This window comes from Heloderma suspectum, chromosome 4 (genome assembly GCF_057233095.1).
Source record: "Heloderma suspectum isolate Gila_16-S chromosome 4, 16-S_ref, whole genome shotgun sequence".
In the NCBI taxonomy this organism is placed as follows: domain Eukaryota; kingdom Metazoa; phylum Chordata; class Lepidosauria; order Squamata; family Helodermatidae; genus Heloderma; species Heloderma suspectum.
Genome location: NC_139461.1, coordinates 55,760,604 through 56,010,702, shown reverse-complemented (window position 1 = coordinate 56,010,702; position 250,099 = coordinate 55,760,604). Strand labels below are relative to the sequence as shown.

The window sequence follows — 250,099 nt, the reverse complement described above, 5'->3', positions numbered from 1 at the left end:
ACAGAGCAATAATCCCCCAGCACCACCTTCTGGAATCGGCCATCCAAGTAGGAGCGGAACCACTGTAGTGCAGTGCCTCCAACTCCCAACCCAGACAACCTATCCAGAAGGATACCATGGTCGATGGTATCGAAAGCCGCTGAGAGGTCCAGGAGAATCAACAGGGTCGCACTCCCCCTGTCCCTCTCCCGGCAGAGGTCATCCCACAGGGCGACCAAGGCAGTTTCCGTTCCAAAACCAGGCCTGATGCCCGATTGAAATGGATCTAGATAATCCGTTTCATTCAAGAGTGCCTGGAGCTGTCCTACAACCACCCGCTCAAGCACCTTGCCCAGGAAGGGGATGTTGGCCACTGGCCTATAATTGTTAACATCCTCTGGGTCCAGGTTAGGCTTTTTCAGGAGTGGTCTAATTACTGCCTCTTTTAAAGCAGCAGGCACCACTCCCTCTCTCAAGGAGGAATTTACAACCTCCTGGACCCAGCCGGGCAACCCCTCCTTGTTTGATTTAATAAGCCATGAAGGGCAAGGGTCAAGCACACAAGTGGTCGATCGGACTTGGCCAAGCACCTTGTCCGCATCCTCAGGCCTCAGTAACTGAAACTCATCCAATAAAACTGGACCAGACAGTGCTCTGAACGCCTCTACCAATGGAACTGCATTAATGGTGGTGTCCAATTCATGACGAATCTGAGCGACTTTATCCTCAAAGTGCCGCGCAAACTCATCACAGCGTGCTACCGAGGGTTCCACCGTCTCTCTCCCTGGCCCAGAATGTAACAGGCCGCGAACCACTCGGAAAAGCTCCGCCGGACGACACTGAGAAGATGCAATGCTGGTGGAAAAGAACTGCCTCTTTGCCACCCTCACCGCCACAGAGTAGGCTCGATAGTGGGCTCTTACCTGTGTTCGGTCAGACTCAGCACAAGTTTTCCTCCACCTGCGTTCTAGCCGTCTCCCCTCTTGCTTCATTGCCCTCAGCACAGGTGTATACCAAGGAGCTGGCCGGGCTCTGCTCAGAGGGAGAGGGCGCTTGGGTGCGATCATGTCAACCGCCCGAGTCATCTCTGCATTCCACAGAGCGACCCGGGCTTCAACAGGAGCACCAACCATACCAGCAGGAAAATCCCCCAGAGCCCTCTGGAATCCATCGGAATCCATTAATCTCCGGGGGCGGACCATTTTAATAGGTCCCCCACCCTTGCAGAGGGGAAAGGCCGCCAGAAGTCTAAACCTCAGCAGGAAGTGATCTGACCATGACAAAGGGACAGATGTTAATTCCTCTACTTTCAGATCACCATCCTCCTGCCTAGTCGAGAAAACCAGATCAAGCGTGTGTCCTTTTATATGCGTTGGGCCGATGACATGTTGGGACAGCCCCATGGTTGTCATGGCGGCCATGAAGTCCTGAGCCGCCCTGGATACAGCGGCCTCGGCATGGAAGTTGAGATCCCCCAGGACCATCATCCTGGGGGTCCTCAACACCAAGTCCGAGACCACCTCCGTCAGCTCAGGCAGGGAGTCTGATGGGCAGCGGGGTGGGCGGTACACCAACAGAATCCCTAATCTGTCCCGGGTACCCAACACAAGGTACAGACACTCAAGATCTGCACTCGAATGAGCAGGAAGCCTGGAGAGGGAGATTTAATTCCTATAGACCACGGCAACCCCCCCTCCCCGACCCTCAAGTCGGTGTTGGTGCTGCACTGAGTACCCAGGAGGGCACAGCTGGGAGAGAGTGACCCCTCCCAGTTCCCCCACCCAGGTCTCAGTAATACATGCCAGGTCAGCCCCCTCATCCACAATCAAATCATGGATGAGGGAGGTCTTATTTTGGGCCGACCTGGCATTCAGCAGCAGCACCACCAGACCCGAGGGCAGACTGGTAAGGCTGCCAGGAACCATCAGGTTGGGGGAAGAACCAGAAGAGGGGATTATTAAAAGTAATGCAATATGTTTTTAATGTTGCTCCCATCCATCCCATTATAAAGCAATGTACTCTGCTGCTCAATAAATATTCCGATAAAGGGACATGTCACTGGAACAGATCTTTCCCAGTTCTGTATAATAGCTTGAGTTTGCAACTGCCACTGCATCACTGTAGCTCTTCTGATAACACTGCCCATCCTATGGGATAATTTTTCTCATTTCAAAATATGGACTATGTTATAAGCTGCTGCAACAGTATAGGGCTAAAGTTAAATTGCCATTGTGCTGTTTTGTTGTAATCTTTAGAGGAGCAGGGGACGGAAGACGACACAACAGGTCACTAATGATGGTCTAACACCGGTTGGTTTAAAAGCACAACCTCTGCTAGGGAAAAAAATGTACAAACCCACTCCAGTTGTAAATGAATTCATCTCTAAAACAAAGGTTTTACAGAGATTTTAAAGTAATTGACTGACAATTGCAATTTAACAGTATTAACCAGAGGAGTGCCTCATATTCAGTCAGGGCCAGAAATATTGGAACAAGGATAACTGTTTTGCCAGTTGGCCTCCGTACACCACCACATTGAAGTTGAAAGGAAACACACCCACATGGGAGCGAAGTCAGGACTTTCAGCTGTAATTCAAGGGGTTTGACAAAAGTGGGGCACTAACCATTCAGGAAGGACAGTCAGTGGCATACACACACACCCATCGTTGGTGGCTCATAAGTAATGGAACAAATGGCTGACAAGCAGTTGCATGGCCAGGTGTGGCCTGTTTCCTGGGTGCCCCATGATCAATCAAGCAGATAAAAGGCCTGGAGGTGGTTCTGAGTGTTACATTTGCATTTGGTAGCTGTTCACTGGAACTCCCAACATGAGGTCCAAAGAGGTGTCCATGAGAGTGAAGGAGGCCATCATTAGGCTGAGGAAACAAAATAAACCCATCAGAGAGAGAGCAAAAACAGTGGGAGTGGCCAACACAACAGTTTGGAACATCCTGAAAAAGAAGGAATTAACTGGCAAGCTCAGCAACAGCAAAAGGCCTGGAAGACCACGGAAGACAACTAAAGTGGATGACCGCAGAATGCTGCTCATGGTGAAGAGGAACCCTTTCACAACATCTAGCCAGGTCAAGAACGCTCTTGCAGAGGTAGGCATGTCATTGTCAACATCCACAGTCAAGAGACGGCTTTATGAATGTAAATACAGAGGCTTCACAACAAGGTGCAAACCACTGGAAACGCTCAAGAACAGAAAGGCCAGATTAGCCTTTGCCAGCAAACACCTAAAAACGCCTGCCCAGTTCTGGAATAAGATTCTATGGACTGATGACACCAAGATTAACTTGCACCAGAATGATGGGAAGAGAAAAGTATGGAGAAGGAAAGGAACCACTCATGATCCAAAGCATACCACATCGAGGGATAGGCTACGTAAATCGTCACGTAGCCTATCACAGGTGACTTAAAAAAAAAAAAAAAAGCGCGTACGGCTAATGGCGGCCCCCAAAGGGAGCCGCCATTCGCGTTCCTTATTTGGTCGCTGTAGTCTGCGTAAAGATTACGTAGACTACAGTGACCAAATAAGGAACGTGAATGGCGGCTCCCTATGGGGGCCGCCATTTGCGTATGCGTGTTTTTTTTTTAAGTCACCTGTGATAGGCTACGTGACGATTAACGTAGCCTATCACGGCTGACTTTGCAGATCTAGCCGTGATAGGCTATGTTAATTGTCACGTAGCCTATCACGGGGGCGTTGTTGTTTTTTACTTTTTATTTCACGGCCGGGCGAGGCGAGGCGCCTCCTCCCCGGCCTGAATTTCGGCCGGGCAAGGCGGGAAGCCTCCCCCCCGGCCTGAAGTTTGGCCGGGCGAGGAGGGAAGCCTCCCCCCCCGGCCTGAACTTCAGGGGGAGCAGCGAAGCGCCTCCCTCCCACCGCGAAGCAAGCTGCGAGACCAGGTAAGTGGCTTTCGTGCACCCCTAACCACATCATCTGTCAAACATGGTGGAGGCAGTGTTATGGCATGGGCATGTATGGCCGCCAGTGGAACCGGGTCACTGGTGTTTAATGATGACCTGACTGCTGATAAAAGCAGCAGGATGAATTCTGAAGTGTATAGGGCTATACTTTCTGCTCAGATTCAGCCAAATGCTGCCAAACTGATAGGACGTTGCGTCACATTGCAGATGGATAACGACCCGTTACATACAGCAAAAGCTACCCAAGAGTTTCTCAAGGCAACGAAGTGGAATGTTCTTTGATGGCCAAGTCAGTCACCTGATCTCCACCCAATAGAGCATGCTTTTCACTTACTGAGGACAAGACTGAAGGCAGAAAGACCCACAAACAAGCAGCGGCTGAAGGCAGCTGCAGTAAAAGCCTGGCAAAGCATCTCGGGGGAGGAAACTCAGCATTTGGTCATGGCCATGGGTTCCAGACTTCAGGCAGTCATTGACTGCAAAGGATTTTCATCCAGGTATTAAAGGTGATCCTTAAGTTTGAAATGATGTTGGTTTGTTCCATTACTTATGAGCCACCAATGACGAGTGTGTGTGTATGCCACTGGCTGTACTTTCTGAATGGTTAGTGCCCCACTTTTGTCACACTCCTTGAATTACAGCTGGAAGTCCTGACTTCACTCCCATCTGGGTGTGTTTCCTTTCAACTTCAATGTGGTGGTGTACAGAGGCCAAATGCCAAAACAGTTATCCTTGTTCCAATATTTCTGGCCCTGACTGTATATAAGACACTTGCAATCTGTATTTTGTTCTAATATCTAAAATGTAGCTGGGTGATATTATGCAAGGAAATGATATGTCAAGGATATATCACTGTGAACATTGTCTAGCTTTTGTTCAAAACAATATGCTTTGTTTTGATGCTTTGACTTGGATTCTTGCATTGAGAGGGAGCTGGACTCGATGGTCTTATAGGCCCCTTCCAACCCTACTGTTCTATGATTCTATTAATATCCAAGGTCTGCTTTAACAATGGATATGCATGGTCGCTCTTTCCACTTGTAAACTCATATGGCTTGTGTAGCCAGACCTCAAGCTTCATTTGTGGAACGTTGTGGTCTCACCCATGAGTGAGAGGATACATTCTGGGAATGTGAAAACAGTGTCTTTATTTGGAGCCATGCCTCTTCACTACTCCATGGCCAGAATTTCTCCCCACACACACATGCTTTCCTTCAAATTCCCTTCACTCCCACCCATCCCCGCTATAAGCTCAAAGTAGCAACATTCTTCTGGCAGTCCCAGTCCTTTCGGTCCTTCCTCCTTCAACTCATATCTAATGTAATAACATTGGTTGAACTGCCACTCTAATCAGCAACCAGCAGTGAGTTGTGCAGCATATTTAATACGTTTTGCATGATGCTGGATCTGGTGGTTAAAAGCAGCACTGAAAGTGCAAAGGCTTCAGGCGGGGGCACTGCTAGAGCCACGGCTGGTCCTGGACTGGCAAGAAAGTCTAGGGAAAGATCTGTGCCATGAAAACCAGTCAATTAACTTATCCAATCCTCTGTAATTCATTCCTTCAATCAGCTTGGCTCTGTAACTTCTCTCAGCCTGCATCTTTTAAGTTGGTAGCAAACTATGCTTCAGTGTACATTAGATTGAATGGGAGGAAGTGCAGGAAACTAGCAGTGATGGGCATGGATGGATTCTTGTTTAGAGCTAGAAACTCATTGGGCAGTATCCCATGGGGTGCTTACACCCATCGATTCCCTTCTGCAAGCAGTGGGTCCTGCTGATTCCATTGCACAAGCGGGACCCATAGCGGGACCCAACAGAGATTTAGCATTTCCTAGAAGAGGCCTCAAAATGAGTAGAAACACTCATTTCTGTATTGGGACAGAAATGAGTGTTTCCAATCATTTCAAGTTGCCCCCAGAAGTGCTAAATGCCCCTGATTTGCAGTGCACATATACTGTATGAAGGATACAGTTCCTGACCAAAGTGATGGAAAGGTGAGGATCTGGAGCGTGAACGTCTGGGAGGAGGTATTGCCTGCTGTGGGAGGATGTTAGTATTGGAGAGTTATTTGACACGGAAGTTTTGTGGATTCTCAGTGGCATCTGGGTATGGGTTTAAGCATAAGGCATTTGTGTGATCATCTTACATATTTCAAGGTCATATGCTCAATGAACTGAGAATCATTGCTTTGCATTTGGAAATCCTTAGGAAGGCTTCTCGAAGGTCTCTGTCAGGTATGGAAACTTGTAATGAGGCTATCTCTGTTGAGCACCCAATCCTGGATGAAAAGGAGAAACTGCAAGGCGAAACAACTGAACGCTGCCGATTTATTTATTTATGAAATTTATTTCCCACTTTTTTTTCTAAGTGGGGTACAACCAATAAAACACAATAAAATCATGCAACCAACAGGGAGAACAGTTATGTCATACTCCTTCTTAGGATATGATCTCTAGGGCCAGTCCTACCATTAGGCAGAGGGATGTGCCTGCCTCAGGCAGCTGCTTTTTGGTGTCATGAAAGGATAGCAGATTGCTAGTTATTTAACATATTATTGTTTGATTTTTACTGCCACGGTGCCCATGGGATTTTCTGCCCCAAGGGCCAAAATAACTTGACTAGCCTTGGGTATTAGCACCTTGACTTGGGGTGGGGGGTCCTGGGGTCAAAGGCAAAGACGGTGAAGCTAAAAATACAAATAATGCCAGCATATTGTAGCTTAAAGCTTTTACTGCAGTAACTAAGCCTTAGGAGAGGCATTTCCAGTTTTTAGAATGGGGAAATGGTACAAAAGCCAGGAAACCACCAAACAACTGGTGGTTGGGGAAAGGGGGTGGTGCCCTCTGGGGAACCCAGAGGGCCGGATTGGAATCCCAAGGGGGCCAAATTTGGCCCCTGGGCCTGAGGTTCCCCACCCCTGCCACATATAAGGGCATGTGCTTTGCATGGGAAAGGTCTCTGCTTCAACCTCCAGGTAGGGCTAGGAGAGACTCCTGCATGAAACCCTGAAGAGCTGCTATCAGTGTGGAACAATATTGAGCTAGATGGACCAATTGTCTGACTTGGAATAATGCAACTTGCTATGTTTCTATGAATGTTAGCCAGTCTGCTACAAATTCCTCTGACTTAATAGCAAGCAATATTACAAATAAATAAATAAATAACAGTGCAGTCACTGAGTTCAATGTAAATGTGCATAGGATTGCAGCCTCAGGCTGCATGTTAATCCAGAAAAATGGCACCTATTCCCACGCCTCTGCAAAATTGAAATGGAGCTGAAGCAAGAGAGCTTGGGCAGTGCTGGGAAGTATACTGTCCCCATTACAGAAGCAAGTTACGTAGAACGGTCACGTAATAAAAGTGGCATATGCAGTGTTCCAGAGACAGTGAAAATAGGTCTCTAGATACCAGCTATATCTATATAACATACCTTACAAGTTAAATGTCTCGGGGATACGTATGCAAGGTAAATATTTGGCCAGTCCTCTTCATTCAGTTTTGTTTGCTGCCAAAGATGCATCTACTAACTTGTGAATTCCCAGGTATGCATCAGGCAGTTCCCTGAAATGACAAAGAAGAGACCAGAAGCAGCTGCATTGTAAAGCAGGCCTATCCATTTCTCTGTGACTCTTTGGAAAACCAGATATGGGAAGTGTGTCTGAAAAAAGATTAACACGTGCCATTAATAGATGGATAAAAGGAAATAGCCAAATGTCTTTGGCACCTTTGAGGGATGCATACCATAATATAAAATTGTGGCCACATTGTACAGCTGTCATGTTTATACTTGGATGGTGCCAACCACATGGGGTAAATCTGTCTGAAAGCACCTGTAAACCAATTTAATAGCTTCCTCAAAACCTTTGATTTGAGGTGCAGCTTGAGGCAGGGAAATCTCATGAGCCAAACACATATGGCACTTAAACGGAAGATGCTGAGTTGCCCAAAGGCACTGCATTCAGAGCTAAAGTCAAAGTATGTGGTCGTGTCTGTACTAAAATCCTGCCTAAACACAGGAACATTACCACAAATTGGTATAATTCCAGACTTGGTGGCTAAGTTAACAATGGGACTACTTTAATCACCACATCTTCCCCTATTGAGTCATCATCCATGTTTGTAGAAAATCTTTCTGACATTGGTCAAGCACCAAGACAGCTCAGAGGAGAAGAGTCTGCCCTGTGTCACAAAAAGCTGGAGTACAGATGAAGGGGGAGAAATGGTTTCTAAATATGATTGCAGAAATAGCTTTTAGATACATGTAAATGATTAAGATATAAATGATTGAGCTGCAATCCAATACCCACTTACCTAGTAATTCTCATTGAACTCAATAAGTCTTACTTCTGAGTGTAGGATTGTGCTGTAAATCTGTAATTCTTGCTGCCCTGTTTGGAAAATGACGTTCTTTGTTTATAGATATCCCAGCTGTAAATAGTTTTGGAACTGAGATTGAACCCCTACTGTAAATTAACTTGCTAAAAATATTGCAGATTACAGGCTATACAGTAGCCAGTTAGTCTATTATGAATTTAAAGGGGATTACTTGTTAAAGTAGTACCCCATTTGTATACAACTACCTAAAGACTGAAAATAGGCAGATGCAGAGTAACTGTTAGAGATACAATAATAAAAGATTTATTCCAGTTATTTGTTTATCTATATAAATATATAGCGGCACAAGTCTGTTGTATGAAACCAAAGAGGTCCACCACTCTACCCTCCAAAAAGTGAATAACCTGAAGAATAAAAGTAAAAAATTACACTGAATTCAAAAACAATGTTAACACGTAATCATCAAGGTCCTAAATGACAAAGCATGTAAGTTCCAAAGTATTGCATCAAACAGAAGAATGCTAAGAATATAAAATTATAAGAAATAAAAAGTACATGATGCTTGGATGCTATAGGACCATATATACAGGCAATATCTCCTAATTACAGTTAACTCTCAATGTTTGTTAGTCAATTTTAGATTATACTTATTCATGGGAAATGCATGAAAATGTACAAAATTTCTCATATATATTGGGACCATATTAGTGAATAGTAGTCACAAAATTATAAAAATTGCCTGGGTTGGATCCATCATATTTAGAGTAGACCCAATGAAATGAATGGGACTTACAGGCTTTTGTAGGTACAAGGTGGATCCTTTATATTGGAGAGGCAGGCTACTCATTCATTCTGCATGGAAAAAGTATGCACAGTCACATGAAAACTGTTTATTTTGCTGGGATTATAGGTGTATGGAAGCTGCCGTTTCCTGAACATGTAAGTGGCTTTCAAAAGTTCTGAGTAGTGCAGTGACAAAAGAATCAGCATCTGCTAAACTTGCAACTGTTTAAAAACACAGAAGGCTTGATTATTTATTTATGTAGTAAATTAATAAATAAATGGCATCAAGTGACTGCAAAACAGATCATATCAATGTCTCTTCTAAATTAACATTTCTGTAACATGCAAAAAAGAATATTTGATATAGTTCTCATAAGTTAAAAGAGCAACAGAGTAACTTACAGTGCAATCCTATGCATGTCTATTCAAAAGTAATCCCCACTGAACCCAATGAGGCTTGCTGCCAGGTCAGTGCGTATAGGATTGCAACCTAAGTGTTCATAGAATCATAGAACAGTAGGGTTGGGAGGGGCCTATAAGACCATCAAGTCCAACCACCTGCTCAGTGCAGGAATCGAAGGGAATTTCTACACCAGCTTAAAATCCTGCATTTAAATCAGGGCTTTCTGCTTCCGTTTTAAATGCAGGATCACCACTGATTCCCTTTACACGCTCTTCCTTCTCTGTAGATGGCCGTTCCCATAGCGTTATGTTTCAGTGAAGAGGCATTACACACGCTCCAGGTTCAGCGATACTTGCCCCTGGGTTCCTGCCCCTTTCCCTCCCCTTGCATGTTACTGGTGGATGGGGACAGACACATGGACAGCCCCCCACCGATCTCCCTGGGCCCTGCCTCCCTCTTCCATGCTTTTGGCCAGTCCCTGCCGCTCAGCCCCTCTGCTGCTCCTTCTCTCTGCCGCCCCCCTCACTGCCATTCTGCTGCTCTGTTTTGAACAGGCAGGCTGAAAATGGCAAGGAGCCAAAATGGCACAGGAGCAGGAAGGCTGAATGCCCATCAGACCTTCATCACCACCTTTGACATCATGACCACGCCCCACCAACCACACTCAGTGCTTCATTCATGCTCGTGGAGAAATACACGGGGAGGACGTGGCGCTCCATTTGCACATATCTGGAAAAACACCAATTTTTTTCCATTTGAAGAAAACACGGGATAGATGCAAGGAAATAGTGGGATACTGACTGGACAATAATTATGTCATGTAACGGATCTGCACAATTCAGTGAGTGAGCAACCATGAATGCGCAATAGCCTTGAGGTGTAGAGATCCCCTAAGTCAAAGCATCCTTGACAGATAGCTGTCCAGCCTCATCTTGAACGCCTCCAGTGTGGGAGAGCCCACCACCTCCCCAGGTAATTGGTTCCATTGTCGTATTGCTCTAACAGTCAGGAAGTTTTTCCTGATGTTCAGCCAGAATCTGGCTTCCTGTAACTTGAACCCATTATTCCATGTCCCGCATTCTCGGATGATCTGGCCTTCCTCTCTGTGACAACCTTTCAAGTACTTGATGAGTGCTTTCATATCTCCCCTCAGTCTTCTCTTCTCAAGGCTAAACATGCCCAGTTCTTTCAGCCTCTCCTCAAAGGGCTTTGTTTCCAGTCCCCTGATCATCTTTGTTGCCCTTCTTTGAACCCTCTCTGGTTTGTCTGCATTCTTCTTAAAGTGTGGAGCCCAGAACTGGACACAGTACTCCAGATGAGGCCTAACCAGTGCTGAGTAGAGGGGAACTAGTACTTCACGTGATTTGGAAGCTATACTTCTATTAATGCAGCCCCAAATAGCATTTGCCTGAGGTTGTTCAAGTTGCCTACCAAACCAGTTAGCTAGTACTGATGTAAAAAAATGATTTCTGCAAAACGTGTCACCGGTCTGCACTCTCAGGGGCTTTGATAATGGATCCTTTGTTTTCTTAATCCAATTAAAAGCCTGTGTAGCAGCAACATTTGAGGAAGAACTAAAGCTCAGTGATAAGGAAAGTCAGTGGTCTGCAACTAAGAAGTCAAGGAGGAGCTTTGGTGGTCTATAAATCCACAAGACTTTTTCAAAACAGTAACATACTCTGAATTCATATGCTTCAGCAGCTGCTAAGTTTCTGCCTACTTCAGGCATTCTCTGAACCTTTCAGATTCCCTGTTATTGCTGGCACTTTACTGTTTTGGAGGAATAGTGAAATAGATGGACAAAGCATTAGAAAAGAGTAATGAAGTATATCTGCATTACAAACCTATATTGGTTTTATACAAATTTAACAGTATAATGTCCAAAGTCCTGAGAATTACAATTTCATTAGTAGTCTCTCTCTCTCTCTCTCTCTCTCTCACACACACACACACACACACAGCAACAGTACATTGCCAGAGCTCTCTGAAAATAGGCAATGATGGTTACTGGTGTAACCGTCATTGCTTATTAAGTGTAGATATGTCCTCTATTTCTGTGGGTAATGGAATCATACTTCAAAAGACCAATCCCTGTCACAAGGCAGGGTCCTCCACCCACCATCTCCCAGAAGACCAACCTGCACAGTTAAGACATCAATGGGACTGTTACAGATGGATAGATCTTTGCAAAAATCTTCCCTAAATTGGGTATTCATAAAGACTCTGCAAAACAATGGTGCTGCATACTCAAGCTGGCTGATCTTCCTTTGATGTAAGCTACGGTGGTAATTACACAGAAGATTAAAATAAATGAGTGGAGACCAGACATTCACTAGCATGTGGGCTTAAAGGACAGGTCTTTTCATAAAGGATATCTGCCCCTTGATCCTGCAATTACAGCTGCAGTACTATATATACTTACCTGGGAGTAAGCCTCAGTGAACTCAGTTGGACTTACTTCTGAGTAGACATGTATAGGATTGCTCAGACAGATAGACAGATTCCTATCTGTCATCCAGTATTTAAAGCATTTCTACCCTGCCTTTCAATTGCATATTTTCAAGGTACTGTACAGGACTGATCAAATAATAATAAAACCAGGCAAAAATGAAATGTAAACTATAAAACTTTAAAACAGCAGAGAGAGGTGTAAATGTAATGCAAAATGATAAACAGAAGTAAAATAGGGCAAATAAAAATGTTTTCAGCAGGAGGCTAACATTTATAACAACAGGTGTCTGGTGAACAACCATGGGGAAAGCATTCCAAAACTGTGGTGCCACCACAGAAAAGGCCTTGTCTCTGTCACCATACATCTAACTTCTCCAGATGACAGCGCTTGGAGAAGGGCCCCTCCAGATGATCTAAGTCAGACTTCCCTAACCTGGTGTCCCCGTTATGTAGTCCCCCTGACTACAACTCCCATCAGCCCCAGCTAGCATAGCCAGCAGTGATGAACATTGTAGTCCAATATATCTGGAGGGCACTAGGTTGGGGAAGGCTGATCTAAGTGAACAAGTAGACATGAGAGCAGGCAGTCCCTGAGATACCCTGTTTCCATGTGATATAGGACTTTATAGGTCAAGACAAGCACTTTGAATTGTTCTGGGAATTCAGTGAAGCTGTTTTAAGACTGGCTGATATGTTATAATTGACCTGTGTCAGTCATCAGTCTAGTTTTAGGGAGAAACGTAGGAAGCTGGCTAATACTGAGTAATATCAGACCAGTATTGTCAACACAGATTGGCAGTGACTCTCCAGCTTTTCAGGCAGGAGTTTTTCAAGCCTTACCTGGAGATGACAAGAATTGAACCTGGGACCTTCTGCATGCAAAATATGTACTCTACCACTGAGCCACAGCCCCTCCTGAGTACACAATCACACAGAGTACAGAAATAAGAGGGTACCAAGGGTGTTAATCTCCAGCAAAGGAGATCGTTGTCGTGGTGCTGGAGTTTGAGCACCTCAATGATGCCATGAGCTAAACCGTGAAGGGACACCCAAGACGGGAAGGTCATGGCATAGGGAATAGGGAAGACCCACAGAGCAGTTAGATATACGCTCACTAATATTCCTAATGAATATGCAGTGGAGGTGAAGAATAGATTTAAGGGCCTAGATTTAGTAGACAGGGTCCCGGAAGAACTATGGACAGAAGTTCGCAACATTGTTCAGGAGGCGGCAACAAAAAACGTCCCAAAGAAAAAGAAAACCAAGAAGGCAAGATGGCTGTCTGCTGAGACACTGGAAGCAGCCCAAGAAAGAAGCCAAGAAAGAAGAAAAGCAAAAGGCAACAGTGAAAGGGGGAGATATGCCCAATTAAATGCAAAATTCCAGAGGTTAGCCAGAAGAGATAAGGAATTATTTTTAAACAAGCAATGCATGGAAGTGGAAGAAGATAATAGAATAGGAAGGACAAGTGACCTCTTCCAGAAAATTAGAAACATCGGAGGTAAATTCCAGGCAAAAATGGATATGATCAAAAACAAAGATGGCAAGGACCTAACAGAAGCAGAAGAGAGCAAGAAAAGGTGGCAAGAATATACGGAAGATCTGTATAGGAAGGATAATAATTTCGGGGATAGATTTGACGGTGTGGTCAGTGAGCTAGAGCCAGACATCCTGAAGAGTGAGGTTGGATGGGCCTTAAGAAGCATTGCTAATAACAAGGCAGCAGGAGATGATGGTATCCCAGCTGAACTGTTTAAAATCTTGCAAGATGATGTATGCCATATGCCAGCAAATTTGGAAAACACAAGAATGGCCAACAGGTTGGAAAAAATCAACTTATATCCCCATACCAAAAAAGGGAAACACCAAAGAATGTTCAAACTATCGAACAGTGGCACTTATTTCACATGCCAGTAAGGTAATGCTCAAGATCTTGCAAGGTGGACTCCAGCAATTCATGGAACAAGAATTGCCAGACATACAAGCTGGGTTTAGAAAGGGGAGAGGAACTAGAGACCAAATTGCCAATATCTGCTGGATAATGGAGAAAGCCAGGGAGTTTCAGAAAAACATCTATTTCTGATTCATTGACTATTCTAAAGCCTTTGACTGTGTGGATTATAACAAACTGTGGCAAGTTCTTGGTGGGCTGGGGATACCAAGTCATCTTGTCTGCCTCCTGAGGAATCTGTATAATGACCAAGTAGCAACGGTAAGAACAGACTGTTAAACAACGGACTGGTTTAAGATTGGGAAAGGAGTACGGCAGGGTTGTATACTCTCACCGTACCTATTCAACCTGTATGCAGAACACATCATGCGACGTGCTGGGCTTGATGAATCCAAGGCTGGAGTTAAAATCGCTGGAAGAAACATTAACCATCTCAGATATGCAGATGATACCACTTTGATGGCTGAAAGCGAGGAGGAGCTGAGGAACCTCATGACGAAGGTGAACGAAGAAAGTGCAAAAGCTGGGTTGCAGTTAAACCTCAAAAAAACCAAGATTATGGCAACCAGCCATAACTGGCAAGTAGAGGGAGAAAACGTGGAGGCAGTGACAGACTTTGTCTTTCTAGGTGCATAGATTACTTTCTGCTGACTGCAGAAAGGAAATCAGAAGACATTTACTTCTTGGGAGGAGAGCAATGACAAATCTTGATAAAATAGTTAAGAGCAGAGACATCACACTGACAACAAAGGTCTGCATAGTTAAAGCAATGATATTCCCCGTAGTAACCTATGGCTGCGAGAGCTGGACCATAAGGAAGGCTGAGCGAAGGAAGATAGATGCTTTTGATCTGTGTTGCTGGAGGAAAATTCTGAGAGTGCCTTGGACTGCAAGAAGATCAAACCAGTCAAGCCAGACTGCTCACTGGAGGGAAGGATATTAAAGGCAAAACTGGAGTACTTTGGCCACATAATGAGAAGACAGGATACCCTGGAGAAGATGCTGATGCTAGGGAAAGTGGAAGGCAAAAGGAAGAAGGGCCGACCAAGGGCAAGATGGATGGATGATATTCTGGAGGTGACGGACTCGACCTTGGGGGAGCTGGGGGTGGCGACGACCGACAGGAAGCTCTGGCGTGGGCTGGTCCATGAAGTCACGAAGAGTTGGAAGCGACCGAACGAATAAACAACAACAAGGATGCTAATTCAGTAAGACCTACACGACAAAGAGAAATCAGCAGATTTGCCCCTTTACTTGTTGGATTTCTCCCTGCCAGCCATATAGCTATTAAAACACACACACACACACACACACCCCTCTTGGTTAAGGCGCTGGTGAGTTTAGTTTGTGAAAAACTAAGGTGAACTGTCATGTGACCATAATAATTTTATCAGGTTTTGAAAAATATTGGAAATGTACCTTTTCTTCATTGCAGATCTGTGTACAAACAGTGTTAGACAACCCTTGACATCCAAAACTGCTTCCTTCTTTCTCCACGTTGCTCATGGGCCTTCAAAGATAGAAAAGCAGCTATGCAATTTTTTTAAAGACCCAACTTGCTACCAGCAGGGTGAAACATCTTCTTGGGAATACCATTTCAACTTTTGAGGGTAACATATTTTTTAAATGCCATACTCACACCTTGAAAAAATAAAGCAAGATATCCCATCAATTTGGAAAAGCAGAAGAAACCAAAAACCAACTTCATTTTCTCTGCTTTTTAATAGGTTCCAAGGAACAGATTTCATTTGGAGATCTAGCACAAACATGTAACATATTCAGTCAAGAAAACTGAACTTTATGTCTGAAGGAGCAAATCTCCCACGATTCCTAAATGACTTGCTTACAAGTCCATATTGTGTACTTTCTAGAAACTGTATTTGCTGTTGTTGTTTCTCTTCCTGTCCCCCATCTGACCAGTAAGATGTTAAAATGTTGCCAGTATTCCTGTGATCCATGTTGGGAGTGAGCTTTTGTGACTGAATCTCTGGACCCTTTCACATGAGACCCATAAGGCAATCTGGTGTGCTCAATATTCTCAAAACTAAGCAAACTAGGGGACAAAGATGTCTGGGAAGAACAAAAATTTAAAGCGCACAAGGCCTGAGAGAATGAGCAAATGTTGAAATCCCTTAGGGAAATTTCTACAGCTGCTGGTGCTTCCTGTTATATGTTGTCTAGAAGAGTGTGTGTGTATTTTGTTTCCCTGGTCTGCTCTCCCACAGGAGTAACTCCAGCATGCTATCTGAAATAAAAGTGTTCATATAGCCTCTTCACACATGATGTGTTTATATGTCCCACTCCAAATATAATGACCAGGATCTCAAAGGTTACATACTATTTTCTGCTCATGCACTGGGGATTTCCACCCATCTGAATCATCTCCACTCACCTAATTGCCACCTCCATCTAATCATCCACTCTTGAGGGTTGGGGAACCAAGTAGAGCTCCAGACTTAAAGACATGCTTCATAGGTTCTTTTGTGTTGGGCCATTTCAAAATGGTTCCAGCAGCAAGGCCTCTGGGTTCAGCTCCAGGCTAGCCATTCTCATTATAAGCAGATGTAACACTTCTTCAGAGTCTCTAAAGGGATTCACAGCAAAGGCTTTGTACAGGAACAATTAACATATATTTTAATATCTTAATTAAAAACAATAATAATGCACATGTAATAATTTTACATGTGTAACCCACCAAAACAATAAAACAGAGCCAAAGTTCTGTCTTTTTTTTTCAGCTCGAGTCCACAACAAGAATATAAATAAAACATCTCTCTGAAGCTTGATTTTTCTGCTGGCCGAAGAAGGAAACCGTTTCTATTCCATTCAGCTCCACAGCAGTCTTCTCAACTGGATCAGGATCCAGCAACACAGGAACTTTGTTAAACAGCCCTTTATACAATATAAAAGAACATAAACAAACAAGGAATTCATAGTGTTTGTAAAAGAAAATCATGACTCTTTCAAAAAAAAATTCAAAAGGAGCCCTCCTACTAACCTGTCTTAAGGTTCTTGGTCTTACATGAAGGAGAAAGCAAGATTTTCTACACTGCAATTTTGGTAACTGCCTAAAGTGGTGGCCACTCCCTAACTCACTCCTTTACTGAGCATGTGTAGGAATATTCCTACTCAGAATTCTTAAAGAAAAATATACCAGTGGGTTACACAGGCATCAGAAGAAGCGGGGGGCCAGATTTGGCTGAAGTGGAACCAAAGAAGAACACTTCTGGTCCTGGCTCCTTAAAAAAATAAAAACAACTTTTCTGTCAGGAGTGAGCAAAAGGGGATCCGCCCATAGGTATGCAGAGCTTTTGAAAAGCCAGTTAGAGTTAGGCAAGAGATGAATAATGCATGCACATCCCATACTAGGCAAACCCATCTTCACCTGGCAACAAACCTATAGTATCTCAGCTGGGAATTTCGGGACAAACACATCAGTTAAAACTGCTATGCAAGCTCCTCAAATGGAGTTTAGGAGCTGTAAAATGATGCCTGTTTGTATCAAGCTGTTTCATGTAAGTCAGAGTCATCATAAGTCAGTGACAGTAGGCTCCTGTTACTGGTATGCAGGTGTAAAGTTTAGGATTCAGATGCAACAAGGGGCGACCTTAGCTGAAGTTGGCTGAAGTGGAACCAAAGAAGAAAGCTTCTTGCCCTGGCTCCTTTAAAAGAAAACTGTTTCCATCAAGACTGGGCAAAGGGGGATCCACCCATTAGATATATTCACAGAAAAATTCTAATCTACTTCAGTAGATCTAGGCTTTCCCCTTTACACCCTCGTCCTAAAAATATGAAGCATCAGCAGAAGGTCTGCAAAGACATCACTTTTAATACGCTTAATTCTTGACACTTTTGTGAGATTGCTGCAAATTCTAGGATTGGGCAGCATCTTCTAGATACAGTTCAGTTCATTTTATATTGTTTAGCCATTACAAAACTTAAAGGGGAAGAAGATAAATAAATCAAAAATCAAAAATCAGAGATAAAAAACCTTCAAATTCATTCAACATCTGTAATACAGTCAATTGCATTCTGATTAATAAAATCTGGTCGTGACTTGGAGAAAATAAAAAAAAATCTACAATACATATTACAATGCATACTATATATATTAATCAATACAACATCCCTTCTCTGAATCACTTGAATAAGGCATGTACATTTTCACAATCACTTCTATATGCATTATATGTTTCTTTTGCATAATCCAAAGTTACCAATACACAATGTTCTCTTCTTTATATACCCTTAAATTTTATACATATTATTTATCTCATCTTTGTCTTTTTTCTGCAATTCTAATATAATCTGCTAATTTTGCCATAAAAGCAAAATCCCATATTTTCTCCAACCACACCTCCCTAGAGGTTTTTATTTGTCCTCTCCACTTCTGGCATACAATATTTGTGCTGCATCCAACATATAAGGTATGTTGTTGACTAACAAATCCAGCCATATAATTAAAGATTAAACAAGAGATCTAATAGAATTTTTAAGGCTAATATTTTGCCCATATTTTTATTCACCATTCTCTAACTTTTTTTGTCAAAGGACAGTTCCACCGTAAAGGACAAAAATCTCCTATTTGTTTCTGCCATTTCCAACAATTAATTGGATAATTCTTATTTAGGGAGTAATCTTATGGCTGCTAGTCAGTGGCTGGACAGCCATAGGATATTTGGTTTTTCAGGAACCTACCTCAGAGCCCACGTGCGCTCTGAGGTTGGTTCCTGGAGACTGACCTTCCCCCCCTTCCACACTTTGAAGTGGAGTGCCGAACAGCCAAAATGGGGCATTCTGGGGAGTGTTCTGGGGCGGGGAGGGCGGAAATGCCAGTATGACACATCCTATGGGTCGTCCGGCAGCCTCCTCCCCCGCTCCGCCTTCCTGCAGCTAGACAGACGAAATCAGTTCTCTAGCTGCAAATGCAGGGCAGGAGAAGCACAGTGGGAACGATCCCCTCTGTGCTTCTCCTGCCCTGCATTGGATAGGCGGTCGCCTCCAAGTTCAGAGGCGGCCACCTATCCCCATAGGATTGTGCCCTTAGTTTATTTATTTTTCCTGGTGTTATATACCACCTCATCATCACCTTACATGGATTTTCTCCAATTGACATGTTTAATGAAAAAATATGGCTCTCATTCCACAATTTCCCGCAAATTTCCACTGGAATATTCTTTCTATACTTTGTGCCAACTTGACCATATTATCTTTAACCTGTTTTGGTTCCATTTCATGTTTTAAAAGTAATTTAGGGTGCAATCCTATGCATTTTTAGACAGAAAAAAGTCCTACAGCTCCCAGCGTTCCCTAGCCAGTAAGTATAAACATGTATAGGATTACACCCCTATAGATCTTAGATAATAGATGTTCTTTATGCCTCCTTATCAGTTGCTCAAACTCTGTCATATCTCTTAGCTGTTGGTTTGATTTAAGATATTCAGTAATAATTTAGCAGATTTGAAAAGCAAACATCTTTAAAATGTTGTAAAAATTTAAAGGAGGTCATGTATATTAAATAGCAAACAATATCTTCTGAAGTAGAGACCATTAATGATATAGGTATAATACAACTGGATCAGCAGCCACATGTGCACAATTGCCAGGCCTATCCCAAAGTGGTATTTGTATTTCTGGGGGGAAAATCCACAGTTAGGCAATACCTTTATTAGGACCACCCCAAATGCCATAAAAGTGCATTCAAACTTTCAGGTTATTTCAGTAAGTTATTGATTCAAAACTTACAAGCTTTTAAAGACCACAAACATATTTGTGGCAACTAGGCAATCCACATTGGGTTAAGCATATGTGAAAGGTATTTTCACAATAATTTTTTCACAATAATTGCTCAAACAAGCTTTGCATGTAGATGATATAGTTGCCAAAGACATATACCTCCCTGTGAAAACTGATTATAGTAAATGCACTAGATCTTTCTTTTGTAATTGAGCCCATACTTACAAACCAAGAATTCTGAGCTGGCCATCCAGCCACCCATCTTGCCGCCTATGTAAGATATAAATCAGGGTTTCTAACTTGCGTCCTTCCAGATGCTTTGGCCTACAATTCCCGTCATCCCTCACCATTGGGTATGCTGGCTAGGGCTGATGGAAGTCTTAGACCAAAACATCTGGAGGGCCACCAATTGCCCATTCCTGAATGTATGAGCAGAAGATTCACTTCAAGGAAATTTATCACTCTTAACTGTAAAGCAAAATCATAAATGCAAAATCAAGAAAATCAAGCTTGGTAAGAATTGCTTCACAATAATCAACAGTGGTGATTTACAACCGTCTGAACTCTGAGATTAAGCCATGCCATTTTTCAGCTCTTGAGATCATTATTACCTTTGGACCTGAATCTGACAGTGTCATCACTAGGCATGGCTGGGATCAAATTAAAGTTAAAATATGTGGTTGAAATCAAATAAAAAATGAAAGTAATCTCAACCATTTCCCAAGGCTAATAATTACCTACTATTTCAAGCCATCCTCCCAAGTCTTACACTGCATTTGTGCAAAGTGGAAGTTTTGCAGCTACACATATGCAGGCAAACATAAGAACATCAGAAGGGCCGTGCGGATCAGATCAAGGGTCTATCTAGTCCAGCATTTTGTTCACACAGTGGCCAACCAGCTGCCATGGGAAAGATACCTACAAGTAGGACTACAGTGCAATAGCACCTGTTAAGATTGTCTCTTCTCTACAACTATTAAAAAGTGCATGAGCTGTAATCAGTTTTGTATCTCATTGTCTTGGGGAAAGAGAAGGAAAAATATAGTGCTGGGGATTTCTTGTGACAGAATGACCTGGTTCACAAGACATGACAGCCCACCGTGGCTTCATTTACCTGCATGGGCTGTTGCGTCGTGCCAGGCACTTGTGGGCGCCTCGCTTGTCATTTGCCTGACACAGAAAGCCACAGCAAGCTGGATGCCCACCTGTGCCCGGTATGACACAACAGCCCCTTGGGTAAATTAAACCATGGTGGGCTGTCTTGTCGTGCAAACCAGGTCAGTGAGAAAGCAGAACAACTGAGAGAGGAAAAAATTGAGGAATACAGCCATGACATCAACATTAGAGAACTATTGTCTCACTGTTACACATAGATAGACTGGCATATATATTTAGGGTCAGCTTTTATGCACTGTGACCCAAAGTGCTGCCTGTGGAAAGACAAAGGGAGAGCAATGAAATAAATTTTAGGTTTATACCTTAGTCTCCTTAACCACTGTATAATGTGTGAGTGTATATTCAGAATAGTTTGTGTTTCTGTCAGATTAATTCCGACTCTGACTTGTGTACTTCCTGATAATCTTATTCAAGCCTGAAGCCATATTTAAATGTGTGTGGAGAGTAATGTGGTTATGTATATTTCATGAAGAGAAATTAAAATGGCATCTGATCAAGCTTTTCTCATGAAATAGAGAACCAACGGCAGTACAGGAACTAGAGGGATACCGAATTAGGTTCAGCAATGTTACCCTGCAGTTAAGATTGCAAAAGCTAATTTATAAGGAAATACACAAAGGGACCATTAATTATCAGAATGTACCAATATAAGACGATTTAGCAACAAATCCATGCAAGGACAGCTTTACAAGAAATCTGTGGAGAAATTCACTTGACAGGATTACAGTAAAAGGAATGCTTTAGATTGGCTTGCCAACGATTCAGAAAAGAAAATCCAATACACAATCTTTTGGCAACACTGTATGAGTGGACTTTGACCTCTGAATAAGTGGTGACTATTCCTTCCAACTACGATGTGGGGGAGTTTGTGTCAATAGGCTGCGTAAGAGAGAAAGCACCTCAGCTGGGGTTTTTCTTTCACATTACAGAAAATGATGCAAAATCATGAATGAGCAGGAGAGCAACAATACTGGAATTTTTCCCGCTCTGCTAGACAGTCTGGTATTTTGTGAGGTCATCTATCAATTTCTTTGTTATCTCTGAATACAGTGACAAATATTCCTCAATATCTCAAGAATATTGCCTAGTGAAATATCATTTGGTGGATTCTATTCCCATGTGGTGCTTAACATTATGACAGGATGCCAAAATTAAGATAAGCCCCATAGACAAAGAAATTTATCTCCAGTGAACACTCCAAGTAGGAATGCAAAACGGAAAAAGCCATTTATAGAACTAAGTAAAGATACTATGTACATCTCACTTTCTGCCAATTGCTCAGGGGACTTCCCCAGATTTTCCTCAGAGAGGAAATGTGTCAGGGAAACTGGCGAGCAAATTATTGAATGATGGTAAGATGGGGAGGGGTTGAAGAAAATCATATTTATAGTTACAACAAACTGAGGCTCCAATGGCTATATTCCAGGTTTCCTGTCCATTTTGCAATGATTAATTTTTCTGACATGGAGATATGTGGAACTGTAGAGAAAAATACACTTATAGGGACATTTATACATTACTTTTCTCAACACAGGTGTTCATCTTCAATAAAAAAAAGTAATCTGTGAAGCAGTCCTCAGAGGCATGGCCCAGATGATTTGCCCAGAACTATTCCAGATTTAAAATCCTAAAAGATGATGCTGTTAAAGTGCTGCATTCAATATGCCAACAAATTTGGAACACTCAACAATGGCCGCAAGACTGGAAAAGGTCAGTTTACATTCCAATTCCAAAGAAGGGCAACGCCAAAGAGTGTTCAAACTACCGCACAATTGCGCTCATTTCACATGCCAGCAAGGTTATGCTCAAAATCCTACAAGCTAGGCTTCAGCAGTATGTGAACCGAGAACTACCGGAAAATAGACAGAAAAAACATCTATTTCTGCTTCATTGACTACGCTAAAGCCTTTGATTGTGTGGATCACAACAAACTGTGGCAAATTCTGAAAGAGATGGGAGTACCAGACCACCTTACCTGTCTCCTGAGAAACCTGTATGAGGGTCAAGAAGCAACAGTAAGAACCAGACATGGAACAACCGAGTGGTTCAAAATTGGGAAAGGAGTATGACAAGGCTGCATATTGTCACCCTGCTTATTTAACTTATATGCAGAGTACATCATGAGAAATGCCGGGTTGGATGAATCAGAGGTCGGAATTAAGATTGCTGGGAGAATTATCAACAACCTCCGATATGCAGACGATACCACCCTAATGGCAGAAAGCGAAGAGGATCTAAAGAGCCTCTTGTTGAGGGTCAAAGAGGAGAGTGCAAAAGCTGGTTTGAAACTCAACATTAAAAAAACTAAGATCATGGCATCTGGCCCTATCACTTCCTGGCATATAGAAGGGGAAGAAATGGAAGCAGTGACAGATTTTACTTTCTTGGGCTCCAAGATCACCGCAGACGGTGACTGTAGCCATGAAATTAAAAGACGCTTGCTCCTTGGGAGGAAAGCTATGGCAAACCTAGACAGCATAATAAGAAGCAGAGACATCACCTTGGCACAAAAGTCCATATAATCAAAGCTATGGTTTTCCCAGTAGTAACGTATGGCTGTGAGAGCTGGACTATAAGGAAGGCTGAGCGCCGAAGAATTGATGCTTTCGAACTGTGGTGCTGGAGAAGACTCTGACGAGTCCCCTGGACTGCAAGGAGGTCAAATTAGTCCATCCTAAAGGAAATCAACCCTGAGTGCTCATTGGAAGGACAGATACTGAAGCTGAAGCTCCAATATTTTGGCCACCTAATGCGAAGAGAAAACTCCCTGGAAAAGACCCTGATGCTGGGAAAGACTGAAGGCAAAAGGAGAAGGGGACGGCAGAGGATGAGATGGCTAGATAGCATCACGGATGCAATGAATATGAACTTGAGCACGCTCCGGGAGAGAGCGCAGGACAGGAAGGCCTGGCGTGCTATGGTCCATGGGGTCATGAAGAGTCGGACACGACTGAACGACTGAACAACAACAACAACAACAATTCCAGGTTACTCATGTGGATCTGCTTTACACATTATTTTTTTCTGATATGAAGATTAATACCTGTGCATTAATGGCGTAAAAGCAATCCTTAACAATGGAGAATCCTGCTGAGGCTTCAGTTAGGTTATATACGTGTGAGCAGGTAATTTATGTACTTGTTTCGGCCCAAACCTTGATCTCTTATGGTCTAGGAAGGGCACCTGGTAGAGTTTGTTTTCTGGTAGAGTTTGTTCCCACGTGGTGCTTAAAATTATAACAGGATTCAAAAGTTACAATGAGCTCTATAGATGAAGAAATTTGTCTTCAAACACACTGAAGTTCAGTGTATTTATTATGCTGGAATGTACTGGATCATCCTTGCATGTGGAGACTCTTTATGTGAATAAACAGTAACTAACAGAACTAGTTGTATTAGTCCTGTTCATGAGCAACTCTCATATTGACTTTACCTACTGTGAATCACCTGTCAAATCTCTGGATGGATTTCTAGCTGGTATGAATAATAGCGTTCTGTTTACCTCTTGCTAATAATTGCAAATGTGATGTTTACAATGTCATTGGATCACAATTGATGGCCTTTTGTAGCATTACTTTGGGGGTTTGCAGAATTTTCTATAAAGCCCAACCCAGCTGCAACAGCAAAGGCAATTCCCATTTTATAAGCTAATAAATATATTTAACAGGTCTCATGTTTTTAACCTAATTTATGGCATTAAAACCTTTGGTGTACTGTTTGTAGAATATAAAACAGACTGATGTAGCTAACGCCCACCACTGCGTTTACAACTGACTCAGATACATTTATGAAAAAAAATCTTGTGATTTCTATTTTTCAGTTATTGACTATTAGGGTCAAGAAGCTATTTTCCCTACTTGGTCTCTACATCCACCATTTTCTGGGCCACTAGGAATAAAAGACACTAGAGTGCCATTTGAGATTTGGGGGGGGGGGGTTATATTTCAGTAAGGGATGGTAAGATTATCAGCAAGTTTTAAAGGCCCATTATTTCGTATATTTAGGAGGAATAATGTTTACATAATATTTAGTTGCAAAGTGCTGTTACACGTCACAATGGCCCAGTTCACCCAATCAGTGGAGGCTAGAAGCCACCATGGCTCCTTTTCCCTGCCGCTTGCAAGCCACTAGCACACCCGCCATTTCCCTAATAACCCAGGATGCAGCATGAGTTGCAATGCTGTCTGAACCATGGCGAGGGTGGCTTCCAAACCACCTTGTAACCTCTACAACAAGCCATGGGTTGCAGATTGATTTGGAAGCCACCCCTGCCACACACCTCGCTGGGTTGGGACAAGACAAAACCCGCATCATGGTGAAGGTAATTAGGGAAATGGCAGGTGTGCGAGCAGCACACATGGGGGTGGGGTAAAGAAGCCATGGTGGCTCCTTTACCTACTGATTATCTGAATCTGGCCGCTATCTATAACAGAAGTGCAGAACTCCCAGCCCTAATCTGGCCTACCAGGGTCCCCAATCCAGCCCATGAAGCCTCCCCAGGGAATGGAGGAGTATTCCCCCCTGTTATCTCTAACTGGGAGCGGCAGCAGGATTTAAACTACTGGTAGTTTCGCATGAATCTGTGGCCTGGTTGCAGTCCACCTAGAATAGAGCCTTCAGTGTGGTGGCTCCCTTTCTGTGGAACTCCCTGCCACTGGAGGTCAGGCAGGTGCCAATACTGTGTTTCTTTTTGAAGGCTGTTAAAGAGATAATTATTTCAACAGGCCTTCCTTGACTGACCAGCCAGTTTTTTAATAAGTTTTTATTGTTATTCTGTTTTTAAAACTTTTAATATGATGTTTTATTCCTTTTCTCTGTTTAGATGTGGAACAATATATGAATGTTGTGGAATTTTCACTGATGTTCACCCATTAATTCCAATGGGGACTTTTTCTTTCTTTTTTTATCACCCCCCCCCCCGCCAATGGGTGGGTGGAATTTCAGGGAAGAGGGGAAATGAATAGGTGGGGAATTTAATCCTTCCTCTCCCAATGTGCCAAGATCCCGACCTGAATCGGAACTATGAGCACTTATCTGAAAGTGGGGGAAAGAAGGTTCACCCAGCGTGATTATTAGAATGTGTAGTTCGGCCCTTTGTTACTGGTAGTAACAGCTTTAAAGTGAAATATGCTGGTATTTTGGCCCTGCCTCTTTTGCCTTGAGCCCAACCCAACACCGGAATGTGGTCTCAAACAGCATCTCTTAAACTGGGCTGAAAGAGCAGTGGAGGCTGGTGGCCCCAAAGTCACGGGGGAAGTGAATCCATTCCAGTTTTTAGTCAGAACCAGTCAGAATTCGAAAAGAGCCATCCACAGTGCTTCTGAACCTTGGATAGCTCCTTTAGAGTTCTGACTGGTTCTGACTAAAGCCTGGAACGGATTCACCGCCCTACTGACATCGGAGCCACCAACCTCCACTATGAAAGAGGTTAGACAGCTCTGTAGTACAGCAATATACCACAGCCTTTAAGAACAAACAAACATAACTTGGACTGGGGTCCATTCAACATTAGCCTGCCAGATACTTTTGGAAGCTCATAAGCAGGGCATTATGGTTACAGCCAACCCCGTTGCTTGTCCTAAGATTATGTTGCTGAAAGATATACAGACTCTGAAAAAGCAGAGTCTGGTTCCACATCCAGCTGAGGTCGTTCCATGGTCCCTAGCTAGACTGGGGCAGTTTAATATATCCCTTCTTATCTGTTGTTTCTTATTTATTTTGTGCATTATAATGTATATTAAAATAAAAGTCTACCATTATTTTGCATCAGGTGTGGTTTATGATTTTCTATAATATTTATAGGAGTTCATATATTCTTGTTGCTTCTTTTTATTTAAGTTCCTTAGCTTCTTGTCTTCTTAGAACAACAGCTTAGGGTTCTATCCTATGCATGTTTAGACAGAAAATGTCCTACATAGCTGGCTGGCAAATGCTGGGAGTTGAAGGATTTTTCTCTGTCTAAGCATGCCTAGGATTGCTTAGGACTTTCAAAGATCCTTAGGACTTAAGACCTGAGGACATAAGATCCTTAGGACTTAAGACTTAGGACTTGCAAGGTTTGGATTTAGGACTTGCGAGGATCCTTAAGCAAGGATTGCCTAGGGCTTGCCTAGGACTTTTCTCTGTCTAAGCATGCCTAGGATTGCTTCCTTAAGAACATAAGAACAGCCCTGCTCAATCAGACAGGAGACCCATGTAGTCCAGTGTTGCACAGGTAAAGGGAAATGACTGTAAGCCTCAGCAGGCCTCAACACAACTGTCCTTTATTTATCACACATAGAACTTCAGAACTCAGCACAAACTCCACCCACTGCTGTTATTCCCAACTCTACAGGAGCTGCCAAGGTTCAAAACAATAACTAACCCACAGCACACACCCCTCCCCGAATACATAACATCCAGCATGCTGTTTCCCACAGTGGCCAAACAGATGCCCATGGGAAGCTCACAACCAGGACGTGGGGGCAACAGCCCTTTCCCACTGTTGTTTTCCAGCAACTGATATTCAAAGACATGCTGTTGCTGATCCTGGAGATTGCATTTAGTCAGCATGGACTAGTAGCCACTGATAGCCTTATCCTCCATGGATTTCTCTAATCCCCCTTTAAAGCCATCCAAGTTTGTGGCCAAGCAGATGCTTATGGGAAGCCCACACACAGTACATCAGCAAAGTAGCACCCTCCCAGGCTCCTTTTGTAGGGATTTGTAACTGTTTGACCTTCTGGTATATTTTAGAGCCTATATAAATACGTAATTAGGTATTATTAATAATTATTTGCATTTGGACAGCATACTGGCATGCATGCATAAAATGTATGTCTACAAAAGGAGGTCAACAATCCAGGTTCCATGGAATATTCCCCTCTCCAAAATATTTATCTATACCCTAATTAACTTGTATTCTTGAGCAATGATGTTCTGTTTTGGCCTGACCTCCCCAGACAACTTTCCTACTGTTTCCCAGTACTTCTGTTTAGGTCACGTAATAACAAGTAAGACTTATAACACTGGTATCTTAATTGTACATTTCCATAGAATGTATTGATAAGGAGCACAATCTAAAAACCTATAAAGGACTAATTTTGTGTGGTGTGGGATTGAGGATTGTTAAAGTCATTTCCAAGTAGGTTATTTTTCAGGAATTTAAAACTTCAAGTAGGAAGAAAGACAACAGGAAGCATCTCCTCTCTCCAAGTAAAGAGAAGCCAGATGTCATTTGTTTGTTGACTGGAATATGGGAACTTGGATCACAGATCATGATGCTGAAATCTCCATAAGAAAAACAAATATGATAATTGAGAATAATTCTGTTGCAGTTACTGTAAAAGTGCTCTGTGGAATTTAGGGGTTTCATTGGAAAGCAGCAGAAAAAGAAGGTGAGACACAGAAGTAGGATGGGCACTTGTGAATCGCCAAAAAAGAGGACACGAGAGTTCAGCAACTTGCATAACATCCACATATGTGCATTTGTATGCATAGATGCAAATTTATAAATTATTATTATAATTTAAATAGAAATATCATACATCGCACCATAGTGCGGAAGACTGTGACCAGGTGACCTGTGTGCCTGCCTGATCAGCCTGCTGCCCAGTTGCTCACTGTTCATGGGCCACAGTTCTTATGGTTCTTTATCTTTAAACCAGAACTGGAGAGGACAGCCTTCAAACAGAGGATGGTCCTCTGTAAGAGAGGACACTTAGCAACTCAGGTCAAGAACAGAAAAGAGGAGAGGAGAGGATGCAGTGGACAGCCACAAGAAATGTACAGATGTATTTTGGTAAATTAATACAGTGGGGTATAGCACTTAACGTGTTAGCCTTAGAAATTCTTACTCAGCTATGAAGCCTGTTGGGTGACATTGGGCCAGTCACCTTCTCTATGTTTAACCTCTGTTGGATCAGACCAAGGTTCTATCTAGTCTAGCATCCAGCTTCTCACAATGGCTAATCGCATTGGCATATATAATATATTTTATTCAAATATTTATATCTTGCCCTTCAACTGCACTTACAGTTCTCAGGGCAGCTTACAGCAGTTTGTGTGTGCGTGTGTTTTTAAACCCAACAACAACAATAACATCCCACAAAAATTAAACTTCCCAGATGCCTCTAGGAAGTCCACAAGCCAGTCATGAGGGCTGATTCCTGTTGTTGCTCTCCAGTAACCAACTGATGCTATGTTGGCATATTGCCTCTCAGCTTGGAAGGTCCATCATGACTAGTACCCCTTAGTAGACTTTTGCTTCATGAATTTGTCTAATCCCCTGTTAAAACTATCTAAATGGGTGGTCATTACCATATTTTGTGGCAGCAAATTTCATAAGTGAATTATGTGTTAAGAAGTACTTCATTTTGCCTATCCTGAATTGTTTGCCAGTCAGTTTCATTGAATGATCCCCAGGTTCTGGTATTAGGAATTCAGGTAACTACCTCAGAGGGCTGTTGTGAGGATGAAATGGGAGGGAAGGACCAGTAGGCCACACTGAGTTTCTTGGTGGAAGGGTGGGATAAAGATATCATGAATAATGCCAAAGGCCACGGATGCTTCGAAGTCTGCAGCCTACATTTGCCTGATGATTCATTTGGTTGTTTGATAACTTTTGTCAAAATCTGCAAGCTACATTTACTCATGGTTTATTGCAGCCTTCTCCAATCTGGTGCCCTCCCGATGTTTAGACTATAACTCTCATCATCCCTGACCATTTACCATGCTGGCTGGAACTGATGGAAGTTGTCGGCCAAAACATTTGGGGAGCACCAGGTAGGGGAAGGCTGGCTTATTGGTTTGTTGCTTGGGTAACGTTTTCCCACAAATATACACTTTCTATGCTTTAGTGCCATAACAGATGTCCTAACACTGGGCTGGGGGACCTCTTCCAACCTGACAGCTGAATTCAGTTTCGGAGAAGCTCTCGGGGGCAGGATTGCAATGGTAGGCAGGGCCAAAGGCAAACAGAGTGGGGCCAAAAATACACACACACACAAATACCAGCATATTTTAGCTTTAAGCTTCTGCTAAGTAACTAAGCCTTGGGAGAGGGATTTAAACATTATAGGATGAGGTGGCAGCGGGGAGGGGGGGACTATGCAAAAGTCAGGAAACTAAACAGGAGGCAGTTGGGGGAAAGGGGTGGAGCCAGTGGAAGGGGGTGGGGCTAGGGGAATGGGGCAACCCCTTCCACTTCCTTCAGGTGCCTTCTGGGCACCTGTATTTGGCCCCTGGGTCTGAGGTTTCCTATCCCAGTCCTAACAGATGGTCCCAACCTGGCTTTGACTTCATAGAAATATAATTGAGAATCTTGTGCTGCACAATATTCTGGGGTTTCTTCCTCATATTTCTGAGGCTCCACGTTCACTTTTGTAGGACTGTGTCTCTGACAGCTGCAAAGCTTTGTAACTCCTGCTTGATATCCAAAGCCTGCCACATGGCCATTCAGGGAAAGTGATTAAGGTTTCTCATAGCTGGGATTACATCCCATTTCAAGGAACAGGAGGGGCAGACATCCTGATTTGTCTAATAAAGGGGTCATAATATTCAGGGGTATGAAATGATTTCCCTCCGAGATAACACTTAATATATTAGAACGTGAACTTCAAAAAAAGACAGTTGATTTGAGAATTGCCTACAGATATATATAATCAAGAATCAAGAAACAAGTAAGGGATATTCTTATTCCTAATGCGTAGCCTTAGGTGCACTGGTAAAATTAACATCAAGCTTTCAAGAAACAAAAAAAATATTTCCCCATACAAAACACAAGAATATGTGGCGCTGTTTGCCAAGAGCTGGCAGTGTTGTGTACTGGTTTAGAGTGTGGCATTAGGCAAGGGAGACCTGAGTTCAAATCCCCACTCAGCCACAAAGCTTTCTGGATAACCTTGGTGCAGTTGCCATCCCTCAGCTTAACCTATAGGTATTTGGGGGATAATGGGTGAGTGGGTGGACTACGTATGTTTCCTTGTGTTCTTTGGTGGAAAGGAAGGATGAAAGCAAAGCTAACAATACTCTCAAATGTAAAATGAAATGAAATTTGTGCAGTTTTGCCCATGCACATATAAATATACACACCAACCAACAAGATGCAGTGTTCTGGTAAGTGTTCATACCCACCCCACAAGGGAGAGAACCTTTCAGTCAAGACTGTAAAATAGCTGGGGTTTGGGATCATAAAGTGCCTGTGCTTAGCATCTGCTCAAAAATAAATTAGCAGCTGAAATGAACAAGGGCTAAGTACTGCCCTCACACTGTAATCAAGGAGACAGAAATGATTAATTTGACCAGATCATGCTTAAGATGTCTAGGTGAATTAACATAGGAGTACACTGGTGTGAATTCAAAGATAGCAAAGGGTTTAAAATTTTTTTTTTTAAAGCAACACAATAAAGGGTGAGTCTTGGGATAATGGTTAGGAAGAAGGAAAGTGTGAAACTTTAATCCAGATGAATGACAAAAATCTTGTACCTCTTAGTCTGGACTGGACTAGAAAAGACTGGATGAGTAGAAAATGCATTGTAAGTAGGCTTCAGTTGCTAGTAACACAGGATTGTTGTTGTTTTAAATTGTTTACAAGATCTGTGGACCTGAAACAGTGAAATAAGGAAATAATTCCACTGTGAAAGAATGCACATGAATGTGAAAGCCATATCTCTAGATTTTAAGTGAAGATTCAGTTCCTACATATTCTCTGAAGGAACAGGTAACAAACATAATTGTGGACTAACCTTATGTCTTCACTTCTTTAAAATGTTTAATTACAGACTGCAGTTTATCAGATTAAACATGCCAAATCACTGAAAGCTAGCCTATATCAAATTCCAAGGCAATTAGTTTAGAACCAGTGAAGAAATAGAGACTAATGGTCTCTGGTTTTACTCCGATATGTTAGTCATTGAGTTCACAAGAAGTATATGCATAATTCTTAGAAATCATAGAATCATAGAATAGTAGGGTTGGAAGGGGCCTACAAGGCCATCGAGTCCAACCCCCTGCTCAATCCAGGAATCCAAGTCAGAGCATCCCTGACAAATGGCTGTCCAGCCTCGTCTTGAAGGCCTCCAGTGTGGGAGAGCCCACCACCTCCCCAGGCAATTGGTTCCATTGTCGTATTGCTCTTACAGTCAGGAAGTTTTTCCTGATGTTCAGCCGGAATCTGGCTTCCTGTAACTTGAGCCCATCATTCCGTGTCCTGCACTCTGGGATGATCAAGAAGAGATCCTGGCCTTCTTCTCTGTGACAACCTTTCAAGTACTTGAAGAGCGCTATCATATCTCCCCTCAGTCTTCTCTTCTCAAGGCTAAACATGCCCAGTTTAATGTATGTAAGAACAGCTTGGTACTGTGGCTGAACATAACATATTTAATAACATATTACTATTTACTAAACTGACTCAAATGGATTCTTCCTAGTGTTAACCAGAATGTATTGTACCCAGCTTTTTCTGATTAACATTTTCAAATGATTTCACAGGAGGATGGCCATGTTGTTTCTCTGAGCTCCATTTTCTCCTGCATTCTGATGGCTACAATCACAGCCTAAATTTTCTCTTGCGTTCTCATGGCTAGAATCATAGCCTAAATCTTGGGCAACTCAAAGAGTAATTGCCCGTTGATTGTGTCCAGAGAATCCCACTCAATGCCCTAAGAATGTATTTTACTCTGGGGTTTGCATGTGTGTGTGAGACAGACACAGACAGACCAGACAGAAGCAAAGATGAAGGGATGACTACACTTGTTTAAAACCTGCAGCTTATTCCCTCACCTTGGGGGCATTTTGTTGTTGTTTATAACCTGCTCTGGCTGAAGGGACCAAGGGGACTTACTTTATTGTTATGAAAAAATATATTACCCTCCTGCACTTGTGAAAGCTCTCTACAGCAAACCTGCCCTCTTCTCCAGTATATAGTGGGCTAGAATGAGTTGGTTGATCTATATGGGTGAGCTAATGGATGTACAGTCCTGAGTTGGGAGAAGTAGCTGGACTAGATGCCCTACTAGTTTTCCTATGATTCTGTGGCTAAGTTCATAGGCTGCTGTTCAGGGCCACGAGATAATGCACACTTTTCCTATCTCACAGTTATTGTAATCTGCGGGGACCCTACGCTAACAGAGGCCACTGTAAACTACTATCCTCTTTATCTAAATGTACTGTTCTATTTCTAATATACCTTTTTGCTAATGGGTATTTAAGTGGCTTAAAATGATCCATTACAATACATGCAGTACCCACAATAAAACAAAACACAGAGAAGAAGGCCAGCATCTCTTCTCGATCATCCCAGAGTGCAGGACACGGAATAATGGGCTTAAGTTACGGGAAGCCAGATTCCAGCTGAACATCAGGAAAAACTTCCTGACTGTTAGAGCAATATGACAATGGAACCAGTTACCTAGGGAGGTGGTGGGCTCTCCCACACTGGAGGCCTTCAAGACGAGGCTGGACAGCCATCTGTCAGGGATGCTCTGACTTGGATTCCTGCATTGAGCAGGGGGTTGGACTCGGTGGTCTTATAGGCCCCTTCCAACCCTACTATTCTATGATTCTATGAAATACATAAAAAAATAAAGCAAGCATATAAGTAATACAACGAGGGGTTAAGAAAATTACAAGAAATGAACAAGAACCCATTTAACGCTAAATGGTATATAAAGGGCATAACTGCCTCTCTGAAAATTAAAAGGGACTTGAGGTAGGGAGTTCCAAAGGTACAGTGCCACTACTGAGAAGACCCTTCTCTGCACAGCGGCCAATCTGTCCTGTGATTTTGTCGTTCACAAGACTGCCTTGGAGACCGCCTTACCAATACTCCTACTTAATGTAACAAATCTTGGGTTTGGAGGCCGAGACGGATCCCTTTGGGATTTATTTATTTATTTAATTTCTATACTGCCCAATATCCGAAGCTCTCTGGGCAGTTCACAAAAATTAAAGCCAAAAAGCACACAGTAAAACAATATAAAATATAAAAGTATTAAAACCACAATATAACAATTCAACCAGAATAAAACCTAGCAGCAATGCAATTGTCACAGTTTAATCATTTCCTTTCTAATATGTAATTGTTGTACTGTTTTGGATGCTTCCTGGCCATTTAGAACCATGAGCCATCACAGTAGTTGCATCTGTATTTGACGCATAAGGGCAAGGGGTCTTTTTTTTGCTTTGTTTCGGGGATTTTTTTTCCTGGTGTGCTGGACCTGCTAATGGAGTTTAAATACATTGTAGCCAACTGTGTGCCACAGGGACTGGTTAAATTATCAGGCACCACACTATTAAAATGGTGACACTTTCAGAGAACATGGTGCGATTTCTTTGGCTGCCTTGAGCCTTTGCGATTACATCTTTAACACATCAATAACTTAGCCTCTGGTTAGCGAGGCTCGCAAAAGCATGACTAATCGGTAGATGAAAGTGTCTTTGTGGGGATTAGCTTTAATGAAAAGAAAAAGGATAGTTATTTTGGTAGGTTGAAATCTTTCATAAATCAAAGCAAATACTGACAAAGCAGGTTACTGTAAGAATGAGGCTATTGTGGGTGAAATTAAGGGAACAGCTACTTTTGTATAAATCATGGGCTAGGATAGCATTTGTGGGAGAGTCCATGGGAACGGGGCCATTTAACTTCAGGTGCAAAAAAAAAAAAAAGTTGCTTGGCCACTGTTAAAGCATCCCTTTACATTTTTAAAAACCCAACAGATGGATGGGGCACCATTATTACTTTTTCTTATTAACAGACAGCTCTTGGAATTTCTAGCCAGATTCTGCAGTGAGGCACAATAGCCAGGGTGTGCAGCGCAGGGTGTGTTAGCTAGTATTCTAGCCACAAGACCACCCTACTGAAGGGTGATCCCCCAATGTCCCTTCTAGATGAGCGTGCTTTTGTACAGAAAATGCACAGTCATCAGGTAGTCTCTTGGCTTCAAGAGAGCTAGGCTGAATCTACACACAGCAGTTATACCGTTATCATACCGTTATCATAACTATTGGTACACTTGACAGCAATGGGCATCAGTAACGGTATGATAACAGTATAATTTCTATGTGTAGATTCAGTCCTGAAGTATTTTCCCCATCCAGTATGGGGGTCTTCCAATATCTAGTTAAGGAGATCTCAAAGGAATTTGTGCCTATGGCCTGCATACCTAGTTCACAGTCCCACTGAAAGGCTTTTCTACTTTTGGTTTCATAGCAGAATTGAGATCCAAGCACCAGAGGAAGAGCATTTCCTTTCCTGCTTTTCCACTACATAACCTCTAGGTGGCACTGTGGTATAGCAGAATAGCACAAATACACAAGCAGAAATCACACTTTCTTTTGCTTTCACAATTAAATGATGCATTTTCCATGCTCTAAAAAATCTCACCAAAAGTACTAGTTAGACACAGAAGCAAAATTGGAGGGTTGCAACATGTCTTTGGGAAATGAAAATGAAGCCACCAATCAGACTGTGCTACCATTAAAATAAAACAACAAATAGGTTGTTTCTGTATCTGTAAGACAGGCTAGATCATTTCCTTCCTACTGAGGTTCTCTCATATGATCCAGACCTTTATCTTTCTGAAAGCAGTGACAAACAAAACCAAAAACAGCAAAATAATGCATTGGGGTGTGTTCTTTCTTTCTTTCTTTCTTTCTTTCTTTCTTTCTTTCACTAGTGTTTCCCTGAATCATGAGAAATCTCCACATAATTCACAGGAAAGATGACTAACAAATAACACATAAATATAGTGACAAGGAAAGGGAACTACCCAGATGGTGTGTGCATGTGGGCGTGTGGGGCAAGCATGTTTATTTCCATCTAGCAGCAGAAACGAGCACCTTTAAACAGATGGCAAATCAACTCACTTTACTTCGTAAAATGCAGTATTAACATAACGAAATGACACGTTAATCTACACTTAGCACCAGCATTGCTTTAGGTTATCAACTTGATTGCTATATAATGCCAGTTATAGCCCTCCAGGTGGCATTCCCCTCGCCCCAAATCCCACAAACCTGTGTACATAATTTGACTCTCAAGCACAATTAGTTATCACAGGGATCCTACAGATTTGCCTTCTCCAATATGGGGCACTTCAGATGTGTTGGATGGCAACTTCCACTATTCCCAGCCAGCATGGTTGGGGAAGGCCACCATAAATCATCTGGCACTTGCCACAGGTGCAAGAATGTGGATTGACCTATTGGAGGTGGTGGAAGGTCCACTCAGATATGGTCACCTCTAGTAACCTAACCCATTCAAATCGATTTCACTTTGTTTACGGCATTCTTTGTAGAAGCAGCAGCATCACCTCTATCCTGGCTGCAAGGCCACTTGCTCTGTTGTGCTTCCTATTTGGGCTCCACCTGTTTTTTTATGAGAACCTTGAGGTCCACCAACTAGAGCCAGGTGTGAAATACTGGCTCAGGGGAGCAGAATCAGATGCAAAAAGGTAGCTCCAGGGACAGAGCCAATTACCCACTGCACCAACTCTCACACTGGTTGGAGCTGCATATACAAGTACAATTCTGCAGCTGAGTGACTACGCTAACAATGGTCTAATTTTGAACACCTGTCAGTCTGAAACTTTTGTGGCTCTTCTGAAAATCATGTAGTGACCACTTTGTAGAACCCACTGTGTGCCAGTTGTTGTTCTAGGGCAGCTTTGCCCTATCTGTTGCTCTCCAGATGTTTTGGACTATAATGTTCAACATTCTTGACCATTGATCGTGCTGGCTGGGGCTGATGGGAGCTGAAGTCCAAAACATCTGGAGGGCACCCAGTTGGGGAAGGCTGTACCAGGGGTGATGGTGGAAGTAATTTCTCCTGTAACTGGCAGAAAGGTGTACTCTTTGCCAAGGGGGATTCAAGACTGTATCCTGAACACGTTTGGTTAATTATACTGGGCTGCTAAAAATCAACAGGGCTGTGTTTAAAAGCAGCCTATGGTTTTCCTCATATTATTTATATACTGTCATATGTAAAAGATTCATTGGAAGGGATGAGCTGGCTGCTTTTAAAACCAATTATTTCCATGTGGTATTCCAAGCTTTGAAATCTTAATGGAGCGTAACACAATTCATGCTTTAAAAATGCCAAGATTGTAACCAAGCTGCCAAAGGGAAATGAAGATTGCACAATATATTTATTTTAACACCCTGTCATTGTTAGCATACTTTTTGCTGTTATTGTTGGTCTATGCTTTTGTATTAAATTGCTCAGATTATCACCCTCAATCATCTGTGGTGATCTATACGTAGGAATGGGCTTCCGTGCATGGAGCTGCCATAGGAAAGACTGCAACAGATTGGAGGACCGGGGGCGGGGGGAACAGATGGACAGGGGGATGGACCCTGTCTGTGCAGGATGCCCCTGAATTGCTGAGGAACAAAGATGGGATAGCTTCCGCACCTTGGATAGATCCTTTAGAGTTCTGACTGGTTCTGACTGAAACCTGGAGTGGATTCACCACCCCACCGACATCAGAGCCACCAACCTCCACTGGTGGGAAATGGGGTCCCATCCCCAAGTCCTGCTTGTGGGCTCTCCCAGGCTCATCTGGTCAGCCACTGTGGGAAACAGGATGCTGGACCAGATGGGCTAGGGGTCCCCAAACCTTTTGGGTCAGTGGGCTCATTTGGAATTTTGAGAGAGTGTCATAGGTGTGTAAGGCCATGGACAAGAACACGGTGGGGTCTTGCCCATTCATAGAATGGCTGCCATGGTGAGCATAGCTGGTCACAAAACATTCATTTCCCAGAAGGCAAAAAGGTGCGGCTAAAAGACAAGCAACTTGCCCAGGAACCCAATTAAAAGCAGAGATGGGCTCTGAGCTCCAAAACACAACACCTCTCTGTTGAACCCAAATAAATTTTGCAGCATGCCAGCCTCCCAGTTTTTTAAAAAAAGTTTTTAATTTTAGAAATCTTGAGAAATAAAATAAAAATCAGGAGGAGCAGGGAGCCTGGCGGACACCAAGAGAGTGCCACGTTGGGGACCCCAAAGATATGCCTTTGCTCTGATTCAGCAGGGCTCTTCGTACATTCCTGTGTTATCTTATCTGGGGATCTAGAGGCAGACCTCTCACATCTGACAAAGGACTCCGAAGGATGGGACTTTTGCACCCTCAGCTCCTATCTCCTTGTGAAGACCTTGAGTTATTCTCCAGTTTGGCTCATACTGGCCTGTTCTCCTCTGACCCAGAAATACTCCCACACCCTCAAATATCTATTTTCCCCACAAGACCTTTCTCTTGAACCTCCAACTGTAGAGCAGATGAAATCTGCATGCAGATGTGCTCTCTGCAATCAGCCGTTCCATTGCTAAGGAGGGTCTATGTGCAATGCGCTTCTCAGCTGGGATCGATCAATCAATCAATCAATCAATCAATCAATCTTGTTTCAGTCCTATGCTACCACGTAAAATCTTTCAAGACCCTCTATTGGATCTCAGAAGATCCTTCCTTTATATTGTCAGGGCTCTGTTGAGGGTTGTAGGTGTTTACAGAGCAAAATTAACCACTACTTCTCTTTGTGGGGACAGGAAATTCTTCCTTGTAGTTTCCTTCAGGAAAAAAAAAAAGTTGTCTTATATTGATATTGCCAGCTAGTCCTTCCTTATGATATTCCTCCCTCAAGCTTTTCTTTAAAAGCCATTTCCCTCTCTACAGCAGCTTTCCCCCAAATTGGTGCCCTCCAGATGTTTTGGACTTTAACTCCCATCAGCCCCAGCCAGCATAGCCAATGGTAAGGAAGTTTTAGTCCAAACGATTGATTTGATTTGTACCTTGCCTTTCTACCAAGAAAAATGGCACTCAAGGTTGCTGGGAGTTGTAGTCCAAAACATCTGGAGGGCACCAGTTTGGGGAAGGCTCCTCTGCAGTCTCTTAAGATGTAGGCTTGGGGGGGAGGGTTGAAAAAGTAATGGAATCACCAATAAAATAACATTCTTCAAAAGGTCCAAAGCTCTAGAAGACACTGCCTCCTCATCCAAAATAGTCTTCTGGATACTGTAGCTCTCTTGTCCACTCTCTCCTAATGCCCAAGATTTCTATCACTGATTAACATCATGCATTTACTTACAGCCTGATCCTGTGATTCCTCCCCAGCTCAGTACTTCATGGCCTTCTTGATTCCAGTGGGACTATGCAAGGGAAGAGCAGCGTACACTGGAAAGGAGTTGGTGCTCACATTGCAAGCCCTTCTGGGGATATTGCCTTTTGTCTATAAAGCATCCTGCACACTTCTGGTGCTGTATAAATAATGAAAAACAGCAGAGATCACATCAGATCAGTACGCTCGGGAATTCAGGCGCTTGGCGTTCTTGGCTGCTAAAAGGAATATGGCAGAACGACGCAAAACAACAAACCCTTAAATGCAGGATCTAGGCTAGAAGCCTTTAAACCAGCTTCTATTGCAAACATGTTGTGTTTCTTAACTTAAAATCATGGAATGTGCAATTAGGCAGAGCACAGAAATGCATGGGTTTGTGCACGAGCAGGCTGAACATAAAACGGCTTTATATGCAGTTTTTTGTTATTTATTGATAGGTTAGAATCTTCTATGCCAAAATTAATAAGAGTAATTGATACATATGGTACACTTTCAGGCTATACTATTAATTGCTGAATTAATGCCAGTAGGGGATATTAAGTTGCCCGATGTAGTTACTAAATGACAATTCCACTGGTGTCCAGACATTATAACATAGCTTGGAATACAGGTGACTAGAGATATTTCTCAAACAATTAAACTGAATGTAAGTGGATTGTTGGCAGAAATATGTCTAGATTTGGAAAGATGGGCATCACTTAATTTAAGTATTTAGGGCAAGGTGAATGTCTTACTTAAGGTGAATGTCTTACCATGGATAATTTACATATTGCGTAATATTCCTCTATATATTCCCCAAATGTATTTTCAAAAACTCTATGCGGCATTTTGGGAGTTTATTTGGGGTGAAGGGGTCTCCTGTCTGGTTTTTGCTTAACAGGATGCAGTTGCCAATTAGGGAAGAAGGATTTAATTTCCAAGATCTTGGTCTATATCATAAGGCTTATCTGCTATCTTTTACAAATTAGCAGAATATATCTTTTTCATGTAACACTCCACCATGGATTGCTTTGGAGTCAAATTATGTAACACTTCTTTTTGGCTAGATGTCACTAGGGTCTAGGCACATTAAAAAGAAAGGAATGGTTCCATCCACAATTTTCGGCACCTATTATAGCTGCAGTTTAACCCTTATTCTCATGCTAAATTAACTTCATGGAGGAATCCTATTTGGAAAGAGAGAGGCAGTCTTTTTTTGTGGAGGATACTGGAATTTATACTTTAGATCAGCTAACAGGATCGGATGATGAGTTTTTTCCATTTTCAATACTGCGGCGTGGATATCACTTATCAACTAGTGCTGGGTGGCTATGTGTTCAGTTACAGCACCTCTTGGTGTCTATATGAGACCCATCAGCTATGAGTGCTTCGTCACCTCCTATACTGTTGGAGGAATTAATTGGCTCTTTAACGAAAGCTAAGCCTACAATAGTTGTTTATAAATGTCTTTTGGAATGCAATAAAGTGGACGTTCACTATGTTAGCAAGGAATGGCCTAGGAAATTGGAATGCTCTATACAGCCTATGGAATGCTCTTCTCCAGCCTATATGCTGGAGAAGACTCTTACGAGTCCCTTGGACTGCAAGGAGGTCAAATCAGTCCATCCTAAAGGAAATTAACCCTGAGTGCTCATTGGAAGGACAGATACTGAAGCTGAAGCTCAAATATTTTGGCCACCTAATGTGAAGAGAAAATTCTCTGGAAAAGACCCTGATGCTGGGAAAGACTGAAGGCAAAAGGAGAAGGGGACGGCAGAGGATGAGATGGCTAGATAGCATCACTGATGCAATGAATATGGACTTGAGCACGCTCCGGGAGAGAGCGGAGGACAGGAAGGCCTGGCGTGCTATGGCCCATGGGGTCACGAAGAGTCGGACACGACTGAACGACTGAACAACAACAAAATACAGCCTAAGTTGCCTTAGCTTCCATATGTACTATTTCTGTAGATTTCAAATTGAGACCGATTCAACCAAAAATAAGATTTCATGTATATTGGACACCACAGAGGCAGGTTAAGAAAAATCTAGCTACTGTGCTAGATGCTGGTGGTGTAATGCGGACAATGCATCGCTGAGGCGTATGATTTGGGCATGCCCTGTGGTGGCTTCCTTTTTGTAGAAATTACTGTCTGCATAACTTTTGTTCTTGAAAAATCTGATAATTGCAGATGCTTATGATGCACTTTTAAATTATATTCCTGTGATGTGGGGATTAACTGATGGACAGAAAAAGTGGAGTCTGAGAACTCTTAACAGTTGCAAGGAAAGGACTGAAGATCTTACCGCTCTTGCTGTATTTGAACGCATATCTTACAACTGTCAATGTCATCTGGATGCTTATCTAGACATATGGTCCGCTTATATTAACACATATATTTGAAACAAAAGTGTCAATAATTTTGTTTGCTTTGTTTCTGTTAAACCAGTGGTGTTGTGAACACTTATTGCGATTGGATATGCTTTTTTCTTGTTTTTCTCATCTTCTTGCTCTCAGTATTATTGTTTGTAGTCCCCTGTCCCCTGTTTTGTTCTGTTTTCTTATAATTGCTGTGTAAAATATTTAAAATATTAATATTAAAATATATGTTTTAAATTTTTTTTTAAACCCCATACATCCTGTGAAATGCAGGACACAATTGCTGTTGGTTCTCAGTTGTTTCCATATGATGCAGAATGTCTTTTGAGTGGCAGATGCGTTGACATTTCCAAACCATACAAAACTGTGCTGATTCTTACTAATCCAAACAGCAGACCAGGGACTCATAGGGTCAGTGTTAAGAGACACAATCCATGCACCCCTCCCAAATTTAATCTTAGTTGGTCCCTTGTTCTTGCAATGTTCCCCCCACTATTGCTCCCAGCTCCGATCCACCTTGGAATGCAAGCAGACATGACCCACTTGACAGTGGCAATGTGGTTTTCTTTGGCTCCACCATCCCAACATGGGCTCTGAGAGGGGACAGGAAGGGGCTGGCCAATGCCTGGAGCTTCTTAGCTGCACCACCTTTTGTGCCTGAATCTCTAAAGTAACCATCTTGTTTTGCTTCTGCATCTCTTTGCCTAGCTGTGAAAACAAAGAACATTCTGAAAAAGCTTAACTGGGTGACTCTGTGCAGACACAATGGTGATGGAGAAGAAGAACAATTTATTTCGTGCTCTCACTGCCATGGAGCACCTCGCTACCACCGCTCGCTTCCAAATCATCTCTAGCTTGTGTTTGGCTGGACTTGTTCTAAGTTTTCTGCCAGTGTTGCTCTGGTTGCCATGCCACTCATTTCATCATCGCCAGCTGCCTGGACAACCAGGGAGCTCACTTGGCTCTACGTGGTGGGAAAAGACACTCAGGAGTTATTATGCAAGTTACCCAGGCCATTCCCCTGTTCCAGAGGTCAGCCCGGGCTTCAACACAATTCCCTGCTGAGGTGACAGGAAAATCCCCCAAAGCTTTTAGAAAACCATCAAGATCCCATCAGCATCCTGGGGTGGACCATCTTAATCAGTCCCCCATCCATGCAGAGACTCTTGAGTCCCAGTAAGTCTAAATCTCACCAGGTAGTGATCTGCCCATGACAACAGAATCGTAGGAAGTTCCTCCATCTTCTGATCATCATCTTCCCACCCAACACAGAAAACCAGATCCAAAGTGTGTCCTGCTGAATGAGGGGTGCCAGATGCCAATTGGGACAGACCCATGGTTGCCACGGAGGCTAAGGCAGGTAGTCCTATCTCTGCCAATCAAAAGGCATTGTGCAACTATTTTGTCCTGAATGCCAGAAGCTATGGGAAAACACGTGACATGGAAGGTGGCATTGTCTGGACCCCTAGTAAAATTCTGTGTTTGAGGTGGGGCAGTTTTGAATAAAAGCCTTGCCCAGAAGCACCTCGTTCTACAAGCTGCTGTGCAAAAGCACTGGCTTTCAAGCTGTGTACCACAGAATCCCGGGGTTTCAACAAGTGACGCTAATGGTGGTGCCTCAGCTGCCTGAAAGTCAGCTTGTCAGCCATTTCCCATTTCCTCTGTAATACGCAGCCACTGGGGAGTTCTGGATGGATCCTCAGCTGCATGCTTAGTTGCATTCCTTGCCATTGCTTCACATAAACTGGGCTCGTGGCTCATCATGTGCCAACTTAATTTCTCTCTATCAGGAATGACTCATGGGAAGCACTGTCTCTCACATCTAGGGAAGTACTTTCACGGCTGAAATACAAGTATTCCAGTCAACATTGCTTCAAATGGCATACTACTTACAATCAGTGTGAGATGCATCTGTGCGTAGCCACACCAGACTGTCTGTGGTAAATGGTATGATTTCTAGCTTAGCGGGAATTACCAGCTTTTATCTGGAAACAGCAATGATTCTGCTTATCCAGAATTAAGGATGATGAATTTCTTAGACATGCAGATAGCTGTAATGTGCTAGCATAACACCTCACAGAACTCAGAAGGCCAGTGGGAGTGGGGGTGGAGAGGACTCAACTTGTCCCATTGTATTAAGCCAGGGACCCACCTGTACATTAGCAGTCATTGGTGTTACTATACCAGCATTTCCTTCCTGTTCCTGTGTGCAACAGCTGATGACCCCTCAAAGGAGCTGAAGGATATATGTGTTGGTGCATGCCTGTGCTGATTAAAAAACAACTGTAATAGGGTATGGTCCAGCACAGTCAAGCACATTTAAGCCCCATAGATTTCAATGGAAAAGTTCTCACTCATTGAAATCAAAGGAACTTAAGAGTTAACTTTGGCTGGATCATGCCCTTTGTTTTTTTAATCTTCAGACAGAAAAGGGATCAAGACTATATACAGAAACAATGCAGCAAGCAGAGCACAATCAAAAAGAGTCTCGCAGATGTTGGTCTGGAGAGCCTATCTGCTTTTCCAACATGGGGGCAAAGTTCTGCACTTCATGAAATTACCTAATGCACTTGAAATGAAACATCCTAGTTTCAATAGCTCATATGACTGAGGATGAGTTCATATGACTGAGAATACCTGCGTATGGACCAGCTGGTTTCCTGGACAGATTCATGACTAGGTATCAAATACTGGTATAATTCAAATGACATGTCAGTGAAAAACAACTGCATGAATGTGCACATGAATATGAATTCATGCACAAATGCAAGAATAGCGTGGCTGGGTGACAGTTCTCCTAAGCACCAAAGGGACAGTCACTATGCTATTCAAATATGGGTTTGTTGTTTATTCGGTCAGTCGCTTCCGACTCTTTGTGACTTCATGGACCAGCCCACGCCAGAGCTTCCTGTCGGCCGTCGCCACCCCCAGCTCCCCCAAGGTCGAGTCCATCACCTCCAGAATATCATCCATCCATCTTGCCCTTGGTTGGCCCCTCTTCCTTTTGCCTTCCACTTTCCCTAGCATCAGCATCTTCTCTAGGGTATCCTGTCTTCTCATTATGTGGCCAAAGTACTTCAGTTTTGCCTTGAATATCCTTCCCTCCAGTGAGCAGTCTGGCTTGATTTCCTGGAGTATGGACTGGTTTGATCTTCATGCAGTCCAAGGCACTCTCAGAATTTTACTCCAGCACCACAGTTCAAAAGCATCTATCTTCCTTTGTTCAGCCTTCCTTATGGTCCAGCTCTCGCAGCCATAGGTTACTACGGGGAACACCATTGCTTTAACTATGCGGACCTTTGTTGTCAGTGTGATATCTCTGCTCTTAACTATTTTATCAAGATTTGTCATTGCTCTCCTCCCAAGAAGTAAACGTCTTCTGATTTCCTGGCTTCAGTCAGCGTCTGCAGTAATCTTTGCGCCTAGAAAGACAAAGTCTGTCACTGCCTCCACGTTTTCTCCCTCTATTTGCCAGTTATTAATCCAGCTGGTTGCCATAATCTTGGTTTTTTTGAGGTTTAACTGCAACCCAGCTTTTGCACTTTCTTCGTTCACCTTCGTCATGAGGTTCCTCAGCTCCTCCTCGCTTTCAGCCATCAAAGTGGTATCATCTGCATATCTGAGATGGTTAATGTTTCTTCCAGCGATTTTAACTCCAGCCTTGGATTCATCAAGCCCAGCACGTCGCATGATGTGTTCTGCATACAGGTTGAATAGGTAGGGTGAGAGTATACAACCCTGCCGTACTCCTTTCCCAATCTTAAACCAGTCCGTTGTTTAACAGTCTGTTCTTACCGTTGCTACTTGGTCATTATACAGATTCCTCAGGAGGCAGACAAGATGACTTGGTATCCCCAGCCCACCAAGAACTTGCCACAGTTTGTTATAATCCACACAGTCAAAGGCTTTAGAATAGTCAATGAATCAGAAATAGATGTTTTTCTGAAGCTCCCTGGCTTTCTCCATTATCCAGCAGATATTGGCAATTTGGTCTCTAGTTCCTCTCCCCTTTCTAAACCCAGCTTGTATGTCTGGCAATTCTTGTTCCATGAATTGCTGGAGTCCACCTTGCAAGATCTTGAGCATTACCTTACTGGCATGTGAAATAAGTGCCACTGTTCGATAGTTTGAACATTCTTTGGTGTTTCCCTTTTTTGGTATGGGGATATAAGTTGATTTTTTCCAACCTGTTGGCCATTCTTGTGTTTTCCAAATTTGCTGGCATATGGCATGCATCATCTTGCAAGATTTTAAACAGTTCAGCTGGGATACCATCATCTCCTGCTGCCTTGTTATTAGCAATGCTTCTTAAGGCCCATCCAACCTCACTCTTCAGGATGTCTGGCTCTAGCTCACTGACCACACCGTCAAATCTATCCCCGAAATTATTATCCTTCCTATACAGATCTTCCGTATATTCTTGCCACCTTTTCTTGATCTCTTCTGCTTCTCTTAGGTCCTTGCCATCCTTGTTTTTGATCATACACATTTTTGCCTGGAATTTACCTCCGATGTTTCTAATTTTCTGGAAGAGGTCACTTGTCCTTCCTATTCTATTATCTTCTTCCACTTCCATGCATTGCTTGTTTAAAAATAATTCCTTATCTCTTCTGGCTAACCTCTGGAATTTTGCATTTAATTGGGCATATCTCCCCCTTTCACTGTTGCCTTTTGCTTTCCTTCTTTCTTGGGCTGCTTCCAGTGTCTCAGCAGACAGCCATCTTGCCTTCTTGGTTTTCTTTTTCTTTGGGACGTTTTTTGTTGCCGCCTCCTGAACAATGTTGCGAACTTCTGTCCATAGTTCTTCCGGGACCCTATCTACTAAATCTAGGCCCTTAAATCTATTCTTCACCTCCACTGCATATTCATTAGGAATATTAGTGAGCTCATATCTAACTGCTGTGTGGGACTTCGCTATTCTCTTTAGTCTGATCCTGAATTGTGCAATAAGAAATTCATGATCTGAACTACAATCAGCTCCAGGTCTTGTTTTTACCAACTGCATAGATGTCCGCCACCTTTGGCTACAAAGGATGTAGTCAATCTGATTTCGGTGTCGACCATCTGGTGAAGTCCATGTATAAAGTCATCTCTTAGGTTGTTAGAACAGAGTGTTTGTTATGCACAGTGAGTTGTCTAGGCAAAATTCTATCAGCCTATGTCCTGCTTCATTTTGTTCTCCCAGACCATGCTTGCCTGTAATTCCAGGTGTCGTTTGACTACCCACCTTAGCATTCCAGTCTCCTATAATGAAAATAACATCTGTTTTTGGCGTACTATCCAGTAGGTGCTGCAGATCCTCACAGAACTGATCTACTTCTGCTTCTTCAGCATCTGTGGTTGGGGCGTATATTTGGATCACTGTGATGTTAAATGGCTTACCCTGAATTCGAATTGAGATCATTCTGTCATTTTTTGGATTGTATCCAAGCACTGCTTTAGCCACTTTATTATTAACTATGAAGGCTACGCCATTTCTTCTGTGGTCCTCTTGTCCACAGTAGTAGATCTGGTGGTCATTTGATGTGAAGTGGCCCATTCCAGTCCATTTCAGTTCACTGACCCCCAAAATGTCTATATTTAATCTTGACATCTCCCCAATAACCACATCCAATTTGCCCTGGCTCATAGATCTTACATTCCAGGTTCCTATGGTGTGATGATCTTTAGAACATCGGATTTGTCGTTCACCACCAGCACCATCCACTGCTAGCTGTCCTTTCGACTTTGAGCTAGCTGCGTCATCACATCTGGGGCTAGTTGAACTTATCCTCTGATCCTCCCCATTAGCATTTTGACCATCTTCTGACCTGGGAGTCCCATCTTCCGATGGTATACCGACATATCTGTGGTTGTACTGATCCATTTAGTTTTCATGGCAAGAATACTGGGGTGGGTTGCTGTTTCCTTCCCCAGGGATCGTATTTAGTCTGACCTCTCTGCCATGACCTTTCCGTCTTGGGTGTCCCTTCACGGTTTAGCTCATGACGTCATTGAGGTGCTCAAGCTCCAGCACCACGACAAGGTAACCATCTCCTTTGCTGAAGCAAATATGGGTACTCACTGATAAATATCCAGGGAGAGAAAATCTTTATGGAATAGCAGGCTATTCCCTTTCTTTGATGTAAAGAGCTGTGTCCAAAAGGTTCTTAACCTGGGAGACATATATAAATTGATGTGAGCTTTCTATGCCTTGAAGGCCGAAGTGAGAGAAGAATGAGTGAAAGAAACCTGTAGGGATGTCAGAGAATTCCGCCACGGATCTCGGTGAGGCCGAATGCCATTGCATTCGGCCCCCCAAAATCCATGGCGGAACGAACCCCCCGCCCCCCACCTGTGAAATGGGCCCGGAACTGAGCACCTACCTGCTGCTGTCCGCGCTGACTTGTGAATGGCATCTGCGTCTGCGGCCGCCATTCGCTTCTCCCATGTAGCTGTGATAGGCTATGTAAATACTTACGTAGCCTATCACGGCTAACACAGGGATGCCATTTGCATCCCTGCAGAAGCCGTGATAGGCTACGTAAGTATTTACATAGCCTATCACGGCAAAACTAAGGGAATGCAAATGGCAGTGGCTACGGTGGCTGCCATGTGCGTTCCCTTTTTTTTTTTTTTGCCATTTTAGCCTACATAAATATTTACGTAGGGTATTACGGCAAAAAAAAAAAAAGGAATGCAAATGGCGTAGTGGCCGCCATTTGCATTCCTTCCCCCCCCCCCCCGTAATAGCCTACGTAAATATTTACATAGGCTAAAACGGCAAAAAAAAAGGGAACGTCAATGGCGGCTGCCGTAGCCGCCGCCATTTGCGTTCACTGTTTGTGTTTTTTGCCATGATAGGCTACATAAATATTTACGTAGCCTATCACGGCAAAATACAAGGATGCAAATGGCAGTGGCTATGGCAGCCGCCATCTGTGTCCCTGCAGGCTGCCCAGAGGCCTGATGTCCAGCTGCAGGCAGTTCCGGCCGGTGGCTCCGTGGAATCTCCGCGGAGTGGAGCTGGCCAGAGAGTATTTTGGGGGGAGGGATGGAGCGCCTACCCCCCACCGCGAATGTCACCCTTCGAAAAGGTGACTTTCGTACATCCCTAGAAACCTGAAGTCTTAATCCCTCCCTTCTCCCTGTAATTAATTTTAAAAATTAAAATATTAGCTTCAGGCTTCCAAGCTTTTATCTGCAACTAGAATTGCTAGCAATCTACTGTTAAATAAAATATATGATTCTTTTAAAGCACTGTAGCAGCTAGCACTTAAGAAAAAAATACCGAAGACTACATGAATGGCTATTGAATGAAAACATTCACAACTGCTTTGGTTCTTGAAAATAATGGGGAAAAACACACCAGACGTGAATAAAAAGCATCTTTAATTGAAAACATCATAGAATAGTATAGTAGGGTTGGAAGGGGCCTACAAGGCCATCGAGTCATACCCCCAAATAAATAGATAAATAAATAAATAGATAAAGCCCTCAATACATTTTGAGCAAAGATGAAATTAGGAATGTTAAAAATAGTGGCAAAGGAAAGTAGCCTGATTGAGTATCTGGAGTTAAGAATTATGTGAAACATTTTAAAGCTACATTCATTCAATCATTCATTTTAGGAAAGAGCTTTTCCAGACACTTAGGTTTCCTTAGGCAATCAGACCTATACTCAGGTTTTTCTCTGCAGTCCGGTTCCTAAAAGCTCTCTACCTCTATCTCTACCTCTTAATCATATATTTTCTGTTGAAAATACTTGACCTCCGCTAAACAAAATGTAATTTTTTTTTATCATGTGGGTTCACCCTGCCAATCTCCTTGCATTGTTCTTGAAAATACTCTAATTTTCAAGGCTGGAGCTTTCTCAAGGCTTGACATGGGTATCCTGGTAGTATCTTCATAACCTTCAGAAACTTTAATTAGCAAATCTACTAAGGGCACAATCCTATGCATGTTTAGACAGAAAAAAGTCCTACATTTTCCAGCATGCCCCAGCCAGTTGTAGAGCTTTTTCTGTCTAAATATGCAGAGGATTGCACCCTAAATGGCCCTGGCCAAAGCATTCCTTCTTAACAGAGTTGTTGTGAGATCACACTACTGTGAGATCCAAATCTTACAATAAAATACACTGACAATATGGTTAACCATTTCAGCACCAATGGTATTACATGCATTTTATAAATGTATATGCATTATATGCATTTATTGAAAATGTATCCTTGAATGTTTTTTGTTTGTTTTGAAAATTTACATTATCAGTGTCAGGGAATTCAGATGGCCTAAGAAGGGATATTCAGGAATGGAGAGCCAGTCCTTCCCAACTAATTTTATATGTAAATAGTGAGGAAACGTCTTAGAAAGCTGGGTAACAACATGGACTCTTGTGTCCTCCTGCCAAGCTCCTGGCATCTTGGATGAACTGAATCATGCTTGCCTTTACCAGCTATGATGCATTCTGCAAAAACAACTACATTTCCAGTGAAACACATGTGGAACCATAGGAATGTTTTAAAACACTACAATCCTAAAACTGATCTCTTCCCAAGGGCCCAATATAAAAAGATACTAATTATGAATCTCAGTTCTCCAAATTCTCTACATATCCAAAAGTACTTATTTGGACTTGCATCCAAATCCCATCCAATCCCATCTTCCTGAGGACTGTGCTTTTCTAGAGTCCAATGTATCTAAATGTCTGATTCTCCGAAGCTTTGGTATAAATGTGTACACTAACAGTTCAGAATTATCCACAGTAAACTTAATAGAAGAATAAACTAGCCAACCAAAGGCAAAACCTTGTCAGAGGTGCCATGTTTATGGAATACTCTCTTCAGGGAGGCTCACCTGTCACCAACATTGTTATTCCTTCTGTGCGAAGCAAAGACATATCTATTTTCCCAGGCTTTTTAATGTAATATTTTCACATGACCTAATTTACTATATTTTATTTTGATTTTGGTATTTTATTGTGCTTTCGTACAGCAACCTGGAAACTTTGATGAAGGGCAGTATATATAACTTTTAAATTAAAAAAAATCAATATGTATATTTCTAAAATAAATAGGTTCTAACACAACTTTAGACATTAATGCTACAACGCACTGGCTTGCTTCACCTGGGCCAGGTTTGCTTTTTAGCCCAGGGTGTCTTTAAACATTTTGGCTTCTCCCCAGTCTGACATGCATGACCGCCATTTGTATTGTTCCCCACCCAGCAGTGCAGTTTGGTGTGTTGTCCAAACCTGGCATGCGGCTTCATGGTGGGACAGGCTTCGTACTTGCCCTACAACCTCTACTGCATGTTGTTGGTTGTAGGGGGGGATATGAAGCTTCCCTTGCTGCATCGTGTGCCAGGTTTGGACAATTTGCCAACTCGTGCTGCAGCACGGGGAAGAATGCAACTGGTGGTCACATGTGCAGCACGTGTGGGGACGGGGGGAGAAACCATGATGGCTACTTCCCCTGCCATGATTGTCCGAACCCAGTCATGGACTTTCAGAAATGGCCTAATAGTCTCAGGCTGAGGGTTCTCAGCAGCAACCAGATTTTGCAGCAGAGGCCATATTCTAGGATTCTAGGGCATTCACAGCCATGCCATGATCCAGATACACACACACATCCTTTCATTGGCTCAAATCAACCGTAATTACCTTGCTGCAGATAACAGAGCAATACGCCAATGGAACCCATTACCTAGGGAGGTGATGGGCTCTCCCACACTGGAGGCACTCTAGATGAGCCCGGACAGCCATCTATCAGATATGCTGTGGCTTGTATTCCTGCACTGAGCAGGGGGTTGGACTCGATGGTCTTATCGAGTCCCTTCCAACCCTACTATTCTATGATTCTATGTATCAGTAGTTCTGGAGCCACAATAATCAACATTCACATGTGAGCATAAAAATAACTCGTAGAACATGCACCATCTGTTGAAAGGTTAAATGTGCAATTGGAGGCCATGATGTGGGCTGACATCGACCACTTCAAATTCCTTCTTTTTAATTGCATTAGGTTTTCCTGATGAAAATCCTTCTCTTTTGTGCTTCGTTGGGCCTTAGGGCCTAATGAAAATATTACTTGACAATAAAATTAGGCTTGTAACCTGTTACAAATAGGTCCCTTAGCCCTTTAAAACAAGAGTGGCTGTACTACATAATTTCTAACTGTTGTGCTGAGCCACAGTCCTTAATGAATCTCAAACCTGGCTCTGCAAAATGAAAATGGTATCATGGGTAACAGCAACAAATCCTGCCTGTGGCTCTGTAAGACTAGTAAGAATAAAAATAGCAAAGCTTATTTTGTCAGGAAATTGCTTAGATAAGTGTTGGAATTCACAGACAAGAGAGCAGGCTTAGGATTATTAACATGTATAACCGGTGGCTAAATAGTGTCAAGACTTAAAGAAATACAGCCATGGGTAGTAAACTGGCTCAGTAGTTCTTGACATTAGGTAGTGAAAGACAGTATGCCTGCTCAAAAGCTACTTTCCATTGTTAGTTTTGTACTCCCCCATACAGTTTTAGGGCAAGAGCTAAGGCATTAGTACTCGCCTTGGATGCATCCAGGTCATCATACTGTTCTGTAGACTGTGTGTCTGCATATTTGAAAAGCTGTTCACATAAAAAGAGGATCCTGCCTCTTCTTCCAACGGCTAGCAGTATTTTTCTTTGTGAAAGGTCATTCTAGTTTATGCAGTGTAGCCTAATTTTCCTCATTTGGTCTGGGGAACATTAAAACCTCTGGATAAAGTGGAATTTACATAGGGATTTGCCTATATGATGGACAGTTAATCAGTTCACATGATAAGAAGGTAACAACACTTTGAGTAATGGGTGTGGATAGTGCAGGTTTGGAAATATGGTAAAAAAGCAATGTCACTTGGTATTTAGAAGGCTGTTTTGTGAATTGCAAATCTCCCATCATAACCACAAAGCCCAAGAGTTTTGAATGGAACCACTATTTAAATGCCTAAACCTGGAAGCATGCCACATTCATAATACTGTCATACTGCAAGTCCCTTACACAAGTAACAAAACATACAGAATGGAAACTAGAGGCCCAGGAATATGAGGGAACAATGACTGGAGAGCTCATTCCTTTGCAGGACAGGACTCTAATAGTGCAGGGGTGCACAAGGGCCACATCAAACAGCACCAGGGGGTTACACATGCCCTTGAACACATATACACACAAACATACACACAAACCCGTACACATGCAAGCCTGGGTGTCAGGGTGGAAACTGAGCCCATACAGCCCCAGAGCTGTTCTGATTCTGAGGAAGAACAGCAATCCGTGGGAGAGGAGCTCGCTCATCCCTCACAGGCACAGCAGCTGGCAGAGATTCCTCCTGCCGGCATTCCTGGGAGAGATAGTGACCCTGGCAGTGAGAGAGCACTGGAGGGGGGCTTGCTGGATGCTTGGCGCAGACGCAGGGAGTGGCGACAGATGGAGGGCATCGAAAGGAGGCGTACCGCTTGTTTGGTGCTCAAACAACGGTCGCATCCCGAGGACCCAAGGGAAAGAGGGAGGATCTCTCCATAGCCCATAAGTTCAGAGTCTTCCCGTGGTTCCTCTTCAAACCGGGACCAACTGCCTTACCCAGAGCTTAGGCTACTCTGCTATCTTTCCCCAGTGCTGTTCCTTGCTTAGTTGCTAGTGATTAGTATCTGAAAGAGTCATGAAGCAATAAAGGAATAAAGCCTTGGAAAGAATCCTCGTCATCTGTGTCTTGAGTTGGCTATTGGAGGGGACTGTAAAAGGCAGCTAGGGCACTCCTGACAGCTTGGTCCCCATTTCTTTTTTCTCTGCTTCTACTGCCTCTGGAGGGTGCCATGGACCTGGCGGTGCAAGCTCTCACGCAAGAGAACCAGGCTCTTCGTGATCAAGTGGCTCAACTGACGACTGCCGTACAGAGTCTGCAAGCTGCGGCTCAACCCTCCCCACCCCTGATTCCCCCCCACCGCAAGTGCCCAGTGGCTCTGTCAGAGAAGTTTTCTGGTGAGAAAGGACTTTTTCAGATTTTCCGTGCCCAATCGGAGCTGTACATGTGCCTTCAACCTGAGGATTTCCTGACAGAACAGGTTCATGTGGGTTTTATCATTAACCTACTTTTAGGTGTGGCAGCTAAATGGGCTTCGGGACTTCTTCTCGCTAATGACCCCCTGCTCGGGGACTATCAAGGTTTCATGACAGTGATGGCCAGATTTTTCGGTGACCCTCTGCACATGCAGACGGCTTCTCGGGAGATTAGCCGCCTCAGGCAGGGCAAGGACTCAGTTTCCACCTATGCGACAACTTTTCGCTTGCTGATGCAGGATTTACAGTGGAATGATGCCACGCTGGTGGCTCAGTTTTTGGACAGTTTGAATGACGAGATCTTGGATGAGTTGGCACGCACACCTAGCCCGCCTACTTTGGAGGACCTCATCCAGACTGATAGTTGGCTGGAGGGGCACCAGTAGACCCAGCGGGGTGCCGGGGGCCGAGATTTCCCTCCTCCCATTCCCCGTTTCCTCCCCCCTCCCCCCTCCCACCCCTGCGGAGAGGGCGGAGGAGACCCCAATGCAGCTGGCAGCTACCCAAGCCCTGCTGCCGCTGGAGGAAATGGAGCGGCGGCGCGTGGAGCGCCAATGATTTTGGTGAGGAAAGCTGGGACATTTTGCCAAAACCTGCCACGCCAGACCTGCAGCCCCACTGCCTCCTCCTCCTCTCCTTCCTCCTCCTCCTCCTCCTTGTCCCCAGGCCTGAGTAGGCTGCCCCCCAAGCATGTTGGGGTCTCCAGTGTGGAGGTCGGTTCCCCACCAGGTGGGTGCCTTCTGCAACCCCCCTCCCATCTGCTATTGCATGTTCACCTCCGCTCCTCCCAGTGGGGTGGGGTGGAGGCCCTAGCTTTACTGGACTCTGGGGCTACGACCAGTTTCATGGATGAAACGTTCACTCACCTCCACAAGATTCCTACCCTGCCTCTTCCTGCCCCCTTGGCAGTGGCAACCATGGGTGTCCTCTTTCTTCGGGCGCGGTGACCCGGATTACAGCTCTGCTCACTCTCCATGCCCAGTCCCACGTTGAGCAGTTTCAGTTTCACTTGGCCAAGGTTCCCCAATACCCAATCGTGCTGGTTGTTTCCTGGCTCTCTAAGCATAATCCTCAGATTTCTTGGGGGCTTCAGCAAGTGGAGTTTGCGTCTCCCTACTGCCGGGAGTATTGCCTCCCGATCGAGGCGCCAGTCCCAGTCCAGGCCTTAACCCTTTCCTCCCCCTCTTCGTCTGCTTCTGGCAGTTCTTCAGCTACCGTGATCCTCCCAGAGAAGTATGCGGCTTTTCGGGATGTTTTCGACAAGAAGGAGGCCGACCAGCTCCCCCCTCACCACCCTCTTGACTGTGCCATTAACCTCATTCCTGGGGCGACCATCCCCGCTGGCCGGCTGTATTCGATGTTGGAGCTGGAACTTCGAGCTCTGTGGGAGTTTTTGGACACCTCAGACGTGGCTTCATTCACCCCTCCTCCTCCCCCGCCTGCACCCCTACCATGTTTGTGTGCAAAATATTGGGAGAACTCCACCCGGTGCATGATTTCCGAGCACTGAATTCACTCTCAATCCCTGACATGTACCCCCTCCCCCTCATACCAGAGATGCTGGAACGCCTGGGGGGAAGCCAAGATTTTCACAAAGTTGGACCTGCGTGGTGCCTACAATCTGATTCGCATCCAGGAAGGGGATGAGTGGAAGACCTGTTTCGGCACCCAGTATGGAGCGTATGAATACCTAGTGATGCTGTTTGGGCTCGCCTGCGCCACCCCCCCCCCACGTTTTTGCGTTTTATGAATGCCATCTTCCGGGACTATTTGGACACTTTCCTCATTGTGTATCTCGATGATTTACTTATATTTTCTGAGGAACCCCACGCCCATCAGCACCATGTCTCCGCCATCCTCCAGCGCCTCCACGAGCACCATCTTTATGCCAAGCTGGAGAAATGTGCGTTTGACCTAACCTCTTTGGACTATCTCAGCTACATTATCTCAGCTGATGGTATCAGGATGAATCCTGCAAAGGTCCAGGCTGTCCTCTCCTGGCAGGCTCCATCCACCAAGAAGGACTTGCAACTTTTTCTGGGGTTTGCTAATTTTTACAGAAAATTCCTGCCCAGCTTTGCTTGGCTGACATCTCCTCTCACGGACCTCCTTAAGTCCTTTTCATTGGACGGCATCTGCCCAACAGGCTTTCGAGGAACTTAAGAAGCTTTTTAGTTCTGAGCCGATCCTGTTACATCCCGATCAGAGGAAGCCTTTTGTAGTGCAAACTGATGCCTCTGACTTTGTGGTGAGGGCGGTGCTTTTTCAGCCAGATCGGGCGGGTGGCAGGTTGCAACCCTGCGCCTACCACTCCAGGAAGCTGAACATGTCTGAGAGGAATTATACCATCTGGGAGAAGGAACTGTTGGCCATCAAGTCCGCTTTGGAGACCTGGCATCATCTTCTGGAGGGGGCACAGCACTCAGTCAAAGTTAGAACCGACCATCGCAACCTGGAACACCTTCAGACAGCCTGTGCCTTAAACCAGCAGCAGATTAGGTGGTTGCTTTTTTTCCCCTGGCTCCACCTTAAGATTTGCCATGTGAAAGCCGCCGACAACCTACAAGCAGATGCTCTTTCTCGTAAGCCTGACCTCCAGCCAGGGGGTAAGGGAAATCCCTCCCCCTCTCTGATTCTTCCCCACAGAGCCTGGTGGCAGCTGCGGTACCTTGGTCTTGGGAGGAGCTCCTTCACTCTGACCAGGCTCAGGATGCTTTTGTCCACACAAAAGTGGAGGAATTGGGGCTAGCCTCTGCCCCCTCCCACTCTACCCCCTTCTCTTTGCGAGGTGGCTTGCTTTACCATTCTGGCCGGGTCTGTGTGCCATCTAGACCCCTCCACGAGAAGGTCCTCCATCAGTGCCACGACTCCCCCACTGCTGGGCATTTTGGCTTTGCCAAGACCGTGCATGGAGTGACGTGGGATTTTTGGTGGCCTCGTGTGTGTCGGGACGTCAAAACCTATGTCGCCTCCTGCCCAACCTGCCAGCAGGCAAAGGCCCTCTCAGGTAAGCCCACAGGCTTGCTTCACCCCCTGCCTACCCCCTCAGGACCTTGGAAACTGCTCTCCCTTGATTTCATCACTGACTTGCCTCGCTCACACAGGAAGACCACTATTCTGGTGGCGGTGGATTTATTTTCTAAGATGGCCCATTTCATCCCCTGCTCTGGATTGCCCACTGCCAGGGAGACGGCTGAGCTTTTTTTGGCGCATGTTTTCCAGATCCACGGATGGCCCTCATTTCAGATAGCAGGGCCCAATTCACTGCCCATTTCTGGAGGGAGCTACTTGGGCTTCTCCATGTGATGCTCCGTCTTTCCTCCGCCCACCATCCACAGACGGACGGTCAGACCGAGCACACCAGTGCGGCTCTGGAGCAGTATTTGTGCCGTTATGTCAATTACCAGCAAGATGACTGGTTTTCCTTGCTGCCTCTCACAGAATTTGCTTATAACAATGCCTGCCATGCTTCCACCCACCAAACTCCATTTTTTTTGCCAATTTTGGTTACCACCCCAGGGCTTTCCCATCCACCCTAGCTCCCTCTTCGGTGCCTGTGGCCCATGAGTTTTTAGAGGAGTTGCGAGCAGTACACCACCTCTTACGGGACTCCCTCGAGCAAGCTAAGACAGCCTACAAGGCCTCTGCGGACCGGCGGCGACAAAGACAAGTCTGTGTCTTGAGTTGGCTATTGGAGGGGACTGTAAGAGGCAGCTAGGGCACTCCTGACACTGGGGTTCCTCTTGCTAGCACTAGTGCTAGGAAGGGAACCCCTTATCTCTGAAATCTTATCAGAGTTCAGAAATAAGGGGAAGGTTTCTCTTGCTAGCACTAGCAAGTGAAATCCCACCAGCAGCCAATGTGGGGTGGGGGTGGGAGTCTGGCCGGCCACCAGAAATTGTTTGGCCACATGTTTTGCACCCCTGAAATAACATATCCACATTGAGCTTTTTCTGAACATTTGTTGTGCTGTATGAGCATTTCTAGTCCCTTCAAGATACATATGCGGCATGCCTGTGGGCCAAAACAGGCATTACTTTAAATCCATATCTAGCAACTATGTCTTTTTTCGTGTTTACTCTAGAGTAGGTGCAGGCCTGCATCTGGATCAGAGCCCTAATATGGGCAGTAGGGGGGCTTTTGAGATCTGGTTCGGGCTCCTTGTGTCTACTCTAGAGTAAAAATTAAAAAAAGATGTAGCTGCTAGATAGAGATTAAAGTAATGTCTGTTTTGGCCCTATGTTAATCCCCTATTTGTTGGAATGGCGAACAGGATGAAAGCAGGGCTAGAGTAAGCTGTTTGTTCATGCTCATGGCTATGTATATTTTTTGCTTTAAAAAACAAACCATAACAGGATAACACACACTTTGCATACGTGCACACACACCTACACAACACCTAAATTCTATGACTGCAGATGTTTTTTGCAATTTGCGTCTATTTGCATATTCTTTTCTGTTTGACACAGGGAAGGACAGAGATGTATGTAGAACATTGGAGGCCTACCTTTTTATCAGGAAAATCTGATAACTGGAAATCCAGTTCAAATCCAGGCCTACCTCTAGCTTCTGAGATTTTGCCTACATGTTTTCAAGTCTATCTTCTCAGCATTAATGGCTAGAAACTTGCATTTAAAAAATTAATGCAGATAACCTCATCCAAGTTTCTACACCTGCACAGCATGACCACAGAATCACAAGCTTCACAGTACACCTCTTACATGTCCCTCTATGTGTGCTGAGGGGTGGGGACTCTCTTGTAGTTCCAATTCGCCAATTCGGGGCTAGTTCCCTGGTAGATTCTCCATAAGATACGATAATTGCTGGTAACATGAATTCTATGTGAACTGAATGGATACATCTGTCTTCTGGAGTTTTCCGAACATACCACAATAGTTCACTGTATGTTTGTGAAAGTTCTCCACATGCACTTTGAGTTAGCTCTCCTTAGTTCGTCTTTGCTTTTTGGTGGCAAATTATATTTCTGGAAATGCACATATTCACATCATGTTTGTTAAGCAGTTGTCACGGAAAGATGGCAATGCTTTAAAAAAAATATGGTCTGTCTCCAGAATAACAGAGGGTACTTATTTCATAGGAAACAGCTGTACAGTAGAAAGTACAGTTGAATCAGGTTCTCGGTATTAACAAGAACCTGATTTTGATTAATACCAAGTGATAGATGGCAAGCTTGACTTGTATTATTTACAAAACAAGGAAAAGATGACACAAGCATTGTATACAGGAACTGATGTGGTTTTACTGCATTGGCCACTTACTTAATTCAAATATGCTGGTAGAGAATACAAGTGCAAATTCCCATCTCTACCAGCACTGGCATTTCTACATATTTGCTCCATCGCTTTTCAGCCGTCTTCCTAGAGGTGCTTCCATCCTGTTCTACTGTTCTTGCTGAGAATGCAGTTATTAAAAACACTCAGTTGATGCAAATGATGGGTCAGTACAAAACACAGAATGGGGTGTAAATGTGTTTCACATAACAGAGAGCAAAATGAAGGGGGTAAAGTGTTCCTTGGAGACAAGGCGCCTCATTAGTCAACACATGGCAAGGGAAATCAAATACCATCACTGCTTTCTCTTGGCGTATATTGCGAGTGGTCATTAATAGCTAAGCAAATATTTATCATGATTTAAACTTCAGTTTGCAAACAACTCGGACTAGTTACATTCTTACAGCCAGAATGTATTCTGTAAGACGATGAAGAACGCATAATGTTGGCATAAAAAGAGAAGCTGTATGACTATATATGAAGACAACAACTACAACTCTCACAGCACTGTCATTGGTTAATTTTTAAAATATTCAAGCATAATAATAATAATGATGATAAAAGAAAAGGAAAGCTGAACTTATTCTACACTACAAAAAGGTCATATAACTCAACCCAATGTTGACTTTTCATTTCCTCCAGAGCACTCCTTCCCTCCAAGTATTAGTTAATTAGGCCACAACCCTATGCATGTTCAGGCAGAGGAAAGTCCTACAACTCCCAGCATTCCCCAGCCATGCATACGGCTGCGCCTTTACTTGCTGTTTAACACTCTGGTGGTTTGACTGGATGTTTGCTAACTCTGGAACAGTCTGGATTATTTATTTGTAGATGTCTAGGTTTGGAGGGAAAACAGTCAATATTTTATTTATTATCCCCTCATTCGATAAACAGTACCATGCATACTATATCTTGTGTTAGAATAGTGTTGTCTTCACATAAGACTAAAATAATGGTATTAGTCATTCATTTCCTTGTACACATACACCCTATTGCGTGTTGACAGGTTTATAAGGATGCAGTGGCAGCCACGGGTGCTGGGAAGCTCCTAGACGACAGCCTTTGAATCCTTGCAGTCCTGAGCAATGGTGCCTGAGTTAGTCTGTTTATTGTCTGCGTTTTCTCCCAGATGCTTGACTTGTCTGAAAGATTAATACATTAACGAGAGCAGTAAGGTCCAGGGTTGCACATCTTTAAGACATTTTTATTAGCAGATGGCACATGAGATTCAAAGGTCACCACAAAGGGGGACATTTTAAAGTGAAACAACAATATTTATGTTCAGATACTATGCTGGTGAGATCATGTGGTAAATGGTTCTGATTAAATTAGTTTACAAACAGCCACTATATATCAGCTGAAAATTCTGACTCCACTTCTTAACAAGTACCCACTTACCAAGAACTTGCTCTTGCTTGGTTTAGTTAAAGGAGGAGGAATGTGCAGCTATCTAACCATGTCCTGGGGGTGAACAATTTGGTGATTTGTTCTCCTGCCCTTAATAATTGTTCCCACTTTTATTTGTCCAATCCATCCATCCATCTGTAAATCCTGCATGACATTATTTCTGAAGTCTGCATTTCCACAATTAGAAAAACAACACAAAACAACAGCTCTGTGCCCAAATGTGGAGCAGGTGGAGTACTTGCTTTTCTTCATTAGGATATAACATGGTACAAGGTCATTCTACATCTATACTATTTCCCATCAAGAACAGTGCAAGCTTCACAAGGCAGGATGCATATCATAATAACTATTTTATGAATCAGGTGCACATGGAAATTGTGTAACATGCGGCATACATGTAACACAAAACAACAAGATTTGCCTTATTGTGCAGTTGTATTTCTTAGCTAATGCTATTTTTAGATGTCCACTATGCAACTTAGAGGTATTTGCCCTGTTCTGGAAATTAATGTGGATGAAGGAAATGTGATGTGCACATGGAACATGTTTACCTTTTTGACTTCCCCATTGAAAAAAAGTCTTACATGGAGGGGACAATGGCCCTGAAAGTAAGCACTGCTTCTTCTATTAAAGTTCAGAGGAGATTTGTTTGTGCAGCACACCTCAGATGTGTTTATGCACATCAGAGTGCGCACAATGCTCTAGGTAACTCGGGTTTGGGGTGGGGCTTGTGAAGTGCTTTAATTAAAGTTTTACCACTTAGAACACAAGGACACAAGAGCCATGCTGGATCAGACCAAGGGTCCATCTAGTCCGGCATTCTGTTCATATAGTGGCCAACCAGCTGTTGACCAGGAACCCACAAGCAGGGCATGAGCGCAACAGCGCCCTCCCACCCATGTTCCCCAGCAATTGGTGTACATAGGCTCACTTCCTTTGGTTCTGGAGGTAGCACACAGCCATCAAGACTAGTAGCCATTGATAGTCTTTTCCTCCAGGAATTTGTCTAATCCCCTTTCAAAGCCATCCAAATTCGTGGCCATCACTACATCCTGTGGTAGCGAATTCCATAGTTTAACTACGCGCTGTTTGAAAAACTATTTATTTTTATCAAGGATGCTACCTCCAAACAATTAGCTGTTGAAACCCAAATCTGTACCACCTACCTTAATCTTTAAATGGCATCTGTCAGCTGATGACAAGAATGCGGATTTTTAAAATACTGTCTGAGCGTTAAAAACACAGAATTCTTATACTAAAAAGATCATGTTAAAGAGGCTGGTGAAATTATTTATCTATTATTTAAATGTATACCTTACATTTAGGACAGGAAGGCCTGGCGTGCTATGGTCCATGGGGTCATGAAGAGTCGAACACGACTTAACGACTGAACAACAACATACCTTACATTTATGCACTTCTAAGTAACCTGGAGTTAATAATGTTCCAAAGTAATTCTGAAACTTATCCCCAGCAATGGTACAAAATTCTTAGAAGTTCTTACATGAACATTGGAATATTTTGCAATTGTCTAAGGGCATCTACACCTTTCATTTAAAAAGTCTTATTTGGCATATCACACAAGTGCCCAAAAGGGTATTATGAAAGTAACTCTTACTTTTCAAATAAACTGTTTTCAACTTTCACCATTCCTTCCACTGGATCCAGTCCTTGTTCTGAAAATTGTTTCAAGGCACTTAAAGCTGCCTGTAACACAGAAGAATGTTTTTAAAAATCACAAATAGCACAGTAGGTATACTACTACTGGGTATGGAATATTGTAACACATCAAATATGTATTCATGGACATAGTGAATAGTGGCAAAGATCAGTGGTAAAAAGATCAGTGGTACCTTGAAAAAGAGATGGGTTAGTGAGCAAAGAAACAAAGTACTTTTTCACTGCTTGTACATTAGATTCACCAAGATTAATGAGGGCTGTGGTTCTTTTGCCACCCACCTTGTACATAGTTGAAAACAAAACATTTCTATAAATCTATCCTATATAAACAAGTCATTAGAATGTCTCTGGAGTACACAGATCCATGCCTTCTTGTATCACATGATACCTAGAGGCCAGAATTAGCCATTAAGGCACAGAACTAAAAAGATATCCAGTCTAACTCAGTGGAGGCTGGTGGCTCCAGTACCAGTGGGGCTGTGAATCCGCTCTGGGTTTCAGTCAGAACCAGTCAGAACTCTAAAGGAGCTATCCAAGGTGCTCTGCACCTTTAAAGTTCTGACTGGTTCTGGCTGAAACCTGGACCACATTCACTGCCCCACTGACATTGGAGTCATCAGCCTCCACTGGTCCAACTCCCTACCAATGCAGGAAATCCACTGATAGGTGGCCATCTACCCTCTGCTTAGAAACATGGGGCTGCTGCCAAAGCATCTCCCCAATAACATCCAGGGATATAAAATATGTCATGTGACCACACTGCACTGCATGTTTCCCTGGTCTCAAAAGTGGCTGCCAATGATATAGCATAGTTGGGGAAACACAGTGTGATGATCTTATGACACACATTTGGCATCATTAGACATTACATGGAAAAGAGGAAGAGGAGATGTGGTGCTGATTATTCCTTTGTGATTCATACAATCACTAATCTCCAATGCATTAATGTTGCCAGTTCCTTTAATGCTGGCAGCACTATAGCTGTTGCTGTCCCCCTCTGACACCACATCACATGCGCCTCCTTGCATTCTGTAAACTGAACCCTTCTTCCCTGTTTCCACTGTTTCACCAACTCCCATCTCTGGCTGAAACTCAGTCGTTGCATATGTTGATATTATATGGATCAGGTGCCTAATCTTTCAACAATGTGTGGCACAGGCAGGCCAGCTATTATATAAATTGAAGCAGAAGGTCAATTTCCATTAGTTTGTATAATGCCTAGCACTTTTTTAGATGATAGAATATAAATATAGACACTGGGACCCAGAATCTTATATGTGCTGAACAGATACAGTAAAAATGACTAGAACCATATGTCAGAGAAACATGATGCATTTCTAGTATGGAAACTATGTAGGCCCTGTGTCCTGTAATCTTGCCTGGATGGGAAATTGTCTTGAGAACCATATGACTGCCACCCTGAGCTTTCTGGAGCAAGAGTGGGGCATAGCTATGATAAATGAAAATCCCTCAGTGGGCTGATTCCGTCTTCTAATATAGTTTAAAATATTTTAGGATGAGAGCACTGTTCTTAAATATTCCCACAGTTGTGTTCATAGTTACTTTCACTACCTTCAACTGTCAACAGTGAGTACATAATAAAACAGGATTAAAAATTCAACAGTTTCATTGTAACTTCAATTAAGTACTTCTGGGTTTGTTCCTGCCATGCTGCTATTCTGTAGCTCCTTAATGAAATATTAACCTAGTTTCTCACGCAGTTTGAAGAATTCATTCATGGGAACCTCTGTTTCTTTCTTTACCCAGAACATCTTTCTCTGTTTCTTTGAAGGGAATATCACAACAAAAGCAATCTATCCTTACCAAAAGCATTAGTTCCCATTGAAGGAATTTCAAGGATAAAAAGGTGAACACATGTATCTGACTTAATTTCTCCCCACAAAACAGTTAGGGTAATCTTTACTACAATACTTTAGAGGGCTGCCTAAAGTTGCATCTAGGTGAACAGTCTTTCTGTGTGATAATCATGCAACAAAATGGTGTAGTTGCGTTACATCTTGCAATACATAATTTTTCCAATTTCAGGGGGGTTCATGCAAAAGCTTGTACCTCATTAAGGGATCATTAAAGAGGTCCAAACCTTCCTGCAATTAGTCTACACAGAAGCCTTCCTCATACTGTCCGTCTTCCTGGATGTTGTCCTGGATATCATCTTCATTCTTAGATTTTATTTTAATGTAACCTTCTAAAACGAGATTTGATTTTGCACCTTGCACTTATATTCCCTTGCATCATTACCACCTGTGCAGTATGCCTTAAATTTATTTTGGCTGAAACTAAAGTTGAGGATCTTGGAATCCTATCTCAAACCCAACTCCTCATCAGTACATGTATGGAGTGTATGGGTGCCTTTATACAAAAGCCCAACTGTAGGAGGAAGAAGCACCTGTGTAGAGGAAACACAGATGTTACTGCTGGGCAGCGAGGGGCAGAACTGAGATGAAACGTGGCAAGAGTGCTGGTCTGGATGCATCCCAAGAGCACACAGTTGAGCTGAGGATGCATAGATGGCCCTGTCTTGAAATGAATTGGGTGACACCACGGGCAGAAGAAGCCTTCATGCACTCTGGCGCCCCCACGTGTAAAAGGAATCGTCACATCAAGGCAATTAGCTCCACATTAGTGCTAAGAGGCCCTCAGTTTACATTATACTTTCAGATTAGAATAGGTTAATAACATCCAAAAGATATCTTGTTTCATTAAAATGCCAACTGTACCTTTTATCTATATTTCTTATGTACATGCATTGTTTGCATGTTTAACATATTGTTACCTGCTCTGGGCTTAAAGGATAGGGTTATTATTATGCTTTCATCTCAGCCTTGTTTAAGGAGGTCTTAGTGATCTACATAGTTTTTCCAACCATTTTTATTCTTTCAACAACCCTGTGAGGTAGGCTGGACTGAAAGAAGGTGAACAGTTCAGGATTTTAGAGTGAGGACAAGGCAGCTACTTTTGCCCCCACTGACATCACTCTGCAGTCAAATTCGATTGGCTGCATGGCTCTGTGCCATTATTACGTAACCCCTGATTGGATGGAACAACATTGTGCAGCTCTGGCCCCGAAGCTGCAGCTGATTACAGGAACAACGGCTATGTATCAGGGCACACACCCGTGTTAAAAATGGAAGACACGGCTTTTGAGGGAGACACATTTGGCACCCTTTGAGCACGTATTTTTACCTTGAAAATGTTTAAGGGCAAATGTGGCACAAGTCTAATAATAATAATGTACACTACAGAATATACCAAGTAGGAGAACATTTATTTAATAAAAGCATGTGTGCCTTGATTCCTTAATAATATGCCACATATTATTATTGATTACACATGCGCACAATCTGTTCTATCCGCACTTTAGTGGGTGTGCTGGCTCTCCTGCTTGAGTCATCCAGTTTGCGGGCACTTTATTAGTTCTGGTGTTCTGCGAGTGGCACTTGGACTGTGTTGCTTTGAACTTTGGGAGCTTGAGAAAGTTTTGCAGCAGGTGTTTTATAAGAACATGTAGCAGAGCAGACTTCTGCTCTTGGCTCAGTCCCTGGTAGCCAGGTAGGTACTGGCAGGCCGTGACTATCCTGATCACTAAATACTGACGGGCTCTGTTAAACTGGTACTAAAAGGCCTGACAAAGAGTAAAGATGGGTGATTTGATCTGGAATGGTAGAAAGACCTGAGAGAGGGTTTTGGGGAGACCTACAAGAAGAGCCCCTAGGAGACCCCAGACTCATAACCAGTTTTATATTCCAGACTCTTGACCCCTGGGCAAGAAGACCCTGAAGTTTGACTCTATGCTAAATGATATTATTTCACTAACTGAGACTCTAACTAAGATTTTGCAGGATCATCTTTGAAAAAAGGGGAAAAAATTAGGGATGTCAGAGAATTCCGCGACGGATCTCAGTGAGGCCGAATGCCAGTGCATTCGGCCCCCTGAAATCTGTAGCGGAATGAAGCCCCGCCCCCCCACTACAGACGCGTGGGACGAAGTCCCCGCCGTCCCCACCCCACGAAAGGCGCGCAAAACGGAGCACTTACTTGCTCCCATCTGCGCTGTTTTGCGAATGGCAGCCGTCCTGCGGTCACCATTCGCTTCCTCCTCTTCAAGCCATGATAGGCTACGTAAATACTTACGTAGCCTATCATGGCTAACGCAGGGACGCCATTTGCGTCCCTGCGGAGGCCGTGGTAGGCTTACGTAAGTATTTACGTAGCCTATCACGGCGGGGGGGGGACCTCAACGTACGCAAATTGTGGCAGCTACCGCCATTTGTGTACGTTGGGGTTTTTTTCCCCTATGGTGGCAGCTATGACAGCCGCCATTTGTGTCCCTGCAGGGCTGCCCAGGGGCCGGATGTCCGGCTGCGGGCAGCCGGAGCCGGCCGGCGGCTCCACGGCTTGGCCGCGGAGCGGAGCTGGCCGGGCAGGTTTCCGGGGGGAGGGACGGAGCGCCTCCCCCCACCGCAGATGCCCCTCAGTGAAGCAAGGTAAGGGATTCATACATCACTAGAAAAAATGCAGCTGTCTTTACAAGAGGCTTCACAGAGCTTGTTCAAGGCCATGACGTGCTGGCAGAGTGTCTAAGTGAGATGAACAGAGGAACTGAGCATGCTCAGATGCCTACTAAGAGGAGGAAAAGTACTGTTTTGACATCTTGTGGTGTATAAGAGAATGATAACTTGCTGATAAGAGAATGTCTTTACTCAATGCTAGTTGGGCGGGGAAGCTGTAGCCCTAAGCATGAGTGACAACTGGGAGGAGGTGTTTGGGGGGATAGGACCAAAAATGGCCAAAGATGACCAGGAGTTCAAAGAAGATATACCAGGTAGAAATGCATCAATCAAGATAACATGCCCAGATGGCAGACTTTGGGTCATATTTTGCGACATTTCAAAATAGCCCATTTGTAATGGTGCCAGAGATGTTCCCCAAACACATGAAACTGTGGGAGATAGATGATACACCTTGCTTCTGATTGGTGAGCAAATGCTCTAACCACATGCACCCCATTTTGATTGGAAGATGATCGTCTCATTGCTCCTTGGGCACAACCTTTGACCAGGGCAGGGGTATAAAAGCACAGGGAATGAGAACTCCTTGTTGCTCTTGTTCCTACTGCTGCTGTTCCTGCTGCTGTTGCTTCGCCACCAGACCAAAGGATTTGGGTAACTATGGACCTCTTTAGACTCTTAGACTTTGGAACTTAGAATATTTTCTGAAAGTAGAACTTAGAAGTATTCTAAGTTTGGGACTTAAAGTGATTTCTAAACCTGAGACTTGGAGGTTATTTCTGAGGATGGGATTTGGAATCCCAAATTGGGTTTTCCTTTCACTCTAGTTCCTATCCCTATTCTTCTTAGTAATGCTTTAGCGTAGCTTTTATATTGAAGTAAGAAGCAGGAGGAGGTAACAGGAGGGTTAACACTTAGTTTAGGTTGTTTTACTTTAGCTTTGAATTGGAAGTAGTAAACAGGAGAAAGTTGGAAGCAGGATTCATAACAATGTTAGAAGATCAAGCTGTTATCTTATTAGCCAAGTTCATAATACCAGCTTTGACAATTTCAATTCTTTTAATTAATCTTCTATTTCTGTTGCATTCTCTTTCCCTGTAATTGTGGAGAAAGTTTCTAACGCTCATATAACCACCATGCCACTTTCTTTATTTTGTATTTTTCTGAAACAAAGCCTTAAATAGATTTCAATTTACGATTTTCTCTGTAGTGATGTTTGTCTGTTGGGATTAGCTTGGTTACCCACTGGGGTGCTTCGGACCCATTTGGTGTAGGTTCTGAGGTTAAACAGGACCGAATTTACAGGCTCTGTCTATCCTGAGCATCAGATATTGCTAAGCTCTGCTGCCTTGGTGGTCCAGCTGCCCCATCTCCCACAGTGGCCATAGGTATGTTCTCTAGTCTTAGGTGACATGGTAACCCACTCACCACCCCCATTTTTTTAGCTATGGAAAGAGAGATGAAGGGATTTCAAAAAGTACTTTGGACAGTAGAGCAGGAGAAATAACACTGAGAGGCAATGTTAATTGTGTGAAGTTGGAGGCTGAAGGATTTGAATAAGGCTGAAGCAAATAAATGGAAGGAATGTACAGGAAGAGGATAGGGGAGTGCAGTGGAGTGAATGTGATGTGCTAATGTGTCTCACCAGATTCTGGGGTCACCTTCTGGGTTCCTTTAATCCTGAACCTTGACTATATCAGCTCACCTATTTGCTCAGGATGTTCTGTGTTTCTGATTGAGATTTGAGTATAGTCTCTTGAAGTTGGATAGAAAACAGCAAGGATTGGACTAAGTATTATGATTTTATATTATGTTTTATTATCTTTTTATGCTGCCCTGATACTTCTACTGGAGTGGCCTGGATATCCTTGAAATATACATTAAAAAATAACCACATTCATGAGGATGTTCAAAGACAATGAGCTTACCTCATGCATGGCCACAGTAATATTGTCAGCACACTTTGGATGAATTGGGCCTGATATATGCAACTCTTAAAAGCTAGTAAACTCTTGCTAAATTAACAGCAGTGACGGGATACAGGCAGAATAAATATTTGACATGGATTTTAGTGGACAAACTCTTTTTCCAAAGGCTGAGCATTTCCTCAACTGGATTTTTTCCCTTACAAAAGAGCATCTGCACAGATATATAGAAATATTTCTCTCCCCCAGAAGATTTTACAACTGCTTTGTGAGCAAAGCCCCATAGGTTATGAAACAGATGTCTTCACACATTTCATGTATCACTTGTTTTCTGTGTAGATACAGCGATGCCAAAAACACGATGCCAACAGGATGCTCTACTCTGCTCTTTGTTTGTCTTGGCTGCTCTTCTCATTATAAATATGTGTCTGGAACTGGCTAGAGGTGGATGTTTCCAATCATTTTGGTCATTTTTAGCTTTCCTTAAGCCAATTAGCAATTAGCAAATCATATTGAAATTTGTTAATTTCTTCCCCCTCTGGTTCTCCCTCTGTGGGGAATTGGATATTTTGTAATGACAATTTAATAACATTAGGTCATCCTTACAAAAAGCAGTTGCACACAGAGGCTGCCCTAGAAAAATGTGATTTCAACTCACGTTCTTATAATGATTTAATGTCTGTCAGTACAATGTACAGATGTATTTCCCTCTCCTTTAACATCTACATTCCATTTCAGTTTCTTCCCAAGATATTCCTTAATAGTTCTCTTGCGCATGTCTTTCCACTTCACCTTACTGGGAGTGGCACATCCTTCTGAGGACAGGGATGAGGCCCAACCGAATCCATTCTAGATACTCCTGCTATGGAATGGACACAAATACTACTAAACACACTCAGCTAATCCAGTGTCAAGGTTTACTGTCTCCCATTTCCAAATAGAGCGAAAAACTATTGCCTAATTCCTATGGGCCCAGTTTGTTAAATGCTCTTAATTTCCTTAAGTAGGGAGCATTTGACAGCCATATAATAGGGGCTGTGGGCAAGGGACAAAAAGAAGGGACAAGGAGAAGGTCTGTGTCTCAAAAGGATCTGTGTGTGTGAGCTCCAGTACTCAAAACAAATTTCTGAGTGTGCCCAGAGGCACATTGTTCTGCAATTCTGTGTCTGCCATCCTGAGCCATTATTTTGCACCTAGTTCCAGTTGGTGGAACTTGGGTTCTAATGAAAAAGAAAGTAGACTCCATAAGCTTAAAGCTAGGGTGCTTAACCTGGGAGCACATGCAGCTCACCCAAGTCCTCTACTGTGTCTCCCAACTGGTGCTCTGACCCTGCCACTGAATTCTCCCCTGCCCACAATTTCCCTGCTGCTTGTACTCTCCACTCCCTTTTGCCAGAGATCCTCATACAGACTGCTCTTTTCCTGTTAAATCAAGAAAGGAGCAATCTCTATCAGGATCACTTGTGTGTGTGTGTGTGTCCTCAACCCCCAAAACGGTATTACATGTGGCCCTGAGGGCCAAAAAGGTTGTGCACTCCTGGTCTGAAGTTTGCCCACCCCTGCCTTAAGGACAGTATGATCCCTCTGATTCCCCACATACTCTTTATTCAACATGTGAGGTGCTGTTGCAGGTAGTCACACAACACAGGCCTTTTGAGTTCTCCCCTCTAGAAAGACCTACTGAGGGAACTCTGTCTAGCCCCATTGCTAGTTACTTTTTGAAGCCGGGTAAAAAAATTCTAGTAGCCGAGTGTTGACTGTGGTGTGTTTTTTCTAGTCAGGGGCGGAGGGGGAATTGTTTCTTTTTCACTGATGAATTTTTCATCTGCTGTTATATTGATTTCTTTTGCTGCTGCTGTTGTGGGGTTATTCTATTGTTAGCCACTTTGGTGAGGTATACATTTTAAAAATAAAATAATAAATAATAAATATATAAACAAAATAGTAGTTGTAAAGTGGCAAGAAAGCTTCATAATGTGGAACTATTGTGGGGCTGCCAAAAAAAGGTGGGATATAAATGAAACAAACAAATAAATAAATAAAACAGATCCCAATCTACCTTCTAAGCATCCCTGCCTTACGGTACCAAAGTCCCTAGCTGCTTAGAACAAGCACCTTGAATTGAGCCTAGAAACAAAGAGATAACCAATGCAGATCAAACTGGACTGCCACTATCCCAGATAATAATCTGATGGTGGCATTTTGGACAGCTGAAACTTACAAATGCTTTTCAAGCACTGAGAGGTTCAGGAGTTTCAGCAAGATAACACTCCTCCTATGGTTTTGGAAACCCTCTTAGCTCAAGGTGGCTAAACTAGTGGAACTTACAAGATGGGAGAAACTGGAGGGTCCTCTTCTATATGTAAATTAATTACAGATTGTATTATATTAAGTGGTATATAATAAACAAATATATAACTTATAAATATCTTTCTCTGTGTCAAAATGCTTAAAGGACTCCCCCCCCGCCGCCTCTCACACTTGCTCCACTTAACTCCATGTTTACAGATTTTATATGGGTTAATACAAGTCTGCAGATTCCTGACATGAGAATTGACTATCTCTTACAGGGTCTCTTCCCTGTACTACAGTTCATTCTCCAGCAATCATGAACCCAAGCCTGGGCAGAAGATCAAAGTCAGTTCATAATGTGTCTAAGTATGCTTCAGGGCTATAATTCCACAAAAGCATTCATATACCTCCTACATCTGTACTTTTGTTCTGCTCTATCATGCACATGCATAATTTCTCTGCAAATTTCTCAGTATCATTTATGCTTCTGATACTGGCAACTGGAAAACCGTACATACATACATGGTTTAATGGTTCCACTTAATCCTGCTTTGCCAAGTGACTAACATGCTTAAATACAGATCAAAACTCAACATGACTTAATTAGCAAGCTCCTTTGTTACCTGAATTCACAACCAATGACTTCAGTAAGGAATCTTTAACAGCCTTCTGTTACCAGGCACTACCATCCCCAGCTGATTAGATTTTACACAGACCAAGGTCAACATCTGTTTAAAAATTTAATTTCAGAACAGTTACTTACACTGCACAATTCAGGTTTTAACTACCTGACTTTATGCTCTCTTTTTTCAAACTTGTTCTGCTCTGTGTATATTAAACTGATTAACTCATGCAATTTACATGAAAACGGATTAATCTCTGCACAAAGGGATATTTACCTGGTCTGCACTAGAATATAGGCAGTAGCTGTGCCTATAAGTGAGGAGATAAAGTGGGGAGGGAGGGTACTGATGTATCCAGACATCTGTTCAAGTACAGACTGACAAATGCAATACTTAAAACATTTAAGAAAAAGGACATGCTGTTTAGTACTGGCTTCAGACTACATTATCCTATGCAGCTAACATTTACATGGCAAACACAAATCTGCAGACAAATCTGATTGCTGGCATCAATGGGAACTTTAAGCAAGGATTAACTGTTCCTGGAAAAAGAAGTTTCCAGTGTCTTAGAAACAGGTTTTCTATCAACACCAGTCAGGAAGGTCTTCTTCTACCCACCTTTCTGTTTTACAGACATTGATGTATTGTTTGAATTTTCCTGTGTTTTCTTTTTAATGTCCTAAGCAGTATCTTTAATTCATATATATATGTTTAAATCATTTTATTGAATTTCCACTATCTATCTACAGGAAAAAAACAACAACAAACCATTAACAAACACAAATCCTAGCCAATTGTGCTTATTTTTGTATGGGTGTCTACACCTGTGTTTTGTTTTCGTTCATCATTCCTCAACCATGAAATTTTCTGTGTCCTTTACATGACGTCGTTCTCCTCAAGTGGTTGTTCTGCACTTTCTCCCTGTTTTTACCCATACTATTTCATGACAGGGAAGATGCAGTATTTTCTCGTGAAAGCGCCAGCACCAGCTTATGTACTTCTGTGTTGGCAAAATTAGGCACTGTGTGTGGGTGTTTGTGGGGGGTGCAGTTATGATGACAATGGCAGTGGCGATTATGGGGTGGGAGTGTCACCCCGCCATGCCTGTGCCTTTCCGCCTCCTCCTCATTCCTCACTGTTTCCGGGCAGAGCAGCACAGTGGCATTGCACTAGTACAGCTGTTGCTCCACCTGCCCACAATGTCTGTGGAGTTTCTTGGTGGCACCAGGAAACCCTTGCCCTGTTCGACATTTAGGGGAAACAAAAAGTGAGTGGGGGACAGGAGTGAAATGGAGCCAAGCCGTGCTCAGCTCCATGTCTTGGGCGTGTCTAAGCAGATGGTCAGTGGGGTGGGGGGTGTTGCAATGGCCCCTTTCCACTCAATCCCCTCTCCCAGTGTATACACAAAAGAGAAAAGTGTTAGTGCTTGCTTTTATGGAGACAATATTGACTTATTGTGCACATGAGGTGGGGAGACTCCTTTCAGCAATTTTCAATGGGAGCAGGAGAAAAGGGTAATTGCTTGCTTCGGGGTGGGGTGGGGAGCAGACTTACAAAGTTGCAAAAGTACTGTGGATTCTATACATGCAGCCTCTCTCATCTCCCTGCTCCTCTTTTCAGCAATTTTCAATGGGCTAAGGGGATTGCTCTGCAATGGCTGCACAGAAACGTTTTAACCCTTTCCACCCAGTCTGCATGTACACAGAAATAAGAAAAGGGAAAGTGCTTGCCCTTTGTGTACTGTGTAACAGTGGCTGAGGCAGGGATCAGCGGAAGTGAAAAGAGGCGGCGAGGAAGTGGAAAAGGAAAAGTTCATGCTGAGAAGGGGAGGGGCTACCCCAGAGGAGGTGGACTGGGGGTACACAATGCTGCTGGCATCTGATAACATCCTGCAGGGCTACCAGTGAAAACGGCAAGGAAACCTGGCTGTGTAAAGAACCAATTGTTATCCCGCAAAGTATCCGAAAGCAGAAGCCCCGGTAACACTGTGGGATAAAAAGCCAGGTGCGGGGAAGCTCTATGCTTGCTCCTCTGGAACTTTCATTTTGCCAAATACCAGCAGGACACGCACTTAATACGTGACGCAGTAGTTCTAAGCAAAAGAGAAGACTGAAGATAAACAAATCCTTTCCTGATGAAACTAGCTTGCGCTTACCTATATCACACTTGGCTGTCTGCCAAAACTGTATGTGTACTCCCCCCCCCCCAATCCAATGTACACACACAGCTTTCTGCTCACCGGGGCAGCAGCATTCATTTTAAAGGAAGACCATGTGTACATATGCCAAAGTACACATATGGCTTTGAAAGAGAGCATATGTATCTCCATCCCTTTCATCCAGGAGCTCATGATAGAATAGAGAGAAGCCCCAAGTGGCGTCCCATCTGGGCGCTGCTCAGTCCCAGAACGGCTTAGCTTCAGCCAGGCTGCTGCCTCGTGCGGCTTGGGCACAATCCACAAAGAGACCAACTCCAGCACGGCCTTCTCTCCGCCATGCTAGTTTTAGGTGGACTCTGGCTTAGCTATGTCCCCGGCTTGCTAGGGTTTTGTATATGGGGGAAATATGCAATCATGTGATGCCCCACCTGCATTCTGAAGGGGCCCGGTGTCAGGAGGACACAAGTTGTGACCAAGCAGGCACAGTCTCCTACAGAAGAGTAAAGCGCTTGCTCATATACAAAAACAGTCCCAGACAAGTGTTCATGTGGACAAATATAATCTGAGAACTGGTTGATCATGATTACGCCTGGCACAACAATTCCTGTTATTGTGGTGGTAACTGACCCAGCTATTGCAATCACAGGGATTGCTGCCAGCCATACCATGATTACCTGATTCATACATTAACTTGTCCATATAAATGTGTGCCCAGGACAGCTGTTTCCTCATGTGTAGAAGAAAATGTCTTATGCTGGCTGGGGGGTGCTGGGAACTGTAGGACCTTTTTCTGTCTAAACATGCATAGGATTGTGCCCTAAGTGAACCAGCCTTAAATCTATGGTTAGTGTGGGATATGTATCCACATACCTTTACTATCATGGAATGTTATTTGTTTGTTTATTTAAAATATTTCTTGGCCACCTTTCAGGGCAGAAGCCCTCCCAAGGCAGCATAAAACAATGAAACACATAAAACCAATACAATATTAAAAGAAATAAAACCACAGTAACAACACAATAAAAACAGCAATAAAAACCAACAACAAAGCCAGCAATAAAAATAGCAAGAACAGCAATCATATCAGGAGAAGGCTGGAGTAAAATATGTTTTCAAGGCCTTTTTAAAAGGCTGCAATGATGGAATATGGTATACCCTCAATAGGAACTTAATCAAGAGGTGTGGAGCCACTGCAGACAAGGCCCTCTCATGTGTGGTCACCTAAATAAAAGCTCGCACAGGTAGGTGACTGAGAAAGACCTCTCTTGCTGATCTTAAAGTGCAGGCAGACTGGTATGGGTGAAGGCTATCCTTCAAGTAATGCTCTACTGAAGACATGTATGATGCTCTCCCATTCAAATTAGTAAAATTCCATCAATTGTCTTTGTGTGCTTTATGAAGGCCTGAGGATTGTAGATTCAAGTTGAGCTTACAATGGGGAGTGTTAATAAATCCATTATTAATGTTTTAACATCTTTTTTCTGCTTTAACGGGTTTTTTTGTTTGGTGTTTTTGCTTAATAAAGTTTTATTTATTTATTTGTTCCACTTATGAATCGCCCTATAGCCAGGCAATGTACATACTTATAAAACAAAATATAATCAACTAAATCAAATCCAGTTAAATACAATCAAAATTAAAAGCAGCAGCACAAACACAATTTACAATAGCAAAGACTAAAAAGCTCAAGGCAACAGACACTAAGAAGATGTGAAAAAACAAACAAACAATGGAAATAAAAACAGTTTAAAATGCAAGTAAGCAGTAAAATAATTAATTAAATTATTTAATTTATTTATTTAATTAATAATTAATAAATAATTGTTAAAAAGCCTACAGAATAAAATGGCCTTTGCCTGGTACCAAAAAGCCAATAAAATAAGCACCAGTTGGGCCTCTCTAGAGAAGAATTCCAGAACTGGGGGGCTATCACTGAAAAAGCCCTGCTCATGAGTAACTTACCTGCCATCTGCTGATCTCAGGAGATGGAAAGAAACATATGGGAAGAGGTGGTTCTTACTGTGACCCCAAGCCATGAAAGGCTTTGTAGGTTAAAATCATAATTTTGAATTGGGCCCAGAAATGAACTGGGAGCCAATGAAGTTGGTGCAATACTGCCATAATATGATTGTAATGCTTGGTTCCAGTCAGGGCTGCCATGTTTTGTACTAACTGAAGTTTTTGGACTATCTTCAAAAGCAGCCCCATGTAGAACATATTGCAGTAACCTAGACATTGCCTGGACATGAATCACTGAAGTCAGTTTATCTCCATCCAGGTAGGGACATAGTCTGCATACCAGCCTTAGCTGGTAAAAAGGTGCTCCATACCACAGAGGACACTTGTGCTTCTAGTGACAGAGATGTGTACACAAGCAACCCCACCCCCCAAGACCCTATGAACTTGATCTTTTAGGAAGAGTGCAACCCCTCCCAAAACAGGCTGAACACTACTACTCTGGTTAAATGAACCACCCACCCACAGTACCTCTGTCTTGTTTGGATTGAGTTGCAGTTTTAGTTAAACACCAAAGGGATTTTTTGTGTGTTTGGGGGTGGACTCGATGGTCTTATTGGCCCCTTCCAACCCTACTATTCTATGATACTATTCTATGATTCTATGAAATATTTATTAGATTTAAGCTTCCAGATTTATATTATATGCCTTCTATTTGTTTACTTCATTTGGACTTATTATTCCTGTTTCTTTCGCCACACAAAGGATATCAGTACATTCATTCAGTGCATAGATTCTTGATCATTTTGTATGCAGCCAAAAGTGCCCACTACATTCACAGATGTGTGGATATCTAGAATATTCCCAAAATTATAATTGTACATAATCAATAATGATTCCACGGTGAAACAATATTATTTTATTAATACCTCTTATCCCCAGCCCACCCTCTTCCAGGCCCTGTAACAATCTCCTTCCCTCTAGCATCTATTATGCATGAACAGCTATGCATGTGTGCGTATATGGAGGGTGGTATGTTAACTTAGGCCACACTCTCTGTGAGGAAATAGCTTTGCAAAGGAAGCTCATGTGAATTGTGTACTAGACACTGAACACATTTTCCCTTGCCCCCATGTAGGTGGATGACCATAAAACAAATCCATTTGTTTTGCTGGGATGGTTTACAGAGGAAGATTTTTCACTATTTGTTTTGCTTTTATTTAAAGATAAAAAGGAAAAGACACACACACACACACACACACACACACAAATTTTTCACTTTAGAGACAGGCAGGATATTATTTCAAAGGTCTATTTGTTTAGCTACAGATGCTTTTGCTCTCGAAAGAAGCTTTGAATATCACATTTATTTTAAGAATATATTAAGAAGAAGAAAAGAAGGATACACGTCTGTTCTCCCATGTAAAAAGACCTTTACATTTAACTGCCTGTCAGTTTACATACAGCCAGGCATCATATAATAATTGTAAGCAGCAGCACATGATTTCACCCACAGCTAATGGCTATCTGCTAAGCTCCAATTTTAGTTTAAACTGTTTAGTATGATGTACAACATCCAAAAGTACTTTAATACTCAATAATTTATTGTTACTGCTCTGTAGGCAAAGTGTTTTACAGTAACTATCTTATTCACTTTCACAGCAATCCTGTGAGGAAAACCATTTCTATTTTAATGTTACAGAGTGTGAAATGGCTTGTCCAAGGCAAACTAGAGAATTTATGGCTGATCAGGGCTTTGAAACTAGTTCTCACTGGCCTAACTACTACCGTCCTGGTACCTTGATCCACTGTCACTTTGTGAGCTTGGAAGCTCTGATGCTAACACAAACTCCAGTTTGTTAAAGGGCTTTCCTATTATGTTAATGGAGAGGAGCAGTTTTGTGTACACAAATGGATTTATACTGCAGAACTGTTTCTCCCCACCCCCACAAGTTAATGGAGAAACCTGTATCTGTAGGAGCTTCTTGTATGCACTGAGTACCCATGAAGGTATGGATGAGGGTGTGGACTGTACATTATGGCTTGTTTTATTTACTTTAAGCAGTTTTAGCCTCCCAGGCTGAAAAGACTCCCAGACCAGAGTATCCTTGCTGCAGGCTTAAAATCTCAGACACAACACAAAAGGAAAAAGGGATGGGAAGGGAAGAGGAAAATACGTAAACTCAGGCATCAGTTTGTAAAGTTACAAATAATGAGATGGGGTGGAAACAGTTCCAAAGTCTGTTGTTCCCTTAGCAGAGCTGATGGCATGGCCCTGCTACCCTTCCCTCCCTCTGCTGCAGCCTGATGGGAGGGAGGACCTCATAGCCTATGGTGCGTCCCTGTTTCTCTAAAGATGCTTATATATTTCTTTTCCTAAGATGACCATTACTTGGCTTACTTAATGGCTCACAGCAGTGTGTTGTGATCTGCAAAGTAGGCCTCTGAACTCTGCCTGGATTTATGATCAATGAGCTCTCGTTTTTTATTCTTCGGAACACTGAAATGGCTGTAGATGACACAAATTGAAAATGTAAAATCTAGGCCAAGTATGCACAGTGTTTTAATGATTTTACAGGTAGAGCACTAGAAATGAACAATGTCTACTATGCTCTGTTTTACAAGGCCTACACTTTCTTCTATTGTGCCTTGCTCCTGATTTACACTACAGTAAGTTAGGTCAGAAACAGGACCGGGGACTATATGAGGAACTGCTGTGAAGCAGTTAGTGGCGCAATTTTGTCCTCGATAACGGCTGATGACTTGTCCGCATCCCACTTCAACCTCTAACTGCTAGCTCCTTTAATGGACGTGTCTATAAAGATCCCCCCTAAAATATGCTTTTCCAGCACACTTAATGTCTTTTAATGTCTTTCCAATTAAATCCAGATGTGAAAAGCTTAAGGAACAGTTCTCAGGACTGAAAAAGATGACATAAATCTTGCAGCTGACAGAGATCCCACTGAGCTTGGTTGGGGAAACTCACAGAGGACTTGTTGTGGGCCAGGAAAGCTGCTGGGTATAAAGACAGATGTGTACACTCCTATTGAAAATGCTGAAATGAAGAAAGGCCTCTTGAAATAGACCAGGGCACTGACAAATACTGCAAGAGGAGCAGCCCAATCCTTCAGCGTATAGGTTGCACCCTGTGAGGCTGTGATCTCTCTCCGCTCCCACTGCCCAGTGCAGTTCCTTTGTATGGAGAGTGCTGAGCATTTCACAAGAGGAGGTCATTGCTCTTCTCTCTCTAATAACGAATAAAGGGTCTCCTCCGGCAAGATCATCGCACACCAACGCCAGCGGGAGCTGAAAGTACTGTGCACTTTTCAGGAAGTGCTCATCATCCCATCTAGCCCCCTTCCCTTACACAAAGCAGGTTAGTGGCCTGCTTGTTTGGGGTTAAAAGAAAATGCGTACAAATGGCCCTATTAATTACAGATTTTCACTAATCAGTTCAGATTCTAGGCACTCCCAATGACTGAACAATGCTGCTGGGCGAGTACTGTTTATGCAGCTGGCAACCACCGTTACTCCCAAAGCTTTTTTTTTTTTACCACAGTAAGGATTCTTTTTCCTCCAGATGCTATGAAGTGGATTAGCCCAAATAATGTCCATTTAAAAGGAGGGGCAAAAAGGCCCACGAGATGGATTTTATACAGTGTCTACAGGAGGGGCGGATTCTAAAGCTACTGAATTACATTATATTTTCCATTGCTCTTCCAATATTTTCTGATTTTTTAAAAAAAAAACAACCTCAAGCAGAGTTTTTAAAAGGATCTATAGCACTGTAACTAGACACATGAAAACGGGAGAATAACAGAATTTCAGAAGGGAGAGATTTCTGAGTGGAAGTACAGATGATCAATCATGGGTGTCTGATGGGAAGAGGAATAGACATGGGAGAAAGTATACACATTTAATTTATACCACCGCTAAGACAGGCCATGGCATATGCTATACCTGAGCTTGGGCATGATCGGCATTACAGAAAAACCCTGTCTTCTCGGTGGCTTACCGAGGTTGCTGGTGCTGCTAGTCCTTCTCTGCTAAACATGTCAGTGTGTGATGGAATTAATTGCAGTATATTGCTTGCACTACTGAGACTGAAGGCTATACCAATTTCTGGGTTCCCAACTACAGAAGTACAAAATCCACAAACAGACTTGTATACAGTAATGCACCAAGCCATTCCTAGCAGTGCCCCGCTCCCAGGTGACCACTTTATGGGGGACACCTTCTTCATTAGACCTGGCTTTCTCCCCCCCCCCCTGCTATTGTTGCTCTTTCTCCCCTGCAAGGTGGGCCAGGAGAAGAGATAGTGGCTGGCTACATGGGAGGGAGTACCATGGAAAACCACCTCAGCATTACTGCCTTGTCTAAGACAACTCCACACCCAAAAAGGAAACTAGTAAAAATGACCATTCCAAGCTATGCATGATGAATTTATTCAGGGGAGGAGAAAAGGCACTTTTAATACCCATTGAAATCCTAACTGTCAAGACTTTCTACAGTGTGGCTGAGAGGTCCCCCATCCACCCTGGGAGGAAAAAAGCCCATCAATCTGGTGAGCAAAAGGGAGAAGAAGCAGTCAGTGAAGTCAATGGGAGGGGGAGGTTCAAAGCAATTGCATTGAAGAAGATGGGAGAACTTAAGACTGCTACTGTAAGTAGACTTACAATGTACTCCTGTGCATGCCTACTCAGAAGCAAGCCACACAGATTTCAATGGCACTTACTCCCAGGAAAGGAGAGCCTTACAGTCAATGGGTTTACTCAGAAGTAAGCATTGCTGTGTTCAAGGGGATCTCAGAGCCCATAGTGGAATGGAAGAGAGGCAGAAATGGTCACTGGAAGCCATAAGTGACCTGCCCCATCTTCCCACCAATTTGTTGTCATGACAATGTTATTCAACACTGCCTAGCAACACCCCCTAGCACACCCCCACACAAAGTGGGACAAAACGCTAAAGGGGAAATACACAGGGGGGGAATGACGATTTCAACTGCAAGCACAGAAAATGCTGGGTTTTCTCAGTTCTCAGATAACACAGGAAGAGGGAAGGAAGTTGTGAGATAGCAGCAGGAGAGCAACGGCATCATCTAAAGCACCCATGAAAACCAGTGATTAAAGAAGAACAATCCTGCTAAAAAACTCAGATGTGAAGACAGACAAAGAATCATCAGAAGGAAGAGCTGAGCTCCCCATCAACAGCACTTGGACAGCAGATTGAGCAAGGCACTCAGGTCACCTGGTCACAGTCTTCCATATTATGGTGAGATGTAATGTATTTCTATTTAAAGTATAATAATGATTTCTAAATTTGCACCTATACATATAAATTAGCATATGCACATTTTATGCAAATCAATGCCCTCTTTTGTTCTCTTTTTTGGTGATGCATTTCCTCTTTTTTGGCAATCTGTAAGTAGTCACCCTAGCTATGGAAACCACAGCAAAGCATTGTTGTCCTTTCTCCATCTCAAAAAGAAGTCTTGATGAACGAGCAGGTTTGCATACAGCTCTCATAAAATGCTAATCAAACAGTAATGTAATAATCAGAGTCTAGAGGCCTCTGGTCACTCCCTGAATCTGGAATGATCATGCTGCCCCCAGAGTCAACTCTGTGTATGTGTGAGATGGGAAGGGGCAGTGAAGTTAGATTTCTTCCTTCATGTTAACGGAGACCACCAGTCTGGCTTTGATTTATGTATTTTCTTTACATTTTATAATACAGAAATATTCAGGTCTAATTATAAATTGCATTGTTCTGGCGTACTGCCATTGCTTGGGTATGCAAAATGCCACATTCCACATTCAGTCCACTGTTCTTGAAAATATGACAGCAAAAACACTATGCAGAGGACTGGGTATAATTCAGCACTGTGAAACAGTTAGGGCTGCCTTTAAAATCTGATAATGATAAATTAACAGATATCAATGAACCGGACATGTTCTCAGGAACATGCCTAGAAGCCTTCCTCTGCAACTACGCTGTTTTGTCAAGCGTTTCCTATCCTTAAAGCAAGGATAGTAGTACTTGTAACAGTAATATTTAGCCATTTTGCTGAACTCTGCATTAAAAGTATTCATCTTTGATTTCAGATACTCTTTGGTTAAAGAGCCAGATGACAATAAAGTAACATCCAAGAGCTTTAAACAAAACCTATCTCAGTTCTGTGCTAATTTATAGACACAACTGCAAGTGTCTATGATTCAAAAGAAACTGTAGTGTTGCGCATGGGACAACAAGGTTGAAAAGTTAGAAATTGTATTCAGGACTTTGGCAGAAAAATAAAGGAAAGGGCACAATTGTTCCTGGTCACTGCATTTTTTACCCAGGTCTGCTGCTCCTGCTGCTAAGCTCTAACACACAGTCTTCTAGCCCCCAATGTCCTGTAATATTAACTTTTGGTGCTTGGTGATTAAGAGGTGTGTTTTAAGCAAGGAGGAAAAAACAGAGTGGGGAGACCGGCTGGCTAGCATCTTGCTCCTTCGCTGCAATGCATTCAGACAGCCAAAATTCTAACTTGTTAGAAAGGGTTTGTTAGATCCCTGTTTTTTAGATTAGACATGGCAGGGTCTGATTTACCTTTTTCCTTCCTTGGAAGGCTCTGGCAATCTTTGGGGAACCCAGAGTGTTCTACTAAACTGGGTGGCTGCTGTTATCTTTCCCAGCCCCCACTGGGTGTAGAAATACTGAATCATATGCTGGAGAAATGCCTCTCAGGTTTCAAACTCAAGGTGTAATTGCCCATTCAAGACTCCTTAGAAGTTGCCTGCATCTGGTGCGGAAAAAATTACCACTGTTTTTTTATTGAAGTGCACAGAGAAATTCTGTATGTTCTCTTACGTTTTTAGATGTCGGCATTCGTTACTACAGTAGAGCTCTTATCATCTGAGCCTTAGTCATCTGGCCTCCCTGTTTTATCTAATTGCCTTGTGTGACTCTGTTGTTGTTGTTGTTCAGTTGTTAAGTCGTGTCCACAGAGTTTATCCATATGTTCACCTCAGGGTTCCAATCACCCAAACAATTTGACTGAAACATGGTTATTTGCCCCTAATTTGAAAATGACAGAAGATATCTACAAGAGGTGTGTGTGTGTGAATGTTATCAAGAGCTATAAAGAACACAATTACATAAGTTGAATATCTGTTTTCAATGAAGCCAACAGCAGAACTCACATTAGTTTTGGAGGATTTTACTCATTTAGATGTCCTCTTACAAAGAGGCGGCAGCATGATATTCTAACAGCAAGATAAGGATTAACTGTCCCTGCTCCACACCAGAAAAAAAAAATTGCTGGTGTGAACACACCTTAAATGTGGCTGATGGACCAGTTGCAGTCCTGTTTTGTAGTGCCCATGTCAGGGTGACACCATCAGCCAGGTAACAGATTTCTTTTGAGATTTTGATCCTAGTAGTTTAGGAACTTTTCCAACTGGCAGTCAACAACATTTATTTGACACTGCTTAACTCCACAACTGCAGGCCTGCTTTTTCTCCACTTACAGTTACAGTCAAAAAAATAAATCGATATGTCCAGAACCATCCCAAGCAGCTGGCTTTTAGCATACTAGATCTGTTAACTGCTATTTTATCATTTCTACTTAACACTCATTATTAAAGTCATTAATTACAGGTTGTTTGGTGTTTTTTTAACCGCTTCTTTCAAAGTCTGGCAAATTACAAAGCCACTTATGCTATATTCAGAATCTCTGCTAGTTACAATGGTATTATAGATCCATAAGGGCTTAGCTGACCCTATCTGCCTGAACAGCATCAGCGTGAATGCATTTGTAAAACAATGAACATGATTTTTTTAAAAATAGCATATTTTAGGTAATATACACATTTTTGAAAAATATTCTTTTGAATCAAGCAAACCTTTATTAATCTGAGTGCATGTAACATAGAGTACATTACATGATGTTTGATATATTTGCCCTAAAAAAAAGAGGGAGGGGTTGGAGCACAGAGCCTCAAATAAGCCCATCTGAAAAATAAGTGAACAGAACAAATATATAATATAGGAACACAAGCAGCTGCCGTATACTATTTGTCCATCTAGGCCAGTACTGTCTACTCTAACTGGCAGTGGCTTTTCAGGGTCTCAAGCACAGGTGGCTTGTTCGTTTGTTTTTACTTCACCCGCTACCTGATCCTTTTATCTGGAGATGTCAGGTACTGAACCTTGAACTTCTGCATGCATTGTTGCATCACTGAGATACAATTCCCCCCCCCCCATCAGATGACATCACTGCATCTCAATGAAAATGTCAACCCAGTGTGTGGCTGCTGTGAAAAAGGCAAATTCCATGTCAGGCATAATTAGAAAAGGAATTGAGAATAAAACTGCCAATATCATATTCCCCAAATCTATGGTGCGACCACACTTGGAATACTGTGTACAGTTCTGGTCATCACACCTAAGAAAAGATATCATAGAGCTGGAAAAAAAAATGCAGAAAGGGACAACTAAAATGATAAGGGGCTGAAGCAACTCCCCTATGAGGGAAGGTTACAAAAGCTGGGATTGTTTAGCTTGGAGAAAATATGAGTAAGGGGAGACATGCTAGAGGTGTACAAAATTATGTATGGTGTGGTGAATATGGATAGGGAGACATTTTTCTCCCTCTCTCATAATACTAGGACCCGGGGCATCCCATGAAGCTGATTGGTGGGAGATTCAGGATAGATAAAAGGAAGTACATCTTCACACAGCACACAGTTAAACTATGGAATTCACTTCCACAAGATGTAGTGATGGCCACCATTTTGGATGGCTTTAAAAGGGGATTGGACCAATTCATGGAGGATATGACTGGACCAATTCATGGAGGATATGGCTATCAGTGGGACTAGCCTGATGGCTACATGCTATCTTGTATCAGAGGCAGTATGCCTATGTACACCATTTGCTAGGGAAAATGGGTGGGTGGGTGCTGTTGCACTCAAGTCCTGCTTGTGGGTTTCCCATGGGCAGCTGGCTGGCCACTGTGTGAACAGAATGCTGGATTAGATGGACCTTGATCTGATCCAGCATGGGATTTCTTATGTTCATAAACAAAGCCAGTTCAGAGTGAGGTCAATACTTCCTGAATTTTGAAGCCATCACTAAAACACTTCACCAAAAGTAGATGTAAATTTTGAAACTGGTGAAAACAGGTACTCTTGGCTCAACCCTACAGGTTTTTCAAGATCATGGCAAGGAACACAGTCAAACGTTTTAACCTTGTTAGAGGTGAAGCTTAGCTACTCAGCCAGATTCCCTCTGGTATGATGTTTGGCCTTTTAGAAAGTGTCTTTGCAATTTGTCAGGGAAGTGTATATCAGCGTGCCGCTGCTTCTTCTAGCTCATTTTAAAAGAGCCTATTAGTTGCTTATACAGCTCAAATGACAGAAGTTTGAAAACAGTGCCTTTGGCTGAAACTAGCCCATGTAAGTTGAGTGTAATGTGCATATTCCCACAAGAAATCTGGCGTGATCATCTACATTTGTCCACCACCTGGTCACCATCTTGCTGCATGTTTACGGAATTCGTACAGGGCAGATAGGCCCTGTGAAAGTACCCGAAAGTGTGTGACTCTCTTTGTTTCTCAGGTTTTCAGAACAAAAACATCTGGTTTATTTGCTCACTCATGAAGAAAACTGCTTGTAAAATAAATTTTAACTTGAAAATCTATTATAGTCAGTACATTATTGCTGTGACAGTCCAACAGGTGTTTTGAACTTCAGCTACATCAGCAAACCTATTTGGTTAATACAGCTGACTACTAAATACCTCACAGCATTTTCTAGACATTAATTGGTTGATATATGCCTCCCCTTTTCTTGCAGGCTCCACACAGGATGGGTAAATGAAAAACCCTTGAAGGACACACACAAAAATCCCCTTCTCTGGAATGCATTTTTTTTTTCTTTTTTACCCTGAAGGTTATTGAGATTGACAAGGGAACTCAAATGAGAAGAGATTTATACTTCAAATGTCTATCATTTATGTAGCACTTTTAATCCACCAAAAGCTTCACAGTGTTTTCACTGTGAAAGGGACACTATTCACTCTCACAACAGCCCTGTGAAGGGGAAGGGACCATCGCTTAAGAATGATAGCTTTGTATGCATTAGGTGCCATGTTTAATCCCCGGCATTTATAGTTAAAGGAGCCCATGGCAAAGAAAAAGTTCTGGCTGAGGCCTTGGAGAGATGCTGCCAGTCAGAATAACTATGGGGTTAGATGGTCTAATGGCTAAATTCAATATAAGAAAGCCTCATATGCTCATAAGGAGGTTATTATTAGTTCTACAGATGGGGAAGTGATATTACTAGCTCAATATCACCCATGGAGTTTGTGTAGAATCCAAAGCCAAGGACAACTCAGTAACATTAGGAATATAGGAAGATGTCTTATGCCAGCCTTCCCCAACCTGGTGCCTTCCAGATATTTTAGACTACAACACCCAGAAATCCTGACAGTTGGCAATGCTGCCTGGGGCTGACGGGAGTCCAAACATCTGGAAGGCACCAGGTTGGGGAAGGCTGCCTTATAATGGTCCATCTAGCTTAGTACTGTTGACATTCACAGGCAGTAGCTCTTTGGGGTTTCAAACAGGAGTTTTTCCCAGTCATACAAGGCGATGCCAGGGATTGAACCTCTGAGCTTATGCATACAAAGCCACATTGGAAAAGGGTTTCTATATTGACAGGTAGTGAATTGTCCAGCTGCCCTTTGCTAGGCACTTTTAGTTGCTGTCTACTACAGCTGTTGTGGCCATTTTGAATTTCATGCACAGTACAATATTTAAAACAGGAATGGTCATAAGGGGAGAAGGCAGGAACATCCAAATCTCTCAACATGCTTTGTGATATTTAGATGGGCTACTCAAATTGGTTGGGTTATAGAAAGCAATGTACACACCCAACTGAGTGGAGATCTAAACATGGCTATCGAATTTCGCTTCCATGTCTATTACTCATATGTTTTACAAAAGTCAACACATTTGTGACACTAGGAATGACCTTTGTTGGAGAAAACTACGGTGAACAATTTTGTATAAACAGTGATTATGTGCAATAACTGTTGAGGTTCAATATATTCAGAGAAATCCACAGTGTCACAAAATGTCAGAAACCCACAGAACACTTGCTATGTTTGCTCACTAACCAAGTGAACAATTGATATTTTTACTAACAGAAACAATTAATTTGCTTTTTCTTACTGGGAACATGACTGAGTGCTGCAGGCTACTGGAAAAAAGCAAAAACAACTTCTTTGGAGGCACCATTTAATAAAACCTGGATCATTCTAACCATGGAAAAACTTCCAGAGAAGAAGCATGCAAAAGAATTGGCAAAAAAAGAAAATATTCCTTTGAAATGTGGGTTGTTTGGATTTTCTTCCCCATATATGGACTGGAAGGGCTCTTCAGCTAGTGTGCCAAAGTCATGGGCTCTGATCCAGGGAACCTAAGAGCTCAGCAGAAGGTTATGCCCCTGATGGAACCTCCCCCCTGCTCTCAATATGTAGGAGAGGGAGGTGGATGGGAAAGAATAATGGATTCAGTCTGAAACCCGTTTTACTTAGTTCTCAGTTATGACAGCCACCTATATGGTACAGGAGCACCAGTTTCAAAGTCTAGGATACGTAGGACGCTGATCTCTTTCCCAGCCCCTAAAGCAGCAGCCTAAAATATTGGTGAAGCTGATCTGCTTGTAGAAACCTGTGTCTGCATGCAGATTGGTTTCTTCACGTTAGAGTGGCTATTTCAATCATACAGGACAAAAAGTTGTTGAAGGATATAGACAAAATTGTAAGGAATAATGTACACTGCACTTAGTTATTTGTGCTTTGCTTTAAAAATATCTTCATGAAAATGTTGTTGTTGTTGTTTTAAAAGGGCTCAGTGGCTCATATTTATAAACCTGGACCTGGAATGGGGTGCAGAGAGAGGCAAATCAAAGAACAGGGTTCAAACAATGGGAAATGCTACTATTTATATTCCAAGCCCATCTCAAAAGTAACAACAATATAAAAAACAAAAGCATAAAAATAACTCTAAAAATATTGAAATAGCTATTTACTCTCACCTTTTTGCCACAGACTGTGAAAACCAGCTTCTAAGGGTGGTCTGGTAGTAATTCATGCTAATACTCAGGTTCTGGCTTGGAGGTTCTAGCCTCCAAAGTGAGGGAATTATTTAACTGTGAGCCAATAAATGTGAATGCCTCTTTAGGAACCCTTATTCATTGCATGGCCTTGCCACATGAGTGGAATGGACTGGCTGTTCCTCTTTTGTCAGGTTTAGAAAATGTAATGGTACATCCAGTTTATTTATACTTAGACTAGACACTAATTTTACGTTTGTTATTACTAATTTGTTCCATTGATCTCAATGGGTCTACTCTAAAAATGACTAAGTCTGGATCAAACCTATGGGAAGGAAGGCAGTCTTCTTGGGTACACAAGGCACAAGCGATTTATGGCTTTATAATTCAAGATAAGCACCTTGAATAATGCTTAAAAGGTTATACAGAGAAGAGCGTGAACTAATGTGCCACTCATGCCACTGTGAGCCCATGCTGGTTAACAGCTACAACAAGGGGCAGTATACAAGCCTGCCTGTGTGGCAGCGGGACCCACCACTGATGCAATGGGGAGCTAGCAGTTCTAAAATCAACCTGAGATGGGCGGAGATGCTCATTCCCAGGATGGGGCAGGTCAGCGGAGTGGGGTTGATTTTTATACTGCTAGCTCCCCACTGCATGAGTGGTGGGTCATGCACAACAGATTGAGCAGGAGCACAGCAGCAGAACTGGCTACTGCCCAAGGTTTATAGTGGTGTAAATTAGAGATTTTTTCCATTTACCCCCCCCCCCCTTGGTTTCCTTATGCCCTTGGGCATTTCCTTGCACTAGCGATTTAAGACCAGCTATTTAAGTACATCACAAACAAAGGATTTATACCCTGGAAATAAAATGAGATATTGAGCTTGAAGTCAAGAATCACTTTAGCCAGGCAGCAGAAACCTTAATCTACTCATTCATTTGAACAGTAACCACACTAGCAGCCAAGTGCTTAAATCATCACCAGAATGCCTCCACATATATGCTGCAAACATTCATGCATTTTGAACCCACAGATTTATAGTTTCAAAGGCAGAATTGTCTAAATTCTCTCTGTGTGTGTGTTTAATAAAATGTTCATGAGAAAAACACCGTTCAATGCTAGATAAGTTTTAACAATGGGAGAAATAAGTATCACACATACACATTTGCTAGAGGTGATTGGTAAAGCAATTGCACCATATATGAAATGGGGGACCTGTTTATTGAACATAAAGTTCCAATTTTACTAAGGCTTCCTAAATATACATTGAGGCTGTTCACATGGTGAGGCCATGGTGTGCGCGGCAGCCATTTTGAATATGCAACTCCCGCTTGGGGGTTGTTGTGGTGTGTGAACTCAGCGAGTGTGGGGTAAACAACCCTCGCATAACCCACGGTCTGTTTTAGGGTTATGTGAGGGTTGTTTACCCCTCACATAACCCATGCTCATCAGCTTTGCATGACATGACAACCCTGAGCAGAGGTTGGATGTGCAACCTGGAATCCATGGGCGGCTGCAGCTCATTGTGGGTTAAATAAACCACAATGAGCAATGTGTTGTCTGAACTTGGTCACTGAGAAAACATTTCATGACAGATGGTGTATCCTGCTTTCCTCTCTACATAAGATCACCTCTGTGTAGGAAAAAGATAATGACCCTCATAAAGCATGGACTGTGCTAAGAACATAAGAGCTTTGCAAGATCAGACCAAAGCTCCATTTAACCCAGGGGTGCACAAGCTTTTTGGCCCTGAGCACCACATGAAGGGCTAGGTGGCAGGTTGGGGCCCCCACATGTATGAGTGCGCGCACACGCACACACACACACACACACAACCTGGGGGAGTGGAGACTCAGGATTGCTGGGTGGCGTTGGGAAGGTTTAATCTCACCTCTATCCCAGAGATCCTGCTTTGGGGTCATTGAGGAAGGAGGAGGCTAAAGCTCAGGAGGCTAAATTTACTCCCGAGCCTTTGGTGAGGGATTTTGTGAAACGCATTTCAGTTGCTGAGGCCTAAGGATGCAGACAAGGTGCTTGGCCAAGTCTGATCGACCACCTGTGTGCTCGACTCTTGCTCTTCATGGCTTATTACATCTGATAAGGAAGGAATGTCCGGCTGGGCCCAGGAGGTTGTCAGCAGCTTGAGAGAGGCTGTTTTAAAGAAGGCTGTTATTGAAACCACTCCTGAAAAGGCCTAGAATGGACCTGGAAGGTATTTACAACTATTGGTTGTTGCTAGTATCCTCTTCCTGGGCAAGGTGCTTGACTGGGTAGTTGCTGGCCAACTCCAAGCACTCTCGAATGAAACTGATTATCTAGATCCATTTCCATAAGGCTTCAGGCCTGGTTTTGGAATTGAAACTGCCTTGGTCACCCTATGGGATGACCTTTGCTGAGAGAGGGACAGGGGGAGTATGACCCTGATGATTCTCCTGGACCTGTCAGTGGCTATTGATACAATTGACTATGGTATCCTTCTGGATAGGCTATCTGGACTGGGAGTTGGAGGTACTGCCCTACAATGGTTCCACTCCTACTTGGATGGCCAATTCCAGAAGGTGGTGCTGGGGGATTATTGCTTTGTCCATTGGCAATCTTGCCAAGGGGTGCCACAGGGCTCTATTTTATCATCCATGCTGTTCAATGTCTACATGAAACTGCTGGGGGAATCTGGAGATCTGAACTGGGGTATCACCAATATGTGAATAACACCCAACTCTATCTGTCCTTTTCATCAAATCCAGGTGATGCAGTCGGTGTTCTGAACCAGTACCTGGGTACAGTAATGGAGTGGATGAGGGCCAATAAAGTGAGACTCAATTCAGATAAGATGGAGGTACTATTAGCGGGTAGGTCTTCTGTCCAGATGAGTGATATTCAACCTGTCCTGGAGGGGGGCTGCACACCCACTAAAAGGTCAGGTTCATAGTTTGGGGGTGTTCTTAGAGCCAGCACTGTCATAGTAGGCACAGGTGGCCTCAGTGGCACAGAGCACTTTTTATCAGCTTAGGCTGATATACCAAGTACAATCCTACTTGGACAGAGATAGCCTAGCTACAGTTATCTATGCTTTGATAACCTCTTGTTTGGATTACTGCAATGTGTTATACGTAAGCAACCTTTGAAAATGGTCTGGAAACTTCAGCTAGTCCAAAACAGGGCAGTAAGATTGTTAACAGGGACAGGTAAATATGATCATATCATGCCAGTGTATGATCTGCACTGGCTGCCAGTCCATTTCCGGGCCAAATTAAAAGTGCTCATATTAACTTACAAAGCCCTAAACAGCTTCAGGTTACCTGAAGAATTGTCTTCTTCCATATTTATTACATTTATATACTGCCCAATACATTGATTATGTTTATATACTCTGGGCAGTTCACAACAATAAAACCATAAAATACAACACCATAAAATATAAGACTTTTAAAGTTTAAAAGTAGCATATAAAACCAAGTAAAACCCAACAGCCGTTACGACCCAGGGAAAACCTGGGTGAAAAGGTGCCTTTTTATGAGGCGCTTGAAAGATGCCACATTTTCTGCCTCCTGAACTGCATGGGGAGGGTTTTCCAGAGGGTGGGTGCTGCTACAGAGAAGATTCATACCTATATGGATGCTAAGAACATCCTCAGAGGCCCTTTTCCAGGTGCCCACACCAAACAAAGTGAGGCAGGTAGCTACTAAGGAGAGGGCCTTTTCAGTGGTGGCACCCTGGTTGTGGAATGACTTCCCCAGAGAGGCTTGCCTGGTGCCTACATTGTGGTCTTTTTGGCACCTGGTGAAGACCTTTTTATTTTTTCAGGCTTATTAGCCCCTCAGTTCTAAAAATTGTGTTAGTGCATTTTTAGATCCTTGCACTGGTGCTGGCTTTTACCTTGGTTACTACTCCTATTTTATTCTGTTTTCAACTTACGGTTTTATGTTATGTTTTATTATGTTATTGTATTTTATGGATTTAAGCTTGTAAACTGCCCAGAGAGTGTCAGCTAATGGGTGGTATAGAAATATACCACAAGCTACATGCTAACTGCTATTCTCTGAGAATTCCGAAAGTTGGCAAGGCAGGATTACCCTTGGCAAAAGCCAGGCCGATTCATTCTCAGCAGGGCTTGTTCTTCTATATATTTAATAATTCAAGCTATAATAATAATTGTTCCCAGCAATTTATAAAGGATAAATGTTAGGCTAACAGGCCTATAATTTCCTGACTCCCTGCTGGCTCCCTTTTAAAAAATCAATGTTATGTTGGTTACTTTCCAATCTTCCAGTAAGGAGGCCGCTGTTAGTGACAAGTTACATAGTTTTGATAGAAGATCAATAGTTTCACATTACAGTTCTTTAAGAAGTCATGGGTGGATGGCATCCAGACCCAATGACTTGTTAATTTTTAATTTATCAAGTAGTCTGAGAATTCCATTTTGTTACCCCTATTTGACTAAGTTCATTAGATGAAAAAAGCAAACCAGGTTTGGCTATGTATCCAACATCTTCAGTGAAGGCCAATGTGAAGTATTTATTCAGCTTCTTTGTAATTATTCTATCTTCCTCAGCAATCCATTCAAATCATTATTGCTGAACAGCCCCACTACCTTGCAGGCTTATTCCCTGCTTCTGATGTAAAGAAAATATATTGTGCATCTTAATTGTGTTCTTTCTGATGTAAAGAAAAATGTATTGTGTGCCTCCTAGTTTTAGCAAAATGCTCATCATATTCTTTTTTCAAATGTATTGTTAAAAACTCACATTTCTTTTGGTCCTTTTTAGTCTCCTCACTTGGGCAAAATTGATACTTTTTAATGAAGACTCCTTGCCTTTTATGGCTTCCTTAATTCTGCTTGTTAACTATACTGGCATCCTATTGGACTTGTTTGTACTTTCCCTAATTTACACTAAATGCTCAACTTGTCCTAAAAGATGCAGCCTTGCAAAATAATGCTTATTAAGGGCAGAATCCTGGCTGCGGAACGCTGGGAGTTGTAGGACTTTTGTCTGCCTACATATGTATAGGACTGCACCCTAAGCGTAATCGTTTCCTTGTTTCAGGTCTATAACAATGACATTTTAATTAAAATAAAGGGATTGGCACTATAGTCTGCAGTTAATTTTTAAGAATTAAGAGTGAGAAGCCTCAGCCATATTGGCACATATTTAGAATTGTGCACTTTCTTAATTTAAATGCAAATCAACTATTCTTGCTCACCATTAGCTTAGAAATTTATCTTTACTCTTTCAAAACAATTAGAATTATACCTCAATGTAATATTAGCAACCTTTCCATGTATTGATAAGATTTAGATCTCTACATTTCACTTATCATGGGACAGGATCTGCCCAATTATGTCCAATACAAAGAACAAAGTTAATAGAGCAAATCAGTTTTGACATTTAGAAATGTCATGGTATTCAGTATAAAATAATTAGTTGAGAAAGGAAAGTAGAAGTGAACGTCATCCATTGACCTCAAATAAAGAGTCAAAAATCAAATATGTAAACAGACTAATTCATTCTAAAAATTCAAGCCCTTTCATGTCCTTAGTTAGCTAGAGCCTCTTCTTGTTTTGGTTCCCATATTTTAGTGAACAGCTTGCTTTTCTTGACATATGATCCCCCCAAAATTATCCCTAGCCTGAAAATGGAACAGCAAGCTAGACAGCCACCCCCATTCTTGGTAAAGAAGGATTTCAAGATGGCTCTCATTCTTGGTCAGGTAATCTGGGAAGAATAACTTTGCTTCCCTCAAAATGTTATTACACACTATATACCTGCCATAGGTTTTTCTGCGTGGAACTTGCTTTTCCAACATTATGAGAGAAGTGAGCAACTAAAATGAAGTGACTTAAGTGAAGTCTAAGAACGCTAGAATCCTAATACCAACAAAAAATGAAGCAGGAACATGTGGTCATTAAAACCTGATTAAATCACGGTCCTCAAACCACAGTGACATGTGGTTAGCATTGTTCTGTTTGGAAATAAGTGGCTTGAGAGCTACTCTTTATTTAGTTAGTTCAATTTCTATCCTGTCCCCTCCCCAAGCTGTTTTAGGTTTCCTAAATTGTTCCAGATTTTACATGACGTAATATTTTATGTTTGGTTGGCTTGAATGAGGTTTTCTCAAGCTGCTATCCATGTTGCATTTGAGATGGGAGGAATGGGTTCCAAGCAGAGCTGTACACACTTTTCCAAATACAGCCTATCTATCTATCTATCTATCTATCTATCTATCTATCTATCTAGGCATTCGGTTAGCAGTCCTGTAATCTCCTCACTCTCTTCTGGATCCCTTTTTAAAAAGTCTTTCCGATAAATTACACTGCTTGGCTTTTTTCAGTCAATATATACATTCAATGAGTGGAAAGTCTGTGACAGGCCATAAAGTAAAATCTAAAGTAAAATAATTGACTGCATCCATGACAAAATGTATCACTGGGAACATTAAGACAGCAGCCTCCTGTACTGGTTAGCGGTTACACTGCATAACTGGAACTGCAGGAAGTGTGGGGGAAGACCCAGAACTCTGTGTCAAAACACATGCTTTGCATGTATAAGATCCTAGAGTCAATCCCGAGCATTGACAGTTAAAGGATCTCAGATACCAAGTCTGGGAAATATGCCTGCCTCAGACCTTGGAAAACCAGTCAGAGTAAACAATACTGCACAAGATTGAACAATGGTCTGTCTCAGTAGGAGGCAGCTTCCTATACCTCAGGAAAAGGCAGGTACTCCAGGACATCCACGTATTCAGTGCAGAATGCCAGCTGAGCAGGCTGGACAGCCCCTACTTGTCTTGAGTTGGCCTCTGTCAGGCATGTGGACCAGCAATACGCTCACATTTAAACAAGCTTTGTGAATTTGAATTCTGAAGAGGTTTTTATTACATATGTTTCACCTGATTTTCTTTAAAAACTGTGCACTCTAAAAAAAGTAGTGCTTTGCCTTAGTTGCCTTGGTAAAAGGAATGTGTACCCTGACAAAGCTTCTTTATTTCTAATTATTTTAATTACTTATCCCACAGTTTGGATCATGACTACTTCTATGTACACTAGGAGCTTACACACTGTACTACTTCCACATGACTGCTTGTCAAACAGACACCTCAGACAACCAGAAACAACTCCTTTCCTAATTGGAAATTCAAGGTTGCGTTTCTTTGTCCTTCAGCCCCCTTTTTTTTTCAAAGCTGAAATAAGAGTAACTTCACTTTCATTGGTAACGCCTTTAAGCTATGAGGGAAATGCGGCCTGCATTCAACTGCAAGAGTGACTTAAAACCTAAAATAAAGTCTAGGACTCATTAAGAATTGTGTTATCTTTCAGGAACAAAGGAGGCTTACAGATGTGAAAATGGCTTTTTAAACATTTGAGAAAACGCATCTCCGTTACTTAAATCCAATGGTTATGAAAGTGTGACTCATGACAGAATAAAGATTAAAATGTAAAAACTGTAAAAGTGATTACATGACCAGACAGTGTGTGTGAGGTCGTGTGCATGAGAGAAAGTGGGTGGGAGGAGAACGTGTGCTTCCATCAGGACAGCTGTGTGACTGTTACCAATGAGTCAGTTGGAAACAGGGTTAAATTCCAGATTTTGTTATAATAAACACACTAACACTTTATATCTTGTTAAAATGCTTTTCAGCACAATGAACGTTCCCAAAACAAAGCATGCAGATTGTTAGAGGTTAGGAATGGGTGCAGTTAAGTAGAAGTGACAGTCAAGTTTCTGTCCAAAAATAAGGACAGTTAATGGGGAGCTCTGGCAAACTCTTCTGAGGCATAGCAGAAGAAACCAATGTGACAATGACATGCCCTACAGTTCCGATTCACAAGCCCCTCTGAGATAACAGCTTTCCTCTTTGTACATTGTGGCAGGGAGCAACAATAATGAGTAATTCAAAGAACGTTTGTCTACCCTAATAACTTTAGACAAAAAGTAGGGCACAAATGATTTAAAAACAGCAACACTTGATTTCCGAGGAAGCCAACAAAATACAGACTGCTCATTAAGCAACTGATTCTGTGAACTGCTGGGAGCTCTCAGCACCCAGTCAACAGAGCTCAGAAGGTACCGAGTGGATCCAGCAGCTTTCCAGATCAGGTCCTATTGTATTGTGTTGTCCTTCTACACAAGTTTAGCCCATTTTGGCACATCTGCACAGACACACAAACGTGCACACACACACACGCTTTGGCTTTAATAAGAAGGGTACACACGTGTTTACACACACATACACACACCAACATAATTTATACAACTTTTTATACAAATGGGTCCTAAAAATAAGATTGTGAAAAGTAGCAATAGAAAGATTACACGGCCAGCTTTATTATCTTTTCATCAAGTATCATTCCCTTTTGCTTTTTTGACTTTTGCTAAATCTATCTGTATTCCCTCTCCCCTTTGTTGGAGTAACAACATTTAGTTTCACAGGTCTTGCACTAGATTTGCTGATAAAAATACTGAAAAATAGTGCTGGATGAGAACAGTCCCATGTCCATAGCAAGATACATTCATCCTTAAGTCTGTCTGCCCCTGTGGAAAGCTTTTGTGTGGTTTCTTAGTTTTAGCATTAAGAAGTGACAAGTTAAACTTCTTTAATTTAACTTGTCACTTAGAGATAGACTAAATTGCTTTCAGACTGTCTTGCTCTGCTTACCAACTGACTGACTGCCTTCCCAACAATGTCTGATGGGTACTTCCTTGACTTCAGACTCCTAGGCCTGACAGAAATATTCTTTACTCCTGAGCAGGATTCTACAATTAGAGAGACTTTGGAAGTCTGGGAAGACAGGGGAACAGCAGAAGCCTGAGGAGGAAATGTAAGCTAATTAAGATCAGGTCTTATCGTATTGTGTTGTCCTTCTATATATGAGTTACCCAACAGAGGGGCTATTGGGCAGTATCCTGTACTGTTGCTACCCCTCCACTAGTCCTGCTGCAGTAGGACCCACTAGTAGTGCAACAGGAACTAGTACCCCCTAAAGCAACCCTAGGAATGAGTGGAAACACTAGTTTCCAGAATGGGACAGCTCAATGAAGCTCCTTTCTGGGAGCTCCGGTGACTTGCCCAGTTTTAGTAACTAGCGTTCCCGTTCATTTCAGGAACTGCTAGTTTCCCGTTGTGCCAGCAGTAGGTCCTACTAGCACGTGGGCAGCATAGCATACTGCCCATTATAACTGGTGCTCCTGGTACTATGTTGCACATTTTGTACAGTCACATGACTCCATTCACAGTTCCTCTACAAGGGTAAAGCTACTATAGAAGGTGTAAAGCAGAACCAAGCATGACTCCAGGGGTAGGTAAGATGGTGACCCCTGGCACCAATGGGCCCCCGGATAACTTTCTTGGCACCCACCAAGGAAATCTACCCCTTCCACTTAAAAAAAATGAACACAGTTTGCTGTGAAACAGGTTTCCGTTGGTGCTGAAAACTGTGGGTTCAAAGGAGTTGTTTAGCGTACTGGGGCTCAGACTGCCTCAGCCTTGTACTCAAGTCTTTTGGGCAGGTTACTTGTCCTTTGCCATGCCTCTCATAGAAGCAATTTTTGGGTGGTACCCAGGAGAGTTTCTCAAATTACCAAATGTGGCCACAGGTTCAAAAATGTTGCCTAACCCTGCATTACTCTGTACTGAGGTATAGCTCATGATCAACCTGAACAGGGCTTCAAACCCATACATTTGTCTTGTTTGCACAATCTGGATGATGGATGTAATACTGGGTAACTCATTACCTGAATAATTCCAGGTAAAGACTGTTCAGGGTACCTTTGCTTGTAGGTCTGAGATCAAATTTTGTCCCAGATACGTAAATCTAGTTCTCAGCCGTTACACGTCCAAGCCTTCTAATTCTTGTTTTTACTGGAAAGTTATGCACATTTCCTTCTGATCAGAGTACTTAAAGCTGGGAAAACAGCAGAGGAGAATGCAATGCTTTGTTCTTGCCACATTCCTAGACTTAAAATTGTTGGGACAAATTTATCCGTGATGTAATTCAACTGAAGTCTTGCGCCCTGGAGGAATCAGGCCCCTGAAAGTTCAGGTGGCAATTCCAGGTTTATTCTGTCACATGAGAGTGCTTATTCACCCATTAGGAGCCCCATAACGTTTTCATTCAGCAGAGACATTTTTTGCTGGATTCCCACCTCTCAACGAAGAGAAATTAACATGCAATCATGCATGAAGACGTTTGAGCCAGCTGCTGTGTATTTGAAGTACGCCCCAGGTTAAGATTAAAGCAGGGTATCGAGCCAAGTAAATTGACCTAACCAGCAGTTTTCTCTGAGAAGAACACTGAACAGAACGATAATACCTCTCTTAATTTCCTTGCGTCAGCACCAAAGATAACATTTGATAGTAGCTTCACATCATTTACAAGGGAAAAGAAAATCACTTACACACACATAGGAAATTTTATCTACTCACTAAATTGGCAAGAGAAGCAATGAGGTAGCTGGAAATTTACAGGAAGGAATTAGAGGTAGGAGTAATGAGGGCTTTTTCCTTGTCTCCACCAGCTCCATTCTCCTGCACTGCATAAAAAGGAACCTAACTCAAAACTGAGGAGAATATGAGTTAAAGAGCACAGCCTAAAGAAAATCTTATAGCCACAACACACTGATCGTATTCTTTTATCTTCTAGTAAATCCATCACTTCTCACATTGAGAGACTTGGAGAAGGAAGCCTGCAGTATACCTCAAGAAGAGGAGCAGCTTGCAGAGTTCCTCATAATCCCTTGCCAACTTTCCTTACTTCTGACCTTCAAGCTCAATTTACCCATGCAGTCAGTACCTCATAATGAACATTCATGATGGTGAAAGCATTTTCATAATGCTGGCGCCTGTCTGTTAGAAATTGGGCTAGGAGCCTTGTCATACATTACATTTTTAGGTGTACATAATTATACATCTAAAGAAAGTAAAGTGCTCATGTAATGAACAGGCATTTGGGAAAACAAAAATCTATCAATGATTTTTGTTCCTGCATAATGTGTGCAAATCATCCCAAGCTCTAAGACCTACAATACTAAGACCAAGCTCTAAGACCTCCCCCCGACCCTCACACACACAGTACAAAACCCCCAAACCCTGAGTTCTCTGGCAGCCATCAAATTTTCACTCATTGCAGCCAAGGTCTGAATGCACTGTTCCCAATTATATAAACACTGCAATGAAGTTAACCTAGGAGAGTTCCATTTACCCACCCCACCTCCTCCTTTTCACTGTATACATGAGGCTACTTGCTCAGCACATGCTGAGATTTAAGCATCAACAGTACCTTGATAGATCCTAGTTCTGGTTTTCCTTTTCATCTAATCCAGCTCTGTGCCTTTCAAGTGCTTACCACAGTGTCTGACTCAATAAGGCATACCTTGTGGGGATTGGGCACAGGTCAGTTATTACAATGTGCTTGATATGAGTCCGCCCCTGAAAACGGTTCAGAAGTTTTAACTAGTGCAGAATATGGCTCTCCACTTCTCCACTAGTGCAGAATATGACTCTCCACTGATGGGGAAGTGGGAGCATATACTACCAATTCTCTGCACACTAGAGTGGCTAACTTTTAACTGTAAGTCTAACTCATAGTAGTGCTTTCGATTCATAAAGTCCTGTAGTGACTGGGCATCACAACTCTGGGAAATAATAATATTTCTATGAATGGAATTCCCTCTGTGAATATGTGCTAGATGTCACTTCTCTCTCTTCCTTCAAAACCCTCCTTTTCTGTGTGGCCTTTAGTTCATTCCATTAATTCTCATTCCCAACTATACGTTTTAAGTACTTGAAGTATTTACCCATATTCATCCCCTCTGCGACCCTAGTCTCTCCCTCTTCTACCTTTTTTTTGCTTTCCCCTGTGTCTCTTTTATATAGTAAGCTTCTTGGGGCAGGGATCTGTCTATTTTGCCTGTGTGTCTCTGTAAGATGTTAAGTAGATTGATGGTGCTTAATGTATATATTCGTACATACATGAATAATATTTCTTTGGAGCCCAAAAGCATGGGTGCTGTAAAAGCAGAATTAACCTCAACTGTTCTTGCCTGCAGATTCACAGTTTTAAAGAAAGCACCAAACACACACACAAGAGTTGGAAAGAGAAGGGAGAAATGTAAAAATGGAGGAAGAGGCACAAAACACACACAAAAGAGTTGGAAAGAGAAGGGAGAAATGTAAAAATGGAGGAAGAGGCACCAAACACACACACAAGAGTTGGAAAGAGAAGGGAGAAATGTAAAAATGGAGGAAGAGGCACCAAACACACACACAAGAGTTGGAAAGAGAAGGGAGAAATGTAAAAATGGAGGAAGAGGCACAAAACACACACACAAGAGTTGGAAAGAGAAGGGAGAAATGTAAAAATGGAGGAAGAGGCACCAAACACAAAGCCAGAGCCTAGTCTGAAAAGGGGTAAAGGAGCACTGAAAATGAGTGCTCCTTCATCCTATGAGCCCTTGTGACCCTTGAGATCTTCTCTGAGGGCCTTGGTTAATCTTCCTTTGACAAAGGTGGCTCAATAGGAAAGAGAAGGATCAGGGTGCTCCTCTCTGTGAAAGAAGCGGTGCAGTGAGAACTGTTATTTGTTTGTTTCAAAAAGGGTTTTAAGGATTACCTGGAGTACGTTGAGTCCAGAATACTTTGTATAAAGTGTAGGTTGTTTTTGGGACAACTATGTAGTGATCCCTATGTTTCTGCATGGATAGAACTGCTTTGGACTAAGATATATGCACGATTTTCCCCCTAAGGTTTTCTTGATAATGACTGGTAGCTAATCACATCTGTGGTAAAAATGTACCACATCTCTGAGAATTAAGGATCTAGACCTCCAAATATGGGATCTCTAGCAAATAAAATTGTTCTGTTACTGGTGGGTGTGAATCCCAATTATGGGATTAAAGTGGCATGTCTTATTATATTGTCTATTATATGCAAAGTTCAGATTAAAATTATTGTCTGATTTATGGAAATCCTATTAGCTCTATTAGCTAATGTGAGCAAGATGTGAGCAGGGCTGGGCCATGCCTGACACCAGGTGCACCATTTAACCCCTCTTGCACATATCTGCATGTACAGTGCAAACGTCTGCAGGTAGGAGGCCTCCACACATTCCACTGTATGTGCAGAGGCTTCTATGTGAGCTGGAACCCCGATTATGCAGGATTCTAGCTCACATGAAGGCCTCAGCATGTACAGATGTATGAGAAGAGACTGTGTCTCTACAGGCACTCGTGCTGTATGCGTGGACATCTGGAAGAGGAACTAAATGGCACACATGATGTTGGTAGTAGAACTGTCCAGCGCAGCCCTGTCCCCACTTGTACCTTTATTTATTTATTTGTTATGTTTATATCTCGCCTTTTCCTCCAAGGAGCCCAAGGGTGCATACAGGATCCACCTGCACCCTATTTTATCCTCATAACAACCCTGTGAGGTAGGTTAGGCTGAGAGCCAGTGACTGGCCCAAAGTCATTTAGCAACTTTTATGGCACTGTGGGGACTTGAATCCAGGTCTCTCCAGTCCCAGCCCAACATTCTAACCACTACACCACGCTGGCTCTCACACCACACTGGTGTGTTGATGTAAGCACCTTTAATAATGCTTGAACATGGCTTTCGAATGAGCTCATTGGAAGTTTTATTTCTGTAAATAACAGATAACAGATGGAGGATTTTGAAAGAAAAAAAAGGGGGGGTTAAATGCATTGAAAGTAAGGCTGGAGAAATATTGCTTAATGTTTTACATTATGATTATAGTTGTATTTATGTTGGTTTATGAGTGTAATAAATCTTGGTTTTGATTTGTATGAAGTTTAGTACTTGACTATTTTTCTACTATGACCGAGGAGTATTATTCAGAGAGGGCAAATAATAGTCTGTTTCAGAACTCATGGGACATATTGAGCCTGTTTAGACATCAAGCTATGCCATGATGGTTAGGAGTTTTGAGCTAACCATGGTGGCTTAGCGTGACATCTGAATGGGTGTCAGACCCAACTGTGGTGGTTTATTAACCACACACAAACCACACTCACTAACCACCTGCTGCAAGATGGTTAGCAGTGCTAACCATGACTTAGTGTGATGTCTGAACAGGCCCCATGGTTAATGGAGCGCTTCCATAGAGCAGCCAAAAATGGCCATTACAGAAGTGGGGCTGCTGATGGCTGTTGGCAGCCATTTTCTTCCTTCTTTCTGGTGCCCTTTTGTTTTGTGTCATAGCACAAAAATGTGCATTTGCGCAAAATCGCTGTATTTTGCTAAAACGTGCATTATCTCCATATATTGAAAATGCACATTTTATTGATATATGGGGATAACACACGTTTTGGTGATATATGGTGATTTTGCACAAATCTGCATTTTAGCAATATGGTGATTTTTGCACAATTTTCCACTGTTTTTATTCATTTTTTGGTTACTTCTGTAATGGACCAGAAAGAAGGAAGAAAATGGCTGCCAACAGCTATCAGCAGCCCTGCTCCCGTAATGGTTGTGTGAGCTGCTGAGGCTGCTGGGAAGCGTGATGGAGCAGTTCGAGGACTGCAGGAGGGAGCATGGTGAGAGAGTGGTTAGGCTAACCACACTGCAGGCCATGGTTAGCTGCATGTGTGGCAGGGACTCTCACAGTGGTTAGTGCTAATCACCCAGAAGCATGGTTAGCCTAACCGCCCTGCCCCAATGTGTATCCGAACAGGGTCATATCTTCATAGGATATGTTACTTTGGTCATATGCAACGGCGTGAGCATTCAAAGTTGGATTTTTGTCTTCCATGCCATGTCACAAACTGCTTTTGAAACTCCCACCATTTTCTACATGCTGAATGACTATTGTTACAGCTAAATGGGCCTATGTACTAGCTTTTTTTAAAGGCGGCCATTTGACCAGTATGAATAACATTAGCATTCCTGTTACTTAATAGTAACAGCAAAAGCTCTTAAATTCATTGTTTCACTACTGTTGCATCTATGTTAACTGATTTGTGATTTTTAAATATTGTTTTCTAGGAAATTAAGAGGACTGTAAGTTGTCTTGAGCATTATAAATTAGGTAGGATATAACTTAAATCAATAATTAGAATCAAACTTCCACGTAACAGGTTTTGAAATTAACTACTTAACTATTTTGCAAGGCCGTGTGTTTATAATTCTTTTTAGAAGCTTTTCTGCATAGAAGCCAAGCTTTATTTAAAGTGATACATTGCACATCTAACTTTTGCTCATTTTCCAAGGAATAATAATGTGTAATTAACCATTTCCAGAACTACATTTTATAGAAACTACTAATTGCATATTGAACTTCAGCTTATTCATGTTTCTCCAAAAATAAGTTCATAATTTTTATAAAGGGCAGTATCCAGTGCTGCTGCTGTACCTCTGCAGGTTCTGTTATGCCTGTGGGGCCCATTGTGAGCACAGCACAAACTAGCACTTCCTAAAGGAACCCCAGAAACAAGTGGAAATGCTTGTTTCCATAATGGAACAGCTCAACAGAGCACCCTTCTGTGAGCTCTACTAACATGCAGTGATTCCCATTGTGCTAGCAATGCATCTCACTAGAATGGGGCCAGTATTGGATACTGTCCAATATCTTAAATCAAATTAGTGAAAAAACAGAAATGAATATTTTATGTTAATTCTACAGAATTCACTAAAACTTGACCAATGTTCCACACATTTGTCCCAGCAGTATCTTTTTTCCTGCTGTTCCAGTGTATTAACTTTGCCATAATACCAAGATGCCACACTTTATCAAACAATTCATCTATGGAAGGTAAAGTCTGCAGTCTCCAGGTTTCAGAACAGAGTCTACTTACTGTAGTTTACCATATATGGTGTTGCTTGTTTATGTGATTGAATAACAAATCCATCCATGTAATTAAGAAGATAACAAGGGGTCCAATGGAACTTCATAGCCCAATTTTTTTCATTTGCCTTGTTAATCATTCTCCAGTATTTCTTTGCCAGTGGGCATTCCCACTGTATATGATAAAGGTTTCTTGTTTGTGTTTGACATTTCCCTTAATTAGCCGAGTAATTCTTATTATTTTATTTATAATAACTGGAGTTATATACCACATTGTAATTACTTTGTACTGTTTTATGAAAATGAGTGGCCTTTATTCCATAAATTTGCTCATATCTCCAAATAGGTATTTTTGCCAGTACTTTGTGCCCATTTAATCATATAGCCTTTAACTTGCTCTGGCTCTGTTTCATGTTTTAAAAGCAGTTTATATTTATGGGAGACCATTCCAAGGAGCCATTTTCTGGTTCCTGATCTCTCCTGTATGCTTAATATTCAAGAAATATATGTGGTGTGCAGCGCATAGAATTCAGCTCAGTCCTGGCATAATGCTTTCCCCCCTGTCACCTTGGCATTAGTGCTGGGAACTGTCTTTGTCCTTGAACTAAAGTAATAGTAACCACTAATGCTGATGCTTCATCACTTGGGAGAAGGAGGTATCTATATGGTTCAGTGTGGCAGAAGAGCCTTTTGTGATGTAAGGATCTTACCAGCCCTTGCATCACATCCTAAATCTCTCAGACTACGCCCACAGTATTCAACACAACCATTGGCTTGCACCAGCTAAGGGATGTAACAATGTGATTTTTCTGTTCTGGCTTTGCTGCCCAGATGCAGATATATTTTCTACCAGAACCTTACACAGAACAAATGTTTGAGGTATTCAGCTCAGGATATACACAGTTCTATGACCTACCATGGTAATTGAGCTCTCATTATAATACAGACTATAACACAGGCAATGGGTATGTGTGAAATATGTATTCAGAGCATAACATTAATCTTGTGAAGGTGTTTCTCTGCTGTAGAATACAATATTATCATTTTGCTGCTTCAGGGATATAAAGCCATAATAAATTGCTTTAGGGCAGAATTCTAATGATCAAAATGAGGCTATGCAATTAAGCCATAACTTAAAAATTCACTATTGAGGTTAAAGGAAGAAGAGTTATGAGGAAAAGGGCAATTGAATGCTCAACTTTCAATCTAAGCCTTCACTCCATCAAAGATTCGGTTACCTAAATAGTTTCTCACTATTTTAGTGGAGAGCTGGCTTTAACAATATTTCATCCCTCTGCAGAGGAATAAGGAATGCTCTTTCAAGCAAAAGCTTTACCCAGCTATCAAAATCTTTACTAAGAAAAATAAACTAATCAAGATTGATCTAAAGGGCCTCTCTGACATTCACAAATTCCACATGTTCATGTTACATTTAAGAAGGAAAAAAAGCAGAGTAAAAAATGACCAGTATTCCTTTCAGATCACAATCTCTAACAACTAATTTTAATGTAAAAAAGGAACAATGGAATTTAAAATTATTATTACAAAGGGTTTAAAAGATATATTACCTTAAGTGATGCACTTTTAAAATTTCACAAGATCCATTCTTGCATGCACACACCCTCTCACTGAAGTCAATTAAGCTATTTCTATTAGCCAAAATGGTTAGAAATGATAAAGTGTTAGACTATCAACCCTTCAAGGATAGAGGTGACTCAGTCATCACCTACAGAAAGAGAAGAGTGGTGGCTGGGAACTCCCTACTGAGGTACAGAGGTGGCTGTGTGCCAACTGGACCTGTTAACTAGTAAAGTATGATGCATGCTTGCTTGCATGCATCTAGGATGTGAAGGACAAGTTGCCGAGATTTATCAAGCCACTGATCATTAACCTGTTTTGTTCATCCATGTGGGACCAAATGGCACCACACATATCTGACTCTGAAGCTCCAGGAAGGAAAGTGAAGGACCTTGGGGAGACAGAAGAATACTTCAGGTGAATAACTGCCAGCATATGAGAGAGGTTGAGTTTCTGGGACCATGATCTATCTATCTATTTATTAAATTTATATCCCACCTTTCCACCAAAAATGGTGCTCAAGGCAGCTAACAATAATAAAATAGAGATTAAAACAAAACTATATTAAAACATAACATAAAACAAATCAATTAAAAACACAACAATAAAGAAATAAACAGCACCCAAACAGTTAACTCCACCTTGCGCAGCAGACCAGCTTACATGTCAAAGGCCTGCCTGAATAAAAATGTCTTTGCCTGGAAAGACAACAGAGAGGGAGCCAACCTAGTTGGCAGGGAGTTCCAGAGCCTAGGGGTGGCCACCAAGAAGGCCCAATCTTGCATCCTCACCAAACATGTCTCCTATGGGGATTGGGAACTAGACAGGTGTTGAACAGAAATTGACCCTCCAAGAAGGACTGGTGATACCATAGAACAGTGCTTCCAAGTCCCATTCAAGAGAGACACCTCAGGGGTATTCTTGGTCAATGGTACTGAAAGCCACTGAGAGGTCCAGCAGAATCAACAGGGACAAACTCCCCTGTCCGGTTTTCAGAGTAGATCACCCAACAAGGTGATCAAAGCAGTTTCTGTCCCACAACAAGGGCTGAAGCCAGACTGAAATAGATTTAGATATATCACCTCATTCACAAACCCCTGGAGCTGAGACTCCACCACACGCTCCTGCACCTGGCCAAAGAATGGAATACTGGAGACTGGCTGGATATTATACAATACAGTTGGGTTTAGAGACTCTTTTAAAACGAAGGTCTCACCACTGCCTCTTTTAGAAAAGATGGAATGACACCTTGCCGTAAAGAGGCATTCACCACTACCCTTACCCACTTGGCCAGTCCCCTCCCTCCAGGCCACTTTTATAAGCCAGGAAGGGCAAGGGTCCAGCACACACATGGTTTGTAGGTTTCACTACTCCAAGGATCCTGACCACATCCTCAGGCTGTAGAAAATGAAAAGAATCCATTATAACTGGACAGACAGAGGCCAAAATTACATCCACTGGATCTAAATTAACCATGGCATCCAAGCAGGCAAAGATGTGAGAGATTTTATTTGCAAAATGTCATGCAAATTGGTCACCATGGGTTATTGAGTGGTCTACACTTTCTTCCCATAAGCCTGAGTGTAATACTCCCTTGATCACCCAAAAGAGCTTTCTGGGGTGACTATAGGCAGCTGCAATGATGACAGAGAAGAACTATTTCTTTGCCGCCACCACTGCTTTCAGACTGGCCCTGGCTGTGTTTGTTCGGACTCAGTCTGAATTTTACACCAATGGGAAAAGGAGACGAAGGTGGCTGGGAGTTCCTGAAGGAGTGGCTAAAGCCACAATTACAAATTATTCCAGAAGGAAGGGAAAATGGGAGACATCTAAAAAAATCATCACTACACAAAATGTGGCTTTAGTGATGATCTGAAAGAAAAAAGGACATGTATAAGAAATGGAAGGTGACCAAGAACGAATACAGACAAATAGCCCAGACTTGTAGGATCATTAGCACAATGATCCAGACTTAGTCATGCTTAGAGCAGACCCAAATCAATGGGAGTTAAGGTCCCACTGATTTCAATGTATCTACTCTAAGCATGACTATGTCTGGATCCAACCCAATGTCAGGCAAGCTACAGCACAGAATGAGCTGAGGCTGGCAAGGGATGCTAAGAGCAACAAAAAGGAACTTTTTAGATACCTTCAAAACAAGCTGATAAAGAAGGATACTATGCCCACAGTATCTGCTTGTCCAGTTTTTATGGGCAGGTTTCAGTTGCTTTTGTCCAAGGATGTGGACAAGCTGCTTGGAGCCCAACCATGTGCCGTCTTTACACTTGTCTTTCCTGGCTGACTAAAGCAGCTAGCAAGGGCCTGTACATTTAGGTGGAAGAAGCAGTGAATGCCTCTCTAAGAGAGGCAGTTGTGTCACTGGTATTGAAGGATACAGCTGTTAAAGCCTCTTTGGATCATTCCTTCTTGCCTGGATAGCTACAGGCCAGTCTCAAATCCACCATTCTTGGGCAAGGTGTGTGAGCAGGTAACGGTGTCACAACAACAGACATTCTTTGAGGAGAATGATTTTCTTGATTATTTCTGGTTGGGATTTCAGCCAGTTTTGGGGACTGAGACAGCCTTGGTCACTCTGCTGGGACACTGCAGAGCTAGGTAGGGGGAACATGTTCCTGTTGACTCTGCTGGATCTCTCAGCATCTTTCAGTACTATTGACCATGGTATCCTTCTGGATTGCCTAGCTAGGATGAGATTTAGAGGCAGTATTTTGTAATTGTTCCAGTTATATCTGGAGGGCAGATCCCAGAATGTGGTGTTGGGGGACCACTGTTTGACTCCTTGGCCTTTGGCCCATAGGGTTTGAGCGTGTCCCCGATGCTATTTAACATGAAACTGCTGGGAGAGGATATCCAGGAATGTAGAATTGGGCATCTTTGGTTTGGGACTACGTTGGCAGGCTGAACACTCCTTCATAAAACCTTTTAAAAAGCAGAAGCAAAACTTTACCTCCCCCGCCTCAAGTTTATATATGGGCTACATATCAAGCTATTGCCATTGGATAACAATTTGCAGGACTATTCTGCAAAGTTTAAGATGTAGGGTGCTGCATCCTTTGAACTGTCTGGATAAGCCGTGAGTATTCATGGTCAGGATTAGTTCTGTTAGAGGTTTGTGTGTGCGTGTGTGTATGTGTGTGAAAGAGGGAAAGATTTCACAACATGGAGATGCACAGCTGATCTATAACTCTTTGAAATAATACCTGATTATTTAAAAAAAGTATTTAAGTATCTACAAGTAACATTGTTTCGCATACTAAGGATATCAAAGCAAACAAGGAGTTGAATTAATATTCTCTAGTTATAGGAACAAAGAACAGATCCTGACAAATTAGAAGTGGACAGGATGTCTTCTCTTTATTTTTAAATTCCTCCTCCTCTTATTGCAGCCCTATTCCCAATTTTCCACAATTTTCTGCTCCACTAACTTAAAAGTCATTTCCTTTAAGAAAACAGATGACAGACAACTTGAGTGACTGATTATATTGTGCCAACACTTTGTTTTTTCTCTAAGGCCTTGGTTTAAGAGGATGGATGTTAGTGTAAATGACAGAAAGGGAGCTTCACATAGGATTTCACTCCTGTTCAAAGACAAGCAAAGGCAACCTCACCGAGGAGCAATCAACTTGACAAATGGATGCTGTTCAACCCTGTGCCTCCCACTGAAACCGGAGAGCCTGATTTACACAATATTTTCCCTGTAAACTGAAAGAGCAGCAAATTCCAGACAGACTTAATACTGCTTTGCTGTATAATGGGTTGAGCTGATAATTCTTCCCATATAATGAAATCTGATAATACTGGGGAGGAAAAACACATGTGAAAGAATGGAACGCATTAACGAACTTGTAAAAATTCACTTAAGACTTAACAAGATTGATAAAGAGAAAAGAAAATAGTTTGGACCAGAGTATTTAAATGTGATTATATTACCTAAGGTTAAAAACAAGTCTCCTAATGCAAAAGGATAGGGTTCCTATTTACAACCGACAGTATATCTAACAAATAAAACCACTTAAATATCAAAGGCCTTGCGCACACAGATGTGTTGTTGCATTTTCCCTCCAAACAGTATTTTATTGATAATCTAGATCATTCATGTTAGAGTTTCTTTCCTCTGAATATAACATTGCTTAAGGCTGCAATCCTATACACATTTATCTGGAGTAAGCTCTATTAAAAGCAATGTAACCTACTTCTGAGTTGACAGATCAGCTTGTGCTGTAAAGTGCTTCATTATATATCTACTTGCTCTCCTCTACTGTGCGCATCAAAGTGTGTTTGAAAATACATTGAATGGTCCCTAATTTGCTTTACTAGTTGTTTTTATTATTCTTTCAATCTACTTCCAGATTGCACCATATGAATAGGGTAACTACGAATACAGGGTAACCTGAAGGAGTGTGCACATATATAAAAGTTGAAAATGCAAACATTTTACTTGCCTATTTATTTTTCTATTGTCACAAATAAAATAAATTTTAAGGGGTAGGGGAGGCCCTTATATAAACATTTCATGCTGAAGTGAATGGACCTCAACAGCTGCTGATTTGGTGACACTGAGAACCCCAGTGGAGCTGTCCTGCTGAATTAACGTCTTGGAAATGTTAAAAAGAAACTTCAAACAGACCTTGTTTAGCAGGTGGTCAAAGCTTTCTCTCTGTGGGGATCATGTGAAGACTAGCAGAACAGTCACTCAGTCATGAATCAGACCTGTCAATAGTTGCCTATTTTCTCAACAGGTTTCTCAATCATACCCAAGAAGCCTTTCTCCCACAACATCCTCCTACTCTGTGTAGCCCTTTTATAAAACACCATCCACATAGCAAAAGGATTTAGTGATTTTTAAAATATATTTTGTGACTAACAAGAGCAGAGAGCATATAAATGCCACAGAGGGGAGCTTTTAAATCTTCTCGTTATCGTTGCCTGTTCATGAGGGATCTCTGCAGTGCTGTGGCTCTAAAGTTTCTACTTCTGTGTAATAAACAATCCATATTCAAAAAGAGAAGCTTAGTATACCCCCTCCTTACCATTACTTTGGGCCTACTTCATACAGAGGTAGTAAACTTCTCTGGCTGTACTACTTCAGACTGCAGGTGGGGACTCGCATGACTGAAGGCTTCTCAAAAAACAAAACAAAAAAACCCTGCACACAGAAAAGGAAGTGTCAGGGAATAAGTTAGGGTAGAACCCTTCTTTCTGACACCTAGTTTTCTAATTATAGAGTGCTAGTCACATGAGTCCTCACCCGCAGGCTTTAGATATACAGCCCAGACACTAAACTTGGTGTAAACCAGGGGTGGGTAACTTTGGGAGGTATGGGGGCCATTTTTGCATTCTGGGCACCCCCCCCCCCGGCTGTAGTATGCGGGGTACCAGGAAAAAATTGGTAGTTTGCCACTGAAATTTGGCAGCAAACTGCTCCGCAGTGCTAAGGGGGGTTAAATTTGGGTTGTTCTCAAGCTAAATTTGGCACTTTTACTGCTCTGTGGCAGCCATGGAATGGTAAAAGGGTACAATTTAGCTTCAGGATGAGTGAAATTTAACCCTTTTAGTGTTCCACAGCACTAAAAGTGGCACTTCCCCTCCCCCATTTATATTTATTTAAACTATTTTGTTTTTTTTAAATGGCCACTGCTGAATTTGGCAGTGTGGTGAAGGCCACATGTGGCCCACCCCTTATATAAATAAAAATAACTTTACTTTGAACAAAAACTACTGCAGGTTGGCAGGTCTCAATATAAAATATCCCATAGATCTTTTCCCTGGGAAACATCCATTTTTCACTGAAGGTCTGGCTGAGGTTGCAAAAGTAATTAGGGATCATTCAAAACACTTCACTACCACTTCATATATGTAAAAAAAGAAAAAATGGCTCCAAAGCACCACCGAACCCCAGTTGTTCTAAACAAAATCAAAAGTGTTACAAAGAAATATCAGGATTTTGTGAGCTATACAAGTTTGCTTCAGTCTGGTGATTCTGTGGACTGGGAAGCTGTACAATATGATACCCCATTATCTATCTCTCCCTCGAATCCCTATGCAAAATATAAAGTAGTATAAATAAATATAAATCAAAAGAGCATGAAATCCCTTTCTACAGTTCATATGACTAAAAATAATTTTTATATTTTGACTCTCCAACTCCTAGGCCAGCCCAAGCATTATTCCTTTCAGTGTACAATGTCATGGAGATTCTATCAGATTTGATTCACCTGAATAGCTTGATGATTGGTAACCAATTTATTTTATTTTAAAATCCTGATAATTTGGCATAATACATCCATTCTAAAGCTTAAATGCCAATTTTTATATATAGCTCCCAACTTTCTCTAATTTTAAAAAATAAAATCTAAAACTCCCAAAGCAAAGAATCCTACAGGATTCCAATATATAATATAGCATATATTACAATGTATTTTAAAATATAAACCCTTATTCCTACTTACAAAGAAGAAAAAGACAAAAAAAATACTACTTTATTGCGGGCAAATATGTTTAGAATATGCATAAGACTAGCTTTTCTCTTTAGAAATGAAGTGCTGTAATTTGCAAATCAAATTTAAGAAGTAATTAAAAATAAGTGAATGAAGGGTCTCAAATTTTGCTGTAATGTTTTCAGATCATAAGCCCTTTTACATTATACCTTCATAAACAATCTTCCTAAGGAAGTTAAATCCACCAAACACATTGTAGAGTTTAATAATTTCCAAGTGACTTTGAGCATCATGTCAAGTGGACCTAGAAAGAAAAATTAGTTCAGTTTGATCATTCCAGCTGCACGTCAAAATTTCTTCCACATTGCTGGACAACATGAAAGTGCAGCAGTAGCTCCTGTCACCCTTGGTTTAAAAACTTATGACATGTTACCTCAGTGCAAAGGCTTGTTTAAATACTATCTGTATCATCAGTAGGGATTTAAGTATTTTGTTAAATCCGTTCTGTCTGTGTTTCATGGATCGTCAGACATCTTTCGTCCATCGTCCACTCACTGAGCCAGTTCACATGATCGACAGCACCCACTGTGGCTTAAATAAGTCACAGTGGGTTGAAGCGCATGTTGGCCACCATTGTGAATATTCACGCCGCAGTGGGTTGTCACTGTGGCTTATTATGACATCTGAACTCCAGGCAGGGTGGCTTGTTGCTGTGGTTAATGAGCTACTCCAGGGCCCTACTGCAGCCCATGGGTTATTTAAGCCACGGTGGGTGCCAGCAATAGTGAGAACGGGGTCGTTGACAGAATCAGATTTTTTGTACGAGAATGTTGTTTGTTTGCAAATGCGTGGATTTTTTGTACGAGAATGTTGTTTGTTTGCAAATGCGCACTCACGCAAATGCACATTAGTACAAGTGCACATTTGCAACCCCCCAAAGTAAAAACTGGTCCACAAGAATTTGCCCAACTCAGGAAAAGCCAGTTTGCTGTGGAATCTGCAGACTGAATTCATAGAAATCCGAAATCATTTGAATTTGTTGTGGATTTCTCCAATATTCATTATTATTATTATTATTATTATTATTATTATTATTTATTGCATTTATACCCTGCCTTTTTTCCTCTTGCAAGGAACCCAAGGTGGCTTACATTATCCTCCTCTCCATTTTATCCTCACAACAACAACCCTGTGAGGTGGGTTGGCCTGAGAGTGTGTGACTGGCCCAAATTCACCCAGTGAGCTTCCATGGCTGAGTGGGGACTAGAACCCAGATCTCCCAGCTTCTAGTCCAACACTCTTGCCACTACACCACACTGGCTCTCATCATTGAGCTATATATGCCATCTTCACTTTAACTTAAATTAGCAGAACAGAGGATCAAACAGAAATTTCCATCAAATGCAAATATCCTCTCATAGTCTTTTATAAATCAACATGATAACACTGGACACTAGCACATAAAGAGTTCCCTTAGGATGTAACAAACAAAAAGGCAGTCTTATTATGGGTACCACACAACAGTAGGTAACATGCCTGCTATGTGTTTGGGCTCCTTCACATGGAGCTTTTATCCTGCTATTGAGATTGCTCACTCACAGAAGTTTGCGGGCCCTTTAAATGATGCCGTGAACCTCCAGGGCATCTCCTGCACTAAATGACCTGTATTCCATTTTTAATAGATCAGAGATAATGAGATTATGATTACATAATAATGTTTTTGGTCTAAACACACATAGGATTGCACCCTAAGCCAACTTTAAATCATGGCTTAGTATCTTGGCTTGTTCTGAAAGTAGCAACCATAGTTTCTCTGCTTGGACAAAATCAGAAACTATGGTCAATTAGATTTCTTGGTTTGATTGCTGTGCACCACAAAGGGAGGAGCGCAGGAGCTGTATGCGTGAGCAAAAGGCTTGGGCATGTCTTGGCTTAATAATAATGCGGCTGCTATGTTTTCACAATCCCTAAACTTTAGCTTTTAGGCTGTAAAGCTATTTAACTCTTACAAATGCCACTTTGTAGTTGTAAAGCAGTTCCACTTGGAGAGATAGTGCCAACAACAAACAAAAAGGCCATTAGTCTCTCAAAAGTGAATCTAATCACCCCTCAGAGATAGGATAGCAAGTGGAAGATAAACTTAACACAACATTCAGTATAAAAACAGTAAGAATAGGAATATGACCAAAATGTAAGTGTATTTCCAAAAACCTACGTATGTCTTTATAGCTTATTTCATTCATTTAAAACACACACAGAGACACACATGCACATTCAGGCACTACATTCAGTAAATGCATGTTGACTTATTGTCTTCTTTAGCAACTTCAATGAGTTGGTGTAGTTTCAGTCTACAGAACATACTTAGAAATTTTTCTTAGCAAGCAAATGTAATACATTTTCTCCAAAAAGATAAATTACCAACAGTATCCTAAATCTTCTTTGTGTAGCATCCATAGAATTGATTCAGAAAGCCTTTACAGCATACCTATAACATCCACAGTATTTAGCAAAGTGGAGATAAACTGGACTTTCAGACTCTGACTTTGTTTCTGCTTTATTTACTCAGAAGTGCCTATTCCTTATGATTATGGAGAATCTCAAAAAAGATTAATTCCATACAACTGCAGAAGCATTTCGCTTTGTAAGTGTGCATGCTGTATGCAGATGTGGCTGGCGCCAAGATGGGCAAAAGAAGAAAGTAGGCATGGGATCCTACAGTTGGAGGAGGAAGAGGAGATACCCCCAAATGTATGAAGGAAAATATTAGGGGTGGTATTTTTAAAAGAAAAGAAAAAGACCCAGGTCTTCCCCAAACCAGGAGAACTTGTATATGTATAGTTTAAGGATGTCCCCGTTGATGGCATTGCACAAGCCCGAGTAGAGGGAATGCAGTCAGTATGCTGAGTGGAATGCAAGAAGCCTCAAAACACATTGTGGGGTGGGAAAGGGGAGTAGGCTGAGTGGAAGGTGAGCCAAGCAAGCTTTCCATTCAGCCAGCCCCAGGAATTGTAGCCTACATGAGTCAGGGAGTATCTTGAAAATATTTCCAAACAAGTTTGGCAATTAGAAAAAGTGGGAATAAATAATAAGAAACTCAGGGTTGCACGTCCATATTTCTGAAAATGCCCAGAGAGATAACTGAACTTAAGAGTATACAGGAAACATAGCAGGGAAGGGAAATATATGTGAGAACAAGAAACACAACATGCGAATTTAAGGACACAGGAAGGGACCAAAAACCAAAGCAAGGAGTGTTTTCAGATGTTATAAAAAGTTTTAATACAAAATAAGCAATTGTAATAAATATGTAAGGCTCACTAGCATCTTTGTGACAATTATAGAGAGGTTACAAAAAGGATGTGTTACTGTTATAATAGTTAAAAGCAATGTTAACAAAACAAGGTAGTCTTCCTTTCATAATAACAATTCAAATAAGGGAAGAATTAAAAAAAAAAAACCACGCCTCAACAATTGTACTGTGAAAGTTTTCTCGGCTTGCATGGTTTATATTTTAGAAACCAGTTGCTATGATGGCTCATTAACTTTTTAGCAAATGTATAATTATTACAGTTTCTAACTGTGTTAGAAACACACAGACACGCACAAAAAGAGCTGGGGGGGGAGGAAAGTTTATACAATAGAGGTTCTTTTCCTATTCCAAAATTAATTGGTTTGAAATATCTCTCAGATTACATCAGTTTCTTACTCACGGTCATGTTGTACGATGGCATCTATTGTATATCATTAGTGATGCATTAAATTAGTTGTTTACATTATAAAGTGTAAACATAGGAGAATCTTTTGTGTGGGGTCTTCAAAGATTTCTTGTCTAATAATGCCTCCCAAAACAAGTAAAGTTGTCTTTTTTGTTTAGTTAATGCACCACTGGAGAACCTAAAGATGTGTAAGCTTGTTGCCATCTTTGCCTGAAAGTTGTAGAATATAAGGTGTTCCTATGAGGAATTCATATTTTTACTTAATTTATACTGCCTTTAATAAATTATTTAATGCTCTGACAGAACATTTTAAGGACTGAGGTATACGAGTTTTAAAAAAGCATGTTTATGTTTTAAAAAGATGAGAATAGGGAGAAACAGTCAGGGCTGATTTTGAATTATCCTAGGCTACAAGCCTAGTATAAACGTAATACAAGCAGACTTATATTGAACTTAGCACAACTTTTTTCAATACTGCAGCCCTCAAATCCCTTTCAAAACAGTACCACCAATTTTTAATTATCCTAATCAATGCATATTGTATATGGCACTTTATCTCCAAGATGCAGTAACAGTCCAGGATCCAAAGGACTTTACAGCACTCCACCCCCATATCCACCACAGAGCATTGCATTCCTATTGCTGCTCCTGGAGATCTGTCCAGGAATCCTCTAGAACAACCATCAATGTGGCAGAAGTGGCTGTAGCCAGAAAGAGAAATCAAAGCAGCTCTTCCCTGAATATGTGGAAGAAATATGGGCACTTGACTTGGCACAATCTCTTTGGCCAAGATGTCTAAGCCATGTTATGTGTTATGTGTTGTGTGAAGAAGTACTTCCTTTTATCTGTCCTGAATCTCCTACCAATCAGCTTCATGGGATGACTCCTGGTCCTAGTATTGAGAGAAAAATGTCTCCTTATCCACTGCCTACACACTAGGTGTGTACGAACCCCACTCACCGGTCTGGTTCTGGGCGTCCGCAGGGGGGGGAGGCGATCTGTCCCTCCTCCCAGAATCCTCCCCAGCCGGCTCCGCTTCACGGTGAGTTCACAGAGCCGCTGGCTGGGCCAGTCTGCAGCCAGACTCCTGTCCGCTGCTGGGCTGCGGACGCAAATGGCGTCCGGCGTAGTGGATGCCATTTGGGTCCCTGCTCTTTTTTGTGATAGGCTACATAAATATTTACGTAGCCTATCACAGCAAAGAGCAGGGACAGCAAATGGCCATTTGCGTCCGCAGCCCGGCGGCGGACGGCTGCGGACTGAAGAGGATGGACCTGGCCGGCAGCAGGTAGGGTCTGTCCCGACAGAACTTCTCAGGGTGGCAGGGGGAGTAGTCCATTCCGCCACGGACTCCGGGGGGCTGGATTCGAAAGAATCCAGCCTCATTGGAGTCCGTGGTGGATTTCTCTGCCAGCCCTACTTCACACCATGCATAAGTTTGTGCACCTCTATCACGTCTCCCCTTACTCGCCTTTCTTCTAAGCTATAAAACCTCAGCTGTTGTAACCTTTCCTCATAGGGGAGTTGCTCCAGCCGCTGGATTGTTTTAGTCACCCTTTTCTGCACTTTTTCCAACTCTACAATATATTTTTTAGGTGCGGTGACCAGAACTGTACATACTATTCTAAGTGTGGTCACATCATAGATTTCTATACGGGGAGTACGATATCGGCAGCTCTATTTTCAATTCCTTTCCTAATTATGCCTAACATGGAATTTGCCTTTTTCATGGCTGTCACACATTGGCTCAATATGTTCATCGAGCTGCCCACCACAACCCCAAGATCTCCTTCTTGGTCAGTCACTGCTAGCTAAAATCCCATCAGGTTATACTTGAATTTAGGTTTTTTGGCCCCAATGTGTTTTTCCATCATGTTTCAGAGAATGTTTTCTCTACAGGCTACATACTGTTGTGCACATTTGCATGCATCACTATGTACTGCTAGGTGCTGATAACACACTTGACAATACATACAGACCTGCAAGTCAGTGCATGCTATCGGCAGAAAATATTTTCCATGCATGACAAAAACACACACAGCTTATATGTGAATCTGGCTGGTTTGTTTTTCAGTAAAGGTAATACCACCAGTTGGTTAGGGAGGTGGGGAATCACTTTTCCTCCTTGTTTTGTTAAGAATCTACTTTTATTCATTCTTATACTAACCAGACTGTTATTTCCATCTTACAGGCCTCCAAAGTCCAGAGTAAACCTCTTATCCAAAGTGACTATCAAATAGAATTTTCCTCCCCAAAATTCAAATAACGTACTAAAACAAGTATCTAGTATACTACTGAAGGAGGTCGAAAGGGAACTGAGAGAACGGGCGAGAACCCGCTGGGGCATACACAGTGGACGGTGGGGAAGGGTTCCTGCTAAAACGTTCCTTAGCTTTACAAGTTTCCTTAAAGAGGCTCAGTGCAGGCGCACAGCCCATATGGGTGATGCACAAAGACCATGAAGAAAAGGCCGCCAAACTCGGAGGATTACAAGTATTCAAGCACAGCAGTAGCTGCATCGGGCCTCCCTCTCTGCATTTAAGCTAGACAGGTTTTTTGCCAATCTAGCGGAGGCTTCGGGCAGGGGGAGGGAAGGAGGCTGGGGCAGCTATAGGATATGTTGTATGGCTGCTGTGCCAGTCTCCTCCCCTCCCTGCCCCTGGGTATGCCCCCTTTTCCCTGTCTCCATGCTCCATTTTTCAAGCACGGAGAGGCAGCCAGCACGGTTCTTTCCATGCCAGCTATGAGGGGGAAGGGGAGGGAGTGTGGCTTCCAGGCTCCAATATCAGAGTCCTGTTTCTGACCTCAGAGTCAGCAAACCAAAATATCCTATGTCCCCCAGATGCTGTCTAGGGGTCATATGATTGCTCCCTCCATTAGAAATTTGAAGATGTCTACTTTGGATACCTGCCTTATCTCCAAAAATTGAGAGAATCATACACAAAAGAATATTTATAAAAACTTGATTACTGTTGAGAGTTTGGCTTCTGTCTAGGGGCTACGGGCAGAATTATCCAAAGGTCTCTAATTTACAAACAATATGAAGAGTAGATATTACCAGCCATGTTTTTCATGTAATGACAGAAATTATATATGAACTTTCTTTTATTAAACGGTTAGCTTATAAATTCATACAAATTACACATTTATTACAACATTTATAAGGTTTATTTATTCTGTAAAAATATTTACATTCTGTAATAAATATATTATTTCTACAGAATTACAGGCTAATGTTTGATAGTGGAATTTGGGGTTAATTATTTGATTTATATCCCACCCTATACCATGTGCTCAGAGCAGCTTACAACAGTTGTTCTAAATTTTAATAGTTTTATCCTCAGCAGGCTGATGATCTAAAGAAATCAAATGGTTTGTGGGATAAAATTGGCCAAATAACATAAAAATGTAGAGATATCATGTCCTTATATGACCTGTTGCATCCATGTTCTCCTTGTTGGCTTCACATGGGCATCTGGCTGGCCACTGTGCAAAGAGAAAGCTAGACTAGATTGGTCTGATTTAGAATGGCTCTTATGTCTTTAATTTTTTAAAAAATAAACCATACCATACCATACCATACATAATCAATCCAAAAAGCCAGTGGTTTTTTTGTAGATGATCATCTGCTAAATGCCTTCTTGTTAAAGAGCTGAACGAATTGGGCTGAGCTGTGTGGCAAGCAGAGCTCAGTCCCAGGTGAGTTGGTCATGGTGTCTATCCACTGAAGGTGTTTAGATCTTCGCTCTCGGACCCTGGAATACTCCTCCTCTCCAGCAGCAGCACCAGCTGTCAATGACAAACCCTGAAAACTGTGCTGCCAGGTGGACTTGATTGGGTGGGGTGCAGAGCTCAATCCCAGGTGTGAGAGAGTATCCATAGGAGTCCCCTATACCTATTTATTTATTTTGAACTTGCCACATCTTTTGCCTCTGTCCAAGACAACTGTTTTACAACTACTGTTTATATGTGATGCAAAGGCCAATAATTAGGATTTATGATAGTTTAAACCAAAGACAAAGAACATCAGATGGCCTTGACTTAATGGGTAGCCTTTATCTCCCCCCCCCCCCCCGGATCACAAGTAATTAGGACAGCTGCATGGGAACTTCCTTCTATTTGTTCCAAGCTTTACACTATGCCAAAAGTTCAAGAATCAGCATCTCCACCCCGATGTAGTATTAAGATGTGTAGGAGAACTCTGAGTTAACATCACACTTCAGGTGGTGCAGACTAAGTTGCCCAAGCTGGATTTGTAACGAACAACAGTGGGCTGAACGCTAGACCTTCCATAACCTGAGGGACACTGACGTGCTGTATGGGGGCAACTGATCCTCACAGTTATGAAACATAAAGGAGTACTTTGAAAGTCCAGCTTTTGACTCTACAGGGAAGAAAAGTCTTAATGCATGTGCATGTTTGTTCTAAAGCCATACAGTGTTTCATTTGGGATGCAAATAGTCTTCTCTGTATCAGAAAAGTAACACCTAAGAGCTGATCCGCTTAACTATATCTGTTATATAAAATCTGTCCTGTCTGCAGTCCAATCATTCAACACTAGAGTTGATTTCCAGGCGTTACGACTCATCTTTGAGTTAGCCTTACCAGAGACTTTGAGAGAAGAGATCAGGAAAACTCTACAGTGCTTTCCAGCCCCATCACTTCAGGCAATTACTTTCTATCAAGCCATATCATAATTCTATGCAAGACAGGGCAGCCACATTTGCTCATCTACTAACCTATTGCTTAAGTGTAGCTTTTTGAACTACACACCTTCTACTTGTATATATTTATTTAACCTAGACTGTATCTTCCCCAGAAGGAAAAACTAATCAATATGAAAAAATGCGGTAAAAGCACACTAAGGGCACAATCCTATGAATGTTTAGACAGAAAAAAAATCCTACAATTCCCAGCTGTGCTGGCTGGGGAATGCTGGGAGTTGTAAGACTTTTTCTGTATAAACATGCGTATGATTGTGCCTTAAGTCTGCACACTAAGTCATTGAGCTGGTTCACAAATGCAAACTGGATACTATTTTCCTGTGTTCAAGATTGCATATTATAGAGAAAATGTCACTAGGCCTGGAGTGTACAGAAAGAGACTCTGTAGCCACAATTACAGTGACACATTTTGTAGCTGCCACAATTACAGAAATGTCTACAGATGGTTTCCATACAAGAAGAATCACATGGAGAGAAAAAAGCAGCTGGTTTACATGTGTGATTCAGCCCACTGCCATAAAGTAAAACCAGAAAAAAAAATAAAGGTTGGGAGTAAAATACATACATTTCTAAGGGAATGTTTTAAAGGACAAAATACCATATAAAGCATATTTCTAAAAGTAGGCCAGAAGCATCTCCTTACACATATTCCATATAAAATAAAAAAAACCTGGTAGCCTAAAATGCAGTTCATACATTTCCTAACATATAAGTGAGCTATGGTTTGTTATCTACTTCCTATATGGATGGACAAGACAAGTTCTTTGTACAATATCATTTATTTAGTACATTTCTAATCTGCTCAATACCTAACGTCCTCTGGGTGGATTACGATCAGTTATAATGAATATGATGAAGGCTTCACATTTCTGGGAATTTCAGATTTTGGTTTCACTCCATATTGTACAATGAGGAACTGTGGTAGATTTTAAGTATTCAAAATATTTCAAACCTTTAAAAATTGCTTTTGTGACTCTTATATTATATTATATTAGCCAGTGCAGTCCTATAGGTAGCTGGTGGAACACTTTGATTCAACTATCTGCTAAGCTGCATAGTATAGCTTTGGAGGTGGATTGCAAACCCAAAGCAGACGTGGACATATCTATGTATCCAGCACAGCTTTTCAAATATTTCCTCCAAATAATAGTCCCCCTATATGCAATAAGTTAAGTACATATGAAGATCTCTGCTAGATCAAGCCAAAGGACCATCAAGCTTGTTCAAGTATCCTGTTTCCGATGATGGCCAGCCAGATGCTTCCAAGAAGCCTACAAGTAAGGCATGAAGGCAATAGCCCTCTGCTGCTGTTGGCCCCTACTGAATTTGTATTCAGAGAGACACTGCCTCTGAATCTGGAAGCTCCATTAACACTGTAATCCTATTCATATCTACTCAGAGGTAAGCCCCACTGAGTTCACTAGAGCTTATTCACAGGTAAGTCGTAAGTATCTGCCCAGCATTTTATCCCTACCCCTAGCTTCCATTAGCAATCCCTTTATTTAATGGTCATACTACCTTCCCAAGCTGCTTTCTTGCATCTGATATATTTTTAAAAATGTGGTTTGCTTTTATATTTTTAGCAATATACTCCTCAAATTCTCTCTCTCTGGCTTACTTTATCGTCAACTTATATTTGCTTTGCCAGAGTTTGTAATCTATTTTTAACCCCCACCTCCTGGTGGCACACACACAAAAAATGGCCTGCAGCACCATGCAGGAGACTTCTAACAGAAAAAAGCAAAAACACAACCCCACATAAAAACATAGTGAGTTGTGGCTTGCCTATTTGCCACTTATCTGCCTATGATGAATGAGGACATATGCTCTTGGAAGAGGTTCCTTGTTAGTATATAGAAAAGATGTCAAGCAGTCTGTCAGTATTATTATTGTTGTTGTGGTGGTGGTAGCTCCCATAATGGCCTGGGCAGCCAAACCAAAAGATAAACAAGATGAAGGATAGTGGTATAATGAATGGTAACTGCACTTGGTAATACAATGTTATGTGGGAGCAAGGGCCTGGACTCTAAGAAGGCTTTGTTTAGCACAAAATGTTAGGGGCTTGGTCTGGATGGAGAGCAGATGGCTATAAGCCACCTGCCTGCTTCTCCTGTGGTGAGACCATTTTATCCACAGTTTAATTTTAAACATCAGGCTAAATTATTATGCTCTAAATTATGTTGGCATGAACCATCTCCTAGCAACTTTACTGGTCAGGTATTAGTAACAGTGGAACAAATTGTGCTCCGGCTACCCTCCCCCTTTGCAATCCCAGTTCTTCCTCAATGTCAACATGACACAGAAAGAATGACACAGAGGAGTTTTCTCTGTTCTGAATCACTCAGGGATTTTTCCCCTTGTTACCGCTCAAGGACAGCTTCACCGGTACCATGTACTTATGATAATAGAGCCTGGGGTTCATGATAAGTACTACTGTTGGAATATCAGCGTCCTTGTGCAGCTGAGGAGCAGAGCTAGAACTATTCAGAGACCCCATTGTCTGGATTATATACATGGTGATTAAAGAGTGGCAAAACCATGGGGTTATATCCAACACTGACCAGAAACTGCTGGCAGAATGTTTTCCCCCTCCCCACTGAAGCCCCCATACACGCACCAAATCTGCTCCAGAAGGTTGGAGGACCCTCTCAAGCAGATGTGGAACACATGTGGGAGGCAGCAGAGGCGGAGGAGAGCAAGGGGAAGCCCACTCACGTGATGTTGGATTTAAGCCTTGAACTTTGGACTATTCCATATGTATACTGATGGTGACTTGAATATTCTAATAAGGATGTATGGGTTTTGTTAAATCCATTCCATCTGTGTTTCACAGACTGTCAGGTGACTTTTGTTCTGCCGTCTACTCATTGGAATCAGATTTTTTTTAGGGATATATGTGAATTTTATTCCTATTCGCAAATGGGTGTCAGGAGTGCCCTAGTGGCCTCTTTCAGTACACTCTAATAGCCAACTCAAGACACAGACAAAAGGATTCTTTTCAAGGCTTTAATCCTTTTACAACTTAACGACTCTTTCAGATGCTCATCACCAGCGACTAAGCAATGAACAGCAGAGTAGCCTATGCTCCGGGTAGGCAGTTGGTCCCCGTTTGAAGAAGAATCACTTGAAGACCCTGAACTTATGGGCTATGGAGAGATCCTCCCTCTTTCCCTTGGGTCCACAGGTCATGGCTGTTGCTTGCGCGCCAAACGGGCACTACGCCTCCTTTCCGCGCCCTCCACTGCGCGTCGCTCCCTGCGTCTGCGGTGAGCGTCTAGCAAGCCCCCCTCCCGCACTTTCTCACTGTCAGGGTCACTATCTATCTCAGGAATGCCGGCAGGAGGAATCTCTGCCAGCTGCTGTGCCTGTGAGGGATGAGCTGGCTCCTCTCCCACCGATTGCTGATCCTCCTCAGAATCAGAACTGCTCTGGGGTTCTATCGGCTCAGTTTCCACCCTGACAATGGACAATTGTGCTAATGTGTACTTATGCAAATGCACATTAGTGCAAATCTCCCCAAAGCATAACAAACTGTTCCGCAAGTCCGTGGAATCCATGCAACTCAGAAAAAGCTAGCCTGTTGCAGAATCTGCAGGTTGGATTTATAGAAATCTGAACTCATTTGAATCCATTGCAGATTTCTCTGATATCCCTGTATTCTAATCTTGCATTGCTATTTGTTTGATACCAGGTGATACATGATCTTGTGTACTTGGGGTTAACTTTAGCAAAGGTAACAAATGCGAAGTGTTATTATCCAAGCAGGGCAATAAAAATTACAGGACGTAACGAGTACTACTATATATGTAACTTATCTGTAGATAATTGTGTGTGTGTGTTTTTTAAGTCAGACTAGTTACAAAATGAAGCCACAAATTAAAGTAAGAAATATCTGAAGCACACCTGTTTGTAATGTCTGAAATAACTCTGCAGTGAAAAGAAATGGAAGTTCCTTCCATTTACTTGTTATAACTTAACCTTTAGGAATTATCTTAAATAAGTAGTTAGCTAGACATTGGATTTGATCACAATTTTTCCTGTATCTTCTTTTTAGAGAAGACAGCACACAGTTTGTTCATGAGAGGAAGCTCTATGAGACAGCTTCACACACAGGAAACTCTTCTCTGTACTACAGTTTTACTACAGCAAATGTTTCATAGTTAGCCCAATGACTTCTCGAGCCACATATACTGGTCTCAATCAGACAGCAGCCTAAAAGGTTTTGTATTTAAAAAAGAGTAGCTAGATCCAAATATGAGAAATAAGGAACACATTACAGCTACACAGTTCCAAAATAAGAACTTTATAGTGAGAATCCATTTCCATTACAGTTTCGGCGCATATCATCATCATCTCTTCTTTAGCATATACATCGCGTAACCAAAGTTCTTCATACATCTTCGGCTAAGGGGAAAACCTTTTCATTCATAAGCCGAATAGACTTGAGGCGTGGCTCCTCTTTTTTACAAATTAGCCACTGAATGAAGGCCATCACTGAATACATACCAACAATAAAACTACCTTGAGGTGAGTTCTCTGATTAGCTTCAACGTGTGCAGAAAGAAAAAGCATCCCAGGAAAGGATGGAAGTAACTGACAGGATGAACAAATTGCTTCCAGATAGAGGTTGAGTCCTCTTCAGGGGTGTGTGTGTGTGTGTATCTGTGTGTGCACTTGTAGTTATGGCCTGATCTGGATGCACTTGTTTTATTATCACTAAATTATGAGATTTAATTTTAGCAAAGCTGTTACAAAAAAAAAATAGCTCTGAATTTTGTCTACATCATCTGAAATGGATTTAGTATAGGCAAAATGATTCTATAATCCATGAGCTGTGCAATCTTGTTTATCCAGGGTAAGCCCATGATGTGGGCCATGACAAATGAAAAAAAAACCCTGAATGACAAATAGGCTCTTGGCAAGTTAATAATTGTTTATTATGTGGCAAACGTTCAAACTACTGTTGTGAATGCAAAATTATCAAGGAAATGCTGCAAATGTTTCTGTGGGTGGAACGGATTTATATACTATTTATATAATTAGTTCTAATATTGAGCAACTTCACTGAGCAAGAGAAAAACCGGTCAAACTCACAGAGACCAGATCTGATAGAAGCAGAGTTCAAATCTGGTAGACATAGGAACACTTGCTGTGAGCAGTACACTGCAAGCACAGTGGAAGTAAAACTGATACTTCATATCACTGAAAATATTTAAGCTTTGACCAAGGTGGACCACCCACGTAAAACAGAATAGTATTTGTCAGGAAACTGAGGAGATGACCCAGTTCGTTTCCTGCATGTGGCAGTGTGCATGTATTGGAGAAGTGTGTGTTGGTAGTAAAGGAATATACCCCATAGGAAGGGGTGTGTTTTAATGGTAGGGAAATTAGATGCACAAAGTAGCACATGGGATAGAAAAGATATTCTCTCTCTCTCTCTCTCTCTCTCTCTCTCTCTTTTTTAATTACCAAGTTCTTCCTAGCAGAAGAGTAAAAGAAACAGATGTATCTGAAGAAGACCTGGGTATGCTACTGGGGGAAAAGAGCAATCACTAAGTGCGCAATCCTATGCATGTTTAGACAGGAAAAAGTCCTACAACCTTGTAGGACTCCCAGCATTCCACAGGCAGTTTATTAGAACATTTACTTATCTAGGGGGAGTTTATTAGAACATTTAGAATGATGCTGTTTTTGGACTCTGTTTGATTATCCACTTCTTAAAAATCAGATTACTGAAACATATCTATCAACTTTTTGAGTGCTAAACCTTTCTGTCCCCTCCCCACCGTTATTATTCTATTTTCCTCTGTTCCTATATTCCCTATGCTGAGAAGGCATGAGTTCTTTTCTAAATATTTTGGTTCAGTTTCCTAGAAGAAAGGAAGAGTGTCAAAGCATCTCACTTTCTGAATCAATGCAAGGCTATTTTCTGATTATTTCTCCAGCCCTTCAAAAAGCAGGAATGAATAAACTGTCTGATTCTTGGATTACTTTCTTCTACTTTTTTCAAGCTGACATTCTTATTTCTTACTAGCGAATGGACCCAGCTTCACATGGGTTGAAATAGCCCTTCGTTTGATACAGAAAAGGCTTTAAGCAAACTAATACAGTTGTCAGAGGTGGTCACACTGTTGTAATGTTTGATTGTCCTCCCCCTTTGCAATCAACAAAACAGAGACTAATAGTTCAAGCTATTGCAGCTTATTAGGCTAAAAGCAAGCCTTTCCACAATGCAGATTCAAGGAAGCTCTCAAACTACCCCAGGCTCTAAACGAATATTTTAAGATCTCTATTTGGGAAGACAATCTGCAAGGTACTGAAGTTGCCAACAGTTTGCCTGTGGACACAGTCAAACCTGCCTCGCAGTGACACCCCTCCCTTAGGGCGGCTCCCTTCTACAGTGGTTTCTAAGAATGGCTATCCTGGCAGAGCAACTTAGCCCCATCCCTAACTCCGCCTGCTTCTACTTGCAACGCACTCTGGCATCTCTCAAGTCGCACCCCTCTTCCTCCTCCTTGGAAACTTGGGCGGGAGAGGCAGCAACTTGGCCTGGGCCATCTGTTTGTCAAGACCTTGGGAGCTTCCCTCCCAATGCCTGGGGACTCTGGGGGAGGTTCCTCCCCCATTCTCTGATCTAGCTGTTCTAGCTCTGATTCAGAATCGGAATCCTCAGAAATCTCAGTGAACCTGGGCCCAACCCTGACAACTGTGCCTGCCCTGTCAGAATGGAGCCATGCCTGCTGGCCTCCCCAGGTATTATCCCTGTCATGGTGCACCCCTAGAGAGGTCCCAAAGGAGGGGTATGCCCACTCCATAACCCGGAGGGGGGGCTGCCTCATAGCAGGGGGGAAGGGGCAGGTGCATAACTCTGCCCCTTGGCCTACTAATCTCCTTTAGTTTCAAACTGTATGGTCTGCAAAGTGATGTGCTGGTTAAGGAAGTCTGTCTGCAGTGGCTGAAGATGATACTGCAAACTTCAACCACAGACACATTTAGTTAAAATTAATGCATTTTAAAAACAAAATACCCATAAGGTGCACACCTCAAGGGTCACCTTGGTATGAAAGGCAAGTTTCAGAGGTCTAGGTTTCAGGGCTTAGCACTATGGTGCTAACTAATGGATGGACAGGCAGACATTGTCTTTTATTATTATCGATTTAGGTTTATATCCCCCACCCTTCCATTCACCAAAATTCCCAGAGTGGCTTATAAATTAACATATACATAAATGCAACACAAACACATAGCACCTACAAGCACGCCCCCCCCCCCAATTACTTTAAAGAATAAAAAAGCCTTCATCTGGCATCTCAACAATAGTAAAAATAATAACAAATGGACCTCTCTGGGGAAGGAATTCCATAAGTGGGACACTACCTCCAAGAAGCAGCCACCTTGGAAGCCACTTGCCTCATCTCAGCATGTGCGGGCATGTTTAGTGGGCCATCCTCAGCTGATTTTAAAATTTGGTCAGGGATACATGGAGACATGCAGTCCTTCAGGTAATCTGGGCCCGAGCCGTTAAAGGCCTTAATACCAACACTTTCAATAGGGTCCAGAAATCTTGACACCATTTCTCAAATTATGTGTACTAGAATCACTGGTGCCTGCTTTTAAAGAGGTGTTTCACATCACGTTGAATTTTCCTAGTGTTGCACTACTGCATCTATTGCTATTGAGCATTATATTCCCACCTATTATGACGTTCGCCCAGAAAAAATTTGTATCAGTCCCTGTGGCTTCTGTGGGGCAAAATACCACATAGGACTAGGGTACCTTGTGAGGAAGGTGAAGAATACTCTGCCCCTCCCTACCCTATGGGGCAATGGCCCTTACACAGGAGAACTTTGCCACACACTGGTTCAGGAGTTGGGGGGGGGGCAGGCTCACATGCAACAGTACTGAAGGCTAATATATCTAGTTCCAGTGACTCTGGGTGGCTGCATCTCATCCTATGAACTCCCAGGGTAGAGCTCTGCTTCATAAGATTACTCATCAAAACAACAACAATAACAACAACACTACAGTCAAATTTTCTTACAGGAAAGTTTCTCTTACAAAGCCCTTCTAAAACAACTGGTCTTTCTAATGATTTCTTAAAATTATTTTTTCAGATGATAGGCATTCCTCACAAGATACTCATATCTCATCTCTAGCTTTTGTACTGCAAAATGCTCCACTGAAATGGCAGACAGTCAACCTAGGTTACACTGGCTAGCAGTATATAATGCACTGATGTAGTTACTACAAGAACATTAGGAAGTTATCATGCATTAAGCAGAGCTAATCCAAGGACAGAACAAGGTGGCTTCTCCAAATCACATGGACCTAGGTCTAGCCTTGTTAGCAAAGCTACGGATGAAATGGGTTTTGAAAACAGACCTCAGCTAACCCTCTGGGTAAGAAAAAAATTGGGAATTTGTGATCAGAGGGAGCAATCCTATGGCTAGACAGCGGCTACAGAGCCATAGGATATGTTGTTTTCCAGGAACCGACCTGGGAACTCACGCTCCAAGGTTGGTTTCTAGAGAACCGACCTCCTCCCACTTCTGCGCTGCCTTGGAACAGCACGGAACAGCCCCATCCTCCACGCTCGCAAGAGGAGTGCAGAACGGCCGAAAAGGGATGTGGCTGGGGGCGTTCCAGGGCAGGGAGGGCGGAACTGACTATACGACACATCCGATGTGTCGTACAGCAGCCTCCTTCCCCTCTCAGCTCCCCGCAGCTGGACAGATCGCTCCCGCAATTGGCTGTCTAGCCAAAAATGCAGGGCAGGAGAAGCATGAAGGGAACATTCCCCTCCGTTTCTCCTGCCCTGCTTTGGATAGGCGGTTGCCTCCAAGTTTGGAGGCGGCCACCTATCTTGATAGGATTGTGCCCTTAGTGGCCAATTTTACTTGTTTCTGCAGCGTGATACACCTTGCATGGTCTCCAGTGCAAAGCAACAAAAAGCAGGTATAAATCAGAATTAAGCATTCTTTGCCCATTTTGAATAACATAAAATATATGAATATTTAGTAATAAACAGATCCAATATAATGTTTAGGAAATAGGTCCACTACATTTTTTAAAAATCCTCATATAAAGACTCACTGTGGTGACACTCTTTGCACTTAACCTGATTTATGAGAGACATGGAGTTGCCACCATTCAGTGTCTCTTCCCCTTCTTCCCTGTATCATGTACATAACAATATGAAGTCATTGCGCTGTGTAATTCCCTGCCCTCACCTCACATCAGTGGCTGTTGGCAACCGGGGTAGAGCAGTAAATGTGTTTGTCATGCATTGTGCTTACCTAAGCAATAAGATTAGTGAGGAAAGAGGCACAGAGTGGTCGGAACTCTATCTGCTTCATAGTCTAGCTACCCTTTGGTTTACGTTCTAATGGCATTTGGGATGTAATTAATAACTTACTTGGGTGGAAGAAATATTAAATTCTATGTAAACTGATGGCTTTTGTATGCTGTGTGCCAGAGACAGCTCCAGCTGTTGCCAGAGGAAAGCAAATGCTCTGTCATATATTTCCTATACATGAAGTAACAGAGAAAATAACTTAATATGAAACAGAAGACAAAGAATAAGGAGACAATTGATGTATTATGATTTCTATATAAGAGTACCAGGAACATGGCAGACAATCCAATCAGACTAACAGACCATAATCTACTTGGCATATGTAAAACCTTAGTAGGTGGCAATCCTAACAGAAACACTATGATTGAAGGCCAAATTTTGCATGGTGAAAGGTGAGATTTGTCAAAGTTTTATTTTACAATCTGACAGTCAAAAGTGTAACTGATAAATTTTCTAATGGGTTAATTATGACTTTGAAACATTTGCTGTATTTACTTTAGTATTATTAAAGCCATGTTCAATATGATGTGGTTACCATTCTGAATATGGGAAAATCTTATGATTTGTAAGAAACTGTTCAATTTTTTTAAAAAAAGAATTAAAATGTAAATAAACATCATGCAGGCGTACTTTATGTATAATGAGATCTGAAAATTACGTCTCAAGTGTGTGTAAAAAAGGCAAATTAAATATTAGGAATGAACAGGTAAGGAACTGAAAATAAGACATCAAGAATCATAATGCATTTATATAAATCTTTGTTGCAGTAGCTACATTTAAAATACTGTGTATAGTGCTGGTCACTACATATCAAAAAGGAAATTATAGAGCTAGAAAAGAACAACCAAAACGACTAGGCATTGAATCATCTTTCTTATGAGGAAAGACTAAAGCAGTGGGGGTTTCACTCAGAAAAAAAAAAATCAACTGGTGCCAGAATAGAAATAGCTAGAAAATGGGGAAAAATGGAAGAACCAAAGATTACTGAGTGGCTGAAGAAGGCGTGGGGTATACAGCATATGGTAAAACTAACACATATGATAAGGAATCAAGATGGAAAGGCTTTACAAATCTACAAGGTATTATATGAAAACTGGATTTCTTTTTAGATAAGTGTTTAAATCAAAATATACCTTTGATTATATAGATCCTTAGCCTTTAGCTTTTTTCTTCCCCTGACTTTTACGTTTATATTTCTTAAACTGATATTTCTTGTAATATAACTGTAACACTTAGGTGTTTATTTAACTTAATCAATTGTCTTGGGTTTTGTTTTATTTATGTGTTTTTCTTTTCTTGGATTATGTTTGGAATCACTTAGATTTGGGTCATAGTACATTTGTGTGCTTTTGGATGATTTTACACCATCAATTTGTTGTAGCATGTGGATGCTTTTGGATTTCATTTTGTTAGCTTATTCAGTTTTTGTAATATGTGGACATTAATTATTTTTTTAAATAAAAGTTTAAAAAGAAAAAATAAGGTAGACTAATTGGAGACATGAAAGAGATTTATACCATTATTAATGATGTAGCTAGAGTAGCTAGAATTATTTTCATAATATTAAAACTTGCAGAATCTTACCAAATCAGAAGTAGATTCAGGGCTGACAAAAGGGCAATAAGTAATAAACAACTTAGGGAATTAATTACAACAGGATGTGGAGATGGTCATGAGTTTAGATGGTGTTCGAAACTATTAGATATATTAATGGATGACATGTCTATCAACAGCTGTTTCCATGACAGCTAAAAATGTAACTTGCATGTTGGAGGAAGCATATATAATTATCAGGTGCTGGGGACAAACCACAGGGGATGCTCCTGATCTCACTGTGCCTAGAGATGGGGGATGGGTGTAAAGTAACATCTGAACACCTGACCTATTTTGTTTTGAAAATAACATGCACAGTTTTTAGGGAATACATCGAGTCTGCATGCAATTTGTAAGTGCTATAAGGGCCACACATTATTCATCCCTCTTTTAAATTATTAGGTCTGAGACACCCATCGCTATGTATAAAAATATGAATAGGCCTTCATATTTTAGTGTAAAAGTACGAGCAGAATGCTCAAGAAATGAAAGAAAATTAGTTTTGCCTTTTCATTATGCATTGTGAGGAATGAAAAACTGATGCATCGCAATTGCCTCATCTCTGAATAACATGTTCTTTTTATATTTTTAATTAAAACCAAGGCATACATACCAAGGAATGAAACCCAAGGAATGAAAATGCCTAAAAGAACAATTTTAGATACCTATATGCTATCTTAAGCAGAACATGCAGAGGTTAATAGCAAAAATAAATAAGAGTTCAGTTAAGTCTATTTATACCTGGTCATGGCTGGCTTCAGTAGAGCTTCCAGTACCATGGAAAGTCATCTGCACAGGAGACAGTGTCAAACAGGTAATGCATTCTTTGCCGTTTTGTCTGTCACTGTAGTGTACCTAAAACAGAACAAGATTCATCATCTTGTTAAGGTCTAAGCTACTTAACAAAATAATTCTAAAAGCTGATGCAAAGAGTTCTGAAGCACATCAGAGTGCAGATTGATTAGTCCCACCCATGACATAAGTGGATGAACAAAAGGGCTGGGAAATGAAAAACATAACAGAGTGTCCTAACTAGGGCTCTAACTCACGCTCAAGCAAACCAACTAACCACATGCTAAAGGAGAAGAGGGGAAAAAAACAGCACAACTAGCTGTTCTAATCCGTAGGAAAAACCTGTAATGTCTCCCCAGAGCATCGCCAGTCAAATTACTGAATGCCTTCAGTGATCATGGTATTTGGCAATAGCACTTTGGTTGGCAGCTAATTTTGATGGATCACTTCAAGTGGGGTGTGGAGGTTGATGGTCAAAGCCCTTACCTCTACCCCTAAAATTGACCTACCAACAAAGCACATCAAACCACCATCCCTCCATCTCCACCTCCACCTTGCTAGCAGAAAACTCATTTCAGAATCTTGAGTGAGCTGCAACATTAACTTAACCGATAATGCTGGAAGCTGGTCTATTCGACTAAAGGTTGCATCTCCAGTATACGTGTGTAGCAGCTTGCATGTCTAAATGCTGTGTAGATATTTATTTCACTCAACACTTGATAATGTTTTCTGCCCTCTTTCACATATCCTTCCCCATCACACGCACACCAAGTAGGCCTGCTAAATTGCTTGTGGCTCTTTTCCAGAAAAACCATAATACTTAACTTAGAAACCAAAAGGAGCCTCTCCGCACACAGTGGCTTAACTCTGAGTAATCAAAAGAGATCTGAAGGCATTTGACTTCCAAAACTAAACAGAAATTCTACTGTTATCACAAAAAATGTTTCAGGCAATCAGATGTGTGCAGTGTGGTGTAGCTGTGACCCTAGAATTTAGTTCACATCAATGGGCTTTAAGTATATTTTGATTTTCTCTGTTTTCCGGTTACATGTAAGAAAGTAGTGTTGTTTGTGACCCACTGAAAGTCATTTCCCCAACCAGATTTATCAATTGTGCAAAATTTCCGGAGGCTTTTACTCGAAATTTTACTCGAAATATTGGTATGGTGTATCTTTTTTTGAGAATCTTTTTTCTCAGATTCATTTTTTAAAGGATTATTTATCTACATTTTACTTTAGCATTGTTTTGTGTCTCACTTATTCTACTGTTTTCTCTATTGCAATATTCAACATTCAGCTTTTTCTTTTATTTTTATCCACATAATAAAATGAAGTTAGTTATATGAGTCTGAGTAATGCACTGCAACATCGTAAATGAAGGAAAAACTACCAAACACAATTGTTACTTATTTATTGCAGTGGATCCAGCAAGCATAGTTAAGGTGCAGGGCTGTTCTACCCCTGTTGCCATGTTCCAGACCGCATATGATTATTCCCCAGGAGCACTTCTATTTCTGGTTATTATGGGGTACATAAAAAAGTGACAATTGCTCTGAAAATGCAGGTTTCATTTTGCAATTTAATATTGAATATGTCTAACAGACATGCCTTTGAACCTAGGAATCTTGTTCCCCTTCTTGAAATTCTTTGGCTCCCACTCAAGAGACCTGAAATGGGATCCAGAGGCCATCCTTCAAGGTAGTGTTTCTGTTGCAGGGATATCAGATTTTCCCAGTACCCAAACCGCAGTATTTTGTTTCTGGGAAAACATGACTCTTCCTGCAGCTTCTATATTCATGACTCTTACAATTGTTGTTAGAAAGCAATTATGTCAGTGTCCTGAACAAGTACTGACACCATCACTAATAAACAACACAGTAATTCCTCACACCCATAATTGTGCCATTTGATGAACATTTCAGAAGTCCTATTTAACTTTTAAAGTGAGTATTTAATTAATGTTGTTTACTTCTTTAAAGCTGAGGCCTGGTGCAGGTACAATATTCACAATTCATAGTTAGGGGAGTGTGCTCTGGGATGACATGCTCCCCCCTTTCCATTTTCAGAGCTAACCATGCTGCAGTGTAATATTTACGACAGATAGATCTATATGTTACAATTTGCTTCAAAACTTCCTGCATGTGTAAAAAGGCTGCTTGATGAGTGCACCCACGACGGGAAGAACACCTGCACTGCATTTCAATTCTTATGAATACATACACATACTACTGAACACTGTACATGAGGATTCTAGGCATCCAGGGGTTGGACTGGCCTCCTGAGTGAGTTTCCAAAAGAAAAATGCTAAAATCCACATACCTTTATTAGGCCAACTCAACAGTCAGAAGATACTGGCAGACCAATCCACTAATATGGATCTAAGCAGTTTTCTTTTGGAATTTTTCTTTTAACCAAGGTAACTACCTTTGCCTTTTGTGTCTTCCAGCCTTTCAGACAGGTGGTGAAGATGATTATATTTAAGCAGGCCTTTTTAGAACATGATTTTATCATGTATCCTATGCTATTTTAAAACTGCTAGTTGATTCTGTTGTTTAGTTTTGTATTTAGGGGAATTTTTATTGTGCTCTTTGTATTACACAGAAATTTTACATAAACCGTCTTATGCACTTTTGTCAAAAGGTGGGGTATAAATGAATCATAGAAACCTGGCATCTCCAATGTCTGCGGGCATCACGGTGACCACGGACACCTCTCTTGGTGCCTGCTAGGCTCCTTGCCCTCCTGATCTTTATGTTATTTGTTAAGATTTTTTAAAATTAAAAGCTTTTGATTAACCTGGGAGACTGGCGTCCTACAAGATGAAGTACTCCCCTCCAGAGCTATCATTATTTAGGTTCAAAAAAGTAGTTTTGTGTTTTGAAGGTCAGAACCCTCTTCTGCCTTGTATTAGGTTCTTGAGCAAGTTCTTTTTATTTTAGTCTCACCAGCTTGCTTTCTGGGAAATGAGTGTATTGTGACCAGACTTAGACATCATGGCAACCATTTTATGAATGGGCAAGCCCCCCAATAGCAGCCATTTTATGAGAGCACTCACAACATGCTCTCAAAATTCCAAATATGCTCACTGTTGTACTTTTCATAGACCTTGAATTCTTGTTTGCTATGGATTACATATTTTTATTGTCAATAGCCCAGAGTTGCCAGCTGGCTTGGACTGATCCTGTTGGACTTTTCTATGCCTGGACCCATGTAGCGTGGAGATACCAAAGTGGAAGCCATGGACGTCGAAAACTTTGCATGTGTGGGATTACTCTGGACTTACTCTTGGACCTGTCTTGACTCTTGGATTTGATAGGACTTGACTCATGTAATGTGGAAATTCCAACAAAGATTTCAAGGTTGGACTAAACCTCTGCATGTGTGGATTTGTTTTGGTCCTTTTCTAGAACCATTGTCTTAGATTGCCTGGAATGGCTTAGGCTAAGAATCATTCAAGCCCTTTGCCCTGTATTCTGAGCCGTAGAGATTGCAACAGGGAAACCAAGTTGTATGGATCATTCACATAGTTATAGTTATTAGTTTGGGATTATTTTGGGATTACTTATGAAGCCTATAGATAATTATCATCAACTGTATGATTTCTGAAGAGCGTAACCATTAAGTTTATACCGCAGGATTTGCGACAATAAAAGAGTCTCACTGATTTGGGTGTTGTGTGTCAGAATGCCAGAGTGTGTGCCTGAAGGATTGGGCCCATGAAACCCACTGACCCAAAAGGGTGGAGGATGCCTAATATAAACTAACAGTGAACTTAGCTGATGAGTGGTGTGGTGTCAGGGCTGTAGCAAAAATGAGGTTACAGGGAAACAAGGACAAGGCTGGAATCCTATGCACTTACCTTTCCATAAGCCCCACTGAACACAGTGGGACTTCTGAGTAAAACTGCATCAGACCTCATTGTTAGTTACCAATTTCCATTGGGGTAGGACATATACAAGATTCTGAAACCTGAAACTCAATGATTGTGCCATTTTGCAAAGAGTTTTATGTGACTAAAGAATGGCTGGCTAATGTTCCAAAACTCATTAACTCATCATTTTTAAAATTAAAGCTTAAATCAAATCTTGGCATGTAAAAGACATTGCTTTCATCTTTGGATTTCACAGTGGATAAGTAACATTCATCTTCACAATGACTCAAGCAGGCAAATGCTTTTCATGGAGCAACATCAAATGACATGCCCACTCATTCAGTGATTGAGTGACAGTGATCAGTATATACCTGAGGCCCGCAGAACTAAAAAGAAGAGGGAAATCGTGCTGAAGCCATAATCGCTATTGCTGTAAAGTTACTCCTTCTACCTTAATCATGGTGTTATATAAATTTATGAGTCTATAGATGCATAAAAGAACCTCTAGATATAATTTTACAACATTGCAATCTGCAAAATAAAAATCAAACACAGATGACTGTCTATCTCAGGAGGTGTCACAAATACTTTACACTGCAATAAGATTTCAAGAAATGAGCCAGAATGTCGTTACAGAGTGACTCCAAATAGTGATGGTGTGCTTGAATCAGCATGTGTACTTAATTTTACACACCAGAGTTTGCTTAACTGCCAGATACTGGATCCCAGAGTTCCTGTGCCTAATGGACCGTCCTCACTCAGGTCACCTGGCCCTGAATTTAAAAACAAAAAACAAAACAAAAAACCCTCTCCCCCTCCCTACCCCAAACACACTTCCACAGCTGTGCAAGCCAACTGCTTCTTGCTAAGGTTCCCAAGGATGTCACCCTCTTCCTCTTCATTTCTCAGTGATTCTGGGTCACAAAGGGCTGAGGATACTCCTGTCTGCACTTAGCTCTGGGCTTGTTGGTTTCCTTTCATAGTCTGCTCCCTTTTAGTTGTTCTGCCTTGCCTCTCTATACTTTCATGCTCACATTCTCTATTAGCCTCCTTGCTGTTTCTCAACAGAAGAAACCTATTTGCAAAAGACAGCAATACGAAAGGAAAGATCCTACCAAATTCTGCTGCATCAGAAGTGCTGTGTTAGGTGGCTGCCCTAGAAAGGCTTGTCTTGCTTTTGAAAGAAACTCCTTGAAGCTATGAATAAGAAGATTTGTGGGTGAAGGAAGCAGCCATTTATTATTTACTGCTGTTGGCTGTAAATAATTAAAATTTATACACTCTATTGGAAAATACATGAGCCTTCCATTAACCAGATACCAGTGAGATTAGAAAAAGCTAGTTATGGGAAGAAATTTTCCCACACCACAGCTTAGCTGTTCACAGTTTGAAAACACATTTCTGTCTGGTTAAAAGCTTTCTTCCTTTAACATTTATTAGCTTAAAAATTATTTTAAAAGTCATGGGAGTTCATGTATCTAACCCCTGCAACATACCCTGTATGATTCAAAGCACCAGCAGGAGTTTCAGAAGGCCAGACAGAAATGAACTGGTAATAAAATGCCCCTGTGTCCTTCCAAGCACAAATCTCAACAACTGAGAGACCAATGCCATTTGCTGGAGGGGGGGGGGGGCTCTTTAAAATAATGCCCTTTGTATTTATTTAAAGAATTGAAAGACATCTGTCCTCAGTTACTATTCCTTATTTATTAATTTTATATGGCTCTAGATTTAAGTCATTGCTAGCCTGGTCTGAAAGCAGCTTACACAATTGCTTAGGGTGGCAATATTATTAAGGTCACCAAAGGAGCAGCTCTGAACCAACAGGGTTGCCTCATGATCCTGTTGCAGATTTATATCCCAGCATCCTCAAATGATCTTTGAAAGTATCTATCAGTTTTGAGAGAGCATCTTCTCTTTTATTAGCATGTCTGGTCACTGAAGGTGCCCCTGGTGGTTCCACCTGGACCTGAGGTCCACTGAGAGTCCACTCAGATTAAAGCTTTTAGCATACTGGCTCCTTCTCTGTGGAACTACCTGACAGCTGATGTCAGGCAGGCTCCAAGGTTTCTTGGTTTTCAGTAGTTGCTAAAGATATTTTTATTTAAACTAGCTTTTTCTAAATGACCAGCCACAGTTTTATTCACAGGTCGGAATTAAGATTGCTGGGAGAATTATCAACAACCTCCGATATGCAGACGATACCACCCTAATGGCAGAAAGCGAAGAGGATCTAAAGAGCCTCTTGTTGAGGGTGAAAGAAGAGAGTGCAAAAGCTGGTTTGAAACTCAACATTAAAAAAAACTAAGATCATGGCATCTGGCCCCATCACTTCCTGGCATATAGAAGGGGAAGAAATGGAAGCAGTGACAGATTTTACTTTCTTGGGCTCTAAGATCACCGCAGACAGTGACTGTAGCCATGAAATTCAAAGACGCTTGCTCCTTGGGAGGAAAGCTATGGCAAACCTAGACAGCATAGTAAGAAGCAGAGACATCACCTTGCCGACAAAGGTCCGTCTAATCAAAGCTATGGTTTTCCCAGTAGTAATGTATGGCTGTGAGAGCTGGACTGTAAGGAAGGCTGAGCGCCGAAGAATTGATGCTTTCGAACTGTGGTGCTGGAGAAGACTCTTACGAGTCCCCTGGACTGCAAGGAGGTCAAATCAGTCCATCCTAAAGGAAATCAACCCTGAGTGCTCATTGGAAGGACAGATACTGAAGCTGAAGCTCAAATATTTTGGCCACCTAATGCGAAGAGAAAACTCTCTGGAAAAGACCCTGATGCTGGGAAAGACTGAAGGCAAAAGGAGAAGGGGACAGCAGAGGATGAGATGGCTACATAGCATCACTGATGCAATGAATATGAACTTGAGCACGCTCCGGGAGACAGCGCAGGACAGGAAGGCCTGGTGTGCTATGGTCCATGGGGTCACGAAGAGTCGGACACGACTGAACAACAACAACAAAATATTTTTATTCTTTTGTATTTTGATTCTTCTTTCTTTACTGTTTACTATTGGTAATCTTTTTTAGATATAGAGCAGTTTATAAATTTTGTAAATACACAATTGTAAATTGTGCAGGACAGCAAAACATCATGAACCCATGTTGAGTCATTGAAACAAAGAATAAGACCGTGATCCTAAAGATACTAGGCTGGCTCAGATGTAATGGCAAACCATGTTTTGGTGCTACTCAAATGAGCCCTAAAGGTCCCTCAGGTTCCTACTCTCTTCCAGCCCCCGTGTGCCACAATTCTAATTTTTCGTGTGGCAGACCATAATTAGTAGTTTCCAATCCTGGTTTGTAGGGTAAGCACAAACCATAGTGTGTGGTGGTTTGACCGAAATGGAAAACTTTGGTTAGCCCAAACAATCATGTTGCATGACTGGGAGGGCAAAGTATGTAAGCCCAAAGGTCCTTCAAGGTTTGTTCACCGAGCATCAAACCATGGTGCTACATCTGAACTATCCCATTGTGTTGAGTAAAATTAGCTCATGATGATTCATTATAGTTTATTTGCTTTCTTCCCACCTCTCTTTCACTATGTTTAAAGGAGAAACATCGACTTTCATCTCAAATTCCTATTGAAAGAGATTTCCTAACATGCTTCTCCAGCTCTTCCTCCCACCATTACCACACTGTATTAAGTTTTAGACTTTATCATGTTGAAGTCATATATTAGAAGACTTGTTAGTTATCACATAATTTTACATGCTCTGGATACAATCCTGTGCAGTTAACCATCCTTAAAAAGACCCATTTATTTCAATAGCATTTTTAATACAAAGGTAACACATTCCATATTCGAGCTACAAGGATACTGGAAGGAAAACTGCAAAATAAGGTATCAGGAAGCCATTACAAAACTATTTATAATTAACACTAATGTGCAATAAAATAAATAATGTGCAAGATAAAGAAAAAAAATCTTAGTCTGAATTGGTGTAATTTGACATTAAAATGGCTTAAAAAAACCTTGCTTCCTGCAATCCTGGAGTTTGTTGATCTATGGCACAACTAAATATTTTACTAATCTCACTGGGGAGCTGGCTAACTGCTCACCCCCTGCGGAAGAAATCTAAGGCCTACATGAAAAACACCCACATTTAAGCAAGACCCCTTCCAAGATCATTAAGCATAGATAAAGGCCTGAACATTTACATGTGATATATAACGCAATCATTGTGTCAAGAAAACTTATGTTTGATTAGTACGCCTCAGGTTCATTAATCGCTGTGTCTGCCTCACAGTGGTGAGCAGAGTTTCTATTGTAGCTACTGCATTGAAGGGGGAAGATACTCAGCAGCTAAAAGACTGACAGTTCCACAATATATCTTCTCGCATTCATAACATGCTCCCCCCTTGAAGAATCTACGTATCAGCAGCTGTAAAAAGGATTTTAAAATATTTCTTACAACAGACAACACAGAGTTCGCTACTAACTATATAGTTTTCTACATCAAAGTTAGTTGTTCTAAAAAGGGGTGCAGTTGTCACCCCAAGTTACTATTTTAGATTGCTTGCTATCTAGAAGGAAGCTGAAGCCAGGGGTACAATTGCAAGTGCATCTGAGCTGTTGACATTTACATGCCTACATGATGGTAGAATCCTATATGACAGGAGGCACCATCCCTAATTTGTGAAGTTACATCAATCCACTTGCCATGACAGAATGGGAGAGGAAAAATGGATTAAATATAGCTTGAACAAACGATTGCGCAAGATCACAGACGTAACTGGGAAGTTGCACAACAAATCAAAGGATCTGGGTTAGCAGGAGCACAGGTATGGACTTCTGATTGAAATGGTAAATCAACTTTATAAGGTCCCAAAAGCTTTTTATTTACAGAATGAATTTATGCATGAAGGAATTCTGGCACTAATAATTCCACATCACTGGGAAATGTTTTGAAATGCTATGCTGTACAGTTATTTTACAGATATTTAGCTGTTGATATCTATATATCTATATATCTATATCTATAGATATAATGCTTAAACAGTACTGCGTAACCACTTCAGAGGTGGCTTGCTATGAAACAGATGACATAGTCCCTCCTTGATTATATCCCACCTTTCCTCCAAGGAGCTTAGGGTGATTATATAATTCTCTCCTCTCTCTGTTATCCTCATAACAACCCTGTGCGGTAAGTTAGGCTGAGAGATAGTGACTGGCCCAAGATCACCCAGTGAGCTTCATAGTTGAGTGGGGATTGGAATCCAGGTGTTCCAGGTCTTAATCTAATACTCTAACCCAGCCTCCCCCAACCTGGGCTCCTCCAGACACTTAAGACTATGATTTCCATCATCCCTGACCATTGGCCATGCTGGCTTGGGCTGATGAAAATTATAATCTAAAACATCTGGACAGACCCAGGTCTGCTCTAACCACTACACCATACTGGCTCTCAGCAGATTTAATGATTCCCAAAAGATGATGTGCATTTATTAAAGGCAGGAAAATGAGCAGCAAACACATCTAAACCATATCCACAATCAGTGAGGAATTATCCTACATATGGCTCACTGAAATTAATGGGAGCTGTGAAAGAGTCCATGTAAACACAGAAAAAGCAAATTATTTGTTCAGAAATAGTACATATATGAAGTAGTTATGTTGAAGACAACATAGGCATTCATCTAACAACTTAGTGTGCACTCAGACAGAATTCTAAATTTTATTTATATTTCATAGTCAAAGAAAATATAGTGTCATTGCCAAGTATGTCTAAAGAAGTTTCAGTGACCTCCTGTTTCATCACAGGCATAGAAAACAACCAGAGAGATAAAAAGTGGTTCAAAGCCTGCTAATCCACTATGTAGGGAAGGCATTTCTTTTCAGAGATCTGTATTTCTGCTGAATAATTATGGCAAGCTGAATCCTATCTCTGTGAAGAATTAGGGTACGTTTGGAGAATAAAAGAAAAAAAGATAATATTTGAAATAACATTTTGATTTCTGCGTCAGTGAAATATGCTTTACACCTGCTACTAATTTTCTTCTTGGTTATGAAAGCTGTTGTTTGCCCAAAGTAAGGAGGGGAAAAGACTTTGTGTAGTGCAAGTGAATCCAGAAACTGGAGTGCATGCAAGCTAGTGGGCCAATGGTGTTGATCAGTCTACGTTTGCTCTAGGAACTGCTGAAAAATATGGTGTTAATTCAATTATAGCCTTGCAACATCACACACACACACACACACACACCACAGCTATTTCCATTCGTGCAAGCCATCTCTCTTCTGGTTTGAATATGATGTTGATTCTTTGTGTTTACAAGTTGGAATTACCTTATTTCCATCAAACACTCCTCCCTGAAAATCTACCCCCTGGAAATTTAAACTTTTCACTTCAAGCAGACCCATTTTAATTGTATTTTTCCAACTCTATTATCCCTGTAATCGGGGTATCGTGCTACTTTTCTTTGAAAGAATTATGTGAGAAAATTAAATGTACAGATTAAGTTTGAACAACGAAGCACTAGCCTACAAATAAAACTGAGTTCCATGCTTTTGCATTTCTGTCCATAGCAACTTAAGTCTTCTTAAATTTTGGCTTCACTCCAGTGCAAGGTTGGCATCTAACTTTATCAAGGATTTACTTAAAAGGAACTTGGCAGGGAGCACAGCCTGCTTTGTTTAGTACTGGTTACATTATTTTGAGATGTCCTGACAGCTTTACAGCTATTTAAAAAATCAAACAAAAGCCAAATGTACTGGTTTTAAAAATATCACTTCGATTTCTACATGTACAAGGCAAGTTGCAGGCATGTGTAACAATGTGTACAATCTTAATGAATGAGGCAAAACCATTTTATTCAAGTCAGAAACCCTATAGTTGGGTTCACTTATACGAGACCCTGCCATTTCTATCCAACATTGAGCCTGCTGAAGGAGTTAGCAGAAGTGGATTTCCCTGACCCCTCCTTCCATTGGCATCCCCAGAGCCCACTGAAAATGCTACACAGAGGGTCAGGGGCTTTCCAGAATGGGATGACCTGTGGCATATGGGGCTTAGGGGGATTCCTGAAGATTGAGTGGAGCCACCTTCCTTGAGTGGGAGTTCCACCTGTTAGCAGAACAAGACTGGATACAACCCAATCTTTTTTTCTTTTCTTTTTTGTATGGTAAAAACATAGGATAATAAAATTTCATTTGTTATTTTTGGGACAACGTCATCATGCCAAATATTCAAATGCTTTTAAATACGTATTAGGGTTTGCCCCATCCCCACAAACTCTGACTTTAGGAGGTTCTTTTTTTTTAAGAGCCAACTTCATATATTAGCACATACTTAGTAGGCCGTTTCCACAAAGGGGAAGGGGAGTAATTTGTATCTGGCACTTTACTTATCTGTTCAAAAAGAAAAATGCCAAGCTATCTGAATCCCTGCATGCTACAGAGCACTACCAAAGTGGTGCCTTCATCTCTCTCAGCAATCTTATTGTGGCTTACCAGGGTTCAGAAGGCATTAGGGATACCAGTGGAAAGCAGGGAAGGAAGGCTATATTGTAAACTGCTGTGGTAAGAACTTTCTCCTAAGGCAGGAATGGGCAAGTTGTAGCCCTTCAGTTGTTGGACTGCAACTCCCATCAACCCTAGCAAATATCACCAATAGTGAAGGACAGTAGGAGTTGCAGTCCAACAACATCTGGAAGGTCACAAACTTTTGGACACAAGCTTCCAACATCTGGAAGACCAGAGAGCTTCGGCTATTGGGCGGTATAGAAATAAATAAATAAATAACTACTTCCCACTCCTGCTCCAAGGTTTCAATGGTAGTGGGAAATGTTTGACAGGATTGGTATAGTATCAGCTCGTATTCTGTTCCATTTAGCCTGTGTAAAACTGATTTTCCTCCACTGTCCATAGATAACATAAATAAATTATATATTCTACTCTACCAACTTAGCAAAGTACTTCTGTGTCTGATCAAGTAGGCTCCAACCTACCCAAGTTCATGCTGCTATAAACATATCAAATTATCAGGCTAATATGGCAACAACATGAATTCAGGTTGGCTTCTATTCTTTTAAATCCCTTCCTAGGGCAGCACAACTACATGTCTGAAGATAGAAAACTGGACAATGTATGAAAAAAGCACACCCAGGAAAATCCTTCTCCGTATGGAAATGAACATCAATCCAAAAATAGTATCACCAAAAGGTTTTTGAAATTCTGAAAACTACAACAAACCAAAAAAGGCACCCCAACCTATGACCCAATTCAGAAGTCCATGTTGTTTGGTGGTAACTGAGCTTAGCAAACTAAGTTCTACATCATAAGCCACTACTGTAAAGCAGTGTCCAGGATTTGAGAGCCAATTTCAACTACATGCATGCTGTTTTGCATGAAGGCGCAGCACCTGAATGGATGGTGTGTGTCTGTGTATCAGCTGCCCTTTGGACAGACACTGTGAAATCCTATTAAAGCTGCAGGACTCACCGTACATCCATATTTCTCCACAAGGTGACTGCAATTTATCCTGAGTGTTCCTTCACTGAGTGTGCCAGGAACCACTACTGAGGCTTTAGCCATATGCATTTCAGCACTGTTGAAGATGTGTATGGAGCTGTTGTGCAGTTGTCATGAGCAACTACTGGATAACGCAGCTTTCCCCAACCTGGTGCTCTCCGGATGTTTTGGATGTCAATTCCCATCAGCCCCAGACAGCATGGCCAATGATCAGGAATGCTTGGGGTTGTAGTCCAAAACATCTGGTGGGCACCAGGTTTGGGAAGGCTGCTTTACAGTATAATTTCTGGCCACACTATGTCTAATGTGCAGGGTGCAGAAGAAGAGAAACTGCAAGAAAAAGAGCATAAAATCACCATGAAATCAACTAATAATACACTTACCTCTGTGTTCAGCTGAGGCTACAATGTGCATCTGAGTATCAAAAATGGTAAGAGTTAAGTGGGCCAGCATTTACAATACTGCTAAAGCTATCTCTTGATTACCCCCAGGCAAAACTCCACGGATGTTTTAAAAGCAAAAACAACATCCATATTGCTGATATAATATATGATGGGTGTATTTCAGGAACAGGTGTCATCCTGCACCAAAATGAAGAAGACTAGTACCACCCAGACAACTTTATTGAAATAAATACGTGTGTCTGCAGAGTATCTGAGATACCTGACAGAAAATGCCCAAGGGTCTTATTTTGATAAAGCTTTCCTCCTTGCTCCCATCACTTCTTTTTTTACCATTAAGCTCAGCTACTCTTCATTGTAGCAGCTACCTTTTCTCTTTGCACCCACTTTGAGCATTTCTACACCAGACTAAAATCCCACAATTTTACCAGGGCTTTCTGCTTCCATTTTAAATGCAGGATCACAACGGGCTCCCTTTACACGAGCTTGCCTCCCCCCCCCCCGCTTTCCCCCCTTATCTGCGTTGTTCTATATGTTTCATTACACAGTCACTAGATGATGCGGTGGTCTGGCTCCTCTTATTGTGGGATTTCCTCTTTCCAGGAGGGAACACAACATGCAGTAATTTGATAGCTCATTATCTCCAATCTTTTAAAAAATGGCATAAAGGTCATTTAGTGCGGGAGATGCCTTGGAAGCTGATGACGTCATGTAAAGGACCCGCAAACTTCCATGAATAATCAATCTCAATAGCAGGATTAAAGCCCTGACTGTCCAGTGAGATAGCACACAACACTTATCAACAACATGTCATTGCTACCCTATGCAGACCAAGCTTATGTCTTGAGGAGGGAATCAGAGCTGCACTCTTCTGCCCCTGCCCCACCCACAATGTTTGTGCACTGGTGTGACAAACAAAAGCGCTCTTAGGGGAGATGCACCCCTTTAAGAGCAGAAGCTGTCACCACTGAGATTTCCCAGCTTTGAAGCCGGAGGCAGTTCAGAGCTATAGGATTTCTTGTGAGTAGCCAGGCAAAGAACTTAATCAACTCCAGAGTTCCAACTAAAATAACAGATTTATTTAAACCAACATAAGAGAACGGGGGAAATATGAAACTGTGTTATATATATGCACTAACTGAACTAGATAATATATGAAGCAGACTTGGTAACTTACAAGATATCTTCAAGTGACGCACAAAAGAGCATAGGTCATCCCCACACTTGTAAAAAGAATCCCAGGGAGAGATAAAGAACACTGGAAAACTTACTCTTTATCTCTGGAGATTCTCAGCCCCCACCCCACACCATGAAAAGGGGATTCCGACCAATCTGACAGAGAGTTAGTCTTTCTAGGAACACATGAGGTTCCTCATATACACATGGAAAGTAATGCTTAGAACACAGTTTAGCCCATGGAAGTGGCTTGAGAGAAGCATCAGTGGGAATCATCTGCACTTCCCCTGTGGATTTGAGGGAGATGCTTCAGATGCGCATGGCGGGGAGAGTTTCTGAGTACAGATAAGCTCTCTTCAAGGGACCTAAATGGGGGTGGTGGTGTCTATTACAGCTTGGCGGTCACATGTGCATAGGGACATATACAGACCGAGCCCAATACATATAGGCTGAAAAGCATGGTCTGTACACCACAACACTGGTGTGTACAGATTATGGGATGGACCCAGACTTAGTCAGTGTGGGCACACTGAAATCAACAGGACTTGTTAGTCATGAGGATGCTCACTTCTGAGAAAGACTAACTTCTCATAACTAACACATCTCACCGATTTCAATGGGTCTAATCTAAGCATGACTGAGTCTGGTTCCAGCTGTATGTGTTTCAGGTATGCATGGCAGCCCCGATGTAAACAGGACATTCCAGTGCATGGACGTCAGATGGGCTTGGAGGTGGGACAGATGAATCAGAGGGGGAGGACCAACAAATCCAAGACCCCACCTCATGTAGATATGAACATCCGCATATAGCTTGTTTCAGTTCATTAACTTTGAAAAGTTATGCTAATTGCTCCTTTTGCAGTAGTTTGGATTTCAGAGGGTCAGTGGCATTGCTCTGTGATATTTCCTGCTTAAGTTTATCTGTATCTTAAGAGGGAAACAGCACCGAGTTCATGCATCTTTCGAAGCCAGTCCAAAGAGATTCTCTTTTCTTCCTTGTAAACATTTAACTGAATCTCATTTCCTTTCTGAATAGCATTTGATTTTTCAAAGCTAAACAATGAAAAAAAGACAACACTATGTTTTACATCTACTAAACGCTGTGTGTCTCATACAGAAGATTCCAGAGAAAAAGATTTAAAGCCAGCTGGTTGATTGGACCAATGGTTCCCAACATTTTTTTTTTATTCTGGGAGTTGGTCATCCAGTTAGATATGATACAAGGGCTCACTTCTGAATGTGTAGCCACACAAATATTCAGCAACATTTACATATAACTGCACGTCTACACATCTAGGAAAGAAGGCAACTTCCTGACCAGTACCAGGAAGAGGGGGCTGAAGAGCAGGAGGCTGAGCTAGCTCCTTGACTGTGACTTGACACTGTGTATTGGCAATTAAAAATACTGCTTTAAACAGGAGCATATCACCTGAAGGATCTTATAATCCAAAACTGCAGAACTATTGATGCTCCAACTCTCTACTGCTTATAAAATATGAGATTATGGATCAGTATATGCATGTACATTACTTGATTTCCTGTTAACTATTTACAGCTGAATCTCTAGTGACATAAGATGTTTTCTTTGGTGTAGAGGTGAAGTAAGGAAAGAAGTTACCCCCTCCACATCATTTCAGATCATATGTGATTATTTTTCAAAACCATCTATACCTACTATTGTAACGATAGTAGTGCTACTAATAGTAGTAACAACAACAACAACAACAATAATGTTGCTATTGTTGTTAGGCATATGTAGTGCCAGCTCCAAGTTTTTGAGGGCCCTTGGGCATGACACTCTCAATGTGCCCCCTGCCTCAGTAAGTCTACCTTCTCACCACCATTGTCACCAGCTTCTGTTGCTCCTCCTTCTCTTCTTTATCAGTGATACCACCTACAGAGAGCCAGCAAGCAAGAACACAGTGGCATCAACTGCATATCCTTCTCACCACCCCAGTTGTCTGGGCCAGAATGAGAGCCAGATGAACAAGCAAGTTGCAATGGTGAAGAGGAGAAACAAGTCCAGGGAGCTCTTGTCAGTGGGCCTCTGCTGGTGTGTGGGGCCTTGGCAGGAGCCCAACCATGCCTACCCTTGATGGCGGCCCTGTGGTAATGTGTCTCTCCAAGACCAGGCCCATGAAGTTGGTCATAAATCTTGTTCTTCCTCCCCACAAAACTGTAATGCCTCACTTACAAATGAAGGTTATTTTACTATGCTGTAGTTATTACATGATGCACATGTACATGTGAATCAGCCCTACAGTTCTATAAGTTCACATTTTTCAAACACACATTCATATGGATAAAGTATAATGTGGCATGTTTTGAAAATGCAAGTGCACGGAGAGGTTAGCTGCACAATGCAAGCCACTGTGTGAAGTGGATTGCTTATATGAGTGGGGCAACTTTCACTACATTAGTATAGCTCCTCTTGTATTGACATGCTGAACACTGCCACCATAGCCTGTGGACCCACTTCTCACATATGCCTTGTTATGGGGCATTACATCTGAGCAGCTCCTTTTTCAAACATTTATCATGTCACAATGGCCCAGTTCGCACTATCACAGTGGCTGAAACAAACCACCATGACTTGTTGCAACCGCCGGGCATGCTGGGTGTGTGCTGGCCAGATTTCCCTAATTACCCACACCAGTGTGGCTTGCCGGGTCATCCAAACCTGGACAGCATGGCTTGTTTGGAGTGGGCAGCAATCCTCAAATAACCCAACAACAGCCAATGAGTTATTTGAGGGTTGCTGCCCACCCCAAACATGCCGTACCACCCAGGTTCAGACGTCATGGCAAGCCACGTCAGTGTGGGTAAGTAGGGAAATCTGGCTGGCATGTGTCCAGCACATGTGACGGTTGCAACAAGCCACAGTGGCTTGTTTCAGCCACCCTGATTGTGCGAACTGGTCTATGTGTATGAACAGATTAATTTCAGACATAAGTTTAGCCTGGTTCAGACATAATTTAAAAAATGGCTGGACCACGTCTCTGTGATGTAATGGTGTTCACAGTTTGGCCAGATTCAAAACAGATCAGGATACTTTATAGAGAATAGAATTGTCACTTGCTTATTAGCATACAACTTAAAACCTGAGACAGAGTGACAAATGGAACATTGTGTTACTGCTTTTTTTGCTCTTCAGGCAGTTCTTCTGGACCATTCTGTATTAGCTACAGTTAGAGAAAAGATTTGAGGCTAGGTAGGATATTAGGCTAACCCAGCAACTTTTTTCTTACATTCCAGTCACTCCTAAACTAAATGGATATTGACTTCAGCAGAACTATTCTGAGGTGCATCAAATATGGATGTTACATTTTCTGATGAACCATGGTGAGATGTTTCCAAAGAGCAAATTTAGCAGTTGCACTATATGGCACATTGCATGCATTAAACATATAACAATAATCGCTGCAGATGGAGAACTGTAAATAATTACTAAACTATTCACAGATTACCACTGCTCTTAACCTCTGGAAAGGTCATACTTCCTGATACTCAAATGGATGGGGGTAGAGAGAAGAACGGGAAGGAAGCTCTGATACGTGCTAGTTAAACTCCACTTATGAGGTTAATTTAGAGCAAAGGAAATGCACTGCTATGGTTCTCAGGGATGTCTTCCAAACTAAGAAATTCAAAAAATTACATTGGTCCATGTATCTAAAAACAAATACTGGAAGACTGATACACTAGCCATGTGCAATAATTTTAATTTACAAGGGAAAAAAGTGTTTATCAACCCTGAACTCCACTTGAAAGACAATTCTGCAGGAAGGGGTGGTCCCTGCTGTCCTTAAGGAGGCAGTAGTGTGGCCACTCCTGAAGAAGCCCACTCCTGACCCAACTGTATTAGACAACTAACGCCCAGTTGCAAATACCCCTTTCCTAGGGAAGGTACTTGAGAAGGTTGTGGCAGAGAAACTGCAGGCATTCTTGGAGGATACTAATTATCTAGACCCATTCCAGTCTGGGTTTCGATCTGGTTATGGGACTGAATCAGCCTTGGTCACCCTGATGGATGACCATTATCAAGAGAGCAGAATTAACAGAGTGCAACCCTGTTAATTCTGCTTGACCTCTCATCGGCTTTTGATACCATCAACTTCATGGGATGGGTATCGAAGGCATTGTGTTACAGTGGTTCTGGTCCTACCTATAGGCCAATTTCAGAAAGTAACAGTGGGTGACTATTCTTCGGCCCCTCGGCAATTGAGCAATGGGGTGCCGCAAGGTACCATCTTGTCCCCAATGTTGTTTAACATCTATATGAAGCCGCTGGGAGCAGTCATTAGGGAGATTGGAGCCAAGTGCCATCAGTATGCTGATGACACGCAGCTGTATCTCTCTGTGACATTTGAATCCAGAGAGGCTGTGCAAGTACTGGACCAGTGCCTGAACTCAGTAATGGGCTGGATGAGGGCCAATAAACTGAAACTGAATGCTGGCAAGATGGAAGTCCTGTGGGTGAGTGGCTCCCAAATCTGGGAGACAGGCCCATTGCCTATTCTGGATGGGGGTGCAGAATGCAGCAGCTCGGCTGTTGTCAGAAGCTGCCGATTTTCAGCATGTACCACCTTTGCTGAGGGAACTGCACTGGCTGCCTATCTGCTACCGGGCCAGGTTTAAGGGATTTTAAATAGCTCAGCTGGAATACTGTCATCTCCGCTAGCTTTGTTGTTACTAATGCTTCCTAAGGCCCACTTGATTTCACTCTCGAGGATGTCCGGCTTAAGTTCAGTGAGCGCACTATCATGGCTATCAAGGACATTAAGATCTTTCCTGTATAGTTCTTCTGTGTATTCTTTCCACCTCTTCTTAATCTCATCTGCTTCTGTTAGGTCCCTGACTTCTTTGTCCTTTATCATGCCTGTCTTTGCACAAAACGTTCCCTTGAGATCTCCAATTTTCTTGAAGAGATCTCTAGTCTTTCCCATTCTGTTGTTTTCCTCGATTTCTTTGCATTGTTCATTTAAGAAGGCCTTCTTGTCTCTCCTTGCTATTCTCTGGAACTCTGCATTCAACAGTGGCCACAAGACTGGAAAAGGTCAGTTTACATTCCAATGCCAAAGAAGGGCAATGCCAAAGAGTGTTCAAACTACCGCACAATTGCGCTCATTTCACATGCCAGCAAGGTGATGCTCAAAATCCTACAAGCTAGGCTTCAGCAGTATGTGAACTGAAAACTACCGGAAGTACAAGCTGGGTTTCGAAGAGGCAGAGGAACTAGAGATCAAATCGCCAACGTTCACTGGATCATGGAGAGAGCAAGAGAATTCCAGAAAAACGTCTATTTCTGCTTCATTGACTACGCTAAAGCCTTTGATTGTGTGGATCACAACAAACTGTGGCAAATTCTTAAAGTGATGGGAGTACCAGACCACCTTACCTGTCTCCTGAGAAACCTGTACGAGGGACAAGAAGCAACAGTAAGAACCAGACATGGAACAACCGAGTGGTTCAAAACTGGGAAAGGAGTACGACAAGGCTGCATATTGTCACCCTGCTTATTTAACTTATATGCAGAGTACATCATGAGAAATGCCGGGTTGGATGAATCAGAGGTTGGAATTAAGATTGCCGGGAGAATTATCAACAACCTCTGATATGCAGACGATACCACCCTAATGGCAGAAAGTGAAGAGGATCTAAAGAGCCTCTTGTTGAGGGTGAAAGAGGAGAGTGCAAAAGCTGGTTTGAAACTCAACATTAAAAAAACTAAGATCATGGCATCTGGCCCCATCACTTCCTGGCATATAGAAGGGAAAGAAATGGAAGCAGTGACAGATTTTACTGTCTTGGGCTCCAAGATCACTGCAGACGGTGACTGTAGCCATGAAATTCAAAGACGCTTGCTCCTTGGGAGGAAAGCTATGGCAAACCTGGACAGCATAGTAAGAAGCAGAGACATCACCTTGCCGACAAAAGTCCGTCTAATCAAAGCTATGGTTTTCCCAGTAGTAATGTATGGCTGTGAGAGCTGGACTATAAGGAAGGCTGAGCGCCGAAGAATTGATGCTTTCGAACTGTGGTGCTGGAGAAGACTCTGACGAGTCCCCTGGACTGCAAGGAGGTCAAATCAGTCAATCCTAAAGGAAATCAACCCTGACTGCTCATTGGAAGGACAGATACTGAAGCTGAAGCTCAAATATTTTGGCCACCTAATGCGAAGAGAAAACTCTCTGGAAAAGACCCTGATGCTGGGAAAGACTGAAGGCAAAAGGAGAAGGGGACGACAGAGGATGAGATGGCTAGATAGCATCACTGATGCAATGAATATGAACTTGAGCACGCTCCGGGAGAGAGCGGAGGACAGGATGGCCTGGCGTGCTATGGTCCATGGGGTCACAAAGAGTCGGACACGACTGAACGACTGAACAACAACAACAACAGGTTTAAGGGATTGGTACTAGTGTACAAAGCCCTAAACAACTTGGGACCAGAATACCTGAGACAGTGCCTTCTTCTTTACCAACCTGCCTGGTTACTGAGGTCATTGGAGGACTTGCTCCTGGTGGTTCCACACGGACCTATGGCCTGGTTGGAGTCCACCAGGAAAAGAGCCTTCAGCGTGGTGGCCCACTTCCTGTGGAATTCCCTGCCCTTGGAGGTCAGGGAGGTGCCAACATTGTGCTGTTTTTGGTGCCTCCTGAAGATATTGCTATTTTGAGAGTCATTCCTTGAGTGAGCAGCTGCAGTTTATTAAGTTCAGAATCTGTTATTTTAAACTGTTTTAACTGTTTTAATTATGGGGTTTTATTCTTTTATCTTGTTGTTCACCGCCCTGAAATCTTTGATGTGGAGCGGTATATAAATATTGTAAATAAATAAATAAATTCTGAACCAATCTAACTTTTTTTTCTGATCGTCATCATATTCTTTTGAATCTGTTGACTATCAAGTGGTTTTATACCTTCACAACTTCAAATACCAGGTTTTGCAGTATATTATTATACACACTTTAGATGCTCTACTGAAACCCACTAAATTAATGCCGCAGATCTTTTCTGGAAAATCGTTGCTTGTTTGGCTCGACGCTCATTGCGGTACTCTAACCTTATAATAATAATAATATAGCAAAAAGTGGGGAACTGAAACAAAATGTTGCAGTGTATCCCCAGCTTTTAACATTGTTGTTCTTAGTCATGGTTTGAACTAGCTTTGAACAGAAGCCTCGTAGGGGTGTCTTGGCAGCGGGGTGGGAGGACAGTGTTTTTCTTTCTCATCTACCTGAAACCTTTCCCAGCTGTACTAGGAAATGCTAAAGGACTCAGGCTTGGGGCTTTGCACCAGCCCAAAAGTTAAGCCCTTTATTGCTATATATTGGGGTGAGGGTTCTGGAAAGTGGGAAGGAAAAAAGGTTTCCTTTTTCCTTTCCCACTCTCCTGAAACTTCCCTGAAGAATTCAGGGAGGGGAGTCTTTTAACCTCATGACACACATCCCAATTCCAGCTTCCTGGATATTTCCTATGCAGTCTTAGGGGCTTGACCTAGTTAATTCATTTTGTACACTCTTCATTTTCTTTTCATTTTTCTACTGATACCCTTAACATTTTGTAGAATTCTAAATATTTTAAAAATTGCCCTGCAAGTACCAATACAAACCAGACATGACAGGTCATCTATGTGCATTTTGTACACAAGGCTGTACTGTTCACACAAAGTGGAAGTGAGGTCTACTCTTTAAACAAAGGTGGGTGCAGGGAAGGAAGCAAACCCCCTTACTTCACTGTTCTACATTGCTTTAAGCAATTTCCCCCTATCTGGCTTACCTCTGGTGTTGGAGGGTATCTACGGAAAATTGCTTAAAGCAGCAGGAGGAAGGAGAAAGTGATATTAACTTCCTTCCCTTTTTGGTGTAAAGACTGAATTACCATCTGACTTTATATGTGTACATGGCAAACTAGTGCACAACTGCTTGTCACATCTAGTTTGACCCTTTCTGACAAACTCCAGTTACTTCCAGTGGGTACTTCACCCTAGTAAAAAATTGCTGGATTGAACAAATCATGTTCATTGTTAGCTAGCTAGAACATTCAAAAAAGTGGCCTATACAGTTAAAAAATATGAAATAAAACTTGCACACTAATTCCACTAGATTTTTAAATGTAAACAAATTATTTGGAATATTTTATTTACACTGTCAAAAACATTTTCTATTCATGTTATGAAGCAATGAACAAAATGGCACATAAACATCAAACATAACAAACCCATTTTGACATGTAGCTGGGTTTGTTTAATAGTTAAGTCTTCAAGAAAGTGGCTTAAATATTTATTTATTTAAAATGTTTTTAGGCCCCCTTTAAGGGTAGAATCCTTATTAAACACAAGCCTAAACTATAAGAATGCTTTATTAAGATACTGATTTTTTGTTTGTTAAGTACTTGGCTTCATTAATTTGAACTGAATCAAAGCACAGCATAGCTCTTTTCATAACAGAGAACTGTAATAACCGGTAATGAATAATTTAATATGTTTGCCTAGCAAAAAAAAGAGTATATAGTGGTCCCTATGGTCCTGAAATATTTATGGCTTGTAACACATGTGTGTTTTATATATAAAATGAATTCAGAAAAGTTTAAACAAAATATATTTTTTAAAAGGTATGTCCTCTACCTGGAGATTCTCCAAATAAAGTTTAGAAAAAGAATATGGGTATATTTGTTTTCTTATACAGTAATAATGCCCCCTGGGAGTCATTTTTTATTGTTTTGTTAATTTAAAAATGGAAGGTAGGAAAACTGAATGTGCAGGAAAACTGATTGTCAATGGAGAACAAAGATATGTTTATAATTAAGAAACAGACAAGTTAATGATGATTGTTCTCAGAAAACAGGAACTAATAATTTTTTTAAAACCCACAACTCTGAGCTATTCAAGAAACAAGAAAGACGTGACATGCTGGTAAATGTATTATTTTCCTAATTGGTAAACCTGCATGATAAAACTAACCTGTAAAGGAAAAGGCTTTTAAGATCTTGAACAGAAAGCGCTTTCTGTTCTGAGATGGTGAAGAGACCGGTGACAGGCACTTGACAGCGCACTAAGGCATTTCCCACAGAGATTCTGTTCAACACTCTCCTCAGTGCTCAGTGATCCAGCACAGAGCTTCACGCTCATTCCAAAAACTCAGGCAGCCAAGGTATTAAGCTGAACTGAACAAAAGGGAAGTGGGTAGGAAGCCAAAATAACCAGTTTCTTGATACACTGAAGGAATAAGTGGGAATTAGAGAGAATATCTACTGAAATTCATGTAGAATGAAGCATGATCAGCAGCAACCTGGGCAAACGGGAAACAAGGATTCTATTTTTCAAGCCCAATCAAGAATTGGGGGACAGGATGGGGGGATGAGGAGACAGGAAAAGCACAAGCAATCAGTGCCTAGAAATTGTATACTACAGCTAAAGAAGCAAGGAAATAACTTTGTGAAAACACTACTATGAATTGGGTTTGGGCTCTATGAATAAAAATGTTGCTTTTAGGTGCAAGCAGTCCAACAAGATGTGAAAGAAAGATGAGAAAGATAATTAAAACTTTTGAGGACTGGATTTCCTTTCAAGAGATTTCCTGACACTACTGTATGCAGATGAACTTAGACACACAAGATATCTAGCTCTTACAGGGATTTCGATTCTGTTGGGGCAAACTATTGATATTTTTGTTTTTCTCAGTACCAAGGAAGCCTAAAGTGTATAATTGCTTTTTTGTTTAAACAGAATCTATAACCTGAATGTAACAAGTGCAAGATCTGATGTCCTTCCTTTGGTTTTAAATGGGTCTGTCTGGTGTTTTCTTTCTGCAAACATTACACCTCCCTGAACACATCAGAAGCCGCTTTTAACTCCATACCATCACCCCAAAGTTTAAAAAGCAGGTTTAGGTGTGGTACAGGAAGGTTGGCTGGGAAAACAAGACAAGTCCTATTTCACACAAAAACACTTGCTCACATACAAGGGGCTAGCTAGATGCTAGCCATAACTTTTTATGATGAAATATTTAACTGACCTGTATATATTCCAATACCTCTTCATTCTCATAATCTTCATTTAGATAAATATTTAGAAGGACTTATACATACTAACCATATACAAAAGAGAGTAAATCAAACACATTCAAAAGTCTAAAGAGGAAAGCCAACACAATGCAGAATTAAGCAAGAAACCAAATCAGACTTCAAATGTAGTATAGCATATTTACTCAGGGAATGCACATGTCTTAACATCACATAGGAAGCTGCCTCATAGTGAGTCAGACCCTTGGTCGATCTATCCCAGGATTGTCAACACTAATTGGAAGCAGCTCTCCAGGGTTTCAGGCAGGATTCTTTCCTAGCCTTACCTGGAGATGCCAGGGAATGAACCTGGGACCGTCTGACGCAAAACATGAACTCTACCACTGAGCGATGATCCCTCACCAAGGATCTGCTGCTAAAGGGAATTTTCCCACCTTCATGTAACTATGATTTGTGCTGATGAAAAGTGATACAATCTGATGAACTAATACGTACATATAGTCTGATTAATATATAGTGGGAAGCGATAATAGTTTTAAAGAGAGTTGAAAGTGGCTTGAAAGAGGTATACCCCTATTTTGTTATCTGACTCTCACCTCTGGTCCAGAAGGGCACATGAAGCTTTGTAAGAATGACCTGGTTTGCACGACATGCCACGGCTTACTGTGGGCTATTTAACCCATGATGAGCTGTGGTGCCCATGGGCACCATTTAGAATATGCAACCCCCACTTGGGGGTTGTTGTGCTGTCCGAACCCAGCCATTGGGGGTTATGTGGGGGTTAAACATAACCCTTGGCTAGTTGTAGGGTTATGTGAATGTTTTTTCACCCTCACATAACCCCTGACGGCCGGATTTGGACAACATGACATCCCCCAATCAGGGGTTGCATATTCAAAATGGTGGTTGGCATGCACTGCAGCTCCTCAATTGATTAAGGTGGTCACGATGGCCTGTCATGTCATGCGAACTGAATGACTTGAATCCTAACATCGGTGAGCTACAGAACGGGGGCTTTCCTGGCTCCCTTTTCTCCCTCAGGCACAAGTATGCCGGAGCAGGATGGGAGAACCTTGCTTTCATGAGCTTGCGCAGGACACTACTGGATGCAAGCCAATACAAGGACCTGCAGAACCTATTCAGCAGAGTCAAAAGTGGAATGACTATACACTCCATGAAATAGGGTTCTTTTTTCTTTCTTTTTTCTCCATGGAAAAAGCTCTAGATGGGCACAGATGGACAGAGAAAAAAATAATTGCAGATTATACAAGAGCACCTAACTTTCATACAGCCTTGCCTAATTTACGAATGGCATACTTTGACTCTCATTTCAGTCACAATGACAAGACAGTAATTCTACAATACTGGCTCTACAGTGCCTTTTATTCCAACCCACCCATACCTGAAAGCCTTGGATCCCTGCCAGATATTCCAGCTGCTTTGAAGGCTGCACTGTAGAACAAGGAGATATGAGTGACATTCCTTTTAGACATATAGCTTCAGCAGTTGGGGATGTTCCATTCATGAGCAGTTCTCTGGCAATTGTAGCTGTACTGTTAGTGGCAGAGGACACACTGAAGAAAAAACTAGAAGTCTGGCTCATTTCCTTGGATGACAAATAGTTTCCAGGGGTACCAGGAGATGCTTTGTTGCGGCTGGCTTCCATTTCTTGATAAACATCAGGAGAAAGATGGAGAATTCCCTTTGGTGCTGCAAACAAGAGCAAGGAGCATTCTTATTATACATGCAATTGTTCAAATGTTACCAAACAGAACATTACGAACGCTATTTTGACAGACATAGCCTGGTGCCAGTTATCCATTCTCTGGTAACTGCCTGACCACATTAGTGCAATGTGTTGCCTGTGGGACTATCTTTGAAAATGGTTTGGAAACTTCAGTTAGTCCAAAATAGAGTTGCTAGACGACTAACTATGATTGGACAGTATCATGTGATATCAGTGTGTGTCAGCTGCACTGGCTTCCAGTCTCTTTCCAGATCCCATTTAGAGAGTTGGTGGCTTGGGGCCAGAATATCTAATGGAACATCTCTTTCCATATGTAGTTGCCCAGACCCTTAGGCCACCTTCAGAGGCCCTCCACCGGGTGGCCCCACTGAATGACACTAGGTGGGTGGCTACAAGGGAGGTGGCCTTTTCAGCTGTGGCACCCCATTTATGGAATGCCCTCCCCAAGGAGGCATGCCAGATGCCTATACTGTTATCTTTTCAGAATCCTGCAAAAATATTTATCTTCTTCCAGGCATTTAAATATTTATTATTGTATTTGTTTTGGCCCAAGGATGCCAAGTGCTAACACTGGCCCTGGGACACATCATATTAAAATTATTAGTTTAATTATACAAATGCTAATTATACAAATGCCTGCAACTGTGCCTTGCCCCTCCTCCCCCTATGATAATCAGGAAGACACTCAACTCTTCTTTTGTAACAGCGATGGTGGATTTCAGTGAGAAAACATAGATATATGTTTTCTGTTGGTATATTTGCAGACAAAAGGACATGCCAACACAGGGAAGTTTCAAGTGCTCACATTTCCTTTAAATGTGGCCTAATGCAAATCCAGTTTCCATAAAAGCACTTCAGATATATACTGATGCAACATATTTAATAGCATAACTGAAAAAAATACATTGGTTCAGAAATAACAGAATTAATATGGTGAAAGAAAACCCATTTAAAATGCCTGTACAATACTATAAACCTTCTAAAACCACATCAAAAAGTACAGATGTCTAGTCCACTGATGTAATATCACTTCAAACAAACATTTCACATGCTCTCTCAGCCTTTTCAGTGTTTTTACATGATCCACCCAAATATCTAACTGCTGTCTGGAACAATAGCTGGGAATTCTTCCAGATTACTAATCTTTTTAAATGTTAAAACAACTAATATGAAGCATAGGATGAATAAAAAGCTCTCTCACATAATATACCATATGTTTTTAAATTGTATCCACATCACTGTAATAACATCATTCAATTAGCAATAATGACAAGGACTTTCCACTTATGTAACACCTTTTGTTTTGAGGATTTGGAAGCTCTACACACGTCAACAAATTATGTCATGTAATACTCCTTTGAGGTTTCTGCCATTCCTATCAACTACCAATGATATTTAAAACAATATTCTCATTTTTAAGTATCATCATATAATAACATGCTCTATATTCCCACTACTATAAGGGAATTATGGTAAATATTGGTATTAGCTTGTTTAATGGTTTAATACGTTCTAGCTGTTTAATTTATTCATTTTTATTCTGTTTAAATTGATTTTATCTGTACGCTACCCTGAGATCTTAATGATATAGGGCAGGATACAAATGTTATAAACAAATAAATAAAAATAATACAATGGGGGATTTACTTCAGAAACTAACTTTCAGATATGTATTTCTGAGCTCTCTTTTTATATCCAATTAATGCATCACAGAAAAGCTTTAACAGAGCCATGTTAAGTGATTCTGTTTTTCGGTTACATTATTTCTCCACCATTCCAACATCAAATTATTTCAAATATTAATTAAGATGTTAATTAAAAATTCCTTTGCACCTGCTGGTTAGTTTTTATCTGAACGTATCAACTTCTGTTTGTAAATAACCAGGTCATGTACAATTGTACATCAACTATAAAAGCAAAAAGGAGGACTTTGTCTGTGATCCAGAGTACTGCATGTTAAGGGCGCAATCCTATGGGGATAGGCGTCTGCCTCTGAACTTGGAGGCAACCGCCTATCCAATGCAGGGCAGGAGAAAATCGTCCCCTCCGTGCTTCTCCTGCCCTGCATTTGCAACTAGACTTTGGCTGTCTAGCCACAGGAAGGCGGAGCATGGGAAGAGGCTGCCAGATGACACATAGGATATGTTGTATCTGCATTTCTGCCTTCCCCGCCCCGGAACACCCCCTGGAACAACCCATTTTGGCCGCTCCACACTTTTCTTCCGAGCACGGAGTATAAAGCTATTCTGTGCTGCCTGAGAGGCAGTGCAGAACGGGGGAAAGTTGGTTCTCTGGGAACTGACCTCAGAGTGCGGGTTTCGAGGTTGGTTCCCAGAAACACACATATTCTATGGCCATCTAGCCGCTGACTGACCGCCATAGGATTGCTCCCTAAGTGGATTTTTTTCTCATAGATGAGAAGAAAAACTTTCCAAAAAGTGTAAGGTGCACTTATGATTGTACCAGGCTTTCCCTACTAATGGAAGAGAACAGGCTGTCCCAGCAGACGCTGGGTTCCATGGATCTATGACATTTAAGACACAATTAAATATAGTGTTTCTTTATATTAAGAGTATTTTTACATTTGTCAAATAAAACACACATAAAGAGAAACCATGGGTTGGTGAGGAAAGTTTAATTTCTAATTGGATTTTTCTATACAATTGATGACATCCCCCAGTGACAAATACAACTTGTATAGGTGATGTGCTAAACCATTTTTACTGCACTCTTCAGGCAAAAAAATCTCCCCATGTGATTTACATAAGATCAAGTTAAACAAGACAGTCCTTGCTCACAGCCTTACAGTCTAATAGACATGAAACAAAAGAAAAAAAGGATGAGAGGAGAAGAGGAAAAGAAGCAATCTCAGGCACCAGTTCTTAAAATGACCTGCTGGAAAAAGTTCAGTGAGAGGAGGAGCCGAATGCAGCCTGCCTCTCAGCAGAACTGCTATCAATTATGTTCCATGTAAGTAAGCAAATAAATATTTGCATACCTACAGGAGCACATTTTAAAGCTTTCCTTAGGAAAATATGCAGCCTAGAAAGACAGTGGTTATCACTTATTATTTAAAAATGTTCTTATCTAGTGATAGTTTGTTGTAACTGTAATCTCATATGCAACCTTTCATTAAAAAAGATGCATATGCATTGCCTTGCAGGTTGAGAACAGTGTCCACCATATTGTTCCCAAGGGCAGGCAGCCAGGTACCACTGGAAGTTCACAGTCAGGATAGGAAGGTGGTGACAATTCCTAATTGTCCTAACATCTGGTATTCATTTAGGGAGTTTCCATTGCACAATTAACAGCTGCTGATCCTCCATGAATTTGTCTAATCTGTTTTTAAAGCCACTTGCATATACATATGCCTGGGAATCTCCTTGTCCAGTTCTGCGAACCATTTAGCAAGGAGACCATGTAAACTTAATAATGGTCTTGCCATAACAGGAGAATTGAACTGTCTTTTCAACCTCAAGACAGGAGCCATGCAGAGGTGTGCTGTCACCATCTGCCCTTCAGAATGGTCTGCTTTTGAAGGATCATTACCGAAGTGTTAGAAGTCACTACAAGGCAACATTCTCGTCAGTTTTCACATGGTAGTGATCTTCACACCTGCCATGTGGTAAGGATGGAACTTACTATTGTTATGAAAATGGTCAGAAATAACACATTGGCTTGACAATTTGTGAGTGGGGGTGGGATTGTTTAAAAGCCTGTGAAGATTTCAGCAATAGTAACAGTATTTCTTTGGGTCTGTACAATATGGGTGCAGTCAAACATAATACCAAACCATGGTTTGGAGTTACATACACAAGTCCAGCAGAGCTAAGCTTAAATGCAGGCACTCTGCCTCCCCTCACATACCAAAATTACTATACTTCCTTCCAGGCTCTCAGCAGCACATGTTTGATCCTTGTTTGGGTTTAAAGTGCAATTTATGATTTGCTCAAACCATGGTTTGTCACATTCAGATGCAATGGGAAACTATAGTTTTCTAAGAACCCAGAAGAAGGTTAAAAAATCATGGCATAATCACAGCAGGAAGGAGGGGGACTTGCAGGTCCCAGGCACAGTTCTATTCTCCTCATGCACATGACAAACCATGGTTTGGCAATATGTCTGAGTGCACTCCAGATGTAGTATATGCCTTCAAAGTTCTCAAAAAACTAATGAGAACTCCTGTGCAGAACTGTATGGCACAACCTTAATATGTATCTAATTTACTCGAGTCACCATGAAATAATTCCAAGTATTTCTCTGTTCAACCAATAAGAATCCTTCGGCCATCCAACATTGATTTTCACTAAAAGCAATGGTGATATTTATACACTCTCAGGCACAGTTTTAATAGTAAGAACGAGAAATACAAACATAAAGATACACTGCTGTCAATGCTGTTTAAGATCAGTTCACAGGAAATTCCCAGAAATTGAGAATGAATGTCACATCACTTTTGGAACTTCAGAGACAACAGTGAAAAAAGGAAAAGCAAAACACAGAGGGTAGTATCCTATTGTCACGATTCCCTTAGCCTCCACTTCACTTCAATGCCCAAACATACACAGAAGAGAGGCTTCAGTCTACAGCTTTTAATCCATTACTTCACAGGGTCATACAGATGCAAATTCTCAGAGAAACTCTCCGTCTACAAGGAATGCCTTCAGGGGATCCAAATGGAATTTACGAGAGTTGCCCGCCATTTGAAGAGGGAGGCGGTCTCGCTAGCTTAACTTAAGGGGGGGAGGTCCTTCTCGTCTCGTGAGGCCTCTAAGCGCAGCTTCTCACACAAGGCCAATTGGGGGGGGTGAGGAGGGACCCTCAAGCTCAGCCATCTGTACATTTGTACCCTGAGAAGCAGAACTACTCATATCTGGACTAGCCTGGCAACATACCTCCCCCATGTCTGATGGTTCTCCTTCAGAATCTGAACTGCTATCCCACTCCCTGCGCTCAGAAACACCCCTGACACCTATTGTGCCCGTGCACTCACAGGAGTGACCACTGGTGGAATGGGGCTTTCACACTTCTAAAAATGATCCAAAGTGACCCGAAAAATCAATTTTTGGCATGGGGCAGGTCTGGAAATAAGCATTTCTGCTTGTTTCCAGGGTTATTTTTAGAAGTGCAAACGCCCCATTGCGCAAGCGGTAGCTTTCATGAGTGTAACAGAACCCGTAGAGATGGAGTGGCCTTGTTGGATTCTGCCCAATGATGTAAGCACAACAATTATCAGACAAGTCACCATAATCTATAGAACACTTGTAACCCAAGGAGCTGTTCAGATATACTTTGCTGAGGCTACAGTCAACACAGTAAGAGAGAGAGAGACTCTCAAGTTCCCTTACCATGTACAGTTCCTTGCACAAGTGTTGACCCCCCTTTGACTTTTCCACATTTGGTTTGTTACAACCTGGAATTAAAATGGATTTAATTGGCATTTTTACCATTTGATTTACACAACCTACTTAACACTTTGAAGGTGCAAAATATTTTTATTGTGGCACAAAGAATTAAAGAAAAACAAACTGGCAGTTGTTGGTTTCACCTCCCCCCCAGTCAATACTTGGTAGAAGCACCTTTGGCGGCAATTACAGCTGTGGGTTCTTTTGGGTAAGTCTCTACCAGCTTTGTGCATCTGGATCCTGCAATATTTGCCCATTCTTCTTGGCAAAATTGCTCATGCTTTGTCAGGGTGGATGGCGACCACTGGTGAACAGCAATTTTCAAGTCTTGCCACAGATTCTCATTTGGATTGAGGTCTCAGCTTTGACTGGGCCATTCTAAGACATTCAGGTTCTTGTTTTGAAACCACTCCAGTGTAACTTTGGCTGTGTGCTTAGGGTCACTGTCCTGCTGAAGGTGCACCTCCACCCCAGTCCCAGGTCCCTTGCAGACTGAAACAGGTTTTCCTCTAGAATTGCCCTGTATTTGGCTCCATCCATCTTTCCCTCAATCCTGACCAGTTTCCCAGTCCCTGCTGATGAAAAGCATCCCCACAACATGATGCTGCCACCACATGCTTCACCATGGGGATGGTGTTTTCAGGGTGTTGGCTGAGTACTGTTGGCTTTGCGCCATGCATAGCATTTTGCAGTAAGGGCAAAAAGTTCAATTTTTGTCTCAGCAGACCAAAGAACCTTTTTCTACATGTTTGCTATGTCTCCCACGTGCCTTTTGGCAAAATCCAAACAGGATTTGATATGAGGTTTTTTTTCCAGCAATGGCTTTCTTCTCGCCACTGTTCCATAAAGCCCAGCTTTGCAGAGCATCCAGGTGATAGTTGTCCCATGGACAGTTTCTCCCATCTCAGCTGTAGATCTCTTCAGCTCCTTCAGAGTTATCATTGGCCTCTTGGTTGCTTCTCTGACTAATGCCCCCCTTACCTGGTCACTGAGTTTTGGTAGACTGCCTTCTGTAGGCAGAGTTGTGGTTGTGCCATATTCTTTCCATTTTGTAATAATGGCTTTAATGATGCTCTGGGGGATGTTCATAGTTTGGGATATTTTTTAATAACCCAACCCTGATTGGTGCTTCTCCAGAACTTTATCCTGGACTTGTTTTAATAGCTCCTTGTTCTTCATGATGCTGTTTGTTTAGATATGCTCTCCAACAAACTCTGGGGCCTTCCAGAAACAGGTGTGTTTAATCGGAGATCATGCGACACTTGAATTGCACACACATTCAACTAATTATGTGACTTCTTAAGGCAGTTGGTTGCACCAGAGCTTATTTAGGGGTGTCACAGCAAAGGGGGTAAATACTTATGCAATCCAGAATTTCAGTTTTTTATTTGTAAATCATTATGTAAAATATGTAGATTTTTTCCCCCACTTCAACTTTATGGACTATTTTGTGTAGATCAGTGACAAGAAATCCTAATTAAATCTATTTTACTTCCAGGATGTAACATAACAAAATGTGGAAAAGTCAAACGGAGGTGAATACTCATGCAAGGCACTGTATTCAGTTTTTCTCACTACAACCTGACTTAATTCTTCCCAGTGGTTCTGTCATTTTTAGTTAATGGGCAATGAGTTCAGGGAACAGCAGACCTGCTACAAACAGAACTTGAAGAGTTACTCAGCTTCTAAAGCTGTCACCTCAAATTTTTTTCATTATGTTTTGTATTTATTTAACATAGTTTATCATCTAAATCTAGCTGTATCACACTTTGAAAATGTATTCTATGACCTGCTTCTCTCATTGTAAATCCATGCATTCACACTCTAGACTGTTTGTTCTCCGACAATTCAGAGTTCTGGGTTCAGATGTTATGATAAACGCTCCAGCCCTGAGTTGTTGCACACGCTTGCTCCCACTTGGCTTCTCAACAACTCACATGGGTTCTTAGAATATGTGAACTGTGTGACTAGCTCAATCAGGATGTAGATGGGGAGGTGGATGCCACTGAGAGCAATGCAGTGTGGACAGGCAACATCCACACTGAGATGTGCATACAGATGCACACCTAAAGTAAGACTATGGTTTTTGATCCATCTAGAAATATACATACTTGCTCTCCTTCGCTGGACTGAGGCATATCTGTGGGCTCTGGTACAACTTTTTGCATCTAGGTTTTAAGGATTTAGGGATGAGAAGGGGGAGATCATGGCTGAGTGCACTGTGGCTCTGCTAGAAATAAATCCAGCATGCTAAGCTTGTTACCTAATTTAAAATATATATTTTGGACACTAAGGGCACAATCCTATGGCTGCTAGACAGCCATAGGATTGTTTGGTTTCCGGGAATGGACCTCGGAGCCTGTGCTCCAAGGTTTGTTCCGCGAAAACAGTCTCCCTGTCCCCTCCTCTACCGCCTTGTTGGCAGCACAATTGTCCCTGGGTTCCACACTCGGAAGAGCAGCACAGAGTGGGGCAAAAGAGGGCCTTCCTGGGGGCGGGGAGAGGTGGGGAGTGCGGAAGTGCTGATACGACACTTCCTATGCGTTGTTCAGCCTGCCCCCCCCCCCCCAACTCCAAAGTCTCCAACAGCCGAAATCAGCCATCTAGCCATGACTGCAGGGTGGCCAGAGCACAGAGGAAAAGATCTTCTCCACTTTCCACCTGCCCTGCATTGGACAGGCAGTTGCCTCCGAGTTCAGAGGTGGCCGCCTATCCCCATAGGATTGCTCTCTAAATTATACAGCAAAACTGAATACTAGAATAGAGACAAAAGGCATATTGGTGATGGAATCTGCTCCATAGGTGGACATTCTAGAAGTGCCAATGACAGCAATGGAAAATACAGAAGGTATTATAAGCTAAATATATGATGATGCTATTACTTTAACAATATATCTGCGTCATCACCAGCAAAACAAATAACATCACAAAAACTGGGCAAGCCCAACAATATAGATGACTCAGTGTAGTGACAGATATAAGGAAATGTAGCATCTATTAATAATCAGGTTGTACTTATAAAGATAATAAATAGCCAACACAGCCTCAGAAACTGTGGAAGCTAAGGAAACAAACAAGCACACAACACCAAAAGAAATTTATGCATAAAAGTTTATGGTAATAGAAAGATGTGAAAGAAGTATCTGTGAATGTAGAAGTGACAGCCCTTATATTCTCCAACATACAATGGTGAAAAAAAATCTGTGAACCCCTTAGGATTGCCACATATTTCCAACCTAAAATGTTATGAGATCTTAATCTATCCCCATAATCCTAGATGAAGAATAATAGATAACCTGATTAAACAAATGACAAACATGACGCTTCTTCAACATTTATTTATCCACAACTGATTCAACATTCAATATTCATGTGTGAAAAAGTACATGAACTTTTAGATTCAGTACCTGCTGCTCCCCTCCCCCCGCCCCCCAAGCAGCAATTACTTCAAGTAAGCATTTCCTATAATCGTTGGTCAGTCTCTCACATCAGTTTTGAGGAATTTTGGCCATTCCTCCTTACAGAACTGCTTCAGCTTAGTGACATTTGAGGATTTCCTTGCATGAACAGCTCGCATCAGATCCTGCCACAACACTTCAATGGGGTTTAGATCCAGACTTTGACTAGGCCATTCTAAAACACAGAATTTCTTCTTCTGCAGCCATTCTTTTGTAGATCTACTTGTATGTTTAGGATCATTGTCTTGTTGCATGACCCACTTTCGGTTCTGCTTCAGCTCATGGACGGATGGCCTGACATTCTCCTCTAGAATCTTCTGATACGCTGCAGTATTCATGGTTGTGTCAATGATGGCAAACCGTCCAGGTCCTGAGGCAGTAAAGCAGGCCCAAACCATCACATCCCCACCACCATGTTTGACAGTTGGGATGAGGTTCTCCAGTTCGAACTCAGTGTTTGTTTTTCGCCAAACATAACATTTGTCATTGAGGCCAACAAGTTCTACCTTTGACTCGTCTGTCTAGAGAACATTGTTCCAGAAGTCTTGGGGATCATCTACATGATCTTTAGCGAACTTCAGACAAGCAGCACTGTTCTTTGTTCATCCAGTGGTTTCTTCCTGGGTATCCCCCCTTGAACACCATTCTTGTTCAGTCTTTTTCTAATTGTTGAGTCATGAACATTCACATTAGCCAAAGCAAGAGTGGCCTGAAGATCCTTGGATGTTATTCTGGGGTTCTTTTTTTTTACTTCCTGGATAATGCGCCAATTTGTTCTTGGAGAGATTTTGGTAGATGACCGCTCCTGGGTAGAGTGACTGTGGTTTTGAACCTTCACTATTTGTAGACTATCTGTCTGACAGTGGGTTGGTGGAGCCCCAAATCCTTAGAAATGGCTTTGTAACCCTTTCTAGACTGATGAGCAGCAATAACTGCTTTTCTGAGGTCCTCAGAGATGTCTTTTGATTGTGGCATGATGTGTTTCTACATAACCATATGGTGAAGACCAAACTCACAAAGTTTCTGATCCTTTTATAGGGTGGGGCCTCCCAAACTCACTCCTGAAGATCTACCTAATTGTTTAAACTCCTGATTCTAATTATTTCCTTTAACTGGGCAGATACAACCAGGGGTTCTTACTTTTGCACATACCCTAACTCTTAAGTACTCATAATTTGCTGAATTTATACATATTTTTATTTCACAACCCATGGAATTGGTTAATATAAACCCTATTGGATATTTAGAAAAGGACTGGTTTTGATTCACAAAGGCTATCATGGTACAACTATGGAATTTCTATAATTATTATTAGGGTTCACAAACTTTTTCTCACCACTATATATTGCACACGTTCACAATTATCTTTCAGTCTGGAACAGGAAGGTTAACATCCTTGTTCAAGTAGAAATGAAAGACAACTTTAGGTATAAATCTGAGGTCTGGTCAGAATGCAACTTTATCTCTACAAATGCATAAAAAAGGTGAATCGTGACACATAGTGGCTGCTTTACTAACCCTGTTGATAGATGTGACTGCAACCAGGAAGGTTATCTTAAAGGTCACATGTGGCTATGGTCACAAAGGGCTTGACCATGGAGTGGTACAAAATGAATGGAAGATTCCATGCTGTAGGATACAGGTTCACTGCCCCATTCCAGAAAATTTTAGTGAGGAGCTGAGGAAGTATAAGGTGTTCATCAATCAGAGGTCTGTCAAGGATGAATCCAAGCCCCTTGAGATGTCTGATAACACCTCTGATTCTGAATCAGTGTTGGAACAGCTAGATCAGAGCCCACGGGAGGAACTTTCCTCAGAGTCCCAAGGCCTTGAAAACAGATGGCCCAGGCTGAGCTGCTGTCTCCTCCCTCCACCATCAGAACCCAAGTGTCCAAGGAGGAGGAGGAAGAGGGGCATGACTTGAGAGATGCTAAGGAGCGTCACAAGGCAAAGCAGGAAAAGTTAGGGATGGGGCTCAGATGCTCCGCCAGCATAGCCACTCCATTTTGTCACCACAGGAGAAGCCACCACAGGAGGGAGCCACCCTAAGGGAAGGGTGTCACTATGAGGCAAGTTTGAAGGATATACTGTACTATCAAATCAGAAAGGCTATCTGCTTTCTCATCTCTTGCCAATTTGTACATATTGACTATGTCAGGGATGAGTCCAAGCCCCTTGAGATGTCTAACAGCTCTGATTCTGAGTCAGAGTTGGAACAGATAGATCAGAGCCCAGGGGAGGAACTTTCCCCAGAATCCCAAGGCAGATGGCCCACAGATGGCTCAGGTCGACTCGCTGCCTCCTCCCTCCACGTGAGGTTCACGGGCAAACTTCACCACCCTTTGGTTCGTCTTCTCTGTTTGGAGATCGCAGATTAGTCATTCAGAGCATGGGGCAGTATGAGAGCTTCCTTGAATCTGCATTTGTAGAAAGGCTAGTCTTTAGCAAAATAAAGTTGTAACAGCCTGAAGCTTTGATTCTCTGTGGTGTTGATTGTGAATGGGGAGGATGTTCTATTCATGACAACTTGCTAACAGTTTGCCCATGGACCTCATGGCAAAACTTGCCTCACAATGACACCCCTCTGTTAGGATGGCTCCCTCCTATGTTGGCTTCTAAGAGTGGCTATCCTGGCAGATTATCTGAGCCCCATCCCTAACTTTTCCCACTTTGCCTTGCGACACTCCCTAGAGAGAGTCTCTCAGCTCATGCCCCTCTTCCTCCTTGGAAACTTAGGTTCTCATGGTGGAGGGAGGAGGCAGTGAGTCAACCTGGGCCATCTGTTTGTCAAGGCCTTGGGACTCTGGGGAAAGTTGTTCCCCTGGGCTCTGATCTAGCTGTTCCAACTCTGACTCAGAATCGGAGCTGTCAGACATCTCAAGGGGCTTGGACTCATCCCTGACATGGTCAATATGTACAAGTTGGCAAGAGATGAGAAAGTAGATAGCCCTTGTGATTTGATAGCACAGTACATCTTTCAAAATCTGGGAGATAAGGCCAAATTGTTTTGTAGGAGCAAAGGAACAGAAACAAGCCCACTTAGAAGCATAGGAGTGCCTACCTGCCAGCTTACATGAGCTCTCTAGGATAAAAAGTAGATGTGGGAGACACCTTCAGAGTCAATGTGTTCTCTATGCTGTAAGGCTGAGGGATCAGACATTGTGGTCCAGGACTCTGCTCCAGTTCTCAAAAGAGGTCCAGAACCATAGGAAAGCAGAGGACGCTCCCTTGAGAGAGATGGAGGACACTGTGGTCAAAGGTCGGTGGCGGGAGCACATACTGGGTGGCCCACTTTTGAAGGTGGCCCACTGTACCACAAGTGCCTCAGCCAAAAGGAAGACAGAATGCTTTTTTTTTTTTTTACCACATGCACGTGAAATAAATAAATTAGAAGGATAATGTATTTTACTTGTAGAAAAGCAAGGGAAATGAAGCTCAAACATTCAGTCGAGGCCAAACAAGTTCTCAGAGACACTATTCTCAAGACGTTCAGAAGAATGCAACCATTTCACCCCTCAGAGCATGTGTGGAGGGGCTTTCTGACCCCATTAGAGGGGAAAGGCAGGAGTGCTAACTCCCTAGCTGAAGCTCTTGAAGATTCTGGAAACCACTCCACAGGTGTAGAACATGGGACTTCAGAGACCAAAAAGGAATGTACCAGATCTTTACATTTTAAAAAGTAAAACTCAAAATTAATTGGCAAAACACAACACAATTCATTATGTATGGTGAAATTTGAGGTGTACCAAGAACGTATAAAAAGTTGTAAAGGAGAGTATCACTCTGCCCACCAGATCTTATTTTAGCATATAGGAAATGTAAGGAAGACATTTTATTCAATGTTGAAATGACTACAGTGATTATCCATGGAAAATCCACAAGTGTTAAATTAGCCACAGGAGGGCTCCACTAACATTCCCTGTCCCTGGATCAAAAGAAACATATGGAGATGTGCAAGACAGAATTAACAAAATTATTCAAAACAAGATCTATAAATGTCAAAAGAATGTGTTTCTCATTTCAGATAATAACTTATAAGCATGCAGAATTTCATAAATATCTGTCCAAAAATATTAGTAACAATTAAGTAAATTAACATGTTCTGACAATTCTATTATATTATTTTCCCATACATGGACAATATATTTCTACAAGATTTGGTAAGTAGAGGTTAAAATTGTTTTGACATGGTTTCCTACCTGGTGCTGTCCAATAAACAGAAATAGCTATATATTCATACAAAGTTGGATTTGAGAAACAACAACTATGACATGAATATCTGTTTTTCTCCATGCTTACTCTTCTTTGTTCCTTGGGAGTTCATTAGTTCCTGCTGGTTGTTCACCACCTGAAATCATAATCATCTGTTTGTGACATCACAATTAGTTACTGTGAAAATGATTAGTGTGTCACAAACAGATGATTATGATTTCAGATGGTGAACAAACAGCAGGAGCAGATGGACTCCTAAGGAACAAAGTTCCTGATTTCATGCAAAGGCCCAAAGTAATAAATGAGTTAGGGAAGAAAAACAAGTGTTTTGAAATAAAAGGTTTTCCATCGTTTTTGATTCTCACATGGACATTTCAGATGTAGACAGACTTTAGTCCTGGTTAATAGAAAGAACTTATTTAACCCACAGGTTTGGTGAACTACATTCTAATGTCGGTTTGAAATTTAAAAGCTCATCTACTTGATATGCTTAGGTGTTATCCAACTTTGAAGAAAATATATTTTGAACATAGATCGTTTTCTGTGACTCTTGAGATATAAATAGGGCTAAATTATTATTTTTTTTAATGGGCTGCCATAACATCAAGTGACACTAAATGATTAATGGCACAATCCTATGTATGTTTAGACAGAAAAATGTTCTTCATCTTCCAGCATTGCCCAGCCAGCCATGCTGGCTGGGGAATACTGGGAGATGTAGGATTTTTTCTGTCTAACCATGCATAGGATTGCGCCCTGAGTGATTTTTATAAGCTCTCTGTTGATACTGGAAGTACCTAATACAGTAACAGCAACTAGGGCATCAAGACTTATATATGATATATGAACATCATGGAACACGCCACTGTTTGAGCATTTTGGAAAAATACACAAAATGCCCATCACATTTTAAACTTAGATTTGGGTTTGGAAATGGGAAGGTTCTGTAAAAATTCATTTTCATCGGTAGCTGTTTTTCTCTTGCAGTTGGACTAACAAAATCCTCATAGAAGGGAAGTAGACAATTGTGGGTGACCTGCCCAAAGAGATTACTGGAGCTATTCTGCAGACTATTTTACCCTCCTACATATTTTATTACCGAGGTGCTTTCTTTGGAATTCTTCCCTACCCCTGCTCCTGGGCCTTTAGCACTCTGCACACAGAAATGTAACAGGTCAAGCTTCTTCTAGAATGGAGATGAAGTATAGTAGAATTTCACCTGCTTAATTTTGGGATAAAAGGTACACAGTAGGGTCATAAAAAAGATGAAAACCTCTGGAGTAAGAGCCGTAATTTTTCATTGAACATGTCACTTACAGAAAATCTGTATAGGGTGAGGACAAGGTGGTATATAACACCAGTCAAAATAAATAAAATAAACAAGAATTATCCAATTAATTGCTTGAAATGTCAGAAAAAATATGAGTTTTTTAATCATTTATAGTGCTCTTTGGCAAAGAAAATTGGAGAATGATTAATAAAAATATGGAGAAAATATTAGGCTACACAATTTCATTAGATCCCATGTTTCATCTTCTTAATTTTATGGATGGATTTATATTCAACAACATAAAGTATTAACAGTTTATATGTTGGCTGCAGCAAGAATACTGTATGCAAAAAAGTGGAGAGGACAAATGCCACTTCTAGGGATGAGTGGTTGGAGAAAAAGTATAATTTTGCTATGAGGGCAAAATTAATATATTAGAACTGATGAAAAAAGACAAAGAGGGAATACATTTGTAAAAAAATTGGACATGCTTTATTAGTCATAAAGCAATATATCAAAGTTATTGTTTCAATAACTTGATATAGTTATTTATAAAATTTATGTATAAATAAAGAAAAAATCTTTATTGGTAACTCTGGATTTAAGAAACATATAATTTATTTAAAAGTGAATGTGAAAATGTATATATCTTATGTAAGTGATTTAGAAAAGGGATATCATATTGACTTAGTCTTACTGACTGATGTATTTATTTATTTATTACATTTATATCCCGCCTTTTTTCCTCCTTTCGGAACCCAAGGCGGTGTACATAATCTTCCTCCTCTCCATTTTATCCTCACAACAACAACCCTGTGAGGTAGGTTGAGCTGAGAGTCAGTGACTGGCCCAAAGTCACCCAGTGAGCTTCATGGCTGAGTGGGGACTAGAACCTGGTTCTTCTGAGTCCCAGTCCAACACTCTAGCCACTACACCACGCTGGCTCTCCAACCACTACATCAACCCTCAACAGGATTACCTTATGTCCTGTTTTGAGATGGGATAGGCTCAGGCACTATGAGTTGGCTCTTATATCTAGTGCTAGAGTTTCTATAGGCTTCTCAGGTACCATTACCACAAAGTGAATTGGTTGAGAAACCTTTACTTCCAGGGTACTTTTTAAGCTTAACAGTTGGATTTCTTTTAAAAAAAATTGGTGGTGGTAACTTCTGTATCACAGACACTGTCAGTGTTGTACGTTAGGGAAGACAGTTAGATGAAAAATGTGAAGAAGTGAATCTTAAAGAGGGCCAAAGGGAACCACAGAAATGAGGAACAACAAACAGCAGAAGAAGCAATGATGGGGCAATCTGAGAATTAGAGAGAAGCAGGAAAAGGTTCACATCATGAGATGAGAAGAAAACATGGTATGTTTGGGGGAAAAGTGATAGCCTTAGGAAAGGCAGATAGACTAGGAACATTCAGTATCTGCCCACCCAATATTTTAATGTGAGTTATGCAATGCCCTTTATGGAAACACTTTTCCACAGGAAAAGTTTTTTAAAACTATAAGGTTGGATCTAGGCTTAGTCATACTTAGGGAAGACTCATCAACTAACTTGAGTCCCATTGATTTCAATGGGCCTACTCAAAGCATAACTAAGTCTTGATCCAATGCATAGGTTCCAATGAATATTTATGTACCTCAAAATGTATATATCGTGTGGAAATTACAAATGTTTCACAATACCTTCCCAAATCAAGGAACATGCCTTTCTAATTTCTTAGCTCAGTTAAAAGGTTTAGGTCTATCCACACTGATTTTGAAGAAGGCAGGAACTATCTATGACTGGTATATTTTTACATAAACGCTCAGGATCATTAGAAGCTATGACTTTACAGGTTTTTGCACCAGTAGCTCCTCCTAAGAAGAGCTGAGATGGATCACAGCAAAGGCCTATCTAGTCCAGCATTCAGTTTCCACAGTGGCCAACAGATACCTATGGGAAGCCCACAAGTAGGACATGAGGGCAATAGCACCCTGATGTACACCCTCAAGAGCAAAAGAACATCAAAAATCAACACAGACTTGTGTTACGTAATCATCACTGATATCTGTATAGGGTCTGAATCTCTTTTCCTGTCTTCTACCCATTAGACATTATAAGTCTGTCAGCCACAGAGCAAATGCAGAATGAATGAATGAATGAATGAATGAATGAATAAATAAAAATCAAACATTTGGCATAGCCACCTTGACTGCCCTTTTTTTGGTAGAAAGGTGGGGTATAAATCAAATCAGATAAATAAGGGCACAATCCTATCTAGATAGGCAGCCACCTCCAAACTCAGAGGAGACCACCTATCCAAAGCAGGGCAGGAGAAGTATGGAGGGGATCGTTCCCTTCATGTGTCTCCTGCCCTGCTTTTTCTGCTAGACAGCTGATTGCAGCTGTCTAGCTGCAGGAGCACAGAGCATGGAAGGATGCTGCTGTACGACACATTGGATGTGTCTTACAGGCATCTATGATCTCCCTGCCCTGGAACGCCCCCAGCCATGCCTCTTTCTGGCCCCTCCGTGCTCCTCCTGCGAGCGCGGAGGATGAGGATGTTCCATGCTGCCTCCGAGGCAGCGCAGAAATGGGGGGAGGTCAATTTTCCAGGAACCGACCTCAGAGCTCGGGCTCTGAGGTTGGCTCCCAGAAAACAGCATGTCCTATGGCCGTCTAGCCGCTGTCTAGCAGCCATAGGATTGCTCCCTCCATAAATAAACAATGAATGCATCGCAAAATAGAAAGAAACTATTCTGAGGTACCATTTAGCAAGCAAAACACATGCTGCCATCTTTCTTCACAGCACTGTACATTTATATCTATGGTCTTAAAACAGACATTAGAAAAATTTAAATGTACCCAGTTGGTTCTAGATAAACTAACACTATTCCTAATAATTTAAAAATAATGGCTTTAGGTTAACAAAATGCTGAGCAGGAAGTGAGAGAAAAGTAAAGATGAATATATACAGATGTATCACTTACTGTTACTTGTTGGTTCAGGATATCCAACATTTTGGCCATTCCACCCCTTGATCTCTCCTGGCTGACAGAGATAAACAAGTGCAGAAGAGATGGCATGACATAAAGCATAAAATGCTGGAGAACATTTAATTATACAGAGAAGGTGGGATGGCTTGAAAGTAGGGCTGCAACATTTAGGGCACAATCTTATGCATGTTTAGACAGAAAAAAATCCTACAACTCCTCAGCCATGGCTGGCTGGGGAATGCCGGGAGTTGTAGGACTTTTTCTGTCTAAACATGCATAGGATTGCTCCCTTAATCAATAAGAGAAGCCCTGCTAGATCAGTCCAAAATTCCATCTAGCCCAGCCTCCTATTTCACACACTGGCCACCCAGATGTCTCTGGAAGGCCCACAAAGGGGACATGAGGGCAACAGCCCTCTGGTGTTGTTGGTCCCCAGCAACTGGTACTCAGAGACAAACTGCCTCTGAATCTGAAGTTCATATACAGCCATCATCATGACTAGCAGCCACTGCTAAGAGTTTTCTTCCATGCATTTGTCTAATCCCCTTTTAAAGCCAGCTAAACTAGTAGACACCACCACTCCTTGTGGCAACCAATTATGTAAATGAAATTATGCACTGTGTGAAGAAGTTCTACTTATTGCCTGTCCGAAATCTCCCGTCACTCAGTTTCATTGGATGGCTCCCACTCCTAGTGTGATGAGCTGCTGCCAGTCAGTACAGACAACACTGAGCTAGATGGTCAGGCAATTTCCTATAATCCTACAGATTGGAGGGTGAAGGGAATATACCTCTTCCAAATCCCTGCAATAAGCTCTCGGAACACAGTGATAGTGAACCTGCCACCCCCCTTAGGAGTGAAGATACTTGTCAATTATAACTTGCCCCGGTGCACTTGAGGAATGGCATCTTTCTAAATATTTCCTTCCCATATTTTTTCCATTTAAGAGTGAGGCTTTTATAATGTTATAGAACATATGAAATGTGACAATATCATGTAGCCTGACTTCTGTAATATTTGTGAATGGAACAGACTACATGCCATTAGAATAAGCAGTTTCGCTATGGCCTTCCACATTATGAGACATTTGATCTCAAATTTATGGTCGTTGCTGTATTTTGCTCACTGCATTCTGCTCTGGGCTCCAGTAGTCTAAGGATGGTGGATAAAGTTCATATGGCAAAGAGGAAATGAAGGCATCACCTCAAGACCCATTTTCCCCAAAAACACGAACATAAGCAAACTAAGATAAAATGTTAATGCTGCTGTCTGTATAGGAAATGTAGACCCAAAGAAGAATAAATACACTAGAACAAATGTTTGCAGAGAAGTAAAAATAAAGAAGCACATGCCTAGAGGTCATCAGACTTGCATAGAACCAAATTTTGCCTTTGCTTGCATTTGAGGGAGCATAGCCATTACTGCCCAAACCTGTTCGGGTCACTGCAACTGGAGGCTAATTACATGCACAACAAACTTCACAATGAGCAACTTTGCTAGCAGCAATAAGGTGGAACATATTCAAATGCTTAAATCCTCAAATAACAATGTGTTGAGAGAGTGTGAAGCATTGCCCCTCCTCTAACAAGTCAAATTCTTACCTTTTCTGGCTGTTCTTGAAGTGGAGAAGAGGCCTTATAGCCAAGCTGTAGCAACATAGCTTCAGCAGCATTTCTTTTTGCTATTTTCTTGTTTGGGCCAGTTCCTGTTGTAACTTCATTTCCCACTTTGACCTAGCAAAATGCAACAAAAAGTATCATTTAAACATAGCTAATTAAGACACATGCTAAATGATACTGCTGGCCATTTAGCTTTTGCTACTGAGCCACACAGAGCAATACAAACCTGAGGAATTTTTCTTTCTATTTTGTATTTGCACTCATTTGCCATGCAACTGCAGGATTTCCAATCCTGGTTCATAGTGCAAATGGTTTGCCCTGAGGAAGGGAATTACTGGGGTGGGGAGTATAATATACTTACGTATGGAAGCAGCGCTGAAATTTACGAGTGTCTTAGAGCCAAACTCATGTATTTGAAGGTTTCACATCACTTTTTCACTGAGCCTGTGGCATGCAGTGGATCAAGTGTTAAATGGGGATGGGAGATATCCGTGGTCAAACTCCTGTTTACCCCCCAAAATAACTGGTGACTTTGAGGAGTCACTATAGACCTGTTCAGGCATTCTCTTTCTCCACACAATTAAAAATCACACGAGGAAGAGTTGGGGCACACTACCAAGACCCACCTCTCCATTATGTCACCTTTTCCTCATTTTCAGCACTCCACAAGTTGAAATGCAAATTTCTGAAACAGGGAGACTCCATGGGTAGAGGAGGCTCCTGCTTCAGGAGTTCACCCTTCAACTTGTGGAGTGCTGCAAATTTGGGGATGGTGACATGAGGAGGGTGTGTGGCTTCCCAGTGTGCCCCTGCTCTTCCTCAATCATGTGAAGAAAGAGAACACCCGAAGAAAGAGAATGCCTGAAGAAGGCTTAAGTCTAAGCCAAGGACGTCTAAAGAGGGCTTAACTTTCAGCTGAATATACCTCACAGGTTTGTTATGAGAATAAAATGGGGTGGGGGAGATTATGGAGGAAATAGAATATCCCGTACAACTGTTCAGAACTTGGTTTAATTTGGTGTATGTTCTCACAAGTACATACTTTGTGAGAAAATGAGTAATCTCCTGTGAATTAAAAAAATCTCATTACTTTTCTGTTTATTAATTAAAACTGAGTGTGTGTGTGTGCGCTCTATAGTGAGAAAACAGCATATTTTCTACATAAAATTCTGTACAATACAGCTAAAATTGAAACAAAAATCTGTAATTATGAGTATAATCAAATAAGTTCTCCAGTCTTTTAAGAATCTTTTAAGAAAATGAACTATGATATTAAGGCTGCAATTCTCTACACATGTACCTGGATCTAAGTCCCATTGAACTGATTGGTTCTTACTTCTGAGTAGACATGTATAGGATTGCACCATAAATGAAATAAAATTTAAAAAAACACAATGAAGTGAACATTCATTGCATGATGTATGAACTGCTATTTCTCAGACCTGTAAAGCTGGTTTAGGTATTATTGTAACCTCTATCAAGGATTAAAGGTCTGACTACAAAGAAAGGGCTTTCTGAAATTAACTTTGGGAACAGAACACCAACTAATGTCATCAGAGGTTTTCTTTTGTTTATCTAACGGTCAGCATAAGTAATTGGATCCATTTCATCACATCTAAACTTGCTCTTTGTGTGACAGATAAAAATGAACATATTATCTCTAGATACTTTACTTCCACATTCAATTAAAACAAATGAAAACATGGTTTAAGTGCTTTATACAAAAGACATTTTACTTTGATAAGTTTTTGAAGGCCATAATAAATCTACTGGGACTTTGTCTCTGTCTAATGTGACATGATTTTAGTGTGAAAATTTTGAGAACAGTATCACATGTCTTAGACTATAAAGTTTATTTATAACCATTAAACACAACTGAAATGAAAACAACAGGATCCAACTAAAGTTAAATAATTTTAAGTTTGCTGACTTAAATAGGAGAGATTCAAATACATGCTTACTTCTCCAACTGAAATCAGTGGGACCTGAAAATGCTAAACTTTGGCAGGATCGTGTCCTTAGGGCCAAAAAAAAGGTTTGCTTACTTAATACATAGCATGCAGCTATGTAACTTGTTTTTCCTTAAATAATTTCAGGTGCGGTGGATTCTTACTGAGAATACAGCGTGTGGGGAGGGGAGGCATATCGCTTCATTCCCCCACCGCTATCAAAATGGAAATTGTCTCGCACTCCCATGTGACTAGGAGCCTCGGGGGGGTGGAGTTTCTGTTGGAACCAATTAGAATAGAACACATTTTTTTGCTAAACTACTATTCTTCTTCTTCTTCATTACTACTACTACTGGCTTGGATCCTAAGTAACACTCTGTTCACAGGAGCACTGGGACACTCTAGCCAGCAGAAGGGGAGAAGGGAACTTCCACCAATTTCCTCTGTCCCTTTCTGCTCCTTATACCCCTGAAAATCTGCTCCAGAGGGTAGGGGACCCCACTGGAACTGTGTGTGTGTGTGTGTGTGTGTGTGTGTGTGGTGGCACGGGGTATGCAGAGGGGAGGGTAAATTAGTGAAAATTTTCTCCCCACTCTTTTCCTCCAACAGAAGTCTCCACTGGATTGGAATCTCTTCCTTGGACAGAAGGAGCTCTTCTGTTCACAGAAGAGAAATCAGAATTGAACCCATTATTATTAATAAATCAGCTAAAATCCTTATTGCTGTACAAAAGGTTTATATGTTGCTATGACTTCCAGATACTTTTAACATATAAAACGGTGTGCTGATGCAAACACAAAACCAGAGGTAAAAATAACTCTGGAAGTTTGCATTTGCACAATTTTCAGCCCAATTTCTTGACTGTAAGGCTCTATCTTATTTAGTCTGCTATCCTAACCATGTTTAGAGAAAAAAAAGTCCTACAATTCTCAACAGGCCCCAGCCAGCATGGCTGGCTGAAAGGATGTTGGGAGTTGTAGACATTTTTCTGCCTACACATGCGTAGGATTGCACCCTTATATGATCAACTGAAGTCAGTTGAACTTACTTCTGAATAAATACATTACAACTTTGGGATAACTATTTGGAAAATTATACTACTGTGTATTCGTACTGATATACATTTTAACTACATTAACGTTTGTCTGTAAAAAATGTATCTTTTTAACCAAGATAGCATAAATACATGAAGGACTACATGAGAGAATTACTAAAGATAATAAAAACAAAACAAACAGGTCAAATATGACAAAAGAAACACAAAACCAAAGTAAACATTTTGGAGCATGAATAAGGAAACACAGATCTATGCAAAGCCTATTAATTATGTATGTCATGGATAGGAAACTGTTGACTCATGGGTCCTCTAAAGCTTTTGAACCCTTTTCTATGAACCCCACAGAGCTATCTCCAGAATTCATATTAATGGTTCCACTGGCTTCTCCTCACCTCTAGATAAATACATAGATTAAAACACACAGGCTTAATATTATGGCAGTTACATTACTGCAGGAAAAGAAGGTCACAGCAAACAAAGGAGGGGGAGAAGTGTGCTACTGAATCCCAGCTGGGTGAATACTTGCAGCTGAAGAAATGGATGCCTTCACTTCTTACCATTTGAACATTAACCAACAAAGTGAAAAGCATCCACACTATGATAGTACTGCTTTCTTCATCAACTTGCTTCTATAGCAAGAAAAAGTCAAATGAATAATTCACTTAAATGCACATGAAGAATATTCAAGAGCATTATCCTTGTGTTCAACTTTTCTTTTTTGGTCTATTTGGTTAGAAAAGAATTAAAAAGCACTCATCTGAATACAACAATCAGAGGTACCTGCATAACAAACTCTCGGCGACGAGGCATCCCTCTTTCTGAAAGAAGAAGATACTCTGGTTCCTTCTCTCTTTTGGCTTGTTGAATCTGAGCCAAACGGCTAATGGGATTCATTCCTTGACCATATTCTGGCCCAGGCTAAAGTAAATTAGAAATGAAACACAGATTTTTGTCATCATGCATCAAGAAGACAGTTACAAACTATGTCCTTAAGAAAATAAGGTGGTTTCTCACCAGTTCCACTTCCCATATTAAATGTTAACATCCATGGGATAACTCTTGAAGAGATTCCATACTACGCTTTGAACTATACCTGTACAACAATTCCACCTCAGATAACCAGTTTTGTCACAAAATTTTCACCTGCAGGTACGGGACAACTTGTTTATGGAAAATATTGTGCCAAACAAATAGTTTTATAAAAACAGAAAGGTGAGGTAAACAGTGCTTCCCATCTCAAAATGACAGAGATGGAGGATCATACAAATAACTTCCTGGCTAGTATCAGAGAAAAGCAGTGAACAGGGTAAGTGTAAATTTCAGATTCTCATATACATATTTCTCAGTGAGCACCCTACGTTAGGAGTTTCCCACAAGTATGGTACGTAGGACTATAGTGGAAAATTCAGAAGCACAGGGTCCCTTTGTGACAGTCACAGCTATGTCCCTTCTAAGATTATACAACCTTGTAAGATATACAGCCTTCAACTGGGATCCAAAAACAGTGCAGCTAAAATAAGGCAGTGGTATTTCAATTGGACGTCTGAGAAAAAATGCAGGGGTGTTAAAATCTTTTTCACTCACTCCCTCACTCACCCAAACACAAACATTTTAAGTTTTCAAAATATGATACTCTATGGAAGCTCCACTCTCTCAACTCAGCCCTCATGGACAGATCCCTTCTTATTTAAGCAGCACCCTTGCACACTCCCTTAGCACCCCAACATTACCCATTAGCCTTCCCTAAGTTCCTTCATTATATCTCCCCACTCCCCTTCCAACAGAAATGTCCACACACCCAACTGGATTGAACTACACATACACACACACACACACAGTGATGTAGTGGTAAATTTGGAAATGCAGGAGCTCATTGTGACAGTCTCCAAGGGCAGTCCAAAAATGTCAGGCAGCTGTGTCGACATATCAACAAACCAGTTCTAGGAGTTTTCATCACAAGGAGCATGTCTTTGGTAAAGCAAATAGGTCTTAATTGCCCATTCCAGACCAAGTCATCCCAAATACTTTGCATTCCAACATGGAACAATATATTGTTGCTTGGAAAATTCATTCCCCCCACAGCTACAGTGAGGATCGCAGCTAAGCTCAGGGGGTACAGGGAATTCTGAGGGGGATGGGAGATGACATCAGAGTCCCTGCTAATGAAAAAGTGCCGGGGCTGCACTCCTGCAAGCCCTGCCTCCAATACACCACTGACAGTACATTGCTACAATGAACCCAGCAAACAGCAAAATGGGCAAGACACTAGGGATGGACGAAAGTCACTTACCCGGTCCCGTAGCTTGCTTCGCGGTGGGCGGGAGGCGCTCCGTTCCTCCCCCTGAAATTCTGGGCGGGGGGGAGGTGCCCCGTCCCTCCCCGCCGAAATTCTGGGTGGGGGGGGAGGCGCCCCGTCCCTCCGGCCGAAATTCTGGCCGGGGGGGAGGCGCCCCGACCCTCCAGCCGCGAATCTTGTCTCCTGCCGGGACGCAAATGGCGGCGGCCATAGCTGCCGCTGTTTGCATCCCTGCAGTCAGCCGTGATAGGCTACGTAAATCTTTACGTAGCCTATCACGGCTGACTTTGGGGGGGGGGGGAAGCACGTACGCAAATGGCGGCGCCCATGGGCACCGCCATTTGCGTTCCTTATTTGGGCACGTGTAGTCTACGTAGACATTTATGTAGACTACAGCGAAAATAAGGGCAACGCAAATAGCGTTGCCCTTATTTTCGCCGTAGTCTACGTAAATGTTTACGTAGACTACCCGTGCCCAAATAAGGAACGCAAATGGCGGTGCCCATGGGCGCCGCCATTTGCGTACGCGTTTCCCCCCCCCGAAGTCAGCCGTGATAGGCTACGTAAATCTTTACGTAGCCTATCATGTTTGTTGTTGTTGTTGTTGTTTTACACTTGGAAATGGTGGCGGCGGCAGCTGGTCGGAAGACCGGCCGCCGCTGCCGAACCACCGCTGGGAGCCGCCGCCGCCACGGACATTCAACCAAGGTAAGTCCCATCCCGGGGGGGGGGGGGGTGGCAGACCGTTTCTCCACCAATTTCGGGGGGCCGAATGCGTTGGCATTCGGCCTCCCAGAGATTTGTGGAGAAATTCTCCGACATCCCTACAAGACACACAGCAAAGGATTCAGGAAAAAGAGGATCGAAAGGAATTCTGGGCAGGTCAAGCAAGTAGGGCCTAAGGCAGATCTGGTCAAGGTCTTCACTAAAAAGCTGGAGAGGAAATGAAATTAAATCAATGTGAGAAGGAGCTATTCCATCTCACCATCACTGGCTTAGCAGTTTCAGATCCTCATGCACCTTTTGAGATAGACAAACTAGAAGTAATTCCAATGCACAGCACAATGGCTCGGAGAGTAGGACTTTCAGGCACTCTCTCAGGTTCATGGCTTGTGGTATCTCAATGGCTTTCTTCCATAACCCTATCCCTTTTTCATTTAAAAAAAGTCCACTGAACACTGGTCTATAGTGCACACAGAACAGCAGAGTGACTTTTCCAACTCATTTCTCATGTCAGCTTTCCACACACAATAGAATGTCCCAGATTTGCACCAGATTAGTAACTTTCTTGATCCTGGATTCTCCCCCAAAACTTCTTTTCGGTTCATGTTTTGTTCTGAATGGTACAAACCACTTTGAACAGAAAACCCACCCTTCTGGTAAGTTTTGTCCATTTCAATCCTTGCAAAAATTCTGGGAAGTTGGTGAATTTTACTGGACCATTTATGTAGACAGGAAAGGAGAAAGGTCAGAGAGATTAGCTTTCCTAACATTACACAAAAAAGACAAGATCGAAAGATAGGTTGACACCCATCCCTCCACCTCCAGACAGCCTATATAAAGCATCCCCCATGACAAATTAAGTGTAAGGAAAATGCTTGCTTGGAGTAGATAGCTATCAAAATTAATAGGGTGGAAGTGTGCACTGGGAGTAACATGTACAGGGAGATTAAGGCACACACTAATTTATCTGATCCCACATGTGTTTGGGTCATATGCCACAATAGTCAGGAAGAATTTATAAGTGAGGTATAAATGAAGCTTGCATACATAAGTAAGGCTTCAGCAAGAATTTGCAAAGCAGCTAAACCAAAGTAGTTAAATTTAAGCCAGTCATTCATTCAAAATTAATTGTCTTTGGTTAGGGACCATTACACTATTAAATATTAAACAATGTAGAATAAAGACTACCCTAAAACACACACACACACACACTAAATTGATACAGGTTATTTAAGTAAAATGGGTTACCTTACCAATATGTAACCTATAAATACCATTAAGATTAATATATACAGAATATATTAATACAAGAATTGGAGTCACTCCTACATTGAAGCCTTACTCTTTATGTCGCAAACAGTTTCTTTATTAATAGGGTATATTTATCAAAAATGGGTTGAAACATAATCATATACATTATACATACAGAAAAGTCAAGGGTCATTTGTCCCATTAACTTTTGTGGAACTAAATCAGCTTTCATCCAAGTACTCCAGACTTAACTATTTTTTTGTTGATCAAGTTGCTGTATTAATTGGGGCTTGTAAATTAGGTAACTATGCTAAAAGAATCTGCATTCTGAAAGAACCTGCTTTGCATTGCACTGCTGCATGTGACTTCACAAGGTGTAAGGAAACATCACTCATGGTCAAATAGTTTTAACTGCTTTACTGCATAATTATTTTCCTCTTGACCCCCACCCCCACCCCCAATAAAGGGAAAGGAGGGACACTTCCAAAGCCTATTGCAGAGAAGAGAGGCTAAAGAGATGTTTTTTATGATGCTGAGCCTAAGTGGTAATGTTTCACAAATTATATAGGGAATGGCATATGGCTGACTTGTACAACACCTGAGTTTGATCAGATTTAATGCAGATAAGTCTAACTCTAGCCCTTTCCCCCTTTCAGAAGGAATTTCTGATGAATACACAAATCAGGACCAGCCCCTTAAGAATGAAGCTCATGAATCCTAGAAGCGGCAATAAATCCACTGCCACCAGGAATAAACACTCCATTTAAGAAACCCGAGCTCACAGGAATTTAGGAGGTTCAGAAAGAAGCTTCATTAGAGCACTGGAAAGCACACTAATATCCTGTAACAGAAAAAACAGTTTTGATGGATTGGTGGGTTACAATTCAACAAGCACTTATGGTCATGATAATTATAAGGCAACCAGGACCTGAAATTCCAGTGGATTCTTGAAAATCAAAGAATTATAACAGACAGTGTCTAAGTAGTGATTCCTTTAAATTGTGAGCAAAGAAATCCATTTGAAATTTGAGTAGGTCTTTGGATTCACTGCTAAGAGCCATCTCTGATGAACTAATCTTAACTTTCTGAATTAAATGTTTCCACTTCTTCCAAACCCAGTCATCCTGATTTCCAAGACTGCGTAAGTGAGCATATTACCTTTCAGAATAAAGTCTAAGTGTCCGATGAATATAAATACATATAAAAGCTACTTTGCTCCCTGATCACTATTGATTTGTGTCCTCCTCCCCTTTACTAAACAGGCAGGTATTGTTCCTCCTCTCTCAGTTCCATGAGTGATGATGAGGAGAGACCAAAGCTTAGTGGTAGAGCAGATGCTTTGCATGCAGAAGGCCCGGGTATCTTTGGTATCTCCAGTTTTTAAAAAGGATCATGTAGTAGATGACGTGAAAGATCTCTGCTTGAGCTGGTATCAGGCAGCTGATACCAGCACACCACTAGGCCAGAGCTGTCACATGGCAAACAAAAGCAGAGGATTCTTGAAAATCCCAAGTATGGCCATGCTCTTCCATTGCCAGTAGCAACAACTGAATTCACAACTCTTCCCCCCCCACCCCCAATCTTCTATGGCGTTTTGGTAGTGTAGCATGTACCAGCTGCAATAAAATAAAAATAAAGGAAAATAAAATACAACCAAATATAAGTGAGGGCACTTTTCTGGTATAACATATTTCTTATAACCCTAATCCTATCAAAAGTGGATACACCAGCAATAGGATTCATGGCACTGAAGCACAATCATATGTTTGGCATCAGATGACAAAGACAGCCTGGTCTGATATCTTATTCTGAGGCAGCAGGTCCAGCCAGCAGTTGGGGTGGTAGTGAGAATCAGGATCAAGGCAAAGAACAGTCCAGTCCAGTATGCTCAGGCAGAGACAGGCCACTAATATAGGCCCAGAATTCAGGAGAAGCCAGGGAGACAGATACAAGACCTACAGAACCATGGACAGATCACTGGGTGCAAGGTCTTGAATGCCTCCAGTGTGGAAGAGCCCACTACCTCCCTAGGTAATTGGTTCTGTTGTCGTATTGCTCTAACAGTCAGGAAGTTTTTCCGGATGTTTAGCCGGAATCTGGCTTCCTGTAACTTGAGCCCATTATTCCGTGTCTGGGTAGGGTGGGTGAGTGAATTTAGCTCTTCTGCCTGCTGCTTTCCCCCTGCAACCTGTTTCCCACAACTGATTTTTGTCACAATGGAGCAACCACGTGTCCAGAAGCTCATCTGTGGAACAGAGGTGGCTCGGGGGGGGGGGGGAGTGTTTCCAAGGACAAAGCAGGAGGCAGGGAGAGAGTTAAAGACTCCTCCACCTGCCAGTGCTCTGCTGGAAACTGAGTTCTGCCCCACTACTGCCACTTTTCATCTGTTTGGAGGTGACCTGGGTTCCCAGGCCTGGATCTGTCACTGAGCATCTGGTTCAGTCCCCTGCCTTAACTTTTCAAGTGCTGTTTTTGTAGCCAGATTGGTGCAGCAGTGTCAGACAGATGACAAGGCTGCAGCTAGCTTTGCTTTTGCTGTGATACAAAGAGCATTGCTCAGCTTTATCTATAAACTTTATGCATCCGTAACAATCTAACTGGATGCAGCTGGACTACTCTATCTCATCACTAGACATCTTTAAAAAAAATGATAATGGCAAAAATAGAACAAACAAAGCAAGCTCATCAAATGGGACTCATAAAGACTTTATGTGAGGGCTGCTGTCCTTTCATAACAACATTCTGGTGGCACAGGCTCTCTTGGGAAGAAAGAAGGCTAGTAGGATCAATGGAATCTGTATTCTGAGTTTATAGGAAGCACACCTTGTAACAACATCGACCTATTTTAAAAGTTATTATAAAACTAGCTCTCTTCTATTTCTTATGTTTCTTTAAAGCGAATACCCACCCACCCCTCAGCAAAATTTAACCCACCAAAAAAGTATTTCTAAGTTGTTTTATTTCAGAGCAACCTACAATTTACAGCAATAATGTTTGCCTTTAATGAAATACAAATTTAAAAATCTCAGTTATGATGCCTAGGTTCATATCATGCATAAGTTAGGCACACTTCTCTAGCATTGCTATTTGCAATTAAAGGAAATATATTCTAGTCAGAAAATCACTGTTGCTCAGGGCTAACCTTGAAGATGGACAGCAGCCTAAGGAAAAGCTGCTTTGTAAAGCAAAGAAGCAAGAAGGGAGAAGTGCTTAGCCTTTTCCCCATGCATTCCTACAGAAACTCCTCTCCCCTGCACTGCTTCTCCCTCCCTATGGGGTTCCAGATCTGTGTTCGCAAAGCAAAGAGGTAAAAGTGTGTGTGTGGTGGTGGGTGGGTGGGGAGAGAGAACAATAGGAGTTCCAGGGGACAGGTCAGCTGGCAGGAGAAAGATAAGCACCCCTTCCACATGTCCCCTTCCTGCTGCAGAGTACCTCCCCCAAAGATACTCTGCAGCACAGATGGGGCCACAGTGCTAACATTATAGGCAGTTGTACTGCAACATTGTTTTTGTTATTTATTGTTTCATTTTTTCATTAGCTGCCTTGATTATATTCTTACAGAACGATGAGGTATAAATATTAGAAATAAATAAAATAAAACATGGAGCTTGGCTCTTAGGCTAACCAGACCCACAAGGCTACTGTGAGGATGAATGAGATGCATTGTAAACCAGCAGTAAGTGCTGTGAAAGTACTTAAAAGTAATAATCAGTGTTAGTTTTTAAAAATGCCACAGGTATCCCTTGTGCAAAATAAAATTGTACTACACAGAAGAGGAACATCAAATATAAATATTTCGAATGAAAAAAGAGAATGTTCATTTCTTATTTTAAAGATGTTAAAGCTTTCCAATGCTGGCTTATTCTGAAGGAGTTCTACACCATCAGATGTGCCCAAAGTAAATACGTGGCTTGTCCCCCTGCTTATACTAATTGCAGAATATCTGCCACAGAGTGGAAGAAACCTGCATTTTTCCACCCATTTGATGAAGAGGTTGTTCAGATTGGTTATGCTGAGCTTTCCTAAGAGAATGTGCCAACTTTTCATGTTTTGTACTTCAAAGAAAGACAGATGATTTTTTTTTTTGTTATCTAGCAGCACTCAATCTAGTTCACAAGAAAGTGGATCAAAGAAAAGAGGGAGGTAGCATGACTCCTGGAAAGCAAAAGGTCTGTGAAAAACAACAGTAGTCACCAATGATAATCAATACAAGGTGTGGAACCCATATGTTTTCTGTCCTGGGGGTGATATTCATGGGGAATCAGTAGAGGGGGGAAGGTAAATCCTGTCCAGAGTGGGGTGGGGTTAGGGTTCTGTGGCTGCTATTTTTTGAAGAATAGTTCAAGAAGGTGAACATGCAATCCTGCATTTCTTGTCCTATCTATTCTGGCCCCAAATCTGGATTGCAGGTCCAAGGAGATGCACAGCTTTGTCAAAAGGGTTTATCGAGGTCCCTAATATGATCAGGAGTAGCAGGTTCTGCAGGACCTAGGTAAGTGACTAGGCAGCTCAGATGTTGCTCCAACATCTGAGACATTAGGTATTACTGCAGTTCCTCATATGAGCTCTAGCACACTCCCCAGCTATTATCTGAAGAGATCTTAAAGGGTTGCAGCCTTGCACTATAATAATACTGAAGAGCCTCCTAATATGTATTCAGGTATCTGGCAGTTTACTGGGGACTGAAATAACAACCACTTCCTGCTATTTCCAGGAAGAGGCTTAGGCTCCTTGCTGGTGTCAAAAGAGCCACTGACCTCAAATGCAATATGGGTGCCAGGTCTCCTTCTTTAGGATATTGATTTTTGTATTGTTCCCCCTCAGATTCTTGTGCCAGTCGGCTTAGTCGACCCTGTGAAATCTGAAACAGCTCCATCCTGACTCTCATTCATGGCCACCCACCTGTACCTGAGCAGTCATTGGCCAAAGCCTATGCATCATCGTTTGTACTGTACAGAAGTAAGAAGGCATTTTGTCCCCTGCCTCAATCAATACATCTGTTGGAAGAACTCGAAGGAGAATCTTGCATTTCCCCCAACAGTATCCTAGCATCTACCCAGAGAAAGGTATGGTTCATAGTTTTGAAAACTACTCTGTCAAGTAAGGCACCTCAGCATGCAGGCATTCAGGACCCAAACATGGAAGTCACAACTTGGGGATTTAAAGTCAACAGTATTGAAATAAATAGCTGAAGACGTGTTGTCAGAACCTGACTTCCTGGAGGCGAGGCACAAGTCACAGTAAAATCTTTAATTGCAGTAGTAATTCTAGTAATTAGCTATAAGCCTTTATTGTCCAAATAAAGATCCACAGTTAACATTTCACAGCGTATGTCCTGGCCCAGAAGCAGTTCATGAGCATCACTACCAAAACTCCAAACAGCCCTGGGTTCAGCACACAGAACAACACCAAATAGGTCCAGAGTTGTAATGAAAGCAGGAAGCTTTCCAGGTGATCAGACAAATCTCCTTTGCTTCCAACAAAGACTACGGCTGACTGCTCTGATTTAAATACAGGGGAATGACCACTAAAGATCAGTATCAGACATTTGATCCTGGCAGGGAAACCTGCCTTTTAGGTGATTACTGCACCTTATGAGACGCCTCTGCTCTGCCCTCTTTAGTCATCGACACAGTAAAGAAGAAACCCCCAAAACTCCCTCTCCCGCACAGACCTCCTCCTGTTGCCCTGTTCCCAGGGAAGACATCCCTGGTCGAGAAGTAGGGGCCTCCATCACGGTCTCCCAGCTGTGGGAGATAGGTCATATCAGTGCCCTGCGTCTCACACCCTCCCTACTCGTAAGCCACTGGGAGGCCTGGTAGAACTGAGTTCTTGGGTGCCTGGCTTCCCACAGCTGGGCCTGACTCTACAGCACCCTCTTCTGACTCAGAATCAGTGTCAGAGGCTATAGCCCCCTACCCCCAAACCAGGGCAAGGTCCCAAACATATTGATGGTCAAATTGAAAATACCAACCATATCACTTCTAGAAAGAGTGATTTGTTACATCAAATCAAAGAAGAGCAGCTGCAATCATGATGGCTTGAACTCTATTTTAAAAAAAATCTCAAATTAGACTGCTTTAAAAATTAAACTCAAGTAAATGTGTTGCAAACCATAGAAGGCAAACAAAAGGATGAGCAAGCCTGACTGCTTCTCTTGGTGTTTTCAGCATCGTTAGAATGCATCTGGTCTCTCTCATGCATACAAAGAGTCTTACCTTTAATATTGTTCTGGGACGTTTTTTAAAGTGAAGTTTTGGCTTTTCAATAACAGGGATTGAGGGGAGCTTTTGAAGTTCTTGCAGGACAGCTATTGCAGCATGCTTCTTTGATAGTTTCTTGCTGTTTCCTTCACCTTCAGCAGAGAATTCTCCCACGGATACTTGAGTAACAAAATTCTTCATATGTGGTGGCCCACTTTCCTTTATTACCTATTAGCCAAGAAAGGACAAGCAAATAAAATGGTTACAATATTTACATCTATCACATAAAACTGCATTTGTTATAAAGATGTGTATGAACACATGGCTGCATAAATTCATTACTAATCAATTATGCTAAAGAGCTGATAACATATTTTATATTTCAGAGAGTAAAATTTTACTGGATTTTTTAGTGGATTTTCATTCTAATCAAGCAATCGCTTTCTTACATTATAACTTTTCTTTTTAGTTTTAGAACATCCTTAAAACCTGATCCTAACCATGTTAACTCAGAAGTAAATTCCACTGGATTCTGTTGAAAGAGCAGGCATAGGTTAATGGTTAAGAGATTGAACTCCAAATCAAGATGTTCCCAGGCTGAATTTCACCATTGCCATGAACTCACCAGGTGACCTTAGAGTAGCTACTTTTAGCCTTAGTCTGTTCTCCCATCTGCAATATGGAAGATTAATAATAATTACTTAATTTACAGAGTTATTATAAGGATTACAACTAGATAATAAACGTGATGTACTTTGAACAACTGAAACTCTTATATGAATGTATGTACATATCGTATTTTCTTCTAAATAAGGCCACAATCCTATGCATGTTTAGACAGTAAAAAGTCCTACAAGTCCCAGCATTCCCCACCATGGCTTGCTGGGAAATGCTGGAAATTGTGGGATTTTTTTTTCTGGTTAAACATGCATAGGATTATGCCTTAAGTGTCCTTAGGACTGCAGCCTTCCTATTCCACCAGAATTTCAATGGAATTCAGAGTCTTTAGATTGCACTCCATATAGAACCAACCAATTATACTCCAATAATAACTTATATTTCCTTTCAGCTTAAAACCATGATTGTAAGTGAGGCAAGTAAAATGTTCATATAAGTTAAAAGATCCATGGCTTAAAAAGTGAAAATCACTCTCTGTAACCACAGCTTACGGCCTTTAGGAAGCTGCTTTATATTGAGTCCCTCTTGGTCCCTTGGTCCCTCTAGCCCAGTATTGTTGACACTGACTGGCAGCCGGTCTCCAGGGTTTCAGGCATGGGTTTTTCCAGCCCTACCTGGAGATCTGGAGATTGAATTTGGGACCTTCTGCATGCAAAGCATGTGCTCTACCACAGAGTTACAGTCCCTTCCTGTAAAGGTTTTACACCAGGAGCAGGGAACCTTTTTTTTCTTTTGAAGGCCCCATTCCCTCAAGGGTAATGTATCAGGAGCTGCATGCTGGCAGTAGGCAGTACCAAAGCCAAAAGTGAGCAGCTTTCCCCCACCCCCATCTCTCTGCCTCCCCCTACACTCTCTCTCTCTCTCTCTTTCTGATACCCTGTCCTCTACTCATCACTGACCTATACCATTTGTTTGTTGTGGAAGGACAACATACCAAGAGGAAAGTGTCCAACAGAGATAGCATAAAAGCATAGATCTAAGAGCCAGTGTGTTCAGTGGAACAGAATGATGGATTTGGGAGACTTGGGTTCAAAGATGTGCTGGGAAAAAAGGGGTGTGCTGGCAATAGAGAGGCCATAGAGCGGATTCAGGGAATGTCCTTTGATGGTAAAGCAATAGGTCTCAAGCACCCATCCCTGGCCATTTAAAATAGTTCTCTCCCTCAGCCGGAAGTAAGCCCAGATAAGAAAAATAAATCCTGGGGATATTTGTAGGTGGCAATCAGTGGGCTTGTCTGTCCCCTACAAATACCCATCCACGCACATTAACTCAGAAAACAGGTGCTTGGGAACTCATGCTTACTATGGTAATGGATAGTTCCAGCCTGGATAGTCCCTACAAATACCCATCCACGCACATTAACTCAGAAAACAGGTGCTTGGGAACTCATGCTTACTATGGTAATGGATAGTTTCAGCCTGGATAGTCCCTACAAATACCCATCCATGCACATTAACTCAGAAAACAGGTGCTTGGGAACTCATTCTTACTGTAGTAATGGATAATTTCATCCTTGGTATTATCTAAGTATTCTGGTAATATTGATATTTTTGCGGGGGCACTGCTCTTGCAATGGGCAACTTTATGGAGAACAAACCCTGCTGTACAAAGTTATATACACCTGTGGGCAGACCTGCACATGCCACAGGAAGCTTCTTTGAAGTGTCCACTTTAGCCATTTATGCTGCTGGAGAAATAACAAAATGAGACTTGCCACGTTGTTGTTGTTGTTGTTGTTGTTGAGTCGTTCAGTTGTGTCCGACTCTTCGTGACCCCATGGACCATAGCATGCCAGGCCTTCCTGTCCTGCACTCTCTCCCGGAGCATGCTCAAGTCCATATTCATTGCATCGGTGATGCTATCTAGCCATCTCATCCTCTGTCGTCCCCTTCTCCTTTTGCCTTCAGTCTTTCCCAGCATTAGGGTCTTTTCCAGGGAGTTTTCTCTTCGCATTAGGTGGCCAAAATATTTGAGCTTCAGCTTCGTTATCTGTCCTTTCAATGAGCAATCAGGGTTGATTTCCTTTAGGATTGACTGATTTGACCTCCTTGCAGTCCAGGGGACTCGTAAGAGTCTTCTCCAGCACCACAGTTCGAAAGCATCAATTCTTCGGCGCTCAGCCTTCCTTATAGTCCAGCTCTCACAGCAATACATTACTACTGGGAAAACCATAGCTTTGATTAGATGGACCTTTGTCAGTAAGGTGATGTCTCTGCTTCTTACTATGCTGTCTAGGTTTGCCATAGCTTTCCTCCCAAGGAGCAAGCGTCTTTGAATTTCATGGCTACAGTCACCGTCTGCGGTGATCTTGGAGCCCAAGAAAATAAAATCTGTCACTGCTTCCATTTCTTCCCCTTCCATATGCCAGGAAGTGGTGGGGCCAGATGCCATGATCTTAGTTTTTTTAATGTTGAGTTTCAAACCAGCTTTTGCACTCTCCTCTTTCACCCTCAACAAGAGGTTCTTTAGATCCTCTTCGCTTTCTGCCATTAGGGTGGTATCATCTGCGTATCTGAGGTTGTTGATAATTCTCCCGGCAATCTTAATTCCGACCTGTGATTCATCCAACCCAGCGTTTCTCATGATGTACTCATGAGTACATCAGCGTTTCTCATGATGATGTATAAGTTAAATAAGCAGGGCGACAATATGCAGCCTTGTCGTACTCCTTTCCCAATTTTGAACCAATCGGTTGTTCCATCTGTGGTTCTTACTGTTGCTTCTTGACCCTCATACAGGTTTCTCAGGAGACAGGTAAGGTGGTCTGGTACTCCCATCTCTTTCAGAATTTGCCACAGTTTGTTGTGATCCACACAATCAAAGGCTTTAGCATAGTCAATGAAGCAGAAATAGACGTTTTTCTGGAATTCTCTTGCTTTCTCCATGACCCAGCGAAAGTTGGCGATTTGATCTCTAGTTCCTCTGCCTCTTCGAAACCCAGCTTGTACTTCTGGTAGTTCTCGGTTCGCATACTGCTGAAGCCTAGCTTGTACGATTTTGAGCATCACCTTGCTGGCATGTGAAATGAGCGCAATTGTGCGGTAGTTTGAACACTCTTTGGCGTTGCCCTTCTTTGGAATTGGAATGTAAACTGACCTTTTCCAGTCTTGTGGCCACGGTTGGGAGTTCCAAATTTCTTGGCATATTGAGTGCAGCACTTTAACAGCATCATCTTTTAGGATTTTAAATAGCTCAGCTGGAATACTGTCATCTCCACTAGCTTTGTTGTTAGTAATGCTTCCTAAGACCCACTTGACTTCACTCTCTAGGATGTCCGGCTCAAGTTCAGTGACCGCACTATCATGGCTATCAGGGACATTCAGATCTTTCCTGTATAGTTCTTCTGTGTATTCTTCCCACCTCTTCTTAATCTCATCTGCTTCTGTTAGGTCCCTGCCTTCTTTGTCCTTTATCATGCCCGTCTTTGCACAAAACGTTCCCTTGAGATCTCTGATTTTCTTGAAGAGATCTCTAGTCTTTCCCATTCTGTTGTTTTCTTCTATTTCTTTGCATTGTTCATTTAAAAAGGCCTTCTTGACTCTCCCTGCTATTCTCTGGAACTCTGCATTCAGTTGGATATATCTTCCCCTTTCTCCCTTGCTTTTCGCTTCCCTTCTTTCCTCAGCTACTTGTAAAGCCTCATCAGACAGCCACTTGGCTTTCTTACATTTCTTTTTCTTTGGGATGGATTGAGTTGCTGTCTCCTGAACAATGTTACGGACCTCCGTTCATAGTTCCTCAGGCACTCTGTCTATCAGGTCTAATCCCTGAAATCTATTCCTCACCTCCACTGTATATTCATAAGGGATATGATTTAGGTCATACCTGAACGGTTTAGTGGTTTTCCCTACGTTCTTCAATTTCAGCCGAAATTTTGCAACGAGAAGCTCATGATCTGAGCCACAGTCAGCTCCAGGTCTTGTTTTTACTGACTGTATAGAGCTTCTCCATCTTTGGCTCCAAAGGATATAATCAATCTGATTTCGATATTGACCATCTGGTGATGTCCATGTGTAGAGTCGCCTCTTGTGCTGTTGGAAAAGAGTGTTTGCTATGATCAGTGTGTTCTCTTGGCAAAACTCTATTAGCCTTTGTCCTGCTTCATTTTGTACACCCAGGCCATGCTTGCCTGTTATCCCAGTGATTTCTTGACTTCCTACTTTAGCATTCCAATCCCCTATGATGAAGAGGACATCTTTGTTTGGTGCTAGTTCTAGAAGGTGTTGTAGGTCTTCATAGAACCGATCAACCTCAGCTTCTTCGGCATCAGTGGTTGGGGCATAGACTTGAATTACTGTGATGTTGAATGGTTTGCCTTGGATTCGTACTGAGATCATTCTATTGTTTTTAAGATTGTACCCCAGCACTGCTTTTCACACCCTTTTGTTGACTATGAGTGCTACTCCATTTCTTCTAAGGGATTCTTGCCCACAGTAGTAGATATGATGGTCACCTGAATTAAATGTGCCCATGCTTGTCCATTGTAGTTCACTGATTCCCAAGTTGTCGATGTTCAATCTTGCCATCTCATGTTTTACCACCTCCAGCTTACCTTGATTCATTGATCTGACATTCCAGGTTCTTAAACAATATTGTTCCTTACAGCATCGGATTTTCTTTTCACCACCAGACACATCCACAGCTGACTGTCCTTTCGGCTTTGGCCCAGCCGCTTCACTCTTTCTGGCGCTACTTGGAAATGCCCTCTGCTCTTCCCCAGTAGTATATTGGACACCTTCCGACCTGAGGGGCTCATCTTCCGGCGTCATCTCTTTTTAGCCTTGTGATACGTTCCATGGGGTTTTCTTGGCAAGAATACTGGAGTGGGTTGCCATTTCCTTCTCCAGTGGACCACATTTTGTCAGAACTCTCTAACATGACCTGTCCGTCCTGGGTGGCCCTGCACGGCATAGCTTATGGCTTCACTGAGTTACGCAAGCCCCTTCGCCCCAACAAGGCAGTGATCCATGAAAGGGACTTGCCACTTCAGCAATAGCTAAAATGGAAAATTCAAAGAAACATCTGGTTGTGAATGGCCAGACCCACCCCTTATAGTTTGGCCATAAGCCAAATGCAAGGGAAGTACTTTGACTCAGATGCTCTTCTAAATTGCACCACGGTGCATTGCCAAAACTGGAATGGTGCTCCAACTGTTCACAATAGCTATCTCCATCCATAGTAGGCTTAAAAAGATAAAACTAGATTGTGATTAGCTGTTATGTATGGAAAAGAGAAGGTGATGACCATTGTTCACATCAAATATGGGTGCATGTCAGAACTGCAATATCAATGTCAGAATTTGCAATACTAGCAGAAAGTATCTTTCTTAGTGGCTAAGAGGAAAAGGGTAGGAGAAGCTAGGTATGCTCACTTTACTGGCTTTTAGGCCCTATTCCAGACTCCACTGTAAAGAGAGTGAGTTGTTCCACTGGATACCGTGTTTGGCCCCTATATAAATGACAAAATATCACAATTGGTAAGGGAAGGCTGCAATAGCCATGCCACAGCAAAGGTGAATATACAAATGGTACAGTCATTGGAAGTGGCTTTTAAAAAAAATTTAGTTGTAAAATAAAGCTTCCACCATTACTGTTATTAAAATGTGTGGAATTTGTCAGCATTACTGGCATTTAACAATGATTTATTTATTTATTGCATTTATACCCCGCCTTTCTCCCTCTCGCAAGGAACTCAAGGCGGCTTACATTATCCTCCTCCTCACTGTTGTATCCTCACAACAACAACCCTGTGAGGTAGGTTGGGCTGAGAGTCTGTGACTGGCCCTAAGTCACCCAGTGAGCTTCCATGGCCAAGTGGGGACTAGAACCCGGATCTCCCGGCTCCCAGTCCGTCACTCTCACCACTACACTACACTGGCTCTCTGATAGATCTAAATGCAGTTATTACAGCCAGGAACTGCTACTAAGGTTTTAGCCATAAGCATTTCAGACTGTTGAAGATGTGTATAGAGCTGCTGTATAGTTGTTGTTACGGGCAAGCAATGATAATGCAGCCTCCCCAACTTGGCGCCATTGACCATGCTGGCTAGGAATTATGGGAGTTGCAGCCCAACACATCTGGAGGGCACCAGGTTGGGGAAGGCTGGGATACTCCTTATTACTTCACTAGTGACAAGTAACACACTCCCCACTCTACCTTCCTCATCTGGCCAGACAGCATTTTGTTTTTTTTAAGGTTGTATTTATTCTTGGAATGATAAAAGGGTAAGTAAATATGTACTATATCACATGAATGTTCATTTAGCCCTTAAAAGATATTACAAGTGGTGACTGATTTTTTCACAGCAATGTTCTGTCATTTCAACAACGCTTCCTTATTTTTAAAGTCTATTTTCCTTGACAAACGTGAGCTCTCCCTCTTGGCACTAGAGCACGCACGTCCCACTCGTCATTGTTTTGTTCCTTGAAGGAATGGCCACAGCAAATCCTGCTGCAGCAGCAACAGCTCCTCCACTAAGTTTGTACAGTTATTAAGCCACTGATGCAGGCACAGGGCAAGCGTTGATGTCATGCTGGTGTTCCAAATGAAGAACTGCCTACACAGACTAGCCAGATCAATGCAGGTGGGAGTTTCCAAAGCCGTGGGTGTGGCACACGAACAGTGTGCTCTTTGATATCTCTTGCAAATGGAACCTTTCGTTCCACTTCTGGTTTAGCACTGCAGCACTAACACTGCTGTGGGGTATATACCTGTCTTTTTCCTTTGCAGGGGGATTACAAACATAAGATCCAAAAACGGCAGAAACATTGTCTCCCTGTCAATGTTGCCATTAGCTTAGACGGCTTTAAGAAGGGACTGGGCAACTTCAGGGAACAGAGATCTATCAATGGCTATCAGTTATGATGGCTACATGCTACTCCCAGAATCAGAGGCAAAAATAAAAAAGAAACAGCTGCACCAATTGAATTCTACTTTTTTGGAAGAAGCAAGGGAGAGGGAATCCTCCAGAAAAGTCTCTAAGAGTTTGTAATTCTCTTGATAAAGACCTGTGTCGAAACATGTTGGGAATTCCATTGGTGTAGCTGTTCATTTTTTAATTTTGGTTTCCAGCATTACCACTGTTTTTTCTGATCCCTATTGGTACTGTTGCATTCTGGGAGTAGCATAGGCAAAATCAGTGAATACCAGTTGCTAGAGAGTGCTATTGCCTTCAAGCCCTGCAACTGGTTGGCCACTGTTGTAAACAGAATTAACCTTTGGTTTGATCTAGCAGGGCTCTTTGTATGGTCTTAATGCTTCCCCTTATGTTCTAAGTGCTTCTCCTTCAGCCAGGGGAAGCTCTTAACATGCTGCTCGCCCTTCCAACTGGAGGGCAAGCGGCACACTAAGTAAGAGGAATCCCTGCTGCTATCTCGAAACTGCGACTGGAGATAAAGCAGGAATTCCTCCCTATGATGCTCAATTAGGGCGAGGCGGCGGGGGGAGAGGCAGGGATTCCCTCTCTCCTCCTCCTCCTTCTCAAACAGCCTCCAGCAACAGGGTTTGGAGTGGGCAGGGCCCACAGAGGGAGCCAAAGCCTCCACAGGCCAGATGGGGAAACTTTGCAGAATGGATCAGTCCCATGGCTGCAGGTTCCCCATCCCTATCTTAGATGAACAGGAGCAACAGATAGCAGTAGAATTGGACTTGTTGAAAACTTTCATATTTAAATGTTTTGTTCTAAAACCAGGTTGTTTTTGCAGAGTTCTATAATGTCTCTAAAAGATATTAGATAACAAACACTAACTCCACTTCATCAGGGACAGTGAATAGGATTACGCAACAGTGTAATCCCTCTGGGCTAAATATTTAGGGCAAGATTTTGCCCTCAGGCAGTGCTGCTGACATCACAGGGCAAAACTTGGCTCCTAGTTACACTGCACACCCCACCCATTCTCTAGATATTGTGCAAGTCTGAAAAGTTGTTTACATGAAACCTGAAATATCTTTAACTGTTTGCTACCTTATATAACAGCAATGATATAATGTTGTCTGTGGCTTTTGTAACCCAAAGAAAATGCAGGCTGCTTTGGAACTATCATGTGAACAAAGACATCTGAAAGTTTTAATGCATGCCTGACACAAAATAATACCAAGAGTTCTTAAATTAAAATCCTATTGCAAACAACAAATCCTGTGGCCTATTACAAAATGATGAGTCACTGTAGTGAAATAAGAACATTCCTCCAAATACAGTGCCTTGGTTAAACCTGAATCCTACCAGCGACTGTACTAGCTTTTCTTTGCAAGGTTTTTACCTCAGAGGTGACAGCCTCAGGTTTCAGACCTGTTTCAGAGTCTCATAGCTGTCTGTCTATATATCTGTCTGAATAACTTGCTACAAAGACCAGATTCTTGCTTCTTCTCTTGACTTTCCCACCTTGCTTGTTGCTCTATCCAGCTGCTGGTCTTGTGTCTCTCTTCTGACATTATCCTAAACACGTACACTCAGAAAACGACACACTGGGTTGGATCCAGACTAAGTTTGTTGCACTTAATTCCCACTGAAAACAATGGGATCCAAGTAAATTCATGACTCACTTGTCACACTGATTTCAGTGGAAACTAAGTAGAATTAAATTAGTCTGGAACCAACCCACTAATCTTCATGGGGCCTACTCCTAAGGAAGCCTTCGGTTGTCCCTCAGACAATGCTTCCACATTCTTCTCTTGCCAAGGGTCACACATAAACAAATACCAACACTTACTGATCACCTATTCCTTTCCTGTTTAGCAATGTGAAACAGTATTATCAATAATGGGGGAGAAATTTGGTTGGTTCGCAATTGGTGCGAACTTACCTAATTTCACACTTTCGAACCAACATGCGAACTGAAACTGTTTTCCTTTGAAGTTTGCAGTTCTCTGAATGTTGCAATGGAGTTCCCCAGTTTGTATAAAACTGTGTATGTTTGGAGAACTTGCACCCCAAAATCTGTATATTAGTGAAAATAATATTAAAAAATACATTGCATTAGGAAAATCGTTTACAAAAAATGTGTGTATTAGGCAAATGTATGAAGAGAAATCTGCAAAAAAATATGTACAAACTTTCATGCATTTTTTTTTTAATTGCAGAATTTGGGACAAACTGAAGATTGGAAAAATGAGAAACTGAAAGAAACAAAATTGATATATTCGTCTATCCGTAATTCTCAATCAAGCCAAAAGCCAAACATCCAGCACCTCTTGGGACCCCATGGCAGGAGCACTACCCTCCTACCACAGGCCTTCAGGCCCAGTCCCATCTTCTTATTCTAGGACTGGCACTAGTAGCTTTGTACCCAAGCTAGCTGCTGTACACCCCTGACTGTGATCTTGGCCTAAAACAGCAAGACAGCAAAACTACTGAAGACTGTGAGATTAAGGTGGGATGCAATTACTGTATACAAAAACCAATTAAACAGATATCCATGTGTTTGCTCATCTTCTTCACAGTACACCCACCACAAAGAAATGAGCACTACTCTGTTTAATTGACAGCACAGTCAATTAAACAGAGTGCTGAGGTTGGAGATGGCACACTCAGCCACGAGAAATCTTGGGAAAATGGCCTCAGCCTGTTTTCATTCATACGACAGGAATGGTGGCCCACCTCACACAGTTGCTATGCATATGAACAAGACAGTTAAGCATATTAAAATGACCTTTAAATGGTAAATAGTAACTACAAATATACTGTTATTTTTGTGTGAAGTGTTTTAGTTTATAGCTCTGCCCCAGCAAAAATCTCTCTTCATCCAAACCAAATAGAAAAAACATGCTACAAATGAAGGTTTAAACTAAAAACAGTTCTGCTCAGCTATGCATGTATGGTTGCTGGAGGGAAAGTGAAAACAAAACTACACAAATAAGGACACAGTCTGGAATGCAGCCATTATGTTTAACTTTTATGTTTATGAAATTAACTGCTATTATTATCCTAGGTAGTGTGCATACTCAACAAAGCATAACTTCAATAATGTTCTTCACTAACAGTGTAATCCAATCCACGTCTACTTAGAAGTAAGCCCCATTGCCTAAGTGTCTTTGGACAGGAATAGGGATTTTCTTTTTAAAAAGTAGAATACCACGTAAATCTTACCTCAAAACTGACAGGCATGTTGCGCTTCAGTGCAATTTCAAACACTACGCTGATTTCTGACTTGTTTGCATCTTTTTCCTCTTCTACTTCATTACCTGACTCTCCATTCTGGTCAAGCAAGATGATAAATTTTTATTAAAGCAACTGAACAGGATCTTAATACATCATTTAACAACTGCAGTACATTTCTTCAAACATAATATATAAGAGCTATTGATGGCTACTAGTCCTGATGGCTATATGCTACCTCCAGTATCAGAGGCAGCATGCTCTGGAGAACTGGTGAAACTATGTACACCAGTTTCTGGGAGGGTGCTATTGCACTCATGTCCTGCTTCTGGGTTTCCATGGGCAGCTGGTTGGCCACTGTGTGAACAGAATGCTGGACTAGATGGACCTTGGTCTTCTTATGTTCTTAAAAGCTAATTTTTCTTATTGTGAACATTTTTAGTATTTTTAAGTATTGATTTTTAATATATTTATATAATATGGTTCTTTTTACATATTTCGGTTATGGAATCAGGATATCTCCTTCCATCCTGCAATACCTTTGATTGTCCTGCTTTGGGGGAGTGATCTAAGAAAGAGGAATTGCACCAAATACAAATTACATGTATGAATGCTTTCCTTCAGGAGCTCAAGGTGGTATACATAAGGTCCCCATGCATCCCATCTAAGCACAGATCCAACCAAGACCAGCTTAGCTTTAGCAAGATGGAAGTATCGTGCCTCTTCAAGCCAAGTCAGCGGATAGTGGAAAGGTACATATAGGGTTGTATTCAAACTTAGGCTGAATCTACACATACTGTTATACTATTATCATACCGTTATCATAACTATTGGTGCCCATTGGTGTCATGTGTACCAATAGTTATGATAACAGTATGATAATGGTATAACTGCTATGTGTAGATTCAGCCCTGGTCATACTTAGAGTTATGACTAACTTAAGTCCCATTGATTTCAATGGGTATAGTCTAAATATGACTGAATCTGGATCCAACCCATTCACTTTACTGTCTAAACAACCACTAAGCAAGTCCTAAAGCTTTTGAGCATAGCAGGTCTCCTTCTATGGATGATCTATGAGTTTGGGACAGTAATTCAGTGCTGGGACCATTATCCAAATACTTTCACTCACCCTGAGCCCCTTGTCAAATCTATCAGTCAAAAAGTCTACTGATTTCATTGATAAATTAAATACCATAGATATTGTGACATACATCCAAAGAGACTAATTTCTCACATGTAACATTGGGATTCTTGGTCTATGCTTGATCTTTGTAGCTCTGTCACTCACACAACCTTATTTGTCTACCGTCAGGAGCGCCCTAGCTGCCTCTTAAAGTCCCCTCCAGTTGCCAAAACAAGACGCAGACAAAAGGGATTCTTTCCAAGGCTTTATTCCTTTACAACCTAATGACTCTTTCAGCTCCTAATTGCCAGCGACTAAGCAAGGAACTGCAATGGGTATCTTAGCAGAGTAACCTAAGCTCCATGTACGCAGTTGGTCCTCGTTTGGAGAAGGGTGGGAAAAGCTCTGAAACTTATGGGCTAGGAGGGGAGGCTCCCGCCCTTACCCATGGGGCATCAGGACGCAACCGTTCCCGTAGCGCCAAGCGGGCTGAGTGCCTCCTCTTGGCACCCTCCACCTCACGTGTCTCTCTGCGCCGGTGCCTAGCATCTAGCAACAACCGCTCTCCCGCCCTTTCGCTGCCACAGTCACTATTTCTCTCAGGATTGCGAACTGCGGGGGCCTCTCCCTGCAGCTGCGCCTCTGAGAGACAAGTGGGCTCCTCTCCCACGGGTTGTAGCTCTTCCTCAGAATCAGAGCTGCTTTGGGGCTCTATGGGCTCAGTTCCAACCCTGACATCTACCTGCATAATTCCTAGCTAACCATATAATGACTTGAAAACCAGGCATCTTATGGGTTGCATCCAATGGTGTCCACTTACCTGTGGAACAGACACCACCAATGGATTGAATTCCACCCTGCCTGCAGCCTCCTGTGTACGCCTTCAAATCTGGAAGGTTGAGGGACCCTCCAGAGCAGATTGGGGGGCGGGTATGTGGGGGGCTGCAGGGAGAGGAGGGGAAGGGAAACTCCCATTGCATGAGCAGAAGTCTGGTCATGTAATATTGGACTTAGCCCTATGAATCAAGGACACTTTAAAAAGTCTTAAAGAGGTATACCATATTTAAACACACATTACTAATTCTTTTGGCAATCATTACAGAGTAAATAACATCAAGAGTCTGTAATCTAACTATTACTATGTTATTAAGCACGTGTGATATATTACACATCACTCATGACTGTGACAATTTTGTAGCATCCTGATTTAGCTTTTTATAAAACTGAGCTTGAGTTCAGTAACAAAAGCAGTTACAGCTTAACAATAAAAGGAACTGAAAACTACTCTTATGATCAATGGTTCTGAACTCTTCTTTATTCTGGTAACCTGTCCTGATAGCTCTGGATGTACACTCACTAAAATGTGTGCAAAGAGTTAATTTCCATTTTTTGTGTGGTTGGGTTGGTTGTTCTCAAAAGTCCAACCCAAACAGCAAGCTTATCCATTTGTTACTGTAAAGAATTTGTTGTTGAAAGGCAAGAATACAGTTTCTACTTTGAACCAGTGCAGACAAACATGGTTACTGTTAGCCATCGTTTGTTGCATTACCCTGATTAAAATCCCCAAAGTACAGTGAAACCACAATTTAGTTTCCTGAACTAAGCCCTGCAGCCAGAAACACCTGAAAACTGAAACTGCCTTAACAATGATTTGCTCAGCACAGGAACAGGTAACACAAGCAATGGTTTGCAAACAAACTTCAAACCATGGTTTCACATCCCAGTTGATGACCAATCCTTAACTGCAGTGTAGGCATTTAGACATAATCCTTAATCCACGATTCAGGAAAACAAGCCATAGTTAAATTGTATGTCTGCATAGGGTTTTAGCAGCAGAAGCAAAGCAGTTGTTGATATATGGGCCAGCAGCTTAAAAGGATGATTGCACTTTACTAAATAGTCAGACATAATTCTACAGTATGCAACTATTCAGCTAGTGTGCCACTTGATGACTTTACCCTCAAATCATTACAGTATAAAACCAGACAGTAGAAGTCTAGCAGAGGCTAAACAGGGACACAAATACTCTCCTGCATTATTCATCATTGGCACTAAGCAGCAACGGTCCTTGAGACCCTTTCACATTGGCTTCCTTATACCAAGACAAAAATAAAGGAAAGGTCTGATGGATGATTGGTGGTTCCGAAAGATCCATGGCTTACGTGTGATTCTCATCACAATAGTAAAGCTCTTGGCTATGTATTCCATTCTCAGGCCTCACTTTGGATGCTTGGCAGGAATAATTTGGCAGCTGTACAGCAGTTCTTTCATGAATGCAGGTTCGTTTTCCCATGCGCTCCTCATTTTCCTCACTGCTGTTTGCGTTGTGCTTCCCCCAAATAGTTACAATAAAGATTCAACCCCATAAAGTCTCACCATCTACTGCTTTGAAAGACTTTGCGTGCCCAACGTTAAGACAGAAAAAGAAAGAAAAGTGCTTAGAAGACTCTTATTTGTTTAGTACAAAGTTTGTGTCTAGTGTGCCACATCTCCATTGCCAACACAACCTCAGGTCTGCAATGTACCAGGTCTACCACCTCAGCTGCTCTCTCTCTGGCTGGGAAGTTTTGTGACTGTCCTGACTAGCTGCAAAACCGGCTAGAAAGGTGGCAACACCAGAAGTAGTCACATGGCCTGTGGGATACATGATATCTGACTTCCAGGAATGTATAGGGCTTGCTAAGGCTCAGCTGGCAAGGGAGGGATCTGCAATAAGCGGGTAATAATTCTGGCCTTACAAGGTTGTTATAAGAATTACTGAGATAATGTATGTGATGCAGTTTGAATACTTGGAATGTGCTATGTAAATACTAAGTATTATTAAACTACACCAGCAGGAGTGAGTTCAATGAATCATGGCCAATCCTTAGTATTGTGAGCAACAGTGGTAAAAGGAATAAAAAGCACCACTTCATTGATCCATCAAGCCCAGTGCAGTCTTTTCCAGTTGTCAGGGCTCTCTTAGCTCTAATGCCCGAGATTCTTTCTTTTAAAAATGTGAAATGCTGGAGAATGAGGAGTTTTTTCATGTACTAAGGCTGGGATAGGGAACCTCCAGCCCTCGGGCCAAATTTGGCCCACCAGGTCAGCCAATCTGACCCTCAAGACTTTGGGCGAGGCCCCTCTCCTTCCCTGAAGCCCCAGTGGGGATTCCCCAGTCTACTCTCAATTGGGAGGGGGAGTGACACGAGGGGAATTGTCACAGTTCTATCTAATTGCTGTTTGGGGATAATAGTGAGGATTCCTTCCCCTGCTAGCTTGACTTGCCCTGTGCCTTCCCCAATGTAAAGGAAAGCCAAACGGAAAGCCCACACGCAACAAAGTTGGGCCCCGAATTACCACTCCTCCAGCTGGCACTTTGGTCAGGGTGGCTTTGCTGCGCATGGGTTCTCTCCAGTCAGGGAACACCTGCACGCAGTGAAGCTGAGTCCTGGTCCAAACCCCTGGTCCAAACATCCAGCGCTTCAGCTGGAAACTGAATGATGTCAGGGGGTGTGACCCCGCCCCTCTGATGTCATTTGGCCTGCAGAGAACTGGTGGGGAGGGGTCATTCAGCCTGCAGAGGGCTGGACTGGAGAGGGGGATCATCTGGTTTGCAGAGGATGGTTCATCCCCCAACCTCAAAACAGTTCCCCACCCTGTCCTTAGGTATTATAGTGTGAAATATAATACACAGTCTGCCTTATACCACTTCTTCCTTTAGGTACAAAAAATTATGTCTATATGTATGGCATTTTGAAAACAATCGAAAGAAAATCTTCAAGGGCATAATACAGTAAATGTTAATCTTAATGAAGCCCTATTGAAATCTATGGGAATTCACATTCCTTATATCCCCTCCCATGAGCATGCAATTTGATCTTCTACACACTAAACTGCAGGTAAGTTCCAAGTTATTCAGTGGGGCTTACACCCAAGAAAATGTGCACAAGATTGTTAGCCACAGCTAACCTTTGCTGGATTATGCCCCATATGCTCAGTGCTTAAATACGACTGCTATGTCTAAGTTTTGGGTACGTATTATCTACCTAGGAGTGTTCTTGAAAGCACATCCTTCTCTGTCTTCTCAATGAGAGTCAATGTGACATGGGAGATCCATGACTAGAATCTCAGACTGTTCATTTCAAGTTAAAAGCAGCTGCCCAGGTCCAGTCAGATTGCAGTCATTACCCCAGTGCCATGGCATCAATCCTTTTCTCCCTGCCCCCCCCCAACTTAAAAAACAAACAAACACTGGATACACTAATCACAGATCTCCCATATCTCATCGAGTTGAACCCCAACTCTGTTTTGGATTTAACAATTCTATTGCTCCAGACCTTTCAATCTGCAATTTAGATTTTAAACAGCTTTTATTTATTCATTTACCTTTACATATTTTTAATGCTTCCCTTTGTAGAATAAAGAAAGTGTTGACTCACACAACTGCAAGAGTGAGCAAACTAATGATACACCAAGGGATTAATAGACTGAATGCCTAAAACCATCTGACAGCTGTTCAGAAGCTGAGTCAAAATGACTTTGTGATCTCATTCACATGCAGAAAATTTCATATCAAACTGTCAACATTTGGAAGATTTGGAGGTATTTGAAAAAAAAAATCCTCAGGGTAAGGAGTTGGGAATAGCTAATCTAAAAGAGTGTATGGATGGGGTTGGGTGGGGTTTGTGGTTGTTGTTGTTGTTTTGAGAAATGAGGGCATTCCTGTAACTCTTTGGTTGCAGGGAATGTAAGTACAGAAGATAATATAAATCTCCCCTCCTAGGTGTACCAACGTAGGTATTTTCCCAGCACTCAAATGGTAATTGAAGGTTCATGATTAAATACCATTCTCCTTCTACCTTCATTTGTCTTCATTTGTTATGCATAAGGTGGCTGACTGACAGGAGTGATTGCCGTGCTATCCAACTGGAGATTGCCAGTATGTCACTGATGATAAAATACAACCCCTCCGCCCCAGTCCCTCAAAGTTATTGCATTTTTAAAGGGGTCTGGGGTCTTTTCTTTCTTAATGCTTTCTAAAGCAGCCTTTCCCAACCTGATGCCCTCCAGAAGTTTTGGACTTCAATTCCTATCAGCCCCAGCCAGTATGGCCGATGGTCAGAAATGGGGGGAGTTGTCGTTCAAAATGTTTGGAGGGCACCAAGCTAGGGAAAGCTGTTCTAGAGTAAGCAGTTTTCTGGTCTACTCCATGAGAGCTCCTCTAAACCCTTTCAAGAAAAAGAATCACAAACTTAGAGCATGGCAACTCTTCCACAGCAAGGCCCCACAACCATTTTGGAATACAACCTAATTATCAAGTAATGCACATTTCTAGAGCTAAGAACATCAACAATAATAAGGCCTAATGACAACTGTTTCTATATGGGAAATCTTCCATGTGCACATGGGGAATTCTGTCTGTCTGTCTGCCTATCTCTCTCTCTCTCTCTCTCTGACACACACACACACACACACACACACACACTGGTAGAGCCAATTAGTGCATACGAGTGCACCTCCATTTAAAGTGCGATCCTATGCATGTTTAGATGGGGAAAAAAAAGTCCTACAACTCCCAACATTCCCCAGCCATGCTGGGAGTTGTAGGACTTTTTTCTGTCTCAACATGCGTATGATTGCACTCTTAACTTAAGCACTGAAGCCACTGGATCAATAGTGACCCCAACAGGAAATTATGCATCATTTACTTCTGGAGTCTTTCCCGTGTTGATGAGCCCTCTGCCACTTGTTATCCTCTCCCTTTTCCATAAGATAAGGCTTTATTTTATTTTTGCTTGAAAGAGATGCCACATGGGGATTCGCAGGGAAATGGCAGGGATGTGGTGCAAACCCCATTTCAAGTTAGGCCCAACTCAAAGGAGGCTAAAACCAGTTTGAAATGGGACTTCTCAAGAGGTGGAAGTTCATACTTCAGGCTCTTTCCAGTTGAAGTCTCACACCATACCTAATTAAGATTTGTGTTTTTATTATTTCAAAATAATAATAAAAATACAGCCAGTGTAGTAGTGGTGTAGTGGTGTTGGACTGGGAGATCTGAGCTCCAGTCCCCACTTGGCCATGGAAGCTCACTGGGTGACTTTGGGCCAGTCACACACTCTCAGCCCAACCTACCTCACAGGGTTGTTGTTGTGAGGATAAAATGGAGAGGAGGAGGATAATGTAAGCCGCCTTGGGTTCCTTGCAAGAGGAAAAAGCCAGGATATAAAAGCAATAAACAAATAAATACATTTTGAGGCAACTGGCATTTTCATTCCTACATTTGAAGTAAAACCTCCATCTCAGTTACCATAGTCTCAAAGGAAGTTGATCTTCTTCTGAGGGGCAAACAAAGAAATCTCTCTGTCCCACCAAAAATTGCTCCAACATGTTCCATATCTGGGCACCAACATCTGAAAATGTTTGCTTGCCATGTCTTTAAGAAATAGAGAGAAAAAGATTACTAACCTGAGGTAATTTGGGGGGAATTGGCTCATTCTGAAGAGCTTGAAGTGCCTTCATTGCAGCATTGTGTCTAGCAGCTTGGCGAGTCTTCCCCTCACCAAAAAAATCATGCCCACCCACAGTCAACTGGATGTAGAAAATCTTAGGCACTGGGCAGTGATATCTAGGAAAAAGTTATGGGCAAGTTAATTTCTCAGTGTAAGTCAAATCCACACACCAAACAACTGGTGAGCACTGCATATAAATTAGTAAATTATATTTGAAATATACCAACATTAATAATGTACTGCTGCAACACTTGGATAAGTCAAGTAAAAAAACTTTTAGGGCACAAATCTATCGGGATAGGCATCCACCTCCGAACCTGGAGGTGACCACCTATCCAATTTAGGGCAGGAGCAGCGTGGAGGGGATCTTCCCCTCCATGCTTCAGCCGCCCTGCACTTGCGGCTAGACAGACGATTTTGGCTGTCTAGCTGCAGGAAGTCAGAGTGGGGGGGCGACACTGGACGTCGCATAGGAAGTGTTGGAAAGGCACACCCGCCCTCCCCGCCCCCAGGAATGCCCCGTTTTCGCTGCTCCATGCTCCTCTTACGAGCACAGAGCACGGGGCCAATCCGTGGGGCAGAGCAGAAGGGGGTGGAGGTCAGTTCTCAGGGAACCGACCTATCCTATGGCCATCTAGCCGCTGACTAGCAGCCATAGGATTGTGCCCTTAACTGATTAAATAGATGCCACTGATTACTTTGGCAGCAGAAGTTAAAACATATTTCACAGTTAACAGTTTTTGGGGTTTTTTTACTTATACGAATTACACATGGCAGGCGTGGTACTCTTGCTCATCCCTGACAGCCCAAGGGTTGTTTAACTCATGGGCTGTCATTATGTGCGAACTGGCCCCATGTGTCTATTCCAGCGAACAGACAAATCTGGGACTTAGGTCACCTTGCTACTGACAACCATCCAGTTCCAAGGCCTTGGTGAAGCTGGAACTAACCACAGGATAGGATATCATACCATATCCATATTAATGCTTAAATAATGTGTCTGTTAAGGGCATGACCCTTAACAGCTGTAATTTCCCAGGGCATGGCCCTTAACAGCTATAATTTTCCAGCATTTTGAAACTTGAGTGAACATGGAAAGCTCTTAAGAAAACATGTTAAACTGAAAGATTTGTTGAGTGTGTGTGTGTGTGTGTGTGTATGTGTGTGTGTGTGAGAGAGAGAGAGAGAGAGAGAGAGAGATTATGAAAGCTGTCTTATACTTATGACAGATGCATAAGGAAGGAAAATGAGCTAACAAAATGAAGCAGCCTGCTCCTGTCACCTTAGGCATGTCAAAACAAGACAGGAACATTCAAAGCCAAGGTAAACTCTCTATTTTTCTTTCCTGTTGTGTAGCTTGAGACCTAGTCACTGAATAATCCTGTGGAGATTAAAGTTTACCTTCAATAAAAATATACCCTCCTTTTCATTTTTGTCTGTGTATCAGCTGGCTGTTGTTCTCAAGATTATGTCTCAATGTATGACGACAAGATTTTTGGATTGCTTGACTACAATCAAACAGACAACTGGTTGGATTCTGTTTTAGAGGAACCTGTCATCACTAGCTAGTGGTTACGAACAAAAATGCCAGTTCAGACAAGTTATATGTTTATCACAGCATTATTCTGCTCTTCTTCCAAGGAGTTCAGGACAGTATGTGGGGCTCTCTAGTTTTATCCTCACAATAACCCTGTGAGGTAGTGATATGCCCTAAGAATGACAGTGTGGAGATCTGAAGTTGCATCTCCGTGATCCATATCACACACTCTTATCTTGTAGGTGGTCCTAAAATCTCTAGCAGGTTAAACTGCCTTACACTGAGTTATACCATTCATTTTTTTAAAGCCCAGTGCAGTCAACACCAAACTAGCAGTAGCTCTCCAATGTCTTAGGCCAGGAGTGCGTAACTTCAGGCCTGGGAGTTAAAACCGGCCCTCTGGGGTTCCCCAGATGGCTATGCCCCCTTCCCATAGCCCCACTCTCCTTTCCCGACCACCAACTGTTTGGTGGTCTACTGACTTTTGTGCAGCATTTTCCCCATTCTGAAAGGTTGAAATGCTTCTCCAAAGCCTTAGTTACTGGCAGTAAGAATTTTCAGCTAAAATATGTTGGTATTTTTTGTATTTTTGGTCCAATCCCTCTTGCCTTTGGGCCTGCCCACCACTGGAATGTGGGCCTCTGAGAGCTTCTCCAAAATTGAATTCAGCCCTTGGGCCTGAAAGAGGTTCCCCTGTCTTAGGTGGAGCTCTTCCCCAGCCTTGCCACCTGAGATCCTTTTAGTTGTTGACCACAGTCCTATTCAAAGACAAGGACAATCTACTCAGATTGTCTGGCAACCAAAATACCCTTTTGGAACCTGACTTTTCACTATCACTCTGTACTGGCTTTATTTCAGATATAATCTATTCCTTTATTTCTGTATGAGATAGATAGATAGATAGATAGATAGATAGATAGATAGATAGATGCATTAATAGCTACAATAATAAGTATGGTATTTCTTATATAAAGTGATAAGAGACCAGAAACTGCTTAAATAGCACAATCATATACATGTCTACTCAGAAGTAACTTCCACTTAATTCAATGGGACTTACACCCCGGTAAATGTGTACAGGATTGCAGCCCAAGTTGTTATCTTGTAAAAAAAAACATATCAAACATCTTAACAACAACAAAATATATTGTGGCATGTGGTTTGCAGGGAAGAGCCCAGTTCACATTATAAAAATGGGTAAATTTTCCTTTGGTCCCCAGCTCAGTCAATGCCATGTACGGGCACAGCTACTGGGACTGAAGCAGGTCTAGCATAGGGAGGCTACAATCCTATGCAAACATACCTGGAGTAGCCCCACTGAACTCAATGGGGCTCACTTCTGAGGAGACATATATAGGATTGCATTGTATGTCTCATATAGGAAATTCTCACAGCCCTAAAATCCTTGGGTTTGGGTAACATTTATTATTACAGAAAATGACAACAGTAGATCAGTCCTTCAGCACAAAATCCACTAGTATGAATGAGAATATCATAGGAGATACCTCATTACCTCCAATAGTGCTTACATGGGCAAAGTGCCTGGTGGACTGTACCCAACATATTTAGCATAAGGTTTGTAAATACAGTTTAATATGCTCAAAAAGTCAATTTCTAAGATAGGCATCTATTTTTAGGAGACCACTAGTATCACTTAAAGACTAAGAGCATTCAACTGGAAATAAGCTTTTAAACTATAACCCAGTATGCAAGGTTTCAGCAATGAGTAAATGTTTACATCTAGTTCTTAACATCTAAAAACAGGGGTTCATAACATGCCTTCAAGTTGGTGTGATCAGGCGCCATTGTAATTAAATAAATCGCTATGGTCTGTTGACAATTACAAAACTCATTTTGGTTTGCCACAGAGGAAAACAAAATTTCTGTTCATTATAATTTTACTGGAATATGATGTCATAATATATAAGCATGCTGAAACAATCTGCTTCTTTTCTAGCCAAAATATTAATTGCATACTAAGGATCCCATAGGACCTCTCCATGTATGGCAATCAAATACACACAAAGACAAATAAAGCATTACTGTATCAAGTAATGTGTTCATGTTGCATTTCCTGTATTTCTGCAAATCCTTCTATGGCATAAACATTTCTGGAAGAATACATGCCTTTACAAACCTCTTAAGAAAACAGGTAACATATCACACTAATACTGGCTGTGTAAATTTAATTCTGCCTTTGCTGTGCAAATTATATTTGCCGGCTTCCATTATAAAGCAACTTATATTAGGTGTACTGATTACTCCCCTCACAGTTTTCCTAAATTCCAACTAACTTTTTAGGTAAATGTGTTAGACTCAGTGAAAACGTCTCCAGTGAACATTTTTGGTACAAAAAGGGGGACTTTCAGGGCCTCCCCTAAGTTTTCTGGAAAGACCCCACAAAATGTTCCCTTTTTCTCACAGGTTCACTGCCGTTCACAACCCTGCAGCTGTTCACATTGCCCTCAGCTTTGATGGTATCATTTGTTTAAAAAGAATGATCCTCTTCTTTTCAAGGAACAGTGATGTCATTACTCAGCCAACCAGATTTGGCTATACAATGACATCACTGAGGGCAAATTAAGTGAGCAAAGTGAGGGCATTTAATAGCTTCATTTGCCCTCAGTGGCACTGTCACATAGGCAATCTGACTGGCTGGGTGATATTACCCTTACCAGGGGTGGGATTCATGGTGGGGCTGAGCAGACCCAGCTTACCTAGTCATTTTAATGGGTGGGACAAGCCTACCAAGTTATTATCTTGGGGTATAAGTATTTAAGCTTTTACTTGTTTTAGAGTAACAGAAAACAGTAGAAATATTTACAGTCATATGCATATCTACTCAGTTCAATGGGATTTTTTCCCAGGTAAGTGTATATAGGATTGTAGCACCAGAAAAATCACCCCAACTGTAAAATTGGTTATTTTTTTTCCAGTTTGTCTTCTCAGGTCTGGTTAGAAAACTTTGCCCATTTTTACAAATAATTCCTTGATAATATACTATACATATTCATGTTTTGTGACGGTCTGTGAATCCAATTATGTACCTGAGTTCTTTGAGAATACTCTGTGGAACATTATTTTAAGAGTCATCACTGACCTTCAAACATTTATTTATTTATTTATTTATTTATTGCATTTATACCCCGCCTTTCTCCCTCTCGCAAGGAACTCAAGGCGGCTTACATTATCCTCCTCCTCACCGTTGTATCCTCACAACAACAACCCTGTGAGGTAGGTTGGGCTGAGAGTCTGTGACTGGCCCAAAGTCACCCAGTGAGCTTCCATGGCCAAGTGGGGACTAGAACCCGGATCTCCCGGCTCCCAGTCCGTCACTCTCACCACTACACTACACTGGCTCTCTTTGTTGTCTATAGCCTAAAGCTGCAAGAAAACAAAATGTACATGCCTATTTTTACGCTTGAAATTCAAAGGGGAACCTTAACCATTTTGAAATGCAAGCAAAACATTTAAAAATAGTGCCTTGTCTTTAGATTCTGGATGTCCCATAATGGCTAGCTTGAATATTCACCTCCACATTTCTAAATGAACTCAGATTTATTTATTTATTACATTTATATCCCACCTTTTTTCCTCTTTCAAGGAACCCAAGGTGGCTTACATAGTCCTCCTCCTCCTCTCCATTTTGTCCTCACAACCACCTTGTGACATGGATTAGGCTGAGTGTCAGTGACTAGCCTAAAGAGAACTTCATGGTCAAGTGGGGACTAGAACCTGAATCTCCTGAATCCCAGTCCAACACTCTAACCACTATACCACACTGGCTCACTTCCCTGTACCTCGTAACCAGCCCAGCCCTACTGGACGTAGCTTCTACTGCCTCCACCTGGCTATTTCTACCGGCTTCCACTGCATGTGATCAAAGCAGCAATGAAAGTATATTTCCATCTTATGCTGTCCCACACAAAATACTTCAGTCACCTATTGGTAAGATCAGACCAGCAATAAAGTAGGTTTACAGCACTCTTAAAAAAGCAGGTTTAGTACCAGTACACTAATCGCAAGGGGACTTATACTCCTGAAACTGTACACCTTTAGAAACCAGATTCTTTCATCTGCATTTACAAATTAAGAAGGAGCTACTACATCCCCCTCCTTTAAAAATCAATTGTCTAATCATAAGGCACCCAAAACAACTCACTGGTGTCTCAACCAACGTACATACATACTGAAATCCAGCAGATTCAAGCCAAGGAGGCAGTGCTTAACATGCTTGTTCCTTGTTGATGACTGCCGCATCAGCATGAATTAGCCATCACAGATCAAACATCACAGGCAGAAGTGTTCTTATCACTTAGCCATTTTCAGGGGCGTTATGCCATCAAATGTTGAACCAGTCCTTTGCCTCTACTCTTCTGTGATGCTGACATTATCTACCTACCTCTTTCTTTTATGAAATTAATAAAGAAAAGCAAATTTTAACATGTTGTTCTTTCAAAGCCAACAAATCAGTCATGCGATATTTTAAATTGAAAACCGGGGATGATCAGCATTTCATCTCGCATGTTAAGATATGGATGTGTGTGATGATGGCTTACTTGAAACAAACTGTTCTTTCCTAACTTTTCTATTTGTCTCACAACCAGTAGTCCTTGATTTCTTCTTTTTTTTTTAAAGGCAAACTACAAATCCAACTATAACAGAGGCAGGGTAACTTACCCTTTATATGGCTTCTTATTTACAAGCAAATTAAGGCCTTTCTGTACAATTTCTCACAGGGTGCCTCAACTACATGCTGGCCATTGTGCAATATTCCCCTAAGTGACTTCTCAAGGCACTACTGCGAGGCATACGGCTATTCTTTTGTTTTCCTCATTTGATACTGTTAGTCATTCATATTTTCATCTGTTTTCATTTTATTTTTGTATTAAATTGTACTTTAAATTGCATTTTAACTATAAGGCATGAAGTCTATGTACTGGAAATTAAAACAAGCCTAACTTTAATGTGCAAAAACCGGATTGCCTAGGAAGATCCTTAGTTAAATTCTGTATTATGGGCAGGGTCTAGGTATTTAGCTGGAATACAGAGGGGCTGATTGTTCTGGATTGCAGCCCTTCACGTCACATAGATGCTGTTCCAGAGGGGTCACAAGTTTGGGAGGGGTTGGGGGAGGTTGCCACTGGAAGGACAAAGAGGAAAAACCACCACACACAAATGGAAGAAATTTTGAACTTCTCTGGATCCAAGTCAATACATTTTAAATGAATTTAAGATGCCCTTTTGTAAGTTAGCTGTTTTGAGAAAATGAAATATCAACTTTACGTACTACTTCTGAGAAAAGCCTGCAAATGGTAAGGACCCCAGAAATGGCTCTAAAGTTTGGAAGTCTTCTCTCAGTTAGAATACTCATTAGTTTTAATATATTACATTATATGATATGATATATGATACTCTAGCAAATGTACCTGGCTTCACATGAGATGAAATAGCCCTTAATTTGATACAGTGAAGCCTTCAAGCAAAGTTACACAGCTGACAGAGTTGCGCACACACTGTGCCTGCCCTGTCTGAGTGAAGCCATGGTCCCTGGGCATGGCCTCTGCCATGGTGCACCCCTATGGTCCCCTGAGAGAGACGTCTGCCCACACCATTCTCAAAGGAGGCTGCCCCACAGCAGGAGGAGGGACAGCTTTATCACTCTCCCTCAGACTACTCCCCCCAGCTTCAAACTGTCTCCACTGTCTGCACTGCAACGCTATGCACTGGTTAGGGAACTCTGCCACCTAGTGACTGAAGATGGTACTGCAGGTTTCAAACACATGCACCCTCCCACACACATTAAAAATTGTGTGTTAACAACGATATAACCCCTAGGGTTCCTTTGGTATGCATGCCAAGTCTGAGGTCTCTAGGATTCACGGTCTTGGAGCTATGGCACTGACAGACATCCCTTTTTATTTTTACAGGTATGTGTATTTGGGGCTTAACTAGTTAGACTGAACCCATATGCATAAGTGATATGCTTATCCCTTATAATGCAGAACCACCTGCTTTATCCCAAATAGAGCAGAGTCATTTCCATTAATTTTTCACAGGTTGATACAAGTCTACAAAGGCAAAAGAGATGTTCTCACACTTGGGACAGAAGGAAATATCCATCTAAAGTTCCAAGATTGTAGTCAATTTATGAATTGCTAATTTGGACACAGACTTGTGAAAATAGTCCTGTGTATAACACCTCTTGCTTAGTAGAATGCATCACTTAGGAAAGTGATGCATTCTTGATTGTACTATATACTTGACTGTACTAGACACAATGACTTGTGTCTAGTACATTTCCCAGCTCTCTGACATGTACTTATGTAAATGTCTTCCAGAAGTACATATTATGTACTTATGTACATATAGATACCAGCTTCTTATATTTACACTTTATAGGTTTGGGTGTGTACCTACAGCCTTTAATATGAATCAGGTAGAATTCAAAAAGATTACTTTTTGTCAAGGTATGAGGTTAGGAAAGTTAATGTCAAAATATTAAGAAATGCAAAATTAAGTAATTCACATTTGCCAGCATATAGACATGTAAATAATTAGTGCTGTACTGTGGGTTGCATCATATCAGGCTGTTCACACAACATGCTAACTCACAGTCAGTGGTTAAGTGTGGGTTATTTTCAAGTGTGGGCTTTTTGCTCAACTGTGGGTTAGCATGTTATCTGAATGGAGCACGTTTTCTGCAGAGTGGGTTATTGTATTGTCTGAACGCAGCCAGGGTGGCTTGTTAACCACCTTGAACAACCCAACAATAAACCATGGGTTCTCAAGGTTGCTTGTTCAAGAAAAGTAAGCCACAATGCATGGTTAACAAGCCACCCTGGCTGTGTGCAGACAAGACACGATTCAACAAGTAACCCACATTTCAAAACAACCCATGCTCAACCACTGAGCATGTTGTGTGAACAGCCCCAGGGGCTTTGCACTAGTAGCAAGTGCTTCTGTTTGCATAAGGCAAGGGACTCGGGTTTTTTCCTGCCCCTTCCACTGGCCCTCTGCATCATAACCCATACTGTTCCAGAGAGTCTCCCAACCCTCAAAAGCAGCTTTTCAGACAGCAAGGGAGCTGCAGTAAGTAGAGGGGAAATCACTAGAAATTGGGTGCCCAGACTTATAAGAAACGGATAGGCTTTCCCCTAGTCCAAAGCCACTATTGGATACAAGCCAGTGTTTCCAAGGTCCAGCACAAAAAGCAGCTGCTCTCGCTGATCCCTCTTTACCATTTGGCCCTGAAAAGGAGGAAAAGACCCATACTGACCGGAAAACAAAGGAAGCAGCCATGGCTTTACAAAAAGAGAGATGGGTGCCTAACATGTAGAAAAGTTACTTGGAAAAGGGTTGTAATCAAGTTTTGTATTGTACTTCAACTCTATTCTAAAGCAAGGAATTATGAAGTTCCCTATGCAAAGTGGAAAGACAGCATCGATGACACAGAACATCCAACTCTCTTCTACTTCAATGCATAACATTTCACCCCTTCATGGATCACTGCCTTGTTGTGGCGAAGGGGCTTGCATAACTCAGTGAAGCCATAAGCTATGCCGTGCAGGGCCACCCAAGATAAACAGGTCATGGCAGAGAGTTCTGACAAAATGTGGTCCACTGGAGAAGGACATGGCAACCCACTCCAGTATTCTTGCCAAGAAAACCCCATGGAACGTATCACAAGGCTAAAAGATATGACGCCAGAAGATGAGCCCTTCAGGTAGGAAGGTGTCCAATATACTACTGGGGAAGAACAGAGGGCATTTCCAAGTAGCGCCAGAAAGAGTGAAGTGGCTGGGCCAAAGCCAAAAGGACACTCAGCTCTGGATGTGTCTGGTGATGAAAAGAAAGTCCGATGCTGTAAAGAACAATATTGTTTAGGAACCTGGAATGTAAGATCAATGAATCAAGGTAAGCTGGAGGTGGTCAAACGTGAGATGGCAAGATTGAACATCAACATCTTGGGAATCAGCGAACTAAAATGGACAAGCATGGGCGAGTTTAATTCAGGTGACCATCATATCTACTACTGTGGGCAAGAATCCCTTAGAAGAAATGGAGTAGCACTCATAGTCAACAAAAGGGTGGGAAAAGCAGTACTGGGGTACAATCTCAGAAACGATAGAATGATCTCAGTACGAATCCAAGGCAAACCATTCAACATCACAGTAATTCAAGTCTATGCCCCAACCACTGAAGCCGAAGAAGCTAAGGGTGATCGGTTCTGTGAAGACCTACAACACCTTCTAGAACTAACACCAAAAAAATATGTCCTTTTCATCACAGGGAATTGGAATGCTAAAGTAGGAAGTCAAGAAATCACCGGGATAACAGGCAAGCATAGCCTTGGTGTACAAAATGAAGCAGGACAAAGGCTAATAGAGTTTTGCCAAGAGAACACACTGATCATAGCAAACACTCTTTTCCAACAGCACAAGAGGCGACTCTATACATGGACATCACCAGATGGTCAATATCGAAATCAGATTGATTATGTCCTTTGCAGCCAAAGATGGAGAAGCTCTATACAGTCAGTAAAAATAAGACCTGGAGCTGACTGTGGCTCAGATCATGAGCTTCTTATTGCAAAATTTCAGCTTAAATTGAAGAATGTGGGGAAAACCACTAAACCCTAAATCATATCCCTTATAAATATACAGTGGAGGTGATGAATAGATTTAAGGGATTAGACCTGATAGACAGCGTGCCTGAGGAACTATGGACAGAGGTCCGTAACATTGTTCAGGAGGCAGCAACTAAATCCATCGTGAAGAAAAAGAAATGCAAGAAAGCAAAGTGGCTGTCTGATGAGGCTTTACAAGCAGCTGAGGAAAGAAGGGAAGTGAAAAGCAAGGGAGAAAGGGGAAGATTTATTTATTTATTTATTGCATTTGTACCCCACCTTTTTTCCTCTTGCAAGGAACCCAAGGCGGCTTACATTGTCCTCCTCCTCTCCATTTTATTCTCACAACAACAACCATGTGAGGTGGGTTGGGCTGAGAGTCTGTGACTGGCCCAAAGTCACCCAGTGAGCTTTCATGGCCGAGTGGGGACTAGAACCCGGATCTCCCAGCTCCTAGTCCAACACTCTTGCCAGTACACCACACTGGCTCTCTATGATACAGTCAGGACCAGAAATATTGGAACGAGGATAACTGTTTTGGCAGTTGGCCTCTGTACACCACCACATTGAAGTTGAAAGGAAACACACCCGGATGGGAGCGAAGTCAGGACTTTCAGCTGTAATTCAAGGGGCTTGACAAAAGTGGGGCACTAACCATTCAGGAAGTACAGCCGGTGGCATACACACACCCCCATCATTGGTGGCTCATAAGTAATGGAACAAACCAACATCATTTCAAACTTAAGGATCGCCTTTACTACCTGGATGAAAATCCTTTGCAGTCAATGACTGCCTGAAGTCTGGAACCCATGGACATAACCAAATGCTGAGTTTCCTCCCTCGAGATGCTTTGCCAGGCCTTTACTTCAGCTGCCTTCAGCTGCTGCTTGTTTGTGGGTCTTTCTGCCTTCAGTCTTGTCTTCTGTAAGTGAAAAGCATGCTCTATTGGGTGGCGATCAGGTGACTGACTTGGCCATTGAATAACATCCCACTTCTTTGCCTGGAGAAACTCTTGGGTAGCTTTTGCTGTATGTTTTGGGTCATTATCCATCTGCAATATGAAGCAGCGTCCTATCAGTTCGGCAGCATTCGGCTGAATCTGAGCAGAAAGTATAGCCCAATACACTTCAGAATTCATCCTACTGCTTTTATCAGCAGTCAGGTCATCAATAAACACTAGTGACCCAGTTCCACTGGCGGCCATACATGCCCATGCCATAACACTGCCTCCACCATGTTTGACAGATGATGTGGTATGCTTTGGATCATGAGCTGTTCCTTTCCTTCTCCATACTTTTCTCTTCCCATCATTCTGGTACAAGTTAATCTTGGTGTCATCAGTCCAAAGAATCTTATTCCAGAACTGGGCAGGCTTTTTTAGGCGTTTGCTGGCAAAGGCTAATCTGGCCTGTCTGTTCTTGAGCATTACCAGTAGTTTGCACCTTGTTGTGAAGCCTCTGTATTTACATTCATAAAGCTGTCTCTTGATCGTAGATGTTGACAATGACATGCCTACCTCCGCAAGAGCGTTCTTGACCTGGCTAGATGTTGTGAAAGAGTTCCTCTTCACCATGAGCAGCAGTCTGCGGTCATCCACTTTAGTTGTCTTCCGTGGTCTTCCACGCCTTTTGCTGTTGCTGAGCTTTCCAGTTAATTCCTTCTTTTTCAGGATGTTCCAAGCTGTTGTATTGGCCACTCCCACTGTTTTTGCTATGTCTCTGATGGGTTTATTTTGTTTCCTCAGCCTAATGATGGCCTTCTTCACTCGCATGGGCACCTCTTTGGACCTCATGTTGGGAGTTCCACTGAACAGCTACCAAATGCAAATGTAACACTGAGAACGCTCTCCTGGCCTTTTATCTGCTTGCTTGGTCATGAGGTACCCAGGAAACAGGCCACACCTGGCCATGCAGCTGCTTGTCAGCCATTCGTTCTATTACTTATGAGCGACCAATGATGGGGGGGGGTGTATGCCGCTGGCTGTCCTTCCTGAATTGTTAGTGCCCCACTTTTGTCAAACCCCTTGAATTACAGCTGATAGTCCTGACTTCGCTCCCATCTGGGTGTGTTTCCTTTCAACTTCAATGTGGTGGTGTACGGAGGTCAAATGCCAAAACATGTTGGGAACTTGTTGGGAACATGTTTCAAACTACCGTACAATTGCGCTCATTTCACATGCCAGCAAGGTTATGCTCAAAATCCCTTGTTCCAATATTTCTGGCCCTGACTGTATATCCAACTGAATGCAGATTTCCAGAGAATAGCAAGGAGAGACAAGAAGGCCTTCTTAAATGAACAATGCAAAGAAATCGAGGAAAACAAGAGAATGGGAAAGACTAGAGATCTTTTCAAGAAAATCGGAGATGTCAAGGGAACGTTTTGGGCAAAGACGGGCATGATAAAGGACAAAGAAGGCAGGGACCTAACAGAAGCAGATGAGATTAAGAAGAGGTGGAAAGAATACACAGAAGAACTATACAGGAAAGACCTGAATGTCCCTGATAGCCATGATAGTGCGGTCATTGAACTTGAGCCAGACATCCTAGAGAGTGAAGTCAAGTGGGCCTTAGGAAGTATTACTAACAGCAAAGCTATCGGAGATGACAGTATTCCAGCTGAGCTATTTAAAATCCTAAAAGATGATGCTGTTAAAGTGCTGCACTCAATATTCCAACAAATTTGGAACACTCAACAGTGGCCACAAGACTGGAAAAGGTCAGTTTACATTCCAATTCCAAAGAAGGGCAATGCCAAAGAGTGTTCAAACTACCGTACAATTGCGCTCATTTCACATGCCAGCAAGGTTATGCTCAAAATCCTACAAGCTAGGCTTCAGCAGTATGTGAACCAAGAACTACCGGAAGTAGAAGCTGGGTTTCAAAGAGGCAGAGGAACTAGAGATCAAATCACCAACATTCGTTGGATCATGGAGAAAGCAAGAGAATTCCAGAAAAATGTTTATTTCTGCTACATTGACTACGCTAAAGCCTTTAATTGTGTGGATCACAACAAACTCTGGCAAATTCTTAAAGAGATGGGAGTACCAGACCACCTTACCTGTCTCCTGAGAAACCTGTACGAGGGTCAAGAAGCAACAGTAAGAACCGGACATGGAACAACCGATTGGTTCAAAATTGGGAAAGGAGTACAACAAGGCTGTATATTGTCACCCTGCTTATTTAACTTATATGCAGAGTATATCATGAGAAACACCAGGTTGGATGAATCAGAGGTCGGAATTAAGATGGCCGGGAGAATTATCAACAACTTCAGATATGCAGACGATACATCCTAGTGGCAGAAAGCGAAGAGGATCTAAAGAGCCTCTTGTTGAGGGTGAAAGTGGAGTGTACAAATGCTGGTTTGAAATTCAACATTAAAAAAACTAAGATCACGGCATCTGGCCCCATCACTTCCTGGTATATAGAAGAGGAAGAAATGGAAGCAGTGACAGATTGATTTTCTTGGGCTCCAAGATCACCGCAGATGGTGACTGTAGCCATGAAATTAAAAGACGCTTGCTCCTTGGGAGGAAAGCCATGGCAAACCTAGACAGCGTAGTAAGAAGCAGAGACATCACCTTGCCGACAAAGGTTCATATAATCAAAGCTATGGTTTTCCCAGTAGCAACGTATGGCTGTGAGAGCTGGACTATAAGGAAGGCTGAGCGCCGAAGAATTGACGCTTTCAAACTGTGGTGCTGGAGAAGACTCTTACACGTCCCCTGGACTGCAAGGAGGTCAAATCAGTCAATCGCTGGAAAAGACCCTTATGCTGGGAAAGATTGAAGGCAAAAGGAGAAGGGGACGATAGAGGATCAGATGGCTAGATAGCATCACCGATGCAATGAATATGAACTTGAGCACATTCCAGGAGAGAGCAGAGGACAGAAAGGCCTGGTGTGCTATGGTCCATGGGGTCATGAAGAGTCGGACACGACTTAACGACTGAACAACATAACATTTCACATGAACTGTATTAATTACCATTCTTAACAACATGCAGAGTGGTTAGTAAGAACATTTTTCAAATACTAATTACAGCAGAAGAACATAAAAAAGAATGCATATCTAGCTGTAGTACCATCTTGTTCAGTACACTGAAAAGAACATTGTATTTGCCGGCATAGTGGCTATGTAAACAAAAATAGTGAAGGGCCTCAGTCATTTAGTTCAGTACTATATTGACCACTCTTCATGTTACAGAGAGAAAAGCAGCCCAACCAAATTATCTAGATGAAATTATTCACATTATATAATACCATCTACATAATTAAACTGCTTGAAATTTGGGACACACAAGGGTAGGCATAAACGATCCATTTTTGCAATACAGAGAGGTAAACTAGTGTGTGCCAAAAGGTTAAGAGGAGAGGATTGTCTTTTATACTCATATTATTTTAATGACCTAGAAAAAGAACCATACACTGAAAAGGCAAAATGTCCTGAAGATATAGAATTATTGAAGACAGCCTAGTTCTAGATAAATGTACACTATCTGTGCTCCAGTTTTAATTGTTTGGCACTATTTATTTACAAGTAGAATCTGCAACAAAATGTTGGAGTGCTTTTGTTCAGGACCCCAGACTGTCCTCCCCCCCCGCCCCCAACCCAAATACACACACAGCTTTCCATCTCCCCGCAACAGTCAGTCTGCCTTCCATGCCCGTGGGGCATGCTTGGTCCTCATTTGGGTATCTGGGATTTCTCCCCCCTACAACTTTCTTCTAGCTCTTTTGTACTTCTGAAACCTTGGGGTGCCCCCATGCCTGCTTATATCTCTCTCTTGTGTGTGAATAATGCCGTCTTGACTACATAAGGACCAGCACTTGGACAACTGAGTTCACTATTAGCATATGAGATATAGTACCATCAACATACATGGCACGTTGCAGTGCATCATATTAAAAAAGAAGACAAGTCTTTGCTGTGAGTTTACATTTTGACAGGAGTAAGGAAAAGGAAAGAAGAAGGGAGGAATGAAGAAGACTGAGCAAGAACTGCATGCATAAAATACACGCAAATACAGCTTCACATACTTGGGTGCCTATTTTCAGTTGTTGGTTAGAGACTAAGGGGTTAAGCCAAATACTTCATGGAAGAAGCTGGTTTTGAGGAGGAATGTAAAAACAGGAGGGAGGTAGTGTGATTTATGGCCCAATCCTATGAGCCACTGAGTAGGTACAGGGGAAGCTTTGGTTGCAAAAGTTGTTGCCTTTCCATGAGTAGTTGTCATTCCTCACTCATTTTCATGTCCTTTACATTTAACCTTAATTTAGGACAGCCTTCCTTCCCCAACCTGGTGCCTTCCAGATGGGTTGGACTACAACTCCCATCTCCCCAGCCAGCAGGCCATATTGACTGAGATGGTGGTGGTTGCATTCCACCATATCTGGAGGGCACCAGGTTGGGGAAGGCTGCTTTAGGACATGATAAGGCTGGAAAATATATTGTTTTATGGAAAATGTACAGCATGCATAAAAGACAGTCCTTTCTAGACAGACCCATACAAAATGCGTGTGCATTTTTGGGGGGAGCCCTAACGTTAATCACCATCATCTGAAGTGATAGCTACTGGCAATGGCACAGCACATCGCCTGCAGGCTCCCTTGCCACTGTGCTCTAGGGACAGCTTTCTTAAACAGATGTTTCTGCTTTTTAAAAGTCACAGGAAATGGGCTGACTTTCCTCCTTTTCCTCTCCTAGAAACAGGCACTAGCACAGCTGTACTCCACGCTTTCCTTAAAACAACATGTGTGCATGTGTGGGAGGTGTATGGTGATGGCAAGCAAGGCAAAGTAAAAGGTACTATACAGATAATTAACAATAATTAATTCGGTTTTAATCCTGATACAAAGGAGGTAGCTCACTAAAGATGGGTCATATGACACTGAAAATTAAGAAACAGACAGCTTTCTTGCTTTCTCTCTCTCTCTCTCTCTTTCTTTCTCTCTGTCTGTGTCTGTCTGTCTGTCTGTCTGTCTTTCTTTCTTTCTTTCTTTCTTTCTTTCTTTCTTTCTTTCTTATCTCTACTAAGAATCTGCTTCACTGTGGCCAAGCCCAAAGAATTTGGGAGTGAGGGGAGAAGGTTTGAACCAGCCTCCATGCCTATAGCAGCCAGCTGGTAACTAAATGGAGCCATCTGGGCTTGGTGCAGATCCTTTGCTCTCCTTACAGACTACCTGGTTAGTACAATACACAAATCCATTGATTGGTCAAAGTGACCCTCTTGCAGATAAAAGCTTTCACGACAGACCCAGGTCTTTAACTGAGCAAAAGCCTACCTGGGTCTTATGATCAAGCACTGATCCTCTACTTGAGCCTTCCCCAACCTGATGCCCTTCAGATGTTTTGGACATCAGGATCCCATTGGCCTCAGCCAGCTTGGTCAATGGTCAGGAATTCTGAGACTTGCCATCCAAAACATCTGGAGGGCACCAGGTTGGAGAAGGCTGCTCTACTCCCTTGCTGTCCTTCCAGCCTGATCTGAGTCCCAGTCCTATACTGTTGCTCCTTCCAAAATGCCTGCTCTTGGCTTCCATGGGTGGCCGCTTGGCTGTGATCCTGGCTACCCTAGATCTCAGCCCTGTTTCTCCTTTCTGCCTGTCACCACAATGAGCCTGCTTTCCCAGCTTCTGACTCTGGATTTGCTCTCATCTAGTCTGCTGATTCTCCCAGTGTAGCTTATCAAAACCTCTCCATCTTGCAATCTTTGTTTGCCCACTAGAGTTATGATGCTGCAAGGTCTTTGGGAATCCTGATGTTGTGTGATGTTCGATCAGGCAGGTTCAATTTAAGTGAATGTGAAACCTGATGTGGAGAAAAGAGGAGTGAGGACACAGGAGGAGGAAAAGAAGAGGAAGCACAGCTCAGGCAGATCAGTGAAGTACGACGGTGCCTTGTACAAAAGAATGGCACAGGTTAGAGACACATCTGTGATAAAAGTTTTGCTCTGGACTGTACTTTACTTTCCTCAGCACCCAAATCTGCACGGCTCATGACCATTAGATTCGTTTTAAAATAAGAAAGTGTGAGAAAATGCTGTGACAGGCAAGGTGTTATTGTCTTATTTATTTAAAAAAATATATAATGAGACAAAACACAGCAGCCAACCTATTGCTGAGATTATGAAGTAATACATTCGAAATGACAAGAGCATGCTGTAAAATGGTTTGGGATTATCTTTCTGCAGCCAGAACTAAACACAACGGACAAATTCATACTGCCCTCTGATGGCCTAGCAGAATTATTCTAAGTTGTACTATTGCAGACACTTTTCTAAGCTTTTATGTGTATAGTGGCAATTGCTCTCCTAAAGTTCAGCTCTTTCAAATGCACCTCTCTTAGGAATGAGGCAGTCTGTACCAATCCAAAGCCTATGGTCCCCAGAATCCAGGAGGCTGCTGTATGCTTCTCCTGTCCCAAGACTGATACTTAGCTGCGTAGAAATCACCAGGAAGTTTCCTGTGGCAGCAATTCCATGTGCTAAGCAAATCACAGCTATCTTTTTCACTTTCTTGCTAGTGCTGGCATGCAGATACTTGTGTGACTGATGTATATGTTACACCCCTCTGCCCTGCACAGAATTGCTGCAACACGGCCACAGGGAAGCATTCCCCAGGGATTTCCTTGCAATTGTATTAAAGGTGAAAAAGAATCATGGGGAAATGTGTGGCATCCACTTAAATTTAGTTTACTACATGTGAGTGCATGGTAGGGGAGTCTCTTCTGCAGCCTTCAGCATTTATTTATTTATTTAATTTGTACCCCACCTTCCTACCAAAAAATGACACTCAATACAGGCATAATTAAAACTGATTAAAATACAATAAAAATGTAACATCTGTATAGCAAATCTGGCATCCCGCAGCACTTAGAAATCCAGGGAAGCAGGGTGGTGTAGGAGGAGGGTAACAGTACGCTGTATGATCAGAAACTACAAACAACTGCCTCTCCATGTGGTCACTGAGACAATGCAATCAACTTTGCTTCCAGTCAACTGCTTCCACCCTAAGAGCAAACTATACATTACGGGCCAATGTGGGTATAATAAAACCCTACAAGATTGTTGGGGGGCAGGGGGTTAATGAGAAGCAGCTTCATACGGCTGTGACAGTGATCGAGTTCGCATGATCATAAAGGGGGAAATAGGCCATGGTGGCTTATTTCCCCTGCCATGTGTGCCAGTCACATGCCAGGTGGATCTGCATAATTACCTTGGCCAGTGCGAATTGCCATCACTAGCTTAATCAATGAAAACTTTAGTTGATTAACTAGTGGGGGCAAACTTCAATCTGTACTGCTAGGAGTTAAGTACACACCTGTTTATTTTCTGAGGCTGTTCTGGAGTGATATTGCAATAAGGAATTAAAAATAAATTACTATACTAACAATGAGTTTTAAATTACACTTCCTTCAGTGTCTCAAATAGGCACCAATCATATGCAAATTTATTTACATTTATATTGGTGAAAAGGCACATTATCAATCAATTTAAAAAATCTTAAATTCCCATCCACCCATGACAAACACTGCACAAGTGTTCTCTAGATAACCAGGTAACAAAATCATACTTATTTTTGCAATACCTAGCAGGCTTAAACTGCTTAGAAAACTTAAAGGGGATGCGGGGAGAGAGAATCCCAAATGAATAAAGGATGGCCTAAGATTTTCTATTGCCAAAGCTGCCTTACAGTTCACTTTTACAAACTCCTGAATTGGTTCAGTCTTTGAAAAGTGCAGTGATCAGTAAGAAAAGGAAAGCTTTCCTATTCTCACATGACAGCTGTTGGGAGATCACATCCATTCCTAGGAATGTCTTAAACAGGAGGTTTGTAAAATGTGGAATGAAGGGATTTTTTTATTAATAAGCCAAATGCTATCGAGTAACAACATCTGCAAACTGAAGAATGCCATAAATATCTACTGGGATGGAGGAATGGTTCCGTTTCCGGCTAACTTTCCAGATGCAGCCTCCCAATCTCATCCAGAAGGAAAGGAAAATTCAAGAATCCAGAGCTCACTTGAAGTAGATAAGGTATCAAATAATGAAAAGCAACAGATAGAAAGGAGAAGCTAAAAATCTGCCCTGAGATTGCTTTTCAAAGTGCAGCTGAAGCTCAAACAATTACTGAAACACTTGAAAATGCACAAACCTCTGATTGTACATGCCTCGAAAGTTATAATTTGCTCTGTAGTTTGGGATGGGCTTTTGATCTAATGGCCTATAGATGGCGGGCTCTCCTCTTTTCATAGCAAGACCATTCAGTTCCACTGTCGGGGTAATACTGCCTATCAAAAAATAAGAACACATACGTAACATTTAATAAGCGCATCAGAAATTCAAAGACCAACACTGTTTCCGTTTTCTGCTTTTGTAATCATAAACTATTAGTGACCAGAAAGCAGCACTGACATTAACATTCAGATCTAAATTTGACTACAAGAATTTACAGAGGCTCTCATTCTCAAACCAGGAGATAGTCCTGTTGATTTTAATAAAATTACTCTGAAACAGGGTAAGTGGTCTGAAAGCTGCATTGTGCATTTTCTTTACAACTTAGTACAGTTGTTGTCAACGTGAATACAGAAAATGAGGACTGAGAGATGTGACCTTTTTCTACACAGAGGTTCGTAACTGTTTATAAAAACACACATGTAAGTCCAGCTAGGTATTTTTTTGTCCAAATACAGGTGCTAGAAAATCAAACCGGCATTGACTTCCTGAGGTACATGCATTCAGATGGCCATTCCTACATCACTGTACACAACTCTAGTTAGCAATTAGCTTTTCTGAACAGCTGCTTTGAGAAAGGTATAAGGGATGGTGGACCATGATCCCAAAGCTACCCTTTACACCAGGGGTGTTGAATTTCTTTCAGCAAGGGCCACATTCCATTTCAGAGAATTTCTGGAGGGCCATATTCCAGTGGTGGATGGAATTGGGGCCAAAGGCAAAGGGGGTTGGGCCAAACTACCAAAAAATACCAGCATATTTTAGTTTAAAGTTCTTACTGCCCAGTAACTCAGCCTTAGGAGAGGCATTTCAAACTTTTAGAATGGAAAAAGAAACTGTGCAAAAGCTGGGAAACCACCAAATGATTGATATGTTCTTGGGGAAAAGGATGGTAGCGCCACCTGGAGGGCCAGACTAGGACTCCAAGAGAGCCAGATTTGGTCCCAGACCTAAGGTTCTGCACCTTTGCTTTACACACAAACACACACAAATGCACCCTTGGCTGCTGTCACGTTCTTGTTCCCAGTGCCAGTCTTTCCACTATGTTTTTTGTGCCTCTGGACATGCAACTGCAAGGGGCAGGGGCAGGCGGCTTCCTCCAGGTGCTTAATGCGCATGCTTTCCTTTGCACGATTGCTTCACGCATTGGCCAAGTTCACGTGGTCGGGAAGGAACATAAGCCATTGTAGCTTATTTTCCTGCCCCATGCATGCTGGTTGTACACCACATCATTGCCATAATTACCCTTGCTGGGCATGGTTTGTTGTGTCATCCAAACCTGGAGAGGGTGCACAGTGGGTGGGTCTGCAAACCACCCCAGAACCCGTGACCTGTTCTAGGGTTGTGGGGTGGCTTGTAACCCACCCTTGCCGTGTTCGGGTGACATGACAAACTGTGGCTGGTGAGGGTAATTACGGTAATGGATGCAGCGTGTGACCAGCACACATGGGGTGGGAAAACGACACTATGACGACTTATTTTCCTTCCCTGATCATGCGACCCAATCATTCCACTGAAAGCACTTCCATGTAGAATTGATATACTTTAATTTCTAAAACTCTGGCATTCTCCATGCTAGGGGCAGCTTATGAAAGTAATGAATGATGAAATGTAATAAAACATTTAAAGAACAGTGTGGTATTGGAACATCCTACAAACAAGGTTCACATGAGATCCTATGCTGAATAGCTTTCCATGTAAGAAGTGAGTAATGAGCAAACTGAGAACTGAGTAATGTAACTAGCATCAGAAAGACAAAACAATTTATTTAGACAGTCATTCCTCACAGCCTTAACCTTTGGAATCTGCATGAAATAACCTATTTTGTATAGATAAAACAGAGAAATCTTACATTTCTGAAGTGATTTGTACATTAGGAACTCTGCTTATCCAGCCTTCAACAATTTTGGGCATTATTTTAATATCGATCAGTTTGAAATTCATTTTGAGAAATCAAATACAAAACAGCAGAAATCTGTAACATTTTAGTTGGTCTAAATAAAGGTATTGCCCTATTGTGATCTTAATATATTAACGGAAAGTTGATTTTTTTTTAAAGGTGGTGGTTTTCTATCAACAGTTACACTAATTGTGGCTGTTTTGACAAAAATAGATATAAATCAAGGCTGATTTACTTTGGAGGACTTCCGGTTGGAACCAATGTTGCTCTGGCAGCATCCCACGGGCTCTCTGTGGGAGCTTTCTCAAACAGATTTTTAAAAGGTTGAAAAACATTTTCATTCCCCCCTGGAATTAAAAGGGTGGGCAAGGCAGCATCTAGATAACATCTTGGAGAAAAGTACCCCCCACGAGATAGTGGGCGGGCTGGATTCCAGGATTATCTCCCCAGAGCTTTACCAATGCAAAAAGCTGTTCTGAGACTCCTATTTCATAGGAGAAAACAGGGCTGTTCCATAATAATATATGCTTTAAGAAATATCAACAAGTCCTGAGGGATGATTTAAGAAATATTAACAATATTTGAGAACATCTGAGGACCTGCAAGATCTGTTTGAGAGAAACATGACTACACCAAGGAGAAGAAAGGGGTTGGCATCACCGCCAACTCCCCCCATACCTCCTGTGTCAAAGGTTTCGAAAACAGAAGATATAGGGGAATTATTTACTCTGATAAAGACTTTATCTTCGCAATTTACGGAGCAAGCCAAAAGGCTGGATTTAATCCAAAATTCCATCACCGCCTTGCAAGGAGCTGTGGATCTACTTAATGCGTCATGGCAAAAAATGGAGACGAAAATTAACGAGCTAGAAGACCGAGTGGCAGGAAATGAAATTACGACAAAAATTTGTTTTAAAAATGCCTCTGATAGAATTTCTCAACTGGAGACCTCACGAGAAGATCCAACGTATGTATTATTGGGATTAAAAATCTGTCTAATGATGTAAAATTGCCTATTTTTGTGGATAAACTTTTGCATGAGATACTCCCTATCCCATCTGATTATTTACTTGATATTGAGCAGGCATTTCATGTGCCAAATGCTAAAGGAGTAACTATACAATCATAGTCCAATTTGCAAAAGTCTCCACAAAGAATTATATCCTGCATTTGGCGGGAGAGTGTGGAAGCCTTTCTGGAAACAAGATAAAGTTATGTTGTTTCCAGATTACATCAAAGAGGTGGCGAATAAAAGAAGGCAATTTATCAAAGCAAAAAATATGGCAAAACAGATGAACTTACAATATTACTTAAAATATCCTGCTATACTTTGTATTGTGTCTGAAGGTCAGATGAAGAAGTTGCCAAATCATGAAATGGCGGAGGCATAGCTGAATGTAAAAATGTGTGAGATTTCTGTTACAACCCCATGAACTGGAATCTTTAAACAGGCTTTGTTAACTGTTTGTGTTTAGTCTACATGATCCAGGCTAGGTCAGAAGATAAATGATTATACATATATTCGTTTATTCTCTTTCCTCTTTCTTTTTTTCTTGCTTTTCTTTATATTTTTTATTTCAAAATAGATATGGTATGCTGTATTTAAATTTAAGTTTGAGGGTATATTGTGCACATATATCTAGTATAAAATATATTACTGATTGTTGAAGGTTTATTTTAAGTTGTATTATTATATAACACTATATTTCTTTATTCTTATTATTCTTATGATTAATATAGGCTACTGGGAATGAACTGTAGACCTATTTCTTTGATATAAGATTGATGATATGATATTGAAATGTAAGGTTGTTTATTAACTGTAAGATTGTTAAGGTTAGTTTTTAAAATAAAATGGCATTGGAGGCCGGGGGGTATTGGAGTTTAAACTTAATTCTTTAAAGGGGAGGGAGAGGGGAAGGGAAGGGGAAAGAATCTTCTTCTTTTTCTTCACTTCCTTTCCTCCTCTCTTTTCCTTTTTTTTTTCTTTTTCCTTCTCTCTTTGCTATTGTGGTGTCCTCATCAGAATACTGTATTGCTGGGAAATTGTAGTATTGATCAGGTTGTTGGTATTTTTGGTATTGTTTATTTCATTTATAAAGATAAAATAAATAAAAATATATTTTAAAAAGGACTGATTTACTTTCAGAAATGTTCAGTTAAATCTAATATCCACCTAATAGTTAGGAACACTGAGTTTTTAAACTCATCAGGAACCATAGGTTCTACAGCCCTCTGCTGGTCAAACAGTGTAAGATGTACAATCATACAATCAACCGGAGACTTTGCATGTAAGGAAAAGCCACACATGATACCAGAAGGTCTGTAACAGATCTCCCAATGTTGTTGAGGTTTTTAAAGTGATATTTAGAGTGGGGGGTGCAAACCTGATGGCAACTGTGGCACCAGAGGAGGGAATGCTTAATCCTTTCCCCACAGGATTGTTTTTGCTATCCCTGAACCCTGTATTCTCCCATATACATGCAGTGATTTAAAAGGGAGAAGGGCTGTAGCTCAGAGGCCAGAACACATACTTTATATCAGGGGAGGGCAACAGGCAGCTCCCATGGCCATTTTTGCAGTCCCCACCAAGTTCTCCTGCTGCTGAATTTACTGGAGTGGTGGCAAAAACTGCAGCAATTTTTCATGTTTAGTGTTACAAGAACAAGTTTCAGCAAGCTTTGGGCTCATGTGCTCTCCACTCCCTCTTGTAGTGCAGCTACAAGAGTTCTAGAGTTCAGAAGCTTTCGCTTCCATTTTAGATTAACTACAATTTCCCATGCCATTTAAACCAGGACAAACAGTGGTTAATCTTACCTAAGTGGAAACAAGCCAACTTCAAACCATAGTTTATGAAGTTGGCTTGTTTCAACTAAACATAGTTAAAACTAACTAGGGTTTAGGGTTCAGATGACATACTGTGGTTAATCTAAAACAGAAGCAGAAGATTTTGATCTCATCATGGCTCTAGCAAAGCAGGGGAGAAAGGGAGCATGCAAGTCTAATGGCTGTAAACCATGATTTAGTGTTGCATTCAAATGCAGCCAGAATGTTTGTGTGTAGGGGAATTAGGGCACTATCTCACAATATGCCATACTAGCCTTTCCCAACCTGGTGCTCTCCAGATGTTTTGGACCTCAGTTCCCATCAACCCCAGCAAGCATGGCCAATAGTTAGGAACACTGGGAGGGCAGCATGTTGGGGAAGGCTGTGCTATGCTGATGGGATCTAATGTATCAATTTTTCTTTCAACTGACATAATTACTCTCTGACTGAACTCTTTGGACACTGCTGGCAAGCTTAAGTGAGAATTTGTAAAATAAAGATCTACCCATGTACATTTTTATTAGGTTGCTTTTTTATGCACTTGTAAACAATACGGTGAGATTTTAAAAGAACGCTTTAACAAAAGAGTAATGGTATTAAATATTAAAATAAAATATTTTATATAAAAAAACCAATTTATTGTGCATAATGGGGTAGTTAATAAAGTCAATGTGCATCTCTAAGGCTGGAATCCTGTACCCACTTACCTGGAGTAAACCCCAGTGAACTCAATGGGGCTTACTTCTGAATAGACATGTATAGGATCGCACTGTAAATATATTTTGTTTTGTACAAAAAGATGGCATGCAGAAGACTAACTTCAAAAACTATTTTCAGGACACCATTAAAACCAGGCAAGATATGAATCCTGTGCCTTTTGACATGGTATTAGAGGCTGAGTATAGAGGAGAAGGCCAAGACAGAATTTGTCCACCTTCCAGAGATTTCATTTTAAATGGTGCCTTGTCTAGTTTTATTAAATTAAGGAAAATAATCCACCTTATTGATTTTTGTGTCTTGTTATATTTCTCCCCCAGCCAATTAATCTCATTTACAGCTTTATCCTTCAGAGCTTAATCTTGCAGAAATATGAAATCTCAACAGCTTCTGCTATAGCAAATAAATTGAATAGCCATGTATGCTCATGATAAAATGCACATTCACAATTTATTTATTTAAAACATTTCTCCCAAGGTGGCTTACAGCAATAAAATACATAAAAACAGTTAAAACATTAAAAGTGATTAAAACATAAAGACAATAAAACAGCAATAAAACAATAGAAATCAACAATAAAACTATCAAACGCAGCAACAACAGCAGCAACAACAAAGCCATGGTAAAATAATATGTTTTCAAGGCTTTCTTAAAAGCCTGCAATGACAAAGCACAGTGAGCCTCTGATGTTAACTTGTTCCAAAGGTGTGGGGCCACTGCAGAGAAGGCCCTCTTATGTGTGATCGCCTGCTCCCACGGGTGGGCAAATGAAAAGGGCCACTCTTTCTGATCTTAAAGTACAGGCAGGCTGATATGGGTGAAGGCAGTCCTTCAAGTAACTTGATTCCAAACCATTTAAGCTTTTAAAGGTCAAAACCAGCACTTTAAATTTACAGCTAGCCTTCCCTCTTTCTGCTGATTTCTATTTTTAGCTTCATTGATTGATTTATATCCTGCCTTTCTGCCAAAAAACAGCACTCAAGACGGCTAACAATAATTAATAACTAATGCCTACTGTAAACCACAGCTCAAACTATGCTAGCCCACACTGAACACATTCATGAATATTGTGGGAAGTAGAATCATGACCTACCTGGATTATTATTAACATTGTTTTTGTGTGGTCTAGGTGTTGGTTTAGGGAGGGTTGTTTCACTCAGAGCTTTACTAGCAGCAGAATGATGAGCCTTTTTAATACTGCTTCCTTCGGCTTCCCACGTCTGTTCTCCAAGAGTCAGCTGCACTGTGAACACCTTTAAAGACAGGTAAATAAGGGCAATGTCAGACAGACCATCCCTTGCGAAATATGTCATTTACAAAACAACTGGATTCCTTAGGTGGCCATGATACTCCAATCCACACATCAGTGCATGCCTGCACAACATTTGTTTCAGGGATCAGGTGCACTTGTGTAGTGAATAGGACAGGTGTTGAGCCTCTTTCAGCCAAATTCTGTTTTCGAGAAGCTGCATTCTAGTGGTAGGCGGGGCTGAAGGCAAAATGTTCGGGTACAAAAATACCAACATATATTAGCTTAAAGCTCTTACTGCCAATTAACTGAACCTTAGAAGAGACATTTCAGGCTTTTAGAAAGGGGGATAGCTGCACAAAACCGGGGCAACCACCAAATTATTGGTGACCAGGGGAAAGGGAGAGCGGCCATCTGGAGAACTCCTCAGGCCAGATTAGGAACCCTAGAAGGCCAGATTTGGGCCCCGGGCCTGAGGTTCTACAACCCTCACATAGGACTAGTTCACTAGCATCGGGTACATGTGTACATTCCCTCCAGTGGAGGCTGATGGCTGCGATGTCAGTGCAAAACCAACAGGAGAAGGTTCCATGAGACAAACGGAAAGCAAACAAGTACATAAAGCATAAAAGGTAAAGGTGTCCCCAACCAGTCGTGTCCGACTCTAGGGTGCGGTGCTCATCCCCGTTTCTAAGCCGAAGAGCCAGCGCTGTCCGAAGACGCTTCCGTGGTCATGTGGCCGGCATGACTGAACACCGAGGTGCACGGAGCGCTGTTACCTTTCCCGCAGAGGCGGTACCTATTTATCTACTTGCAGTTTCTTGCTTTCGAACTGCTAGGTTGGCAGAAGCTGGGACTGAAGACGGGAGCTCACTCCATCACGTGGCACTCGGGTCTCGAACTGCTGACCTGCCGACCTTCCAGTCTGCAGTTCAGCGTCTTAACCACTGAGCCACCGCGGCCCTCACATAAAGCATAAGGAACCCTAAAAGATACTACTGAAGAATTTCACAAACATATTGATAAGGATGAATATATTTTTTTATATTTAACAAGTATACCGGCTAAGAACTTGTTTCAAAACGTCTTCAGAAAAACATTCCTCAAACTCTTCTTCAAACAAACATTTCTTTACAGTTTTCTTCCTTCAAATAAACACGTCTTTATAATTTTCTCACTGCTGCTCTTAAAAGTTCTTGTTCCAATTAGTCTCAGGTGGTTCAAGTGAACTCAGGGTTAACTATAAACGTCCCACTGACATTGGAGCCACCAGCCTCCACTGATCCATTCAAACTGCTCTCCCCCACCTTTTTGCATCGCTAATAGTCAACTTCAGAACCGTGGGCTGCACAGTCTGTGTGGCATATTTCCCAATATCAGAGTGCAGATCTCCTTAGGAGAAAAGACATCTATGTTTTTAAGATATACTACTAACACCTCTGGCTAGGAAGAGCAACACCAAGTGGGCATTTGACGTACTTTTGCTGTCAGATGTGTTCACGCTATTCTATTTTAAGCCTGCAGGTCCATAAATCAATCAGTGGTCAGAATTTAGTTTGTCACAATCTGTGCACATTTCAGAAAACTCACTGTATTCAAAGAGGCTTACTCCCAAGGAAGTATTTTTAAAAAAACTGCTGCCTTTAAGATCTGTTTCTTCTTCACAGAAATATCAACATATTATATACATAGGGCTGGATCCTCAGTTGCCATTCTGCAAACAGAGGGCTCCTTCCATTCATGGAAGGAACTGCAATCCAGCAGAGGCTCCTGCAGGTGGAAAGGGACGGGGAGAGATGATTTTTGCCAATTCCCTTTTACCCCTGCAGCCTCCATGCCACCTCCCATGCTGTTCTGGAGGGTCCCCCGGCCCTCTGGACCAGATTTTCAGGACAGGAAGAGGCGGCTCCAGGGGGGATTGGCAGAAATCACCTCTCCACCCCCACACGTGCGATTCACCAGCAGCACCAGCAGAGTTCCTTTAACAGAACCCCAGATCCCAGCCATATATATCTATATATTTTTGTCTGCAAAGTACACACAACTATATGGCCATCAGTGAAGGTGGGGAAAGGCCTGCACTTTTATTTAATTACATTCATTTTTCATTATGCTTAAAACATTCACAGATAAGGCAATAAAATGATTTAATATCTTGATTTAGCTGATTCTCTTCATGTGATCTCAAGCCTTGAAAATAAATACTAAATGGACAGTCCACCCCATATTCGATGTGGCCACTTGCCTTCCTACCTGTGCATCTGAACTAACGAACTTAGTGTGCAATCCTATGCATATTTAGACAGAAAAAAATCCTATAATGCCCATGCTGGCTGAGGAATGCTGGGAGCGGTAGGACTTTTTCTGTCTAAATATGCATAGGATTACACCCTTACTTAGGGCACAGTCCTATGGGTTGCACCCTTGATGCTCGGAAGCCGCCGAAGGCAGAGGCTTACAAGCATCCTGTGCAGGGTAAGAGAAGCGGCAGAGGTGATCTTCATCTCCCCATCCTCTTGCCCTGCATTTTTTGGTAGATGGGCTCTTTTGCCCATTTAGTGAAAGCATTTTGGAGGGGGAGGGAAGGAGACTGGAGAGCCTCAGAATAACTTGTTTCCTGACCTCTTCACCCCTTCAAAATGCCACCTTTTACCCCTCTCTGAGGTTGTGTTCCTGACCTTGGAGAGGAAGCTGGGGTGGTTCTTTCCATGGCAACTGAGAGGGGAAGGGGGTTGGAACTCCAGTTCTCAGCTCTGAGGTCAGAGCACTGTCTCCAGCCTCAGACCTGGGAATCCAAACTATCCTATGGATGCTGGCTAGGGGCCATAGGATTGTTCCCTTACTTTCTCTTCCCTTCCTTATTTTCTCGGTCTTTGTCTTTCACAGTAGAGAAAAAGAAACAGAGAACAATGCCTGCTGAAAGGAAGGACTGGGATTTAAGTGGTCTATACATAAAGTAAGGTAAAAAATATATTTAGGGTCAATTCAAAGGTTCCATAACTGCAGAGATGTTATATTCAGCAGGGAATAATCTGTTAAATAATTTTATATACCCTGAAACAGTATAATGTTACCTTGGCATGAGCAGGTCCTCGTTCATTCAGAAGCTTATACAGAGGTTGAATTCTATTAAAACGGGCTAACTCATTTACCAGACACATTGGAGTTTTCTCTTTGGGGTTTGCCATGTTATCTTGGAATGGAACTGTAAATAAAAATGTGAAAAGCTTTTTTGTGTAGAAACATATTCTTTATTACTATGAAGAAATAGTATCATTTATTTATTTTTAAAAAGAAATAAAATATTCTGGCTAAAACTTTTTTTCCCTGAAATATCTCAACCACTAAATTGGAAAAAGAACTCCACTTAGATGATGGCATTCTACAAAGTGAGAAACTTGTATGTATTTATTTTTATTTCAACCATATGCAATTCAAAATAACTCTTTAATACGTAATGTAATTTATCCACTCTAAACGTTATGAATTATAAATTTTAGTTCTGAAAACTAAAACCTCTGTGTGCTTGTCTTTGGAGGTGGCTATAATTTCTTGAACTATTGTTTATGTTTACTGTTTCCCTGGTTCTAGCATTTCCTCTACTCTAAATTTTTTTTAATCTCTGCTCCCTAAACCCTAGAACGCTTGCCTGGCATAGAATTTGCTAATATTTATTCCTCCTGTAATTTCTTTTTCTTCCACTCTTCATGTTCATTCCCAACACAAAATTTCACAGCAGGTTTACTTTTGGGGCCAATGTTTCCATGTATAAGGACAGGAACTACATTTTATTTACAGAGCTACAAAAGAAATAACACTTACTGCCAAAAAAGTCTGAGACATTTTGTACTAGGGTAGAAAATGCACTTGGATGACTTCCTGCAGTTTTAAACATTTCAGTTAAAGTACAGTCAGACTGGTGAGTTCTTTTCAGGGCTTCTAATACTGTCCAGAGTGCCCCTTCAGAAGCTAAACTCAACAAACACAGCTAAGTTCAACAAAAGCAACTAAGGACCCAATCCTATCAGGATTGTCATCCTCTGAACTTGAGAGGCTGACTGGAATCCTATGCAAAGTGGGAGGAACGTGGAGGCTATCTTCACCTCCACGCTCCCCCCACTCTGTATTTCAGCTAGACTGGCATTTTATTCCTCATATGCCAGCCTCCCCAATCCCCTCCACACCCATGGGAACACCCCCATACTTTCCTCTCCAAGGTCAGGGTTGCAACCTTGGAGAGGCAGCCACGGGTGCAGTTCTCTCCGGAGCAGATGTGGGGGGAGAGGAAGGGCAAGGAGCTCTGACTCCTGGGTCCAAGGTCAGAACTATGTCTCTGACCTCAGATCCAGGAATCTGAACTATTCTATGGCCCTCAAATGTTGTCTAGGGGCCATAGGATTGCTCTCTAAGGGCGCAATCATATGCATATTTAGACACAAAAAGGTCCTACAACTCCAACACTACTGGCTGGGGAATGGTGGGAGTTGTAAGACTTTTTTCTGTCTAAACGTGCATAGGATTGCATCTTTCTCTCATTTTGTGCTCTTTGTGAAGTGCTTATTCCAAAAACCTTAAAGTTTAGAACATAAAAATAAAACGTTACTTAGATCAGACACCTCCTTACCCTGTGGGTTACTAGAAGGCACAGAATCCACTAGACCAGTTGCGGAATTATTGCAATCGACAGCTGATGCTGGAATGGATCCATTCACTGAAGACTGAAGAACTGCTGAACTTGTCGATACTGATGGGGATAGCATTGCTGGGTACAGGGGAGGTCCAGAGTGGTTTGGAGTAGTCTGCATTTTAAATTGTGCCACTGATTTTTACTGAAGGAGGGGAAAAAAACAACAGTATATTAGTACTATTTTGCACATCCTTCTATCCCTAAAGGAAACTACACATATGATCAGCAGGACAATTGTACTGTTCAAAAAAGGTTGTACATTATATTCCAGGGATAGGCAATGTGGTGCCCATGAGCACCAATGCGCCCCAGGCACTTTTCTTGGTGTCCACCAAGGTGGCCCACCCCTCTCAATTAAAAAAAATTAATACATTTTCTTACCAACAGCTGGAATTGTTATGAAACAGATGCTGAAAACTGTGGTTTCAAAGGAGTTGTTTAGTATGTTGGGGCTCAGACTCTAGCTCTGCCTTGTACTCAGTCTTTGTGGCAGGTTACTTGTCCTTTGCCATGCCTCCCATGGCAGCCATTTTGTGATGATACCCAGGGCAGTTTCTCAAATTGTCAACTGTGTCCACTGTCCTTCCTACATTCAGCTCCAACACGACATCAGTGGAGAGCAGACTCTTGAGAGTACCTTCCTTAGGGGACCGCCCTGGCAGCTGTGCACAGCTTTAGACAGGTCTGACAAAGCCTGAGCCTCAGCATATACCAGGGAAAATGTAAAATGTTTGTATTAAAATAAACATTTGGTTGCCAGAATGTCCAGGGGATTCTTTTAATGGTTTGATTAATGGCAGATGTGTTTGTTACCTCATGACTTATAACAACCCTGTGAGGTAGGTCACTGTTTTTTCCTTCTAATAAGCAGACAGTGTTGTCTGTCTGTTGTCAATCTATTTTCACTAAAAGGCTCTGGAACCACTCATCTGATTTACATCAACAAGATTTAAAAACCCAGTCCATGTAGGCAATATTTAAAGTGCTTAAAGAGGTCCGTGGTTTTGGGCTAAGACAATGTCAGCCATGGGCCCATGATATCTCTGTCTGCTCAGCCAATGGCATAAAAACAGGCACCCACAGAGGTAAAAGGTCAAGGAGGAGGTTATAGAGAACAAAAATATAATCTATCATACTGATGTATCCTTTGCTAGTTCAACAAACAGAAAACCAAGGCTGAGAGACAGTGGCTTGTAACAGCCTCTCCATTCACTGACACACATTGCAGCTGTTTAAACCTCATATTAACCAGATGCTTACTCCACATTTTGTCAACATATGTGTTCCACATTCTTCAGTTATTCTCATGTAATTCTCACCATCTTCACTAATTCTCATGTACTGGTATTTATTCTACCACATCAACTTCAAACAACTTTAAAAAAATAGTATGACCAGATGCAAAATGTTTTTATTGTAATTAATCATTTCATACAGACAGATGAGCAATATTAAAGCACTCTTAATATTTAGTCCAACAAAACAAAAACTGGAGTAGAAGCCAAAACCAAATGTTCTGGCCAATGAATTCAAATCAGTATGTTAAATTCCTTCAGCCTTCCTTGCCCCCTTTGCTTTCCTATGTCCTGGAACGTAGTCCAGAAACATGCCCCACAAATCTCCTCTTGCCTGTGTGTGGTTTTTAACCACCCCAAAAGACAACTTTTTCTTTACTCATAGAAGTTGAATTGTAAACATTCTGACAGATTTGTTCCTTAGGCAATTGGGAGTGTTCATAAACATTCCAGGCCATCATACCGGTGCGGCCAATTGGTGTCAGAAGCTTCACCACTGCTACCACAATAACAAAATATATTTTTGTGTGGTAATTTTTCTTTACCAGCTGAATATACTGGGTTAAATCAAACATCGTACTAGAAATCCACTAGCACAATGGGACTTTCTCCCTCTCCTCCCCCCTGCAGTCCTCCATGCCACCTGAAAATCTGCTCTGGAGTATTTCCCAGCCCTTCAGAGCAGATTTTGAAGGTACACAGAGTGCTGTGGGTAGGGGGAACTCTCCCAGTTCCATTGATGGAACTGCTTGCAGTAGAACTGTACCACTGGATACAACCTATGGGCCAGGTTCAAACCATCAGCAGGAGAAACAACACAGGGTCAGTTGTTTCCCCCACCCCTGTCAATTGTGTGACCGAGCTTGCCCTAATTATCTGCACCACATAAGGGGTTGCTGCGTTGTCCGAACCTGGCACTCGAGTAGTGACTTTTCACCCACCCTACAACCCATGGCTTGCAGTAGGGGTTGTAAGGTGGGTGAAAAGTGACTATGCCCACGTGCCGGGTTCAGGCAAAACAGCAACCCGCCATCTGGCGCAGGTAATGAAGGTAATCCCAGTTATGCAACCAGCATGCACGAGGGAAGCAACTGACTCTGAGTTGTTTCCCCCCCGATTGTCCGAACCCGGCCACTGTGTGTATCTTCCACTGGTAAACAGAAAGATATTTGATCTCTAAAACAATGGCAATTGAAAACTAATCTATTCATTTATTTTGATTTCTAACCTACACAATCTCTGGTGCTTTACAACTAAAAGGTTACAGGTTATTATCAGTGTGCATATTGCAACCACCTTGCTCAACCTAAGCAGATCTGAATTTGGTCAGTGCCTAGATGGGGGACTGCTTAGGAACCCTTCATGCATGGCCTTGATTTCCATCAAGGACAAACGGTAGGTTAGAAATTTACTACATAAATAGAAAATATTCAGTAAAATCAGATTAAAACAAGATTTATGCAACTGGACTTCCACAGGGGTGAGGAAGACGCGAAGAATGCCTTTCTGCATACCCTTGTTGCATAAGTTCAAACACAAGTGGAATAATCCAGACAACAGTCACATCTGATCTGACAGACAATACAAGGGAGAGAACATTGTCTTTTAAGTAAACATGCCACTCCCCCACTTAAACTGAAATCCTATACACCCATGCCTGGGTGTAAATGCCATTGAATTCATTGGGGCTTACTTCTGATCAGACATGTATAGGATTGCACTCTTAGGAGCTTATCAAATGTTTATGTTTATCAAAACCAACTCCTTGAAATGTACCATACAAGTACTGTGGATATGTAATGCTGGTTCCCTCCAAACCATGGGTTAAAGATGGGGAGCCAGCCTCAACTCTTGCTACAGCAAATTCACTGCTCCCTTCTCTTGTTGACACTTACCAGGGTTAGAATCTCAGGAATAGTGATGCTAACCATGGTTGCCAAAGTATGGCAAAATCTGGATCTATGGTTCGAAGCTTATTTATTTATTATTTTTTCCCCACCTTTCCACCAAAAATGGCTTTTCAAGCCATGGTTATGAGGAAATCTGGATACCATTACTGCACATGTAACTCATGGTTAACACTAACAAGGAAAGGCAATGGGGAATTTGCTCCAGAAAAGGGAGATGGGAGCAAAAAAATCAAACTGCAGAGGCTAGCTTCAATTTGCAAGCCAAGGTTTTCAGGGAGCCAGCATTACATTTGCTGTCAGAAGAAGCAAACACACAAAGCTTACAACCTTCAAGGCTAGGTCCCACATGCGATGCATTACAGTAGTCTATCCCCAAGCTGATCAAGTTATGAATGACAGCCAGTTCAATAATACAACATGTATATGAATAAGGGAGTGAGGCACACACAGTGTTTATTAGAAAACTATTAATCCAAATTAATGCTATGCTGAGGTAAGAAAGTACAGGAAAGACTGGGAACTTTGAGTATTACAGGATAGATAAAACTCAAGGAAATGAAAACTTTGGAGTATAAAATTGAACATAAAGTAATACATCTAAACAGGGATCAACTGTCTAGCTGAGAAGAAGCAAACATACATTCTTTCTCACAGAAGGTGAAAATAAGATTGGTCTAGACTTTATTAGATGGGCGGCTAATAAATCTAATAAAATAAATAAATAAATGCTAACTGCTTAGATATTCTGAGAGCAAGATGCGATGTCATATATTATTCTACAATTCAGAAGAAGCAGACCTCTTGCCTACACCAAGCCCCTGTATAGTGATGGTTGTGGAAGATCTACTCTGAACAATTTCCAGAAATGACCTGCAACATCCATCGCAATAGACCAGTGTGTCATCTAATTTAGAAAGAAAAAATCCAGTTAAAAGTCAATTGTATTTTCATAGACAGACACTCTATGAACAACTATGTACAGTCAGCTTGAGGTACTTGCCTCCTGCCCTCTTATTTTTGAAGGCAGGGCATGAATGAGAGAAACTAGTTGACTTATAACGTTTGTGGATATCAGTCCCCAACAGGGGTCCCCAACTTATGTGGACCCATGGGCACATTTGGGATTTTGAAAAAGTACCCTGGGCAACACCACCACTACTGGGGGTGGGAGGGATCGCAAAAGGTTGGGAGTGCCCCCATTCTGTGTTTATGCGCTACTTACTCTGTCTCCTCTCTCTCTCTCTCTCTCTCTGACTTCTTTCTTCCTTCCTTTCTTCCTCTTTCCTCCCACATCCTCATGCAAGAGAATGGAGTAATTTTTCCAATTTGCATGGGGTGAGGAAAAGCCGCCCTGCTGAAAATAGGCTGGGGGAAGAAGTCCCCTTCCCCCCCCCCCGTCAAGGAGCCAGTTTCCCCAAGGGTCCATGGCAGGGGTGGGCTTCTACCCCACTCCAGCTGTTTTTCAGCATGGAGGGCTTCCCCCTGCCCCCATTCAAAGACCCTGTTGCTCAAGGAGGCTTTGGGCTGCTATTACTGGCACAGCAACTCTTCTCACATACCACATGAAAAATTACTTTTGAAAATGAAAATAATTTCAAAAGTAGTCTGCAATATGGTATGAAAAGTTTCGCTCAGCAAATGCACCTCCTTGGTCATGCTTAAAATAGTTTTGAGGAACCCGGCCATTGACTCAGCATACTACTACTAATGCAATATGCGTTATACTTCACTTTAATGCATTACTTGCATTATTGTGTCAATATTAAAATAATACCCATTATACATCTGCAGAAGTTACAAACATTTAGAAGTCTGATTTATCAACTATACATGTAGTTCTTTAATTGCTTGCTGCCAATTTTAAAGGCTAGATGAAATTTTAATACATGGGGCTGCAAGTTAATGCACATTTTTAGACTGTTTTCCCCCAAAGAACTTGACACAAGTATTCAGTGAGATTCAGTACAATGCCCATTATTAGCTAACCATTATTAGCATTATTATTAGTCCAATGCCAAAACAGAACATCACAATTCTACATCCAAGTTTGAGTTACTAAGATATTCCCATCTTTGGCCCAGTTTGATTATACACGTATTGGAGGGTTCAACATTAACTCCCGTCAGCGTAAAACAGCATTGCTATGGCAAGTCACTCCACTCCCTGCAGTAGTGTCTAGGAGTAATTATTGACACAGCATTGCCCTCTTGTGAGTTCCTCTGCCCAGAGCAGCGGGGATGGAGAACCCCAAAGTATAACTATGCCTAGTTGTTGCTGCAGGGGGAGAGCAGACATACCATAAGAATGCCGTCTTCAGCATAATCCATTTGATCGCCATAATATGCAATTCTGCATAGCCGAGACAGCAATCAGGCTGGGCATGCTTAGAAACAGAATGCTCCATTACGCCTGGTCCAGCAGCTCTTATATTCTTTGGGGTATTCTTAAGTTTGGATGTGGGCTCTCAAACAGCAATTTACCTGAGCAGTAGCGCACTTCATGTCTGCATTGCTAGCACTGACAACTAATTTTACTCTCTTATGTTCAAAAATGCAGACAGTACAGAACTGCTTTATTGCTGAAGTTATGCTGGAGTAAACGTCTGCTGTTTTGTGTGTAAATGCAAATGGACCCTTACTGCCAGAGCACTTCTCTTTCTGCTGTCTACTTTAAATGGGGGCATGTAGAGGCATTTGGTTTAAACTGGTGTCATACAAGGAAATTCTGACTCAAGGGATTAGGGTGGATATACAGCCCAATACTGGGGTTCACCTAATAACTGCAAGCCAGATAGTGAAGTCTCCATATCCCTGAAGACTTTTATGAATGCATTAAATATCAAACATACAGCCTACTCTTTACCATGTTTATTCAGAAGTCTCACTAATTTCCCTTGCATAAGACTGAAGCCCTAATGCACAAGTTCTTTGTTTTGGCCGGTACACAAGTTTTTATGGGACAGAAATTTAAGTTTAGGAACTGGTATCATGGACAAGCTGCTTGAAAACCAGGCACTTAGACGTCTCATTTGATAATTTCTTTAAGGCATGTTTTAAGTTTACTGCCTGAGAAATAACAGCAAAACTTGCATAGCTGCCTGCTCCTTAAGCAAAGGGTATCAATTATCAGGACGATACATATCAAAGACAGTTTGTTGGCAAAATTAAGAAGGTAGGTTCTTCCAACATTAAGAAAAGCTTACACTAGTGTGGTTATGTAATATTCCAATAAAAATGCCTAAATCTACCAGCACACATTATAACTTTACTAAGTAGACCTTTGTCCCATCTTTCTGAAAAGTGCTAATATTAATATTGTGTTAGCTGCCCTGAGAACTTTTTGTTATAGGGCAGCGTATAAATTTAAAAAATAAATAACCAATATCTGTAGAAAATAGATATGGCACAGCTTTGTATTAGTACTATTTCTGTATAAAATTCAAAGTAAATTATTGGATTACAAGCAAACTGCAGAGTGGTAGGTAGGGGTGTGAATGTTTAATTTACAGTTGCAGCAATTGAAAGAGACACCTTTCAAATCCAGGTTCTGGTTGTAAAAATGCGGTGACCCTTATCCAGATGGAGCGGCCACAGACGCAATAGTGTCCAATTACAGACACTTATCTGTGTTTCTGGAAGCTGCGAATTGAATGGCCCACTCCTAAACACATTTACTCAGAAGTATGTAGCACTGCATTACTCAGAAGTATTAGCATCTAGTAAGAAACAGTACACAGACTCTACTGTCTCATATTAGATATTCAACCAGCTGTTTCAAGTAACACATATTGGGAAGTCAAATGCAATGGAGCACAGGCCTGGTCTGTCAGAGAAAACAGTGTAACCTAAATTTAATAGGGCTATGGCTCAGAAAGCATTCTGAACTAGAGCTGCTTGTGCAGCCTCTACACCAATTATCCTTTCTCCATTGGTGTGACCTGACAGAGCCACTGCATCTTTTGCACGGAGAATACAGCTATAGTGCCTTAAGTATCACCTACTTTTGGCTTCAAATTAAATTGTCAATACAGAATTGCAGTGGCCTCCTATAGATTTTTTTTGTAAAGCATTAAATATTTAATCAAGACACAAAGCACCCAACTGAAAAAGCTATTACAATGATAAACCACCCAATAATGACAAAGTCTCCATAGATAACATTTACTGAATTGAATTTTCTTAGCCTGTGAGCCGAGCTCACACCTTTGACTAAAATGTCAGTGTTGAAATCTACACTCCGTAAAACTTTAACTTAGTCCAAATTACTAGCATTAGCTTCTGGGGATAACATACCAAGTTGAATGGAACAGTTTACATAAAGCTGATGTACTGTCATGGCTAAATGTGTGAGCTAGAAATCCCTGGTCCAGTTCTTGCCTCAGCCATGAATTCACTAAGGGCACAATCCTTTGCATGTTTAGACAGAAAAAATGTCCTGCAATTCCCAGCATGGCTGGCTGGGGCATGCTGGGAGTTATAGGACTTATTTCTGTCTAAACATGCAGAGGATTGTGCCTTAAGTGGTCTTAGGCATATCAGTGTCTTGCAGTATACCAGTGTCTCTTCAGCCTCACACCACACCTACAATATAGGGATGGACAATAGTGATTTACCTTACAAGGCTGTTGGAAGAGTTTCTGAGATAAGACATGCAACATGCTTTGAAGACTACAATCCTACTCATACTTATCCAGGAATTACTCCCATTTAACTCAATGGGACTTACTTTCAAATAGACATGTACAGGATTGCATGGCAAAGCCAGAGTGATATAGCACTTAGGCTGTCTGACTAGGGAGATCTGGGTTTAAATCCACGATCAGCCATGAAGCTAACTGAATGACCTTGGGTCTGTCACCATTTCTCAGCTTGACTCATATCACAGGGTTGTTGTGAGGATATAATGCATGAAGGAACTGTGTACACTGCCCTGAGCTCCTTCAAGAAAGGGCAGAATATAAATATAATAATTGCTGATTTCTAAATAAACAACCCAAGTGCAACAAAACATGGTTATGAAGGGGGAAATCATGAGTGTGCATGTGTGGGGCGTGGAGGACATGTTTTAGGTGTTACAGTAATTTATAGCTGAACCAATCAAGAATTCAGAAAAAAATGCCTCTTTGGGTAATTAGCCTCATGCCTAATTACATTTTTGATAAAGGCAGAACTAAGGAAGACAGTCTACCTATGCATGTCTACTCAGAGATAAGCCCCATCAAGTTCAATGGGCCTTTATTCACAGGTAAGTGTGCATATTGCAGCTTTAGAAACTAGAGAGATTAAAGAATCAACATTTTCATACTCAGCACTTGGAAGCGAGCAGCTGGATGGGCTGAGAAGGTCACTATAGCTTTCACTAGGTGTTGCAGCATCTAAGCCATAAAAAAAAAAGTCACACACCCCTTTAGAGACAGCAAGCAAGATGCCAGCTTTCTGCCAAGCAATGAGGCTGACAATGGAAAGCAAAAAACAGAGTTCAGCAGCCAAATGGAAACAGACAGGTATCTGTATTTTCTTAAGTGGAGGGATAACATAAGAATGTAAGAGCAGCCCTGTTGGATCAGACTAAAGGCCTATCTAATTCAACATTCTGTTCCCACAGTGGCTAACCTATGAGAATCCCACAAGCAGGACTTGAGTACAATAGCACTCAAGTTCTTCAGCAATTGCACTTCAACGGGAAACTGCCTCTAATACTAGAGGCAGTTCTTCAGCCATCATGACTAGTAGCTTTTGATAGCCTTATTCTCCATGAACTTCCCTAATCCTCTTTTAAAGCTGCCCAAACTGGCAACCATGATATTTTGTGGAAGTGAATTCCAGTTTAACCATGTGTTGTGTGAAGCACCTTTTGTCCATCCTGAATCTCCCTCCATTCAGCTTCATTAGATGACCCTGAGTTTTAGTATTATGAGAGACTTCTCCCTATCCATTTTCTTCACACTATGCATAGTTGTATACACCTCTATAATGCCCCCCCTTACTTGCTGTTTTTCTAAGCAAAAAGGCCCCAAACATTGTAACCTTTTCCTCATAAGGGAATTGCTCCAACTCTTGATCATTTTAGTTGCCCTTTTCTGCGTTTTTTCCAATTCTACAATATTCTTTTTAAGGTGAAGTGACCAGAACTGTACACTATATTCCAAATATGGTCATACCATAACAGTATTATAATATTGGCAGTTTTATTTTTTCCTAGTTATCCCAAACATGGAATGTCTGTTAGTCTGTTGTTGTTGTTTTTACAGCAGCCACACAATGGGTTGACATTTCCATCCAGCCATCTGCTACAATCCCATTCCGGTCAATTATCACCAGCTCAGACTCTATCAGCATATAAATTCGTATTTTTTGCCCCAACGCGCATCACTTTACACACCGAACATCATCTGCCATTCTAATGCCCATTCCCCGGTCTGGAGAGATTCTTTTGGAACTCTTCACAGCCCGTTTTCATTTTAACCAGCCTGAAAAAATTGCTGTCATCCGCAAACTTGGCTACCTCGCTGCTCACCCCTAACTCCAGATCATTTATGAACCAGCGAATAAGCACCGATCCCGATACAGATCTTTCGGCCGGGGGTAGGGGCACTGTTTACGTCCCCCCACTGCCCGAATTCCCCATTTATTGGGGGCGGCCAGTATCCTGTATTCCAAGACGCATCAATACCACAGAAACGGAGAGCGTTTTATTTCACTGTTCTTGAACGTCCTTCCCCGTTTATTTTAAGTTGAGTAGGCGTGTGCTGCTCCGAAGGCGGGCTGACTCGGCTCCTGATGGGAGTCCGCGCCACACTCCCCATCCCGTCCCCGTCGCGGCCGACGAAGACGTTTCTTGGGGCAAGCGAGGGGGGGAGCGGGAGAGACGGGGCCACGGCGACTCTTTCCTGCCGCTTCGCTCGACCGGCGCCGCCCAGTTCCCTTCCGGCCCGGCTGCCGCCGCCGCCGCCGCCGGGACAGCAGGAGGAGGAGAGGAAGGCGAGGGAGCCGGCTCCTCTCCCCCGCGCTGGCGGCAGGAGCAGCTCCAGCTTCCACCCAAGCCCGGCGCTGGCGCCGCCGCCACGGCTGGTGCGGCCGCTCCTGGCCTCCCCAGGCCCTCCCGGTGCCCCAGCGAGGCCCGTCCGGGCGCCCCCCGCGGCCTGCGTTACCTGGTTCCCAGGGACACTTTGGAGACGCCTCCAACATCGGCAAACACTAAAGAGAACTGACCCCGCCGCGCCGCGGCCGCCGCCGGCCCCAACCAACCGCTCCGCCACCCCCCGCTGGCCCGGCGCGGCCCCAGGCCCGCAGCCGCCGCGGCCCGCGCGTCGGCCCTGCCCCGAGCCGCGGCCGGGACCTGCTGGGCCCATCCCGCTCCCCGCCCGCCCCGGCAGGACCCTCCGCGCGCGGGACCCGCGCCGCCGCTGCCCCCCCTCTTCTGGCGGCGCAAATGGCCCCGTCCGCATCGCCTCCCCGAGCGCCCCCCGGCGGCGGCTCCGGGCACCGCAGGGCTCGTCGCCGGGGAAGCGTCGCCCGCCGGCCGGGTCCGGGGCCCGGGATGGGGAGCGGAGGGTTGGGCGGCGGCGGCGGCGCTTAGGGGAGCCAGAGAGGGCGGGATTCGGGCATGCAGCGGCCGCGGGCGCACGCTGGCATTCGCTTCGGGCCCGGAAGAGAGGCACCCGCGTCAGGGCAGGCTGGTGGCTCCCGCGTCAGTGGGGCTGTGAATCTGCGCTGGGTTTCAGTCAGAACTCTAATGGAGCAGTCCGAGGTGCTGGGCCCATTGGGGGGTTGGGGATCAGCACCTTGGATAGCTCCTTTAGAGTTCTGACTGAAACCCAGAGCGGGTGCACAGCCCCACTGACGCGGGAGCCACCAGCCTCCGCTGACCCGCCTCGAAGAGGCTGCTTCGGTCTTGCCCGCGCGCCTGCCCGCTTCCCAGTTTCGGGCTCCTTGAGACCCGATTCTGCAGAGTCCTGAACAGGAGGCGACCCAGTCTTCTGAAGCAGCAGCTGGCAGTTCCAGGGATTACTGTTTTTGGTTTAAAATCCCTCTCTCTCATGTACAAACCCACCCACAGGGCAGCAAGCTCAAAGCATACAATGGATAATAATCAGCACAACTAGCCAAGGCCGACTCAAGATTCTTTGCTGCCTGCAGAGAAGGACAAGATGGTGCCCCCCAGGGCCTCGTTTTGAGGGCCCCACCTGGGCACGGGCCCCGGATCTTTTGAGCTGTCCTAATTGCCTTTTTTTTTTTTTTTTTTACATTTTCCCATTGACTTGCATTGGAAAACAAAAACGGCCATAACATTTTTAGTTTGCATGATAAATTCATGAAATTTGGAGGCTTGGTAGCACCCATGGAACTGATTGAATCTGCCAAATTACAG

The 250,099-nt window shown here is 42.0% G+C and overlaps 1 protein-coding gene across 22 annotated transcripts; it reads right to left on the bottom strand.

Moving 5' to 3' along the window:
• Positions 1-55,768: 55,768 nt before the first annotated feature.
• STAU2 (staufen double-stranded RNA binding protein 2) lies at positions 55,769-249,149 on the bottom strand. Of its 22 annotated transcripts, XM_084849291.1 has the most exons (17): positions 248,402-248,856; positions 247,034-247,103; positions 238,462-238,666; positions 236,912-237,042; positions 233,682-233,841; positions 227,066-227,201; positions 207,702-207,861; positions 200,120-200,227; positions 189,373-189,585; positions 179,665-179,802; positions 175,861-175,992; positions 174,254-174,314; positions 156,587-156,894; positions 131,190-131,303; positions 128,916-129,026; positions 61,576-61,664; positions 55,769-59,692 (listed from the first exon to the last, which is right to left on the bottom strand). In XM_084849291.1, exons 3-17 carry the CDS (start codon positions 238,640-238,642, stop codon positions 59,599-59,601), a joined length of 2,136 nt encoding a protein of 711 aa, XP_084705417.1. In that variant the 5' UTR covers positions 238,643-238,666; positions 247,034-247,103; positions 248,402-248,856; the 3' UTR covers positions 55,769-59,598. The 22 variants fall into 22 exon arrangements, with proteins under 22 accessions (XP_084705417.1, XP_084705412.1, XP_084705409.1 ...); XM_084849286.1 differs by lacking the exons at positions 247,034-247,103; positions 248,402-248,856 and adding an exon at positions 248,880-249,149; XM_084849283.1 differs by having other exon boundaries at positions 242,528-248,856.
• Positions 249,150-250,099: the final 950 nt, after the last annotated feature.

What these genes read in the sequence shown, in the direction of transcription:
- STAU2 (XM_084849286.1), bottom strand. Translation starts at nt 238,642, where the DNA reads ATGCAGACTACTCCAAACCACTCTGGACCTCCCCTGTACCCAGCAATG. An exon ending in TCCTGAACCAACAAGTAACA is followed by an intron (nt 156,895 to 174,253) that starts GTAAGTGATACA and finishes TCTTGTTTGCAG; the next exon opens with CACCAAAGGGAATTCTCCAT. An exon ending in CAGGGATCCAAGGCTTTCAG is followed by an intron (nt 131,304 to 156,586) that starts GTATGGGTGGGT and finishes GTTCTGTTTTAG; the next exon opens with GTACACTACAGTGACAGACA.